This window comes from Eptesicus fuscus, chromosome 7 (genome assembly GCF_027574615.1).
Source record: "Eptesicus fuscus isolate TK198812 chromosome 7, DD_ASM_mEF_20220401, whole genome shotgun sequence".
Classification (NCBI taxonomy): Eukaryota; Metazoa; Chordata; class Mammalia; order Chiroptera; family Vespertilionidae; genus Eptesicus; species Eptesicus fuscus.
This window is the reverse complement of record NC_072479.1, coordinates 57,737,997-58,026,354: the sequence shown is the minus strand read 5'-3', so window position 1 is coordinate 58,026,354 and position 288,358 is coordinate 57,737,997. Positions and strand designations below refer to the sequence as shown.

The window sequence follows — 288,358 nt, the reverse complement described above, 5'->3', positions numbered from 1 at the left end:
AACGTTTCTTGAACACCCACGATGTGTAGACGTTGCATTTCAGGCACCGGAGTCCGGTCAGTGACACGAAGCTCTCTGCCCTCAGGGAGCGTGGGTTCCAGTGGGGACAGGGAGGCTCTAGCAGCACGCAGGGGAACTAAGGGGATAAAAGCTGTGGTAAAAGGGGTAAAGGGAAAGGGGACCCCGATGGGACCCAGGGTGCCAGGGTGGGGATGGAGCTCACTGAGAAGGTGCGATGTGGCTTGACAGAGACGAGGGCGCTACCCTGAGGGTCACTGCTTCAAACGCTCTCTGAGGACCTGCCCTGACCCTGAGCACTGGGCACTGTGTGTGTGTGTGTGTGTGTGTGTGTGTGTGTGTGTGTGTGAAATCCTCACCCAAGGATATGTTTATTGATTTTATTATTATTATTTTTAAAATATATTTTATTGATTTTTACAGAGAGGAAGAGAGAGGGATAGAGAGTTAGAAACATCGATGAGAGAGAATCATCGACCAGCTGCCTCCTGCACACCCCCTACTGGGGATGTGCCCGCAACCAAGGTACATGCCCTTGACCGGAATCGAACCCGGGACCTTTCAGTCCACAGGCCGACGCTCTATCCATTGAGCCAAGCCGGTTTCGGCTGTTTATTGATTTTTAGAGAGAGAGGAAGGGGAAAGAGAAACATTGATATGAGAGAGAAATATTGATCGGCTGCCTCCAGCATGTGCCCCAACCAGGAATTGAACCCGCAATCTTTTGGCGTACAGGGCGACACTGCACCCAACTCAGCCACCGGCCATGCTGGGCAGAGTTCTTATTCTGTAATGAGTACCGTAATCGCTTAGGGAGCTTCTGAAACACACACACACACACACACAACACACACACACACACACACACACAGATGTCCAGACCTCTTTGTGTGCGTGGAGGGAGGAGGGGGGTTAATATTTTACCAGTAAACACGCACTTCCAGTTAAGCTGGACACCGGTGGCCTGTGAGCTACAGTAGGGACATCCCCGCTAGGCAGCCGGGCAGGTGGGGAAGACACAGCCCTTGCCCTGAAAGAACGCACTCTTCAGTGACATGCGGGGCATCTGGATGAAATGTGACGCCTTTGGGAGCATTTCTCTGCCATTAGTACACCCCCGGGCTTTCCGAATTGACAATTGTGGGGGGAGGAGAACTCTGAAGGGACACAGGTTGAGACACTGGGAGGAGTTGGGGGACAGAAATGAATACCTGGGTGCCGAGAGCCTGGGAACTGTCCTACGGGAAGGCGAGTGCGCGCCGGTCCTTCACGGGTCTCCCCAGACCTCCCCTCCCACCTCCGTGACGCTGCTCACCAACATCCCCTGACGGTTCACTGTCCACACTGGGCTGACACTGAGATTGCGCTCTACGTTCCTCCTCTTGTCTTCCTCCCCGTTCCGCAGTGAGACGTTGATTTGCGATCTCCTCTAACAAGACTGCCAGTATGTTTTCTTTCCTGCACCCATAAGTCTCAAGAACTTTTGTTTTCTATCTCGTTCCTACGTCTGCTGTCTCCCAGTGGCTAGCTCCAAGGTCGTCATCATCTCGGGAGGCTGAACGCTCAGCCCACCAGGAGGGGCTCCCTGGCAGCACGCATGGTTGCGGGGACCCCCATGGCAAGTGCGGAACTGATTCCCCTTTCTCCTCAGCCGTGAGGCCTGCAGCCTACAGTCTGCCGCCCGACCACACGGCGCCACGGCCTGGAGGGACAGAGGCTTTGGTCCCGTGGAGACTGATAGAAGAGAGAGGAGCAAACACTGTGGGTGCTGCTCCCTGACCCCTTGGGTCCCCGGTCACCAGCCGTGTCCATCCTGCAGCTTCTGTGTGTTCACTCCTCAAGGCTCCTGTCAGCAACTGTCTTCAAAGGCTAGGACATGGGCTGCCAGGCCCTGGCCAGGTAGCTCAATGGGCTAGATCATCGTCCTGATACGCCAAGGTTGTGGGTTCAATCCCCAGTCAGGGCACATACAAGAATCAACCAATGAGTGCATAAATAAGTGGAACAACAAATCGAAGTTTCTCTCTCTCCCTTCGTCTCTCTCTAAAATCCATAAAAAAAAAACCAACAAACAAAAACCATGGACCACCAGAGCCACTTCACCCAGATACACCAGGAACTGGAAGTGCCTGCAAGTTTACGTCCCTCTGGGCCGCCGGAGCCAGTGGCGGAGAGACTGGGGGGTGCAGAGCGTGAAAGTACGGTCCTGTCTGTCCCTTCGCCCAGGCGGACAGTCCCCGTTACACCCAGAGCTCCCGGCAGGATCAGGCCAAGGCAGGACCTGCCCCTGAAGTCCAGCACTGACTTCCTCCCTATTCTGCTTTCCCCACCCACTCAGCGGCACGGGGATACTTCCTTGTAAACCCCTTTGACTGAATCTGTGCCGTCTAACCTGACAGAGAGACAGGTGTAGCACTAAAGCAACAGCTCACCATTCTTTAGAGAGAAGGGACAAAAAGCGGGGGTGGGGAGAAAAGCTGACCTCTCCCCTCCCCCATCCCGGACTGCCCAAACCTGCCTGGCCGAGCCTCTCGAACAGGGCATTGCTGGTGCCCAAGGAGAGGTGGCACCAGGCATCAGACTGCCCTGAACCATGGCGAGTGCAAACTCAGTATCGATTCCAGGCAAAGACAAAGGAGTAAATCTGGAGCCCAGACTTGGAGCAAATAACTTCAAAATTCACACAGAGCGGACTCACCCTTCTTAGTAAGCCCAGAAAGCTGTCAGACAGTTCTGGCTGTGCTGAGACCAACATGAAACTTGGCGGGACGACGAACTTCCCATCCCATCTTTGCTCAGCCTGCCCTCTGCTGGAAGGACTCGTGAACAGTGTCAGGAGAGAGAAACCCAAGGCAGGAGGCTTCCGAAATCCCACGCAAATCCTACTCTTCCTTCAGGCTCCAATTTAAATGTCACCTCTTTCAGGAAGCCCCCTCCATGATTCTTGCCGTTAAAGGCAAGTTCTTTAACGTGAGCTCTCACAGCCCTTCCTGTACACCTCCCGAATGGTGCTGTCTGTCTTACCTCACGGTCATACAGTACACATGTTATCTCCCCAACTGGTTCGTGAGCTCCCAAAGGAAAAGCATTTTTTTTCTTGAACTTTACTCCGGAAGGATTTTGCACCTGCCCAGAAATGTCTCCTACAACCGAACCCTAAGTTTACATCATTAAAGAGAGACCTTTGAATTCCAATGCGTCTCCGGAAAGACCCAATGAAAATGTAACTGTGAAAAGATGTGGACATGCTGCCTAGACTGTGAGCCATTGGCCACTCGGGCGTTAGCAGATCAGCAGAGCCCAGAGCTCAGGGGTCCTGATGCCAAGGGGAATTAGGTGGCAAAAAGGAGAGAAATGGAAGAAGGGTAGAGGAAGGAGGAGGAGAGAGTTGAGCATGAGACACTTTTGAAGAAAGTTGACTGGATAAGGTTGGGAGAGGTAGGGGCATTGGAGGGAGGGAGGAGGGAACTAAGGACCCACTTACCTGGGGGTAGAGATTCCAAAAGGAAAGATGGGGACACTAATCAAAGGGGCGTTTCATCTTGTGTGGAACTGAGAAGAGAACTCTGGCTCCAAATACAGGAAGAAAGCAAAAGTAATAAATAATTAACTGCCAGCAGAACCTAACATTATGTCAGCTTCATTAATCACAACGTTTACCATTGATAGTCACTCTATTTGAGAAGAATTTGTGGGTTAGATTTCCCCACGTCATAAGAATTCCCGAGTAGAGATGGTGACTTCTGAGAAATCGTAGCCAATTGCAAATTAAATATTATTCAGAGCCAAATAATTTCTAAAACAAAATTATAAAAATCCTTTCAAATGTTCAGGGCAAAATTATAATTATTGTGGGTTGTGAGTGCACTTTAACAGGTTTGATATAATAAAGGTAGGCATCCCTGGGGCTTACAAAGTTCCTTAAATGGCCTTGGGTACCAAAGACCAGTTTCATCCGTCCCCTTAGGTACACTCTTGATGACATCACAGGCTTCACCTCCCACAGACCCGTAGATGAGCTGTTTCCTCCTCCGAAACACAACTTAAACTTACCTTCCTGTCCACCCCCTGGGCCAACAGCTCCATTAATTGGCTGATTAAATGCTTGCACTAGATAACTGAAAAGTTTTCCTGTTCCCCAGGGACCTGCCAGAGGGACCACTGTTATTTATTCCTTATGTACATTTTATGAGTCTCTTACCCATTTACAAACAAAAACCGAATACATATTCTCCTCTTTCCCCTTTTACATAGCCATTAATACACTGTGTACCTTGTCTTTGCTAGTTAACGATCCAATCCCCTTTTTAAAATCCTTAATTATGAGGAAGCTACTAGTACCCCTCCCCCAAAATGGTCAGGAGGGGAGAGAAACATACAGCCCTTAACGTTAAGCGCCCAGTCACTCACCGGTGACTGACACTATACTTTCCGTCCAGAAGACAAAACAGGCTGGGCGCTTAACGTGTTAAGGAGGTAGAAGCAGTTTGTATCCAGTCAGAAAACACTGAACTACAGAATGTCGTTAAAGAGAACTCTGAAGTTATTTTATGCAGAGACAGTTCAGACATCAGGAGAGAATGCCAAAGCCGGGGGTCTGACGTGAGCGAGCCCTGAAGAAGCCCGAGGGCCAAGGGTGACAAGCTTTATTGCAGGAGAAACGGTGATAGAGAAGGCCGATGCATTGTCCTTCTTCTCCCCCTCCTCTCCCTCCTCTTCCTTTCCTTCCTCTCAGATTCTTGATGGAAATAAAAAAGATTGCTGAGAAGTCTGGAGGAATAGCCACGTGGAAGCAGCGAGAAGCCGGTTGTTCAATAAAAGCTGAGCACACACTGGTGGGATAGGAGCTGAAGGGTCTGGTCACGGCAGGGCTGCAGAGAACTCGACATGAATGCAAGAGACCCCGGAAGCTGGGCTTGGGTCCATCATTAAGGGAGGAAAGCAAGAAAGTGCAAGTTTTAGTTGAGCCATGTTATCTCTCCTTGCGTCTGGAAACACACAGGATTTTAAAAACTGGCTGCTGTGGCCCAGGCAGGACACAGCGCAGCAAAAACAGATCAAGTCCATGTTTGATGGGGCTGACTTTCTAGTCAGGGAGAAAGACAGCACACAAATACAGAGCAAACACATGTGACCTAATATCAGGCTGTGCTCAGTGCCACAGAGCCATAGAAAGCAGGGAAAGGGACGGAGAATGACAGGGCTCTAGGGGACGTGGCTTCAGACCGGGAGCCCGGCAGTGCCTTTCTGGGGTGGGTGCTGTGGGGCAGAGACCTGACTGAGTGGAGGGAGTGGGCTACGGCAGTACCTGCACAGTCAGTGCTCCAGGTGGGAGAGACAGCGCTTGGGAATAGGCAGGGCTTAGTGGGGAGATAAGGTTGGGGAGGGGGTCACTAGGAGCAGAGTCCCAGGGAGAGGCTCATTAGTGGGGTGCGGACAGCATGTAAAAAAGGAAACAGAATAGGACAGAAAACATCAGAATGCACTGCATGTGGTACCGGATGTTGTTTCGGGAAATGTTTGTTTCAAAGACATATGTGTGCACAACATAAACGATATTTATTACTGGAGGCCCGGTGCACGAAATTCGGGCACAGGTAGGGTCCCTTGGCTTGGCCTGTGATCAGGGCCAATCGGGGCCTTCCAGCTGCTGGCTGGGGCCTTCCTTCGTTCCACACCACCCCCTGGTGGTCATCACGCATCATAGCGAGCAATCGAATTCCCAGTCTCCCGGTCGAACTCCCAAGGGGACACTTTGGATATTAGCCTTTTAGATAGATGATAGATAGATAGATAGATAGATAGATAGATAGATAGATAGTAGGTGTTCCAGTCAAAAGTTTGAAAGCCGTGATGTGGAGACACTTAATCTGGACCTGGATCACCTTTACACAAACACACACTTCCATATATCTAGTAATACCTATAATAATAAAAGTGTAATATGCAAATCGACCGAACGACCATGGTCATAGCATGGTCTACCGTCCAGATGACCATGCTATGACACGCACTGGCGCCAGGCCAGCCAAGGCGGGTGTGATGCGATTGGTCGGGGGGCCCTGCCATCGCTCCATGATTGCCCCACAGAGGGAGGCCCAGGCCAACGCCGGCAGAGCGATCAATCGGGGGGTTGGGGGGAGGCTCCACGATCGCCTCAAAGAGGGAGGCCCAGGCTACCAGGACAGCGGCGCTGCGGAGGGTGGGCCGGGCGTCCCTCTACATGACGATCAATCTGGGGGCCCCGCGATCGATGGCCCCACAGAGGGAGGCCCAGGCCACTGGCCAGTGATGCTTTGGCGGGTGTGCAGGGCCAGCCAGTGATCGCTCCACAGAGGGAGGCCCAGGCCAGCCAAGTGATCGCACCCCACGCCTGTCACCCACAGAGGGAGGTGACTGGGGGTGGGGGGGGACAGCATCACACAGATGGCAAGTAGTGGCAGTGGCAGGGGCGGGGCCAGCTGCCGGCAGTCAGGGGAAGGAAAGCCCCGATAGGCCCTAATCACCGGTCAGGCCTAGGGGACCCTACCTGAAGGGTCCTGGATTGCGAGAGGGTGCAGGCCGGGCTGAGGGACACCCCTCCTATGCACGAATTTCATGCACCAGGCCTCTAGTATATAATATACATATATACATGCCTAAATTCTTGTCCTTAAAAAGACTGGGTATGAGTGAGCTCCTGGATCCCTCTCCTCCTCTCTCTGGCTGACACATGGCCAGCCCCACTGTAGGAAGCGGTTATAGGGTTAAGCCTCGGACTGACCTGCTGGCAAAGTCACAAACAAGTCCCAAGCTTGGAGGGCACAGTCCATAATTAAGCCTGATCCTGTAACTGATCCCTAGATCTTTCCTGGGTAGCTAGTGGGCTGTGGGCTGTGGGCTGTGGGAGGGGCAGCAAGTGCTGCCAAAACAAGTGAAACTTACAAGAACATTGTCAATTGCCTTGTTTGTCCCTGATTATAAATAAAGCCTCAGCTTTGCAGTCTGGATCTGTTCTGTGGCCTCAGCAAGGCACAGAAAGATCCACCCAGGCTCCCAGCTTCATGAATCTATTTCTGCGTCTTGTTTTCTTTATTTCTATTATTTTCTCAATCCCTGGCCGCCTCCATTTAGAACCGGCTCATTCATCTCTCTTTCCGCGCGGGACATGGAAAAGGGAGATCCCCGCCATGTCTGGCCCCCGCCGCATCAGGCCCCCGCACCCCACGACATCTTTTCCTATTAGCTGCAGCAGCGGAGCCCAGATCTCGTCCCCGGGGGAAGGTTTTCCGGCAGCTAACCTGAGGAAGTCCCCCAACCTGTTCTCTACCCGTGGGCATCTTCATAGCACCACACAGGCAAGACTAACAGCCAACCAAGACCATGGAGAGGACCTCACAGACACAGTGCACAAGGAGTGGCCTACGAAAAGCAGGGCCAGGGCGAATGTGCTTGGGAGATGAGATGCCTTTGGGCCTCCACACCGCAGCCCACCCCACTCTCCAAGGGGGCTGACTGGCCCGGCCGGCGTGGCTCAGTGGTTGAGCATTGACCCATGAACCAGGAGGTCACTGTTCGATTCCACGGCTCGATCCTCAGGGTGGGGCATGTAGGAGGCAGCTGATCCATGATTCTCTCTCATCACTGATGTTTCTATCTCTCTCTCCCTCTCCCTGCCTCTCTGAAACCAATAAAAAGGTTTTTTATTTTTAGAGGTGGCTGGGCAGAGGTGGTAGATTCAGAGGCTTGGCTTGCCTGCGAAGCCAGAAGGTCAGCGGCCCAGCCCTCACTGTCAGTGGGTAATAACTTCCCTTGTTAGTTGCAAAATGAGGATATGGTTCCGACTTCCCTTTTCTTTCCTCTCTTCCCCCTCTTATCAACTTTGTTTTAATCATGATTAATGTAAATAAATAAAAAATGTTTGAGAAATAAAAAGAACCAAGTGATCTTCTGAATCCGCAGGTAAGGATCAAGGGAAAGGGAAACTGACATTTATTGAGTTCCTACTACATGCCAAACAGTGTGTCACACAGATTATATTATTCTTCATGGCAACACTGGAAAATCAGTATTTTCTCTCTGTGAAAAGGGAGCAAGTGGTCAGAAAGGTTAAGTAACTTTTCCAAGATTGCACAGCACGAAATCAGCAGAGCCGGGATTGCACTCAGGGCGGACTGTCTCCGGCTCTCTCTTGCCCCGCCCCTTCTGTGTCCCTGGGGTGCTCAGGGCCGCTCCGTGTTTGTTATTTGGCTACTTGGCCCTGTTCCTTCTGCAGAGGCTCTTTGTTGAACCCAGTGTAGCAGACTCACCATCTGGGAATGCTACTTTTTCCCACATCATGTGGTGGATTAAAAACAGCCGCACATTCTTTGCTGCTCTTCCTCCCAAGGGATGGAGCTTATTTTCTCCACCTCTTGAGTCTGGGCTGCCCTTTTGATTTGCTTTGGCCAGTAGAACCTGGCGGTGGGGATGTACGACTTCCAAGCAAGGCTCAGGAGACCTAGCAGCTCCCACTTTGGCCCTCTTGGGCTTCTGCCGGAGACCACCGGCTGAGACGTCCCGGACAGGAGCGCCTGGGGAGGCCGGGACCGTGGGCATTCCTGCCCTGGCCAGGGCCCCAGACACAAGTGGGGCCGCTCTGCACCACTCCACCTCGATTGCAGCGGCAGGAGTGAGGCCAGGAGAGACCCATGTAAGAACTGCCCTCAACCCACAGAATGGTAAGAAATGATAGACTGGTGATGTTTTCTGCTCCTAAGTTTTGGGTGGTTTATGAGTGGCAATAGGTAACGGATACATTTATAGGAGAAATCATTGTATTGAGTGCTTTTCCCCTACACTTACCCAGAGGGTTTTTCCCCTTGCAATAGTAAAATATTTATCTACGGACCTTCTCTCCCTAGGTGTCCCCAGCTTAGGTCCCCCTGCCATGCAGGAGAGACTCCAGGCATCTCCTGTGCCAAACAGCTACATCACTGCTAGGGATGTGTGCCAAGCATGGGAAGGAGGTGCCCAAGCCAGGAAACTAGGCCCCTGTTTAAATGACAGTTGTCATGGAAAAACAGAATGTCTGAAACTGACTTCAGAGAATAGTGTGTTCTTCAATGGCATCTCACCACCTGATATTGGGAGGGAGTTAGCAAGCCAGAGGGAGACACAATGGCAGATGGAAGAGGCCACGTGGTGGCCATTCTGCAGGCAAGAGAGGAAAAAATAACTTCCATTTCCAAGAAGTTGTTTATTTTTTCTTTTAAAAATTTTTTAATTGATTTCAGAGAAAAGAAGGGAGAGAGAGAAACATCGATACGAAACATTGCCTCCCATATGCACCTTGACCAGGGGATCGAACCCACAACTTGGGTATGTGCCCTGACTGGGAATCGAACCTGCCACCTTTTGGTGCACAGGATGACACACCAACCAACTGAGCCACACTAACCAGGTCTTTGAGTTCCCAGACAGCAAGACATTAGTAGAATCATAGAAGTCAATTCATTCCAACAAACAATTCTGAGCACCTGTTAAGTGCCACACCCTCTGCGTGGGAACGAAGCGATAACACCATTCCTGCCCTCCAGGAAGGCAGAGCAGAGCGGATCAAGTCCAGAAGCTTTAGTTATAAGTAGCACGAATGTAAAATTTCAGGGCATCTGCAGCAGCTGTGATATGCTATAACGATATCTGTGGTTTCCATTGGTAACCAAGTCACAGGTACCTCAAATTCTGCTGGAGTTCGTTGCCAACTTTCATCATTGAAGAGAATGCTAATTTTCAGTTAGTGATCAGAGAAAATAAAGATTTTTTTTTTCCCATTCAAGTTCACAGTTTCTCTAAATTCTACCAGCAGACACTAGGTTCAGATGTCCTGTGTCCGGTGCAATGTTTTGTTTTGTCTTTCACCTATCCACCACATGCTCCCCTTCCCATGGTCTACAGCATCTCATCTGTAAATATTTCAGCATGAATCGCCAAAAGACAAGGACTCCTAACTATGAGGACATAATCATAATGCCATCATCACACCTTAAAAATTAACAATCATTGCTTAATATCAAATATCCACTCAGTTCAGTTTTGCATGTTTATTTTTTACAGTTTGTTCAAATTAAGATCCACGTATTCAATTGAATGATAGGTCTCGAGTTCCTTTCAATCTGTAGCTTCTTCCCGTTCTCTCTCTTTTTTCCTTTCAACTTAGATGTGGAAGAAACCAGGTCATTTGTCCTGTAGAGTTTCCCACAGTTAAGATTTTGCTGGTTGCATGTCTGTGGTATTGTTTTAAATATTCCTCCATTCCTTATACTTCTTTTAAATTCAGATTTTATTTATATTCGCAGGGGTATTTTAGAAGATACAAAATGTATGGTTGTCTCTCCTTTTGGGATGTCAACAGTAATATTCAACCCATTATTAGTTCTTTCAGGGATACAAAATGGAGATATTTTACTTCTATCATTCCGTCTTGATTTATTAGCTGGAATATTTCTACAAAGAGAAAATTCTCATTCGCTATTTGGTTATCCTGCATATACCCATAGGAAAGCTATATATGCTTGAACCAGTTTTCAGCACAAGAATTGGCTCCTAGCATGGAAAATGCGAATTGAATCTGCTGTGGGTCCTGTCCTCAAGGAGCTTACCATCTGGTAGGGGCGTAAGGAATGCAGACAGAAGTGATGAGAGAAGCCAAGAGGTGAGAGGGCTCTGAGCATGCCCAGAGGACCAGGATTTCTCAGAGGCAGAGCTGGCTGGGATTCAGTCCTGGCTGCTGGTCATCAGGGGACCTTGTGGAAGAGCGGCATTTTAGCTGAGCTTGAAGGATGAGGTGGCGGGGTATGACAGCTGTTCCCCAACACCAGTTCTCTCTTCCTTCCAGGCCAGGACTCATGGTGTTCCAGAAATAAGGTAGCTTTTTCATTCCCCCTTGCACTTGGGTGTGGCCATGTGACCAGGTTCTCCCCTGTGGCTGTTGTGAGAAGCGAACTGTGCAGCGCCCAGGCTGTATCCTTAAGGAGGAGAGCGGGGTCTTCCCTCCTCCCTCCACCCTCCTGCTCACAAAGTGGAAGCTGTGGGGCACCGTCTTGGCCCATGAGCACCAGGCAGTGCCCTAACGATGGCACAGCAACAAGACAGAGGGAAGCTGCTCAGTTCCTCGATGTCCTCCTGTGGCCACCATACCAGCCCTGGCTGCTGTCTGGCTGCTGGGGGTGCCGCTGGGGTCCCCTCGGAGCATTTAGGATCTGAAGGTGCTGGGAGATGGTGGGGCAGGGAATCCTATTCAAAGGACGTAGGAAATCTTTAGATGGAAAAGGGTAAGGCAAGGTAAGTGTTTTCGCTAGTTTTACACATTGAGGAAGAAGAGGAGAGCACAATGGAAGTACTCCCAAGTCTCTAAGGGTGGTGACGTGGCATTTCTGAAAAGCACTGGCACTCCTGTCACTCCTGCCGCTGGCTCAAGCTGAATGTGTTTGTCACATTAGTGGTCAGAAGGCCCGCGGCAGCATTCATGTGCTATTACAAAGTGACGTGTTTTCTCAAATACGTTCTGTATAGTCTCCTAAATTTTCTTTAGCATTCTTTGACAAAGAGAAAATTCTCATTAGCTATTGGGTGTTGAGATTTAGATTTGAAATTCCCCTGGAACTGGGTTTTATGCACGGTATGAGGTAAAAGCAATTGTTTCTGAATTGTTTTAGAAACTATTCTTTTCCTGTGGCTCTACAGTGATAACTTCATCTTAAATCAAAGGCATTTGGCAGCTTCTACTAAAATTGAACATACGCATACCCTCTGATTGATTAAATTCACCCCTACGTATATACCTAACAGAAATACATTCATGTGTGCATGAAAAGACAGATTCAAGAATGTTTATAGCAGCATTATTCAAAATAGCCCTAAAATGAAAATAGCCCAAATGTTGACCAGCAGTAGAATAGGTAAAAGAATCATGATATATTTTGCAAAAATAAATAACACAGCCATGAAAACAAGTGAGCTAAACTACACACAATAAACTTTGATAAATATCACAACCATATTACTGAGTGGAAAAAACCCCACAAAAGTAAAATAATAATAAACCACAGTATATCATTTTACTTATATAAAGCTTTTAAATGGGCAAAACTAATTTATGGTGTTAGGAGGTTACCTCTGGGGAGGAGAGTGGACTTGGTAATGGGGGCCGTGGAGGGTTTCTGAGGTGCTATTAATGGCCTGTTTCTTCATCTGGTGGTATTCGCTTTGTGAACATTCTTTTATTTTATTTACTAGGGGCCCAGTGCACGAATTCATGCACCTTGAAAGGAACTGTGGGCCACGAGGCTGAGGTGGGCACAGGGGCGGGTCTCGGCCCATCCTCTGCACCCCCGCCCAGCCCCTCCCACCGCCGCACCCTGGTCTCCTTTGCTGCTGCTCCCACGCGCAGACGGCACCGGCCCCACTCACACCTGCTGACAGTGCAGAGCAATTGGGGCCGGCACCAGCAGCAGGTGCAAGTGGGGCAGGCGCCATCAGCGGGTGTGAGTGGCAGCTGCTGCCGCAATGGCCCCTCAGGAGCAGGGGGAGGTGGAGAAGCCCTCAGGGGCGATCAGGGCCAGCAGCTGCCGCTTGCACCCACTAATGGCACTGAGTGATTGGGATCGGTGCTGGGCACCGGCAGTGGGTGTGAGCAGCAGCTCCGGTGCCGGCTGTGGGTGCAAGTGGGGTCGGCGCCAGTAGTGGGTGGGAGAGGCAGCTGCCAGCCCCGATGGCCCCTCAGGAGCAGGGGGAGGTGGAGAAGCCCTGAGGGGCGATCAGGGCTAGCTGCCGCTGCTCACACCCACTGAGGGCGCTGAGCGATCAGAACTGGCGCCAGGTGCCGGCAGCAGGTACGAGCGGGGCTGGCATCAGCAGCAGGTGCGAGCGCCAGGCAGGAAAGCGGCACACAGGAGCAAAGAATTTTCAGTAACCACCAGAGCCTTGCCCCGATGACAGTGATCAGTGCCCTGCCTTGGTCTGGCGCCCTCACTCACCTGCATCCCCTGGTGGTCAGCGCATGTCATAGCAACCAGTTGTTCGGTTGTTCCGCCCTTTCGTCTATTTGTATACTAGCCTTTTATTATATAGGATTTGTTAGAATGTCTAACATATTTCATTATTTTATACATTTTTATTGCTCATAATCATATTCACATACATAATCTGCATATAACATTATAGGTGCGGGATGTACATTATATTCAAATACGTAATTCTTTAGATACCTGATAAAATTAAACATTGACTTTAACTTTAAAATATAATTAACATTATCAATATATCAAACAAAACAATGAATATTTTATCTCATTAATCTATCTTAATAAAATATGATAGTTTCTTTAAGAAAAAAACATGTGTGCCATAGATTCCAATTATTCTGAAGTGGCTCACCCAGGGTGATATTTGTTTGTTTTTAACCTTTATTGTTGAAAGTATGTCCTCCTTTTCCCCCCATTGACCTTTTCTAGCCTGCCCTCCCCTGGTCCCAGGCCTTCACCACCCTATTGTCTGTGTCCGCGGGTTATGCATATATGCATACAAGTTCTTTGGTTGATCTCTTCCCACCCACCCACCCTCCCCTGCCTTCCCTCTGAGGTTTGACAGTCTGTTCGTGCTCCTATGCCTCTGGGTTGCTGAAAGCCAAATGATGGTGATAAGTCTTTTAAATGTACATTTATAACGTTTGCACTTTTATGTGTATTATACATGAATCTGAACGTTAATTTAAAGAAGAAATTGGATCTTATGTTATATTCTAAAGGAAGTAGGACTGAAGAGAGGCAGGGTGGAGTCAGGTCATGGAGGCAGCCTTTTGGTTTCAAAGTAGCTGTTGCATTTCTCTAGGGAAGCACCAAAACATACAAGATATTTAAGATACATGCAAAGTAATGTATGATATCTGATATAAAATGGTGGGTAGAAGAGGAAAATAAAACTAGTAGTCAGATTTCAGTAAATCTCAAATAGCACTGACTGTAGAATGTACCGATATTTTAACAAACTATTTATAGAGAAAAATATGAAACCATTAATTATTGCTAATTAAATATGAAACCATGCCTTAACCATGGTCTTGGTGACACATGAATTGGTCATAGCGCTTCTTATTGCCTTTAGATTTCTTTGATTTATTCCAAGGAACTTGGCATTTTTCCTATCTTCAGTTGTCTTAATTGCTTGGCTTGTGATGTTATGATAGACATGCTTTTGCATATATTTCAGGAACAAAATGAAGTACAATTTCAGCTAATTGTGGGTCTCTTCCTTTCTTGGGTCCTGTAAAGCTCTTGGTCGGTCTTTATAAGAGAATTGAGCAGTTTGGCCATTCTGCCAAGTGATATGTTTGCTTTATTACTACCAATTTGCCCCGGCTGCTCTCTTTCTTTGCCTTCTTGTGACTACAATAACCTTTTGTCTCAATGAAAATCTTTTAAAAGGCATTTTAAACATCAATCAAACTCATCCACAGTGATGCCAATGGAAGAGCCATGGCCAAGTTCACACACGTGGAGGCAGTGACACAGCGGCTGCCCGGCCAACAGTGAATATACGAGGCTTCTCGATTTCCAGAGATGTTAAAATGTGAGAAAATGTGTGTCTTAGAACCGATGATTCAGTGTGTTGAAGGGAAAGGCAAAGTCAGAAATTACTATTTACAGAGTTAGAGGAAGTCTTACATACTTGCATAATTTGGGCTGAAAATAAGCAGGATGTATTTCAAGAACCTAGAAGAAAGTCAGGGAGTAGGTCAAAGGAAAAGAACATAGTTTGCCTAAAATAAATATACTATGCTTGATGGAGGCTGGTGTTCATGAACTTGATATGGAGAAGCACGGCTGGTCTCCCTCTCCGCTTTGGAGGCAAGGTGATATGATAACTTAGAGCAGTGGAGTGTTGATAAATGTTTAGCAACCAGCTTTCTGGAAAAGAAACTGTACATATCTATAAGTTTATTATAAACTTTACTGATATAAGTGATGTGTAAATTGTCAATTAGCTAATTGAGTCCCATAGATTGCTTTTGTAGGTTTTTCCTTAACTCTGTATCCATAGCCAACCTGTGATGCTAATGGCAAATGAGTACAGTTCTGGCATGAATGTTGGTTGATATTTTTGTTTACATGAGTGAGTAAGAGCAAAGTGAAACAGAAAAGCATACGTTGGAACTTCACTCATTTGTCAATGACCTGAGTTTTTTGCTGAATTGGATAACAGTCTTCTAAGACAGAAAAAAATCTTTCTTCAATGTTTCTGTGTTATGAAAAATATAATAGTTATAGACACAATACATTTAAGTTTAGTCTATATTATTAACATTTTCCCACCACCTTCATAAGTCTGAACAATAAAAATGATAAATCAAGTCGTGATATGCAGTGTATGCCAATTGCTGTGTTGTAAATACTCCCACCATGGCTAATTTTCACTTGTCAATGTGGAGGTGGAAAGAGATGTGTATAATAGCACACCACTAGGTAGTATTTTCACCCTGCAAATTAAATAGATGTAGATTACCTTAAGAGCATAGACACTAGTAAAAATTAATAATAATCAGGTTGTGATAAATTTTGAGTATTTATTACCTTTTTAAAAATATAATTTATTTAATTGTAAGTTTGCATCATTTAATAATGGCTGTGTTTAACAAATACTCACAAAAATTCCTAAACTATTCACTATCAGCTCTTACAAGCCTGTATGAGTCAGCTCCAGCACACCTCTGCTTTGGGGTCACACAACTTCAGGTTTATATCTAACATTACCAGTTCCTTATTCTTTAACCATGGAGAATACACCCAGCCTCTTCAAGCCCGGGTTATTTCTACACCAGAGCTACTAATACCTACATCACAGAGCGGAGTGAGGGGAACAAGGTCAGGTTTGTGGAGTGCCAACATCAACACAAAGTAGAAGCACAGTTTCATCTGGTCTTACTCTTGTTTCGTCCAACCTGAAAATTGCTTGTTAAAATCACCTTCCTGAAACAGAGATATTGCTCTGTCAGCCCTTGGACTTACATTGGTACTAAGCACAAACTTCAATTTGCTATCAAAGTCCACATCTCACCATTCTCATTTTTTCATTACTTTTCAAGATGTTGTCTGTGCCTCGACTACAAATCTGTTGACATCTCTTGCATCGTCCTTGTAGACCCCAATTCCACACCGTTGCTCCTGGCATTCCTTCCCAGGAGATCTCTGGACCATCTGTGCTGTCTTCTGCCTTCCCCGTGAAACACATCTCCATGAGGCTTCCCCTGTTAGCCCCTTTTCACAATAATATATAACCTGTATCGAGTGCTGGGGAAGTGCCAGGAACTGTGCAAAGTGCTTTATATGCATCATCCTATTTATTTGTCCGATTTAGAGATGAAGAAACAGAGACCAAGCAAGAATAAATAACTTGCCCAAGGTCATACAACTAGTGAGTGGTGAAGCTGGGATTGCAACTCGGGTCGTCTGACTCCAGAACTTGGTCTCTTAGACATCATGTCCCACCTAACTGCCCGAACAATTACCTTTTAAAATAAATTACCTCTGTTTGTTTTAACATTAATATATCACATTTTTGGCCACTTGCATATCTAGGTTTATATGCTTTATCATAGTACCGTATTCTTGAGGACAGAGGTATTCATTGATCAAACATTTATAAAGTGCTCTACCTATGTATCAGGCAGTATACTAGGCACTGGGGGACCAGTCCTAGGTTAAAGGAAAGACAAAACATCCGCAGAGCAGAATACTATGCAGCTATAACAAAGAACGAGGAGGCTCTCTGTGTAAGAACACGGGAAGATTTCCAAGATACACTGTTAAGTGAATAAAAAGCAAGGTGCAGAATACTTCATGCACTATGCCACCTTTTGTGTAAAGTATGAGGAGGGGTTAAAATTTTTTCTATGTTTACCCATTAAAAAAAAAAAAAGACCCAGTCCTTATCATTATAAATTTCACAGTACAAACAAAATACTATAATAATGCTACATAATTGATGTGCAATGGAAACTTAACCTTCAAAAAATATATATTCTGAAACCTTCATAAAGCCCTAAAATAAATACCACTGGGCCAGTGCAGACCAGCTGTTTAATAAAGTCTCATACTCCCCTTCCAGAATGTAGAGCTGTTGCTGAGAAGTGACTTCTAGCAAAGAACTACATTTCCCAACCTTCCTTGCATGTGGGACCCTATGATTAAATTCTAGCCAATGGAATGTGGGCAGAAGTGGTGTGAGCACGTCCAGGCCTAACCATAAAAACTTTCTGTGGGATCTGCAGGCTGGAGGCTGACATCCAGGAAGTTCCGGAATGACTGTGTGCAGCAAAGCTATCTACACTCTGCTGTACCCCTGAAACAACGGGGCTGCTGCCCCTTGGGCTGCAGATGAGACATGAAGTCCTATTGTGTGTACTTACAGTATTTATCTGTTATCGCAGTTGTATTACCTTCATTAATACACCACTCTACTATACAATTTTCCTCTCAAAATCTAACTAAAAAATTTAAATGACTCCTTCAGACTCTTACTAATTTATCTCACCTGATAAGCATACTTTTGTACACTGGCTGGAACATTTGCTGAAACAGTTTTACAAATTGATTTTTCTTATTTTTACATAATGCCTTTGGTAGGATCTTCCATATCACAAAGCTATGCCACAGACATATGTGACATCTCACTCTTTAGGTGATCCAATATTTCTCTTTTTTTTTTTTTTTTGCCAGAACTATATTTTCTTAGACTTTTTAACTTCTATCTCTAGTGTTAATAGCTGCCAACTTTCATGTTCTTTTTCTTCCTTTAATATTTTTATTTTACTATCAGATACATCATCCATACAGCAGAAGGCATAAAACAGAGAGTACAATTTTCAAGAAACACTAGAATACAAAGACATGTAAAATGCCAAGCCAAGCAACAAAACACTGCCAGCCCCAAGAACCCTCTAGGAGTCCCTCCCCAATTACAACTTCTTTTCCTTCCCCCACAGCGGAAGCTACTAGCCTGACCTTGGTGATAATCATTTCTTTACTTTTCTTTATCCTTTTTACCAACTATGCCCGATGCCCAAATTATGTAAAGCAGTTGATCTGTTGTTGAACTGTACATAAAGGGAGTAATCAGCTCTATGTACACGTGTGTTGCCTTTGTTTGTGAGAGCATCCATGTTGTTTCATGCAGCTCCAGTTAGTTCATTTTCATTGCTGTTCAGTAGTCCTTTCCATGAATATACTGCATTGCAGGTATTCATTCTGTTGTTGAAGGACATTGGACTGTTGGAAACATTGCTGTTATGAACATTCTTTTTCGCATGCCCTGGTAGAGATGAGCATGTGTTTCTCTAAGGTATATCCCCTGGGAGTGAACTGCTAGGGTATGGAAGAGGCCTGTCTTCAATTTGACTGGATAAAGCCATACTGTTTTTCAAAGTGGTTCTACTACTCCACATGCCCACCGGTGGTGTGTGAAAGTTCCCCTCATTCCTCATCTATGCCAACATTTGGTGTTGTCAGACTTTACATTTTTCGTCAATCTGATAGGCATTTCTTTGTGGTTTTAATTTGAATTTTTGATTATTAATAAGTTTATATGTTATATATTTATTGACCATTTAGATTCCCTTTCACTTGAAATGCCTAGTTTAAGTCTTTTGCCAAGTTTCTAATAGTGGTTTTACTCTTGATTACAGGCGTTCTTAATCCTAGATCGGTGTCAGTTATATTTGTTTCAAATATTTTCCCTGCCTTGTCTTTTCACTCCCCTTATGGAATCTTTTGGAAAATAGACACTCTTAATTTTATCAGGCCTGGATTTATCTTTTCCTTTATAGGTAATGTTATTTGTGTCTTGTTTAAGAAATCTTTCTTTCCCCTGAGGTGATAAAGTTGTTTTCCAGTATTACGTTCAAAGCCTTTATAGTTCTGGCTTTCACATTTAGATCTCTATTTCAGCTGAAAGCAGAGGTCTAACTTCATTATTTTCCACGTGGTTACCCAATTGTCCCAGCACCATTGATTGAAAACTCTGTCATTTTCCCAGTGATCTGCAATGCCACCTGTGGTCATTCATCAAGGGTTCATATACGTGGGGATTGTTTTGGGGATTTCCATTCTGTCCCATGGATCTATTTGTCTAACCTTGTACCAACATCATATTTATTTTTCCCATTTCAGTTTTCTTTTGTCATTCATTCAGCACATTGATTCTGAGTGCCTGATACTGTTCCAGGTACTGAGGATAAAGCAGTGACGAAAGCAGACAAAAATCCCTGCCCTCCCAGAGTTTATGTTCTAGTGGGAGAGTCAGACAATAAATAAAACCCATAGTATGGTAGGTGATGATACATGCTAGGTTGAAAAATAAAGCAGGGAAGGGGAGAGGAAGTGTTGGGGGCGGGGCTGAAATTTTAAATGGATGGCCAGAAGGGCGTCCCAAGGAGACCTCTGAGTTCATGTCTAAAGGGAATAAAGGGGTGCCCTGTGGCTATCTGGAGGCAGAGAGGTGCAGGCAGAAGGTTCAGCAAGAGCAGAAGCCCTGAGACGGGCCTTTCCCTGGTCCCTCTGAGTAACAGGTGAGGCCAGTATGTGTGTGTGATGTGAGTGAAGATAAAAAGAGAGGCCACGAGCCCTGGCAGTGTGGCTCAGTGGTTGAGCATCGTCCCAGGTTCGATATCCGGTCAGGGCACATGTCTGGGGTTGCAGGCTCAGTCCCCAGGAGGAGGCATGCAGGAGGCAACTAATGGATGTTTCTCTCTCCCTCTCCCTTTCTCTCTCTAAAATAAATAAAAACATATTTTAAAGAAGAGAGCCAAAACTGGTTTGGCTCAGTGGATAGAGCGTCGGTCTGCGGACTGAAGGGTCCCAGGTTCGATTCCGGTCAAGGGCATGTACATTGGTTGCGGGCACATCCCCGGTAGGGGGTGTGCAGGAGTCAGCTGGTCGATGTTTCTCTCTCATCGATGTTTCTAGCTCTCTATCCCTCTCCCTTCCTCTCTGTAAAAAATCAATAAAATATATTTTTAAAAAAAAAAGAAGAAGAAGAGAGAGAGATGCCATGAGAGAGTCAATAGTGGCCAATCATGGGGGCGGGGAGCTTATAATTCCCAGTACAGAATTTGTTTTTTACTGCTATTAGATGGCCTGAGTGGAGTAACTTGATCTAACTTCTATTTAAAAGGATCCTTCTGGCCCAGCTGGCGTGGCTCAGTGGTTGAGCATCGACCTATGAATCAAGAGTCACGGTTCAATTTCCGATCAGGGCACATGCCCAGGGTGTGGGTTGTGGGCTCTGTCCACAGTGTGGGGCGTGCATGAGGAGGCCGATCAGTGATTCTCTGTCATCACTGATGTTTCTATTTCTTGCTCTCCCTCTTCCTTCCTCTCTGAAATAAAATAAAATAAAAATAAAAATATATAATAAATAATATATATATATATATATTTTTTATAAAAAGACTCTTATGGATGTTGAACTGGGAAAAGATTGAAGAGGGACCAGGGTAGAAAGAGGAGATTAGCTAAGAGTCTGTTGAGACAAGTCAGGTGGAAGACAATGGTGACTTGGTAGCTGTAGTGAGAGGTTCGATTCTGGATTTGCTGATGGATAAGATGTGACATTTGAGAGAAGACAGTAGTCAAAGATGACTCCAGAATTTCTTCTTAGGGATATTTTCCACAGAGGAAGGAAGTTTTTATTATTTGATGAGCATTACTATACGTAGAATGCTGACAAACAGAGAAGAGGAACTCCCATGTGATGTAGGTGCCGGGCCAAACTCATCTGCCACCACCTCTACCAATGAAAGTCAAGGGGAAGTTCTTGGAGGTTGACATCAAGCTAGCTTTCTTTTCTTTTTTTTTTAAAGTTAGTAGTTATTTATTTTTTTTATTTTATTTTATTGATTTTTTCACAGAGAGGAAGAGAGAGGGATAGAGAGTTAGAAGCATCGATGATAGAGAAACATCGATCAGCTGCCTCTTGCACACCCCCTACTGGGGATGTGCCCGCAACCAAGGTACATGCCCTTGACCGGAATTGAACCTGGGACCTTTCAGTCCGCAGGCCGACGCTCTATCCACTGAGCCACACCGGTTTCGGCCAAGCTAGCTTTCTGGAAGGAGAAAATGAGAATGCCGGATGAACCCTGGGCCTTTCACATACAGGAATGGATGGGTAAAGGCCTGGGAGAGTGAATGAAACAGCATGGGCACACATTCCCAAACTTGCTCAGTCTACGGCACCCTTGATGTCTTGGTGACTTCTTCCCCGCCTCCCTAGGCCAAAAGTAATGCCTAACAGTTCCATTCCTGGCAAATTAGTTCTAAACAACTTAATAAATATTTATGTCCTAACAACTAAGTAGCTTCTTGAAAAAAAAATACGTATAAGTTGAAAGGAAATATTTTTATTTTACTATTAAGTAACCACAATGGCATACTAATAGGATGTATGCATCCCCTGGGCCCTGTACAGTTTCTCGGATGTTTGAATCAGATTGGGGATACCACCACCGTAATTTCCTATTCCACGTTGATTTTCACATGGTGTTTGCTTTTTGTTATAGTTGAACATTTCAACTTTACAAAGAGATAATGTCACTGAAAGGAATGTTAGTCATCTAATGTTGAATCTGTGAACTACTTCCAGTTAGTAGTTTGTGCAGTATCTGACAGATGTTCATTAACAGTGTAGCTCCCGCTAAACTTTAAAATATCTCCCAACGCCCCTGTGAGGTGAGTGTCCTGGGTTGCCCTGGTACACAGTTTGGAAGCTGCGGGCATTAGACATTTGGGAGAACTAAAAGCATTTCAGTGCTGCCGGAAGATAACATGTTTGTGCAGAGGAGAGACAGAGGAAATGAAGGTAAACCATTAGTCAGCAGGAAACTTGTGTAAAGTGTTGTCTGTCACATTAAATTTTGTCCAGGCCCAATGGAATGCCAGGAATGCATAGTCTTAGTCTCTGGAAATGCAAATTATAGCTGGAAAGATAGAATGAATATGTGAAATGCAATACATTGTGATTATTCCTCTAACAAAAATATATACCAAGTGATTGATTTTGATTTGGGAGGAAGTCAGAGAAAGCCTCATAAAGCATAGAACATGAGGTTGCTTCTTGAAAAAATGAAAAATAGTTGCGCAGGGGGAGAAAGACAGTCAAATGAACAGGCATGATAGTGCGTGGCTTCTTCATGAGCTGCACAGGACTCCTACGGCTGGGACAATGAATTAAAACGGCAGGAGATGAGAAGGAAAGGATAGGTTGGAGCCTACCTGTGAAGAGCTTTGAAGGAGATACTGTAGAGTTTCGACTTTATTCTGAGAAGTATAAGGAGCCATCAAAGACTTGAAAATTGAATCATGTGATGAGATAATTCTGGCAGCGTGAAGATGGGCTTAAACAGGAAGACTAGTCGGAAGATGGGTGTGTTCGTCAGCGCTTGCTGCGTTAATGCTTCTCAGTTGTGGATCCGTGGGTTGGCTGCAACGCAGCTAGGGTAGGTTGGATTCCAGGCTCCAGGCTACAGGTCCAGATTTGTTCCATGTGTCTCTACATTAGCCCTGGACCAGAGACTACTATGGGGTGTGCTCTTCTCATGGTAAATTTCATTGCAAGTAACTAAGCCAAATGGTGTACAGGCACATGAATAGCCTCTGCTTGGATTATTTCTGCGAATTTTCTTTTGAATTAAGCAGGTCACATAGCTTGATCCAACGTCACGTGGTTGGGGAAGAGAAGCAAGAATTAGCAATACTCCATTAACAATACTCCTGTCATTGTAGTAGGGGCAAGACATGATTAGGGCAATGACAATGGAAAGGTGGGTTTAGAGTCAAAGGCATAAGGGAGAAAGAGCTCCCATGACTTAGGATCCATTAGAAGTAAGGTGAGTGAAGGGACAGAGGTTTCTATCCTGAGCATATGGATAATAAATCAACACTTACAGAGTGCTTAGTAGGTGCTTGGCACCATTCTAAGCACTATGTACACTGACTAATATAACCTTGTCTTAACAACACTATGAGATAGAAGCTATCATTAACTCCATTTAACAGATAAGGATACCAAAAACACAGGAGTTACTTAACTTGCCCAAGATTATAAGACACGGTGATGCTTGGATTTGAACCCCTGACATTTTGCTCCACGGTCCGTTAGCTGACCACTACGAATACTGCCACTCAACTATGTCTATCAAAGAGAGCATTTGCTACACAGGATGCACAGCAGTGCCATCGATGGGGTTGCAGATGCTGAACCCGAGGCATGAGGTATGCTCTTGTAGATGCAGTTCGACCAAATTAATTGGTAAATTATTTGAAAAGCGACACTAAAAAGCAGGATAAGCCAAAAGTAAGATAAACCCAAAGCAGGACAGTCCGAAAGTCCACAGCTAACACCGGGGGCACATAGTGTATGGGGAGTTCACACTGGTTGCAGAGAAAAGGAAGGCTACAGTGAGTGGTATCTTCCACATCACCAATATTTCTGCAGGGCTCGCCCGTGTGGGCGGAGATTAGGAGTAATCTCAGAGATAAAATCTTCAGGCAGGAGTCTGCGGGCAGCACAGAAAGCTAAGGGATTAAATCCTGTTTCTATGGAAGGAAACAGTAAATTTAGAGGAAGCAGTAATGTCTGGAATGAGGGACAGAAGATTAAGTAAATTATTACTGGGTCCAAAGGTAGAAGAAATGAGGCATGGCACTGAAGGAAGGGAAGTGCTTCTGCTGGATTGCCATCAGGAAACCCTCGATGATCTCTAGAAGGAGCGGTAAGGATGGGGATGGAACCGAAGGACCTGTCAGAGGGGGGAGGGGCGGAGTCCCACTTCATGCTTTAAACAACTGTGTACACTGTGCATTCTTCACCTCGGGTTTAGTAATGAGTTCCAAACTGAATGTGAAGCTGTGTGTTAGGACATGTGCGTGCGTGTGCGTGGATCGGCACATTTATCTGGGGAGAAGAAAGATCCAGAGCTTTCATCAGATTTTCAAAGGGGCCCTTGATCCCCAAAATGCCCAGAACAACTGAGCTTACAGTTTCTCTTTGAACAAACACTGCTGGCTCCTTTACTCAGGGGCTGTTTTGTGCTGATTTGCTTTGTTAGACCCTCTTTCCTCATACTGAGCTTCTAGGAACTCCTACCCCCAAATCTTGGTTTTGCCCTTTGGAGCAACACCGGGTAAGTCTAATCCTTCTTTCATCTTTCTAAATGGAAACTCATTTCTCTGTGTATTAAATTTTCCCTGATATAAGCTTGGTTGTAAAAAGAAATCCTTGACATTTTTTATGCCTTCAAAGATTCTCATGGAATCAGCAAATATCCTCATATTTTGAAAAGTTTGTAAGTTTAGCTACCAGGAACTTAAATGTAGCAGATTCTTACTTAAAACTCATGTAAGGAATTTCCGGAATTTCCATGTTCCTTAAAATATTGTATACAGGAGTCTGTCCTCTCCTACTGTTTGGCAAATAAGGTCTAATGATAGCTCCAAAGAGTCTGATTTTCAGGAAAAGCAGCTTTAATAAGGAGGGCACAGGTCCTGAGTGTAACAACCACACAGCATTGGAAAATGCAAAATAAAAATTATTTAGAAAAGCAAGTCTATTTTTCAGAAGGAGTGTCTCTATGTCATGGAATTGGATTTTTAAAAAATCTGTGACCTCAGATTTTCTTTAAAACACGTTGGCTTTCTTATACATTATGCTACCTAAAGCTCATAAAAACTCTCAGGGAAATCGGAATAGAAGAGATCTTGCTCAACATGATAAAGGGTATCTGGGAAAAACCTACAGCTAACATCATACTTAATGACAAAAGATTGAATGTTTCCCCCCCTAGGATGAGGAACAAAGGTCTTTCTACTTCTATTCAACATTGAACTAGAGGTCCTTGCCAGTGTAATGAGGCAAGAAAAATAAATAAAAGGCATTCAGATTGGAAAGGGAGAAACAAAACTGTGTTTACTTGCAGGTCTCTGTAGAAAACCCGATGAGATCAGCAAAAAATCTACTAGAGCTAATAAGCGAATTTAGCAAAGTTGTAGCACATAAAATCAATATACAAACATTAATTATACTTGTATATACTACCAATAAATAACTAGAAGTTAATGTAAAAATACTATTCAATGGCATCAAAAATGTAAAATATTTAGGAACAAATCCCAGAAAGGTGAGAAAAACCTGTATCTTGAAAACTACAAAACATTGTTGAGAGAAATTGAAGAGAACTGAAATAAATAGAGTGATATACACTGTATTGTTGTTATGATGTCAGTTGTCTTCAAATTGATCTATAGATTCAATGCAATCTTGATAAAAATCCCCAGGGGGCTTTTTTTTTTTTTTTTTTTAAGAATTTGACAAGCTGATTCTAAAATTCATATGGAAATGTAAAGGACCTAAAATAGCAAAATCAATACTGAAAAAAGAAGAAGCACAAAGTCAGAGGGCTTACACTATCTGACTTCAAGATTTGTTATGAAAAAAAGCTAGAGTAATCAAGACAGTATTGTATTAATGTCAAGATGGACAAATAGATCAATGAAATAGAATATGGAGTCCAGAAATAGGCCCTTAACATACCTGATTAATTGATTTTTAACCAAGGTACAAGGGTAATCAGGTAGTGGAGGAATAACTAGATATCTATGTTTAAAATTTTTTTTAAAATATATTTTATTGATTTTTTACAGAGAGGAAGGGAGAGGGATAGAGAGTTAGAAACATTGATGAGAGGGAAACATCAATCAGCTGCCTCCTGCACACCTCCCACTGGAGATGTGCCCGCAACCAAGGTACATGCCCTTGACCGGAATCGAACCTGGGACCCTTCAGTCCGCAGGCTAACGCTCTATCCACTGAGCCAAACCGGTTTCGGCTAAAATTTTTTTATATGAGTCCAAGAGCATGATCTATAGAAGAAGAGATAATATGTACAAACTTCATAAAAATAACATATTTCTGCTTTTTGAAAGGCACTGTTAAGAGAATAAAAAGATATGCCCAGACTGGGAGACCATATTTACAAATAATGTACCTGATAAAAGACTGTATTCAGAATATATAAACATCTCTCAAAACTCAATAATAAAAAAACAAAACCCAACTTAAAAGATAGGCAAAAGATTTGAGCATTCACCCAAGAGGATTTACTAATGACAAATAAGTCCATAAAAACATGCTCAGTATCATTGGTCATTAAGGAAATTCCAGTGCAAACCACAGTAAGATAATACGACTCACTTGTTAGAATGGCTAAAATGAAAAAGAGTGATCATTCCTAATGTTGTCAAGGGTGTGGAGCAGCTGAAACTCTCATATACTGCTAGTATGAATGTAAAATGTCACCACCACTTTGGAAAGCAGTTGGCCCTTTCCTAGCATGTTACATATGCTAAATCTATACCTACAATAGGACTCAGCCATTCCATTCCTAGATATTTATACCCAAGAGGGATGAAAGCATATGTCCATACAAAGACTTGCACACAAATACTCATAACAGCTTTATTTGTAATAGGCAAAAACTGGAAGTAACCTAAATGTCATCAACAGGTGACTGGATACACAAATTGTTGTATATCCTCATAATGAATACTACTCAGCAGTAAAAAGGAATGGATTGATAGACAACTGAATAATTGACAACAGAATAATCTCAAAAAATAATGCTGAGTGGAAGAAACCATACAAGAAAAAGAGTACATAATGCATGAGTCCATTTGTTTAAAGTTCTGGAAAGTGCAAACTAATGTACAATAATAGGAAGATTCGTGGTTGTCTGGAGAAGGAGTGAGTGTGGGAGTGATGCATAGAGGGATTGCAAAGAGGCCTGGGAAAACGTTTGGAGGTGATGGCTAAGTATGTTCATTACCTTAATGGTGGTGATAGTTTCATGCATGTATACATGAGGCAAAATCGCTCACTCTAAACATGGATAGTTTATCCTATGTCAATTACACCCCAGTAAAGCTATTTTAAATGCCACACTACATGATAGGCACACTGTGTGGCCAATTGTGTTGTAAACGTGTGAAATGCGTTCTCTTCTTTAAGCCTCACAACAAACCTCCAGGTTGTTGCTATGACTGTTCCCTTTTACAGAGGAGAACACTGAAGCTTAGAAAGGTCGTTCATGTCCAAGTTTACCCAGTTAGTAAGTGGCAGCCTGACCATACTCTCCACTCTTAACTGTGAACTTACGGCAGAAACATGTAGAAGAGAGGCACAGTAAAATGCTTAGAGTGCTCACATTCATTATCTAGGTCCTGGTAGGAGAGTGTGGAGTAAGCAGTTCAAATGCTCATGCCTACTTTACAGATGGACAAACTGAGGGTGAAAAGATAAAAGTGATCTTTACACAGTTTTAGGCCTGGGGAGTGTCAGGGGAGCGATGTTTCCCAGCTCCTTATACCAACGCCCTGTCCATTGAATCACAAGTCTCCCACTGCTGACGACTTCTGCGTCTGCTTTTTCTTTGTTTTTTTTTATTTTTATTCATTTAGCCAAAGATCATGTAAACTGACTTCCCGGGTTTGTAGAGGTCAGAAACTCCCAACCGAGCATGGCAGTATTGCCAGGCATCTCCTTCTGCGTCTCGGCTCAGGACCAAGGGAAGGCTGGGCACTCCCAAGGGCCACGGAGCACCGTTCGGGTCCCAACGCCCGGGAGCGGGCAGTGGGCAGGCTCTGGCGGCCCCGTCCCGCCGCTCAGTTCGGGCGCCCCTCCCGCGCGCTCCGCGGGACGTCGGGGAGGCGGGCCCGGGGACGCTCGCGAGGCGCTCCCGCGAGGCGCCCCCTGCCGGCGCCCTGCTCCCTCGTCCTGGATCCGGTCCGGGCGGCGCGGGGACGCCGGCCGGGGAGCCCGCTTAGCGAGCGGGCGGGCGGCGCGGCGCGGCGCGGTGCGGCCGAGCGGGTGCGCCCTGCAGGGGTAGGTGGGTCGCGGACGCGCGGGCGGGGGGCGGCGCGCGGGCGGGGTCGCGCGGGGGCGGGGCGGGCGGGGGGCCTGGTGGCGCGGGGGCGCGCGGCGGGCGCGAGTCATCAATTATGCAAGGGCTCGGGCGGCGCGGGGCGGGCGCGGGGAGCGCTCCAAGATGGCGCCCACCGCAGTCCCGCCCGCCGCAGCCTCGGCGCCTCTGCAGTCCGGCCGCGCCTCCCGGGCCCCGCGCTAGGGCCGCCGCTGCCTCCCTCGCCGCCGCTGCCGTAAGTCGCCCCCGAGCCCCCGCCCCGGCCGCTCCGCGCCCGCCGAGCTCCCCCGCTCGCCCGGGACCCTGGAGCGGACTCGCCCGTCTCGGGTCTCGGGCTTTGCCGCAGAGCGCGCGGCGGGGCGGAGGGGCCGCGGGCTGGGCGCCTACCCTCCCGCTTTCGGACAGGTGCTTGCAAGTCTTGCGTTCGTCGCTGGTGTTTGCCGGGGGTTCCCGAGGACTCGAGGACCACCGGCCCCCACCCCCACCCCCACCCACCTGGCTCGCCTCGTCTTTGGACTGCACGGGAGGACGCTGCCCGCTCTCGGCGCCCCTTCCTCGTGCAGCCTCTCGAACCCCGTGGCCCTGGGCCCGGGCAGAGTCGGGCTCCTCGCCGGGTGGTACTGAGAAGGGCAGCGCTGTGGGGACCTCCCTCGGCCCCCTCCCCCATGTCTTACTGCATCCTTCTCCCCCATCCGGATCCGGATTGTCACCCGCGGCAGAAACCAGGGTGCCTGGGTTCCTAGGGCAGCCAGGACTCCTGTCCTTTCCTGGATGCGTCCGTCCCCGTGCTCTGGGGCTGTGTTGCCCGCCCCCCTGCCCCCCGGGGGCCTTCTCGGGAAGGCTAGGATTCCTGCATTGGGCAGTACACCACTTTCAGAATGTCCCCTTCCCCCCTCCACGCCACCCGGTGCAGAGCTTGCTCCCGTCCTCTCTGCCTTCCCTCCCCCACCTCGCCTCCGCCGGCCGCATCCTGGGCTGGTTAGCCTTGGGCTTGTGGGACTGCCCAGCTCCACGGGCTTGGACCCTTCCTCTCTAGTGCTCGTAGGGTAATTGGAGGACCCCAAAGCCTCTGCATTCCCCCCCCCCCGCCCGAGAGCTCTCCGCTCCGTCCCCTCCGTGCCAGCTGCAGCCACCGGTGGAGACTTGGCCGCTAACTTTCCAGGGGTTCGTCTGGGCTTTCAGACCCCTTCAGTGGCCCCAGCCTCGAGGTGGCGTGGAGTGGGAATCATTTTCCAGCCTGACAGATAAGGTTCTTCAGACCGTGCGTTCCTTCCAACTACTCCACCCTGTGCCCTCTTCCTCACTTACACTGCAGTTTTTAAAGCAGAAGGGAATACATTTTATATCCGGAGATTCCCAAGATTCCGCATCTGTGTTCATAATAAAAGGATGTTATCTGTTGGGGGGGGGGATGGGGGGATAGATAAAAGAAACTTTGCATTGCATGTGGCTAATTCAGGGGGAGGGAGACTAATTAGCGTGGAGCAAGTTCTACCTGCAGGGAAAACTGCTTTTAATGCACAGTGGGCACCAGGGAAGCAGGGATGGAAGCAGGAAGTGTGGGTGAGGGCTTGGAGGGCAAAGGGGGAGAGTGCTTTTTATAACAGTTTTCTCAAGTTTGAACCCGGGGAGCTTTTAGAGAGGTAGCAGTGTGTGAGGGCTGGGGGATGTTTTAGCTTTCCAAAGGAGACTTCGGGTGTGGTAGGTTTTCACCGTTCCCCAGTCTCTCCATACTTCTCTTTTCTCCACGTGCATTAGAAGATTTTCAGGGGTGGGTGAGCTTTTTCTTTTCTCAAAAAAAAAAAAAATTTTTTTTTTTTGATGTGTAATGCAAATGGCTGGATAACATTACCACCCAGTATCATCCTGGTAGGGATCTCGGGGGAATCACACTTAAAATGCTGGAAGCTTTGTAGCACGTTGCCTGTAACCTGGTTCTTGAAATACTGCAGCATTTTTCGTTGGAACTCATGACCCATAAGGCCTTCAATTCTCCCTGAAAGAGAATTTGATTGCTTGGAAGGGGGGTGGGGGGGTGGTAGTGATGATTTGGTATTCAGCAAGCATTCCCTGTCCTAGAAATTGAGGCTCTTCCTGGAGAGGGCTGCAAGCATGTTCTGTGTGTCCCTTGACTATGAGGTGGGCCTGTGCAAATGTGCCGTGGTTCTTAGTGGGCTGGCAGTGGGTATTGCAAAGCGATTCTTGGTAATTCAGGCCGGTTATTGGTTTCTCTGAGTTTGAAGAGCTGACTTAATATACCTTTGGTTTTCATTTGGGTCCGTGTCAACTTTTATCAAGACATTTGAAGGATTTTATTTTAAATTAATCGAGGGTCATGGAGTGGAATATAGCATACTTAAAAACAACCGTCCAGTTGCGTGTTGGCGCCTTTGCAGGAGCTTTAACAACTTGTTCTCCCCAGCCAGCTTCGGTTGCCTGCGGTTAGCCTCCTGCCAGGGCTTCTTGCTGTGGTGCTGAACGGACAGCTCCCGGCCGGCCCAGCCGGGGAAGGGAGCGCACACCGGCTGAACACGGTTTGGGTTCCCCTTCGCTCTTATTGTCAGCAGGCTTTTCTGTAGCTGTGTGTGCATGCGCAGTTGGGCTTATACTGGAGGTTGCAGGCCTGGTTATCATATTTTGTTACTCCCACATAATTCTTCATTTTGGCCGTCCCTCATGGAGACAGCGTTTTACAGGCTGCAACAGATCCATATGTAAGGGATACAGTGACGTTTTGCTGACTGCGTTGTTTCAGCACACTTCAGTAATCTCGAATAGCAAGAAACTGTCAATACCATGGGAGTGGGTCTCCACAGGGAGTAATCAGAAAGCACACCAAGTTCAGCTGGGTCAGAGGGGCATCTTCCCTGGTTGATTTAAACAGCGCGCTGAGGAAAAGGCTCAACGTAACGGAGGCCTCTATGCGGTCCATTGTATCACTGAGTGGACTTGTCAAAAAATTATTTTAAAATCCTAGAATAGGAAGGGAGCCATAAGATACAGCACGTATAACCTTCCACCCAGCACAGGAATCCCTTATGAGAGATCTCTGCTTTGAATACTTCTATTGGTAGGCAACTCATTAGCACAGAAAGTAGCTCATTCCATTTGGGTTTCTCTGTGATTGAAGTACTTGAACGCCATTGGAAAGGTAGCATACATAAAGTTAAATGGCATAAACTGGACTTGTGTCAGGGGACAGTGTCGTAACTTGTGTTTGTTACCAAGAAAAGATTGATAATCAGTGTTCTATGGAGCGTATACAAGAAACATGCACCTGTTTGAACAGAATACAGAGATAGAGACAATCCACCGAAGGCAAGAAAAAGATTACATGAATGAAGAAAATATCTTAAATGTCCTGATATTATGTAATACGTTGTTCTAGAGACATGTGCATGAATTAATGAATATTAAATTCTGACAGATTATATCTGAGAAAATAAACCCACGCTGTATAGAGAATGTTAAAAATACAGTTATGCAGAATGAGATCAGTTTCCTTAATTATAAAAAATAACACACTTATTGCAGAAAAATTTTAATATATGAAAAATGTCAGTCTTATCACCATAAGCAAGACAGTTTGTCTATGTTTTATGGTGTCACTTACAGTTGACATACAATATTATATTAGTTTCAGGTATACAACATAGTGATTAGACATTTATTAACTTACAAAATGATGACCCAACTTAGTCTAGTACCCACCTGACACAATATTACAATATTATTGACTATATTCCCCTCATTGTACTTTACATCCCTGTGACTATTTTATAATGATAAATTTGTACTTCTTAATGCCTTTTCACCCAACCTCCCAGCCCCTCTCCTATCTGGCAACCATCATTTTTTTTCTCTGTGTCTCTGAGTTTGTTTTTGTTTTTTTGTTTATTTTGAAAATAACAGTATTTTTTTAAACCAAGCCGTTTCAACTCTTACGTTCATAGTCCATTAATTATTTAGGGAATTAAACACTAGATTGTTGTATTTCAATTTATCTTTTTTTTCTGAATCATTTAAAAAATTTCCAGAAAATTATCTTTAATGTGAAATAATTCATTCTTAGACTTGGGCTCCTATAAAGTCTCTTGATTTAAATATAGCAAGTTCATTAAAGGAGTAAAGAAATCTTTCTTAATCAATGAATCAACAAATATTTCCCCTCTGCACCTACTGTGTGTGAAGCAATGTACTAGCTAGGCACTACCACTCTTTAAATGACAGTAACTAGTTTAGAATATGATACCATGCCCGACTGGCATGGCTCAATGGTTGAGCATTGACCTATGAACCAGGAGGTCATGGTTTGATTCTGGTCAGGGCACATGTCTGCGTTTCAGGCTAGATTTCCAGTGGGGGACATGCAGGAGGCAGCCGATCAATGATTCTCTCTCATCACTGATGTTTCTATTTCTCTCTCCCTCTCCCTTCCTTTCTGGAATCAATAAAAAATATATATTTAAAAAAATAAAATTATACCATGCTCAAAAACTATGGCTATTAAAATATTGAAAGTAGGAAACAGATCTTTTATTCTTTAGGTATATTAATGCTGAAATGTTGTGTGGCAGACTTATAGGTCTATCCCAGTGATTCAGCCTAAAAAAGAATAGTTTGTGCAGGAATAGGAACTAAATGCAGGAAAAGGAGAGATAAAGAGGAAGTCTTAAGGAAAATTTTTATCTGCCCCTCTGTGAAGTTATAAAAGACACAATGAGGACATGCAGTTAGATGGTATGCCAGGAATTAAGGTGAAATGAAGACCCAAGAAGTTGGCCATGGTTTTGCTATTAAGAAAATGCAAGAAGCAGTGTGGGCTTTGGAGTTAGGCAAAACCAAGTTCAAGTCTTGACTCTGCTACTTACTAGCTTTGTGACCTTGGGCAAGTTACTTAACCTATCTAAGCGTCAGTGTTCTCGTCTATAAAAGTAGGAATAATGATATCTACGTTACAGGGTGTTTGTGAGGATTAAATGAAATCTCTGTTTCCTTATGGTTTCTGACACATAGAGCTCCATATATATTTGCTCCTTTCCCTCTAAGGATTTAGCAGCTTAGTGTGTATTTATGTGTGTATTTGATATAGTATATATGTACTGTGTTAAATTTCCGTAGTCTGAAAGGCAGGCAGTTGCCTTAGCTTCCGTCTGGCCTGCAGGATAGAAGCACAGGTACCCTGACTTGGTTGGACATGGCTAGTCTAAATGGAGAAAGGCTTTACTCTCAGTTGTAGTGCTGGTCTTCACCGTCACAGTGCAATTGCAGTTACCAGAGCAACTCTTGCCTCGTTCATTCCCAGCCTATTCTAGAATAGGACTCTTTACCCAAAAGGAAAGCTTTGGCACTCACCAGTTGGCAGGCAACTAAGCTGTTTTTGGCTATAGCCTGGGATCTGGAGGTGGAATGGACACAACCGCCGAGACTCCCCTTTATTCTTCCTTGAGTTGGATACTTTAACTTGGTAAGTGATTATACAAGTTTGGAATTGCTTTGGTCTTCAGCACGATTCCAGGTCTTCCCATTACGTCGTCTTTGAACTGTTTCACTTGAATGGGCCTCATACTTTTAGGTGTCATGGTTGACCTTTGTTAGTTAGTGTGTTTATAAGTCATTCTATCAGTTGATTATTTGGATTAGGTGAGGCAAATATTATTCTACCCATTTTATAGCCGAGGAAACTGAGTGAGTATCCAGTGCTTCAAGTGAGTTGTCTAGGGCTATTGGACAATTGAGTGGTGGAGTGGAGACTGGTACCTAGGTTGGTTGACACATACTTAAAGATTCTTTTCCCATTAAATGGTGTTATATCCTCGTGTTCATATAACCAGTGTGAACAGTTGTGACTTTTTAAAGAAATTATCATTATCTTAGGTAGCTAAACACATTTTAGTGCGTGGGCATAGTGCAAGATTCTGGGATAGTCAGAAGAAAGGCAGAAGTGCCTTTAAAGGAGAGCATTTTGGAAATAGAAAGAATGAGGAAAAATGGGCAGAAGATGTATCAGCAGAGAGAACATGGATGAAAATAAGAGGCATTTTAGTAATATATTTGTTTTGTTTCTGTAACTATCCTAGCTACTTTTTAAAAGGTCGTCATGTCTTGGTGTCTATCTTTTTTCTTTCTCCTGCCCTTAAATATATACACTTGGCTGCTAATAAATGCTCTCACATTGCCAACGTAAGTTATGACCAGGATCACAGCGGCGTTTTGACCACTACCACCTGGACTTTGCTTCTGCAAGGCTGAAAGTGATGTAGGACTGAGAGGAGGACAGTGTGTACTGGGAACCAGTGCTAGGAGGGGTTTGTGCGTTGGAGCAGAAAAAGTTCTGGGAGAAGCTTGGGCTGGAAGAACAAAGGTGAAAGAGGATAATAGTTAAGATTTCTCGGAGGTATGTGGAAGTGTGTCATACTGAGGAGAGTGTAACAACAACAACAACAACAAAAGCCGGAAGCCTGAGGGTCTAAGAGGTGCTCGTGGAACTGAAGCCCTCTGGATCCTGGGAGTGCGCTGGGTTCGGGTGATGAAATGTCAGCCGGGGCATTTTGGAGCACTTTTACCTGCACTGTTGCTGCTAGGGCGAGGCGTCCTGTCTGTCTTCATCAGGATTGTACCAGAATCTGGAAATGGAAAGCGCTGAAATCCCTCAAAAGACATATTAATGGACTCCTTTCATACTCAGTTAATTAGTGCAGTTTTTATTCTGTAAAAGCTTTTGAGTTCCTGGGAGTAAGAACATTAGAGAAATACAGTGAGTGTTTATTTACCCAGGGATGGATTATCTAGGCTGTGAATTATCTAGGTCGTGAATTTTACATACCGTTTATTTTTCTCCCTTTTTCTACATTTGGGTATTTAGTTGATCATTAGCATTTCTACCAGGGTGAACTTGGGAAGAGAGAGAAAAAGTGAAAATTAAAATGTCACTTTAAATGTTGAGATAATGATTGATAAAGAGAACACCAATAATAGTCAGTGAAAAAGCAATTCATTTTCATCTATTCTTATTCTCTCCTTATTTTAATAGTATAGACAATTGAAGGCTGAGCCTTCAGAAGCTTAATGTTCACTAGAAACGAGTGTGCAATAACATTTTTCCTTCATTTTACTGAATGACAGCCCTGTAAATAAATAGGGCTTAATTTATTACATGGTTAGTTTCTTGTTTCAGAAGGGATTCTTCTTCAATTAAGGCTAATACAAGAGGCTTCCACTGCACATTCACTAGTCTCTTTTTGTCTTTATAAGAAGCTGAGTAAAATGCTTTCAAATGAAAACAAATTGATGCATTATTATTAAATTGCGGAGAAAAAGTGAGCAGGTTACAAATGAGACTAGTAGAGCTTTCTCAGAGGTCAGAATAACCAGAGATCTCATTTGTTGACGAATTCTCAGTTGGATTTCCTAAGATTTTGGTGAAGACTACAAAGAAGAAAATGTCTTGAAGAAGGAAGAAAATAAGGCATTTTAAAAGATTGGTATTGTGATAGAGAAGAAGGTATGGGGAGCGTGAAGGATCATTATAGCGGAGAGTGAGAGAAAGTGCATGACTGCAATGGATGGGGATTTGGGGAGCTATTCGGATTTTAAGAGAAGGACTCCTCTCCCCTCTGCAGATACCTTTGGGTACAGCTCTGTGTGCTACTGAACTAGAGTGGTCCCAATAGGGCACAGAACTTCAGGAAGGTGTTTTTGTTTTTTAAATTTATCTCTAAGTCTGCTAGAACTTTGCTGCAAATTGCTTTCTTTTTCTTTTTTTAAAAAATATATTTTATTGATTTTTTAGAGAGGAAGGGAGAAAGTTAGAAACTCGATCAGTTGCCTCCTGCACACTCCCTACTGGGGATGTGCCCGTAACCAAGGTACATGCCCTTGACCGGAATCGAACCTGGGACCCTTGAGTCCGCAGGCTGACGCTCTACCCACTGAGCCAACCCGGCCAAGGCTCTTTTTCTATTTCTGCATTGGAAAAGCTGGAGAATATTTTCTTGTTCTAGAGCAAAAAATTTAGTAACATTCGTAAAGGTTTTTTTAAACCTTTTTTTTTAGGATTTTAAGTTACCTCTACTAATATAAGCCTAGGTGGCTCTCGGTCGTCACAAGATGGCTGCCACAAAGATGGACACCACAAAGATGGCCACACACACAGCGGAGGTGGGGCCCTGGTGGTCGCTCTGTGTAGTGAGGCCTGAGGGTTCCGCGTGGCATGGAGGAGGTCGGTCCTGGCCTCTCTGCTGCCTCGTGCGGAGGAGGTGGGTCCCAGAGGAGGAGGCGGGTCGCGGCAGGGGAGGGCAGTTGGGGGCGATCAGGCCAGTAGGGGAGCAGTTAGGCGTCAATCAGGCTGGCAGGCAGAGGCGGTCAGGGGCAATTAGGCAGGCAGGCAGGCGAGCAGTTAGGAGCCAGTGGTCCTGGATTGTGAGAAGGATGTCCAACTGCCGGTTTAGGCCCAATCCAGATTGGAGAGGGTGTAGGCTGGGCTGAGGGACACCCCTCCCCCATGCACGAATTTTGTGCACCGGGCCACTAGTTTAATAGAAAAACATTTTCTCAAAAGGCACTGTTAAAGGCATCTCTTCCATTCTCTGTGGTAAAGTATATCTTTTATATTTATTTGTCTGAATAGTTAATAGAGTTCAAATATAGGAGAGTTCACAGTTAAGTCTTCTTATACTGTCTCCCAGTCACCCAGTGTGTATTCCATAACGGCAACTACTGTTCCCAGTTTCTCTTGTTACCAGTATCCTTTTGTTCATGTATCTGCAGGCACACACATTCTCTCCCCTGACCTCAGACACATTAATTCTGTTGTCTTTTGAGGAAGACTATTAAAATAGTTTGAGGATTTGAACTCTAATTCTAGATCATCTTAGATCAATTAATCCCCCATTTTTCTTTAGACATAGATAATCCCTCCGTTTTATTTTTCATAGTGAAATATATATCCTAATTTCTTAGCTTATTTAAAGTAAAAAGTTAGTTTGGGTCAAAGGAGTCCTTTGCTTTTTAGGATTTCCATTGGAAAATTATCTATGAAAATAAAAGTATAGAGGAAGACATGACCTTGAGAGCTATTAGTCTCACTACCTACATGGAATTACTGCTTTCAATGGGGAGCTATAAATCACCTATCCTGACCACACACAACCAACAGATATTTAGTGAGCAACAACTAAAGGTGAGACCTTGTGGCAAGTATTGAAAGATACAGAAAAGATATATTTTAGGAACTTATTTATTTGGTGAAATAAATTATAAACACAAAATGCTTAATAAGTAGATGTTTTCATAATGGTTCATGATAGCAATTGAGAAAGGTTTAATTGCCACATAAGTGGTATAGAAAATAAGCAAATTGATTGTTTTAGAAAGGAAAGAACTTCAAGCTGGTATGATTGATGGAAGAAGTGTGATTTGCGCTGGACTTTACAGAATGGTTGGGTAGAACAGTGTGAGCCAGAGTGAGAAGGTGAGAATGTACAGAGTGTTTTCAGGGAGCAGTGAACAAATCCGATGGGCTTCGGTGGAATCCCCCGGTGCAGAGAAGCCTGGAAAGATAGATAGGGTATCGTTTGCCAAATATTAAGGCTTTTGGGAAGTTGTACTTATCCTTAGAGACAATGGAGAACATAAAAGATTTCTGAGGGAGTACAGAATGCCACACCATCAAAGCTGCTCTAATGTTGTAGGAGGATTGGGCAGCAGTGTCGAATAGCACGGACTAGAATGAACATCCAGCTAATGGGCTCTTTGATTAGACCTAGCTGTGTGGTGACAAAGGCATGGAGTAGGATAATAATGGAAAATATGGGCAGGAAGGAAAATAACATAATTTTGTATATGTGTGTCACATGGATGTGTGTGTTTAAGTGACAGTTTTCTAATGTAAGAAATAGTTTATAGGGTGACTCAATAGGACTTGGTGATTGACTTTACAAGGTGAAAAGGGAAGGAGGAACAGTTAAAGATTATTTTGCTATTTTGAAATTTTAGAGACAGAGTATTCTGTTTAGAAAATCTGGGGAAGTCTGCTCTGTAATACGTGTTGGCAGTCTATCCAGAGCGTCTTGGTTAGCAAGCTGCCTTTACTTCTGACTTTTAACCCTTTCTCTGCAGAGGGGTCCCCCCCCCAGAGCTCCTAGTGTTATTTCTGTAAGGAAAACCTAAATCTCCCAACTTCTTTATTCTCTGTGCCCTCTCACTGATAAAGATTACTTAATCTCTGTGGGTCTCTATCCTTTTCTTATTTTGGAGTCTTTCATTCTACCCATTTACAGCCACTTAATTCATCTTTTTTTTTTTTCTTGGTATTTTCAACCAACCTTCAGTTTAGTGTATAGAGAAACAAAAATTATACTCCTTTTCATAGCCTGATGGATGACTGTTTTGTCTTTGCTGAAATGCCCTGGCTTTCTTTCTTTGATCATTTGCTTATATCCTCTGTGCTTCATGAGAGCAATAGTATTTGAAATTGCAGGGAGAATTAAGGAGAGCAACTGAGAGGATTCTAATATGTGAAAGCAGAAAGAAAGAGGTAAAGCCTTATCAGCCAGTGCTGTGGCTTTCTCTTAGGGCACTGAATCGGGCTTTGGACACACAATGTCAGACTTGACTTGCATAAACTTCCTTGGCCAAGCTGGAGTGCAAGACACGTGGGCTGTCTGTCATGCGCAACTTCAAAATATAGTGGGGATTTAGAGCAAAGGCTGAGCTCAGGGAACTGGGGTTCTGCCCCAACCTTTTGTAGTCAGTAAAGATCATTGAATAAGAAAAAATAAAGGGTGATTGGAACAGCCTATATAATAAAAGCCTAGTATGCAAATCGACCAAATGGTGGAATGACCGCTATGATGCACACTGACCACCAGGGAGCAGATGCTCAATGCAGGAGCTGCCCCCAGCCTGCAGGCCTCAGGCCAGGCAAGGAGGGTGCCAGCGGCGGCAGTGGGTGTAGCCGGCGAGCGGGCAGCACCAGGCCGGCCAAGGCGGGTGCCAGCAGGGGGTTCCCTCCCCCCCGCCCCCCATTGCCCTGCTGGTCGCCCCACAGATCAGCCCTGATCGCCGGCCAGGCCTAGGGACCCTACCGTGCACGAATTTCGTGACCGGGCCTCTAGTCAGAATATATACATACAAAATAACAGAATGAGAAAAGTAATGTAATGTAATGCAATAAAACATTTCCTTTAATTTGTTCATGTTTTTTCCCTTCTCACCACTAAAGTTATTGAGTTCATGCACGTCCCATTAGCATTTGCCACAGTCTGTGCTTAGACAGTTGGCAGAGTCGCCATGGTTTGTGTGGAACCAGTAGAGCAGGCAGAGTTCATGTACGGAATGTTAGTAAGTTTAGCCGTCTCTTTAGGGGCACAAAGCATCCTTACAGTAATCCCACTAGGAGGTTCTCTGTGCAATCACATTGTAAGTGTGTACCTGCTTCCTCGTTTGAGTGCTCACAGTAGCAGTGATTAAGAACAGTTAAACAACAGCCCCTTGGGAAGGCATTCTTCAGGTAGCCTTGGATGAGGGAAGTTCGTAAAGACCGCTTAACTGAATGATGGCCATTTGTTTTATTAATATAGATATTCTAGTGCAAGTACTAGTTATAGATTAAACACAATTTTTTTTGCTTTCCTTCTTTTATAATATTTCTTATTGCTTGTCTCCAGAAAAGGCAGAGTGACTATAAGACTCAAGAAAGGCACAGAGTGAGTGATTGAGTATAGAGGGGAAATAAAGTAGAATGATCATGTGAATATTTCACTTACCTCACAAGGCTTTTCTTTTTCTGGTTCATACTGGAAACCTCAGACATAAGTGCCAAAGGGGTAAGACTTCTTTTATGTTGGGATCTTAATGTAGACTCTTGGCATTAGAAATTGCTCAGAAGCTTTCTAGTTCAAAGAAAATAAGTCCATTCTGTGTGATGAGTGGCTGTCAGAGACTCGTTATTAGATTTGAGTGTTTTTCATTTTGTTTGTTAATCCTCACCTGAGGAAAATTTTTTCATTGATTTTTAGAGAGAGTGGAAGGGAGAGGGGGAGACACAGAGAGAGAAACATTGATGTGAGAGAGACACATCGATTGGTTGCCTCCCACATGCACCCCAACCAGGCCAGGGATAGAGCCTGCAACCGAGGTACATGCCGTTGACTGGAATCGAACCCATACCCTTCAGTCCGCAGACCAACGCTCTATCCACTGAGCCAGATCTGCTAGAGCTCGTGTTTAATTTTAATCAGATTATATCCAACCTGACCCTTGGGGGCTGATGTGCTTTGTTCCTAGCCACATGGTCCTTCCTGACCATTAGTAAGTCTTTGGTTCATATTGTCCCCAGTAGGTTTAGGAGGTGCCACATCTTCTGCTTCCCACTCCTCAGCAGGCCACCTTGCTGGTTTCCAGTGATGAGGCATAGCAGTCATGCAGGGCACTGCTTGGGCTCTGTTCTGGAACGCTGCCTTTGCCCAGGGGAGTGCTCAGAGAAAGGTGTTCTGTGTTTGTTTGTTTGTTTGTTGATTTGTTTTAAGAGCAGTGCATTTATTAGTGCAATCTGTTGCAAATTTTCAAGAAAAAAATATCTCCAGACAGTGTCACTTTTCTAGCCAGGAATCCAGAAACATCAGTTCCTCATAGGCACCGATTCTGTTTATAGATGTTGAGTTGTCAAGGCCTTTCTAGCTGTTTTTTTTTTTTTTTTTCTTCCACGGTTTAATCACAAAACCTGGTAAGAACTCTTATTTGTGACAACTGAATGCTGACTTTTGGGGGTATTATATAAAAATCCAGTATAGAGTTCAAAGTATGGGTGCTAGTCTGCATTTTGAGCAAGTTTCAGTGTTATTATGGCCAAAATTTAGGTATCAGAACCCCTGCAGTCTAGTTGTGACTTTAGGCCAATACACAGTGTCCCTGGGACAAACTGTGTTCTTTTTTCTATTTGGAAATATGTTTCTGTTAGGGAACTATGATCAAGTAGCATACTGTCCTTCAAAGACTAAGTTCAATACGACTGATATTTGAAAAGCTTTTAAAGTTCTAGTTCATATATAGCGACTGTATTTTTCTTTTTATTTTTAACAGCTTTAGTTATTTTTTTTCTTTTATTGTTACTATTTTTACAATTTACAAATAGTACAGTTGAAGAAACTTTGGTATACAGTTCCATGAATCTTAACACATGTATAGGTTCATGTAATCACCACCACAGTCAGGACAGAGAACAGTTCCTTCACCTCAAAAAGCTCCCCACTGCTGCCCCTTTGTAGTCAGATTCTTTTTGACTCCTAATCCCTGGCAACCCCCGATCAGTTCTCCATTCGTGTGTTCTTGCCTTTTCTAGAATGTCATATAAATGGAATTACACTACAGGATATACCGGTAACTCTTTGAGATTGGCTTCTTTCACTCAGCACAATACCGTGGAGATTTAATCCATGTTGTTACATCTATCAGTAGTCTGTTCTTTTTTATTGCTGAGTAGTATTTCATTGTTGGTTATGTCATAGTTTGTTTATCCATTCATCAAGGGGTTGTACCATTTTACATTCCCATCAGCAATATATGAGAGCTCCATATCCTCATTTGCACTTGGAATTGTCAATTTTTTTAAAGTTTATGTTATTGTGGTAAGAACCCTTAATGTGAGATTTACCTTCAGCAAAATTTTAGATGTGTAATACATTATTGTTGACTATAGGTACAAGGTTTATAATATCTCTAGAGTTTATTTATCTTACTTAACTGAAATTCTATGCCCATTGATTAGTAAACTCCCATTTTGCCCTCCCCCAACCCCTTGCAACTATCATTCCACTTGAATTCTGTGAATTTGAATATGTTAGGTAACTCATATAAGCAGAATCATGCACAATTTCTCAGATGTTAGCCATCTGACAGGTGTGAGGTAATATCTCATTGTAGTTTTGATTTGCATTTCCTTGATGGTGAACAATGTCACCAAAGTTCGTTCATGTTGTAGCTTGTGTCATATTTTCCTTTATTTATTTATTTAAAAATGTTTTTAAAATATTTTTATTGATTTTTAGAGAGAAAGGGAGAGGGAGAGAGGAAGATAGAAACATCAGTGATGAGAGAGAGTCATTAATTGGCTGCCTCCTGCACATCCACACTGGGGATCAAGCCTCCAACCGGACGGACATATGTCCTGACCGGGAATTGAACCATGACCTGCTGGTTCACAGGTCAGTGCTCAACCACTGAGCTAAGCCGGCCAGGCAAATTTTCCTTCTTTGAAAAGGCTGAATAGTATTCCAATGTGCCCCATTTTAAAATCAATTCATCTATTGATGGACATTTCCAATTTTGGCTATTGTGAATAGTGCTGTGATGAACACTGGGAGAGCTAATATCTCTTTGAGATCCTGATTTCAATTTCTTTGAGTATATACACAGAAGTGGGATTGCTAAATCATACGGTAGTTCTTTTTTTAATTTTTTGAGGAACCTCCATACTGTTTTTCCATTGCAGCTGTACCCTTTTGCATTCCCAGCAATAGTGTGCAAGGGTTCCAACATTTCTCCACATCCTTGCTAACACTTAATGTCTTTTTTTTTGTCATAGCCATCTGACAGGTGTGAGGTAATATCTCATTGTAGTTTTGATTTGCATTTCCTTGATGATGAGTGACATTGAACATTCAGATTTTTTATTCTAGCCACTTTAATAGGTATGTAGTGTTATCTTGTGATTTCAATTTGCATTTCCCTAATGGCTAATGATATTGAGCATCTTTTCACATACTTATTACCATGTATTTTATATATCTTTGGTGAAGTGTTTGCTCAAATATTTTGCCTGGTTTTTAAATTTATTTTAGGAGAGAGGAGAGGAGAAGAGAGGAGAGGAGAGGAGAGGAGAGGAGAGGAGAGGAGAGGAGAGGAGAGGGAGAGGGAAGGAGGGAGGGAGGGAGGGAGGGAGAGAGAGAGAGAGAGAGAGAGAGAGAGAGAGAGAGAGAGAGAGAGAGATGAGAGAAATACATCAGTTAGTTGCCTCCTGAACATGCCCCAACAGGGGGCCAAACCTGAAACCTAGGTATGTGCCCTAACTGGGAAGTGAACCTGAGACCTTCTGGTACATGGGACGATGCTCCAACCAACTGAACCACACCAGCCAGGGCCTTTTGCCTAGTTTTTAAATTGGATTATTTGTTTTCTTTCTGTGAGTTTTGAGAGTTTTTTTCTTTTAATATATCCTGGCTATGAGTCTTTTGTCAGATAAATAAGTTGTATATATTTTCTCCTAATGTGTAGTTTTTCTTTTTCATCTCTTAACAATGTCTTTTGTAGAGCTAAAGTTTTAAATTTTCATTAAGTCAAATTTGTGTATTTCTTTTATGGATCATGTTTTGGTATAACATGGTATTCTTTGTCCAAGGTTACCAAGATAGTCTTCTTTGTTTCTTTCTAAAGGTTTTTCATAGTTTCACATTTTACATTTACAACTATGATTCATTTTAGTTGATTTTTAGATGACTGATTAAATTTAGGTCTAGCTTCATTAAAATATTTTGTTGAGGAATTTGCATCTTTGTTCACGTGGATATTGGTTTGTAGTTTTGTGTGTTTTTTTGTGCTGTCTTTGTCTAGTTTTAGTATCAGGATAATGCTGGTTTTATAAAGCCATTTAGAAAATGTTCCATTTAATTTTTCTGGAAGAGATGTGTAAAATTCTCTCTTTAAGTTTGGTAGAATTCTCCAGTGAAGCCATCTGAGTCTAGGGTTTTCTTTGTGTGAAGGTTTTAAACTACAAATTCAATTTCTTTAATAGATATAGGTTACTCAGGTAGTCTATTTCTTGTTTGGTACTTTGCAGCTTTTAAGGAATTGGTCCATTTCATCTAAGTTGTCGAATTTATGTACATAGATTTGTTTGTATTAGTATCCTTTTTATCCTTTTAATGTCTGTGGATCTATAGTGATACTGCTTCTTTCATTCCTAATATTGATACTTTCTCTACAGTAGGCCCCCCCTTATCCGTGGGGGATACATTACAAGACCCCTAGTGGATACCTGAAACTGTGGATAATACCCAACCCTATGTATGTAAATTATGTTTTTTTCTTATATGAACATACCTATGATAAAATTTAATTTATAAATTAGGCACAGTAAGAGATTAATAATCTATACTAATAAAAGAGTAGTATGCTAATTAGACCGGGAGACCTTCCAGGAGACCTTCCGGACATCCTTCCAGACAAAGCCATGGTGGTGGGGCCAAGGCAGAGGCAGTTAGGGGTAATCAGGCTGGCCGGGGCCGTCAGTTGGGGGCAACCATGCTGGCACGGGGGTGGCAAGCAGGCCAACAGGGGGGGACAGTTGGGGGCTATCAGGCCGACAGGGGGCGCAGTTGGGGGTGATCAGGCTGGCAGGCAGAGTGGTTAGGGGTGACCAGGCAGGCAGGCAGGTGAGCGGTTAGAAGCCAGCAGTCCCAGATTGGGAGAGGGATGTCCGACTGCCAGTTTAGGCCGGATTTCTGTGGGATCGGGCCTAAACCGGCACTTGGACATCCCCCAAGGGGTCCCAGATTGGAGAGGGTGCAGGCCGGGCTGAGGGACACCTTCCCTCCCGTGCACGAATTTTGTGTACTGGGCCATTAGTAATTAATAATTAAATAGAACAATTAAAACTATATATATAAAAGCCTAAGTGACCATCGCAACTGAACGGACGACCGAACAGGCTGTGTGGGGCGACTAGGCTGGCAGGGGGTTAGTGAGCGACGACCAAACAACTGAACAAGCAGGCTGCGTGGGGTGACCAGGCTGGCAGGGGGGGCAGTTAGGGGCGATCAGGCAGCCAGGCAGGTGAGCATTTAGGAGCCAGTGGTCCCGGATTGTGAGAGGGATGTCCCGGTTTGGAGAGGGTGCAGGCTGGGCTGAGGGGACCCACTCTCCCCTGATGCACGAATTTCGTGCACCGGGCCTCTAGTACTGTAATAAAGTCATGTGAATGTGGTGTCTCTCAAAATACCTTATTGTATTGTACTTACCCTTCTTATGTGAGATGATAAAATGCCTTATTAAGTTGAGAACTGTAGTCTGCTCACTTAAAGGAAGCACTTTATAACTTGTCTTGGGCATATCTGAATTACCAATATCACTTCTCTTGCACTTTGAGGCAATTATTAAGTAAAAGAAGGGTTACTTGAACACAAAAGCTGTGATACCATGACAGTAGACCTTATGGGTGGGTAGCATAATTCATGTCCCAGATGGTTGTCCCAAGAGAGGTTTCATCAAGCTACTCAGAATGGCATGCAGTTTAAAACTTATGAATCTTTCTGGAATTTTCCATTTAATGTATTCAGACCGCAGTTGACTGTGGGTAGCTGACACTGCAGAGAGTGATACCGCAGGTAAGAGGGGACTACTGTATTCATTCATTTTGGAGGGTGGCTAGAGGCCTATCAGTTTTACTCCTCTTTTCAAAGAACCAGCTTTTTATTTTATTGGTGTTTCTCTTTTTAATTTAATTGGTTTCTGTTTTTTATTCTACTTGCTTTGAGTTAATTTACTCTCTCTTTTTTTTCTTTTTTTTGGTGGATGGTTGATTTAAAACCTTTCTTCTTTTCCAATATAAGCTTTTAACTCTGTAAATTTCCCTCTAAGCACTGCTCTGGGCTGCATTTCACAAATTGATATGTTGAATTTTTATTTCCCTGGAGACTTCTTCTTTGACCAATGAATTATTTAGAAGTGTGTTGTTTTGAGTATTTAGAGTATTGGAAGCTTTTCCAGAGTCTTTATTTTATTGATTTCTAGCTTAATTAAATTTTGGTCAGAGAGCATACTTTGTATTATTCCAATACTTTAAAATTTGTTAAGATTGTGTTTTGTGCCCCAAGATATGTCTAGCTGGGTGAATGTTCCATGTGCACTTGAAGACCGCTGTTATTAGGTGAAAGGTTTTATAAATTTGGTTGACAGCGTTGTTCAGTTCCTCTCTATTATTGATTTTTTCCTTAAAAAAAATTAAAATGTGATTTAATTATTTAATTGCAACATTATTTTTCATTTCTTTATTTTTCAGCTTTATTGAAGTCTATTTGACAAATAGGAGTTGTATATATGTAAATTATACAACTTTATGTTTTGACTAGAGGCCCGGTGCATGAAATTGGTGCATGGGAGGGGGTGTCCCTCAGCCCAGCCTGCAACCTCTCAAATCTGGGACCTCTTGAGGGATGTCTGACTGCCCGTTTAGGCCCGATCCTACCTGGATCAGCCTAAACGGGCAGTAAGACATCCCTCTCACAATCCAGGACTGCTGGCTCCCAACTGCTTGCCTGCCTGCCTTCCTGATTGCCCCTAACTGCTTCTGCCTGCCAACCTGATCATCCCAAATAACTCCCCTGCCAGCCTGATTGATGCCTAACTGCCCTCCCCTGCAGGCCTGCTCACCCCTAACTGCCCTCCTCTGCAGGTCTGGTTACCCCTAACTGCCCTCTCCTGCAGGCCTGGTCCCCCCCAACTGCTCTCCTCTGCAGGCCTGGGTCCCCCCCAACTACCCTTCCTTGCAGGCTCGGTCGCCCCCAACTTCCCTCCTCTGCCGGCCTGATCACCCCTAACTGCCCTCCCCTGCAGGCTTGATCGCCCCCAACTGCCCTCCCTTGCAGGCCTGGTCCCTCCCAACTGCCCTCCCCTGCTGGCCTGATCACCCACAACTGCCCTCCATTGCAGACCTGGTCCCTCCCAACTGCCCTCCCCTGCTGGCCACCTTGTGGCGGCCATCTTGTGTCCACATGGGGGCAGCCATCTTGTGTATTGGAGTGATGGTCAGTTTGCATATTACTCTTTTATTAGATAGGATAGAGGCCTGGTGCATGGGTGGGGGCCAGCTGGTTTGCCCTGAAGGGTGTCCTGGATCAGGGTGGGGGTACCCTTGGGGCATGGGGCAGACTGGGTGGTTTGCAGGCTGGCCACGCCCCCCGACAACCCAAGCGAGGCCCTGGTATCTGGGTTTTATTTATCTTCTATAATTGAAACTTTGTAGCCTTGAGCGGAGCCAAGCCTCCTGCTCGCTCTGCGGCCACAGCCATTTTTGTTGGGATTTATTTATCTTCTATAATTGAAACTTTGTAGTCTTAAGCGGAGGCCAAGTTAGGCCAGGGCAGGTGGAAAGCTTGGCTTCCTCCATTGCCGGGGAAACCCAAGCCTCCTGCTCTCTCCATGGCCGCAGCCATCTTGGTTGGGTTAATTTGCATACTCGCTCCTGATTGTCTGGTGAGTGCGGCTTGTGGGTGTAGCGGAGGTATGGTCAATTTGCATATTACTCTTTTATTAGATAGGATATCCTTGGTTATTTTCTGTGCACTTGTTTTATTGAGAGAAAGGAAGATTAAGTCTCCAACTATAATTGTAGATTTGTTCATTTCCTCCCTTTGTTCTATCAATTTTTGCTTCGTATATTTGAGGCTGTTATTGTTAGGTGCATATACATTTAGGATTGTTATGTCTTTTGGTGAATTGAGCCTTTTTATCATTATTTAATGTCCCTTTTTAACCCTGGTAATTTTCCTTGCTTTGACATATACTTTTATGTTAATACAGCCACTGCAATTTTCTATTGATTAATGTTTTCTTTTTTTTAAAAATATATTTTATTGATTTTTTTACAGAGAGGAAGGGAGAGGGATAGAAAGTTAGAAACATCGATGAGAGAGAAACATCCATCAGCTGCCTCCTGCACACCCCCTTCTGGGGATGTGCCTGCAACCAAGGTACATGCCCTTGACCGGAATTGAACCTGGGACCCTTCAGTCTGCAGGCCGACGCTCTATCCACTGAGCCAAACCAGTTTTGGCGATTAATGTTTTCATGGTATACATTTTCTCCTCTTTTTACTTAAAATATATTTTTTTAAATTTTGAAATAATTTCAGATTTATAAATGAGTTGCAAAAATAATACAGAGAGTTCCTATATGCCCTTCATCTAGTTTCCCCCAATGTTAACATCTTATGAAAGGCACATTTACCAAAAGTAAGAATTTAACATTGGTATAGTACTCTATTAAGTAAACTACAAATTTTATTTGGATTTCACCAGATTTTCTACTAATGTCCTTTTTCTGTTCTATAATTCAATCCAGGTGCCATATTACATTTAGCATGCTTTTATTTTTTAACCTACATATATCATTGTATTTAGTGGGTTTCTGGTAGAGACCATTTACATTTAATATAATTATTGGCATTTTGGATTTAGGTCTGCCATTTTATTATTTGTACTAGAGGCCCGTTGCACGAAGATTCGTGCAATAGATCTTCCTTCACCTGGCTGCCGGCACCAGTTTTCCTCCTGCACCGGGGACCCAGGCCTTGGTTCTGGCCACCCACCGATCGGGCCGGTGGGAGGCGTGGGGGGCAGGACTCACAAGTCCCGCCGCCCGCGCCTCCCGCCAGCCCGATCGGCCACCTCAAGTCCCGCCGGCCCGATTGGTCCCCCCTCAGCGGCGGCCTATCGGGCAGCGGGAGGCGCAGGCGGCGGAACTCGCGCAATGGGGGGTGGGCAGCGTGTGGGGGCCGCCATCTTTGCTGGGGTAATTTGCATAGCACCCTGATTGGCTGTGGGCATAGCAAAGGTATGGTCAATTAGCATATTACTCTTTTATTAGGTAGGATTGATTGTTCCCTCTGTGTGTTTTGTTGTTGTTTGTTTCCCTACCCTTCTTTTGGAGTATTTGAATATTTTTTTAGTATTCTATTTTAATTTATCTATTGAGATTTAACTATCTCCATTTGTATAGTTATTTCAACGTTGACTACAGATTATAATATTCATAATTAGTATTCAGTCTACTTAGAATTAATATGTATCACTTCAAGTAGAATGTAGAAGCTTTAGTACCATATAGATTGGTTTATCTTCTCCCTTTATGTTGTAATTGTTATATGTATTACATGTACTTTTATTGAAAACCCCACCACACATTGCTATATTTTTTGCTTTTAACCATCATTTGTATTTTAAAGGACTTTAGGTGAGTAAAATAAGCTATTACATTTACTTAGATATTTACCATATTTATTGCTCTTTCTTTTCTGAAATTGTATGTTTTCCTATAGTATCACTTCTCTTTCATCTGAAGAATTTTCTTTAGCAGTTCTCTTTATGTGATTAATTTTCTTAGTCTGAGATTTTATTTCACATCATTTTATGGATATTTTCACTGGATATAGAAATCTGGGTTGACAGAATTCTTGTTTTCCGGCACTTAAAAATCTTGTTCCACTGCCTTCTGTCCTTCATAATTTCTGATGAGACATCCACAGTTATTTGAATTATTGTTTTCTTATGTGTAATGCATCATTTTTCTCTGTTCGCAAGAGTTTTTATTTTAGTTTTCATTAGGCAAGAATTTCTTTGCGTTTATCCTTTTTGCTGTTCACTGAGTGTCTTGGATTTATAAGTTTATATCTTTTACCAAATTTAGGAAGTTTTCAGCTATTATTTCTTCAGCTATTTTTTTTTTTTTTTCTGAACCACTTCTTTCTCCTTTCTTTATAGGTATTTGATGATACAAGTGTTAGGCCTTTGGTGGTGTTCTTTTTATGTCTTTTGGGTTTTTTGTTCGTTTGTTTTTTCCACAATCTTTTTTCTCTCTCTGTTGTTCAGCTTGGAAAATTTTTGTTGACCCATCTTCAAGTTCATTGGCACTTCTGTCATCTCAATTATATATTGAGCCCATCCAATGAATTTTAAAATATATTTTCTAGTTTAAATTTTTCCCTTTTTAAAAAAGCATTCTATTTCTTTAAGACTTACTATTTTTCCACTCACTTCAAGAGTGTTTGCCTTTATTTCTTGAAGCATGAGTATAGTAGCTGCTTTAAAGTCTTTGATAACCCTAATATCTTGGGATAGGTGTATGTTGATTATCTTTTCCTTTGTGAGATGTTGAGATTTTCAGTTTCTTTGTATACAGTTTGGATTTTTACCTTGGACACTTTGAATATTATGTTATGAGACTTTGGGTCTTGTTTAAATCCTATAGATTATATTTCCTTTTGTTTCTTAAAGCAGGCAGTCAATTCAGCTAAATTCGGGCTGCAAGTACCTACCTGCCTTCTATGAACTGGGATTCGGTATCTGTTCAGTTTTCAAAAGTATTTGCTGTGCATACACGTTTAGTTTGGCCCATGTGTGGCCATCCTCAGCCCTGGGCAGTGGTATACCCCATAGATCAGTTGTCAAAATCTTTGGTATGCTGTAAAGTCAGACACTTGCATGTGCAGCTTAGAGATGAGCCCTGGAGTTCACATACAGCTTTATTGAGCTTCCTCTCCTTTCTGTTGTTCTCCCAGTGTTCCAAATCCAAAGGATTCTCCTTCCTGCTTCTCTTACTGAAAGGCTAAGACTAATTTCTTTGCTGTGCCTTGCACTCTCTGAGCCGACATTTCCCTTGGGAACCAAATGGCAAGAGGATAGGGAGAGAAAACAAAGCAATGGAGATTCCCTGTGTGCTCTTGGGGTCTCCGTTCCTCTGATCAGAGCAAAGGTTCTTCCATCTAGCGGCTGCTGTCATTCTCAGTGCTGCCTAATTGCCTTGGGGTAGGACAGGAGAGAACAGAAAGAAAACAAACAAAATCAAGGGATTGCCTCTACTCCCTTTGGCTTTTAGGGGCTCCTTTTCCTGTTTCTTGGACCAAAAACAGGGGTCTTCACATGGAGTTCTTTCTCTCCGCACGGGGTGCACAGTTCTGGGTTTGGGTTGCCTTTAAGTCCAGGCCAAAAGATACCGGACGAAGGAATAAGGGAAACGCTCTGCTGGTTTTACGATACATTGAGTTTTGGTTTTCAGTTGACTTCAGTGGGACCGATAGGGTGGAGTGGACTTACTCCATCTTAACTGGAACCAGAAACGTTGGTTATTTCATAAACACATGCTGAGAGAGGACCCTGGGTGGCAGGTTATCAGTCCTGAAAGATCAAGTGACTGGACTGTACTAACAGGTGGGCCTCAGGGTCCCTTTTGGAAGAGACACCCTAAGGAGGGACTCTAGCATTTTTGTACAGAATGTTCTTTTTCCTTTTAAATTTTTTTACGGCTTAAATGCTGTATCTTTTACTTCTTCATAAAGTTTTGTGACCTTTTCTGCTTAGCATATAAAGCATATTAAGTAAAGGTGGCCCTTGTCAACTATAAACTTATTGTGTCTTTTTGGGTCTAGAAATTTCCTTTTGAATGCCATTTTCTGAATTTGGATTTAGAGATAAGAATTTATGTTGTCAGTATACATTCTTCCAGAGGGCAGCCAATGAATTCTTAGTATTCTAAATCATTACCTTAAAAAATAGTACTACTTTTTATTTGGGAATGCAAAGTGCATTGCATTGATGACCGCTTTTAAATAGTGAGCTCTCAAAAAATCTAATAGTAGGGATGGGTATCAGGTGTTACTCATCCATTCTGATATCTTTTGCAGAACCTATGCAGGTGTTTGACAGACTAGGATATCGCTCTTGCCAGTTTTTAGGTACATGGTGATGCTTCTGGGGATAATTTAATATGGAAACAAAGAGACTGGGGTAGTTCAGATCTCTTTAGTTTTGTGTCAGAGACAATAGTGAATTCTAGACGGAAGGGGCAGAATCTCATCCACAGCCCTAGGCCTATCATAGGTAGACCAGGGACCAGACCATACAAGGTGAGAGTCCCAAGGGAGGCCAGAGTTCTACTGCATAGGCAAGATAACCAGGGACACCCAGTTAATCTTATCTGGAGGCACGGAAAGGAAGGAGTCCTCCAAGGAAGAATGTGTAGTTGTGTAATTTGGGGATTATTTCTACCTCTGGTGAAGCATCTGACCATGAATGTGCCATGGAAATGCATTCTTTTTGTCGAGAGAAGTATCCATACAATGGATTCACTTTACAAGGTAGGATGTCAAGTGCGCTGTATTTGCTCTCTGTAAAAAGATATGTCACACAGAAATCATGCAAATAAGGGTTTTTTAAAAATATATATGTATTTTTTATTGATTTCAGAGAGGAAGAAAGAGGGAGAGAAAGATAGAAACATCAGTGATGAGAGAGAATCATTGATTGGCTGCCTCCTGCACAACCCCTACCGGGGATCAAGCCTGCAACCTGGGCATGTGCCCTTGGCTGGAGTCGAACCTGGGACCCCTTCAGTCCGTAGGAGGACGCTCTATCCACTGAGCCAAACCAGCTAGGGCACATAAGGCTTTAATTAGGTAGTTTTTCTCACTAATTTGATCCTAAACCAGCATTAGATAGTTAAAAAATCAACTTTTTAGTTTGGAATAATTTTGTATTTACAGAAAGTTGCAAAGATTCAGTTTTCCCTAATATCAACATCTTACACTACCCTGGTATTTTTGTCAAAATTAAGAAAACAATATTGGCACATTACTATTAAATTCCAGGCTTTAGTTGGATTTTACCTTTTTTTACACTAATGTCTTTTTCTGTTCTAGGATCTAGTCCAGTGTACCACATTGCAACTGCATTTAGTCATCATGTCTCCTAGTATCCTCCGGTCTGTGACAGTTTCTCGAACTTCCCTTGTTTTTTATAACCTTGGCAGTTTTGAGGAGTACCAGTGAGGTGTTTTGTAGCCTGTCCCTCAGTTTGGGTTTGTTGAAGTCTTTCTCATGGTTAGACTAGGGTTATGGGTCTTTTGTTTGCTTGTTTTTTTGTAGGGGGGTTATGGGTTTTAAGAAAGAATGCCAGGTTAAGGTTGTATTTGCCAGGTTTCTCCACTCTCCCTACTTCATTCTTTGGAAAGGAATCACTGAGTCCAGCCCAAACTTGGGGGAGGAGGAGTGAGGATTAAACTCCACCTCTGGAAGAAGTATCTACGTATATTATTTGGAATTCTGTAAAGGAAGATTTAGTTTTTCTACCCATGCGTTTATTGTCATTAATTTTTTTCAGTATGAACTCATGTATTTATTTTATACTTTGGGTTATATAATACCATGCTATTCATTTCATTGCTCAGATTATTCCAGTTTTGGCTACTGTCTTCCTTTGACATGTCGTCATCCTTTTGCTACTTGAACACTTATTTTCTGGAACTAGAAGGTGTTCCCGGCTCATCTTGTATTTTCCCTGCCTTAGGTCTAGAATTAGCAGCTTTCCTAAAGCCCTGGCTCTTCTTTTTTTATTCTTTTAAGATTTCTTAATTGATTTTTAGACACACACACACACACACACACACACACACACACACACGGGGCCAGACATTGATCGGCTGCCTCCTGTAAGATTTCTTAATTGATTTTTAGAGAGGCACATGCACACACACACACACACACACACACACACACACGTGTGCATTGCTACTAGGCCCTCTCAATGGCTAGAGCTAGGAAATATACATATGTATACTAACCCATGTTTATATACACATTTATAATTCTATTAGAGGCCCGGTGCACTAAATTTGTGCACTGGGGGGGGGGAGGCGGGTCCCTCAGCCCGGCCTGTGCCCTCTCGCAGTCCAGGAGCCCTCAGGGGATGTCCAACATCCTTAGTGCTGCTGCTGCACTCACCAGCCCTGAGCCTGGCTTCTGGCTGAGCAGCGCTCCCCCAGTGGGAGCGCACTGACCACCGGGGGCAGCTCCTGCATTGAGCATCTGCCCCCTGGTAGTCAGTGCGCATCATAGCAACTGGTTGTTCTGCCATTTGGTCGATTTGCATATTAGCCTTTTATTATATAGGATATCTACCAACTGTACATATCTATATCTATAATATACAAGTCTGTATGTATATGTGTGCGTATGTATATACACACACACATATATATATATACACATATGTATACATATATATATTAAGCTAAGCATGGGTTCACACAGATGTTCTTAACTCTAATTCAGCACCACAGAGTTTATTCCAGCCTTCCCCCTTGCTATTTGCGGTTCCCTCTCTGACAGTGAGAAACCTGCCCCTCACCATTCACCATAGGAGATGGTGGATTGCTTATTTATTAAATCCTATATACGTGTAATGTAGGTTAAGAATTGTTAACTCAGACTTACGTGAGCAACAAATTTATTAACTAGAGTACAGTATTTATGTATAGTTCCTTCTGTCTTTAGCCTTATAATTTCTAGCTGAAATTATAATAGGAAATTGACAGACTGTGCAGCATTAGAGTTTAATCACCCATTTGGGGTTTTGTTTTGCTTTTTGAGGGAAGAGGGGATAATTAACATCTGATAAGATTCAGGCTTTTAAAAGTCAACTAATTATTTACTTATGTAAAATTCAGCTATCAAGTATGTATATATATATATATATATATATATATATGGCATTAAATTTGGTGAGTATACATATATATATATATACTCAAATTATATATATGGCATTAAATTTGGTGAGTAGGGAACATAAGAGATTTTGTTTAAGTCTTCCAAGGAGTTTGCCATCTAATAGGAAGGTAAGATTTTATAAGCGGTGGTATAAGTCAGCAATTAGGATTAGGCTGCTTTAGTTCTGGTTCTTTATGTCTGGTGGCAATGGTAATGGTAGTATGCAATTGATTTGTGCCTGGGGCCTTACTTGATAAAGGTGTCTGAGTGACAACATGGTGTAGTGAGAACTTTGTGAAAAAATAATAATAATAGTAAAGCAAATTAAATGTGTATTATTTTTTTGGTTAGAGAGAAATCTCTGTTTGTTCTTTTAAATATTAGTAATACTTTAATAAAATGTTACCTATGAGAGAAAAATATCCTTGTATTTAAATTTAATATAGGTAATTGAGTAAGTGATGCAGACTTATTTTGCAAGTATGGGAACATTTGAGACATTAAGAACTAGCTATATATTGATATTTATAATTAAACTTCCAAGGGTTAAGTGAGACAGTTGAAGTACTCTAAAAAGAATGAATCATTGAAAATTTGTGAATGCAATTTAAAACATTCAGAGAGTATAATTTGTAAAATCCCCCTTAGAAATAATTGTTAAAATGTGCTTATATAGAAGTAAATTTGTAAGTTGAACTTTAATTCTTAAGAGGAAAGGAGTGATTTGAATTTGTAAACTTGAATATATTGAACTAGAGGCCTGGTGCATGAAAATTTGTGCACTGGGGCGGGGGGGTGTCCCTCAACCCGGCCTGCCCCCTCTCACAGTCCGGGAGCCCTCAGGGGATGTCCTACTGACGGCTTAGGCCCGCTCCCCGCGGCCAATCAGGGCAAGGCACCGCCCCCATAACCCCCTTGCTGCTGCTGCCTCTGGCCTCCCTCTGTGGGAAGTGACCCGGCGATCAGGGGAAGGCGACACCCCCATCATGCCTCTGCTGCTGCCACTGCCAGCCATGCGGCTGCCTGAGCCTCGGCCCTCGCAGCCACCGTGGTTTGCCTGAACCTCAGCCCGGCCCTCATTACCTGAGCCTTGGGCCCTGGGCAGTGGCAGCCACCGTCTGTGGCTTGCCTGAGCCTCAGGCAGCTGCTGCGGCTTTGTCCAGAAGGATGCAGCATCAAGTCCCCGCCCACCTGCGTGTGCCTCGCTGAGCACACAGCCCCGCCCAACCGCGCACGCCTGCCGCGCACGCAGCCTCCTGCTGATCGGTCGTTAGGGTGTGATGATGTGACATCCATTAGCATATTAGCTCTTTATTATATAGGATTAATTTTTAGGATCAATAAAAATTCAAAAATTTTTAATTAAAAGAAGAATTTATTATTTATATTTTCCAAGAGAAAGATGCATGCCCTACTACACAGGGTCACAGGGGGAAGCACAGGTTTGGTTAGGAGGAAGAAGGAATGAGGGGAAAGTATGGCCCAGGGCCTTTATTGTGTTTTGCATGGGAAAGGCAAGGCAGGGCAAGGGAAATGGTTTAGGATACTTGGAATAATTGCAGTGGGCTTTGGGAGTTAGCAGCTGTTCCCAGTTGTCTGGAACTTGGCTCTGGGCTGACTTAGGGCAGGGAAGTATTGGCTTGGTTGTGAGAGTTAGATAAGGTGGTGTTTCAGAGTATTTACAATGCCTTATAAATAAAAAGCCTCAGAAAAAATTGAGGGAATGAATGAATATATCTTTTTTCTTTTGTTTCTGACATTCATTCCAAGAAGTGAGAAGTCAGGGAGTGTGATCTTATTTTCTGAACTTCTCTAGTATTATAATCTATTAAAGGCCCGGTGCATTAAAATTCATGCACTGGAGGGGGGGTCCCTCAGCCTGGCCTGCCCCCTCTCACAGTCCGGGAGCCCTCAGGGGCAGGAGGCGACCCGGTGATCAGGGGAAGGCGACGCCCCATCACACCTCTGCTGCTGCCACTGCTGGCAGCACAAGCCTCGGCCGGCCCTGGTTACCTGAGCCTTGGGCGGCCCTGGGCAGCTTGGCAGCTGCCATCCAAGGCTTGCCTGCGCCTTGGGCCGGCCCTGGGCAGCTGGGCAGCCAACATCTGAGGCTTGCCTGCGCCTCAGGCCGGCCCTGGGCGGCTGGGCAGCCAACATCTGAGGCTTGCCTGTGCCTCAGGCCGGCCCTGGGCGGCTGGGGGGCTGAGGGGACTGGGGGACTCTGGAGGCAGGCGCGTGGAGTGTCTGGACCCGCCTGGGAGCGGGCCCAGCCTTGCCATGTGCCTGCCGTCCTGGCGGAGCTGAGGGGACTGGGCGCCACCATCTTGTGGCTGTGGACGCTGCCATATTTGAGGGTGTGACAGTCAATTAGCATATTCCCTCCTTATTGGCTGTGGGTGCCTCCATCTTTGCGACAGCATGAGGGTCAATTAACATATTCCCTCTTTATTAGATAGGATAGCTGTAACTTAGTAATTACGTGCTTTCTTATATTTAGTGACTATTTTGAATGAGTTAGTCTTGGTACTTCAAGGTCAGTAACTAAAGTGTATACATATTTTCTGTCTATTATAGAAGCCAGATTGCAAAGTACATTATGGGTACTCAATAAATATTTGTTGATTGATTGCTACTTGTTGAAAGTTTAGCACATCTAAGTAAAACTGTGGGGGACTAATTCTAAAGCAGAACAAATGCAAGTGAGTGAGAAGTTGGTATACAGACTGAGAAAGATCAACTGGGAATGGAGTTAATAAAAAAGAAGGTTTGAGAGAGATCCTGATATAGAACTTAAAGGCCCTGTAGGTTTAATGTGGGAGACAAAAGAAGGACATGCCAGGTAGAGGATTAGAGGTATGAATGAGACTGGTGTTTCAGAAGGTGAATGACTGGTGAAACAGAAGTAAAGGTCAGGTTGGCGAGGGTTTTTTAAATATATTTTATTGATTTTTTACAGAGACGAAGGGAGAGGGATAGAGAGTTAGAAACATCGATGAGAGAGAAACATCGATCAGCTGCCTCCTGCACACTCTGTACTGGGGATGTGCCCGCAACCAAGGTATATGCCCTTGACCCGAATCGAACCTGGGACCCTTGAGTCCGCAGGCTGACGCTCTATCCACTGAGCCAAACTGGTTAGGGCAGAGGTTTTAAGAATAACTTTAAAATTGCAGTTATTCACTGTGGCTATCAGAGTCAAGCAAACAACCTTCAAACTCTGTTCAAAAGCAAGTCCTTGTCATTATATAGACTCTTCAAGGTTGAGACTTAATGCCTACAAAGCCCCTGGCTTTTGGAGAACTGCTGATGTCATTAATAACATATTCATGTAGAGTGTCAGGTTTTTTAACAATTTTGTCATCCAGCCAAGCAGATAGGCCAGACATTAGCAGCCTTTCATGGAGATGTGCCAAAGTTTGGGTTACTTTCCTTCTGGAGGATGAAGAGGATTCTTGCTGGGTAGGTATTCTCAGAAGCTGGGGTTGGGGATGGGGCAGTGTGTGACTGCATGCTGGCCCCCAGCTGTAGGTGGCTGGTTGAGATTGTGTAGAGTGGAAAGAAGAGTTGAATATTGGTGTTCACAGGCCTGTGTTTGTGTGGGCTCGCAATGGCACTTCTCCTTTAAAATGGTAAGAGTACTGCCCTGGCCTGTGTGGCTCAGTTGGTTGAGCATCGTCCCATGCACCAAGAGATCACCAGTTTGATTCCTGATCTGGGCACATGCCCAGGTTACAGGCTCGATCCCCAGTAGGGGGTGTGCAGGAGGTAGGACAATTCATGTTTCTCTTTCTCTCTCAAATCAATAAAAAACATTTTTTTTTAAGTTACCTTTCTTATCCAGGAATTGTAGCAGATTGGCAGGTACCCACCTCCTTCAGGTTCACCATCAACTTAGTTATGTATTAGTAAGTACTGATTATATGCTATTGAGTATTAGTACTAGTGTGGATGGTGTTTTTACGCAATCTGAGCAACACAATGTACACACATTACCTGCTCTTGAGAATTTTTTTTTTTTTTCGAGAGAGAGAGGGAGGAAAGGAGAAGGGGAGAGAGAGAAAGAGAGAGGTGAGAAACATACATCAGTTGGTCGCCTCCTATATGCACCCCTACTGGGGACTGAACCCACAGCCTGGGCATGTGCCCTGACCAGTAACCAAACCTGCCACCTTTCTGAGCACAGGATGATGCTCAACCATCTGAGCCATACCAGCCAGGACTCAGTACAGGACTCTTAAACTTAAAGAAACATAAAAGCGTGTATAGACAATACATAAGTATAAAAGCATGCATAGACAATTGTATAAATGTCCATCCACTATGTTTATAATATGAGATGTGGTAGCTATCTTCTGATTTTGAAGTACTGCCATGTGGAACAGGGATTTGACTACTGTTTGACCTCAAGAGTTAGCATTAAGACTGCTAGGTGAAAAACTGGTAGAGTTTGAGGAATATACTTATTTGTTAACAGATGAAATGGGCTGCCTCGGGTCACGGTTCTCTGTCTACCATACGTATTGTAGTGGAGGCTGTTGTCCCTTGGTACTTTTTAAAGGAATTGCAAGTGTCCTTTGTGTGGTTGGGCTATCAAAGAATCTCAGCCTTTGCACTATTGACATTTTGAACAGGATAATTCTTTGTTCTGGGGGGCTGTTCTGTGCACTGTATGATGTTTAGCAGCATCCCTGGCCAACCACTAGGTGCCAGTGGTCGACCCCACCCCCCCGTCCCCCTCCCCCCCCCCCCCAGTTGTGATGCTTAAAAATGTCTCCAAACACTGCCAAGTGTTCCCTGAGAGACAGAAGCGTCCCAGGATAGCACCGCTGGGCTAGGTGAAATTAAGGTGCCTCAGAAGTCTGGTACTTTAAACTTCTTTGTTTGTAAGTGAATTCTGCAGCATACATTTTTCAGCAAGTGAGAATGAGTTAGAGGACTTACATAATTGAGGTGATAGTATTCTGTTATCTTCCAACTCAGGGAGGATTTCTGGGATTGAAAGGTTTTCAGTATCTGTTGAGTAATATTGGTGAGCTTGAAATATACAGAATATTCCCTAAACAGGGCATATTCTTGGGAAAGGACGAAGATGAAAATGCGAAGATTAGATAAGATTTGAGTAAAGACAGCTGGAGTGATTAGTGTGAGGGTGAGAGTGAAGAGACTAGTATGTAAATTAGTCATAAAAGCCTGGTCAGCTGTGGTTAAGCAGAGCATCAAGGTTCTCTTGTTGCCCTGGCCGGTTTGGCTCGGAGGATAGAGCATCGGCCTGAGGACTGAAGGGTCCCAGGTTCGATTCCAGTCAAGGGCCATGCCTGGGTTGCGGACTCGATCCCCAGTAGCGGGTGTACAGGAGGCAGCCGATCAATGATTCTCCCATCATTGGTATTTCTATCTTTCTCTATCCCTTGCTCTCTGGGAAAAAAACAAAAAACCAAACCAAACAAACAAACAAAAACAACCAAACCCACCAATATGGTTTATTTATTTATTTTTTTAAGAAAGGTTCTCTTCTTGATCACTGTCTTTGTCCTTCTCTCTCAAAGTCTGTGCAGTTCTGTGATGGAGAAGGAAGAAGTGCCCAAGGAAATTACAAACTTTAATCTTGGCTTGAATCCTATAGCCTCCATTTATGACTTTTGACATGGCCAAGTTTCTTAATCTCACTGTACCTTATTGTTTTCTCTCATTTTAAACATTTGTGGTGAAATATAAATAACAAAATGTACTATTTAACCATTTTAAGTGTACAGTTCAGTGGCATTAAGTACATTCACATGGTTGTACAACTATAACCACCATCCATCTCCAGAACATTTTATCTTCCCAAACAGAAATTCTGTACACGTTAAACACTAACTCTCCATTCTCCCTCTCCCCCAGCCACTGGTAACCACCATTCTACTTTATGTTTTCAAGAATTTGACCACTCTGTGTGCCTCCTAGAAGATGAATCATACAGTATTTGTCCTTTTGTGACTGGCTTATTTCACTTAGCATAATGGTTTCAAGCTTCATCCATGTTGCAGCATGCTCAGAATTTCTTTTTTTAAGGCTGAACAATATTCCATTGTGTGTATATGCCATATTATGTTTACCCATTCATCTGTGGGGGGACACTTGGGGTGCTTTCACTTTTTGGCTATTGTGAATAATGCTGCGATGGTGTTTTTCATTTCAAATGGCAAAAAGGATAGGACAATGTGGCTGTCTTAGGGCTCCTTGTAGAGTGCTGGGCATTGGCACATAAGTGGCACTTTCTTTCCTCATCTTGTTTTATGCCAGCTTCTTCACCTTTGCTTCTTTTGTATCATCTCCCACCCAGGACTATAATCAAACCCAAGCATGGGCTAATGGATTCCCGCCCCCCGCCAATTAAAGTCCATTCCAGGACTGACATTTTGCAATCAACATTCTCTGAACTGTTTGTGTTCTTTTAAGACTAGTCATTCTCTTTGGAAATTTGAGTTGATTCTAAGGTTGCCTTAAGTGCTCAGGTTCGCTTTAATGGCTCTGAGAGTTCTTTACTAAATCTCATTGTCACACTTTTCTCTAAGATAATTTGTCCCCAACCCTTGCTAATGGCAGCTTGCTGCGCCTAGGGTCCCGAAGTCCCTTCATCAAGCGTTTTGATTCAGGTATCATTCAAAAGACTATTGATATCCTGAGGGCAAGTTTTGGATACACTTGGTGAATTTCTTTGCTTTGTTCCTTTGACTTCTGCCTTTAAACACCCAGGCTCCCTCCCGATGTGGGAAGGAATATTTTTGGCTGGCCCTTTTCTGTCTGTGCTGTGCCATCTGTCACAGGGGTCATTGCTCAGAGGCTAGCTTCTTCCCTGCTGGGAGCAGGTGGTCAGAACTAAGGGCTATTGACAGGGTCAGGTTGGGGCAGATTACTAATATCTCCCCTCCCCCCCCCCCCCCAGGCTGTGTGTCTAGCTGTATCCTTCAGAGGAAGAAAAGACCTTACCTTGGGGTCTTTGTTAAAGAGGAAGAGATGCAGCTGTGACCCTGTACTGGTAGTTAACTCCAGGTCACCAGCTGCCCTGTCTGTGCTCTTGCCTCTACCTCACCTGTTCTGGACTCTTAAGACTATTCCTGAAGCAACCCACTGTGTACAAGGAATGGGACATACATGCGAACTATGGGTGATATAATTAATTATTCAAGCTGATTCATGTCTAAGATGCTAGAGGTGACATCCTATTCCTTGTTCAAACAAAATAAAATACCCCTAACATCTTTCAATGGTCCTGAGTGTAAAGACCTTGGCTTTAAAGTCTTCTTTAAAGAGATTGTTCTCCAACCACTCAGGATTCTGGGCCTGACTCACAGGACAGCCAGCCCAGTGCTGAGTCACGTAGCCAACTTCATTCACTGATCATGTGCTTGTGCACAGCCTGTTTGCAAGGTGGGAGAGAATTACTGTTTTCAGATGTTCCTTCCTGAGGTAGCATGGTCCAGAAGAGAGCCGAGAGACAGGACGCTGGAATTCTATTCTTGGCCCAGCTGTGCACCTTCATTCAGGAAGATGTATTCCCCCTTCCCCACCACTCCATTGTGTTGCTATGGAAGAATCAGGGACATACGTAAAGCCAACAAGACAGATACGTTTTCAGAAAATGGTTTTCCCAGGGAGATTTTGGCCCCCAAACCCGTGACTCCCCGGCTGGACAGTTTAGTTATCATCACTTGCTCAGGTAATTTACCATAATAGGCTCTGCTGGTACAATAAAGAGGAACTTCTCCTAGTTTTTGTTCTCAAACCTATGACGCCTTTATCCCACAGAACTTACTTGGGTGCATTTAGCTGTTTCTAAAAGCACAAACAGTTTTTTCTGCTAAGTTGGGAGACTATTTCAGAACAATTTAAAGGCTAAGTTAGTGCTGGTGCGTGGTCTCAGGTTACTGAAATCAGCTTGACCCAGTGTAAATGGTGGCTTGTTTCTTCGGGGCTTCTCCAGTTCTCTCTACTCTTGTCCAACCTCACTCCTAAACACGATGATACCTTTCACCTCTGCTGATCCCTGGAGAAGTAAAATCTTTTCTACCCAGGCCTCACGTACTGTCCACTCTTTGGCATCCTGACCGTAATGTTGTGGCATCTTTATAAGCCCTCCGAATTCTTTAATATGAAATATTTTAAGTATACAGAATACTATAGTATTTGTTTTAGGTCTTTTTTTATTAACGTAAGAAATAATTGTGGGTTCATTTGAAGCCCAAAGGCACCTTGTCCAGCCCCTCCCCAACTCTTTAAACAAACCATTTTTTTTTTGTCCAAAGCACAATGTGGAGTGCTCAGCCTCCCTGAGGAGGTCCGCCTTCCATGACCTATATTCATTATCCTGTGTTTCCTCAGGAGTTTTCAAAGCTCCCCTCCCCTCCTCATCCCTCACTGAGATCTTGGGCAAACTACTTCTCTGAGCTTACATTCCTCATCTGTAAAATGAGAATAATAGCAACACCTGCCTTCGCCGGGTTATTTTGAAAATCAAATGTGGTAATGTATGTGGAAGTAGTTTGTAAAAGCTCTGTTCTGTGCGGCATCCTTCATCCAACAGAGAACCTATAGCATTGTTTTCCGAGGCTGTGGGAGGGGATGCGGAGGGAAGGGAGACTGCCAAAGGAAGTGGGGGATCGGAATCCCCAGGGGCTTTTTCAAACAGTGACATATCTACCCTACGCTTGTATGTGTACGCACACGTGAATAAACACACGTATACACATATAACAACTAGGAATACTTTGAAGGTAGAGGCCAATGGAAATCTTCTCTAGCTACATTCCCTTCTATCACTTCCAAGGTTCTCTGTTGTCTTCTGACCTATCTCCCACACGGTTTCTCACTGGAATGGCCGTTTTAAAAAGTCAGTTTATTAGTCTCTATGTGCTCAAAGTTCAGATGTTCAGTAAGAATCTTCATCAGCTGTTTGGCTAAGGAGGATTGCTATTCCAATGTGCATTGCGAAGTTCTTGCCACTGATTCTTTATTACCCCAGAACATGTCTTTCTCTTCTTTGTGCTCTGTCTCTCCTACTGAGTGTGGTCTGAAGAGGGTTCTCCTGCTGTGTGGGAGTTAAGGATGCCTCAGCATTTCCTTTCTAGCACATTAAGCTGAAGACGGGTATAATTATTGTTTAGTCATTTCTGTACCAGTGTGTAGGTTGTCTGTGTATCGGTCCTTGTTGCTGGTCATTGTCTCAGCCTTTCACATTTGCTTAATCACTTTATTGTTTATTTAGTGACTGAAGGCCCAGTGCACGAAATTCATACAAGGGGCTCAGCTGCTGCGGCGGCTGCCTCGGCCCCCTCTGCCACGGCTTCGTCTGGAAGGTCGTCCGGGAGGACGTCTGGTCTAATTAGCATATTATGCTTTTATTATTGTAGACTAGAGGCCTGGTGCACGAAAATTTGTGCCCGGGGGGGGGCGGTGGGTCCCCCTCAGCCCAGCCTGCACCCTCTCCAATCCGGGACCCCTCTGGGGATGTCCGACTGCCAGTTCAGGATCGGGCCTAAACTGGCAGTTGGACATCACTCTCACAATCCAGGACCGCTGGCTCCTAACTGCTCACCTGCCTGCCTGCCCAGTCGCCCCTAACTGGCCCCCTAGCCAGCCTGATCACCCCTTACCACCTCTGCCTGCCGACCTGGTTGCCCCCAACTGACCCCCACCCCCCCTGGCCTGGTCGCCCCTAACTGCTCCCCCCAGCATGGTCGCCCCTTACTGCCCGCCCTGCCGGCCTGGTTGTCCCACCCAGCCTGCTGCTCGTCCATTTGGTTGCCCCTCACTAACCCCCCTGCCAGCCTGATCGCCCCACACAGCCTGGTGTTCAGTCATTTGGCCATCCCTCACTAACCCCCCTGCCAGCCTGATCGCCCCACACAGCCTGGTGTTCAGTCATTTGGCCATCCCTCACTAACCCCCCTGCCGGCCTGGTCGCCCCACACAGCCTGGTGTTCAGTCATTTGGCCATCCCTCACTAACCCCCCTGCCAGCCTGATCGCCCCACACAGCCTGGTGTTCAGTCGTTTGGTCGTTCCTCACTAACCCCCCTGCCGGCCTGGTCACCCCATACAGCCTGCTGCTCAGTCATTTGGTTGTCCCTCACTGACCCCCCTGCCGGCCTTGTCGCCCCACTCAACCTGTTCAGTCATCGTTGAGTTGTTTCGGATGTGACGGCCCCTGGCTCTTTATATATATAGATGATACTCTGGCCCAAACTAGAGAAGGGATACTTGGGTGAAGATATTCCTGTATAATTCTATTGAAGAACTATTTGGTTTTATTATTTAAAATGTATAGAAATTGAAAATACTTATACTCTGAACATAGTAATTGAATTCCTGGGTATGAGTGTATGTATGTATATATATAAATCCAAGAGAAACTCACATGAGCACAGGGAGACCTGGACAAGAGTGTTTAGGGTAGCCTGGTTGATACAATAGCACACAGTGGTTGGGAACAAAGGTCATCAGCAGGAAAGCTGATAGATTGCGGCATAGTCAGACAGTGAACTACTGCCATGAAGCCATTAAAATGAATGAATTAGAGGAAAATGTGTTCAAAAGGAATAATCTGGGGCAGAAAAATGCAAGTTTCAGGATATGATCAATATTTTGCATTTATGCTAAGTTTTAGGACATGCAAAACAATCCTTTATATCATATGTGGACACACTATTTATGTAGTACTCATACAAAAACATGGGAGAGTTTGAGAAAGCCTGATTCAGAATAGTGGTTGCCTTTGAGAAAGGTAGAGAGGAATTATATGGAAAAGAATATACAGGGGCTTCAGTTGTATCTGTAAAGTTCTGTTAGTATCTGTATGTTTTGTTTTGTTTTTACCTGAAATATTTCATAAAATAAATCAACTGTAATTAAAAGGTTTCAAAATACATGTCTTAGTCTGAGTTGCTATCACAAAAATACCACAGAGTGGGTGGCTTATAAACAATAGACATTTATATCTTAGTTCTGGAGGCGTGGAAGTCTAAGATCAAGGTGCTGGCAGACTCATTGTCTGGTAAGGTCCCGCTTCCTCGTTCATAGATGGCCCCTTTGCCATGTTATGTGTTTTTTAAATTTATCTTTATTGTTGAAAGTATTACAGGGGCAGAAGGGGCAGGGAGCTCTATGGGGTCCTTTTTATAAGGAACTCTCTCTCATAATTCAATATATGGATTTAGGGGAGGACACATATGCTCCGTCTGTAGCAATGTATGTAGAATGCGATCTTCAGTTTTGTAAAATTTTAGGCCAATGAAATTTAACAGTAGTTCTCTGGATATTAGGCTCATAGATGGTTTTTATTTTTTATATTTTCCAAGTTTTCTGCCATGAAACATGTATTATTTTTATAACCAGGAAAAATGGCAATAAATGTTATTTTGTTAAAGATGTCACAGGACATCAAAATAAGAAAGTAAAATAATTCTGACAGCCACTGAGAGTTTTTTTCCTCTAATCTGGACCTTAAACAAAGGATGCTATTTAAGGTATTATGTAAAATCATGTTAAGACTGATAATGATTTTCAAAGACTGACAAGATGGTTTATATTTTAACCACGTCTAGTTAAGAGAAATTCTCATGAGGCTGGAGACAGGCTGGATCAAACTGAAGAGAAATAAACATAATTTTAATTTTTTGTTATTATTTTCTGTCTGGTCTCTAGGACTTCACACATTTCACATGTTTATAGAATAAACTTCATTTTTTTTCGTAAGCTTAAGTGTTACTTCTATAGGAAACTCTCCTCTACTCCACCCCCACATCGCTACATCCATCTGCCCCTCATTCTGGGCTATATGGATCCCTATTAGCTTACCTTTAATGCTATTGTGTCACTGCATTGTAGTTGACTGACAATCCATCTATCTCTACTGGAGTTTAAGCTCCACAAGGATGAGGTGCAGGAATTTTGTTCATTGTTGAATCAATCCCCAGGATGCAGCACAATGTCTGGTACATAGAAAGCACTGGTAGATAATTCTTGAATGAACGAATGAATGCAAAGGTCACTCCTAAAGGGGATCGTCTGGAAACAGCCATTTGATGGGAAACTTTAAACTAGGTTTTCTACTCATAGGTATAAGAGAGGTAATTAGGTAGAGTAATAAGAGTTCCAAAATTCTCTCTCAAACTTTTAAGTAGAGGAATGAAAAGCCAGAGTTTTAAATGCTTGTTAGAAATAATGAATCAAGAAGTAGGGAAATGAAGAGAGTAAACCCAGCATTAATATAAATAATGATTTTTAAAAGTTTAAATTGGTTCCTCCTTCATCTTATATGGTTTTATGTGTTTTAAAATCTTACTTTAATTGGTATGATTTCTTAATATTAGATAAGTTGCTTTATCAGTATTCTTTTTTTTCCCACTGTTGAAGTAGGTATTTTTATTTCTTGGCTTTGAAAACAAAATAGAATAACATGATATAATTTTATAAGTTTCTCTCTTATTATAACATGTTATGTGTTTTTTAAATTTATCTTTATTGTTGAAAGTATTACAGATGTCCCCCTTTTTTCCCAGTGACCCCTTCTAGCCCTCCCCAGGCCTTCACCACACTATTGTCTGTGTCCATAGGTTGTGCATATATGCATATAAGTTATTTGGTTAATCTCTTCCCACCCACCCACCCACCTCTGCCTTCCCTCTGAGATTTACCCGTCTGTTTCATGTTTCTATGTCTCTGGATCTATTTTATTCATCAGTTTATTTTGTCCTTTAGATTCCACATATGAGTGAGATCATAAGATGCCTATCTTTCTTTCTCTAACTGGCTTATATTACTTAGCATGATACCCTCCATGCTGTCTCAGAGGGTAGTAAGAGATTCTTCTTTTTCACTGCTACATAGTATTCCATGGTGTAAATGTACCACAGCTTTTTTATCCGTTCATCTATACTGATGGGCACTTGGGCTGTTTCCAGATCTTAGCTATTGTAAATTGTGCTGCTATGAACATGGGGGTGCACACCTTCTTTCTGATTGGTGCTTCGGGTTTCTTAGGATATATCTCTAGAAGTGGGATCAGATGGCAGTTCCACATGTAATTTTTTTAGGAAACTCCATACTGTCTTCCACAGTGGCTGCACTAATCTACTTTCCCACCAGCAGTGCACGAGGGTTCCCTTTTCTCCACATCCTCGCCAGCACTTGTCATTTGTTGATTTGTTGATGGTAGCCATTCTGACAGGTGTGAGGTGATAACTCATTGTCGTCTTAATTTGCATCTCTCTGATGATCAGTGACTTTGAGCATTTTTTCCATATGTCTCTTGGCCATCTGTAATTCCTCTCTGTAAAAGTGCCTATCCAGGTCCTTTGCCCATTTTTTAATTGGATTGTTTGTCTTCCTTTTGTTAAGTTGTATGAGTTCCTTATATATTTTGGATATTAACCCCTTATCAGATGTATCATTGGCAAATATGTTCTCCCACACAGTAGGTTCCCTTTTCATTTTGTTGACGGGTGTTGTTGTTTTTTTGCTGTGCAGTTTTTGAGGTAAAAGGCCTGTATTCAGAAAACTACAGGACATTGTGAAAAGAGATAGAAGAAGATGTAAACAAGTGGAAGAGTAGATCATGTTCATGGGTTGGTAGAATTAACACCATTAAAATGTCCGTACAACCCAAAGCAATCTATAGATTTAGTGCAATCCATATTAAAATATCAATGGCATATTTCACAGATCTAGAACAAATACTCCAAAAATTTATAGGGAACCAAAAAAAACAAACAAACAAACAAAAAAACACCCAAATAGCCATAGTGATTTTAAAAAAGAAGAACAAACACGTAAGAATTGGAGGCAAAGAAATGTGGACTTGGAGAAGTCTGGAGCCAGCTTGCTCCCTGCAGGCTCAAGATCAACCATCCCACATAGAAGCCTTGGATGTAATGCCTCTGGGCCTTCCCATAGGATTTCAGAGATTGCTGAGGGCAAAGGAAGGGGTGGTTTCTCAGGGAAGTTTGGTAGTAAGGCATGAAGGATATCTTAGTGGTACATAGAGTAGGACACCGTCAGATCTCCCATGTGAAGCATTCTTCACCGAAGAAGAAGGAGAAGGGAGAAGGGAGAAGGGAGAAGGGAGAAGGGAGAAAAGAAAGAAAAAGGAGAAGAAAAGAAAGAAAGAAGAACAAGAACAACAAAGTTGTTGGAGGGATCACAATACCAGATATCAAGTTATAGTACAAAGCCACTGTAATCAAAACAGCCTGGTACTGGCACAAGAACAGGCATATAGATCAATGGAACAGAACAGAGACCCCAGAAATGGACCCAAGCCATTATCCTCGATTAATATTTGACAAAGGAGGTAAGACCATACAATAGAGAAAAGACAGTCTCTTCAATAAATGGTGTTGGGAAAATTGGAAAAGTACATGAAATTAAATGAAACAAGACCACCAATTTACACCATACACAAGTATAAACTCAAAGTGGATAAAAGACTTAAATAAATGTAAGTCGTGAAACCATAAAAAACCTAGAAGAAAACATAGGCAGCAAAATCTCGTAGCAATATGTTTGCTGATACATCTCCTAGGGCAAGGCCCAAAAAAGGAGAAAATAAACAAATGGGACTACATCAAAATATCAGTATTCATTTTTAAAAAAACATCTTATTTAACTAGAACATGCATATAGAAAAATGCAGAAATCATTACTGTACACTTTGCTAAATTTTCAGTGAACACACCTATGTAGCCTACCACCCAATATCTCCTACTCACTCACTTCCTTTCCCCAAGGGAACTATCCCAAGTAGTCATCTTATCTAATAAAGAGGGAATATGCTAATTGACCATCACACCCTCACAAAGATGGCGGCGCCCACAGCCAATGAGGGAATATGCTAATTGACTGCCACGCACTCAAAGATGGCGGTGCCCAGTCCCCTCAGCCCTACTGGGGCGGCAGGCAGGCGGCACAGCCGGGCCCACCCCCAGGCAGGTCTGGCCGCTCCGTGCACCTGCCTCTGGAGTCCCCCAGTCCCCTCAACCCCCTAGCTGCCCAGGGCTGGCCCGAGGTGCAGGCAAGCCTCGGATGGCGGCTGCCCAGCCGCCCAGGGCCACCCGAGGCTCAGGTAACCAGGGCTGGTCAAGGCTTGCGCTGCCTTCAGTGGCAGCAGCAGAGGTGTGATGGGGGCATCGTCTTCCCCTGATCACCCGGTCGCCTCCCGCCCCTGAGGGGTCCCAGACTATGAGAGGGGGCAGGCCGGGCTGAGGGACGCCCCCCTCCAGTGCATGAATTTTCATGCACCGGGCCTCTAGTTGTTTAATAACATAGTTTTTATAGAATGTTTCAACCTATTGCATTCCTATATCAAGAAGAAGTCAATCTATTAGGCCTGACTGTTGAAATTATTACCATCTTCTATCTGGTGGTCTGAATGAAGGCATGACAACTGTAGCCCAAGGAGGATACTCCATTTTATTGACAACAAATGTCATATCCCCAAATCCTCACTAACTTTTATCACAAAGATCTTAGACTATGGGTATGTGGAAAGGTGATTAACAGAAATTTAGTTATATAGTTGATTTGAGCCCTGATTCTCTTGGATATTGAAGATCTCAAACAAGTATTTAGAGTCAATTTGCTTCCCAGTATGTTTTTGTTGTGTACTGAAGACCATATCAATCTTTCACTAAAGCCACAAACAATTATCTAATGGTCTACTGTATTCCTCTTTGTGAACACGGCAAGGCATTTGGAGGATGCAATAATTAATAAGCATGATTTACCCTTGAGGCTCTTTTAATGAGGGAGGGAAAAGGAAGCAGAAACATAAAACTGTAATTTAAAGTAGTGTTTTAGGAATAATATAAAATACTAAGGGGAGGTCCAGATTGTTTTTGACTAGGGGGAATATGAATAGCTATCCCAAGTAAGGAGTGATAAGATAGCATTCTAGGCAAAAGGAATGGCACAACCAAAGGTGTTGGAATGGAAAAATACAGTAGGAATGAGGAATGGTTCTATGGAGCATAAAATACAAGCAGAGGATGTCTATTAATAGGCTGAAAAGGGCCCTGCGTGCTCATTTAAGGATTTGAAATTTTAATCAAAAAGCAGTAGAGAGTTTTTGAGCAGAAGGGATCCATGGCCATCAAACCAGATTTCATACCAGTTTGCAGTTTCATCCGCCAGTGTGGAATTGCTGCACTGCCCCTGAAGTTGCCTGGGTTCTGCCAGCTTTGAGGATTAGTCAAATTCATTTGTCATCAGTGAGGTGGTTAACAAGCGTTAAGGTACCATAACAATCATAAACACTTTTCTGCTTTAATTTTTCATATAGGATCTTTTGTCGGCCTCATTTTCTCTGAATAGATGAGAGGGAGAATCTGAACATCTCAAGGAAAAGTGTGAGATTAAGTTTTGTTAGTACATTACAAGTGAGATTATAACTGTATTTCTCATCGTGCTACCACTGTGCTTGTCCCATTATAACGTTCTTTTCCCGAATGAGAACAACACACTACAGAGAAGCACACTGGATGAAGCGTCACATCCTGAGTTCAAGTCCTAGCTCTGGTACTTACTGTGTGTGACCCTGAGCAAGTCACTTAACCTCTGTGAGCCTGTCATGGGGGTGGCAGTGGGACTCCAGTTGGAAAGTGGATGTGTAAGTATTATTAACAGTATTGGGATGCATGTTGCTGTGCTTTCCATTTAGAGGTGATGTCTCATACAGGCATTGCTGGTGGTGTTTATGGATGCTTCTGGAAAGACTCTGTCTACATTATGTCCACACGTGCTTAGAGGCAGTGAGTTATCATAGAAAAGCACTAGGGCAGAAAGCAGAAACAATAAATCCCAGCCTACACTCTGCCACTTAACCTTTTGCACTCGGATGTCGAGTGTGACTCGACACGGTTAGCATCGGTAGCAGCTCGAGAAAAAAGCAAGCGAGTGCAAAGGGTTAATGGTGTAACTCAGATGTAACTACCTGCTTTTGTAAGCTACCCTGCTTTTGTCTTAAGGCACGGTAAAAACAAAACAGAACAGCAACAAAACACACTCAAATTCAATTCCAAAAGACTTAACGAGCAATGTAGACCTTTCCTGGAGGATTCTTGAAGATACTAGCAGGATGTATTGGACTTTAAACCACTAGACCTCCTAAAAAGTATTATTAGGCACCTGTCTCCTTTTTCTGTCTCCTTCATCTTCTGCCCTCAGACTTCCCAGTCTGATTGACAGCTGTCTCGGGCCACGCTCTCCAGCATCAGCCATAGTCTCAGAGTTTTCCTTCTTGGCCTCCTTGTTATCACCACCATAATCAATATTATTATTATTTAGAGAGTTTTCCCTTACACATTTTTCTGGTCAGCTTAAGGAACATAGTTAGTCTCAACAGGAAAGGAATTCTCCCTCCTTCGAAAATGGACAAGGACCATTTAATATTTTGTCCCTGTGTCACTGGCTGTTTGATGCCAAGTAAGTCAGTTAACCTCTTTAACCCCAAATACCTTTGCTGTGAGGTTGGATCGAGCAATATTTGCTCCTCTAACCTCACAAGCGAGGATGAGATGAGGTAAAGGATAAGAGAATGCTCTGTAAATGTTAAAGCGCTACACAAATATGCGGTGGCATTCATTTGTAGCCTTGGCAGCTGTTTGCAGAGTTTGTCACTCTGTCAGTTCACTCTCTTAAGATTCTTAGCAAGTCTGAAGTCTTGTTCAGGTAAGATCTACCCTGGTTTTGCCTTTATTATGTTGGAGTATGTTCCCTTTATATCCACTTTGTTGAGAGTTTTTAATCATAAACTAGAGGCCCGGTGCATGAATATTCATGCACTGGAGGGGGGGCTCCCTCAGCCGGGCCTACCCCGTCTCACAGTCTGTGAGCCCTCAGGTGCGGGAGGCAACCCGGCGATCAGGAGAAGGCAATGCCCGCATCACACCTCTGCTGCTGCCACTGCCGGCAGTGCAAGCCTCGGCCGGCCCTGGTTACCTGAGCCTCGGGTGGCCCTGGGTGGCTGAGCAGCCGCCATCTGAGGCTTGCCTGCCCCTCGGGCCGGCCCTAGGTGGCTGGGCAGCTGACATGGGTTTGAGGGGACTGGTGCCGCCATCTTGTGGCTATGGGTGCTGCCATCTTTGTGACGGCATGATGGTCAATTGCATATTCCCTCTTTGTTAGATTGAATGGGTGTTGAATTTTGTCAAATGCTTTTTGTCATCTATTGAGATGATCATACGATTTTTCTTCTTTTAATGTGAGATCTGCCTTGATTTTTATCATGGCTGAACACAATGTATTGTTTGCTGCTGTGACTTCCTAGTAATTCATAGCCAGGCACTGTGTGTTATTGCATTTACACTTTGAGAGCTCTGACAGATACCCTGTCATCTGGCCCTCGTAGTAACTCTTTGAGGAAGATGATTTTATTGTCTCCCTGGTTGAAGCTGTACCTCAGAGCTGTCTACATGTGTTTCTCCTGTTTGCAGTCCCCTGCTTATGTGGTCTCAGTACCACAGCAGCTACTTGGGTGACCCGTCTTCTCTTCCCCCATACCATCTCATAGACGTGTGAGCAGTGCTTCTGAGTTTGGTCAGTAGGTTATCTTCTAGTTGCCGTGTGGTGGGACTAAGCGTCTAGCCATTAGTGATTGACTCAGGAAGTGAAGAGCAAACCTTGTGGTGCCTGTATCCAGACCTCTCGTCCACGCCCGAGCTCTGTCACTCGATGCTGCTTGAATGCCCTATGATTTGACCCAGTTTGGGGGTCTTTTTTGACCAATGAAACAACCTGTGTGTTGCCAGAATAGCAAAACCCCATGCAAGCTGTTAATTCTCCTGTTGTCATTAAAAGTCTTCTGGGGGTGACCTGAGAGGAGTGAGTTGGACGTCAGGCTCACTCCCTGCTCCAGTCACAGCAGAGCTGCTTTCGTCTTTATTGGACATGAACATTTCATCTTTGGAGTAGGCAAATGCTTGACCTCAGTCATTGTCAGAAGCATCATGGTACAGGGGGAAGCATGGGAGCTTTGGCAGGAGGCTGCTTCCCATGTTAACCTTGGGAGTTTATATTTTTGCTTGGAGTCGGTTTCCTCACTTGTAAAATGAAGCTGTCAATACTGCCTAATTAGGTTGTTGTGGGGATTAAAGGTAATTTTTATAAAATGTCTGACAATCTGTCTATATAAAAGCCTAAGCGACCATTACGACGGAACGACCGGAACAACTGGTCTCTATACTGCGCACTGACCACCAGGGGGCAGATGCTCAACGCAGGAGCTTCCCCCAGCCAGCAGGCCCCGATCACCGATGGGTCCTGCCGGCCAACCTCCTGGTCCCTCCCCCCAGCTGGCAGGCCCCCAGGCTGGGACGGGGAACTGGGGGTGGTTGGCAGCAGACGCAGCCCCTTTCCCAGGGGGGCCTCAGGCTGGCTCCCTCCTCAGGGTCAGCGGCCAACCTCTCTGGTCCCTCCCCCCGGCCAGCAGGCCCCGATTGCTTGAGCCCGGCGTCTGGCGCCCATCAGTCAGCTGAGCGGTGCCACTGTGGGAGTGCGCTGACCACCAGGGGTCAGCTCCTGCATTGAGCTTCTGCCCCCTGGTGGTCAGTGCACGTCATAGCGACCAGTCGATCAGTCGACCAGTTACTTAGGCTTTTATATATATAGATAGTCCCAGATCCATTGTTGTAAGAGTTGTCCATCGAATCTGGAGTTGAAAGAGACGTAGTCATTATTTTGTGTAATAGTTTTAGCACTATCCTGACATATAGAGTATAGAGACCAGTTGTTCCGGTCTTCAGGGGTGACATGAGAGGAGTGAGGTAGACTTCAGGCAGAGATGCTTTCCCTCTATTATAGATTGACATTTCATCTAAGATTTCATTTGAACTTTCACTCATTGAAAACAAAAACATTTTAAATTTTTAGTCCAGCTTTCTACCATCCAGGGCAGGAATATACTTTACAACATGACTGACAAACAGTGACTGATGAGAATGTGTTCTGGTAACAGTTTTCTAAGTTCTAAGCCTTCATGTGTTTTAAAGCCTTGGTAAATTCTCTTAGAGAAGCAAACTTTGCTTAGGCTGTCAGAGTTCAGGGCAGTTCATTAATATTTATGGACTCATAGAGCTGGAAAGGATCTTAGAAGAGATGCAGAGAAGGGGAAAGAGTGCTGATAACAAGAAGTAGTATAGTGAAATGGTTCAGAACACAGATCCTGAAGCCAAACAGCTCGAATCCCACTCTGTGATCTAGGGCAAGTTGCTTAACCTCTCTGTGCTTCAGTTTTCTCATCAATAATATGGGATAATAACAATAACTACCTCACAGGGTTATTAGCAGGATCAAAATAATTATAGAAAAGCTCTTAGGACTGTGCCTAGTATGTTGTAAATGCTTCATTTAACTACTATTATTGGTAGTATTATGACCATCATTATTTATTGAGATCCACTTCTGTATCATCTCATTTAAGAATCAAATGAAGAAATGGAGATGCTGTAAGATAATTTGTCCAAAGTCAACACAGCTGGCTCCATAAATCATTTCACTCACCTCCCTCCTTTTATAAATAAGACCAAGACTTGGGTAGGTGAATTAATTTATTAAGGGCCATCCTGCTGGTCAGTGACAATATCAGTTTCTTAGGCTTGGCCTAGGATTGTTTCTCTTTAGGGGGTGTAGTAGAGATCTTGATCTGATGTCTTCATTTTAAAAAAAATCTCTATGGCAAAGATGATGTCAGCTGTCCAAAACCATTATTTTGGTTGGAAATTGTCAAGCTTTATAGAAGCATATGGGCTAGGGTCTTACTGATCATGGAGAGCAGAAACCTTATAATCCTCATTATAGTCAAATGCCATATTTTTGAAGATGACAAAGATAAGGTCAAATATTGTGACTTAACTTACGATTTCTGTATGCTATGGAAAAACGTATATGCAGACCAAAGCAATAAGACCCTGGGATGTTACCGATGTTGACGTGGTCCGTACCTTCATCCTCAGTTGTGAAATATGTTCTAAGCCCACCAAGCATTGCCACCATCTCTTTCTCTTGTAAGAGTGAAATCATTTTTATTTCTCAGTTCAACTTGGCAAGCATGCCTCTGGCTGTATGTATTCTATAATGTAATAGAGATTACATATAACTTGCCCGCATTTGTCTTTTGTATATATGATATATTGATACCCCTTAACTACCTTTACACTTGGATTTTTGTATCAATTGAAAAATGAACATTTATAGTGTTTAGTGTCACCAATTGCCCAATAAAATTTTATTTCTACAATGATGTCAGTTTTGTTTTGTAGGACTTATGCAGTGATTTGTAGGAATTGTTTTGGATTTTTATTTATTTTATGAAGATTGAGTGGAATGGAAAAAAATGAAACTGATGATACAAGTGGTGTTAAGAGCTAATATTTACTGTGCACGTTCTACATGTTAAGACACTTTATTAACCCCTGTACTTTCTTTGTTATTTAAATAGGTCTCATAGTCATTATATAGTAGAGTGGCAGAGCTTAAAACCAAAAACCATCGGATTTCTGGTCTGAAGCAGTGAACTTAAGCTGATTAACTACTATATCCAATTGTGAAGGAACATGTTATATCCAAATATAACATGTGTTGATTTCTTTTTTCTCAGTTACAATTAGGAATTAGTTTTTTTTACTATGTACAGCTACTTCCTCCACTCCAACCATATTCCTGCATATGGAGGGATTTTTGCTGTTTCCACTATGCCCAGTAAATGCTTACGGGAGAAAGTATAAAATGGGAACTTCTCATCCAGGCTCTAGGGAGGTACCTAGAAGCCAGTCTTAGATACTTGAGATAAAATATAGCTTCCTAAATATTTTAGTCCTCCTTCCTAGGTATGAGCACCTACTAATTGAAATGTCTTTTTTTTTTTTTTAGAAGTTAAACATTATGCCAACAGTTTAGTGCTCCAGAAAACATGGAAACAATTAGTAGAAAATAAGACAAAATGTACTTTCTCTTTAGACCATTGTATGGGGATGGGAGGAGAGGGGACCAAATAGGTGATAAAGAGAGTCTCAATGTTACTGTGAATATTACAATTCCTACAGGAAATTGAGGGTGAAATCTGATGTGCATGTTGGAATTGAAGCAAAGAGAAGTAGAAAACTACAGGTCACAAAAATGAAATCTTTTCTAATTATAAAGCAAGAAAAATTGTAGTGTAACTAGCACAGTCCCCTACACCAAAAGGTTCAATTCCTGGTCAGGGCACATGCCTAGGTTTTGGGTTCGATTCTCTGGTTGGGGCATGAACAAGAAGCAACCGATCGATGTTTCTCCTCCCCTCTCTCTCTACCCCTGTCTGTCCCTGCCTCCTTCTCTCACATCCCCTCTATCTAAAATCAGTAAACACATATCCTTTGGTGAATATTAAAAAAAAAAAAAAGGTGTTTTATTTTTAGTCAGGAGACTAGTGAAGAGAATGACAATAGATGTGGAGCAACAACCAGAGTCTACAAAGAGTTTAATGTGTGGTTATAAAGGGAAAAGGCTCCTATGCCTTGTGGAAGAAATAAAAGAAATGTGGAACGCCAGTTAAATTTTGGGGGGAAAATTGGTGGTGGGGGATAGGTGACAAAATAGAGGAAAGTCTTGGTGTGTAGTGAGTTTGCAGTGCCAGGACGGTGGAAGTGTGATGACATCTTGGTTGGGCTATATGTTGATAAATAGAAGAGCAGGCTTGATAGTTGTAGAGACAAGGTGGAATCCTATCTTCATTTGGGGCTGCTGAGACACTTTCCGATCTATTTAAAATCATAATAATCATTGTTTTGACTTCATTTAAAAGCATTTTTAGGTCAAAATATTCAAGAATTCAAAATGAAGGTACTTCACAAATATCTTCTGATAGAGTTCTTTATCATGGACTTTTTTTAAAAATGATGGTTAATCTTTCATTTATATCCATAGTAGGCATCTTTCAAAACATTCTATAAACAGACCCTTCAAAGCATTTCTGCAGGAAGACATAATGTAAATCAACCAAGACTATGTATCTCAAATGGATTAGGAAGAGATCAGGTATATAAAATCAGACACCAATAGCTCAGCTTTGGGAAAATTTGGTGGGTGTGAAGCTTAGGAAGAACAAACTTGCAAAGAGCCTCATGAAGTAGAAAGCCCATGAGAAGAATGACGTTCGCCAGGGTGAGGCTGAGCCATAGGAACTTGTAGGTGCGAGAGCCAGATTTTGATGTTATTAAGAGGGACCTAGGACTGCAATTTTTGTTTCAAATGAATAAAATTAAGGTTTGATAAAAATTGTTTTTATTTCAATTTCCAGAACTGTTGTATGATTTTCCAAAATGAAATCTGTAAGTGACAAAGGAGCAAGTTGGCAGCCTAGCGTGCAGTTGTCGCTGGAGGAAGGCGGGGCCCAGGGAGCGGGGACGGTGTAAACTTACCATCTGGCGGCACTTCTCTCTCCTCCTGCGGGAAGGGCCGCCCACCCTCCGCCCGTGCAGAACTGCTCCTCTGGCTAATTCCAAATGAGCTGTGGAGCAGCATGCAGAGAGCTGACTGGCAGTCCTCCGAGTCTAGCTGTAGTTCTGTATCAAGCTTCTTCTCTGCTTTCAGTTGTTAGATCTTTTCCTTGAACTTCAGAACCACATACCTACTGCCCGTTTAGTGTCTCTTTTTGGATATAACAGCAACTCAGACTCAGTATGTTCAAAAGTGAAGTCATCATCTTACCTGGGCTGTACATCATATTTTATTTCCCGTCTCAATGAATTTTACTGCCTCCTTTCATTTGCCCATAACAGAAATCTGGGCCTCTTTCTGGATTTTTGTTCTACTTTACCGCCCACTTCAGTTAGTTGACAAGACTGTTTGGTACATTATCCCTAATGCTGCTGCCTGGTTCAAACCATCCTTATCTCTCAACTAAATTACTTCTTCACTCTGATCTTGCTTCTCCCCTGCCCCATTTCCCCACCCCCCGCCCCCCCCATTCTCTACACTGTAGCCAGAATGATCTTTCTGAAATATAACTTGAAGTCTTCTTACTGCCTTCAGGATAAAAATAAAAACTCCTTCCCATGGTAACGACTTTACCTTCTTGATGTGGCACCTGCTTACCTGTTTGTTCATTGTCTCAAGTCCACTTACACTGAACTGTTCGATCTCCCTTGTCTGTGGTGCCTTGTGTATGCTACTTCTTCTTACTGACATCCATTTTTCTGCCATCCCCACTCCACAAATTCTCCTTCAGGCTTTAGCTAAGATGTCACTTTCTCTCGGAAGCCTTCCCTGACCTTTCCAAACTAGATTAGGTGTCTTGCTTGTGTATGTCTATAGAAGCCTGTTTGACTTCATTGGATTTGTCATACTGTGCCTCACCTGTTTCCTTGTCTACCACCCCCAGCAGACTTTAAAGGTCCTGAGGGCAGGTAGTTATAATTATCATCAGTACAGTTTCTGGCCTATAGGAAGGGCACAGTAAATGTTCTAGGTATTTTTTTTCCCTCTCTTTTTAAGAAAACTGTGGTAAAATATATATAATATAAAATTTATCATTTTAACCATTTAAAATGTACAATGCGGTAGTATTAAGTACATTCACATTGTGCAGCCATCACCACTACCAGAATATTTTCATCATACCAAACTGAAAACAACATACCACTAAACAATGCTGCCTTCCCCTAGCCTGCAGTAACCACTATTCTGCTTTTTGTCTCTAGGCATTTGGTACCTCATATAAATGGAATTATACAATATTTGAGTTTTTGTATCTAGTTTACTCACTTAGTGCAATGTCTTCAAGGTTCATCCATGTTGTAGCATGTGTCAGAATTTCCTTCCTTTTCAAGGCCGAATAATATTCTGTTGTATGTATGGAGCACACCTTGTTTATCCATTCATCTATCCACGGACATTTGGGTTGTTTCCACATTTTGGCTGTTGTGAATAATGCTGCCATGACTGTGGGTGTGTACAAATATCTGGTTGAGTCCCTGCTTTCAGTTCTTTTGGGTATATACCTAAAAGGAATTGCTTCATCTTATGGTAATTCTGTGTTTAATTTTTTGAGGAAATATCATACTGTTTTTCATAGCAGCACAAGGGTATCAGTTTCTTCACATTCTTGCAAAGACTTGTTATTTTCTGTTTTTGTTTGTTTGTGTGTGTGTTTTGCTTTATAATAGCCATCCGAATGAGTGTGAGGTGGTATCTCATTGTGGTTTTGATTTGCATTTCCCTATTGATAAGTCACCTGAGCATTTTTTCTTTTGGTTATTGGCCATTTGTATATCTTCTTTGGAGAAATGTCTAGTCAAGTTCTTTATTCATTGCTTAGGTTGTTTGTTGTTGTTTTTTGTTGGGTTGTAGGAATTCTTTATATATTCTGAGTACTAAACTCTTATGAGTTGCAAATATTCCTCCCATTCTGTGGGTTGCTTTTTCACTCTCTTGATAGTGTCCTTTTATGCACAAAGGTTTTTAATTTTTATGAAGTCCAAATTTTTCTTTAATTTTTCTTTCGTTGCTGCACTTTTGGTGCCAAGAAATCGTTGCCAAATCCAATGTCTTGAAGCTTTTCCCCTATGATTTTTCTAAGAGTTGTACAGTTTTAGCTTTTACATTTAGATATTTTATCCACTTTGAGTTAATTTTTGTATGGTATAAGGTAAGAGTCCAACTTCGTTCTGCATTTAGATAACCAGTTGTCCCAGCACCATTTATTGAAAAGACTGCCCTTGCCCCATTGAATGCTTTTGGCACCCTTGTTGAAAATCACTTGACCATACATGTGAGGGTTTGTTTCTAGGCTCCCTAATCTATTCTGTCTGTATATCTGTCTTTACGTCAGTTCCACACTGCTTTGGTTACTGTATTTGTAGTAACTTTTGATATCAGAAATTGAGTTCTTCAATTTTGTTCTTTTTTTAAAACCTTTTGCACTCGGATGTCGAGTGTGACTCGACACGGTTAGCATCGGTAGCAACTCGTATGTCGGGCCACACTCGACACGTAGTTTCACCACGGGGGGAAGGGGGATTTTTGTCTATTTTTCCAGTATCTTTTCTTGTTTTCATTAGCATGAAAGGACAAGTAAAATGTAAATGCTGTCTCAACTGATGCCAAAAAAGAAAAAATGAAAAACGGATAATGTATGTGAAATTTATTAGGAAACTAGTACATGATTTTGTTGGAGAATTCAGAGATGGTACACTAACTTCCAGGGGTAGATTATTATCCACTAACTTAGAGCAACGTTTAGATGGAAAGCTCCATATAATCACACCTCACCCTAACAAAAAACACAAAGATTGTGTTGTTTGTTCTAACAGAAAAATCAAAGGAGGAAGAAGAGAGACGATTTATATTTGCGAAACATGTGAATGTAAACCAGGTCTTTATGTGGGTGAATGTTTCAAAAAATATCACACCATGAAAAATTATAGAGATTAAAATTACTCTTTGAATGTATCAGTAATTTGAAATATAAAAAAATCCAAGTAAATAAGTTTGTATGAAAAGAAACTCCAGTTTTTTATTCTACTGCCGCACTTTGTAAAATCTGGGGTATTTAAAAAATTAAATCCTGAGTAGAATAAAGGAATCGAGAAAAAAGCAAGCAAGTGCAAAGGGTTAAGTCTGAGACAAGTTTTAATACTACTTGCTCCTGACATTTTTTTCTTGTGTGCCCTTGCCTAAAGTGTTTCCTTGAACAATTCCACCTAGATGTCTTTCTTCCTTCTTCCCTGTGATAAGCTCACTCAATGCCAGTTTTCCTTCTCTCTTCCAGTCTTTTACTCCTTAATTTAGATTCATCTTTATTTGTATGTGTCCAGGCTACAGCTAGCATTTTAAAGTCTTAGTCTTCCCGGATGACCAAAGGAAGAGAGCCTTGATCATCTGTGGTCCCCAACTTTGAGTCTCGTTCAGTCTCTTTTGGAACTCTCAGGGTTAAAAGTCACTTACATTGTTCTTTCGTCACCTTAGCACGGCAGGAAGAAGAAGATAGTAGTGGAATGATGCACAGGGTGAATTACCTAAGAGATGGTGGTGTAGTAAAAAGAGCATTTTACCGGTATTGGAGGCCAAGAACTGTGTACCCTAGCTCTGCATCTGTCACTAATTTGCAGTTAGACAACATAGCCTCTCTTATCTAACTTACTGATACGTTTATTACAGTAAGGATAGTTAGACTATATGGTCTAAGTTCTAAAAAGGTTATTTTTACTTTTTGCAAGACAATTTCCTCAGAAGGAAGAAGGAGTTTAAGCTGGTTTTAATGGATGAATAGAGTTTAGGTAAGAAGGAAGGAGAGACTTCAGGAGATTTAAAACATGGAAATGAAAGTATATTTAAGAATCAGTGAAAATAACAGTGACCAGACTTTTTATTAAGTGAGGCTGAGTCAGTTGGTTATCCACATAGCAAAAGAAATAACCTTGACCTCTATCTCACAGGATATACAAAAATCAATTTTAAATGATTTGAAATCTAAATAAGAAAAGTAAAACAATCAAGCTTCTAGAAGAAAACATAGGCTATTAGCTTCATGATCGGAGGATAGGCAAAGATTTCTAGAACAAACAAACAAAAGAATGTTTATCAGGTAGAATGGATAATTAAATTGTGCTATATTCATACACAGAATACTACACAGTAATAAAAAATGTATCATGCTACACATACAACAAAGATTAATTTCACAGAAATAATGTTGAAAGAAAGAAGACAGACCCTGAAGAGTATACTTACATTCCATTTATATGAAGTTCAAGAACAGGCCAAACTAATCTGTGGTGATGGATGTCAGATAACCATGGCTGGGAGAGTATGGGGTTGGTGGGTATTGACAAGAGAGCCATCTGGAGTGCTGGAAATAAATATATATCTTGATCTGAGTAATTGTTACACAGATATATATACTAGAGGCCCGGTGCATGAAAACTCATGCACTGGAGGGGGGGTCCCTCAGCCCGGCCTGCCCCCTCTCACAGTCCTGGAGCCCTCAGGGGTGGGAGGTGACCCGGCGATCAGGGGAAGGCGACACCCCCATCACACCTCTGCTGCTGCCACTGCCAGCAGTGCAAGACTCGGCCAGCCCTGGTTACCTGAGCCTCGGGTGGCTCTGGGCGGCTGGGCAGCCGCCATCCGAGGCTTGCCTGCACCTCGGGCTGGCCCTGGGCAGCTGGGGGGGCTGAGGGCGGGTCCGGCCGCACCATGCGCCTGCCACTCTCCCCTCCCCCGCGGCGGGGCTGAAAGGACTGGGGGACTCCAGCGGGGCTGAGGGGACTGGGCACCTCCATCTTGTGGCTATGGGCGCCGCGCCATATTTGTGATGGCGTGACGGTCAATTTGAATATTCCCTCTTTATTAGATAGTATATATATATATATATGTCTGTGTGTAGCATGATATATATATATATGTATACACACACACACACACACACACACACACACACAATAACCAGACTGTGCACTTAAGACCTGTTCACTTGTACTATGTTCTCAGAAAAACAAAATAGAGAACCAAAACAAAAACAGTTACCAGAGTAGATGTTCTTGCAGGGAAGCAGTAGAAGAAAATGCTTGAGAAGTGAGGTTGTAAAAGGCCTTGAATGGCAGTGAAATGGACTCAGTCCATAACTCTGGTAGTTCAGAGAGAGGGAAATGACATAATGGAAGCATATTTTTAGGGAAACAGGTCTTTGGAGATGTGCTGGGTGGACTGAAGATTGGTCCACAAGTGGGAGACTGTTGCATATGATCTGATTTAGGGTGATGCTATTTTTTTGTTTGTTTTTCACTAATGTCTTTTTTTTCAATTACAGTTTACATTCAATATTTTGTATTAGTTTCAGGCGTACAGCATAGTGGTCAGAGAGTCATATACTTTACAAAAGTGTTCCCCGATATTTCCAGTACCCACCCGGCACCATACATAGTTATTACAGTATTACTGACTATATTCCCTATGCTATACTTATATCCCCATGACTGTTTTGTAACTACCAATTTGTACTTCTTAAACCCTCACCTTTTCACCCAGTTCTCTAACCCACTCCCCTTTGGCAACCATCACTGTTCTCTGTTTATGAGTCTGCTTCAATTTTGTTTGTTTGTTTATTTTGTTCTTTGGATTCTACATATAAGTGAAATCATGTGGTATTTATCTTTCTCTGACTGACTGATTGGGTGATGCTATTTTAAATGGAAACTCAGAAGGAAGGATTAGTAAGGCTGGTGAGTGGTTGGGCAAGGACAGCAAAGACGACAGGGCAAACATGACTGAGGTTCCATGTTTTTCCAGGTGGCTGGAAAAACGTTGGCCCCAACAACAGAGTTAAGGAAGTCCGGAGGAGGAATCAGTTTGGGAAGTAAAAACGTGTAGTTTTTTTTGTGTGTGTGTGTGTTTTTAAGACTATATATTTTTATTGATTTCAGAGAGGAAGGGAGTGGGAGAGAGAGATAGAAACATCAATGATGAGAGAAAATCATTGATCGGCTACCTCGTAGAGGTCAAGCCCCCAACCAGGTCATGTGCCCTGATCGGGAATTGAATCGTGACCTCCTGGTTCATAGGTTGATGCTCAACCACTGACCAACACCGGTCAAGTCCAACAAAAACATGTGTAGTTTTTAATGCTTTAGTTTTGAAGTGGTGACAGCAGTTGTGGGGCTCAGAACAGTCAGGGCTCTTCGGATAGGAATCTGAAAATCACCCACGTACAGATTATTTTCAGTAGATGAGATCCCTGAGAGAAAGTGTATCAGAGAGATTGCAAAAGGCCGGCCCTTAGAAAAGAAAAAGGTTGTAGGGGAAGAGGAGACTGCAGATGTGGATAGAACCAGGCTCATTCAAGGCCATCGAAGAGAGAGTGGGGGGGGAGGGGTGTAGTGAAGATTAAAGGAGAAGATACAGAAGCAGGCGAGGAAAAGGAAAGATTGCAAATGTCATAGAGAGCAGGGGTAATTGAAGGAACATGGTCTTGGGCAGTGGTCGGCAAACTGCGGTTTGCGAGCCACATGCGACTCTTTGGCCCCTTGAGTGTGGCTCTTCCACAAAATACCACGGCCTGGGCGAGTCTATTTTGAAGAAGTGGCGTTAGAAGAAGTTTAAGTTTTAAAAATTTGGCTTTCAAAAGAAATTTCAATCGTTGTACTGTTGATATTTGGCTCTGTTGACTAATGAGTTTGCCGACCTCTGGACTCTTGGGGAAGTCAGGAGGAAATAGGATCTGGAAGCAAAGGCAGAGGACTTAGCCTTGGACAACTTTACCTGTGAAGAACCCAGGTGTGTACATCAGGTCACAAGAGTTTGTCAGCATCTTCAGTGACTTCCTTGCAGTATTATTTGTCCTCTAAGTAGGACCTGAGGGAGACTCAAAGTTGAAAGTGAGTGTGGCTATGGGAACCATGGAGTCCCAGGGATTTGGACTAATTTTTTGTTCCAGACACAATCCAATTCTCTGTGGAAGGATACAAAAGTTTAAAATACCACCCAGGACCTCTGGGAATTTATATGGTGCAATTCAACAATAATTAACCTTTTGCACTCGGATGTCGAGTGTGACGCGACACGGTTAGCATTAGAATAAAGGAATCGAGGAAAAAGCAAGCGAGTGCAAAGGGTTAAAAGCCAAAACAAATGTGAGTAGGATGTTTTAAGTCCTGACTATGTCATTTTCTAGCGTGTAATTTAATGATATCTACCTCATATATTGTTCTGGAGATTAAATGAACTAATACAACCAAGGTGCTTGGAACGATGCCTGAAACATAGTAAGTACATGTTAAATGTTAGGTAGGATCATGATAAAGCTTTAGGAGTTCACAAGGGGAAAAATTAGTCAAGGCTGGAGCTGGTGGGAAGGCTCTGTAGAGGAATGGGGATTTATGGGAGGTAATTCAGGAATAGGTAGGAGGAAATGGATGAAGAAGAAGGAATTCTAAATTGGGGGAAACATTGTAAATGAAGTCCTAGATTAGAAAAGCTATTGGTCTTTGCTTGTAACTTACTCGATGACTCAGATGATTCCTGTTGTGAAGCACTGGGAGTTAGAGTAGGATAGGAGGATGGAGAGCTGATATTTGTCATAATGAAAGGAGTGTGAGGTGAGGACTCGGAGCTCTTTGGTTGTGATTCTGATCCTGGCCCTGTGACTTTGGGCAGGTTGTCCAGCCTCGTGGGCCCCCAAGCTTCCTGATCTGTAAAAGGAAATGGACTGGATCTGTAACCCCCGTAGCTGTGAAATGTCATGCCTCATGTGTGAACACGACGTGTTTGACCGTACCGCCCGTGGAACAGAGCTCTTGTGCACAGCGTGCAGCTGACAGGTCTGCGTGGGGCCGACTCGTGGCTCTGGCCTCATTCGTCCTGTGCCGTAAGCCCACCAGCCTGCATGTGGACACTCCTTACTGCCTTTGCAACACTTAGCAATCGCCACCACTAGAGGAACCTGGATCTCTGCGGGTGTATTTATAAAAGGAGCCCTTGGGTATTTCTAACTATTCAGAGTTAACTCTATGACTGTCCCCTTGAGGAGCCTAGTTTTCGGATAGTGCCTTAAAGTGGACCCTGAGGGCTAAGTAGGAGGGAAAGAACGATCTCTAGCTTTAAAAAAAAAGCTCAGGTTGTCTTTGAGGAGCTCACCAAACTGAAGGAAGAGCAGCAGCAGATGAACTGCTAGTAACACCGTAAGCTTTCACGGTTAGACTCACCTGCCAGCGTCCTGTGGTGACGGTCACCAAACACTGTGTTCCTTTTGACATTAGGGAGCCCTTTGTCTCAAGGCATGGACTTAAACAAACCTGTCTGAACGTAAATGAAGATTGCTTTCAAACACCATGCTTAGGAACCATCGGCTCTGTCACGGCACTGCCTCGCTTTTTCTTTTCAGCAGGGAATTGTGGTTTGTTACTCTGTCCGCTCTCCCCGTCCTTCCCGGTTTGAACGCCTCTCGGGTTGCACGCGGGCTTTTCTGCTGTCACTCCCCCTGCGGGGCTGCAGTGCTGCCGCCCCAGAGGAAGTCCTCTGAAAGGCCTCTCCCATCTGCTCTTCCGTGCTGCTGCGTGGGAGGTTCGCAGAGCAGGGTCTGCCCTCTCCACGGAGGAACGTGTTTTGCGTTTGTCCCTGGCAGGAGCTTGGTCATCAAAGAAGGTACTTCTGAGCTTTCATACTACATGGATTTTACACAACTTGGTGAATTGAAAAACTATCTTAAAACAGAAGAGCCAACACCGATGAAAGCTATTTTACCTATATTTTGTGCCTCCAGAGTTTTGAAAGGTTTAGTGTTTTCAGAAGCTGAAAAGACTGACAATTTCCCCTTGGGTTGTCCTTGGAAGTTAGAGTATTTCTTTGGGAAGAGGCGTTCCGGGAAAGGCAGGTGACTTGTCCAAAGCTAACATGTACGCCTGGGTGATGTTAAATGTGCCTTATTAGTTTAGAAGAGAAGTTCCTTGAGGACGTGGAATTTATCTTTGCACAGTAGTTGTATGTGGTGCCTAACAATGAGTTGCATCTTACGTGAATAATAAGTACTAGCACTCAGGAAACTCCTATCTTCTGACCTTCTAGCTGATCATTCCCCTGAGGGGTGGTTACGAACATGACCTAGTCCATTCATGCCGCAGATTTTTTCCGAAGAGAAACGTAACCGTGTCGTGGAAGAAACCACGCGGTGCAAAGGTTGTGAATAAAGGCTGAGGGCGATGGTTTAGTCTGGCCTCCCTTTCGAGCAGTGATTGATTAATGCTGTCTGTGTTGCTTTTCCTTCCAGAGCTGACCTGTCCTGGACGCAGCATAACTAACGAAGCTGCTGCAGGATGAGAAGATGGCAGGGCGGCTGCTCGCACCACCAGGCCCTGATAGTTTCAAGCCTTTCACCCCTGAGTCGCTGGCAAACATCGAGAGGCGCATTGCCGAGAGCAAGCTTAAGAAACCACCCAAGGGAGACGGCAGTCACCGGGACGACGATGAGGACAGCAAGCCCAAGCCGAACAGTGACCTGGAAGCCGGGAAGAGCCTGCCTTTCATCTATGGGGACATCCCGCAAGGCCTGGTCGCTGTTCCCCTGGAGGACTTTGACCCATACTATTTGACGCAGAAAGTGAGTGGCAGGAGGAGGAGGGACTTCAGATTCCCCTTTCCGCACAGGCTTGGGGGAGACGGGAGAAAGAGCTGCCTCTTGGCCAAAGTTTGGATAAGTAGTTAACCTTTCCTTTCACTTCTGGCTCCTGGGGATTGCTTTTCAGTTTAATTGCTGCTAAGGGTCGTTTGTGGGCTGTGGCACTTCTGAACTCTCTTAATAAGACTTATGTTTTTGGCTCCTGCCCAGATTAGAAGAAGAGGACATAAATGGAATGGAAGTATTTAATAGAGTCCAAGAAAGATGACATAGTAAAAGATGGTATAGCCCTAAAGAATCTCACACTCACATTCAAAATTCTATCTTTAAATATAACGATGGCCCTGGCCGGTGTTGCTTCATGGTCAGAGCGTTGGTGTGCACTAAAGGGTCTCAGGTTTGATTCCTGGTCAAGGGCATGGACCTGGGTTGCAGGTTTGATCCATGACCGGGCGAATGCAGGAGGCAACTAATCAATGTGTTTCTTTCACATCGATGTGTCTGTCTGTCTGTCTGTCTGTCTGTCTCTCTCTCTCACTCTCTCTCTTTCTCTTTCTCTCTCTCTTTCTCTTTCTCTCTCTCTTCCCCTCCTCCCCTCCCTCCCTCCTACTCTCTCTAAAAATCAATGGAAAAAATATCCTCAAGTGAGGATTAGCAAAAAATAAATAAAATAAGGATGTTGCTGGTATTGTGACATTAACAGAGCCTGTTAATACAGTGGAGATGATGGATTTGTACTCTTCCCAGCTCTATTGTTTACATTGAAGCATCGCTACTGGGCACAGGAATAGAATAGAGGAAGCCAAACTGGGTCAGTGAGGAGATACTCCAGGTCTTCGGCCTTGTTACATAGTTGTCTGGGTTGAGCGAGCACTGATTCTTGCATTAGAGTCTATCCTGTTATTCCTGCTAGTAAGGAGCATAAGTGAAAGAAATACCAGTCATCATTTGGTCGAATTTCAAAACTCCCTAACAAATATTTGACCAAACCTTGGGTTTCTTTCTCATGATTAACTTACAAAACAAGGCAAATAGTAGAGAAGCAAAGCCCCCTGGATAATCCACCAGCCAAGTAATTCGCCATTGAACAGTGAGGACTAACATTGGATACCATTTTAGGGGATCCCTCTTTTAACAGATATCATTTAAGTAATTAAATCAATCATTTTTCCAGATTGAGGGGGGAGGCTTTGTGTAATTATATTTTTATAAATATAAAGCTTAACTAAACTGCCTTTATTAACAACACTGCCTTTAATTAAATTGCCTTTTAGTATTTCCATTTTAGAAGAAATTTCCATTTCTTTGGCTTAATTATGGGACAGAAAGTACGACGAGGCCAATAGATCTCTTGACTTAGTTATACTTATGGAAACAATTTTAATAATAAATGCTTTTTAAAAAAATATATTTTATTGATTTTTTACAGAGAGGAAGGGAGAGGGACAGAGAGCTAGAAACATCGATGAGAGAGAAACATCGACCAGCTGCCTCCTGCACACCCCCCACCAGGGATGTGCCCGCAACCAAGGCACATGCCCCCGACCGGAATCGAACCTGGGACCCTTCAGTCCACAGGCCGACGCTCTATCCACTGAGCCAAACCGGTTTCAAACAATTTTAGTTCAGGATGGCAAAAGCATTTAAGACACTCTACACAAAATGGTCCTTTCCCCGTGTACTTCTGTCACAGCTCAGAACAGCTACATAATAGGAAAAAGTGGAGTCAGTAGCTTATATCTTCCACTGGGAATTTGGAAAGTTTAAGGAACACAACATAATATAAAGAACAGTAGACGGGACGTAATAAATCCTGACTCTACCATAATTTACCATGCTTATTACTTATATATTTTTCTTTTTTTAGTATATGTATTTTTCAAGCTACAAAGTAATTTATGGGAAAAGAACGTAGTAAGCGAAGAAAAAGACTTCTCAAAATGAATTCATGCCCTTTAGCGAGTCACTGCACATCTGTAGACCTAAATTTTCTCATCTAGGAACTTAAGAGAAAGTTCCTTCTTATGAGAAGTTGGACATAATTTTTAAGGATTTTTTTCAGATATCAAGTTCTGGAGCTAAGCAGTTTTCATAAACTGGCATCGATTTCCCCATTTACTCTTCCCTTTTTTGAAGTCCAACTTTTTTACGGGGGCCTTTGCGAGTAGGGGTACGTGGGTGAGAGAAGAGGCAAACTCACTTTCTGGGTGAGTGAATAAGGGAATATAGAAACTTTAACTGTTTTTAGAAAAATATTTCAGTCATTGTAAAGTTTTTAAATATATTCCCTTCCTCTTTCCTACACTTGTATCCATGGCCTTATTAGAACTATAAATGAATGATAAATTGCAGGATTCAGGTTGTGCCTACTTAAATAGTTTGGCCAGTTGGTGTAACTTTTTCAGAAAGTACTCTTATAGCAATAAACAGACAGGTAGAGCCCTTTGGACCCTTGCCTTTCAGATGGCTAAAACCTCTTTTCTTTTATTTGAACTCTTTATTTTTCTAACTCATATACAAATTAAATTTTCTTTTTTAAACCTGAATTCATGTATGAAAAACATATAGAGCTATTTGCTGTCAGAGCCCAAGTGTTCCTTTTCATGCCTTCCCCATGATTCCTGCCCCACAGACAATATATAATGTATCAGACTTCAGTGGCCCTGGCCTGGGAGAGAGGAGCCAAAGAGGATGGGTTTCTGGCCCTGATCAGTATCATTCCTTAGGTACGCCAGGTATTGATAATGTTCCACTAGGGCAGTGGTCAGCAAACTGCGGCTCGCGAGCCACATGCGGCTCTTTGGCCCCTTGAGTGTGGCTCTTCCACAAAATACCACGTGCGGGCGCACACGTACAGTGTGATTGAAACTTTGTGGCCCATGCGCAGAAGTCGGTTTTCGGCTCTCAAAAGAAATTTCATTTGTTGTACTGTTGATATTTGGCTCTGTTGACTAATGAGTTTGCCGACCACTGCACTAGGGACTGGCTTTTCATGATAGACGGTCTGACTTTAGCCTTTGGTTTCACCATAGGGATAAATAGTTCATGGAAAGAATAGCTTTAATTGTTGTGTGGTTATTTTTGAAATCCTTTAAAAATAATTGTGAACTATACCACCATACTATACCACCATGCAGAAAAGTTCGTAAGTACCTAATTTAATGATTATTATAAAGCAAACAAAGTAACATCCATGACAAGAAAGAACATTAGTGGCACTTCAGAAGTTTTAATTATACTTTTAAGTAAGGGATTTTTCAGTTGATTAAAAATAAGTTTGCTAAAGTTTACTTGCAAATCTTCAGTGGCATTACTTCTTACTGACTAGGCCTTTCACTGGGTCAGATTAGCAAGGTCTCCCCTTCCAGGAAGCACACTGGGAATTAAACCAAAATAAAAAAATCTTGAGGGTAGAAATGACTTTAAGAGGACATTCCGTTCCATAGTTTTTCCAGAACTGCCTTAAATAATTCCTGCAGAATAGGATTTCTTTTCTTTGCTAAATGATGAAAGTGGATTTCTTTATTTTTTCAAATTAATTGATAATTTTTGTTACTCTTATAGAAACTTGTTTCTTATTTTCTTCCCTCTTTATTTTAAGGGTGAAAGAAAACTACTTCTCTGTTAGTAAAGTTCTGGTTTCATCCCATTGTGGATTTCACACTATCCAGGCACACAGAGCCTTAAAATTTGTATATCACATTTTCAAGATACTCTTGTACCAGCTGATGCTGGTTTGAGCTGTCATATGCTTCTTGGGGTCCTCAACAGTATTGTCTATGTTGCATTTCAACTGACTTCCCCTGCTGGTTCTTGAAAAAACCTGGATCACCCTCTCTTTGGATTGCCTCAGACCTCCCAATGCTACAACATTTTCTTTGAGTCTTGGTACCTTGTTCTAATGTCTCCTTTCTTTAGCTTTCTTGTTTTTCAACTGATTCCTGTAAATAATTGAATTTGAGGACCACTTAAAATTTTATTTATTTAATTTTTAAAATAGGTAATATATTTACATGGTTACAAATTCAGTAAAAAGATATCCTGACAAAAGGTAGTCAGTAAAAAAGTCTCCTTTTTACACCTCACTCTCTCTGCTCACTTCCTGTCTCCCTGAGCAGGTAACCACTGTTAGTAGTATCTTCCAGAGTTTCTTTATATATGTACAAGCAAAAACAAGTAGGTATTTCAAGGAACTAGGACTGTCCTGAATGCCTTTATTTTTTGTTTTCTCTCTGCTATTTTGTTACGCCTGCTGAAGTCTTAATTTTGTTTTGTTTTTTCCTTCTTTCATAATATGGAATCTTAACCCTTTGCACTCGCTTGCTTTTTTCTTCTACTCGGGATTTAATGCTAACCGTGTCGAGTCACACTCGACATCCGAGTGCAAAAGGTTAAGTTTTATCAGTGTAAATTCTCAATGCATTTCTCTTCTTCCCTCACTTTTATAGAGGATCAAATCAAGGACTTTTTCCTGTATTGCTTGAAGTGTGTCTCTGTGTTCACTACAAAAAATACTCTCCAATGCTTAATAATAACTTGTTGAATCTTAAATGGCCACATACAGTATATTTCTAATAACTGTCTTAAGGCAGCAAGAATGTCTGTGGATAAGTTGAAAGAAAGCCTTCAGAGTAGGCTCCTACCCCTTTTTCTATTTCTTAAAACTGGTCATTGATTTGTGTATTCTTTTTGTTTAATTTGGTATGTCCTCTTATAAAGAAAGTCCTGGGGGGTGGAGATACGGGAGGTGGAGGAGGGCAAAGTGGGGATAAATGGTGATGGAAAGAAACTTGACTTGGGGTGGTGAACACCTAATACCTTGTACAGATGCTGTGTTGTGGAATTGTGCACCTGGAACCTATATAATTTTGTTAACCCTAATAAATTCAACTTTAAAAAAAAGTCCCATAAACAAAAATCCAAATTATAGAATTGACTGAGCCTTTAAATAGGGCACATGAGTAGAATTACCTTCTACTTTTCATGTCTACCTTTTCCAGCAAATTGAAGGCTACCTAGAATCATAGGAAATTATATTACGGTAGCCTTAGAGCTCCTCTCATTTAGCCTCCTCACTTTACAAATGTAATGAGGTGGGAAGTACTTTGTTAGAAGTCAGCCCACCAGCCCTGGCCAGTGTTGCTCAGTTGGTTGAGCATCGTGGGATCAATTGTGGGGTCAATTCCCAGTCAGGGTGCATGCCTGGATTGCTGGCTTGATCCCCGACAGGGGGCGTGCAGGAGTTAGCTGATCGATATTTCACTCTCACATCAATGTTTTGTTTTTTCCTGTCTCCCTCCCTCCCTCCCTCCCTCTCTCTCTCCCACCCTCTTTCCCTCCCTCCCTTCTCTTTCTCTCTCTAAAAATAAATTAAAAATATTTAGGGGAAAAAATAAAAGCCAACACCACCATTAGTCATAGAGCCAGGACTAGAACCCATACCTCCTAACTCTTAGTTCATTACAACATATTTCTAGTTCCCTACGTTTCTAATTTTTCATTAATTGGTCCTCAGATTCAACTGGCTCTGTTCTGAAGCCAGACAGGCAAATATAGAGGCAAAAAACAAACACAGAAAACCCCTGCTTTTTCATTCACATCCCTGATAATCCCTTTTTTTTTTTCCAATTTTTTTATTAAGGTATTATATGTGTACATATCTTACCATTGCCACCCCCCACCCCACTCCCATATATGCCCTCACCCCCCAGAGTTTTGCATCCATTGGTTATGCTTATATGCATGCATACAAGTCCTTTGATTGATCTCTTATCTCCCCCACCTCTCCCTAACCTTCCCCCTGTAATTTGACAGTCTGTTTGATGCTTTACTGTCTCTGTATCTATCTTTTTGTTCAAGTTTATAATGTTCTTTATTATCCATAAATGAGTGAGATCATGTGGTATTTTTCTTTCATTGACTGGCTTATTTCACTTAACATAATGTTCTCCAATTCCATCCAGGTTGCTGCAAATGATGAGAATTCCTTCTTTTTTATGGCAGCATAGTATTCCATTGTGTAGATGTACCACAGTTTTCTGATCCAGTCATCTGCTGACGGGCACCTAGGCTGTTTCCAAATCTTAGCTATGGTGAATTGTGTTGCTATGAACATAGGGGTGCATATATCCTTTCTGATTGGTGTTTCTAGTTTCTTCGGATATATTCCTAGAAGTGGGATTACTGGGTCAAATGAGAGCTCCATTTTCAGTTTTTGAGGAAACTCCATACTGTTCTCCATAGTGGCTGCACCAGTCTGCATTCCCACCAGCAGTGCACGAGGGTTCCTTTTTCTCCGCATCCTCGCCAACACTTGTCGTTTGTTGATTTGTTGATGATAGCCAATCTGAAACACATCCCTGATAATCCCCGTGGTTTATGGACCCTTCTTAGGATGGGTTCTAAGAAGCGCAGTGCTTCTGAGGGAAAGGATGGCATTCGTTTATTATTAGATAAGAATATTGGCCTTCAATATTCTTATCTATAATATATGCAAGATGTAGTTGGACCTATCTATCCTATATAATAAAGAGGTAATATGCTAATTGACTGTCACTCCAACACACAAGATGGCCAGCAGGGGAGGGCAGTTGTGGGTGATCAGGCCAGCAGGGGAGGGAAGTTGGGAGGGACCAGACCTGAAAGGGAGGGCAGTTGGGGGCAATCAGACCTGCAGGGGAGGGCAGATGGGGGGGACCCAGCCCTGCAGGGGAGGGCAGTTGGGGGGGATCAGCTCTGCAGGGGAGGGCAGTTAGGGGTGACCAGGCCGGCAGGGGAGGGCCGTTAGGGGCAATCGGGCTGGCAGGGGAGCAGTTAGGCATAGATCAGGCTGGCAGGGGGATGTTTAGGAGGTGATTAGGCTGGCAGGCAGAAGCAGTTAGGGGCAATCAGGCAGGCAGGCAGGAAGGCGAGCTGTTGGGTGCCAGGAGTCCTGGATTGTGAGAGGGATGTCCGACTGCCTGTTTAGGCCTGATCCCACATGGGCAGTCAGACATCCCTCAGGGGGTTCCAGATTGGAGAGGGTGCAGGCTGGGCTAAGGGACAAATCGCCCCCCCCCCCCCGGCACAAATTTCATGCACCGGGCCTCTAGTATCTTTATAATTGCATTTCACATTTATGCCTATCACATATGTTTTAGGAGTAGCAAACTACTAAGTAGTTTCCTTAGTGTCCCCTGTTTTCTAGCTTCTATCTCCTCCTCTTGGAAAGTACTCTGTACTTTAACGTCACCTTTTTTTAAATTAAAAAACGTATTCTTACTGATTTTAAAAAGAGAAAGGGAGAGGGATAGAGAGATAGAAACATCGATGAGAGAAGCATTGATCGGCTGCCTCCTGCACACCCCCTACTGGGGATCAAGCCAGAAACCCTGACCGGAATTGAAGCGTGACCTCATGGTTCATGGGCTGACACTCTACCACGGAGCCACAAGGGCCAGGCTAACTTTACCTTTTAACACTACCCATCAGTCTAGGTCCAGACCGGAGGCCTCTTCTTCTTACAGCCTAACTTGATTCCCCTACACCGGAGCGGATTTCTCGTCCTCTGAATTTCTATAATACAGTAAGATCTTCAGCCCTGTCTTCGGTAGGGCTTCAGGTTTAACTCAGGCTAGGTGTGGCAGGGCACCGTGTTCCCAGCGATGCTTACATTTTTCTCCTTACATCACTAATGTTAGCGTCATCTGCTTCCCACATGAAGAACTCCAGTGATGGGGGAGAGGTAGAGACAGAGTGTGTGTCCCATGAGCTTCTGGCAGAAAATCCTTGCAGAATCTTTTTTTCACACTTTTAACAGGTGTGCAGAGCAGAGACCGGCTGTTGAAGGAGAGTTTCCATTCACTAGGTGTGATCTGAAGTGTCGCTAATGAGGTGTTGCATTGTCTCCTTTCACACGATAAACCTAGATGCTGCTTTCTGTTTTAAATAAAAACTACATATTTTAAAACTTTGCTTTATTTTATTAATTTTTTTGCAACAATATAAGAAAATAAAATTGTGTTTTCCTTATTTTATTCACCAAATCAAATTGAGGCAAATATTTGTGAGCTGATGGAAGGTAGGTCATTCTCAGGGTGATGGATTAGTGATGTTCATGTGTGGGGTTCTTTTCCACCCTCCAAGTAGCATTATCTAGAGGGAAAGGAATTTAATTAAACATTCCTAAGTCAGAGTCCTCTTTTATAGCCTTAGCAAATTAGACCCAAGAGTTGTGAAATCTCGTTTCTGATCCCATTAGATGTGGATCTAATCCTAGGTGATCTTGGGCTTGTCACTTAACTATTCAGAGTCTCAATTTCCCCAACCTAGAAAATAAAGATTATGGTAATAGCTAATATCTCTCTTATAGGGTGTTTTGAAGATCATTTCTTGACTACCCTATCTAAAATGATACAGCCTAGCCCTAGCTGGTGGATAGAGCATCAGCCTGCGGACTGAAGGGTCCCAGGTTCAATTCCAGTCAAGGGCACATGCCTGGGTTGCGGGCTCAATCCCCATTGGGGGCATGTAGGAGACAGCCAATCAATGATTATCTCTCATCATTGATGTTTCTATCTCTCTCTCCTTCTCCCTTCCTCTCTGAAATCAATCTATATATATAAAAGACTAAGTGACTGAACGACTGGTCGTTATGACGCACACTGACCAACGAAGGAGCTGCCCCCTGGTGGTCAGTGCGCTCCCACAGGGGGAGAGCTGCTCAGCTGAGACAGGTGCCAGATGCCAGGCTCCCGCCTCTCCCGCCTCTGCAGCAGTGCTATTGAGCGGAGCAGCATCAGCAGGTGAAGCAGGGCCGGGATGAGCGGGAGTGATGCAGCGCCTGGCTTGGGCTCGGGCTCCTCTTTGGCCATCTGCGCTTCACACACTACGACATTCCTCCAGGCATGTCGGACTGCCGGTTTCGGCTTGATCCCCACAGGCCAGGGATCGGGTCGAAACCGGCAGTCCGACATCCCCTAAGAGGTCCTGGATTGCAAGAGGGCACAGGCCAGGCTGAGGGAACCCACCGGTGCATGAATCTGTGCACTGGGCCTCTAGTAAAATATATATTTAAAAAAATAAAATGAAACAGCCTATTGCCCAAACACTGCTTCATTTTTCTCCATCGGTGTATAATTATTTAATTTATTAATTATTCATCCTCTTGTATTTTCTTCAGCTGGAGCAGTGTCTGCCCTATAGTAAGTGCTCAGTCATTATTTGTTGAATGAGTTAATCTTATGAAACAATGCATATGAAAACACTGTGCTTTTCTAAATGCTTTGAATAGAAAAGATAACATTACAATGAAAAATTTTTCCATCTAAAAAAATGAACTCTAGGAGGAAAACAAACAATTACCAATATATATTTTCCTTTCCCAAAGAATTAGTTTCCTTTAGGGTCTCAGGAAGTGGATCAGGAAATAGGTTTCCTGATGTTTTGGGGGTATTTTTCAGAGGGCTAGATAACTGTTGTTAAGTGTTATCAGTCTTAACATGCTTCTTGTAGAACCTTAGAACTCGAGACTTTATAAGAGGGCATTAGGTAACAACCTCTATCTAGTGCTTGAATTGATACCTGATTTATTGGTAACACGTGTGTATTAAACAAGTTGTCCTGTTGTGTCTACCTGTATTAAGTATTTTGTTTTTTTTCTTGGCTGTATGAGCTATAATAATGACTATAAAGGAAATGAGAGAAGCTGACATGGAATATATAGCAGCTTGGGTTGCCTCATAACAAAATATGACCCATTTATTTAACAAATACTTCTTGAGTACTTCCTATATGTGAGGCATTGGGTTGTTATGAGGGGGGAGGAGATTAATAAAGTCAATTCTTTACCATTAATTAGCTTATAACATGGTAGTGTATAATGTGATACCACTTTTGACTAAGGGACCCCAGAACAGGCCTTACTTTCTTCATAGTAAGAGTGGTATTTGGATTACACCTTGGATTTTAGGAAAGAGGGATAGACTGCAACACTCTGGCACAAAGAACAATATGAACAAAGGCTCAGAGACAAGGACATAGGACAATTAAGAAAAAGCTGAGTCGTATGATTTGACTGGAATGTGGGGAAATGAGTGAGGAGCAATGGGAGACAAAGCTGTGAAGGGAGAGCTGGAGCCAAATCACAGAGGACTTACAATGTTAGACTAAGAAGTTTGGTGATGACTTGATAAGCCGTTGGGATCTACTGAAGGATTTTGAATGGGAGTAAGGACATGTAAACAAAGCTGTGTTTTAGGGAGGTGGGCGTGGCAGGGGTATGTAGGATGGACCAGGTGGAAGGAGAACTGGGGCAGAGAGACCAAACGTGGAGTAACGAGGGTCTGAACTATAGTGATGGAAGTGGAAAGTAAGGGGAATGGATACAGACAAGTATTTTGTTATTGTGGGGGACGAAGGAGAGTTGAGCATTCAGTCATTCATTGGATAAATTGTTACTGAGCATTTTCTGTATGCCCAGCCTCTGTCCCATGCCCTTCAGAACAAAACAGACAAGTTCTATACCTTCTTGGAACTTAGTTTTTGTTGGGAGACAAGTGAAGAAGTAACATCGTTACGGATAATGGTAAGGGCGTTAGTGACGATAATATATATGGTCCAGGTACTTCAGTTTGTGGTGCTCTGACTTGGTACAGAGGTTAAACTTGGAGAATCCAGAATAATCAAAGGCTACATGATTACTCAGACATTAATGTATTAATTAGGCTTTAAGCTGGTACTAAATTATAAGCTTTAAAAGGGACCTATAATGCAGAGATTCTGAGTTGTTTAAAAGCCAGTATTGTCACTCTGTGGAGAGTTTGCCCATCTTGGATTTTTAGTTCAATACATTTCTGCATCAGTGTGAGCTATAGGGGTTCCTGCAGATAAACCTATAATTTTCTCCAGAAAAGAACTCCTGGCCTTCTTGTCTTTGTATAAGTACTAAGTTGTGATTCCAAAGTTCTGAGCCACAGTGTATGAGTCAACTGTTGCTTGAATTCTAGGATGTGTGTTATTAGCTAATCACCTCAGTCCTAACATTCCACTGATTGGTAATTTTAGGAATTAGTCTATTTTGGCTTCTCCAGGGTGTGAGTTATGAAACCTTACTGAAAACTGACCTGTTCAATGGGTTATTTAATAATAATCATTTAAATGTTGGAGGATGTTTAAAGATTACAATGATATTGATCATCTTCTGACAATACTTTTTAATTTAAATTTTATTTTTCCATTACAGTTGACATTCAGTATTATTTTGTATTAGTTTTCAGGTGTATAGCATAGTGGTTTGAACTTTATAAAGTGTTCCCTCCAATATTTCCAGTACCCACCTGGTACCATACATAGTTATTATGATATTATTGCCTGCATTCCTTATGCTGTGACTATTTTGTAACTAGCAATGTGTACTTCTTAATCCCCTCACCTTTTTCACCCAGTCCTGAAACCCTCCTCCCCTCTGGCAGCCATCGAGTCTTTTCTCTGTATCTATGAGTCTTTTTATTTTGTTTATTTGTTTTGTTCTTTAGATTCCAGGTATAAGTGAAATCATATGGTATTTGTCTTTATCTGACTGACTTATTTCACTTAGCGTAATATTCTGTAGGTCCATCCATGCTGCCACAAGTGGTAAGATTTCACTCTTTTTTATGGCCTACTGATATTCCATTGTATATACACTGAGTGGCCAGATTATTATGATCTCTGAACGCATAATAATCTGGCCACTCAGTGTATAGCCTATATAATAAAAGGCTAATATGCAAGTTGTCCCCTCGACCAGGAGTTTGACCAGCACGCAGGCCGGCCAACTGCCCATGTCCCCTCCGCCTGGCCAGGCTGGCCGGACCCCACCCATGCACAAATTCATGCACCGGGCCTCTAATATATATAACGCATAATAATCTGGCCACATCTACTCATCACTTGGGTTGCTTTTGTATCTTGGCTATTGTAAATAATGCTGCAATGAAGATAGGAGTACATATATTCTTTCAAATCAGTGTTTTGGGTTTCTCAGATATATACCCAGAAGGGGATTGCTGGGTTGTTAACCTCATTCCATTTTTAATTTTTTGAGGAACCTCCTACTGTTTTCCATAGTGGGTGCTCCAGTCTGCATTCCCACCAAAAATGCTTGAGGGTTCCCTTTTCTCCACATTCTTGCCAACACTTGTTGTTTATTGATTTACTAGTGATAGCCATTCTGACAGGTGTGAGGTGATACCTCATTGTGGTTTCAATGTGCATTTCTCTGGTGATTCGTGACATGGAGCATCTTTTCATATGGCTATTGGCCTTCTGTATGTCCTCTTTGGAGAAGTGTATGTTCAGGCCCTCTGCCCACTTTTTAATTGGATTGTTTATTTTTTTGTGTTGAGTTTTATGAGTTCTTTATAAATTTGGATATTATCCCTTATGAAATATATCATTGGTGACTATCTTCTTCCATTCAGTAGGTTGTCTTTTCATTTTGTTGGTTTCCTTTGCTATGTAAAAACTTTTTAGTTTGATGTAGTCCCATTTGTTTATTTTTTCTTTTGTTTCCCTTGTCTGAATAGATATCTTAGAAAAAAATATTGCTAAGATAAATGTTCTGATAATATTATAAACTAGTGGCCTGGTGCACAAAATTCATGCACGGGGGGGGGGTTCCCTCAGCCCAGCCTGCACCCTCTCCAATCGGGGTTCCCTTGGGGGATGTCCGACTGCCGGTTTAGGCCCGATGCCTGTGGACATCCCTCTCGCAATCTGGGACCGCTGGCTCCTAACCGCTCACCTGCCTGTCTGCCTGATTGCCCCTAACTGCCTCTGCCTGATTGCCCCTAACCCCTCTGCCTGCCTGCCTGATTGCCCCTAACCTCTCAGCCTGCCTACCTGATTGCCCCCATCTGCCCTCCCCTGCCGACCTGATCTCGCCCAGTCTCTGTCTCTCTCTGTATTTCTCAGCAGTCCTTCAGGCCTCCCTGCCTCCCTGTCTCCCTCTTCCTCTTTCTGGGCTGGGAGGGGGCGGGGCCAGTGGGGGCCGCTCCACCCTCTGCCCACCCTCCCTTCCATCCAGGCCTCTGCAGGCCCAGTCTGTTTTGTTTTCTCATTCTGAGAGAGGCTCCAAGAGTGAGCTAGGAGGGAGGGAAAGAAAGGGAGAAAAAGCTGTGAGCTGGTGGGCGCTGTGTGTGTCTGTGAGTGGGTGTGGTTGTGAGTGAGTGTGAGTGCTGGCCCCGCCTCCCCCGTCCCTGTCGTCTCCGCTGCCACAAGTCCCCACCCACCAGAGCCTTCTGCACGCGCAGCCTGGGCCTTAGGTCGAGCCTCCGGTCAGTCGTGGATGTGATGGACCCAGGGTTTTTATATATTAGGTTTAACCATATTTTAAAGTTCTTTTTTAGTCAAGGAGAGTAAGACTCTATTTCATTGTACAAAGGGATGCTTATCTCACTAATTGTTTCCAAATTCACGTTAGTTTTAAAATCCTTCACATGTAATCCTGTTTGACACATGTAACATTAGGATTGCCCCCTTATATGACAGTTTCTGATTCTAGCAGGATTTTTGATACAAGCTCAGAAGAGGCACTCCTCTTCCAGGCACTTTGTTGAAGGAACAAAGTATGGTCTATTGAATTAAATTTGAATAAAAGATTCCTTCAGTTTCAGAGAATGAGGTATCCCATCTGCTGTCAAGGTCAATCCCTGTGCCTTTGGCCTCAGTCTCTAGAACTTCACTCTCTCATTTGAAGTTGTCCCCTCTCTTTTCTGCACTTTCAATCTTTCCCTCTCATATTTGTTCCTCCCCCTCAGCTTGTAAACATACGCAAAACCTCTCCCATCCTAATGAACCCTCTCTTGACCTCAGATCCCTAACTAACCTAATCTCTTCTCATGCCATTGAAACTTTTAAAGAGCAGCCTTTACTCACCATCACCACCTGCACATCTCCCTCCCAGTCCTCCATCCTTGCAGCCCGGCTCTGCAACCTTACCTCTCGACTGACATTCCCACGATAAGATCCTCTAGGATTTCAAGTTGCCAAATCTCACAGACATTTTTTCAGTTCTTATCTCACTGAACCTCTGTATTTGAGAGCATTGGTTACTGTATGATTCTTGCAGCTCTTTGCTTCCTTGGCCTACTTCTCCTTATGTCTTGGACTAGTCCTTCTCTTTCTCGTTCATTTTCCCCACCTTTCCTTTAATTGTTAATATTCCCTGGAGTTCATTCCTTAGCCTATGTTCCTCTCATTTGGCACACCCTCCCTGGGTGATCTCATCCATCCTCTCAATACTCTTGAATCTGTATCTTTATCCTAGAACACCCCTTAAATATTCAACACATCCCAAGCATCTCTAACTGGATTTCCCGCAGGTAAATCACTGTGTTCAAAACTGAACTCGTTTCCTCTCCCCAAACCCACTTACCTTCTTTCATCTGCTATTTTAGTTGATACCACCCAAATTCTAGATATCATTATTGACATCCCAATTTTCTGCAGTCCTTGAGGATCACTAATATTAGGGATCTCTCAGTAGAACGTTGCACATTTTTACAAGAAAAAAATTACGGCTCAGAAATGTTCATTTACTTGTTCAAATTCCCTCAACTAGTGTGTGGTAGAGCCAGGTTTCATTTCCAGGGATGTGTGAATTTAACACTCATGAGCTTTCTACATACCATGTTGTTTTTATTAGAGTATATTGCAGAATTATTTTTTGTGTTCTATCATTTTTAGATAATTTTCATCAATTTGCACAGCCTCAGTATGAGTTAGCATGGTTTTTCTTTTCTTTTTCTTTTAGTTTATTTGTTTCATACCATACCTTTAGCGTGTTATCGAAGACATAGAAAAGACTAGAAGACTTTTTTAACTAAAATTAATGAGTTTTTATTATGGAAAGAGTTGAGTATTTTTACATTCATTTGATAATTTGGTAAAGGATAGAAAAGGTGATAACATAGTTTTAATTATATACATAGCAGCAAGTTGCATGTAGTTTTAAGTAAGTTGATTTTAGCTGTGTAATGTTCTCATGTCCGGAAATTCATCCATACATCCCACAAACATATCTGAACTGTCTACCTTGGGCCAGATGGGCATCATATTACATACTCTGCTTGCTAAGCTGAGAACGTCACAGTAGGTAGAAGATACACCATTGTCTTGACGGATCTCAGGGTTCAGTGAGAGATACTGATATGTAAACAAAAAATGACGATACTATATAAACCGCTCTAAAAGAAGTAAGTTCAAAATGTTGTGGGGACACATAGTAAGGAAGGATAATTCTGTTTGAGAGAGCTGATTGGGGCCATCTTCAGAGTGGAGGTGATATTTGAGCTGGACCTTAAAGTATTAAAGTCTGGTAAAAAAAAAAAAATCACTTGTTGGAGAAGAGAACAAAGAGCAGTTCAGGTGTAAACAACAGTACATGCGAAGGCAGAAAAGCATGAGAAGTTGAATCATTCCAATAGTGAATTCAGTTGTGACTGGAGCATGGGGTATAGTTTGGCTAAGACAGGAGATGAAGCTAGAGAGGCAGGTCGGTCCCACTTTGTGCGTACTAAGATTTTATTTTCTCCCACTTCGGAGTTCTCGGGTCTGAAATAACCTCTGGGGCCCGTTCTGAGCCAGTGCGGCTGTACAGGTCTATCCCAGTGACTCTGGAGTCTTGGTCTAGCCTATGCACAGGTGTTCTACTGGCGCATGTGGAGTGTGTGCATACTACCCAATGTGACTGTGAGCCCTTAGACTGTCCTGGAGGGCACCCCACGTTTGGAGCCAAGGGTCAGGAGGAGTGGAGGGGTGGCAGTGGTCTGTGATAACAGTGGCACCGTCATAATCGCAGCATTTATTGGATGCTTAGTCTGTGCTAGGCACTGTATTAAGGACTTTCCTGTGAATTTTCATTTACTCCTCATAACATCCTGTTAAAGTAGATACTTTCAGTCATTCTCCCTATTTTATCAATGAGATATCTGAACTGTAGCAACATAAGTTGCCTGAAATCGTAATAGCTAATAAGTCACAAAGCTGGCTCTTGAATCCAGGGCTTGTGGCCGCAAAGCCTCTAAACCACTCTGCTCTGCTGCTTTGACGGAGAGAGGAGAATGAGAATAGATTCTAGGATATGAATACAGTGGATAAACCTGTATTTTGCTCTACCCTAGAGCAGCTGCAGTCTGTGCACCCTGAGAGGGTAAACGGGAAGAAGTTCAAAGGCAGACACACACTGAAGGACAGGGAGGAGGAGTAGGAGGTTCAGAGGTGCCCTGCCTGGGGAGCAGCATCCTGCTGGCTCAGCGCTGAAGCAGGTGCACAGTGCTGCTGCTCTGCCAGGTACGGCTTCCTGGAGCAGGATGTGGGCAGGAAGGGTGTCAGCTGCTCCAAATGTGGGTTGGAGGGCACGGGGTTACAAGGTCACACCAAATCAGAAACTGTACGCAGAAGCACCTGGAAAACTAAAGCTGTAGACAGATGTGATATAGCATTATCTTCATCAAGCTTAAGTCGGAGGAAAAGACGGTAAAGAGCTGCGTGATCTCTGAGGCATATGTTAAAGGAAGTAAGTGAAAGAGGCTCCTGGATTGACCTGCAGATAGGATCACATGACCTGGTGTGGTGAACAGAGTTCAGGGCTCGACGCCAGGTCACCTGGACCCTGGTAACTCTCCTACTCCTGCTCCTACCAGCTCTGTGCCCTTAGCGTTGGGCAGAGCATTCTGTACTTGGTTTCCTATAAAGTGGGGGGTTAGATTTGATAAATACTTCTGAAGCTTTTTAAAACTGCAGTATGGTCTGATCATGAAAAGCATAGGCTCTGGAGTCACATTATCTTGGAGCAGTTCTAAGTTTCTCCACTTAAAAACTTTGTAGTCTTAGGCAAGTTACTTAACCTTCCTGCCTCAATATCATCATCTATAAAGTAGTGCTTACCTCTATGGAGTAGCTGTTGTGAGATAGTTGTTGCATAACGCATCTGAGTAGGGTATCTGCTGCAGTGTAAATGTTTAATACGTGTTAAATGTTATTATTTCTCCAAATAGACTGAAAGGATTAAAACACAAATCCTCAGTATAGTGGAATAGAGACTTGGAAGATGAGGACTCTACATTTTCATATAGTTCAAACAAAAGTACAAGTATAAAGGGGGGAGAGGGATTTGCCTGTGTCCACGTGTCCGGCTTCAGTTCAGTATTTCTAAGGCTAGCTGGGTGCCAGAACACAGGTGCTCTGGAAATTTAGGCCAGTTGTGCCTTTGTTGGAGCCATTCCTGGGACAATCGTTGTGATTTTTCTTGAGGGGCCCACCAAGCAGATTAGCATTAAGAAAGGTATCAGGGCTCTTTTCAACATGGTGCAGTCATTTTGACAGTCCAGGTCATTTATTTCTGAGCAGCTTCCCAGTGTGAAATAGAGTCTGTTTAGATTCAGGATTACATTATCCTTCACTAAAACAGGGAAAATTGGAAAGGACCTTTATTTGTCTCCTGCTGCATTGGCTGTATAGATAGGAACTCAGAAGTGAATACCAAGTATCTGTTATTAGTGGACACCTGGCTACTGCTGCTCTCCCCACTGTAGCTGTCCTTCAGATCAGCTGTATTGATGTCGTCATTGGGTAGAAGAGTTCTGCTCTGTGCCTGCACACTCAAACCAATGGGCGGCAAGGATGTTCCCCTCGCAAAAAGTTCCAGAATTAAGAATTTATAATTTAAGAATTTATCGTCAGGCAGGAAAGAGCTAACAACTATTGTTAAGTCAAACTGGCCAGTTGCCTGGTTCAGAAGAGGTACATAGGTCTAGGAGCATAAGGTATTTTTTTTTAGGTTTAGGCAGGCAAGAATTTAAGGCAAGAGAAGTCAGTTAAAAATTAGAGGGTTAGGCAGTTCTCGAGGTTAAACAGTTAAGATCTAGGTTGCAAACTCTGGGAGACGGTTGTAAGTTAGTGTCAGTCAGTGACAGTTATGGTAAGATAAATTCAAAAGATATTGGCTCCCAGCTGCCCTCTGGGAGACTAGCTAAATGTCTCAGCCTCTAGGTCTGCGTTATAGCCGGAAGGTCATTAGATACCTGTGGGTTATCTTTGCCTTCATTGAGACGATAACCTCTCCGGAGAGGGAGAGCTAGTTTGAGTGGAGAGCCGCAGCGAACCAGGGACTGGATATTAAACATTTCTCTAAGAGGCTTCCTGTTCTGTGATATATTCCACTCCTGCATTGAACACTCTTCTCTATAAGGTCTTTTCATATTTACGTACCCTTTATTGTTTTAATTTATACGTTTTGTATGGTTAAAAAAACGAGTCCCATCCTGGGTGGGTGTGGGGAGGTGCTCAGAAGTCGGCTGCGCTGCCGGACGGTGGTAACTTTGTGTGTCATTGTATCGCGTTTGCAGGACGCTGGGATTGGGTGTTAACGTGGATGTGCTTGTAACTGGCACAATGTGCTTGTAACGTGTACGACGTTCCTCCCCTCGTGTGGGCCCCAGAGAGAATACGCTGTAGCCGGAGTTACCAGCGGCAGTGTCCTCTGTCCTGTGCTCCGAGGCCCATATTGCTAATTAGAAATGAAAAGCCCGTGCTTTCAAAAGGCTCGTTTTATGCCAGCGTGACACATTTATTAATACTCTAGGCCATCACTCGTTAAGAGCCGTTCCACTGCTCTTAATGGGCCTGGTGCTCAAACACATTTCAGTGGCTGTTGTGATAAACTGCTATTTCCCCCTGGGCAGTAAACCACAATCCAATTTCAGTTTCCCTTTTTAACTCATTTACTGCACCAAGATCTCATTTAAGACAGATTGGGTAAAATATTGTTGGACTTTATGGGCACCGAGTGACTATAGCTTAAGAAGTGTTCTGTGAGAATCCAAAGCTTGCTGCCCTTCCCGGCTCCTCCGGGCCGGAAAGGACCTGGTGTGGAGCACAGAGCTGAAAGGGACGAACCTCCTTTCCTGGATTCTCACCAGCAGCTTAACGATGATTACTGAGATTTAATGAGCTCTGTATATGGCTTAAAAAGTCTTCCACGTTTTATTTTTAAAAGTCAGCCCCTCACCAATCATCCCTATTCATTCTCTCTGCCATGTTCACGGTTCTGCTGAGATAAAAATAGGGGAACTGGGGCAGGAAGACGCCGTGTAGGGCGCAGTTCTGCCGTGGGCCTGACCCATGCTGCCCCTGCCCACAGTACGTGTAGTTGTCAGGATAGTATTGAGCACTGTAGACCCTGGACTTGGCAGGGAGCAAAATAACCAATTCAGGAGCGTTCTCCCATGATGTAATGTGAAAGAATAAGTAATAACAGGCTTTCTCCTCAGAAGTACGGCTGGCTGCTTTGTTGCACTTAATCTGGGATGCTTCTGTGTATTTTCTAAACCATAGATGTCAGAGCTGGAAAAGACCTGGGCACACCCAACAGGCAGCCCTCTCTCTCCTTTTATCGATGAGGAAAATGAGATCCAGAGAGATGCAGTGGCTCACCCAGGCCGTACAGCTAGGTAGAGGCAGGTGAAGGAGAGTCCAAGTGTTTTAGGACATCGTGACCTGAGAGATGAGCTGGTGGTTCCCAACTCCTGGTGAGCACAGATTTCTCTGCAGCCAGTTTAATCAGAACCTCTGGAGTGGGACTTGTGAATCTGCATTTTTTAAAAATTGATTTTAGGAAGGGCGAGAGAGAGAAACATTGATGTGAGAGAGATACATCGATCAATTGCCTCCTATACCCACCTGGACCATGAATTGAACCCACAACCTAGGTATGTGCCCTGACCGGAAATCGAACCCATGACCTTCTGATGCATGGGATGACGTTCCAACCAACTGAGCCACCGTGGCTAGGGCGTGAATCTGCATTTTTTTTTTTTTCTAAAAAGGCTACTCAGATCATTCTTAATGCAGCTAGTCTGACCTAGGTCAGGAACTAGTGTTAGTGTATACCAAGGATCAGCCAACTCTGACCCATGGGCCAGATCAGCTCTGCCATTTGTTTTTGTATGGCTCATGAGCTAAGAAGGTTTTTGCATTTTTATTTTATTTTTTTATTTTATTTTTAAAATGTATTTTTATTGGTTTCAAAGAGGAAAGGAGAGGGAGAGAGAGATAGAAACATCAATGATGAGAGAGAATCATTGATTGGCTGCCTCCTGCATGCCCCACACTGGGGATCGAGCCTGCAACCTGGGCATGTGCCCTTGACCAGAATCAAACCTGGGACCCTTCAGTCTGCAGGCTGACGCTCTATCCACTGAGCCAAACCAGCTGCAGGGGAGGGGGTGTTGCATTTTTAAATGGCTGGGGAAAATTCAAAATTATAATATTTTCTGATGTGTGAAAAGTATATGAAATTAAAATTTTCCTGTCCGTTTCTTGTTTTACTGGAACTCAGCCATCTGATTTGTTTGCATGTTACCCGTGGTTACTTTTGCACTACAGTGGCAAGGTTGAGTTGTTGTAACAGACTATATGGCCTACAGAGCCTATAATATTTACATCTGGCCCTTTACAAAAGAAGTTTGCTGATCCCTGATTTATACTATTCTGTCTCTCATACAAGCACAGCAAGCACCAGCATTAAAAAGGGAGATTTCTAAGCTTTGAGTACTTGTGTTGGTCCAAACAGCATCTTGCTTTATACAAAAAAATTCAGTTATGAAAAATTACATATAAGTATATGCAAATCTAATTCTTTTAACAATGATATATGTTTTATTGTGATGCAACTTGCTACTTTACGTATAGAGGATTTACCTTTATTTCAGGAGGTGTAGTATGTACTAGATGTCTATTTGTCTGAATAGAAAGAGATCTGTTTTTATACTTGACGGAGATACTAGATGTAAATAATTGGAAAGGAATGATGACAAGCTATTTTTATTCTATGTGCAGTATTGACTACCTAAATTAATTATGAAGTTTCTACTCTCCACATAAAATGTCCTTAGTAAAGCCTTTATATTTACAAAACCATAGTTTTTTAATTCACTAAACATAACCTAGTTTCCCTCAGGATCATCGGTCCCCTTCTTACCAACGCATCACTGTACTGATTCAGAATCCTTGCTACCTCCTACTTGTTGTTTTTTTTCTTCAACCAAGGTCTAACAATTTTAATTTCCTAATGTCTTCCTTTTCTTTTTCTTCTCCTTCTCTTTCCTCACCTTAGACATACAAGCATTTGTTCATTAACCAATCCGCACTTACTGGGTACCTGCTCTATGCCAAGCACTGTGCAGGCCCTGATTCTGTGATAGGAAATACCCTCACTGGTACCTCTCGACCTCTCTTTCCATCACGGCCAAACTAAAAGGCAAGAGAAATAGAAAGGGCACAGTAGATTACCTTTTAAATCTTGTTGCCTGTCTCCTAAGGCCGGTCGGTGATTTTGCAAAGGTCTGATGGTTTTTTGGTCCTGGGACATGGGCCAGTGCTTTCATTGTTGCTTAGGCTTTTATGCATGGACCCCAGGGGCTCCAATTTCTCATTCACCAGAGACTCCATCCCCCACACCAGTTTTATTCTCGGCCGTATTGCCACTCAATTGCCTCTCAGTCTGGCACGGTAGAAGCTGTAAAGAGGCTCTAAACTTGGCATAATGTACTGCTTTTTGCTGCGTGACCTTTGATAGGTGGTGTCCCTCTCCTGAGCTTTTGTAAAAAGCATAGAGGATAATAATCCCTCCTGTACCCATACTTCACAGGAATATTATGAAGAGGTTATTTAAAAGGCTTGCCATTTTCATACAGGGAGTTGCTATAGAAACACAGAGGAGTACAAGTACTTCAGAGAGGGGATTTCGGGAAAGTCCTGGGCTCCTGGTTTCTTTGGGAAGACAAAGTATGGAAGAGGCAAGAGCAGTAGCCCTTGGTTTAACCTAACCCCAAGTCTGTTCTTTCCTCTTGCTTATAGGGTCACGCCTTCCCTGCAGCAGACCCCACCACAGCCAGTGCGGCAGGGATGGTACATTGAGCGTTTTCAGAACGTATAAGGCTCAGTACCAGCACTGCTTCTCTGTTAGGGAGAGGATGGCCGGACTCTGCAGATTAAGAAAGGAATAGAAGATGAGAGGAAAGGAGTTTTGTTTTGTTTTTAATCTGCCAGCAGGTGTTTATTGGGCACTCAGGGGTTGAGGGTTGTATTGGAACTGTGGGACGAAAGGTGAGATTGGTTCCTGCCCAGGAAGAGCTTAAAACCCAGTTTCAGGGGCAGAAGGAAGGTAAAGAAACAAAAGCTTGAAGAGTAATGAAAGTCACAAACTCCGAGTACAGTGAGTTCAGAAGAGGGAGAGCTCAGAATACTTGGAAATATTTAAAATATCGTTTAAAAAGTGGGAACTCAGCCCGGCCAGAGTGGCTCAATTGTTGAGCGTGTCCTGTGCACCGGAAGGTTGCAGGTTCAATTCCCCGGCAGGGCACGTACCTGGGTTGCGAGTTTGATTCCCAGTCAGGAAGCATGCGGAAGGCAACGGGTCAGCGTTTCTCTCTCACATTGATAAATCTCCCGCCACCTCCCTCTCTCTAAGCATGTCCTCGGGTGATGATGTAAAAAGAAAAAGTAGGACCTCCGTCCAGCCCTTGCCGAGTAGAAATGGAGCCTGCAGCCTTTTGTTGCATGGGATGATGCTCAACCAACTGAGCCACACCGGCCGGGCAAAATTTACCATTTTTAAGTGCACAATTCACTGGTATTAAATATATCACCATGTTGTACAGCTGTCACCACTGTTCATTCCCAGAACGTTTTCGTTATCCCAAACGGAAACTCTGTACCCATTAAACAGCAACTCTCTATTTCCCCTACCCCCTGGCCCCTGGCAAACTCTCTTCTACTTTCTGTCTCGATGCATTTGCCTATTCGACCTACCTCATATAAATGGAACCACATAGTGTTTGTCCTTTTGTGTCTGGTTTATTTCACTTAGCATACGTTATAACATGTATCAGAACCTCACTCCTTTTAAAGACTGAATCGTATTCCATTATATATACTGCGTTTGGTTTATCCATTTGTCAGTTGCCAGACATTTGGGTTATTTCCACTTTTGAAGTATTCTGAATAACGCTTTTATGAATATTTATGTATAAGTTTTAGCATGAACACCTGCTTTCAGTTCTCCTGAGTATACACCCAGGAGTAGGATTGCTGAGTCATACGTAGCTCTGTGTTTAACTTTTGAGGAAGGAACTGCCAAACTGTTTTTCCAAAGTGGCTGCACCAGTTTACATTCCTATCAGTAGTTTATCAGGAAGGGTTCTAAGTTCTTCAGTCCTTGACAGTACTTGTTAGTTTCCATTTTAAAAACAATTATAATCATCCTAGTGGGTGTGAAATAGTATTTCATTGTCATTTTATTTGCATTTTCCTAATGACTAATTATATTGACCATTTTTCCATATGTTTATTTGCTGTGTGTATTATCTGATTTGTAGAAATGTCTATTCAAATCCTCTGCCCCTTTTTAAATCAGATTATTTGTCTTTTTACTATTGCGTTATAAGAATTCTTTATTCTGGCTGATAGGCCATTATTAGATACATAATTTGCAAATATTTTCTCCCATTCTGTGGGGTGTCTTTTCACTTTCATTTGATTGTGTCATTTATTGCACAACTAGAGGCCCGGTGCACGAAATTCGTGCACAGAGGGGGGTTGTCCCTCAGCCCAGCCTGTACCCTCGCCAATATGGGACCCCTCAAGGGATATCCGACTGCCCGTTTACCGGGATCGAGCCTAAACGGGCAGTCGGACATCCCTCTCACAATCCAGGACTGCTAGCTCCCAACTGGTTGCCTGCCTGCCTTCCTGATTGCCCCTAACCACTTCTGCCTGCCAGCCTGATCATCCCCTAACCACTCTGCTGCCAGCCTGTTTGCCCCCAACTTCCCTCCTCTGCCGGCCTGGTCACCCCTAACTGCCCTCTCCTGCAGGGTTGATCATCTCCAACTGCCCTCCCTTGCAGGCTTGGTCCTTCTCAACTGCCCTCCCTTGCAGGCCGGGTGCCTCCCAACTGTCCTCTCCTGCTGGCCATCTTGTGGTGGCCATCCTGTGTCCACATGGGGGCAGGATCTTTGACCACATGGAGGCAGCTATATTGTGTGTTGCAGTAATGATCAATCTGCATAGTACTCTTTTACTAGATAGGATAGAGGCCTGGTACAGGGGTGGGGGCCAGCTGGTTTGCCCTGAAGGGCGTCCCGGATCAGGTGGGGGTTCCCTTGGGGTGTGGGGCGGCCTGAGCGAGGGGCCTGTGGTGGTTTGCAGGCCGGCCACGCCCCCTGGCAACCCAAGCGGAGGCCCTGGTATCTGGAATTTATTTTCCTTCTACAATTGAAACTTTGTAGCCTGGAGCGGAGCCAAGCCTGGGGCTCCCTCCGAGGCCGGCAGCCATTTCTGTTGGGGTTATAATTGAAACTTTGTTGCCTTAAGCGGGTGGGCCCGGCCAGGGTGTGCAGAAAGCTTTGCTTCCCCTGTTGCCGCCGGCAACCCTGGCCTGCTCTCTCAAGCTTCATTCTGCCGCCATTTGTTTGAATTGTTTACCTTCTATAATTGAAACTTTGTAGCTTGAGTGGAGGCTTAGGCCTGGCCAGGGCAGGCGGAAAGCTTGGCTTCCTCTGTTACCTAGGAAACCTTGCTCTCTGTGGCTGTAGCCATCTTGGTTTGGGTTAATTTGCATGCTCGCTCTGATTGGATGGTGGGTGTGGCTTGTGGGTGTGTTGGAGGTATGGTCAATTTGCATATTTTTCTGTTATTAGATAGGATAGTTTTGAAGTTTGATGAAGTCTAATTTATGTTTTTTCCTTTGGTTGCTTGTGCTTTTGGTGTCACATTTCTGCCACTTGTCTAATCACCTTCTGTTTTTCTTCTAGTAGTTTTATAGTTTTAGCTCTTACATTTATTTAGGTCATTGATCCATTTTAGTTAATTTTTGTATAGGGTATGAGGTAGAGGTCCAAATTAATTCTTTTGCATGTGGTTACCTAGTTGTCCATTTGTTGAAGAGACTATTCTTTCCCCTTTGAGTTGTCTTGGCATTCTTGTCAAAAGTTCAATTGACTGTAGATATAAGGGTTTACTTTTGGACTCTCAATTCTATTCTATTGATCTATATGGCTATCCTTATGTTTGTACTAGTCTTGAATACTATAGCTTTGTAATAAGCTTTGAAATAGGGCAGTGTGAGTCCTCAACTTTGTTCATACTTTCCAAGACTGTTTTGACTGTTCCAGTTCCCTTACATTTCTATATGAAATTTTATAATCAGCCTGTTAATTTCTGCCCAAAATGGCAGTTGAAATTTTGATAAAAAGTGCATGGAATTTGTAGATCATTTAGGGGAATATAGTCATCTTAATAGTAAGTCTTCTAATCCATGAGAAAAAGATGTCTTCCCTTTTACTTAGGTCTTAATTCCTTTTAATTATGTTTTTCTGGGTCAAATCATACTTCTTTTTGTTATATTTATTCCTGGGTATTTTGTTTATTTGGGTGCTATTATAAATGGAGTTTTCTTAATTTTTGGATTGTTTATTGCTGATATAAAAATACAACTGATTTTTGTATATTGATCTGGTATCTTAAAAGCTTGTTGAACTTTTTTTATGAGCTCTAATAGTTTTGTGTGTACATATTCCTTAGGGTTTTCTGTATACAAGATTGTCTCATCTGAACTAGAAATAGTTTTACTTGCTTAATTGCCTTATCTAGAACATCCATTTTATAATGTTGATTAGAAGTGGAGAAAGTGGATGTCCTTGTCTTATTCCTGATCTTAGGGAGAACGCTTTCAGGTTTTTACTATTAAGTATGATGCTGGCTGCGGATTTTTTTATAGATGCTCTTTATTAAGTTAAGGAAATTCCCTTCTATTTCTCTTTAGGTGAGTGTATTTATTATGAAAGAGTTGTATTTTGTCACATGGTTTTTCTGCATCTATTGAGACGATCATGTGGTTATTGTCCTTTATTTTATTAACATTATTATATCACGTTGATTGATTTTCATGTTATAACATCTTTATATTTCTGTGGTAAATTCCACATGGTCATGATATATAATCCTTATATATGCTGCTGGATTCAGTTTGCTGATATTTTGTTGAGGCTTTTAGCATCTATATTTGTAAGGGATATTAGTCTGTAGTTTTCATTTCTTGTCATTTCTGTCAGTTTTGTATCAAGGTAATACCCTCCTTACAGAACGAGTTGAGAAGGGTGCCCTTCTCTTCTACTTTTTGGGATAGTTTGTGAAGGATTGGTATTATTTTTCTTCTTTAAACATTTGATAGAATTTATCAGTGAAGCCATCTGGTTGGTCCTGGACTTTCCTTTGTGGGAGTTCGTTTTTTTAATGTAAGGTACAGAAGGGTATTTATAGTATAATCCTATTGGAAAGAGAGAGGGAAGTCTTTCCAAGGCTATATCTGGGTGCTTATATTTATAAAGAAAAGTCTTGAAAAGATATACAAGTAACACAGGTTATCGTTGAGTAACGAGATGGGAACTTTTAGTCTTCTGTTCTTTTTTAAAAAAAATGTGTGCATGTATTGCTTTACGTAAAAAACACTATCTAAAATGTCTAGCATTTGACCATTTGCTCTTTAACTCACACAGTGAAATGCTAGGGGTATGTATTGGCCTGTCTCCTTAAGTACCCATAGTACAGGAGGTTCCAGCATCTCTCTCTTCAGCTTCACAGTCTGTTCTCCCCTTCTCCATTTTATCTTCCGTCACACTGAGTTACCTGTCAGCTTTCTGAAAACAACCCACAGTTATATGCTGCTGTGCCTTTGTACATCCTATGCTATTCCTGATCCTTGTCATTCCTTCCCCCTATATCTGACCGATTAATATCTCTTCATCTCTCCTTATCCTTTTAAATATTATTTACCTTCCAATTGTTAGTTACCTTCCTTTGTGAACATGTCTCAGCTCACTCTTCACCCTGTCATTTCCCATCCAAGGGGGTAAAATCTTTTTCTTCTGCTGCTTGTCATACATTAGGCATATTTTTGTTATTGAACTTTGTATTTACCCTGCATCATAATTACTAGTTCACACGTACGTCTTTCCTAAAAGTACAATTTTATTCAATTTTGTATCCCTGGAGCCTAGCACAATGCTTGGCACAAAATAGATGCTCAAGAACATTTTAATTGAATTGAAATAATGATAAAAGAAAAGGCATTCTGGGTAGGATGAGCAATGTGAGCAAAGGCCAAAGTCATGAATTTGTAACGTGAACTAGTTTGGCAAGACAGGAAGATTCATACAGAGAAATATGGTTGAGTGGTTTTGGCAAGGCTGATAATGGAGGCTCTTAAAAGCCAGGTAGAGCAGACTTGGTAGGTAAATATTGGTGAATGAAGAACTTTTCTCACTTCCTGCAAAGCTTTTCTCCAGTCTCTCTTCTCAGTTGGCTTACCCTGACCACCTCCTTTAAAACCACCTCCACATTCATCCTTCTTATCCCAGCATTCTCTTTTTTCTATTGCATATCACATTCAATATAATTTACTTTTTTGTTATGTTTTTTATTTATTGTTTGTCTTCCCCTTTGGAATATAAGCTTCCCAGCCAAGGTAGCCCTGTTCACTGGTATTCCCCAAGCACCTAGAACATTGCGTGGCACAGAGTAGGCACTCAGTGAATCCTAAACTAATGAACTTCAGTATCTTGTTCAGAGCTGGCGTAGATAGCTTAGGTATATAGTTCAAATGTCTTGCTTCGGAGACATTTGTTCTGTAAAACTGCTAAAATAGTGCCATCTATTTGTAATATAATCTGGGGCAGGGCTTGGGGCGGGGGCGGGGGGCCTGGAGATTAGGGAAAGAGAGGTATTGCCTTAAGGTTTCTTGCCTCAGAAACCAAATTGGGAAGTAAAAATTATAAGTACATTTGAATTATTTCTTGCTTTAAAAATGTTGTTTTGTGTGGTGATTACTTCCAATGCTTTAATAATTTCTCTTTTTCTTTCTCCACAGACCTTTGTAGTATTAAACAGAGGGAAAACTCTCTTCAGATTTAGTGCCACGCCTGCCTTGTATATTTTAAGTCCTTTTAACCTGATAAGAAGAATAGCTATTAAAATTTTGATACATTCATATCCTTTTCTGCAAATGTGGAGTGAGGGTAGCAATTGCATGGTCTCTGGTACAAATTTGTGAATTGTGACAACTGAGTTATATGTTAAGTATTTTATCAATAGTGTCATTGACTGTCCCACCAATCAGAGGTTTAGAAGGGACCAAATTCTGAACGGTGAGCTTCAGCAAATTCTTTTCTTCTTAGGATGACACTGGAATGGTGTTGGTATCATTGTAGGCGTCCTCAAACTACGGCCCTCGGGCCACATGCGGGTGTTTTTGCCGTTTTGTTTTTTTACTTCAAAATAAGATATGTGCAGTGTGCATAGGAATTTGTTCATAGTTTTTTTTAAACTATAGTCCGGCCCTCCAACGGTCTGAGGGACAGTGAACTGGGCCCCTGTTTAAAAAGTTTGAGGACCCCTGATTTAGAGCATGGGGTGGGGAACTGCTAGCCGAGGGCTGTATAAGGCCCTCGAAATCATTTGGCCTGGCCCTGCCAAGGCATCAGGGGTGAGTTAATTAAATGTTTGACTAAATATAGCAGGCTAATTTTTAAGCTGATAATTTTGTACAGCCCGCGGATGTGCTATAAATATCCAAATGACCCTTGGCAGAAGAATGGTTCCCCACCCCTGATTTAGAAGGACAAATAGTAACCTTTTACCAAAGTCTTACTTTTTAAAGTGCTCAGACTTTAGTAATTTCATCCTGAAGCAGATTATTCAGGTTTTGAATGTATTCAAGTCCAATATTAGAATATTTTAAAAGCTACTTCTTGAATTACAAATAGTTGAATGAGTGCTTTAGAGGTGTGCCTTGACTATTTTTTAGTTTCTGCACAGTGAGCTTAGAAAGTATCCGAGATCGTTTCTCAGGTTAAATGGCCTCCCTGGTACAGAGGTTTAGATTTAGATGCAGGATTGATATGAATCTTCTCCGGTGTTTTTACTCCCCTAAAACAGAAATTGCCAATTTATTCGTGTGGCCTGACTTGCAACTTGGTAACTTGGTTTGCCAGGCTTTCACCACATTTCATTAACTCTCAGGAATTTGGCAACCTGGTTCTGAAATACACCCAGGAAACTGACTTTCAGTTTAAGATTTGCACCTGTGAAACGTCCAGTCTTCACCGAGGCACCCTAGTGATCAACGTGCAAACCTTGGTCAGCGCTATGAGGGGGAAGAAAACATGAGAGAGCGTCGTTAGGAAATCACTCCCCACTCTCTCTCCCAGCGGTAAAGCCCCTGCTCACCTTCTCCCATATAAACCTGCCGTCCTTGCCTGAACAAGAGGCCCTCACAGGCAAGAGTCACAGGCCTATAAGCAACATGTGGTTTATAAGCAACATAGTTCTGAAATCCGAAGGCTTACCAATAAATAAATAAATCACGATACTGGTACGTCTTCCCTTTTTATTATCAGGAGGCGGGGAGTGTTTTTTCTCTTCTAACCAGAACATGTTATTTATTATTCCCTGGGGGGGGAATCCAGTTGTTGTGAAGAAAATCCAGCTATGTTTTCTTTTTAAAACCTCACTGGTAGAATGAAGATGGTGAATGCCATTAGCAGGAGAGAGTGAATTAGCAACAAGTGAGATGCAGCTCCTGGGCTTGCTAAAGTGACAGTTTGTGTTTGAGAAACTCATCCTGACGTAAAGCCGTTTCATTTGTCTCAGTAGGCAAGAACAGAACGGGCCGAGGAAGGTTGTGAATGAAGCTGAAATGGCAGCTAAGTACTTGACTATCCATAAACATTCCTGGGCACTTCCAGAATGATCACATGGATTTGCCCCATTGCCTGGTTCTTAGGCATAGGATGGTGTGGATGCCCTTGAAATCCTTACCCAACACGTCACAACAGGTTTCCCAAATGGGACAGATTCGGCACACACTGGCTATTGCCTTGCCCCCCAAGAGTAGTCCAGCGCTTTGGAGGACTAGGGGGGGAAGTGAACCCTTAATTACATGTAGACTTTCAAATAATTAGTTATGCAAGATAACCAACAACAAATGAGTGCTGAGTAATACAGATTAAATTTAACTTATTTTCTCACCCAGTGACCTTGGAGTCTGGCAGACTGGTGGTTTTTGGTTCCTGTGCACAAAGGTATTTAGTGGCCTATTCCATACCTGAGGTAGAAGCGGTAAGAGAGGAAAACGTTTTCTCCAAAAGGAGCGGCGTAAGGACAGCCTTTTGGAAGCGCGTGGACGCTCTGTTGTGTTCCTTCATGATCCTCTGGTCAGGTGTTCACGCACCGTGGGGTTCTGTGGGGACCACAGTTTTCATTACCACCTCACCTTTTCCTCCGCTTCCGTGCTCTGCCTTCTTTCAGGTTACTGATTGAGGTCTCAGTGTGCAACGTGTTTGTTATTTTGAGAAAAAAAATAAAGTGGTCAGACTTTGTGTCTTCTCCAGTTTTGTGCATTCTCCCTTGACTCTTCTCCACAGTATTCAGCATGATCATCATGTGCACTATTTTGACCAACTGTGTATTCATGACTTTCAGTAACCCTCCCGACTGGTCGAAGAATGTGGAGTAAGTAGCTCGTTTGTTTATTTTCCTGGCTTGTTTCGTTCATTTTCAGTCACTGAATCTTGCTTTGCCATAGTTTATCCATCAAGGGGGGAAAACAGTTAATTGCCTGTTTTTTGTTTCACAGAGAGGGGTGATTTAGGAACTATCAGTAGTCAGCTCTAAAAAGAGAACGGCTCTGGAAGTTCCCGCCCTTCACCTCCATCTTTTTCTGGGCTAGCCGGACCATCTTCTACCCTCAGGTCCCGACAATACTACCTTCTTCTCCAATCTTACTTTCCCCCTCGTTTTGACTTGTTTAACGTTAAAAATAGCTCTGGAGCTGCCTCCCCTGATTCGAGGTGATCCCATACAGATGGCAGTACAGAGGTATATATCTGTGATACCTGTCAAGACCCGGGACGGTACAAGATTCCAAAGTCCTTGATTTGTGTGTTTCAGCAAGCGTCCCTTTCTCTTCCTCGCTTCTGTTTTGCTGCATTGGCTATGTCCTTTTTGTTTTGTCTCTGTAGGTTGAAGCCACACCGAGGCAAGTATATTTATTATCTTAAAAGATTTGTGTATCGTTTCTGTCTGTTCAGAAATTACCTCAAGCTATCCATCTCTTCGACAGGTACACGTTCACAGGGATTTATACATTTGAATCACTAGTTAAAATCATCGCAAGAGGTTTCTGCATAGATGGCTTTACCTTTTTACGGGATCCATGGAACTGGTTAGATTTCAGTGTCATCATGATGGCGTAAGTTCTCTGCTTACTTTTTTGGTGTTCTGGGTGCAGTTGTGGGTGGTTGTGCTCCTGGGTGTTTGTATGATAGTGTAAGTGTGAGTTTGTGGGCAGAGTTGTATGAGGAATTAATGGATAACTATGTAAGGCCGTATGGGTTTATGCTTATGATTCTTGCTTGTGAGGGCCTCTGTTCAGGCAATGGCAGCGGGTTTATATGGGAGAAGGTAAGCAGAGGCTTCCAGCTGGGAAAGAAAGTAGGAAGTGATTTCCTAATAATGCTCTCTCGGGTTTTCTTCCCCCTCATGATACTGACCGAGGATTACACATTTACCACTAGTGTGCCTTGGTGAAGACTTGAAATTTTTTATAGGTGCAAGTCTTAAACTGAAAATCAGTTTCCTGGGTATATTTTATCACATTTCATTTCACGAGGCTAGCCAGATGTTACAGACTTCAGAGCACATTTTAGAATCAAAACATGAGCCAAGATATATCCAAACTGGTTGCTTCCTAAAGAAATACTGACCAGAACTTCAAACTATTGCTAGAGGACAACGTAGCTCCACGTCGGTATGCTCGTGCTTTAGTAATTTCTGTTGTTGGAACAATGAAAATGTATGCCTGGGGAACTTAGCTGAAGATCGGGGAGTTACACAGACTTTACTTCCAGGTTGGGAAAGCACTGGATGGTTTGGTAGAGGGAATAGGGTGTCGTATAGATTGTATGTGAGTTCTGGTGTGTGCATGCAGATGTGTAAGAGATTGAGTGTATGTATGGGTCTGAGCATCAGATAGAAAGATGTATTTCCTCTGTAAAATGTGAGTGAACGATATGCATCGAATATTTGAAACTGGAACTTTGACTTTCTGTTATATTAAAGCAATTTCTAGCTTTCCAGCATTATGAAAATGAACACATTTGTGTTCATTTGAAATTTAAGTGTCCTTGCTTGGCACAGAACTGGTGATAAATGGGCATTTAGTATAATATTTGCTCTGATCTCATGATCTGGATTTTCCTGAGCCCTGCTTTTGTATGTCAGAGGCTGAAACTTCATCTGTAGGCATAACTGCAAAGATATGCAAGCAACTTTTGGATAAGTCATATATATAGACACTTAGGCATTTTTGCCATTGTCAGCTAAGGAGTTATTTTAATGTATATTTAGTTTTATGGGGCTCCTGCTACAGAAATCTGTCTCCTTTTCCTAAGAAATTGTTCACAGAACATGGGACATAAGACTTTGTTACCTCCTGGCCTCAAGTGATTGGCCCGAGAGTAATCATTCTGATTCAGACCCGCATATCACAATACCGATTAAGAGAGTAACGCTCCCGGAATCTCCTGGTTGTATCAATTCTTTCAAATATACTTTTAAATTCTCCTTGCTCAATTAAAAAAAAACACAAAAAAAGACATGTTCCTTAAATGTTTATATGTTGAAACTTTTCTTTTTCAAGGAAAAAAAAAATGAAATCGTAGCTTGTGTATAAGACCCTTTCTTCCCCCCCATTCTCAAACCCTCGCCCAGTGGCACCATTACAAGTTAACTTTGGTTTGATTCTGCAGGTATATAACAGAGTTTGTAAACCTAGGCAATGTTTCAGCTCTACGCACTTTCAGGGTACTGAGGGCTTTGAAAACTATTTCGGTAATCCCAGGTAAGATGGCCCGGGGTTGGTGTTAGGTGTTGGGTTAGGGCCCTGACGTGACGTATTGTACTTTTTGTTTTGTTGTGGTTTTGTTTTTTTTCCTTTGGTGTTTGTGTTTGTGTCTGTGTTTGTCATTTGTGTCTGTGTGTGACCTCCCTTACTACAGATATGTGACAGAGTTTGTGGACCTGGGCAATGTCTCAGCGCTGAGAACGTTCAGGGTTCTCCGAGCTTTGAAAACTATCTCTGTAATTCCAGGTGAGAAAATTTAAACACAGGCTGGCTTTGCCTCATCTTCTCCTTCCCCGCCACTCCTTTTGTCCACCACATTCTAAACCGGGGTCAGCACATTGGGTATGGCCTTGCATTCCGCATGTTTTTACCTGGAGACGTTCGCTGGAATGGCCCTTGGGGCACTCTCCGACAGCGCTTGCCAGGCATGCAGCCCCCATTCCATCCATGCTTCTGAAAAGGCACGTGCTTAAGAATCACTTGGATTTCACAATATTGAGAAAATTGTCATAGAGCTAAGCTGTCTCTTTGAATATAAACCATTTGCTTTCTGGCCTCATGGAATTACAGTAATGTTAACATTCACCATCATTCCATCGCTTATGATTTCTAGGCTTCCTATCGCATGATTTGCTGATGGGATGTTACTCAAAGAATTGCACTTTTATTGTTACTGTGTTAATGGGATCACTTAAACACACCAGAGAACTACCCAGTTAACTAGTCCAGTAGTATAGAAAAACTAGAGGCCCAGTGCATGAAGTCGTGCACGGGTGGGGTCCCTCAGCCTGGCCTGTGGGATCGGGCCGAAACTGGTGCTCCAACATCCCCTGAGGGGTCCCGGATTGTGAGAGGGTGCAGGCCAGGCTGAGGGACCCCACCTGTGCAGGATCGGGGCCGGGGAGGGACATGGGAGGTTGGCCAGCTAGAGAGGGACCGTGGGAGGGCTCCAAGGCGTGTCCAGCTCATCTCGCTCAGTCCGGATTGGCCGGGCCCCAGCAGCAAACTGACCTACTGGTCAGAGCATCTGCCCCCTGGTGGTCAGCGCACATCATAGTGAGTGGTTGCGTGGCCTTAGCATATCATTAGCATATTACGTTTTGATTGGTTGAACGGCTGACCGGTCGACCAGACACTTAGCATATCAGTCTTTTATTATATAGGATTTAAGAACCTTTGAGTTAGTGAACTGAACCTTAATAATTACTGTTAATCACCTTCTATGTCTGTTTCATTAATAAGAACCAGTAGACATATAGTCAGAGACCATTCTCAAACATAAATCCCAATGAAGCATATGCAGGTGCTGTTAAAAAAAAAATCAAAGGTAAGATAAAATTCATCTGAAGGTATGGGCTAACAAAAAGTACAGAAATTTGAGAAGAAAGGAAAGGAGTCAGTGAGTGGTTAAAAGGTTGCTGTTCTTTTTGGTCCTGGTTGACCTGACTCAGTAGTCCTTAACCTTGAAGGTGTTAGATCCTTTTGAGAATCGGATCAAAGGGCCCCAGGTTACGATGCCTTAATTTAGTTTAAATCCTTGCTACCTGATAATAGTGAACTATCTCTTTAAAGAGCAGTCTTGATGTCTAGTAGGAAAGATACTTTCATTAGTCTGTGAGCCTAGGACACACTGGCAGGAACATGGCACAAGTCAAGACTTTGTTGTTGCTGACGGGCTGTTTGCAGGCAAGAGACCAGACTACTTCCCGTTGCACTTTTGTAGAAACCGGGACATGGAGAACAGAGGCATCCGATTCCTGGCATCACGTGGTTCTTCTCCTTGTGGCTGGCTCAGAAACATTTCTCTTTCCCCCTTTTTAACGTTATCTGAATATGAGGTATCGGAGGGAAGCACAAAGGCTGAATCCTAGAGAGGACAGATGTAGAATGTAGCTTAACAAGAACTCCAAGGAAGGTAAACCCCGGTTCCTCCATTGATAAATTTGGGCCGTGAAGTGGGCCAGTAATTGAGCCCTGCTAAAAATGAATTCCTTTATTGTAGCTATGGGAACTTACTCCTTACCAATAGCGTTTGGGTAGCAGTTGGAGTATTTCCTTCTTGGCAAAAACAAAAACAAAACAGCAACCACAACAACAAACCCATCCCTGGCTTACCACGGTTTAGTTTCTAGCCTTTTAAATCCATTGGACGGAAAGCCCAGCTCACGTTCCAGGCAGCCTCACGGGTAGTGGCCTGATCCGTAGGCAGGCCTTGTCTTTTTTTTTTTTTTTTTTTTTAAAGCAACTGGAGCACCACGTCTTTACTTCTTCTGTTTTTCCTTTGGTCCCTTCCCTCCTCTGGCCTCTTTTTAAAGACGATCCCATGTTTCTGCTCACTTCCCCCAGCGTATTCCACAAGGCATCTGTCTCTTTATGTTCTTGTGATCTCAGAGCTTCTCTTCCAGGATTAAATTGGAAAGCTGTGTTCTGTTCACTAACTAGGGCAGCAGATGCTATCTCTGGTCTAGCGTTTAGCTTCTGTCTCTGTGCTATATGGTTAATTTCTGACCACAGCATTACTGCAAGATAGCTTTTGACCGATGTCACGTTATTCATCCTTAATACTCCAGTACTATATATATATATATACACAGTTTCTGGTGCATAGCAGTGCTCCATAAATGATTGCAGTAGTAGCAGTTATTATAAAGAAGAAAGGATCTGTATCAAAATTTAGACATCGGCTTCACAGTTTGAAATAGACCTCTGAATTCTTGTTTCTAGAAGCACCCCAAATGAGCTGGCTTTGGGAGGTTAACTGGTATGGAATGTAACTTCTAAAGGATAATGAAGCCAATAAGAGTTCACTGTCAGTGAATGATATAACTGGTACTTGAATTAGAGTGTGACTTCTAATCCTGAATTCTGTTTTTCACATTCCACATAGAGTTAGTAAGAGAAACCCAGAGTTAAGCGCTTATTTGGGGAAGGATGCCTCCCTCATGAGACACTTCTGCCATCCCGTGTAAAATTCTGGACTTGCCGGCTCCGCCTTCTCCCATGGAGGCTGTGGCCCTCTTCCTGCCTGCCTGTTGCCCAGGTGTCCTCCCAAGGCGGGAGCACCAGTGCATGAGTCAGCAGACCGGGGCCATCTCTTGACTGGAAATCTGAGTCATTTTAACTCCACTGTTGTAGAGCTGGGATATAGTTCTCTCCGAGTAAGAACCATTGTTTTTCATACCAAGTTTTGTCATGGATCACTTCAGTGGAACTATTGCTTTCTTTGCCTTTTCCTGTTCCCAGTTCGATTATAGGTTTTTGCCAAAGCTGTCACAAACAAGTGCGATCAACAGCAGAACTGGCACGGGGCCTGCAAGATCTCACAAAGCTCTCCAAGTCTCCGTTCCCTTCTTGAGAGTTTCCCCTTGCCCAGGGCACTCCCCCGGCTCACCTGGGCCGACGCTGTCCTTCCTCTGAGCATCTTTGGTAGATCTTCTGAATGCGTCAGGGCTGCTGGGACTCCCAGGAGATTGGGGAGTACAGTGCCTTAGTGAGCTCCAGCCTTTGGTATACGAGAAGCTTTGATTTGGAGCTGCCTTTTAGCTTAGGAAAGACCGAACCCACATCCTGACCCTTTTATATGCTAATTCGAGACCTGGATGTGTGTCATTCATGTTTCCGTTTTGCTTCAGAGGGCTTGATGTGGAGAACAATGCACACAAACTCTGTGCTAAAACTTACAGAAGGAGACCCTTTCTATTTTTTCTTTGGTCTGGAGTTTTCCAGATTCAACTTGATATTTAAGTATCCTGTGTAGAAAGTCATATGTCTTAAAACTTAGTTTTCAGTTTGTATTTATCGAGGACCTGCGTACAAAAATTCTTAGTGACTTTGTTAGAAGTTTCGTCTTCTGCACGCTTTGACTATGTGTGTAGGACTGGCAGGCCCAATGGTAGGGTGGAAATCTCAAAGCAGGCGTCTCGGTTTTTCTTAGAGAGTATCACTTAATGGTGCGAGTGAAACCAGGCAGGAGGGCCTCACGCACCACTTCCTTTTCATTTCCATCACTTGAATGGCTCCCCCAAAGCACTTCGACTTCTCTATTTGTCAGCATTGGTTTAATATTTTGTTCTCTTCAAAGTTGCGATTTCTTGATTATTTTTCTCTCGGGTTTTTTTATTTTTCTGCTTTCATTTCTGTGACTTTCTCTTTTAACTGTGGGGTCAGATAAGAAGAAGCAGGGAGAATGATGGGCCTTCTCCTTCCCACCCCAAATTTGCATTTAAGAAAGCATTTTCTTTAAATGTATACATTATGAATATGCCAATTCTTAGTGAAGGGAGATAGAAAGTGTTTTAAGACTCTGTTTAGGCTCATTGTTTCTCTTAAAATATTCTAGTTATTAATTCAGTTGTTTTTATATTTCTCCTTTATCCACATTGCATTCTCAAAAAAAGGTAACTAAAGTTTAACACAGTGGCCCGACCCGTGTGGCTCAGCAGTTGAGCGTCAACCTATGAACCAGGAGATCACGGTTCAATTCCCGGTCAGGGCACATGCCCGGGTTGCAGGTTCGGTCCCCAGGGTGGGGTGTGCAGGAGGCAGCATCTCATCATTGATGTTTCTATCTCTCTCTCCCTCTCATTCCTCTCTGAAATCAATTAAAAAAAAAAAAAGTTTAACACTGTGTCCTAACTGGAAAAACTTTGAAGACACATGGGATCCCACTTGACCTACCTTTGAGAGCTAGTTTAGTTTTTGTCAGACTTTGTGATTTGAATCTGGTCTCAAGTAAATAAATCTGTGGCCCCCAAACCTCTCCCAAATTACTCTTGACCTGAAGAACCTTCGAGAATCATCCTTGTGAGGATTTAATAAAGTTGACCCGAATGATTTACTCCTAGCCCTTGTCTGGGCCAAACCAGACCTTGGGAATTGGGGGAACTTTTCTTTCCCCGGGGGTGAGCGACTGCTTGTTGTTGCTATTGAGGCCGGTTCCAGTGTAAACTTTGTAGGATAATTAGCGCATGTTACTTCAGACCAGTTAGAGTTCTCAGCCTGAGCCACAAACTAGGAAATACAAGTGTACTTTATCTGTCATCTGGCATCACCATGGTGGAGGTTTTTGATCCCAATATGCATGGCTGGTTTCCCTGGACTTGTTCATTTGTTTAAGGGATTGTAGTGGCTTCACCTCCTTCTCAGAATTCATTAAACGTCTGACTACTTCTCAGGTGCTGACCCTTCTGTACATTGGGTCTAGTTGTCTTTCCTTGATCTGTAATAAATGTAGATGTAGTAACTGCTCTGCTCAGACATCCCAGTGCTAGTTAATGTTAGCCTTTTCCAAGAGTTCTTGCTGTCCAATTTGCCCCCACATGGCTTCTGTTGCACACTCTGTTGTGTAGGAGTCGTTTGAAGGAGCATGCTGCTCTGTTTTGGATAATCATTTTCAGTCAGTATCTTGCTTGTTCTGGTGTGTGAGCCAGTGGAAGAAGCAAGACAGCTTGTCTTCACAGACAGAAGTGCCAGGCTCCATTCCCGTACATACCAGGTGAGGGACCCAGCCAGCAGCGGCTTGCCTTTATTGACCTGTGTTGGTGGTATCAGGGAGCACTTTTGCTTGGCTGCACTTACTAGTAGTACATGGCAGCCACTGCTGTCAAGACTTGATTTTAAGAAATGCATTGATGGCGTCATTTCCATAAATTGGCATTGATGTCTGCAAACATGGCTGTTTGCAATTATCAACCCTAATGGAAGGAAAGAGAGTCTTGGCTGAGAGCATTGTGTAATATAGTGACATTTATATTTAATATTGCTATGCAATCGAGTGCCAACCTTGACCTGCAAGCATTAAGCTTACACCACCTTTCTTCTTCCTGTAGCTTCCTCTAATTTTCTCTTAGCAATCTGGGTGAGAATCTTGGATAATAAACTTTTTAGGTGGCCATAGTTAATGTTATTTAGTTAAGATTATTCTTGCTCAATTAAGATTTGTTTCTCTTAACCCCTCTGAAGTATAAATAGTTGAATACAATTTCCAATCTAAGCTTCTACTTCAAACTTCTTGCAAGCTGAAAGAACTCCCACCAAGAAGTTGATCTATGCCTTAAATTTTCAAGTAAAACACTTGCAGAATTTTTAAAAATACATTTTTATTGATTTCAGAGAGGAAGGGAAGAGAGAGAGAGAAACAATGATGAGAGAGAGAATCGGCTGCCTCTTGCAGGCCCCCCCGCCCCCCCACTGGAGATCAAGCCCACAACGCGGGCATGTGCCCTGACCAGGAATGGAACCGTGACCTCCTGGTTCATAGGTCAATGGTCAATCACTGAGCAACACTGGCCGAGCTGAAGAATTTTTTTACACTTTTCTGGACTTAGGTTTACATATTTCTTCAGCAGTGACATGTTTAGGGAGAAGAGCTGTTAAACCAGCTGTTTGTGAGTGTGTGGGCCCATTCCCAGGAAAGTGATGAGTTCTGTGTATGGGTGGTGTATTAGTTGAGCATCTCTGGTTGCAGGATACAGTAGTACTTCAGGAATCTAAGGGCTGGAATGTTTTGGGCTTTTGGAAGCCAGTGAAACAGAATGTAGAGCCAGAAAGCCCCAGATACCAGAAGTACTTTGTCTTCCTTCCTCTTGCTTCTCTCCATGTTTCTATTTCCCTTTTCTGTCTCTTAGCATACTAAATGCCTTTACTTTTCAGATGTATTCTGATTTAATGACAGAATATGTCTACCACTTAGCTCCCAAGTTTATATGAAAAGACTACTGGACTCTCTCTTGTCCTGTTTCAAATTTCTGGAGGAAACAATCTGGATTTAAATCAGATGTCTAGCCCTGGCTGGTTTGGCTCAGTGGATAGAGCATCGGCCTGCGGACTGAAGGGTCCCAGGTTCGATTCCAGTCAAGGGCACATGCCCGGGTTGCGGGCTTGATCCCCAATCCCCAATATAGGGGGTGCAGGAGGCAGCTGATCAATGATTCCCTCTCATCATTGATGTTTCTATCTCTCTTTCCCTCTCCCTTCCTCTCTGAAATCAATAAAAATAAAATAAAATGAGTCAGATGTCTATCCTGTCACCTGTAACCTACTAACAGAAGGTCACTTCCTACAAACAAGGTTGCTAGGAGCCCGCCATTATGAAAAGAGGTGGTGGTGGGGGAGGTAGTCTGAGCTCCTGGCCAGGAATGTCCTATTACATGGGCTTGGATGGAACCAGCCGAAGAGTTCCTAGCCTAGGAAAATCAGATTAGACTCATGCTAAAATTGTATGGTTATTTTTTCAAATGTATTTATATCACAAATGCATTGGTTTGATTTTTACATTATTATACACTTGTTACATGTACAAATGGCAGCTTACAGCTCATTTCTCAATTTATATTTTTTTAAATATTTCTTAATTGATTTCAGAGAGAGGAAGGGAGAGGAGGAGAGAGATAGAAACATCTATGATGAGACTCATCCATCGGCTGCCTCCTGTACGCCATCAAGCCTGCAGCTAAGGATCTAGCCTTTAATCGGGCATGTGCCCAGACCAGGGATCAAACTGGGGACCTCAACCACTGAGCCACACCAGCCAGGCTCTCAATTTATTTAAAGTAGAAATAGAAAAGGCCTTGCACAGTCATCTGGTGTTCAGATAGGTGATTGTCTGAACCATTCAGGAGAAATGGCTGTATAGATGCTCTATAAAGAAGCCCAAGAAAAGAAACTCTACAAACATTCTTCAGTGACCTGTTCAACTCTACTTTTTTTAAAATCAGTCTTTGACTCTGAAAACAGAACTATGTAATTTTAGGGGCCCAGAATTGAATTATTGACCCAGTATAGACCTGCCCCAATCCAGCCAAATAAAATGAAGGACTTTTCTATTCCTCAGAAACTTATGGAAATAAGTTCCATAACACTGGAACAATTTTTCCTTCTTTATGGCTGCCTTCTATTTTATACCACCAATACCATCTTCCTTAGCTCTGTTCTTGTGATACAATTTCCCAGGGCCTGCGGAATAGAAGATTGAAATTTCAACTACTTAATCTCAAACAAATACCTCTGACTTGTTTTAAAAGACTTTTAGAGCAGATTCCTCAGCTTCTCTTCCACGGCCCATGTATTCCTGTGTTTGTCCACATTCTGTGTATGAGGAAATGAGACTGAAAAGTGACTTAAACTTGTTCTGAAACACAGTGGGTCATAAGCAGTAGCTGAGCCAGGACCAGAATTCCTGCTTTCTGATTCCCTGTCTGCTGTTCTTTCTGCACAGCCCTGTGAAAAGGAATCTGATTCCCTGTCTGCTGTTCTTTCTGCACAAGCCCTGTTAGAAAGGCCTTGTGTCCTGGAGCCCAGGCAGTTTCTTTCTGACCTCTTTGGTGGCAACAGGGAAGCCCACTCCATAAGAAAGCACAGGGTTCTACACACTTTGCGTCTCTACGGTCTAACTCTTGCCCCCTCTCCCCGCTCCTTTAACTTCTCTTAGGTCCCTTTCAGGATATCGGTGTGAGAAAAAAAGTTCTCATTAATTTAATCTTTCAATAAAAATATACTAAGTGCCTGTTTGTGCCAGGCCCATTACTACTGTTGGACTCAGAAAATTCCATTTGACTGAACTTTGAAAATTCTAGGTAGTTGCTTGAAAAAGAAGAGTCATGTTCATATCACCCATTAATTAGATTATCATCATATGAGGTCAGCCATACAGTGTCATTATCACAATCATATCTCTTTGAGGAGGGCAGCATATGTATAATAGTGATGGCTAACGAGTGTTAAGTGCCAGGTACTATAATTGATATTTTGCATTCATTACCTTAATTTAAACCTCACAACAACCCAATGAGGTTGGTATTATAAATGCATTTTTATAGATGAGTAAACTGAGGTTCAGACAAAGATGGTTAACATTTGAGTCATTTACTGTGCACCAGGTGGTGTGTTAAGTGTTTATATGAATCATGCTTAATCCTCACAAGAGCCCTATGATATTCAACCAGAATTATCCCCATGTTAATGATGAAAAGTATGACATCCCAAGAGGTTAGGTATTTTGCTCAGGTCATAGAAGTAAATGCTATCACTTGGTTAAGGTTAGTAATTATCTACCCAGCCTCCCACTTCAAAGCCAGGATAGGGATTTCCCTTGTATTTCCATCCAATAGTCTTGCCTTCAGAAGTCGAACAGAGACGAGATTCCTCCTGAGGCCCATGTCAAGGCTCTGTGTCTGCCTCCTGCCCGTCTGGTGCATGGCACCCCGGAGTGCCAGTGCTTTGTTGGCCGGGTCCTATGGATCGTCAGATGTCTGGCCATGCCCAGGAGAGCAATGCAGACCCAGTTTTGACCCAAACCTCATGAACCCACAACATTACTTTTCTGTCTCCCATCACTGATCTCTTCCTGTGCAGTTAAGAAATCTGCCTGCAGGTTCAAATTTAAACCAGTAGCTTGCGTTTAAACCTCAGATTCAAGTAGATTACATATTTTTTATTTGGTTTTAAATGTAGGACAGTAAAAGGTCAGTTGTAGAAAACAGGGCATATATGTGATATAGAAAAGGTGTTTTTTTTTAATGGAAAGACAAACCATAAATGATTGATAATAATCAACCCTTTCAACACATTAGCATTTCCAGAGCTCTGGGGAAAATATTATTGCACCTTCTCACTTACTGGCTTTCACGCTTCCAGTAGTTCTCTTCCCAACCTGCAAGCCTCCTCAATTCCGGGTTTTTCCATTTGTTTATTCAGCTAATATTTACCGAGTACCTGCTGTGTTCTAGAAAGTATAGATACAGCTGTGAAAAAAACTGATGGACTTAGTTATAACCACGATAAAAGCTACAGAGGAGAGTACGAGGTGCTATTAAAATACTAATAAAAATGGGGGAGGGAGAAGAGTTGTGAAGTCAGGGAAGGTTTTCTGGGGGAATTGATATTTAAGCTGAGACCAGAAGGATGAACAGGTGTTGGGCAGGTCGGACAGGGGAACGGAAGGAAGCATTCCAGGCAAAGGGACGAGCAGATATGAAGGCCCTGACGCGCTGAAAGCTTGACTCATTTCGTTGCTGAGAAGCAGTCAAAGACAGGAAAGTGCTTCCAGGCAGAAAAGAGCCACATGTTGGAGAAGGAACTTTTTTTTCTTTCTTTCTTCTTTTTAAAAGTGAGTGGCTTAAAAAGTGATACCTCTGGAGGAAGTGGTGATATTGCTGGCCCATTGTTATTCTCATGATATAAAAGATGAAGTGGCCATGTTTCAAGGGTAGTGCTGCGGGGAGGAGTGGGCGCCCGTAGCTCAGAAGGGGGCTGGGGGAGGTGGGGAGGGCTGTGGGGTGACTCTGATTCGGGGGGTTCTGTCTCCTCAGGCCTGAAGACCATTGTGGGTGCCCTGATTCAGTCCGTGAAGAAGCTGTCGGACGTGATGATCCTGACCGTGTTCTGCCTGAGCGTTTTTGCCCTGATCGGGCTGCAGCTGTTCATGGGGAACCTGCGGAACAAGTGTGTCGTGTGGCCCATCAACTTCAACGAGAGCTATCTTGAGAACGGCACCAAAGGCTTCGACTGGGACGAGTATATCAACAATATAAGTAGGTGGCCCCCTCTCTGCAGGAGGAGGAAGGAAAATGTGTCCCTAGTTTACACAGCCAGAAGCCACCCCTGGGCTCTGAGAAAGGTAGCTGGGCCGGAAGGGATCGCCAGTGCTGCTGGAGGTAGCTTTGTGAAGCGTGTCCCGACCTGGAGGTGGGATTGTGTTCCGAAGCCCTCCCACCCGCTTCTCTCCCTTTAAAACCAAACGTGAACCTTGGTAGCTTTGTCACAGGCCCTCCTAAACTTGTGTTTTGAAAATCAGGCTCAGTAGCTTGATAGAAATTCTTTTTTTCCCCTAATTGGGTTGCCTGAGATATTTAAACATTTGGTCTAGAATATACCTCTTCAGCATTCTTAATCCTGCAAGACCTCAGTAGTTGATCTGGTCTAAGGAGTCAGGTAATTTCTAAGACATCATTTGACCCTATTACAGTTAAGGAATTTTAATAATTTCATTTCAGGAATCAAAGCACTTTAAGGAACATTTGGTGTAGTAATACTTCTATGAAACGATGGGGAAAAGTTAACAATATCACTATTTAGTCACTCTTGAGGAAATAAAGGCAATTACGTAGCCAAAAGAAAATGTTGCAAAGGGGATTTTAGGGACACATAAAATTAAAGGAAACATGCCTTCCATTTAATATAGGACATGGTAACTAGTGGTCAGTGAGGATTTCTAGTTTACCTGTGGTAAAGAGAAGCTATAAGGATAGATGATAAAGTTATATAAACATATTCCAGCTAAGAAAACCCTCTTAAACCCCTTTGAGTATTGGAACCTGGCATATAGATTTGAAGTAGGAGTGAAAGTCAGATGTCTGGGAAAAGAACATTGCATTAAGGGCTTTATGGTAGCACTTTTAATTTTTAAATACAAATAGGAAAATTATGGGAAAGAATTCTTATCAGGTTTCATGGCTGTAAGAAAATATTTATATGAGCTAAAAATCAATAACTCTTTCTGCTGGGACTAATTAGGGACAGTGTAACCTTATTCTCTCATTCACTTTAATCTGCCTTATTCATTTCCTGCCTCTTCAAACTCTTCTAGCAAATTTTTACACAGTTCCTGGAATGCTAGAACCTCTACTCTGTGGGAACAGTTCTGATGCTGGGTAAGTAGCTCACCTAATTTTACTCTCCTCCCTTAAAATAATGTTTCAGATAAAACAGGCAATATTTTCACTTTTCTTTGTGCTCATGTAGTAGGCCTTAATTGGATCTAACATTTTGGGGCTAACATATTTTCTTTAAAAATTGACCTGGCTACTTTGTTTCTTTCCTCTTTTTCTTTTTTCTTTTTCTTCTTTTTTTAAATTCCCATTTGTTGGCCTGGCTCTATAGGTGGTTATTTATTATCTCCAAGGTCACAGAGATGACTTGCAGGACTGTTGAAAAGCCCTGAACTTCCCTTTCTTTCCTCAGGCAATGCCCAGAGGGATACCAGTGTATGAAAGCAGGAAGGAATCCCAACTATGGTTACACAAGCTTTGACACTTTCAGCTGGGCCTTCTTGGCATTATTTCGCCTTATGACCCAGGACTATTGGGAAAACTTATATCAATTGGTAAGTAATACCTCTTTTTCAAGTGCTACCTCTGTTTGTTTGTTTTGGGGTTTTTTTGTGGGGGTTTTTTGGTGATAATGTTTGCATGAGGCTATGTGGGGTTGGGCACATTCTGTGTAAGAGACCTTTAGTGAAGACATTATACAATCACCTTAGGATGTTGTTTCTCAGTTCTATAAAATTAAGTGAATTCTTTCAGCTCCTGTCCTGTTTCTTTAATGCTCAGTCATGTATAGCTGTAGAGGCTCACAGCCTCTTGCCTGGCCTGAGAATCTGCTGTCTCTTCCTACTTCTTATTGTTTCACCAAACCATCTGCAGTATTGCTGCTTCTGGATTTTCCGGTTTATGGCATCTTTTTAAGAAATATTAATTAAACGTATTGTGCAAGGCACTGTGCTAGACATAAAAAGATGAGATTTCTATCCACAAGGACGTTGGAGTCTAAATATATCAATGTTTTGGGGATTTGTAACATATTTGGACTTGTTTAAGCAGGTTGTGACAGTTTAAAAAAAAAAAAAAGGTCAGTACCATTCTATTGGGCTGCGTTGGTGACTGGCAAGTCATTTAACTTTGCTGGTTCTGATGGAGAAGTTAGTCTAGGCCAGTGGTCGGCAAACTCATTAGTCAACAGAGCCAAATACCAACAGCACAACGATTGAAATTTCTTTTGAGAGCCAAATTTTTTAAACTTAAACTTCTTCTAACGTCACTTCTTCAAAATAGACTCGCCCAGGCCGTGGTATTTTGTGGAAGAGCCACAGTCAAGGGGCCAAAGAGCCTCATGTGGCTCGTGAGCCGCAGTTTGCCGACCACGGGCTAGGTAATTGCACAGGGTCTTCCAGCTTAGAAATTCTGTGCTAATCCATTGTTATCTATTTGACTTTGGTATTTGATGGCACCATTTAGTTTGGGAATGAGAACTATGTCCCCTCAGGCATGAAGGAACCTCTTTAAGGGGAACTTCTAATTGAGATCGCCTGAGGAATTCGTACTTTCTGTTGGACAACCTAAGTTCCCTTAGTTCGCATCTTTCTTATGCAGTATTTATGATTGATGTTAAATTTCATTTAAATATTTGTACTGAAAAGAAGAAAGATGAAAACTAAGTAATAATAGCTCACATATACGTAACATAAAACCCAGTCATTTTTTGATGTTTAATTGCTCACTGCTAGTGAATGGAATAGTCCTAGGATCCTTCTGCCTTTTTCTTTTCCCCCCATTATTCTTTATGTCTTATCCTCTTTTAAAAACCCATCCTATTACAAAAGGATAAGGAAGAATGTCACTCAAGATGGGAACTTCCTGTGACTTGGACCTGATCCCAGAGATGGGATTTGTCTGTTAATACTCTTCGAGGGCCAGTAGGTAAATGAGCTAAAGTCTTGTATTCTTTTCTTATGTTTGTTTTAGAACCAACTGACAAAGTCAAATACAATTCTTAGCCCAGAGCATTTTTTTTTTTTTCTATTAGAAAAAATGCTATGAAAGGAATATATTAGGAGTTTGGGAAAATGGAAGAGGGCTTTTTTGGCCACAGTGAATGGGAGGTACTACTGACATTTGCTGTGAGTTGAGGATACGGAGACCCTCAGCCCTTGGACATGCTTTGCAATATGAGGGAGTGCCACTCAATGAAGAACGGTCCCATTCAAAACGAAGGAGTGCCCCTCAGAGGAACCTCAGCCCACGGGTCGCTTTCAGCCTGGTTCAGTTCATGCAAGTGACTCTGAAAATGGTCTGTATCTTTGCAGACTTTACGAGCAGCTGGAAAAACGTACATGATCTTCTTCGTCTTGGTCATCTTTGTGGGTTCTTTCTATTTGGTGAACTTGATCTTGGCTGTGGTCGCCATGGCTTATGAAGAGCAGAATCAGGCAACACTGGAGGAGGCAGAGCAGAAAGAGGCTGAATTCAAAGCAATGTTGGAGCAACTGAAGAAGCAACAGGAAGAGGCACAGGTTAGTGATTAATTCTTTGCAGCAGTCCTGCCTGCCTGATCACCGGGACTGAGGCCCCCTCTGATTGCCACTCTGATGGATCTCTTCTAGGCACATTGTCAAATAGAAGTTATTGATCTGATTAAAATACAGTTAACAACTGCACATGGTTGTTGCAATTATTCCATTTGTCTTAATGGCCAAATTATTTGTTAATATGATCTTTTGTTGAATTTCTCAACTGTTCAGTGTCCAGCTGCCATGAGGCTGTGGAGGAAAAAATAAGTGGCCAGAGAAGTTTATATAGTGCTTCATGTAAACATGGCCTTTTTGTTGAGGAGAACATTAGGATCTCCTTCAGAGATTTTCTGTAGTCTTAAAAAAGTATTGATTGTAATTAAAAATAAGATATAGATAAAATTCTAAAGTAAAATTTGAAAAATTTATAATGCCACCACCTTAACACTTTATTTCTAATCCTTATCCAAATATACATGTATTTTTATATTGTCGGGCCCATATGTATAATGTAGTTTCTTAGCATTCATTTTCAGAGTTGCCCAGAAAAGATTGTTTGGCTCCAAGAAGGCAGCCAAATTCTTACCTGAGATACTCAAGAGAATAAATCCCTAGTTCTCACCACTGGGTTCTGCTCTGATTACTTAGTGCTGTGTGCCGCAGCACAGATTCAACTGGAAAATGGACAGAGCCAGGCCCTGGCCACAGTCTCCAAACTGGCTGGTTCTCCCTCCTCCTTTTCTCACTCTTTTCCCGTCCAAGGAAAAGGAAATGATCGGCACTAACTGCTTGGCTGTGGGGCTCCAGGTAAGTGCTCCTGATCTGATCTGTTGCTGTGGCTCCGTTGCTAGGCTGCTGCGATGGCCACTTCAGCAGGAACTGTCTCAGAAGATGCCATCGAGGAAGAAGGGGAAGAGGGGGAAGGCTCACCGAGGAGCTCCTCTGAACTCTCGAAGCTCAGTTCCAAGAGTGCTAAGGAAAGACGGAACAGGAGGAAGAAGAGGAAGCAAAAGGAACTCTCTGAAGGAGAGGAGAAAGGGGATCCTGAGAAGGTGTTTAAGTCTGAGTCAGAAGATGGTATGAGGAGGAAGGGCTTTCGGCTGCCAGACAACAGGATCGGGAGGAAGTTTTCCATCATGAACCAGGTAAACTCTGCGCTGGGTCAAACAGCCTAAGAAATTCTGGTTTTCCTAATCTCACTCGATTCTCTTATTCCTCTTCGGCTTTACATTTTCCAGACCCCTCCCTGCATCCGAGGGCCTGCCTTTCCACGCTCCAGGTTGTTCTCTTCTAGGAGGAAGTGTTACTGGCATATTAGGACCATCGCTGCTCTGAAGCAGCCTAGGACAACGTGATGGCCTTTGGCAGACATACTGCGGCGTCAAGTCTGTGTCTCATCAGCAAGCCCATGTGCTAAAACATCAGGAAGAACTGTTCCCCTCTTAGCATCTGAACATCAGAATCTAGCACAAACACCTCTGTTAAAGAATTGCATATAACTGTAGATTTTTAAAAAGTGATGAAACTCTTTAGATCACCTTATTTGAATGTGGCAAGTTCTAGTAATTATTCTAGATATATAGTGTCAAGCTGATAAATTAGCCCATAGTAGATTAAAAGCCTCCATTTTACCCAACTTTGGAAAATGGGGAAACTAAGAGAAAGAGATGGGGGAGCACTTATGGATAATTATTGAGCATTCTATTACTGTAAATATCACATAACATATATTTTTATTTCAAAGAACACCAGCCACTAAAATCCAATTTTTAGGCCATTTAATTCCCCATTTTAAAGAAACGCTGGAAAGTTGGTGAAGTGTAGAATAGATTACAGTTATTGGTCATGGCATTGTATCCAGTGTCTTCCTGTTTCCCAGGGATGATCCTTTGCTTTTTTTGTTTGTCAGTCCCCACCTGAGGATATTTTTCCATTGATTTTTAGAGAGAATGGAAGGGAGGGGAGAGAGTGAGAGAGAGAAACATCGATGTGAGAGTGACACATCGATTGGTTGCCTCCCAAATGTGCCCTGACCAGGCAGGGATCGAACCTGTAACTGAGATACGTGCCCTTGACCAGAATAGAATCCAGGACCCTTCAGTCCATGGGCCAACACTCTATCCACTGAGCCAAACCAGCTAGGGCAAGGGTATGCTTATTGATCATGGAGAGAGAGGAAGGGAAGAGGGGGACAGACAGAGACAGAGACAGAGATTGGTTGACTCCCATAGGCACCCTGACTAGGTATTGAACCCAAAACCCAGGTATGTGCCCTGACTGGGAATCGAACCCACAATCTTTATGGTGTACAGGACGACGCTCCAACTAACTGAGCCACCCAGCTGGGGCCACTGTGTGTCTTTTTTGCATCCCTCTCTTCCCAGTTCAGCCTTTGGCTAGTCCTATTCATTTTATCAGAACAGACTCTCACATGTCCATTCCCTTCATTCTATTCTTATTAATCTGATCTTAGTTCAGACTTGTATAATTTTGTTCTTCTACAGTTATCCACTGCAGTTTCATTCCCTCTGGTCCTCCCTCTCCTTTGTGTTTTATATACTGTCAGCAGATGGCTTCCTAAAACATAGCTCTCATTATTAATGGAGTGCCTGCCATGTATGTGTCAAGGATTATGCTGGGTCCTAGAGACTAAAAGATGATTCAAATACATCCCTGTCCTAGAAGCTTAGAGTAGTGGAGCAGCCAGACACATTAAAAAATTACTTACATAATAGCATTGATGGCAATATTTCATAATTGAGATATGCTGGGTTATTTTGGAGGACACAGATCTCTCCCAACCCAGAGGTTCAGCAAAGATTTTCTGGGGAAGGTAAATAAAGGATAAAGAGCAATTTACCAGGTAATGTATGTGTGTGTTGGTGAGGGAGCAGTTAGAAGAAAGGGCATTTGAAGAAACGTATGTTCCAGTTTGGATATACCAGGTGGAATTATTTGTTGGATAACCAAATAGAGTCTTTTAGGCACACATATAGTCAAATGATAGCTCACAGGAAGAGGTCCTAAGCTGAGGAGTGGTGATTGAAATAATGCAATTTGATGAAATTACTCAAAAATATTGTGTCGAGCGACAGAACAGTGGGCCAGAGACACAACCACTGGTGTCCATGGGCAGCAGAGATGAAGCTCATGAAGGAAAATAAATGAGCAGCCATTAGCGATGCTAAGAGAACCAAGAGTTCGGTGAAGCCAAGAGAACTCAAGGGTTAGAGAAGGTGGGGAAGTGATCAATGGATTGACATTTAACAGAGATGCTTTGTGCGATCAAAAGTGAAAGTGTTTGTTGAATTTGGCAATCTAAAGCACTGAGAACTTTAAAGACACGTTTCAGTACAGGGTAAGGATGGATGTTATGTTGAGTGGGAAGTGGAGACAATGAGCATAGACTTCTCACTCGAGTTTATTTAAAGAATATGGGTGAAAATAAGCACTCTTATAATATGGGAGGAGGGAAGCCCAGAAGAAGGGGAGATGGAGGTAGAAAATGAGGTAGAATAGAAAAGAAAATAGAACACAGTCTTGGAAGATGTAGTCTCTAATAGGAAACGGGCTCCTCGTTCCCCCAAACATGGGGAAAATAGGGAAGGCTGGGCATGGATAAGTTTATAGGTTAGGGAGTAGGAAGCTGAGGAAGATCATACCTGACAGTCTCTAGTTTTCAATAATGTAGAAGATTTAAAATCTTATTGAAGGGAATGAGAGGTTGAGTCGGGGTTTAAAGAAAATATTGACAGTTTAAAATAGTTAATAAGAATGGGAGAGAGAATTCCTGTAATCAGATTTACTCCACTTACTAATGAAGTCCCAACCCTTTAGCATGGAATGTATAGCCCTTCCCCTTCTCCTGGACACAAGCTGCCTTTTCAGTCTCTAGTCACCAAGCATCCTGTTCTTCAACCGAGTGAACCACGAGGTGCTTCTCGCATTTGTTTGTTTTCCACCCTCTGTTTTGCTCTAACTACACCCTAAGAGGCTCCGTTTTTCCATCTCTGAATGTCTGCATCATACTTCCTCTTCACATTCTTCTCTCAAGAAACATTTCCTGACCTCCCCCATTCCACACCCAATTGGAAATTATTTTACCTTTTCATTATTTTTTATACAAACCTCTTTATTCTCTGATACTATGTTTTCTTATGTTCATATCCTCTTCTGAAAGTCCGAAAGCCACCACTTGCTTCTTTGCACATGGCTGGCATTCAGATATGTGTTGGACAAATAAATGAAGGACTTTTATAAAACTGATATTTAACCCCATCTGGGACTTCTCTCTGGTCTGGAGCCAGCTGTCTCACCTTTGCCTCACCTTTCTCCTAGTTCAGCCTCTTTTGGGGAAAAGTGTGATTGCAGCTTTGTTGTAATCCAACTTTTTACTGGCAAACCATCACTGAGCTAGTTAGTGCTGTTAACGCTTTGCTACTGAATGGTCTCTGATTAATCCAGACACTTTAGCACAGAGTTGTACTGATTGCTCCATAGCTCAAAGCATAAATCTGGGCTTCTGAGAGGTCCTGCTTTGCATGAAAATGTTCACTTCCTCTGATTTCCCATCTGAGAAGAATTGTCGATTTCTACAGGCCATGGCTGACTGCCAAGACTTGCTTAGAAGCCCCACAAGGTAGTAATAGTCTTTGTACCAGGACTTTCCTGCAGTTTCTCTGATTTTATCTGGAAGAATGGCTGAAGAAACTGAGGGCTAGAGAGATGAACTAACTTGTCTAAGATTATATAGCTAGTAAATGTTAGTGTCAGCATTTGAACCAGGTCCCTCTGACTGCAGAGCAAAGCTTGTGTCTGTAAGCACTACAGTCTATAATCATCCCCTTCCTACTCACCTCCATGCATGCATGGTCATCTCTCCTCTTGGCTTGACAATGAATGTGGCTTCAGTTTCCCTCAGCACAGTTCAGGTGCATATCAGTGTCCTTCACTGCCAGGTCTTTGGCACCCTCTTGAGACATCTGCCCAACCCATCTCCTACCCATCTATAATAATAAAACTGTAATATGCTAATTAGACTGGATAGCCGAACGACCTTCTGGACGTCCTTCTGGATGAAGCCGCAGCAGCGGGGGCTGAGGCAGAGGTGGTTAGGGGCAATCAGGCAGGCAGATGAGCAGTTGGGGGTGATCAGGCAGGCAGAGTGGTTAGGGGCGATCAGGCAGGCAGGCAGAGGTGGTTAGGGGCAATCAGGCAGGCAGGCAGGCAGGCAGAGGTGGTTAGAGGCAATCAGGCAGGCAGGCGAGTGGTTAGGGGCAATCAGGCAGGCAGGCAGGCAGGCAGGCAAGCGAGCAGTTAGGAACCAGCAGTCCTGGATTGTGAGAGGAGTGTCTGACTTCCAGTTTAGGCCCAATCCTGTAGGGCAGTCGGACATCCTCTGAGGGGTCCCAGATTGCGAGAGGGTGCAGGCCAGGCTGAGGGACCCCCTACATGCACAAATTTCATGCACTGTGCCTCTAGTTTCCCTATAAAATTACTGCTGTGTTTTTAGGGCTTAGGACAGTTTATAAATATTAGGTTGAGTCCATTTTTGCAAAGTATTTTAATTACTGTATTGCATCAGTTCTCTCTTTCTGGTCTTAGGACCCCTTTGTATTTTTAAAAATTAGTGAGGACCTTAAAGAGCTTTTTAAAATCTGCTTTTATTATATTAGAAGAAATTATAATTAAAAATTTTTTAAGTATTTACTGATTTATTTTAAAATAATGATAAAACTGATTACATTTTAATACAAGTTGTACATATTTTTGTAAAAAGTAACTTTCTCAGAACAAAAAAATTCGTGGAACTTTGACACTGGAGGGGCCCAAGATGGCGGTGTAGGTAAATGCTGGTCCTCACTGAGAAGGGGTATTTAGAACTCAGGTACTTGACTGGATGGGACAACTTACCTTCAGACATACCTATTAAGATCTTGCTAAGCCTGGCTAGTGTGACTCAGTGGTTGAGTGTCGACTTATGAACCAGGAGGTCATGGTTTGATTCCTGGTCAGGGTACATGCCCAGGTTGCAGGCTCAGTCCCCAGGGGGAGCGTGTAGGAGGCAGCCAATCAATGATTCTCTCTCATCATTGATATTTTGATCTCTCCCTTCCTCTCTGAAATCAATAAAAAAAAATTTATTTATTTTTTTAAGGAGAGATAAAGCATGTGTTTAAAGAACTGTAGTAAAAAGTAGAGCATAAGTACTCTGAAATGGGCTCAGTACTGTGGGAAGATTAAGGAAGTTTGTAGAGGAGAACCAAGAGGATTTCCACAGCTGAACAGAGTGGAAATGGAGAAAATAAAGATCGAAGGGCAGTGTGCCTGAGTGGCAAGGTATATGAGGGGAAAGAGTGAAAGATAAATGGAGAAAATAAATTGGGTGTTAAAGGTGATCATGGGATTTAGCAAAGGAGCCCAGGAGTGTCTGTGTCCTGTCTTGACCTGGCCACATTTCTCTCTGGTGAGGCCCTCAAGGCAGATGTATATGCCCAAGGCACAGTTTATTAACATGTAAGCGTATGCTCTGAACCTCAGTGTTCTATGTTAAACTCAACTGAACAGGTAGGTAGAAGCTCAAGGATACTGCCTATCCCCTCTACAACCAATCTTGGGGTCTTACTGTCTTAATCATGTTTGTACTCTGTATTTTAGGTGCTCTGGGATACATATTAATAAATTTATTTTTAAAAATTATAGGAGCCTGCTGGCAGGGTAGGGACTGCCCCTCCCAGTGCTAGCTTAATTCCTAGAGGCTACTTGCCTGGAAGTGTGCCTTTCATATGCAAAGCCCTCATTTCCCAACCTTTTCCTTTTATCTAACTCTCACACATCAAGTCTGTATTTCCCCTGCTCTGAATCCCTCCAGGGCCAGCTACTGGGCAACTGGGACCACGCCTATAGCCCAGAGCCTGCCTGGAATTACTTAAACCAGTGGTCGGCCACTCTGTTGACTAATGAGTTTGCCGACCACTGACCTAGACTCTCGATTCCAATAATTACCGGCTGTTGTTATTCCTTGTGATTAAGCCCCTATCCCAGTGGCAAACTCATTAGTCAACAGAGCGGCAAACCGAGGCTCGAGAGCCGCAGTTTGCGGACCACTGCCCTAAGGTATAAAAATCTTTGAGGTGCCAAACAAAGGGACAATTGAAAATATTAGTATCTACAAAGTTTTCTTTAATCCAGGAAATGTAAATCCATCGTAAGGCTTTCTGAATTTATTTCAGACACACTTCTGCTAAGAGTGAAACAGAGTTATAGTCAAGGGTAATGGGATGTTTTAAGTTCAGGAGCCAAGTGGTTACCACTGGGATACATATTAATAAATTTATTTTTAAAAATTAGGTCATACTTTCTCCTATGAAAATAAGTCTGATTTGGCCAGTCGCTCTGGCAGTGAAAGCATTAATAAATTTAATGAGCCAAATCTATGGCTTTGAGGTTTTGATGAAAATATTTTTAAAGCATGTGATAAGGTAAAATCACTTTATTAAAAAAATTAATGTTGGCATTGATATATAGAAATTAACAATATTTGGGTTATTCTAATCTTTTCTGTTGGGTTAAATAAGATTCCTTTAAGCAAAGGAGTAACCCCTATAAGAGTAGCCCATATAATTATTAGCAATAATAAATAAAGCCTTTTTGGTATTCACAGAAATCAAATAATTCTAATAACTAGGTAGTAAATCCTTTGGCAAGTTGGGTATAACAAGTCTTTGCTTTTAAAAAAAAATTAAGAGGAACTAATTTAATTGCTACCAGTAAATCCTTAAAGTGAATTTTATATGTGAGGGCATATAATTTGACAAGAGTTCAAAGAAGTGAGTAACATTACTGTAACAAAATTCTTCTGTTCTAAGATACTGTTTATGTTAATAAGGTTTCTCAGCACTTAAATCGAGTATTAAAAAGGGGGGAAGGGAGTTGATATTGGGCCATGTTTCATTCTAATAATAAGTAATACTATCTACAAATATTTACACACCAAAAACACCAATTGAAAAAAATCTCACCCATCTCATTAAGAGATACATTTTTTGTAAAATTTTTAAAGCTTAGTAATTACTTACAAAGTATATATTTATGTATCTTGGTCAATTGTGTTAATAGACTAATAATTCAGGAGGGTTTTTAAATTTCTCAGAGACTCATGGTCACGGGAAAATTAAAAATTTTTTAAATATAGTTTGTAATTTTTTGCAGAAAAGTATTTAAAGGTGATCAGTTAAAAAAAACAAAGTATAAAATATACATTAGCATAAAATTCTCCAGGGAATGTAGAAAGGAAATACGAGTTGAAGGAGAAAGAAATGAGGGAAAATTTCTAAGTGGTAAAGAAGAGATTTATTTTAAAATATCAGTGCTGAGAACTACATAATTTACAGATATGGAAACTTTGGGTGAAAGAAACTTCATGCTGAGTTTAAAGTAACGTGGAAGGGAACATAAATAATTTCCAGTGGAACAAAAATGCTTGAAGCTCACGGTTGGCATAGCACTTGACCTCCAGGCATGCTCTCCTTCGAGGCCTGGCAGGTGGTACCCACTTCTGCATTCTTTGTGCCGAGTGTGGCCTGAGTCTCACTTGGGCCAATGAAAGGCGCACACCGCGTATGAGACAGACCTGTTCCCCGGCGCTCTGGCCGCAGGGAGCAGGAGGTGAAGCCTGGTTTCCGGGATTGAGGGGACAAGGAGTAGAATTTCTCAGTGGTTGACTGGTTTAGGCAGGTGTATCTGCAGGCCGTGGGGCCAGGAGACGGGTAATCCTGGGGACTGAGCCGCAGTAGGGATGTAACATCCCGGGTGCTTTCTGGAAGCACCTGCGCTCCGACCACTGGAATGCAAGGATGGGCCCGGCGGGGGAGGGGAGCAGCCTTTGCTCTGACCGGCCCTTCTCTCTCTCTCTGCCCCCACAGTCACTGCTCAGCATCCCGGGCTCCCCGTTCCTCTCCCGCCACAACAGCAAGAGCAGCATCTTCAGCTTCAGGGGCCCCGGGCGGTTCCGGGACCCGGGCTCGGAGAACGAGTTCGCGGACGACGAGCACAGCACCGTGGAGGAGAGCGAGGGCCGCCGCGACTCGCTCTTCATCCCGGTCCGCGCCCGCGAGCGCCGCAGCAGCTACAGCGGCTACAGCGGCTACAGCCAGGGCAGCCGCTCCTCGCGCATCTTCCCCAGCCTGCGGCGCAGCGTGAAGCGCAACAGCACCGTGGACTGCAACGGCGTGGTGTCCCTCATCGGCCCCGGCTCCCACATCGGCGGGCGTCTCCTGCCAGAGGTGAAAATAGATAAGGCAGCTACCGATGACAGTGTAAGGACGTACACGGACAGACCGAGGCTAGGCATGGCCGCCGCCCGCTCCTTCCTCGCCCTGCCCTGCTCATTCCTGGTCTCTCCCCACCCGCTGCCCCCCATTCTTGTGTCTCCCCCCTTCCCCCCTCCCCAGCCATTTCTCTCCTGGTTTGTTTCTATTTCTCTCTTCAGCCCTCCCTTCCCTCCCCCCTTTACTCTCCCTTTCCCTTTTACTTTATTATTTGCTCCATTTCCCCCATCTTTCCTTGTTTCTGATTATTCCTCCTCCTCCATTAACTCCTCCTTTTATTTTGCCTCCTTTTCTTTCTCTCCATCTTTGGAAGTCTCCATCTGCCTGTCTGTCCCCCCTCCCCGCCCCCCCACCTGCTGTGACTGAGTGCCTCTGGCCAGCGGACCCTGCCCAGGCGGAATGAGAAGCATCGTGCCACCGCCAATGACCAAGTCTGAGCAGGTTTAGAACTACCATCGCTTCTGCCGGCCACGTCCTCGCCCCTCCTAGGGAAACAGCTTGGACTTTAAAGCTCTTATCTTTCCATTTTAAAAAGCAGTGTAGTTTTGAGTAACGTTCTAAGGCTCTGCTGCCAGAATTGAGATGTGATTTTTTCCAAAGAGGAGTGTGCGTACGAGATGCTGAGGGTGGGAGATGTACACCAGGGAGAGAAAGGCGAGGAGAGGTTAAGGAGGACACCAGACCTGGACCTAGACATCAAAGGGATTGAAATGGGAATAAATCAGAGGAGGGGGAAATAGAAGGTTGGGGCAGGCACACGTGGTGTACGGGGGAGGAAGGAAAAGGGAAGCAAAAGATTAATTTTAAATGTAATCAAAAGTCAGGCTCTGGAGGAGTTGAATATAATAGCTTCACAAAATCTCTTGTCTAGGGGTTCGGATAATGGCTCTCCTCTTTGGGAAAACCGTCTCTTAACATTTCTTTAAATTCTAAGCTGTTTATACCTTTTTTCTAGTTTTAAATTCTTATAACCTCAGTGCTCCTAATCCTTCTTACCTCTAATTCCTTAACTTTCCTCAGTCCCTCCTTAGCTGTATAAGTGCCCTGAGATAGCATGTCAGTCTGTTTTGTTCTAACACTTCCGTTTCCTCTAACACAGCATGAAGATAGCCAATCCTTTAAGTAGCATGATGCATGTGGGGAGGAAAACTGGACAATCAAGGATGGAATTATTCAGGATGACCTGTTTTTAGCAGTTGTTGGCTGTATAGCGATTCAAAAGGCAATCAGGATGTATTTGAAATCGCCTTTTCTTTCCCTGCCTTTTTATTTAAAAGCAAAATACTTTCCCCCTTACATTTGTATAGCTCTTTACAAGCTGCAAATTACTTTTACATGTATAATTTAATTTGTTCTGAATAAAAACTCCATAAGGCTGACAAAAATGGAGATAGACTATTATTCCTGTGTTTTAGGTGGGGAAGCAGACTCAGGGAATTTGTGCTCCTTGAGGTCACACAGCTCATCACTGAGAGAGCCAGAATCTTAGACCTTTCAGAAACCCCAATCTGATGTTTCTCAGTTCATTTTAATGTCTTCCCTGCATAGTCACATCGCCATTGCTCTTCTGGAAAACTGTTTATGGAAAACCAGCAATAATTGCTCTAGCTGGCTTGGCTCAGTGCATAGAGTGTCAGCCTGCGGACTGAAGGGTCCCAGGTTCAATTCCAGTCTAGGGCACGTACCTTTGTTGCAGGCTCAATCTCTGGCCCTGTGTGGAAGGCAACCAATTGATGTGTCTCTCTCACATCGATGTTTCCCTCTCTCTACCTCTCCCCCTCCTTCCACTCTCTTTAAAAGTCAATGGAAAAATATCCTTGCGTGGGGATTAACAAACAAAAAAAAAAACAAAACAAAACAAAAAAACCCAGAAGAAAATCAGCAATAAAAGGGACAATAATAATAACAAACAGTGGTTACACAATCCCTTCCAAACCAGATAGTTGGTCAAAGTAACTGTTATAAATTATTATCTTTAAATTTAATTTGTGTTTGATTTTCACTGATTCTATGTCTAGAGGTCAATTTGGGGCTCCACAATTAGATAGATAATTATATTCTCTGGAAAAACAAGCAATGATATCAAAGAGAACGAGGGGGGTCAGCATGGACAGTAAAGTTGGGGCAATTCAGATGCTGAGAACCAAATTAAATATTAATATCCTGACAGTTCTTAAAAAATATTTAAGCTCAGAAATACATCTCGTTTTTTCTTTGTAGAGGAGGTATTAGAAAAGGTGCCGAAGAGGGAGCTTGGGCTCAGCTTACGGCAGATGAGCAGGTTTGGGGGTTTGTGTTTGGTTTGGTTTGGTTAGCAGCTTCTGTTGTACTGTGTGGGAGAAAAATTGGAGAGGCAGTTGAGCAGATGGCTGTGGAATGTAAGGCTTTCTGCACCTCCTTGCATTGTAACGACAGAGCTCTGCCTTTGGGTGATTAGAAGCCTACGCACTCAACACCCCGTGAGCACTTAGGAGATTCTTTGCAGTGGTCCCACAGTGATGATGGTGACAGACTTGAGGATTCCCAAGACAAAGCGGTCAGATCCCGAAGTGGCAGGAAGATGAGGGAAAGAGGAATCCATCATGCCCAAGGGCTTCATACTTAGGAAAAGCTATTTTGTTAGAAGCCATCAATAACTTCCTAGTTGTTAATGGTGTGACGAAATATCTAAGTTTCATTAATAGTCCAAAAGACAAAACAAAAACAGAATGCATATAGTTTGTGTGTTGTATCAGATCTATATGAAGACAAACTGCATATAGAAACAAAAATGACTGACTAAAATTAACAGTAGTTGCCTTTGGAAGGGGAAAGTACTACTTTTTGTCTTTCTTATACTTTTCTGTTCTTTCCGGTTTTCTACGGCGGGCATAGTATTCATAGCTACCATATACTGAGTTCTTTCTACACTCTGCTAAGCACTTCATATGCATGATCTCATTTAATTCTTATAACCACCTTATTCGGTAGGTGTTTTATCCTATTAACAGATGAGACTCGGAGATTGAGTGACTTTTGGAAGTGGAACTTGAACCAAGGTCTTCCTGATGCCAAAGAGAACTCTGACTGATTAAATATTAGCTCCTTTGGGGAAGTGGGAAAAACAGTCATTTATCTTAGGACACAATATATTAATAATGTTATATGCAGAACAGGCCAGATGAGCCATTAATACCTCTTTGGGCTAGGATGTAGCGATTCTTACTCTCAAAACATTTTGGATGTGTCTACAGCCATGGATTAGCTTGTCTTCACCTGAACCGTTAGAGTGCCTCCGGTTATAAACAAATGCTTTGTGGATCGGTCTAGTAGCCGCTGATGGTTTACAAGCATTCTCACACAATATTAATGTTTAGGCTATGCCACATCTGTGTTTTTTTCTTCAGAATCAGATTAAGAAATATATTCCTTATAAAAAAAGACATCCAGCCATCATATCATCCAAGTCTTGTCAAAAACTATGTCACATATTCATTAATTATTCTCTTGTGATTGAGTGGTGATTTTTTTTTTTTGATAGTTTAGGAATTTCTACTTTGGTTTTTGGTGAGACAGAGGATAAGGGGACTTTTCCCATGTCTTCATCTCTGAGCTGGAAAAGTAGGTGAGAATCATAGCTCTTCACTCATTAAGAAGGCAAATGCCACTGACAATCCAAAATCAAACGTGATTCAGAAATTCTGACACATTAGCTTGCAAGTGTACAAACATCTCATTTCATGCACACGGCCCCTGCCCTATGAGATAGATACCCCAGTTGTCTGCATTTCACTGAGGAGGAAACCACGGCTTAGAACGTACTTGGTTGCACAGTAAGCAGTAGAGTTAGGATTTGAATCTAACTGCAGAGTGTTAACCATTAACCGTTATACTATACTAACTCTAAAGCCCAAGTTCTTTATTTACTTGTGTGATCCTGAAAAATTAACCTCTCTAAGCCTATTTCCATACCTGTAATAAAAAGATAAAAGGGCCTTTGTTATAGGGCTATTGTGAAGATTAAATGTAATAGCATATAAAATGTGAAGCATATTATTGGATCCATTCTTGGTATTCAGGTTCTTCGTATCCAGTTTCTATTTCTCTCCCTATAATTTTTTGGACGTTTTAGGCCTAAAAAGTAGACGGTGGGGTTTCTGCTGAATTGCTTGCCTTGGAGAGGATGGGGTTCCTTCTGAGATTCTAAAGATCCTTTCTCTGAGAAGGAGAAGTAATTGTACAGTTATTTTAAAGCAAAACACTACAAAATTTTGAGAGAGACTTGAACGGAGATAAATGGCTAGATTCCAAGGTCACTTCTAAAATGCTCTAAATTTTAGCTCCAAGAAAGGTGACTGGACTGGATGTTAGATTCCCATGATGCATTTCCATCTGAAAGCAATTTAGAATCAATAGCAAGTTGAGCCTCCTTGGGCAGAGCTGTAGAAATTGGGCAGAATCTATTATCTGCAGAGGTTGCAGAATATCTCTTTGAGGACAGCTACAATTTAGGAGGTTGGAAGTCAGTGGCTAGATGTTCTAATAAAGTTTGCATTTGGGTTAAGAGAAATGGAGCAAATATATACTGGGCTTAAATTTCAAAGAACAACAGGAAGGTTCTCAATTTCTTCCTCTGTTGCTGATAGTTTTGTACCAAGGCTCCTTAGAAGCTGAATTTTCAAAAGGCAGAGGCTCCTGACTTTTTCTAAAAGTCATTCATCCTCCTCCTCCTCCTTCCCCAACAAAATGAAACAAAGTAAAGAAAACGTATGTATACACCTCCATTTACCAAACACAGAACCTGAAAGGAGAGGGAAGAGGATGGGAAAGTGCGTGTGATCTTTCCTCTGGTCCTTGGGTCTCATCCTAGGTGAGAGAATCAGGCAGCTGGACCAAAAGCAGAGGTAAACCTCACAGAATCCCGAGCAGATTCTGGGTGGAAGGTGGCTGTGAAGATGCTTTCTTTACGTAGGAGGGTGTCTGCTGCAGGTTTTCTTCCCTTCACTTGGCTGTAGTCTGACTCGAGAAACAATAGCCCATGTTGTTGGAGGGAATGTAAAATGGTGCAGCCACCTCAGAATATAGTTTGGCAGTTACTCAAAAAAATAAATAAATAAATTTAAACATAAAGTTACCATATGATCCAGCAATTCTACTCCTAGAGATATACCCAGGAAAATTGAAAACAGGAGTTTACACAAAAACTTATACATAAATATTTATAAAATTATTATTCTTAATAGCCAAAGAGTAGCAACAACCCAAGTGCCCACCAACTGATGGGTGGATAAACAAAATGTGATACATTGCTACAATGGGATATGACTGAGCCATAAAAAGGAAGGAAGGATTGGTATGTGCTACAGCACGGATGGGCCTTGAAGAGCATTATGCTAACTGAAAGAAGCCAGGCACAGAAGGCCACATGTCCTATGATCCCATTTATATGAAATGTTTAAAGAGGCAAATCCATAGAGACAGAAAGCAGATTATTGCTTGCAAGGGGCCGGGTAGAGGTGGGGATTGGGATTGTCTGCTAACAGGTACCACGTTTCTCCTTGGTGTGATGGAAATGTTCTGGAATCAGATTATAGTGATGGTTGTACAACATTGTAAAAGCCACTGAGTTGTACACTTTAAAGTGGTTCACATGTTGAATTTTATGTTATGTGCATTTTAACTCAAATTTTTTAAAACTGAAAAGAAAGGAACAATATCCAAGGACCTGGACTTTCAGTCCCAATTTTGAAAACCTCACCTAGGAAGGAGGGAGTTCCTGGAACTACCCGCCCATCTTGGTATTCTTTGTACCCTGATTTTAACAGATTAGACTTTCTTAGTAGTAAAATGTATTTTTCTCTGACTGCTCTCTTATCCACCCTCCCCACTTCCGCTTAGCACTTTTGTGTAATGTTCTTTGTAGGCAGCTTTAATTTATATCGTCGTAAGCAGTTAACAGTGGTGAATATGTTTGCACTCTCTCTCTCTCTCCACTAACCAGTCTGATTGATGAGTACTGAGCGATGGCATGTACAAACCGACAATGGCCCAATCACAGTATAAAAATAGAACTTTCACCCACAACCTGCCCAAGAAACCAACCCCCTATCTACAATAAACAGCCCCGGAAGCCAGCCTGCTTTCACTCAGACTTATAAGAAGCCAAAGTTCTATATCTAATGACAATCCAGGAAGCTAAACAATAACTTCTATAGCAATCAGCCCCAAATGGCCACGACTTGATTAATAACGGACAACTTCCCTAACATTTGTCCCTGTGCCAACGTAGGACCGACCAAAGGAAGCCAGATGTGCACCCCTAACAAAGCACATGGGGGCCCAGCTTCTAGGCATCCTGCCTCAGCTGCCCCAGGCCCACAGCCTTTCATCAGGGCATACCTGAAGCCTTCAGGCTCCCACTAGGACGCCTTCCGATTCCGTTGCCTGCTTTTGAGTGTGCGAAAACACACGTGTTGTTGGCGGTCTCCCTCACTGTGTCAGACAGCATAAAAAACCTGTGTCTTTCTTGTTTAGTTGTCCTTTGCTTATTTCCAAAATACAGATACATTTTATACATATTCACACACTCTGCATTCCATGTTCCTTTTCAAAGGAATTCTCTGTCATCAGTATTGCGTTAGTACAATGGGTAACCCTCGCCCAAGAGTTACCAGAGTTGTGGGTGAAACCAAGGTGCAGAATGAGCTCTCTGACCAGTTGAGGGTTATCCCCGAAGCCCTCTTTACCACAGAATTCTCCCAGAGAGCACCCTCATACTCCTTTCTAATCAAGCCCCTCCCCCTTCCAGACAACTGCTTCTGACTCATATCACCATTAGTTTTCTTTCATTCTTGTGGACTCATACAATATGAACTTTTTATTTGGCTTCTTTCACTCAAAACGATGTTTTAGAGATACATCCATGTTGTTTTGTGTATCAGTAGTTCATTCCTTGTTATTGATGAGTGGTATTTCATTGTATAAATATATCCCAATTTGTTTGTCCATTTACCTATTAATGGGCTTTCTTGTATTCCCAGTTTTCAGTAGCACGAATAAGCTTGCCAAGAGCATCCTTGTATAATTCTTTTTGTAGATAAGTGTTTTCATTTATATTGGATAGATTTCAACTCAGTGAAATTTTGGGGTCATATGGTGAATGTATGTTTAACTTCATGAGAAACTGCCAAACGACTCTCCAAAATAGTTACATCATTCTTTTATACTTCTATTAACAGTGTGTTAGAGTTCCAGTTGCTCCACATCCTAGCCAATATGTGGTTGTGTTAATCTTTGATTTTAGCATCTTCGTGAGTATAAAATCCGATCTTATTGTCCTTTCAATTTTCATTTCCATGATGATGAGCATTTTTTCATGTGCTTATTGGCTTCTTGTATCTTCTTTTGTTAATTGCTTATTCAAATATTTTGCCCATTTTAACTGAGCTGTTCTTTTTATTATTGATTTATTAGCTTTGTATATGCTATGGATATAAATCCTTTATCATTTATATAAATTTTTAATTTTGATGAAGTCCAACCAAAGTATCAGTTTTTTTCCCTTTTATGATAGTTTTTTTGCATCTGTCTGAGGAGTCTTTGCCAGTCCCTAAGATTGTGAAGATATTTTCCTTCTATAAGCTTTATAGTTCTGGGTTTTACATTCAGGTCTCTGATTCAGCTAAAATTAGTTTTTGTGTATGGAACTACATAGGAGTGGACCTGGGTGGATATCCAGTTTTCTAGTACCATTTGTTAAAAAGACTTCCCTATCTCCATTGAATTGATTTGACTCCTTGGTTGAAATCGATTGATGTAGTAGGTGAGGGCCTATTTCTGTATTCTATTTCTATTCCTTTGATCTACTTATTTATGCTTATACCAATACTACATTTTTCTTAATTATTGTAACTTTATTACTCTTGAAATGAGACAGTGTAAGCCCTCCAAATAAAAAATATTTTAAAATATTATTAAATAATCTTTTAAGAGATTATTTTGCTATTCTAGATAATATTTTAAAAGCTTTTCCTATTCTAGATCCTTTGTATGTCTTTATATATTTTAGAATCATTTTGTTGATCTCTTCCAAAAAGTGGAGAATTTTGATACTGTTTGCATTGAATCTAGAGGTCAATTTGGGAAGAATGAACATCTTAATTATATTGAGTATTCCAATCTAGGAGTATATTTCTTCACTTATTTAACTCTTCTCAAGTTTCAGCAATGTTGAATGGTTTGTTGTAGGGGATTTGTATATCTTTTCTAGATTCGTTTCTTGGTATTTATATTTTTTGTAATTTTTTAAAAATCATGAAATGATAATTCTTAGATAGCATTTTCATTAATTTTGTTTTTAAGATTATTGCGATTAAAGCCTGAAGACTTTATATCTTGTTATATCCAGCAAGACCAGAAAATATTAAGATATAGTTAGTATCAGAGCTACATTAAATGCAATTTCATCCTTCCTTGAAGTATCAGCTGGTCTATTAGATCATACCGTATCTTAGGGATCAGTATTAAGATTACATAACATGTACTACAAATTTGCAGAAGGTGCAATTCATAAAAGTCGAGATTCAGTAAATGCCAGAAATAAGAGTGTGCATTGAATGGGGTCTTTCTTTGTTCATTTTTAGATGATTGTCACTTTTAAAATGTAGTAGTTTATCTGATTTATTAGATGTCATGAATTTTAACCAAAAGTGGCTTCTCAAAGAAATATACCTCATATGACCTGAGGCAAGGGTTAACAAGTCATTCTTACATATTCAGATGTTTGTAAATAATGAGCCAGGAATTGCCAAGGAAATAGTGCTTTTTCCTTTCTATTTCTTCTGCAGTTCTACCAAACAAAACTGTAAGGTGAACCAGATGTCTGAATCAGTGAAAATTTGATGAAACATTGTGATGAGATAAATTATAATCTGCCAGAAATTTTCTTCTGTATGGTTCTTAAAATCTGAACATATAAGAACAGAAAGGCTTTCTGATGTACCTCTCCGGAGATCATTATTTTCTTTTTAAAACTGGTAGGATCATTCTGGTACGGATCAGACAGATACTTCTCTAGCTCATACAGTCATGTCTCTTCCCTGGCCTTCGGTGATGGTGCCTTTCTCTGCCCTCTGATCCTCACCGTGGAGGGGGCAGCCAACTTTAGGTTGATAACGTGTTAAAGTGGACAACATGGTTACTAGAAAGCTAGGTTTTAAGCCATCCCATCGAGCCTGGTCTGATGTAGAATATTCAGGTTGGCCCAAAGAACACAAGCAAGGAATATGAAGAAACCATCTACTGTAATCTAATTGACATCGTGAGGAGCCAGTGGGATAGTGACCACTATGGAGCATGCAAAAATATTTTGTATAACAATATAATGGTACTTTCTGCCCTTTTTCTTTGGTTGGGGATTTGCATGCAGGCTAACTCATAAACTAAAATTTTAAAAAGGCAAGATAAACACATATGATGCAATATATCTAATTAAACCAGCTAAACCTTACCATGCTTCTTTACAGTGGCTTGGAGGAGATTTGGGGCAGAACTTGCTAACATTCAGTTAGGCCCAGATTTGGCGTTTGGAAGCAACAGTTTGGTAGAGTGATGGTGCTGCTACACGTGGAGGAAACAATATTTGTAACTGTCCGTGTGATTAGGGACATGGCCCTTTAATGAAATTTCCAATGACTTACTCTACGATGTGGGCCAGTTCTAGTCAAATGCTGCGGATACGAGACTAGGACAGGAAAAGTCAGGGTCTGCTTCTGATGGCATTGCCCCAGGGGACCTGGTCTTTCTATTCTATGTTTGGAATTAAGCAGATGAGGTATTTGGGTCCCAGCCAGACTCGGGTTCATTGTAGATTTGTACAAACTTAAATGACTTGGTCTTGTCATCTATAGAAGTAAGGATGGTCTGTGGCCAACTTATAGCATTCTTCTTCTTGATGTCAATAGGATTGATTGTAGGATTAAGGTGAAAAACTTAAGGAAGAGCATATGTTTCTGCTCACAGTCTGGATTATTGATCTGGTAAGGCCCAGCCTGAATGCTTATAAGACTTTACTCACCCATTTGCTTTTTTTTTTTTTTTTTTTTTTTTTCAGGGTACAACTGAAGTGGAAATTAAGAAGAAAGGTCCTGGATCACTCTTAGTTTCCATGGAGCAGCTGGCCTCCTATGGGCGGAAGGACAGGATAAACAGTATACTGAGTGTTGTTACAAATACACTAGTAGAAGGTATGTGCCCTGTGATGTCAGTCCAAGCTGCTGAGATACAAATATGTAGTGTGCTTGATAAGTATAATGCCTGTCCCTTGGTCTGAGTTTTGCAAAAATTGCCTCTAAGCTTTAGGAATAGTGTGCTGGTCCTAGAAACCAGCATCCCAAATCTGCATGCAGAGAATCCAATAAGGACTTCAGAGCTGCTGCCAGCATTGTGCACAGACAGATACTAAGTATGAAGGCGTGACATAAGTGTGAGCTAGAAGATCTGAAGAAGTCTCTGTAATTGTCATCACGAGGAGCCAGTGGGGTGATGTAAGGCATAAAGGAATATAGACTGAAGAACTGTGAAGATAAAGGATGATGGAACCCCCTCACCCCAAAACATACCTTCTTCTTTTCCTTTTCAGCTACTTACAACGCTTGTGGTGTTCCCTTAAGGATGAATGTTCTGTGCATTTTGATTGCGCCTAATTCTGCCTCTCTTCAAGCACCCTCATGTAGCCATAAATACATTCGATGTGTGAACAGATACGCTGAAACCCCTCTTCTCCAGCACTGTGCCACCGAAAGAGCAGCCGCAGTTGAATTGCAGCATGCCTGCAGTGATGTTGCTGTCAGTGCGCGACCTCAGCATTAGGGGGCTCCTCCATGACACTGGGCATGCTCAGGAGCACCCGAGGAAGCTCCCGTTCCCACCGTCCCCAGCAAGTGCAGCTTTCTGTCCAACTGTGGTCTGCATCCCAGGCTCCTCTTGCTTTCTTTAGAGGCAGATTCAGTGGCGAAGTTTTCTCTCACAAGATTCTGATTGATTCTGTATGAATCTTCTTCATTTGATTCATGGTGATTTAATTGACTTGTCCCGTGATAGATCCAACTTTTTTTTTTTTTTCAATTACAGTTGACATACAATATTAGTTTCAGTTATACTACATGGTGATTAGACTTTACGTAACGTACAAAGTGATCACCTGATAAGTCTAGTACCCATCTGACACCATACTTAGTTATTTCAACTTACTGACTATACTCCCTATGCTGTCCTTACATCCCCCTGACTGTGTTTAGAACTGGCACTTTGTACTTCTCAATCCCTTCATCTTTTTTCACTCAGTGCCCCAACCCCAGTCCCATCCAGCAACCATCAGTTGGTTTTAGGTACCTATGAGTTTGTTTCTGTTTTGTTTATTCATTTATTTGGTTCTTTAGAGTCCACATATAAGTGGAAATATATGGTATTTGTCTTTGTCTGGTTTCTTTCACTTAGTATAACACGCTTAAGATCCATCCATTTTGTTGCAGATGGCAAGATTTCCTTCTTTATTATGGTTGAGTAATATTCCATTGTATGTATATGTACCACAACTTCTTTATCCATTCTGTTTCAGACTATTCTTGAGGCTTCAAATTGCCTTCCTTCAGAGTTCAAACACCAGACTAACCAAACAATAGCCAGAGTCCCTGATATCAGGGGACTCAAAATGATCCTGGTGTCCTTGAGACAAGTTATTTTTTGAGTCATGGAGTCATTTAAGACCAGCACCACTTTATGAGTGAGTGTGTGTGTGTGTGTGTGTGTGTGTGTTGGGCAGGGGTGTCTGCGGTGAAGGGAGAATTCCTAGAAAGGATCTTCCTTGAAGTGTTTACATCCGCACATATGGGCAAGGAGTTACACTTTTCCCTGCCTAATCTGGAGAACGTATCAGGTAAAAACAATACTGAATGAACTGCTTTCAGCCACTGAACAACTTCAGTTATTCCTGTTTTCTTTCCATCCCATCCGGGTCCTTGCCGACGGAACATATTTAAGCTCTTTGTAGTTTATACTTAAGGTTGCAGGTGATAACTCCAGATCATAACAATTTCAAGATAAGAAACACTAGTGTAAGAACCTTGGCTAATTTTATTCTTCACTTGAACACCAAAACAAGATTTATCTGAGTATCTATGGCAGCTGAGAAAGAAAACGAACAACCTCTAACAGGCGTATTTTATTGGCAAAGACATTCAGAGCAGGAGAACTATCGAAGCAACGCAGCAGTTTTTTATTGATTACCTCGGTGACCTAGCACAGGGCTTGGCAGAAGTAGATGCTCAGAAATGCTTGTTGAACGGAATCTTGCTGAGCTTGGAGTGGTGGGGAGTGTTGGTGTGGCAGGGTTTCTGCTGGAGACCCAGTACTTTTGTCCCTGTACTGAGTTAGATCTAAATCATTGGAGCTTCACTGCCTTTCTCTACTCCCTGATCTTCCTCTTCTCCCTCTCCTCTTCTTCATCTTTCTGTTCTGCTCTACTCATTCTCCGCCCACCAGCACACACATAAAATAATAATAATAATAATAATAATAACAATAATAATAATAATAAACAGCGACAACCCTGGCCAGTGTGCCAGTGGTAGAGTATCAGCCCACACACTGAAGGGTCACTGGTTTGTATCTGAGCTGCAGGTTCGTTCCCCCACCCTGCTCGGGTGCGGGAGACAACCAATGGTTGTGTCTCTCTCACATCGATGTTTCTCTCCCTCTCTCTTCCTCTCTCTCTCTCTCTCTCTCTTTCTTCCTCCTCCTTCTCCTCCCCCTCCCCCTCCTTTTCCTCCTCCTCCTCTCCCCCTCTTTTCCATTCACTCTTTTAAAAAACATACCAATAGAAAAAATATCCTTGGGTGAGAATTAAAGAAAAAAAATAGATGCAAGGGTAGCTCAGAGGAGATGACTGTAGTTGTGTTCCTGGGTAAGAGGCCATTTCAGTTCTAAGCCCTGAAGTTCACATCACTTTTACCTTCACTGCCTTTTCCTGCTCAAACATTCCTCCTATCCCCTCTCCTAGTATTTGACTCCCTTTGTTAAAACTGATGAGACAGCTGCTATAAGCAAAGAACGATGAGTGGCTGGAGCTGAGTAATGTGAAGAGGGAATTACGGACCTTAAGAAAGATCATTCCTGTTTGACTGCTGGTCCCTCTGGACTAATGGTTGCTAGATCGCTACAATGTGAAAAGCTAGCATTGAATGAATAATTGTTCCTGCTTTTCAGACCTTCAGTTAGGAAGCCCTGACATTTTAATCCAAGTATTTAAATTATTATTATTTAAAATAAAAGAAACAGGCGCCTACCTACCTAATGGTTTAAAACCACAGTGGAGCCCTAGGGGTTTGGCTCAGTGGATAGAGCATTGGCCTGCGGACCAAAGGGTCCCGGGTTCGATTCCAGTCAAGGGTACGTACCTAGTACCTCGGTTGCAGGCTCCTCCCTGGCCTGGGCTCTGGTCAGGGCATGTGCAGTAGGCAACCAATAGATGTGTTTCTCTCACATCAATATTTCTCTCTATCTTTCCCTCTCTGTCTGTGTCTCTGTCTCTGTCTCTCTCTCTCTCTCTCTCAAATCAATGGAAAAAAAAATATCCTCAGATGAGGATTAAAAAAATTGTTTTTAATAACTAAAACCACAGTGGAGAATTCCAGAATTCTGTAAATAATGAGAGAGTCCTGCCTGCTCTGCCTCACCCCTATCCTGCTGCCGACATGCTCACCAGGATCCAATAAACTCAGCAGAATTCATTCAGGGGAGCCATCAGCTTTGGGGATATTTCAAAGGCCTGGAGGTGGGGTGTAGGCAGAGAGTAGTGTAGTTTCACTTCTCAAAGCAGAAAAGCCCTGGGAGAAGGAAGGGGAGAGAGTAGGTGACGTAAGAATGAGGACGTAGTGATGGTACTTGGCATTATTTATTCTCGGGTTAAACAGTTTGAAACACTCCCCTATAGAGGTAGCTGGCTGTAGCTATTGCTGCCACAAATGACTTATTCATTCATATATATATATTATATATTATTATATTTTTATTTATTTCTTTTTTTTTTTTTTTATTTACTAGAAGCCCGGTGCATGTAATTCTTGCACGGATACGGTCCCTAGGCCTGGCCAGCAATCAGGGCCAATTGGGGCCTTCAGGCTGCCGGCTGCTGGCTGGGGCCTTCCTTCCCCGGCTACCAACCAGGGCCTTTCTTCATTCCGCGCTGCCCCCTGGTGGTCAGCACACATCACAGCGAGTGGTCGAACTCCTGAGGGGACACTTTGCATATTAGCCTTTTATATAGATAGATAGATAGATAGATAGATAGATAGATAGATAGACTTCAGAGAGGAAGGGAGAGGGAAGGAGAGATAGAAACATCAATGATGAGAGAGAATCATTGATCGGCTGCCTCCTGCACGCCCCCTACTGGGGATCGAGCCCGCAACCTGGGTATGTGCCCTTGACCGGAATTGAACCCGGGACCCTTCAGTCTGCAGGCTGACGCTCTCTCCACTGAGCCCAGCCAGCTAGGGCATTCTTACTCATTCTTTTATTCAACTGACAAACATCAGGTGTCAGCACAGTCACTTCTCTGGCATCTCTCTGCCTTTCCGGTGCAATGGTAAGCTCTGTGAGGATGGGGACTCGCGTTCATCAGCGTTTTCCCAGTGCCTCACGAACTATAGGTGCATAAACGTTGTTGAATTAAATTGAGAGAAGCCCCTGCCTTCAGAAACCTCATGGTCTGCCAATGCCACCATCTCGGTGGAATTATGAGGCCCTCTCTGGAAACAATTCCCAGTAGCCCTGAAGTTGAGACCTGCAGTACCCTCTCTGAAAACATTCGGAAGCAAAGTAAGGAAACCCCACAAACCTTTGGACATCTCATCCCCACGTTAACCCATCCCCCCAAATCAGTTACTTCCCCTATTCCAGGCACGTGAGGCCAGTAAGTTTGCAAAGTTGTGAGTTGCTTTATACACTTCCTATTCGTCCAGTGAACTTTTTTAGTTCCTAACACTCTACACTGTCTTACTTTTGGTGAAATGAAAAAAATCCTGAAGATCTACCCTTTGCTCAGTAAAGGTGGTTAAGAGATATCTCGTATCCCTCTAGGAATCTTCTTGGTGACCCACAGGGCAGAGAAACCCCTCTTTGCTGTCTGGTAAAGACTTGGAGCCTAGTCTATATACTGTATATAAAAGCCTAAGCAACCGTTATGACTGGAACAACCAGTTGACCAGTCGCTATGATGTGCACTGACCACCAGGGGGCATACGCTCAATGCAGGAGTTGTCCCCTGGTTGTCAGTGTGCTCCCACAGCCAACCTCCCCCAGTCCCTCCCCCCATCTGGCAGGCCCTGTCTAGCAGCTGGTAGTCCCCAGCGGCAGCCAGTAGGCCCCAGCTGGCCCGGCCCCAATAGGCCCTGATTGCTGGCCAGGCACAAATTTCATGCACCGGGCCTTTAGTTCATTATAAAACATTACAATTGTGTCAACTGTCAGAAATGTGAACAGTAGCTGCTTCAACCTCCACATGTGTGCTGTGCTGGTGAGCAGCAGACATTTGGAGATGGGTGGAGGTAAAAAAAGAAACGGAACCAGATTTCCAAATATGTACTACAAGAATTTATGGAAATAAGAGAACCTTTTCATTTTATTTTATTTTTTTAGGAGGGGGGAAGAAAACTAAATTTACCTTGGAAACGGAGGGAGTTCTGTGAGGAAGACGCCAAAGCAAATTTTCTTCACAGACTTCCTTTCCCACGCAGACTCCCACATGGCGCTTACTGTGGCCCTTACATCTGAAAAACCAAGGCAACCATTTTCTTAGCAACCAGGGAGCCAATCAGAAGCCCAACCGAAGCCCCCCATCTAAAATAAAGCCATCACCACGGCACCATCCAACTGGTTGGAACAGGGACAGTAGCCTGAGGGTTTCCATCTTGTTGGTGGTGAAACGTTGGGAAACTTTCCTTTATTCCACGAATGATTGGGTTTTGTCAGAAGAATTGGGCAGGGGTGGGGGGTGCCATTATAGCCAACCCTCTAGAACCAGTACCGTGCCTCTGAGGATCGTCATGCTGACAGGTTTGCGAAGTTGCATCTCCTAACATTCTCCTAGATCAAGATCCTCGGACTTCGGGAATCCTAGCTGTCCTGTTTCACACTCAGTTTGAGGAGAGCTTTGTTCTGGAGGGCCTCGTGCCCGGGGGTTGTGGCTGCCAGCTGAATGGCTCTCTGCCTTTCGGGTCTAAGCATCCTTTTTGATCTTGGCTTTGTAAACGACCTTAGAGATCATCTAGTCCAATGATTTTCAGACTGTGTTTATCAGAGTCCTAGGATTGGGGAAGTCCCTCAGGAAAGGAATAAGTCCATTGGGCTGGCTCCAAGCTCCTCTTCTTGTCTCAACTAGAGCAATTCCTGGTTTATGTATTTCACCTATTGGGGCTTACATAAAATCTTGTTTGGGAGAAAACAGGTTCTGTTTCAAAAAGAGACAGACAGAAAGAGGGGGATAAGACAACGAAGGAGAGGAAGAAAAGGGAAAGAAGAAAGAGACCAAGGGAAGGGGAGGGGAAGAAGATGAAGCAAGAAGGAAAGGATGAACGCGGGAAAGGGTGAGAGAGGACGAGGAAGGAAGAGCGAGGAGAGATGAGAACGGGGAAGGAAGGGAGAAAAGGGAAAAGGAATGTAACAACATTTCTAACTGGATTATGAATTGTGAACTCACTGACTTATGCTTCTTTGAAAACGTAAGAACACATGGTGGCTTGTTTGACGATGCTGATTCTGCTGTAAAGTTAATAACCATAGCGAATATTTCAGCAGCACTTAGTATATGCTAGGGCAGCTATGGCACGCTGGTGCACCGCAAGAATTTTTAAAACATGCATTCTCTAGCTGTTTAATCAGGGCACTGACCTCTTTTCCCTGAGATTGTCAAATTAAAAAATGACAACAGCCAGCACAATGATAACTGTCCAGTGTGATCAGTTACCTTTTTTTTTTTTATCAGATCAGAAAAATATATATCATTTGGTGTACCACAGAATTTTAGTAATTGGCTTATGTGTGCCATGGGATGAAAATCATTGCTCTAGGGTCTTCTGAGGCACTTTATTTTAGCTCACTTAATTCTCACAGGAAATTGGAGTCGCTCGCTCAAGTTCCCACAGTTAGTGTTGAAGCCTGTTGAGATTCCAGAGGCTCAGCTCCTGACGGCTCTGCTGTGCTCCCAGAGCAGACGGGCTGAGTTTTGTTTATAACTAGATCATCATCATTAACAGGGAAGTGACCTGGTACTGATCCTGCCTCCTCTCTGCCTTTGAGAAGGAAAGCGGAGGGACACAGGGAGAGTCTGCGCTGTGTCCTCCCGGATCAGCAGCGATGATGCCGGGGAGGATCCGCAGCTATCTCCTTTGTCCCCACACTGATCGAGGGGCCACCTTTGTTCTCTACTCCCTGCAGAGCTGGAAGAGTCCCAGAGGAAGTGCCCGCCGTGCTGGTATAAATTCGCCAATACTTTCCTCATCTGGGAGTGTCACCCCTACTGGATAAAACTGAAAGAGATTGTGAACTTGATCGTTATGGACCCCTTTGTGGACTTGGCCATCACCATCTGCATCGTCCTGAATACACTGTTCATGGCGATGGAGCACCATCCTATGACGCCACAATTCGAACACGTCTTGTCTGTGGGAAATCTGGTAAGATGGAGCGCCATCTCCCAAATTTGTGATCTGAGCATGTGTTGCCTGTAGGACGTGTTTTTCTGTTACTGAAAGCGGGGGTTTAGTTGAAGAGAAAGTAATAGTTCATTGGAAGACAAATGCTCCCACATAGGCCGTGGGTCCCAGCCGCTTCTGCTCACTATTGTGACCCCTGGGCTGCTTCCTCCTCCCGCAGAATTGAGAAGCCGTCCTTTCCTTTCGGAGCTGCCGGCACAAAGCCAGCTGTGGTGACAGAAGGGGAGGCTCGGCACAGGCATGGCACAGGCTTCAGTAGCCGTCCTTCTTCTCACACTGATTCCTGCATTGGTCCAGCCTTCCCCTCTCGCCCTCAGTGACAACACCACAGCATAGGGGGCGCTTTTAGTGCATTCAGTGTAACTGCAAATTGGCCTGCACTGTCATAGTCATACCCAGATGGGGACTGGCTAGGGGACATTTTTAACTCTGGGCTGGTTTCCTCTCCAGTCCAACTTCCGGGCTGTCATCCAGTTTTCATTAGTTGATCTGTGCCAAATTTATTTTAATGTTAGCTTAAGTCTTATATTTCATTTATGATATTAATTAGAAGATAATATACACTTTTAAAAAAAATAGATTACACAATGGATTCTGAGGTCAAGTAGTTGTGATTTGGGGATTATCTGTTTTACTTCTTTGGTACAAAAATTAGAGTTGATTGAATTTTTATAGATAGTAAAGAATTAGTTGGAAAGAATCCTCTAGGTCAGTGGTCGGCAAACTGCTGCTCGTGAGCCACATGCGGCTCTCAAGCCGCGGTTTGCCGCTCTGTTGACTAATGAGTTTGCTGACCACTGGATAGGGTCTTAATCACAAGGAACAACAATAACCTGTAATTATTGGAATCGAGAGTCTAGGTCAGTGGTCAGCAAACTCATTAGTCAACAGAGCAGCAAACCGAGGCTCTAGGTCATCTCTTTATTCTTTAGGAGTTGCAGAATAGGCATGTCTAATCTAGTTGTTACCATTTAATTTGAGCATAATCTCTGCCTGGTATTTGTTTTTTTCCCCTCCATTCCTGCCTTCCTCACCCTTCCTCTTCCTCTCCTCCAACTCCTCACCCTCCCTCTCCCTATCCTTCCCTCCCTTCACCTCTGTCTCACTCTTTGTCTCTTTCTCTGTCTGTCTCTGAAAACACATGTGGTGAAAGCGATCCTTTGAGCCCATTGAGTTCCCTGGTACACACCCAAGATGATTCTGTGGTCTTTCCAGTTTCCATGTCTAGGTTAGCTCAATCCTGATGTGAACTCATACGCAGCCTGATGAAATACCCATAGTTGTTTTTTGTTTGTTTGTTTGTTTGTTTTTAATCCTTACCTGAGGAGTGAGGATATTTTTTCCATTGAGTTTTACAGAGAGTGGAAGGGACCGAGGGAGTGGGGAGGGTATGTGGGAGTGGAGACGGAGAAGAGAAACATTGATGTGTTAGATGTTTCTAACATGGGTTGATTGCCTCCCACTCATGCCCAGACCAGGGCCGGGATTGAACCTGCAACTGAGGTACATGCCCTTGACGGGGAATTGACCTGAGGGCCAACGCTCTAACCACTGAGCAACTGGCCAGGGCTGAAATACCCGTAGGCTTGAACTAGCTGTCCAGGAAATGTGGTCACTGGCTCTGAAAGGTGCCTCGGGTGAGCTTGCTGTATAACTGGCTGGCCCAGGGGCTTGGCCATCAAGCAGAATGTTGAGTCAGTCAACAATATTATATAGATACAAGTTTTATTTTATTAGCCCTGAGTTAAATAATAAGAAATATGACTTGATGGATTTTGTTGGTTGTTGGTGCTGCTGCTGTTGTTTTCCTTATAGCATTTTTTTCCCTCAAAGTCTTTCCTTTTACTTGCTTTTTACAGAACAGGTTCTCAGTTTCCAAGGGAGTTTGAGAGACCTTTTCACCTATTACCAGCAGAATGGCCCTCAAACCAGCAAATAACATGATTTTTCCCTTTCTTAAAAACCTGAAGAGACTTAGGGCCACACCTAAATTACAGTTGTGAGCATTCAGAAGACTTGGCCCAGAACCATTGGTGAAGAAAGAGGAGATGAGAGAAGGTCGTAATGTTTAGGGACTCCATGAGGCACACTAACCAGAACCAGGTTCTACAATAAGCAAGCACTGGGTGGGGTGGGGTTTCAAGAGAGAAAGTAGGGTACAGTTAGCAATGGGGATGGAGAGTAGTGCATGGTCAGAATGCTTTGGACTGGCTGACGGGTTACATGTGAGGGTGACGGGAAAGAAATGAAGAATAATGCCTAGACTTAGGGGGTTAGTTACTGCAGGGAAAATGGCATGACTGAGGAAGGCACAGGTTTGGAGTTTTAAATTTGCATGTATTCAGAATGAGCTGTCTATTTATTCAGAGTGACAGTGCCAAATGAGGCAGTTGGATATGTGCTGGACCTCGGGAAAACTTGCATTATGAGTGTTTTCTGAATAATAACATAAGCTCAAAAATACACTTTTCTGCCAGTTAATACACGTGCCGAGTTTGGCAGAAAGAACACAGAATTAGAAGTCAGAAGGTTTGGGTTTTGATTCCTGTATGATACTGTTTAACCTTAAATCAGCCATTAATTTCTGTCCAGAAATGTTGTAGATCTATAAAATGAGGCTAATACCATGTCATCCATCAGTGGGTGGGAGGATACAATGAGAACTTAAACCAAAGTTTTTGGAATCATGGAAAGTCCCCTATAAATCTTAGGAACTGTATTAGTGTAACTCAGTAGGAGAACTTTCACAGGCTTGGAGATTTGGGCAGAGTCTTTGATAAAAACCCGAGAAAAAGAGGGCAAGAAAAGGTGACACTAGCCAGATGTGAGCACAACCTTGTCTTATTGTGGGAATGGGACAGTGGTTAGGTGTGTCTGTCTGTAGAGGTGCAGATGGGTGTTTCTGAGGGAAGATGAGAACAGGCTTCTGTAAATCTATAATCCCTGCCTCTTCTGCCCTCCCCACAAGAAAACTCTAATCATAGAAGGAACCTTACAGATAATTCAATCCAACCCCCGTGTTTTCTAGAGGAAGTGGAAGCCCAGGACAGCTATGTGACTTACACAGCTTTTGTATTGTTTTTCATGATTCTTTTCTTGCCTTTTTTGCAACCAATTGAACACAACAGTAGGTTTATAAGGTGGTTTTTTTTTTAAAACAATCATACTGGGAAGTTTCAAGTATAGTATACACTTTTTTTTTTATTGAGAGTAAGTTGCTGACACACCCGAATACTTTAGTGTGTGTGTTTTTATGGACAAGTGCATTCTCCCACAGAACCTTGATTTAACCATCCGAGTCAGGAAATTAACATGGACTCATTGCAGCCATTTAATTCTCAGGCCCCTTCAAGTTTTTCCAATGGGTCCCAGCAATATCCTTTATAACAAAGGATTCCATTTCAGAGTTACATGCTGCATTTAGTTGTCCTCTCTCATCTTCTTCAGCCTGGGAGAGTTCCTCAGTCTTCCTTTGACTTTCATGACCATGACAGTTCTGCAGACTACAGGCCAGATGTTTTGTAGAATTCGCTCAGTTTGGGTTTGTCTGATGCTTCCTCACGATTAGGCTCAAACTATGCATTTGGCAGGAATATCACACAAGTGAGGCTGTCTTCTCGTTGCATCTGCCAGGTGGCACACACTTCTCATTTGTGTCATTACTGGTGATGTTGGTGACTTGGTTGAGGAGGTGCCTGCCAGGCTTCTCCCCTGTAAAGTTACTCTTTACCATTTATAATTAATAAGTATTTGTGATGAAGGTACTTTAAAACTATCTGAATTTTCTGTTCTTCATTAAATTTTTGATTCACTCCTTTATTTATTTACTAGAGGCCCGGTGCATGAAATTTGTGCATTGGAGGGGTGTGTCCCTCAGCCCAGCCTGCACCCTCTCCAATCTAGGAGCCCTCAGGGGATGTCCGACTGCTGGTTTAGGCCCGATCCCTCTCACAGTCTGGGACTGCTGGCTCCCAACCACTCACCTGCCTGCCTACCTGATTGCCCCTAACCACTTCTGCCTACCAGCCTGATCACCCCCTAAACACTCCCCTGCTAGCCTGATTGACGCCTAACTGCTCCCCTACCGGCCCAATTGCCCCCAACTGCCCTCCCCTGCCAGCCCGGTCACCCCTAAGTGCCATCCCCTGCTGGCCTGGTCGCCCCTAACTGCCCTCCCCTGACAGCCTGGTTCCCCGCAACTGCCCTCCCTCCCCTGCAGGCCCGGTTGCCCACAACTGCCCTCCCCTGCTGGCCCGGTTACCCCCAACTGCCCTCCCCTGCAGGCCTGGTCACCCCCAACTGCCCTCCCCTGCCAACCTGATCACCCCTAACTACCCTCCCCTGCTGGCCTGGTTGCCCCCAACTGCCCTCCCCTGCTGGCCTGGTCACCCACGACTGCCCTCCCCTGCTGGCCTGATCGCCCACAACTACCCCCCCTGCCGGCCATCTTGTGGAGGCCATCTTGTGACCACATGGGGGTGGCCCTCTTGTGTGAGGGTGTGATGGTCAATTTGCATATTACCTCTTTATTATATAGGATATCAGTATGGACTCATGGTTTTCAGTGTTATCCAGTGGGTTATAACCTGTTACTGTCATTTACTTCGGTGTTTACACCATTCCAGATTGGGCCAGTGGGAGTCCTTTCAGGTTGGTTTCTGGGTCCTTTCATCCCATCCTCATTACTTACTTGTTTTCTGGTATCACAAGATTTCCCAAGCTAATTTTATCTTTTTTCTGCCTCAGGCCTGGAATCAGCCATTTCCCAAGGAGCCCTGGTTTAGTAGAAAATGATATTTAGAAGGGAGGATCTACTGGAGCAGTATGCAGGCCTAGGCCCTCTCAGTGCAGGGCTAGCTGTTGCTCTCAAGCTAACTGTATATACTGAACACCATGAGTTCATGCTGTCACTTCCAATTCTAACCCAGCACTGCAGGATTCATTCTGGTTTTCTCCTTTCTATGTTTGTAGCTCCTTATCTAACAAAAAGAAACCTGGTTGCCATTGTCTTTACTATGTTAACTTACATGATCAAAAGCCACTGTTACCTCTGACAGCTGGGCCCTGCCACTGTTCAGGCTCTGACTCCCTAGGCTGGGCTCTCCAGCTCCCACACCGGTGTCCTCCCTGTGGACCCCTCCTCATACTTCTCAGGCTCTGACACCCAGGCCAGGCCACTCCACACATTCTGGTTTCCCTTACCCCACTTAGACTTGAACGCCTCACACTGGGCTGCTCCCGTGCACAGGTGCCCTGCTTAGGCCCCAGCACCTGGCACCGGCCTCCCTCCACGTGGACGCCCACCCGAGGGATTTAGGACTGAACCATTTGAGGGGTTGGGAATATGGAAGGAAGGGCATGTAAGTTTAATTTCGGAGATTCTAAGCAAAAAAAGGAAAAAGTTATTGCCCTTCTTTACCAAATACACATCATTTCTTGACTACAGCTTAACCACAGCTTAGCTAGATTTTCACCCTTAAGGAATTCTTTTTATGTTTTAATTTTTCTTTCATCTGTGTCCTTGTAGCCTCTTATGCATACCTCTTTTTAAATACTTTTCAAAAGTCTGGGGTTTGCTCCAAATAAAAAGATATGCCAACTCTGAATTCAGAACATTCTATTAGAACAGCAGTTCTCAATCTTTTTTGGTCTTAGGACCCCTTTACACTCTTAAAAAGAGCTGAAAAGCTTTTGTTTATGATAGTTATATCTATTGGTATTTACCATTTTTGAAATTGAAGCCAATGAGAATCTTAACCTTTTGCACTCGGATGTTGAGTGTGACTTGACATGGTTAGCATCGGTAGCAGCTTGAGAAAAAAGCAAGTGAGTGCAAAGGGTTAAATATTTAAAATCACAACAATGTACCCATTATGTAATTACATAAATAACATATTTTATGGGATAAAGTTATATTTTCTAAGGAAAAAAAAAGGCATTGTTTGACATTTTTGCAAATACCTTTCATGTCTGGTTTAATAGGAGATAGTTAGATTCTCTTATCTACTTATGTATTCAGTCCTTGGTAATGTATTGTTTTGGCTGAAGCATAAGAAGAAAACCTGGCCTCACACAGTTGCAAAAGGGAGGACCTCGTACCCTCTGAAAAGGTCTTAGGGACCCCAGGGATCCTCAACTACACCTGGAGAACTGCTGCATTAGAACATAAATTCCTAGATGAATATTTGATGACATTCACGAGAGGGACATTTGTGTACAGTTGTTGATTCACTGCTTACTCGTATAATTCTTCTTTATCCGCTTCAAGAAGCGTATCTCAGAGCAAATAAGAATCTACTCTTCTGTTTAAAAAAAAAAAAAAAATGTCATTTCTTCATGCAGCCAATGGTTGCAAATTTGTTTTCACCCAAACCCCAAATGATGGCAGCACACTGTGTTGAAACCACAGGGTTGCTGGCCTCTGGCCTAGACATTCGTGCCAGGTGTCTGGGGGCCATTCACCCCACTGGAAGGCAGCCCCACAGAACTGTGCCATTGTTGATTTTCTCATAGGGACCACGTTCCCACACTATGGATGCTCCGTAGTCAGTCAGCCAGTGCTTATTACCGGGCACTTCCTGTGTGTTCACCAGGAACCAGTGGGACAGCAAATGCAGCTTCCACGTGGGGTGCATTAAGCAGACGGACATGTCTGTGTAGAGAAACCTTTGATGGGTTTACACCAAGGGTGAAATGTATGTCCGGAATTGACTAGCTGCCCTAACTTTCCCTGACCTCGCTTAGCAGGATGTTTTATCTGTAGATACTTAGCTTGCCTTATGAACTTTGATTTTGCCTAAGTGGATCTCTTCAGGTAATATTTTCTTTCCATTTTAGAATACTAGTACTGTAGCCATGACTGGTTTAGCTCAGTGGATAGAGCGTCGGCCTGCAGACTGAAGGGGTCCCAGGTTCGATTCCGGTCAAGGGCATGTACCTTGGTTGTGGGCACATTCCCAGTAGGGGTTGTGCAGGAGGTAGCTGATCGATGTTTTTCTCTCTCATTGATGTTTCTAACTCTCTATCCCTTTCCCTTCCTCTCTGTAAAAAATCAATAAAAATGTATTTTTTAAAAAAAGAATACTAGTACTGTATCTGCAATGTAGAAAAATGGGGAGCCACAAAAAAGTATATGGACCCCAAAAACTGGTAGCCCACTTAATCTATTTTGATATTTATCCTTCAAGTCATTCTGGGGTTTTTTAAATTTCTATACATCAATTCAGTATATTTCCACAATATCTGTAATCTAGGTACTTTTCACTGTTTTTATTTTTTTTTAAATATATTTTACTGATTTTTTACAGAGAGGAAGGGAGAGGGATAGAGAGTTAGAAACATCGATGAGAGAGAAACATCAACCAGCTGCCTCCTGCACACCCCCCACTGGGGATGTGCCCGCAACCAAGGTACATGCCCTTGACCGGAATCGAACCTGGAACCCTTCAGTCCGCAGGCCGACGCTCTATCCACTGAGCCAAACCGGTTTCGGCTACTTTTCACTATTTTTAATTCTCTCCTCAGACCTTTTCTTTAACATTTTTCTTAAACTCCTTCCTGTGTAAATTTGGTAACCAGGTGGTTATAAGTACTAATTTATTGTCAGTTTTAAATCTATTGCATTTAAAGTCTTCACCTCTAAAATCCATACTATTCGGTAAGAGTCTGACATCACGAGGTTAGCGTGGAGCGAGGGAACTGGTTTGTTCCTGGCATTTTACTTCCTACCGCCTGTCATGTGACTAAGCCCGTGGGACACAGAGGCATTAGGCAGCACAAGGTGCTCTGTCAGGCAGCGGAGTGGGAGACACGTAACAGCGATTTCACAACTTTGCCAAAATGTGTGCGCATCTGAAAAAAGCAGAAAGGGGATATATAAAACGGATAGTTGGATGCAAGGTGGTGAGACTATGGATGTTTTTCCTGTATTTTGTACACTTTTAGCAATGTTCTATTGCTTTACTGTTTAAAACAAGAAATCCTGTAGCATATGTTTACATTTGATAAGACATAATATCAAATCAGAAATAACGCTATATTTTCCCAATATAATTATAAAACAAGGAGTGATTTATTTATTTATTTATTTAGGCAAACGTCCCATGCATACGTACTCAAATGACTGCCGACTCTTTAGAAGCAGTCACCTGTGTGGTATTCTCATTGCTTAGAATCATTGTTCAGCTACGTTTAAATAATGTGATTTGGGTGGTTCTGGCAACAAAGATGGAAACATTAGGGCTGAGTACTTCATTCAAGAGGAAGATAAGGCCCTGGCCAGGTAGCTCAGTTGGTTAGAGGATTGTCCAGATACGCGAAGGTTATTGGGTTCAATCCCCCATCAGGGCACATACAAGAAGCAACCAATAAATAAGTGGAACAACAAAATCAATGTCTCTGTCTCTCTCTCTTCCTCTCTCTAAAAATCAGTGAATAAAAAATATTTAAAAGGAAGGAAGGAAGGAAGGAAGGAAGGAAGGAAGGAAGGAAGGAAGCCAGTGTTGTTCAGTGGTTGCACATTGATTGACCCATGAACCAAGAGGTGGTCAGTGGTTCAATTCCCTATCAGGGCACATGCCAGGGTTGTGGAATCAGTCCCCAGTAGGGGGGCTTGCAGGAGGCAGCTGATCAGTGTTTCTCTCTCATTGATGTTTCCATCTCTCTATCCCTCTCCCTTCCTCTCTCTGAAATCAGTAAAAATATATTAAAAAGTAAAAATAAAAGTAAGACTTTCCTGCATCATGTGGCACGGTCATGGGACATCCAGATACTGATTCCTCCAATGCAGAATCTAACCAAGGCTGGCTCGTAAGGCTTCTTGGATAGATTATATTCAAAGATGGTGATAAAGCCATTCTCCTGTTATTTCTTTTTCTTAACCCATGCGTTCCCCCCTCAGGTTTTCACTGGAATTTTCACAGCGGAAATGTTTCTGAAGCTCATAGCCATGGATCCCTACTATTATTTCCAAGAAGGTTGGAACATTTTTGACGGATTTATTGTCTCCCTCAGTTTAATGGAACTGAGTCTAGCAGATGTGGAGGGGCTTTCGGTGCTGCGATCTTTCCGATTGGTATTCCACATTTCTCCGATTTCTTTTTACGTTTCCTATCTTGCAAATACTAGGAAGAGTTTTGCATAAGTTAATTTGATTTTTTAAAATCCTTAGCTATATTCTACTCCCAGTTCCAGTTGGCTGTTTATTGGCTTAGCTAATAAAATCTTGAAAATGGTCCTGCTAAACACCTAATATAGAAGTTAGTTTTTAAAATCAATCAACAAACAGACATCAATTTTAGGAAGTTCCTCATAAGGTAATGATTAATGTAAAAAATGAAGGATGGCTCCAAGGACATTCTGAGATCCTATTTGGATTTGCTTGTGAACCTATTTCTTTATCCGAACAACTCTCTGAAATGGCAAAAAGTCCTCCTTTTTCAAAGATGGCTTTCCTCATTTCTTCTATTTTGGTGACTCCTTCCAGAAAATGAAAATAAAATAATCTTTAAAAAATAAATATTGAAATTAGCTGTTGAACTTTGGCTTTGTTTTCCATAGCATTAACTAAGACGGATTTTTTAAATTAATGTATTTAAAGAAGTTAACGTGTAATTACTAAAATGACTCTGAAAGAATAGCAACAATATCTTCAGAATAATTTCCCATTAGCATAAGCATAAGTGATGTGCTGAGTCCCTTGAGAAGCTTTGCGGATCCCGCTCAGACAAAGCATCAGAACTGGCTTAGGTTTCTCTCTCCCTATGGGAAGATACCTGTGCCCTTGCAGCTGAAAGAACTTAAGGTTTTTTTCATCAGGATAGTCAGCATATCTAAGTAAGAGAATTGGAATAGAGTAGAAATACTTGTAAAATAGAGATCTCATTCAGTTCAAGTCACAAATTTAACATCTGCCAAGTTTCTGGAACCTCTGCTTACTAGGCTTTGGTTAGGATCCAGCCCACAGTAGACTTTTTGAGAACAGTTCTCATTATCTACAAAATGAGAAGCAGGATTAAAACATAGAAGGCTTAGCACTAATATTCTTAATAAATTAGAAGCCAGTCAAGAGGAGAAAACATGAGTGACCCATGTATACACAGAGCAATATCTGGTAAATCTTGAACCCTCAGATAAGACTAAAGTTTTCAATAAAATAAAATAAAAATGTTTAAATCAATGCTGTTGCTTCTACTAGAATTCCCTTTACATTATCTTTTAGTTGTTAACTTATGACATCTGATGATAACCTCATTATTATCATTCCATTCATAGTCTTTATGCATTCTCAGCTGTTAGCCAAGACCTTGTAATCTGTTCACATGAACGAATATAGAATATAGAAATTTCATGATTGACATACAAAAGTTCCTTCCTCTGAATTGATATCAACACAGGGTGGGGCAAAGTAGGTTTGCAGTTGTGAGTACATGAAACACAGTGTATTCTTGTATTATTATTTATTAATTGTATTATTTTCCATACAAACAATTGTAAACCTACTTTTGCCCCACCCTGTACTAGGTATAGTCCCTTTTCAGAAGATGTTTCACATGTGGAACCGCCTCTTCTTGGAGGTTGTGCTTTCCTTCCAAATTATTCCAAACATGTCGCAAAGTTTCATATCATCCATTGATTATTTATTGGCAAGCAAAAAAGCAGCTATTTAGAAGTTTTAAATGCTTTTTTAAGGTGACAGATAATTTATTGTCACTGTCCTTACCGTACTAATCTTTTGGTTCACTACATATCACGTTTTCCTTGATATGTCCCTTGAGAAATTGAGGGAAAATTAATAGGAAGAAGATATGTTCATGTATGGCTTTTTTAAAAAGTAGGTTGGCTCAGTGACTAAAGCCAGTATTTGTGGTTCCTACTTCTAAATCTTTCACTTACTGTAAAATTAATCAGTTTTCCCTTATTTTGTTCCTCAGTTTCTCCCATTTTAGTCCAAGACTGTTAGAAAGTCCTGGGAATTTCCCAAGGGTGCTCAGTAAATTTAAGCTGATCTTATTAATGTTTTATGCTTTTATTTTAGCCATGTGGTAAGAAAATGGATGGAGTATCACTTGTTTTTTGTTTGTTTGTTTGTTTGTTTGTTCCCTTAGCTCCGAGTCTTCAAATTGGCCAAATCCTGGCCCACCCTGAACATGCTGATTAAGATTATTGGAAATTCAGTTGGTGCCCTGGGCAACCTGACGCTGGTGCTGGCCATTATTGTCTTCATCTTTGCTGTGGTGGGGATGCAGCTCTTCGGAAAGAGCTACAAAGAGTGTGTCTGCAAGATCAACCAGGACTGTGAACTCCCTCGGTGGCACATGCATGACTTTTTTCATTCCTTCCTCATTGTCTTTCGAGTGTTGTGCGGGGAGTGGATCGAGACCATGTGGGACTGCATGGAGGTGGCAGGCCAGGCCATGTGCCTCATTGTCTTCATGATGGTCATGGTTATTGGCAACTTGGTGGTTAGTACTAACTTGTACATCTTATCTTAGCCTAGAAGTCCAGTCTGCTTAGTCCTCCTAGTATCTTCCATGTCTGTGTTGGTTTTTATTCTTTCTTGGCCCAAGAACTCTAAGGTACAAATAAGGAAAGGAAGCTGCTATTTACAGAGGCCTACTGAGTCATAAGCCCCACAACCTGCCAACATTTTTCATAGTTATGGAAATAAACTCGGCAAAGTGACTTTTCTGAAACTCACATAGTTGATAAATGTCAGGGCTTGTATTAGATCCTAGACATCAAACTCTATACTCTTTCTACTACAAAAGTTTCTGTCTTCTAAGCCAGAATTTCTCAACTTTGACACTATTGACATTTTGGGTTAGATAATTCTTTGTTGTGGGACTGTCCTGTGTTATTGTAGAATATTTAGCAGCATCCCTGGCCTCTCTTCTTCACTGGCCAGTAGTGACCCCAACCCCAAGTTGTGACAACCAAAAATGTTTCCAGACATTGCCCCCTAGTTGGCAAAATTGCCCTACATTAAGAACCACTGACCTAACCCATCTTAGGGTTTTATTTAATTTGTAAAAACGACAGATTGCTTTCTTGCTCTACTTCGACCTGTCTGCCTGCTGTTTTCTTCCTCTGTGTATAGAGCACTCACCGACAGATTTTAACACCTTGTTCCTCAGAGTGTGATCTGAGGACCAGCAACAATGAGATCACTTGAGAGTGTGTGACAAATGCAGAACTTAGGCCCCACCCCAGAACTGCTGAATCAGAATCTGCATTTTTAACAAGATCCCCAGATAATTGACATGCATACTAAAGTGCATGGGAGCACCCATTTCTCAGATCAGGCCGAATCCCACTTGTAAGTGTAGAGGAAGGAGGATTGGAAGAAGGCACACTCAGAGGATCCCTTGTAAGCTCATCCATGTTAGTTCTCTTCCCTGTTCTGTGGTAGAGAAGCATTACAGTAGAGGGTTCCTACTCACCAGCCTCTGAAACAGCTATAGCCACCTCTTCTGTAATGTTTTTTGTTTTAATCTCTCCCTTTCTCCATACCCAACCACGGTTCCCTCAGTCCTAATCCCTCTAGTTTTTCCACTCCTTCAGTGAACACAGCTATTACCTACTAGTATGGAGTAGGATCAGCATTTACCAGCCCTGACTCACCCTACTTTCTCTAGTCTCCCATTCTCAGTTGTCTCAAGGACAGCTCTCCATGACTGTCTACAGATCCCTGAGCGCACGAGAAAGCCACCTGTTATTTCTTCTTCTGATGACACCTTCCCAGGTTCCCCTTTGCTCACTGCTTCTGCTCCTCTAGTCTCTAGGAATCTGTAACTATAAGTCTCTTCTGACTCTTTTCTCCCCATTCCCAGTAAATGTTGGATGTCTTTCATACATCTTCCTTCCTTTTCTGTATATACATCTTTCTTCATAGTCTAAGATCTGCCCCTCCCTTTCCATTTCTATAACCCACCCGGGATTTCTAGAAGACCACCAACATCATAACCACCCAAGTTTCACTCATTAAAAAGGTCAAGTCCCAGGCCCTACACCAGATCTACTGGATCAGAATCTCAGGTGAGGCCAAGGAACTATGTAGTTTTAACAAACATCCCACCACAGGAGATTCTTGTGCATTCTAAGATTTGACATCACTATAGCCTAATCCAGACCCTTATCAACTCATGCAAATATGTCTCCTAACTCCTAGTTCCTAAGGAGTGGCTTTCTAAAATCTATATAATCATCTGTGACTCCTTTGCTCAAGAACCAATAGTGGATCCGATTAAAATTCAAATCCCTCAATTTGGCCTTCAAAGCCCTCTCCAGTTCACCCCCCCCCCCAATATTACCAACATGCTCCTTTTTAATTCTACAGATGGCCCAGATAATCCAGATATGTATATTTCATGTATTGTTTCCATCCTCCCACTCTGTACATACTATTATCTCCACTTAAAATATATGCCTTACTCTTCAGAAGTGTGACAAATTAAGGGCCAAGTATAAATCAGGAAGTGAACACCTCTCCCACTTTTCAAAATAAGTTTTAATAAAAATAATGAACCTTAATGACCAATATAGTAAAACAGGAAATTAAAAGAGAAAGAAAGAAAGAAAGAAAGCTTGTATCCAGTGGCTTAACTCTTAGATATACAACAGAACCATCCCTGTCTTGTAAAACTATTTTATTTTGATAAATGTTAGGAAAACAAAATTAATTTTTAAAATGAGATGACATGAAATGTATTTTAGTTCTACCTTCTTGGTTTGTTGTATGAGAGTAGGGCTCTCCAAGCCTATTTTTTCTAACATGGGTCCTCCAAGGCATCTACTGCTCATGAGCATTTGGCATTTATGCACTCTTTGATATTCCCTGGTAATTCATATTTACCTTTTTGGTTTTATTTTGGGGGGATTTTCTTCCAAAATGGACACAGACTTTTTTTTTCTGTTAATAAAAAAGGTAACCAAGGTACACACACACACACACATACATATATATATACTAGTATATGTAAAACTATAAAAGAACCAAGAAAAGAGGTGCTAAACTCCTTATATTACAACCAAAAATCAAACACAGTGCTCACCTAGTCACATGAGCATTTAAAACACTATGTGGGCCAAGCAAAACTCAATATAAATTCTTGAGTGTGTTACATAAGTCTGTAGGCTGCCAGTTTCCTAGTTTAATGGATAACTTACCTAATACTATGCTGCATTCACTCTCCTTTTTCCTAATGCTACTGGTACAGGTGCTGAACCTGTTTCTGGCCTTGCTCCTGAGCTCCTTCAGTGCAGACAATCTGGCAGCCACGGATGATGATGGGGAAATGAACAACCTACAGATCTCAGTCATCCGTATCAAGAAGGGTGTGGCTTGGACCAAAGTGAAAGTGCATGCCTTCATGCAGGCCCACTTCAAGCAGCGTGAGGCCGATGAAGTGAAACCTCTGGACGAGTACGATAAGAAGGCCAACTGCATCGCCAACCACACTGGTGCAGACATCCACCGGAATGGTGACTTCCAGAAGAATGGCAATGGCACCACCAGTGGCATTGGCAGCAGCGTGGAGAAGTACATTATTGATGAGGACCACATGTCCTTCATCAACAACCCTAACTTAACTGTGCGGGTGCCCATTGCTGTAGGCGAGTCCGATTTTGAGAACGTCAACACAGAGGACGTTAGCAGCGAATCAGATCCTGAAGGCAGCAAAGATGTAAGGTCCCAGCCTAGAAACCAACCTTGATCCTGTGTGAGAACAAGCAGGGCTCTGTCAGCTCCAGATGTTTGGTTCAGCTATGGGCTTTGTAGCGAGAATCTGGAATAGCCAGCTCACCCCCCCCTCCCCCGGCCCATTGCCATTCTAGGCCTTCCCTAGGTGACCTAGATTCCGGAGGTGTTCCTGGATTTATCTCCATAGCTCCTGGATCGTCTAGGTCAGAGGCTGGAGTACACCCTCAAGTAGTTCCCTGCCATTAATCTGTTTGAGCGGAATCCCTGAGACCAGCCTATGGCCACATTTGTTTAGGGTGGGTTACTGTCATCTGTGAGTGCGTTCTAATATTATATCACATCCTGACAGAGGTTTTGAAGGCCCTGTGGTAATTGTTTGCCCATCATGAGTTGGATGATGATGACTTTAGAGTAAGAATTGAGGAGAAAAATTATAGCTAGTACATCATCCACACCAGAGGTATGGAGTAGTCAGTCAGTGGAGAGTGGACATGTTGCTGCAGAGTCTCTTGACCTTGATCTCCCTTTTCCTTGCATATCTAGAAACTGGATGATACTAGCTCCTCTGAAGGAAGTACCATTGATATCAAGCCAGAAGTAGAAGAGGTCCCAGTGGAACAGCCTGAGGAATACTTGGACCCAGAAGCTTGCTTCACAGAAGGTGGGGGACAAGGAGGGGATGGGGCACGGGCACTTGCTGCTTACATTGTCGCTAAGGATAGTGGTTGTATGAGAGGGTGGAACTCAGTGGCTCTCTTGAAGAACATTGTTCCCCACCTCATCATTTTGAGGGCAGTTGATACTGTTTTCCCTGCTCAAACTATTTTTTTTTAATAAATCTTTATTGTTCCGATTATTACAGATGTTCCTCTTTTTTCCCCCCATAGCTCCCCTCCACCCGATTCCCCCCCTGCTCCATGTCCTTACCCCTCCCCCACCCGCCTCTGTCCTCATCCATAGGTGTAAGATTTTTGTCCAATCTCTTCCCTCACCCCTCACACCCCTTTCCCCTGAGAATTATCAGTCCACTCCCTTTCTATGCCCCTGATTCTATCATATTCACCAGTTTATTCTGTTCATCAGATTTTTTATTCACTTGATTTTTAGATTCACTTGTTGATAGATATGTATTTCTTGTCACTTTGTTGTTCATAATTTTTATCTTTACCTTTTTCTTCTTCTTCCTCTTCTTAAAGAATACCCTTCAGCATTTCATATAATCCTGGTTTGGTGGTGATGAACTCCTTTAGCTTTTTCTTGTCTGTGAAGCTCTTTATCTGACCTTCAATTCTAAATGATAGCTTTGCTGGGTAGAGTAATCTTGGTTGTAGGTTCTTGCTGTTCATCACTTTGAATATTTCTTGCCACTCCCTTCTGGCCTGCATAGTTTCTGTTGAGAAATCAGCTGACATTCGTATGGGTACTCCCTTGTAGGTAACTAACTGTTTTTCTCTTGCTGCTTTCAAGATTCTCTCTTTGTCTTTTGCCCTTGGCATTTTAATTATGATGTGTCTTGTAGTGGTCCTCTTTGGATTCCTCTTGTTTGGAGTTCTCTGCGCTTCCTGGACTTGTAAGTCTATTTCTTTCACCAGGTAGGGAAAGTTTTCAGTCATTATTTCTTCAAATAGGTTTTCAGTATCTTGCTCTCTCTCTTCTTCTGGCACCCCCATAATTCAGATGTTGTTACTCTTGAAGTTGTCCCAGAGGCTCCTTACACAATCTTCATATATTTTATTCTTTTTGTTTTTCTGGTTGGGTGTTTTTTGCTTCCTCATATTTCAAATCTTTGGTTTGATTCTTGGGGTCCTCTAGTCTACTGTTGAATTTCTGTATATTATTCTTTATTTCAGACAGTGTATGCTTAATTTCTGACTGGTCCTTTTCCATTTTTTTGGCATTCTCATTAAGATCCTTGAAGGTCTCACTAAGTTTCTCAGAGGTTTCTAGAAGATTCTTGAGTAACCTTATAACTGTGGTTTTGAACTCTATATCCAGTAGTTTGCTTTCCTCCATTTATTTCATTCGTGACATGTTTCTTTGTCTCCGCATTTTGGCTGCTTCCCTGTGTTGATGGAGTGGCTTTGTGTGGTAGGTGACCTATAGGGCCCAGTGGCTCAGCCTCCCCAATCACCTGAGGTGGACACTCTTGGTGCACCCTTTTGTGGGCTGGGTGCACAGTCTTGTTGTAGTGAAGCCTTGATTGCTATTGGTACACTGGGAGGAATTGACCTCCAGGCCAATTGGTTGTGAGGACCAGCTGTGTCTATAATGGAAGAACTGCTGTGCTGGAGACACCCTTATGGGGCAGGACTTGTTTCAGTGGGGCTTTGGTGCTCACTGAGTCTGCCTCTTAAGTGTGTCACTTATGGATGTGAGGAGTTGAAATCTGGTATCGTCTCACACTGACCACTAGGTACACTGGCTCCTGGATCTCTAAGGAAGTGCAAGTCATCTACTGCCTGAGGCCACCCAGCAGGAGCTACAGGGAGATCTGCAGATTTCTCCTCTTTGTTTGGGGTTTGGAAGTTTTGGCGCTGTCTAACCCAGCTGCAGTTTGTTAGGTTAAGCTGCGAAAGGGCAGGCCATTCATATACAAAAGCCATTGCGCACAGTTTGGGTGGGTTTGTAAATTGGGTGGGGCGGGGTCTCAGGGAATCACCAGAGTGTAGCAAACAGCGATGGCTGCCAGTCAGCCGTCTCTGTGTCTCTGTGTCTGCGCGTCTCCGCGTCCCACGCCCCAGCGCAGTAAACAATGATTCCTGTGAGCACCTCTGCGAGAAAGCCACCCTCACTTTCTGACCTGATGCCAGACAGTCCAGTTTCTCCCCATAGGAGTCTGGGTCCCCAGAGTCTCACCGGAAACTGGAGTTCAGAGCAGTCGGAGCTTGTATCTCCTTTCCTATTGAAAAAAACAGCACACCCAGTTGCCAGCCCGATTCGTGCACCTCCGTACCTCTGCTTTTCCGCACCTCTGCACGTCCTACCCGGTCTCAATGCAGGTTTTTCTTTCCTTCTAGTTGTAGAACTTCTACTCAGCCAGCTTTCCCGTGGTTCTGGGTGATGGTCATTTTTGTCTTTTAGTTGTAGTTTTGGTGTGGTTGTGAGAGGCAGCACGTACAGGTGTATACCTTATGCTGCCATCTTGGTTTCTCTGAGCCCTGCTCAGACTATTCTCTAACATTTTTTTCTTTTTTGTTAATCGTCACCCAAAGATATTTTTCCCATTTTTCCACTGATTTTTAAAGAGAATAGAAGGGAGAGGGAGTGACACAGAGAAACATTGATGTGAGAGAGACACATTGATTGGTTGCCTCGTGCATGTGCCCCAACCAGGGCCAGGGATCAAGCCTGCAACTGAGTTGCATTCCCTTCACTGGAATTGAAGTCATGACCCAACGCTCTAACCACTGAGGAAAACTGGCCAGGCTTTTTCTTTTCTTTTTCTCTTTCTCTCTCTCTCTCTCTCTCTCTCTCTCTCTCTCTCTCTCTCTCTCTCTTTCTTTAAATAAGAAACATCAGTGATGAGAGAGAATCATTGATAGGCTGCCTCCTGCACACCCAACACGGGGGATCAAGCTTGCAACCTGGGCATATGCCCTGACTGAGAATTGAACCATGACCTCCTGGTTCATAGGTCAATGCTCAACCACTGTGCCATGCTGGCCAGGCAATCTTTTTTTTTTTTTTTTTTAATATGTTTTTATTGATTTTATAGAGGGAGGAAGAGAGGGGGAAATAGAAACAACGACAAGAGAGACATATTGATTGGCTGCCTCCTTCATGCCCCCTACTGGGGTGTGAGCCTACAACCTGGGCGTGTACCCTGACTTGGAATTGAAACGGCAACCTTTGCATGGGACAGTGCTCAAACAACTGAGCCACACTGGCCAGGGCTCTAACTTCTCTTTGTCCACTTTCTCTTGGCATCAATCCAAAGATTTCCATTAGAAAGGCCTTTTCTGTCATGGCTCTGTCTGCCTCTGAGTACCCTTTTCCCTCCCTCACTTTATGGGACATCTTCCCAACTCCAGGGGGCCCTGGCGGCCTTGCAGCAGGGCCTCGGCCCTGCGAGCCTCTGGATTTCTTCATCAGATGATCTGATTCGTCTGCTGTGCTCCCAGCTGTGTGGTGGGGCTGGGAGACAGAGGAGAGGGCAGGGCTGGGTGGGGCATGTTCACGGTCTGACCTGCCTCTCCCCCTGGTGCCAGGTTGTGTCCGGCGATTCAAGTGCTGCACTGTCAACATCGAAGAAGGCCTGGGCAAGTCTTGGTGGATCCTGCGGAAAACATGCTTCCTCATTGTAGAGCACAATTGGTTTGAGACCTTCATCATCTTCATGATTCTGCTCAGCAGTGGCGCCCTGGTGAGGTCCAGGGGAGAAGATGATGAGGGATTGGCTGGGGAAGGGTTTGTAGGAACTAGTGGGAAAGACTGCCTGGGGCCCAAGACCAGTATCTCCGAGAGCACTGATTGGCTGTGGGCCCGAGAATAACGGTCTGTTGAAGTGCTTTGGCTGGTGCTTTGAGCCTTTGGGATTAGAATCCACACTTATCCACACCCTGATCTTGAGACTCAGCATGATCACTCTCCACCCTAAGGCCGCCTTTTCATCAGGACGAGAATTCAAATTACCAAGTGTCCTCACCGCTTGGCTTGCCCCAACCTAAGCACCTTCCTAAAATGAACTTCCCTTTCTCATCTAATGCCCCACATCTCCTGCTCTTTACTTTTCAGTTGCCCAAGGGATGGAGGAGGAAGTGTTCCTCCGCCCCCTCACCCCTCACAGCTTACTGGCTTTGGAGAACCTGGGGCCTTAGCAGCTATTTAGAGTGTTAGATCTCGGGTACACGGGTTATTTCTAGTCCTGTGGTTGTACGTGGTCATTAATCAGTGAGGCTTATAGGGCACTGAACACACAGGCTCCTCCCCTGCCAGGACTCATTTTTTCTGGCGTTTGCTTTCACGCTGAGCTGGATTGTAGCTGAGGAGACCTGGACAGGGTCTGGGATGAGGGGCTGCTTCCCAGTTGAACAGATTTGAGGACAGCAGGGACCAGAGACTCTACACGCTTTCCTTCTGTTTATTAAGGGATTATTCCATCTTATTGAAGATTTTTGGAATGTTTTTAAAGAAGGTGGGCACACTTATGTCGGTGTGGAATCAAGGCTTAATCTGGAAGCAAAGACAATAACCAGGGAGAAACCCCAGATTCAGGGTTACAGGTCCCACCGAGGCCTTGAGAAGTTCTGCTGACGTGCGGTAGAATAAGAAGGGGTGACAGAGGCCGTCATCTGTGGTAAAGAAGAGCCCAAGGGTGCCCCGGACCAGGTGTCTGTAGCAAAGTGTCAGCACGAAACCTGGAGGCAAAAAATGGAGGCTTGTGTCCTTGGTCTGAGTGAAGGGGAGCCACCGCCCTGCCCACCCCTGAGTCCTCTCCTGCACCAGCAGGCACTCACTCAGCGCGTCCTGGGGCGCCGTGGGCACCGCGGGGACAGACGGCCTGGTCTCTGCCCTCCAGGAAAGGGGGGGTCAGACCAAGGCCATGGTGGGAGACAGGTGTTGTGTTATTGTTGCCGTCCTTCTTCAAACCTAGTAAACAGAAACCTAACCTAACAGGGAGCCTGCCCCATCCTCTGATCCTTCTCTTCCCCATCGCCACAGAAAAGGCAGCGGTGAGATAAATGTTCTGAACTTTGTTTACTACTCACCCGTGACAATGTTTATGTGTCATGATGGAATAAAACGGGATACGTGGCTCCGTCCCCGAGGCCCCGTGCAATAGTAGGCATGAGACTTAAGAACAGCAAAGTGAAGCCACAGCTAGATTGTCCCAGTAAAGACTAGAATGTGGTTGTGATGAAGCCTCAGAGGAAGGGGGTTAGAGCCTCCAGTGACACGAAGATCAGTTTTTGGCATCTCACCTGGGCTGGGCTGTAGAATGGATTTCTACAAATGGAGTTAAGGGGAAGCAACATGGGAGCTGTTGCTGTTTTCACTGAGGGGATTTATTTGTACCAAGATCCTGAGGACTGTGGACCCATGACCTCTGCCCCCACTGTCCAGTGAACCGGAACACCTGGTGTTCACCTGCCTCCTCTTTGGAAGATGAGCCTGCAGGCAGCCCCGTTGTGTCCTTCTGGAACTCTTCAGGGCCCACACCCCCATTTGCGTGACAGGGGACTTTCTCCCCACCTCCCAGGCTTTCTTTTTCACACTTGAGGAGATCTCTTCTCTTAGCACCACACTTGTACAGTCTCCCACTCTGCACATGGACGTGCTCAGACCTTTGTATCAGAGAATTACCTCATTCAGGAATTCCAGAGAAAGAAAGTAGTGCTAACGTTTTTTACCTGACTATCTCCCAGCTCTGTGGCCCTCTACCTGTATCTGTGACGTCAGGGGCTAAAAGGAGAAAGTATTTTGTCATATAAATACATAGTATTGGCAAGATTGTGAAAAAATTGGAACCCTTACACATTGCTGGTGGGAATATTAAAAAATGGTGCGGCCACTTTGGAATACAGTTGGGCAGTTCCTCAAAAAATTAAACATAGCGTTACCATATGATCTAGCCATCCCACTACTAGGTAGGTATATATATATATATCTCCCAGGGAAATGAAAGTATGTCCAGAGATAAAAACTTGCACACAGACGTCCAGGGCAGCAGCATTCACAGTAGCCAAAAAGTAGAAACGGCACAAATGTCCATCAGTTGGTGAAAGACGAACAAAATGTGGTGTAGCCATTCACTGGGATATTATTCACCAGTAAGAAGTGAAGTACTGATGTGTGCTGCAACATGGACAAACTCTGAAAACACTGGGCTCGGTGAGCGATTTTATTTATGTGAAGTGTCCAGAATGGGCAGGTCTGTAGAGGGAGGAAGTAGGTGAGTGGTTGCCGAGGACTAAGGAGAGAGAGAGAGAGGGTGACAACTAGAGGAAGTGAGCTTGCTTTCAGGGCAATGAAAATATTCTGAAATTGATGGCGGTGATAGATGTACAACTGTGAACATGCTAAAAGCTATTGTACCCTTTAAATAGCTGAATTGTATGGTACAGCTCAATAAAACTTTTTTTTTAAAATCATGTGTAGCCGGGGAGTAAAGTGGAAGAGACAGGAAGCTGAATAGGCCAGCCCCGGGTGGGCGGAGCTGCGGCCGGGGGCGGGGCTTGTCTACCCTGAGGCACCACAGGCAGCGGCTGCCTCTCTTTCAGGCCTTCGAGGACATCTACATAGAGCAGAGGAGGACCATCCGGACCGTGCTGGAGTACGCTGACAAAGTCTTCACCTATATCTTCATCCTGGAGATGCTGCTCAAGTGGACAGCCTATGGTTTCGTCAAGTTCTTCACCAACGCCTGGTGCTGGCTGGACTTCCTCATTGTGGCTGTACGTGTCCTGCTTTCTACTTCCCACCCTTCCTGGCGGGAAAACAAAAACAGGGATTTTTCTTCTTCTAATGGCTGGAGCGGCCTGGGGCCCCGGGTATAAGGCAAGATGTAGATAGATGTAGGTCTGGGTATGTTGCTTTCAGAGCCGTCAGATCTTCACTTTGGGAAGGGACCTCTGAATGCATTTGCTCCGGGGACTGACCAGCCAGCCAGCCCTTTACCCTGGTGGTTTGGCTTAGAAAATTCAGAGATCCGGAAAGGGAAGTGGAATCCTTGGTATCAAGGCCCCTGTTTTTTAGGCTGGGAACAGGAAGGCTCTTGTCCCAAACAGCAGGATGCCCTCTTGCTGCTGCCAGGAGAGGGGTGAGGGAATGAGGTGGGTGCTGCTGGGATGCAGGTAGAGGGGGATCTAGGTAGACTCTCCTGCTGACTGTTCCCGTGACGCTTCCGTCCAGCTCAGGTCTTCACACCAGACTGATCTGAGCCAGTCGGTTTCTCAGAGAGAGGGGAGCTCACACCCAAACAAAGCCCCTTCTCCCCCACAGTGCCATTTCCATGGTGACCATCAAACTTAAGAAAATCCTTTTTTCCTTCAGGTTCCAAGACCATCTCCAAGGCTTGGTGGCCATTACATCCCGAGTTATTTTTCAGGGTGGAGGCCGCTGCACCTGTAACTATTTCTCACCCCACCAGCCCTTGTTTCTTGTTGGCTTTTCTAACCGTGGTGATTGTCTCTTATTCTGTGTAATGACTAAAGCTTTTCCTCCCACCCACATCAGCATTTGAGAGAAAGGGCGAATGGGAATTGTAGGACCAGGGCCTATGGAGCATTCGGTTCCTGCTGAGGGCTGAGAAGTGCCAAGAAAGTAGAGCATTTGGGGGCTGAGTTGGTGCATTTAGATATAGGCTTGTTGACTGCATGGTGAGCTGTCTATAGAGTGCTGCCAGGACCCAGAATAGAGCAGCATGGGACCCTCTTCCTTGGATGACAGGAGCCCAGCACCCGGCAGCAGCAGTGATCTCTGCTCTATAAATGCATCCCTTTCCCAACAAGGTCTGCAGCTTCCACGGTTCATGACTCCTTCCAGGAGCTGTCCCTGTGCCTCAGTGAGGTGAGGAGGTCACCCTTTGCTCTTAAAGTGAAGCAAATGGGTGCTCCCCCAGAGGGTGCCAGCCTGCGACCCTCCTAACTAGAGGTTTCAGCACTCCCTTTAGCAACTGGTGATAGCACCTTGTGGTAGAAGGGCCTCTGCCCCCCACACGCTGAGACTTGAGCGCTCAGAATTAAGGAGTGGGCTTGGGATAGACCAAGAGAACTGGGCCTGCTCTCTTTCTCGAGCAGGGGACCACTGAGAGTCAGGTGGCACACCTATGGGAGTCCAGAAATCCCTTCCTCTTCTGGACCTTCCAAGAACTGACAGATACATCCACTGCCACACTCCCAATGGCCCTAGGGAAGCTGCGATTTGGAACAAATCTCTCCCACCATGACTTTTGCTGCCTCCACTGTCCACCCTAACCTGAACCACTATCTTCCTCCTCTCAGGGGTGAGCAACCCCAGAATTTGAGGATATCGATCAGGAATCTCACATCCCTCTGGTACCCAAATAAGCTGCTAAAAGCATTAACAGTTCTGCGCATCACTGTTTATTCAGCAAACATTTTTATCACTTTTTACACTCAGTGTCAGGGAAGTAAAAAGCATGAGACAGGTATGGAGCCAACTAACAGCAATCCATAAGTCCCTCCAGCTTTGGGGAGTTGTTGCATTCTTACATTGCCATGAGGCCTGGCAGTGGCTCCTGAGAACGCCTCTGCCAGTTATTAGTAAACAAATCCCATTCTCTGTGTAGAATCGTCCCAGGAGCCTAGGGGGTCACAAGGGTGGGCAGGCGTGCTCGAGCCCCTGGGGAGCTCACACTAGCTTGCAGGGCCGCTGTGGCCTGACTCAGGCTGGTGGTAATCAAGCATCTGGGAACAAGGCTCTCCCAGGACCCCCCTTGTGTTAACGTCTGTCAGGCAGAACGTCCATTCAGTCTTCACGCATCAAATGTTCATTGAGCTCCACAACGTGCAAAGCCTGCTGCCAGGGGTTGTGGGGAAAAATACAGAGAGTAGAAGACGGGGGCTCTTCTAAGGGCCTGGAAAGATGAGGCGCATACCAACAACCGTAGCAGAAGCAGAGTGTGCTAAGTAGGGACAGTCCTGGGATGGACCGTGGCTGCACTGGTTGCCATTTGTGAGTTGTGGATGGAGAATGAGGCTTAGACTGACAGCTGGAACTGTCAGAGCTTTCGCTGTCCTTTGAGTAAGGTATCTAGTGCCCTTGGCATGTTAGGTCATCCAGCAACGTAAAAACTTTAGGTCCTAATTCAGCATCATTTCTTAGAGACTCTCTTCCTCCCAGGGTTTCATTCATCAGTGACTGATGTCTGAATCTCTTATTCGTCAGCATGTTTGTTTCCTTAATGAATTTTCATTCTCCCCATTGCCCCTGTAAGCTCCTCTGAGTACTTTTTAGAATCAGGAGGTAATCCAGATAACGTATAAGGTTAATTGTCTGTGTTTATAAGCCATGCGAGTTCCCAAAGAGAGATTTTGTTTTGCTCAGGTCCTTGGCTGCACTGGAGATCTTGTCCTGTAAAAGAATTTCGTCATCTTTTCTGCAGGAAAAATTGCCCCGTCATATCCAGAGGTTAGCCAGCACACTGGTGCCGGGGATGGGAGCTTTTCAAAGTCCACTCCCTTCATTCTGAATTCAGACTGCTGAAATGGTCTGTGTTTGAAATGTTCACATCATTTTGAAAAAGTCACCCAGTGCCTTCCCCTTTTTTCCCATGCCTCCAGCCATCGATAATCTGAATTTTGACTTCTCAACTCCTTTTTCAGGTTTGGTTCTTTCCTCAAAGTATACTTTAAGCAATGTGCACACTATCTCCAATGAGAGTTTAATGGGGAGGCTCAGAGGATTATAAGAAAGTCCTCAACTACTAAGGAATAACCCCGCTAGGATCCTTATAATCTTCCTGGGGAGATCTTGGCCAGATTGATCAGTCAAGCACAGATTATCTCTCAACAACGTTTAGAGCCAACCTCTGGATTGGCGTCTGTACCTCCTCCTCACTTTAGGCCTCTTTGTTATCAGATAAATTATACTCACCACCACGCCCCCCAAAAAAGAGCTGGAGGTCTTCTCACTTTGTATGGGACCAATAGCCACTGAAAGCTTAGCCTTTAGCAGTCATTACCTGGCAGTTTCACAGGACAGAGCTGAGAAGGGGTATTTAGAATTCAGGCACTTGACTGAGATGGGGCAACTTACCTTCAGACATCTCTATTAAGGTCTTACTAAGCCCAGCCGGTGTGGCTCAGTGGTTGAGCATCATCAAACTGTGAACAAGGAGGTCACGGTTCGATTCCCCGACAGGGCACATGCCTGGGTTTTGGGCTCAATCCCCAGGAGGGGGCATGCAGGAGCAGCCAGTCAATGATTCTCATCATTGAGGTTTCTATCTCTCTCCCCCTGTTATTTGTGTTTAAGAGTTGACTGTAATTGGCAATGGTGGGCAAAATATACCTCCATGTCTTATCGATCATGGTAGATGAGAGGAAAATGATTGATTGTTGCTACTGTGTTCTAGATAAGGCTTTGAGGCCCTTTTCTTAGGCAGAAATTCAACCTTGAACTATGTACCCTTTAAAGAACATGAGTAGCCTAATAGGGCAGCACTGAATTCCAGATTTGTTTTGGACACTACCTAGGATTCCAGAGAAGATTCCTATATTGGTGGATTATGAGTGCGCGCATAGGTAAAGGTTTACAACCCTGTTTAAAATGGAAACTTTTAAGGCTCCCCGTCCCTGACCCTCACTCGGGTCATTGGCCTCCTTCTACCCCCTACCAGTACTGCCGCTCAGTTGTAAATATCTTCATTTAAAAAACAACAACAACAACACAGTTTGGTGTAGTTCAGAGATGCAGAATTAAATCCCTAAGATAGAGATGAAAAGCAACAAATGAAACTAAGCTAGGAGTTGTTGTTTTTCTCCTCTAAATTTGTTTTAAAATATCAATTCAGGCTAAGCAGACGTGTAACCAGAGGGAATTTAAGAATTGTTAATGGTGGGACATCTTAACCTATCCCAGAATAAGGGAAAGACTGCTCTAAGAAACCCAGAGCCCAACCATTCTAGGATTTGAGCAACTAAAGGTATTTCAGATCTCAGGTCAGGCGCAGCTGTAAGTGTAGGCACTTAGAACCCGGTGCTAAGGGACCATAATGGTAACTGCTCTGAGGACTCTGGAAGAGCAGGAAAGCATTCTACCATGACTCTAGGCCTAGAAGCCTGCAGACTGCTCCTGAGTATGCCAGTATGTTCAACTTGGGCTTATTCAGATACCTGTAATCCTCCACTGGGAGGCCTAAAATCTAACCGCCAGCCGGGGAGGTCATCTGACTGTGGAAGAAAGAGCTCTGGCCTGGGAATCAGAAGTGTGGGTCTTAATCCTCGCTTCAGGGCTGTGACGTGATCCCGGGCAAACTCTTGTGCATTAGGTATATGGGTCTCAATTTCCTCACCTGTAAAATAGAATATTAAAAATCCTTACAAGGATCTTGCCAGCTGTTATTTTAATGATGAGGAAGTAGAAGATTGGCCTGGAAGGGACAGGCCTGAGGCCAGGTTGCTTTGGACTGTTCTGGTGATTATACGGAAAAGTATGGATGCCGTTGTCCAGACCCACCCAAGTCTTCATGGACATGGAGGAGTCATGGGTATCGTTAAAGGATGGAAGGATTGTAACAGTTAAAAATGAGAAGTAGAAGCATTATACTTAAGTGAGTTCTCATAGACTCGAAATTTTGTCAAGAAGTGTCTTCATCTGGTTCTGTGCTCCGTGGGAACTGTAAAGTCAGCTGTGGTACTCATGAATGTTGCCTTTGTTCATGTAGTGACTCATCAAATTCTCCCACAAACGGTTTTTTGTCACCCAGGAGTAAGAGCGCTTGCCCTTGTTGGAAGTCCCTGGTGACTGAGCTGAGGAGGGGGCAGCCCGTGTGGAGTGTGTGTATTTATCTGTATTCTTTTCCATAGGTACCATTAAATTTGTCTGGCTTAATTTAATGGGAACTTCGGGGACCTGCAGAGACTGTACAGGGCGAGGGTAAGGTTTTCGTCATCTGTTCAGGCTCCTCTTCTTCCAATGGAACTTCCTCATTCCCTCCCGCTCCCTTCAACCTCTTCCCTTTCCCAACTTGTCTGTCTGTCTACCGCCCTCTCTCGATTTTCTCTTTCCTTTGTGTTTTTTCTTCTGCTTCTCAACCACCTTTCCTTCCAGGTCGTTTGAGTCCAAGTTGAAGTAGGCAGCTGGTGTTACCCACTTCCTCTACCTGGGGGGCCCACCCTGTATTGATCAGTGCTAGGGGCTTTGTTCTAACACTCTGGAACCTCTGTTTTCTTTTTCCTTTTGTTTTGTTTCCGTTTTTGTTTTTCTCTTCTGTTTCCGTGTAGGTCTCTTTAGTCAGCCTTGTAGCTAATGCCCTGGGCTACTCGGAACTAGGTGCCATAAAGTCCCTTAGGACCCTAAGAGCTTTGAGACCCTTAAGAGCCTTATCACGATTTGAAGGGATGAGGGTAAGATACTAAGAGCCGCTGATCCTTCTGCATGCCCATGGAAACTGTTTAAGCATGCTAGAACTGATCACATGGTGGAAAGATCATTCAAACCCCAACTCTGTGATGCAGCTGCTCTTTGATCCTCCACTCTCTCCCCCGCACCTGCCCCGTGCGAGGAGAGTTGCATTAAGCTGCCTCATCACATTAATAAAGGCCCCACCCCCAACAACATGCCATCGCAGAACATGTTAACATTGGCTATTCTCATTTGGCCTGGCTTACCTGTAGCACTTGGGGCAGCTTTCTGGGCTGTTGACTTAATAGGGAGAATCACCAGGTGCAAAGAAGGGGAATTGTAACCCAGAGACCCCCTGAAAAGCAGAGGCTGCAGGTAGGGAGAGCTTGTGTAGGGCCATCAGCCAGGTGGGGGCTGTGACCTTGGGGTCACTCAGAAAGCAGCTGAGGAGGGGCTTGAAGACATGATGGCAGGCCTGGAATGGGGATGGAGCAGAATTTGGCATGGCCCTGGGGAAAGAAATGCTTTTCTTTGTATTGTGATTCCTCTTATTGCACCTTGTTGTTCTCAGCCCAGTCCCATAAGGACTGGCAGCCTCTGTCTGATAGCAAAGCTTTTCTCCTCACCCCCTACCCCTCTGCCCACGCTCTATGGTCCCCTCTCCTAACACTGTCAAAGGAACAACCAGGTACGATGCTACATGATTATCAGCTAGTTCTCCTTCAATTTCTCGACACCTGTTAGTCCTGCTTTGGTGACACTCCACCCAAGTCCAAAAGGTGCAAGGTGCTGTCACCCTGCCAATTGAGAAGTAAGGCTCCCTCTCTCGGTGCCTTTTTGCTGTTTCTCTCGATTCAAAAAAGTGTGTGTGTATGTACACATGTGCACATACACACATGCACACTGAAAAGTCAATTTCCTAAAACCAAGCGGGCAACTGGCTTTTGGCGGTACTAGTTGTCCTGTGGTAATCAGAGAGGTCTGTTATACTTAACGAGACCAAGAAAACTCGTTTCCATTCAGATGTTGAATACATGCAGGAGAGCAAACCAGAGGATATGTTTTTAAATGTGCAAATACCAGAATGCAGGAATGAATACGAAACAGGTGCAGTCGTCCACATGAAGCCAGGCTAATTGGAGAAACTAGATGCTAGGACAGTGCTGCTTCATTCATTCCTCGTCTGTGACCCTGGCCACTAACCACTCGATGATGACACCCATGGCTGTATGGAAAGGTGACAGTGTCACTGGCACTTGGGAATTTTATTATCTCAGTTTATTCACACAAATGCTTTTTGCAACAGATGTGTGTTTCTTCTGTAGCACAGTCACAGTTTGGTTTACTAAACGCCAGCTCTCCGCAGCCCACCCAAAGCCATCCGCAGGAAGGTCAGTCCCACCGCAGCGTAAACCTATTTTAACTTAAAAAGCAAAACAAAACCTGGGATTCTTAGTCTCTCTCCCGTCGATGAGAGAGATTTCAGAATGTGTGATAAAGTCGTCGTTAGGCTCAGGCTTAATGTGGGGGGAGAGGCGGTTGCCGAGGACTTGGTATTTAGGTGGCCGTGGCGTCATTGAAACGGGGATTAAAATGCTCTTCCCTCCTCGCCCACGTTCCCACTTTTATCAGAAGGGGGTTAGTTAAATATTTTCAATAAATCATACTAATTGTTAAAGAGTTTGTTATTCATTTTGGTGACTAAGAAAACTGAGGATTTAAAAAAATAAATCCCTTAAAGACAATATTTGCAACATTGTACCCGAGCCCAGTAGCCTGTGATCCTCTACCATCCCCAACAGTGATCCTGGATCTCCTGACATGAGACGGGTTACCTGAAGAAAGCCTAAGGAAAAAATGCCCAACGGATACTTGGTACTAACTTTCCCCGTCGGGATGCTCCTTCTATCACTGGTGCCAGCTTGTTCGGGAGGAAATTACTTGAATAATCCGGACACCCGAGCCCTTTTGGTGGCCACACCTTTCCTTTTAGCCCCTCCCTTTCTCCCTTTTCCTGGACTCGCAGTTTCCACTGCCCCAAAACTTCCCCTTGTCAGCTTTCAAGGGCGTTTAAGAGGCCAGAGGTCCAGAATGGATGTTCAGAGCAGTAGAAAGTTTTATTGCAAAAGCATTGGAAAGAGGAACTTGTATATCAAGGTTTTCTCAAATATGGGCAGGAACAAGTGAACCCAAAGCTAGGATTTCTTTTCTTTTTTTTTCTTTCTTTTTTTTTTTTTTTTTAATTGTTTAAAGTATTACATACAGTAGTACATATATCTCCTTTATTTTCCCCCCGTTGACCTTCCCCCAGCCTCCCCAAAGCTGGGGTTTCAAACAGTGAAGAAACGCAGAGCTAAGGAAGCTCTGGTATAGGAGTGTCACCTCGCTTGGTTGACTCCAGCCAGCAGCACTGGCTGGGCAGGAGGAGAGGGCTCGGGTCCATTCCTATACTGTGGAAGAATCACGGCAAGGAAAAAATAGTGAATTTTCCTGAATTTATAGTTTTATGTGTTATTTTTCTATGGGTGCTTGTGTATGCCCACACTTGAGAGATTCCCCTTAGAAAATGTTAACCAAGAACTTTACAAGAACCAAATATTAAGAATGCAGATGGGCTCAACTGTCACTGTGCTGCTCCAAGGACAGGCTCAGAGCTTCACTTGAGAGGGAACAATTAGTCCTAGCCCGTCCTGGACACTGACCTCAGTCTCTTCCTCTCTTCTTCCTCAAACCAAAGATCAGAAAATTGAAACATTCATGCTATTGGAAAAGTAATACTTGATGTAGTTCTTTGCTTTTCTCTCCTCCATAGTAATCTTCATTTAAAATGTTGCTGTGCTATTAAATATTTGAGGGCATTTAAGAGTAATGCTATGAAACATGCATGCATTTTTGTTGATTGTCAGTACATAGTGGTCCATCAAAGCCATGTTCCCTCTGCCAGATATTAAAAGCTATTTGACATATTTTATAGTGTTTAATTGAGCAATATTACTCTAGGCATTATAGAGATGACAAAAATGCTGTAAAATTTAATATTCATTGGCATTTTCTCATCAATTATATGAAATTTGTATCAATTGCTAAGTATAAACTTTCACTGAAAACAGTAGCTTTTTATAGATTGTTAGAACCTAGCTTTGAGTAATATTTCTATACCTAGTTTTTTAAAAATAATGAATTTCTTGAGAATTATTAGAGAGCAGAAGAGAAGGTTCAATTTATTACGAGACTATCCATGGACACTTGAATTCGCATTTATAGCCCATCTATAGCGTGAGAGTTCAAAATAACAAAGCATGGCTTCTTACCCTTTGTTTGCTGAGAATATCAGCACAAGTATATATGGAGCACAATTAACAACTTCTATTTAACATATCACAGCTCATCAGCTACTGTTTATAGCCAGAAAGAATTATTAGTAAATTTCATCAGCTCTCTTTACTATTTGATTCATAAAACTAAGGTAAGAAGTTTATCTTTGGTTATGATTAATAAATGAGAATATGTTTACATCTTATAAGTACATTGGATTTCATAGGATTTTTATGTTACACATGTCTGAGAACAATGCTCAGTAAATACTTTTGTGTGTATTGATTCCTTTGATCATTCTTTGAGTATAAAATTGTGAAAAGATCACTTAGTCAATTAGCTAATTATTCTTTCCTGCTGTTAATATTACACCATATACACCAAAGACACCATATAGGACAGGTTAGACTGGGTTACGATAGAAGAGTTCCTAGAAGATGTTGATTCTGAATTGAGATTTTAAAAACATTATTTTTGGGTTTCAAATCTTTGGGAGCCTTCTTCCCTGTTGCATACTTGAGAGGATCCAATAGAAGGTTGTGATCTCTCACCTAAGCTCTGCTGCAGCGCTGTCACAGAGACCTGAGCTTTTGAATCTTTGCATAATCTACTCTTATTGTTTGAGAAATGATTATTCCTGTTGTGGATCACCTTCCTGGTGCCTATTCTTTAGCACATTTCGTTGCTTTCTGGTGCTCCCACCAAAGGGTGAGCAACTGTAGAATGAGGAGGTAAAATTCAAATCTGATCACCTGACAAATTTGGTAACAAGTAAATAAGTAGGAATATCAGTCTCCAAAATAGCACTGAGGATTTTTCAGATTCCAGATATTCTGGCTTTCCTAGCTCAATGAAATAAACAGTTGAAACACAGTGATTTTATACAAATGACAGAGCTGTTAGATCTTGAAGAGATTTCTTGGTCTAAGAATTAAGAAATAACTGCCTCTCCATCTAAAGGCCTTCCTATGTGATTTGGAGAAACACAAAACTAATATTTTAATCGAAGGAAGAGTGACTCCTTAGCAGAATAGCACTGCCTTTTTTATATAGGTCAGAACAGACAGCTCTTCTCAGCCATGTGTTCCAACGAGTGACGTGCAATCTAAGACCAAAACGGGATATAAGGAGAACCTGGACCCAAGTCAGGCTCACATCAGAGCCCAGAGCTGCCCCGGTGTTCCCTCTCGGCCCTCGTGCTCTTGGCCCTTTGGGTGCTGTGCTAGTCGGCAGCCTGAGCTGTCTCCTCTCTGCACCGAAAAGCTGCAAGGTCATGGTGATAGTTGTCACCTCCTTCTAACAAAATGTTGGAAGACTTATATCGATTGTCTTCACTTTAACTCCATTGATTCTCCTAGAATCCCAGAGAAAGGAAGGTGCATTCTTCCCACTGTAGAGTCCCCTTTCTGGGCCTTGGCAGTGCCACTCAGGACAACAGCAAGTAAGAGTCAGGGCAGAAGTGAACACCAGCCTTGCCTTTGCCTCACCGTCTGAAATGCTATTCTTATAAGCACTCGGAGCTCCTCAGGTGAAAACTGCTGCCACAGTGGAAGTGTTGTCTAGCTACTCTCACGTACAGTGTGAAGCAAAATCAAAGTTAAAACAACCCAGAAGCTTAGATGCCTGAGGGGATTTTTTTCCCCCCTTTCCTTCTTTTTCATTCCTCAGTCGACTGTAGTCAGTGATTTTTAACAATATGCCAATTTTGGGTTTTAAGGGCAGTGATCTAACCCAAAACTTTCCCCCAAAAAAAACTTGCCAATCCTATGTGAAGTGTCAAGTCAAGCTTTGGATTGAGCGGAGACATCAGCATTTGCCAAGCAAGGGGTGACTTAGATCCAGGAACCTACAAAATCAGGAAGAAGAGGCTGAGGAAGAAAAATGAATCGTGTATGAAAAACACATCTGTCCAGATTTTATTGTATACTGTTTGGTAGAGGGAATATAGCTTTTTTTTTTTTCTTTTTCTTGAGCCTGCAAAATATGCATGCTCAGCTGTTGCCTGAAGTAAGATAATTGGCCTTGCATAGTCATAAAAGAGACTTTATGTACCGTTGACTGATTCACTGCAAACCCTAAAGGGTGATTTTTAAGCAGTCGTACTTGTTTTGCAGAGGGGGAATGTCTGTGGATAGGCTACCTGTGAGCTTGAGATCTGTCAGATTTTCCCTGGGGGCATGTTTTATGAGAGGGAGGTGGGACTAAAATAATGTTGTATTTTAGGAGAGAAGACTAGGTCAACTTGGGCAGGGGACTTGTGTTAGATGAAATAAATATGTAATTTATTAGAATTCTTCTGAATATATTTCATAGATTTAGAAAATTTTGGTCCTACTTCTGGACCAAACTGGATCTCTCCAGTTACCCTAATTTCAAAAGGGACACCATGTTTCTGTAGTCAGAACAAGCCACACAATGCCATTCCCCTCCTGGAAATCAAAAAAAAGTGTGTTTGCCCGCCCTTCCTGCCCACACTCAGCAACCTCCCCCTTCCAACGCAGGTGGTGGTGAATGCCTTGGTGGGCGCCATCCCCTCCATCATGAATGTGCTGCTGGTGTGTCTCATCTTCTGGCTGATTTTCAGCATCATGGGAGTTAACCTCTTTGCGGGAAAGTACCACTACTGCTTTAACGAGACTTCCGAAGAGCGATTTGAAATTGAAATCGTCAACAATAAAACTGATTGTGAAAAGCTCATGGAGGGGAACAATACAGAAATCAGATGGAAGAACGTGAAGATCAACTTTGACAACGTTGGGGCAGGATACCTGGCGCTTCTTCAGGTGGTAAGTATGGTTATTTTTCCTGTCCTGTGAAATTCAGGTGGGTAGCAGAAATCTTATTTGGATCCCCCTCCACCCTGCTTCCAGAATCAAGATGATACTTTTTAAAATATATATATATTTTATTGATTTTTTTTTTTACAGAAGAGGAAGGGAGAGGGATAGAGAGCTAGAAATATCGATTCGCTGCCTCCTGCACAACCTCTACTGGGGATGTGCCCACAACCGAGGTACATGCCCTTGACTGGAATCGAACCTGGGACCCTTCAGTCCCCAGGCCGATGTTCTGTCCACTGAGCCATACCGGTCAGGGCAAGATGATTCTTAATAGGTCACACAGCACTGGGTCGTTTCTCAAACTAGTTCCAGGGAGACACTTTCCCCGCGTACTCTGACCTCTCCAAGACCTCACTCAAAGGAGCTCTCACTGCTCTGAAGCTCAGCAACAAATAGAGATTCCTGCAGGATAATAAAGTTGCAGAGCAATCACCTTCTCTCTCCAGTGCAAGTGTGTAGTTAAAGAAAAAGGAAAAAAGGAAGATGAGTGCATAAACAAACAAAAGTGAGGGCAGTTTGATGGAGTGGAACAGTTCTCCGTAACAGCTACACTAAAGTTCAAGGAAAGAACATGGCCGTGCTGTGTTGCTGCCACTCAGGTCAGCCCCCGAGGAAGGTCTCGGTGCATCACAGTGAGAAAGGATGTGTTGTAATCAGGTAGCATTCCGTCATGCCTAGCTTCCTCTTCCTCTCTTACCAGCTTTTGGGAATGTTTTATAAGATTGTGTGATGCAATGAAAATTCCTAGGCTTTGGAATCAGACTGATGTAGGTTTGAGCCACACTCATTTATTGGATATGTCAACTTGGACAAATTACCTAACCTCTCTGAGTCAGTTTCTTCCTCTATTAAATGTGGATAATAATACCATGTATGGTTGTCAGGAAGATTCATGATAATTTACTAAAATTTCTTACCACAATGCCTGGCACATAGCAGTGCTTAATTAATGGTATTTGTGATTATGGATTTTGTTACTATTACAACTGTCTACACCATACAGTTGTTGGGTGTCTTAAATGTGATTATGCAGGCGAAGCTCTCAGTGCAGTCTTACCTAGTAAGCACTTACTGCTAACTAGTAGTAGGAGGCAGAGTTAAGGGAATGAGCAGTAGTTCACTTCACTCCAAAGTACTTGCGTTGTTCTATCCCAGTTCAAGAAATTGGACCCGCAAATTGAATTTTAATTGGAGCAGCTCCAGGCGACCAATGCACATCCAGCAGCCAGTCCAACGTTGTACTCAGTGTCCCCACCACGCACTGCTAGAGCCATCAAACGAATAAAGGGCTGCCCACACTCCGAACAAACTTAGAATCTGGTTAAGTAAATAAAACATAAATAGAATGTGAGTAAAACATGGAGAATTGTAGTTGTTCACCCATATTGGTTCGCAAAATCAGGCTAGATATACTAGATTGAGAAACAGAATTGGGAAGGGGCTGCGTCGGGTGAAGCCAGCATTGCCACTACCGTAGGCTACACGTGTATGTATTGGTAAAGAAGTAGTTCTAACTTGGGTTTTTTGTTGTATTTTTTAATGCAGCTATGAATTTTCCAGAGCCAAATGCTTGTTTAACACCTTTAAAAAAATGATTCCTCCAAGTTCCAAGTACCCTCAATAGATTCATGCTATTCATGCATGAATATGAGTTTCCCCCAGCTTTAGGCAACCTTCTCAGGCCCACTTTTAAGACCTTTTGTGAAACTAATGATCAAGTTACCATGGTCAACCTACTGCCCTGCCAAACTTGGATGTTATGTTAAGGGACGTAGACAAAGCTCCCTTGGGACGTGTATTCATAAACAGAAAAGGTGTATGTCCACGTGAGGCCACACTCAGTCTCCCTGTCTTGTGTTCTCACTGAACCTAACTGGCCTCTTGGACCCCTGCTTAGGCTCCCCCACCCCCACCCCCTCACAGGCGCAGTCTAATGACTGACTCTGTTTGCCAGGCAACCTTCAAAGGCTGGATGGACATCATGTATGCAGCTGTAGATTCCCGGAAGGTAAGGATCTACCTGATGAAACCACCACCTTCCTAGATGGCTAGGACGGAGCAGCATGGTGGCTCTCATCAGGAAAGAGGGGGGGTTGGAACACTGATTGCTTGTTTTATTGATTATAGGACACTTTGCTCCTCTCAGTAAGTCATCACTGACTCCAGATGACCAGGCTGCCTGCCCAGGGGAGCTGTCCGCTCCTCAGTGCTGCTTTGAAATAAGTGTGGCTCCTAGCAGACAGCCTCTCACCTCATGATTTCCCTATTCTTCACCTAAGTCACGGCAGGAAGAATGTCTTCTGAGGGCAGGGCCTCCACCGTGAAGGAGACAGAGAATCTAGGGCTCCCCCGTCCCAGCTTGTTCAGCAGCTCAAGTGGCAGTTATGGCTGATGGCCTTGGCAGGTCAGAATGGCCCACCTGATCCCCAAGTGAGGAGCTGACTCTCTTCCTTTTTCTCCTGTCCTTTGACAGCCTGAGGAGCAGCCTAAGTATGAGGACAACATCTACATGTACATCTACTTTGTCATCTTCATCATCTTCGGCTCCTTCTTCACCCTGAACCTGTTCATTGGTGTCATCATTGATAACTTCAATCAACAAAAGAAAAAGATAGGTCTCCTCCCCTCATTGCCAGTGGTCAGAGGTCCACCCAGATGAGGGCGTAGCTCTCTATGTCTCTGACCCTATCTCTAGAGAGAGAGCACCTTTCTTCCTTTAAAATCTATACTGCCACGTCCCTGTGGCACTTGCCCCACTGTACAATAGCCCCAACCAACTCTTCCTGTTGAGGGCTGTATTTCACAGGGTGTGGCTTACCACAATTACTAGCAGTCTTATTCTTGAGACCTTTTACTGGTTTTGGTCACCTACCAGAGGGAAGTGGGGTAGGAGAGGGTCTAGTGACAGGAGTGAAAAGGGAAGCAAATGAATAGCTACAGTGAGAAGTAGAAATTGTCTAGACTTGTAGCTGTCCACGTTAGTCCCTGGGTACTACTACTAGCAAATTGGGGTTGAGAGAAATTCGCTTCCTTACTTGTCCCAGATGGTTAACAATTTTCCAAAGCAAATTGAAAAGATTACTTGTCACTCATTTTATAAATCAAGTCCATCCCAACAAACTCCAAGGAACTCCCCAAATTGTTTTCTTGCATCAGAATGTCTATATTTTTAATATTGTTAGAAATAAATGGGCCATTAGCCAGGACTTGAAAATCCTTTTATTTTAAAATGTCTTTTCCCTAGAATTTTGTCAAGAAAGCAGGCCCCCCCCAAAAAAAAAAAATTTAGGAACCCTGAGATGTGACTGTCTTCAAAGCCATTGCCCTCAAGGTTAACCCTTCCCTGAGAGTCTGTAACTGGATAGCTCGTTTCCTTCCTTCCTGGCAGAGCTCGGGAAACCCAAGCCGAAACAAAGGCAGGTGTCCCCTTGAATTACAGCAGTTGTCCCAGGTCTGCCTCACTCGGGGACAACCATTAGCTAAACTGGCCTCAGGAGAGGAAAGGGGATACGTGTCCCTCCGTTCTCAGTTTTGAACCTTGGGTTCCCAAGCCAGAACACCTGAGAACCGGTTGTAATTGCTCCTCCTCTTCTTCCCTCCTTTACTTTGGAGGTCAGGACATCTTCATGACGGAAGAACAGAAGAAGTACTACAATGCCATGAAAAAGCTGGGCTCGAAGAAACCACAGAAACCCATCCCCCGCCCCGTGGTGAGTGCACTGTACAGACCCTGGTAGGGTTACTCCAGAGGAAGGACAGGGCTAAGTGGTGGGCTGCCTGTGCCCTCGAATCGTCTCCCCCTCGCCCCCTCCAGGAGATCTGAGGGGGGCGGCACAAGAACGGGATGAAGGCGTGGGGTGGCTTTTACATGTGTGCTTGACCGTGCCTCTGGCCTTCCTTGGGCAGCAGCAGAAAATGGGCATGTTGACCACATCGGCTCTGGCCCTGCCAGAGAAATGTTTAAGAGGCAGCTGAAGATTCACAGAGGAAAGAGACCTGAAAGCTGATCTCTTTCCTACCCGTCTGAGATGGGTTTGGTCATCATTTCCTTAACCCTCTACCCCACAGGTCAGCCTTGTGCCTAGAAGCTGCCATAGTGCTGTGGGAGCACAGAGTGAAACGAGGAGAGTCTGATGTCCTGGTCCCCTCCTTGAAATGAGCCTTTTGTAAAGCAGATTTGGGGCCTGGGATTCTGCTCTACCCTCTGTTGGTGGTTGTCCTCTTGCTTCAGAGCAGAGGATCCTGCTGCCCTGTGGTCCCCAAAGACCAGGCTCAGTTCCTTCTTCTGTAACTTGCATTTAAAGTAACAACACACACACACACACACACACACACACACACACACACACACAGCAGAACTCTTAAAATAGAAGTTTTCCTGGCAACTTCTTTTGTAAAAATAATAGTAGAGCTACTTTGTTTTAATCAAGAGTGGGAGCTCCGGAGTGTTTTCCCTACTCACCGCCACACCTGGCCTACTCGCCTCACCAAATTCTGAGAGAAAGGAAATCCTAGGGCTTTGCAGAACTTTATTGTTTGAAAAACACCAAGTTAAAGTAATCACCAGCTCAAGGGCCCCGGTACTTTCAAAACACTCAGGGAGAGCTTAAGAAAATGAATGGTTTTTAGTTCCTTGATGTTAGTTTCCATTCTGGGATAGAAATGGGACCAAGGGAATGGAAGCGGGTTGACATTTCTAAAGTTGTGTTCAGTACTTTGTACGTGGGAACCTGAGTATATTTCCTTCCACACTAAAATATAAAAACTGCGTGTGGTAGGAAGCATTAAGAGTGACTAGCACTCATGCAGCAAATACAGCAGGTCCTTCAGGAGCATTCTTCTGCTCAACAGTGGATTTCATTATAACATTGGTGAGATGCATGGGAACTTAACTCTTGGTTATATCAATTAGCTTATGGTTATAGGTCACTTTGCTTAAAGTCACAGAGCCTGTTTACATTAAGTGGGGGACTTATTGCAGTTATGGGTCTCCTATTATGTACCAGGCACTAAACATAAACCGATGACCAAAATTTAGACACTGTTATGGAGCTGACAATATATAATGGGGATAGAGATAAATAAGCAAACAGCCATTATAAAATGTGCATTGTTGTGAGAAAAAATTAACTGGAGGGCCATGACAGAGAAGAATGGAGGCTTAGGATGGGGGAATCTGCTTCAAAAGAGTCGTCAGAGAAAGCCTCACTAAGGAGGGTCTACTTGAATGATGAAAAACAGCCAAAATATGGGAGAAAGAGATCCTGGAAAAGCAAATGAGGCCCTAAAAGCCGGAAACATTAGTGTGGCCAGGTGGTGATGAGCTGGAGGAAGGGGCATGAGATGATCAGGATCAGACTGTGAAAGGCATTTTTAAGCCAGGTTAACAATAGGAATTTTGTTGCAAGTACAATGAGAAACTATTAAAAGATTGTAAGTAGCCAAAACTGGTTTGGCTCAGTGGATAGAGCGTCGGCCTGCGGACTGAAAGGTCCCAGGTTTGATTCCAATCAAGGGCATGTACCTTGGTTGCGGGCACATCCCCAGTAGGGGGTGTGCAGGAGGCAGCTGATCGATGTTTCTCTCTCATCGATGTTTCTAGCTTTCTATCCCTCTCCCTTCCTCTCTGTAAAAAATCAATAAAATATATTTTTTTTAAAAAAAGATTGTAAGTAGAAGAATGATATGATTGCTGTGGCTGGTTTGGCTCAGTGGATAGAGCATCAGCCTGGGCACTGAAGGGTCCCGGGTTTGATTCCAGTCAAGGGCACATGCCTGGGTTGCAGCATGATTCCCAGTAGGGGCGTGCAGGAGGCAGCCGATCAATGATTCTCATCATTGATGTTTCAATCTCTCTCTCCCTCTCCCTTCTCTGAAATCAATAAAAATATATTTTTAAAAAAGAATGATATGATTAATTTATGTTTTTAAATCATCACACTTGATGCTGTGTGGAGATTATGTTGGATGCGGGTAAGAGGAAGCAGGAAGACCAATCAGGGACTCTTCTAGAAGTCCAGATGAAAGATGATGGTAGTGTAGGCTAGAATAGGGCCAACAGAAGTGGAATGAAGTGGATGAATTCAAGTTATATTTTTGGAGAAAGAATCAATAGGACCTGCAATGGATTAGACGGGGGGATGAGGGAGAGAAAAGACACAAGGATGACTCTCCAATTTCTGGCTTAGAGACTGGATGAATAGTTGAGAGGAACAAGTTTGGTGAGGGGCAGGGAAAGGACTTAGTTTCTGCTTTGGGCTTGTTGAGTTTGAGATACTTAAGTCATCAAGGAGAGAGATCAAGTAGCAACACAGGAATTCAGAGGGAAGATAAGGGCTGAGAAGACCTTGAGAAGCTAAGTACATAGGAATTGTGTAAGCAGTAGGAATATATGAGCTCTCCTGGGGGAAAGCATAGAGAAAGAAGAGATTAAATAAGGGCAGAAACGGTCGGCAAATGAGACTGAAAAGGAGCAGCTGGAGAGGTGGGGCGACATCTAGAAGTGTGCGGTGGCATCGATGCCAAAGGAAAGAGTGGCAACTTCGAAAACTCTTGGTGAAGTGATACTGACAGGATCGAGCTGGCTCGTATTGTAGGAAGAAAGCAGCGCACTCTGATCAGCAGGATGGCAGCCACAGCCTGCTTCGAAAGGCTTTCATGAATCCTGTCTCTTTCTTCCCCCTCTCCCTGCCCCAGAACAAAATCCAAGGTATCGTCTTTGATTTTGTCACTCAACAAGCCTTTGACATTGTTATCATGATGCTCATCTGCCTTAACATGGTGACGATGATGGTGGAGACAGATACGCAGAGCAAGCAGATGGAGAACATCCTCTACTGGATTAACCTGGTCTTCGTCATCTTCTTCACCTGTGAGTGTGTGCTCAAAATGTTCGCCCTGAGGCACTACTACTTCACCATTGGCTGGAACATCTTCGACTTCGTGGTCGTCATCCTCTCCATTGTGGGTGAGTGGGGCAGGCCGGGAGGGAGACGGGCATCTCACTGGCCTTGAGGACAAGATTCCTGGGAGAGCGACGCGTTGCACAGGTCCGGAATGCAGGCTGGCCACCCGCTTAGCTCAAGCCCAGGTGTCGCCTTATGACAGCCCAGGAAGCAGGCTATTTTATTACCTTCACTGCAAAGGCATGAAGGCCACTCGGCTCAGAGGTAGCAGAAGCAGAACTCAAGTTGGTGTTTTAGCAGCAACTCTGTGGCATTTTACTTCAACCTAAAGGTTGAAAGGGTGATGTTCTGGCAGACGGAAGAAATGCTGTCCTATGGGCTGCCCTCTCGGAACGATTCCTTGCCTTCCGAAAAGGCATCCTGAATGGTGAAACACTGCCTCGGTAGGTTTGGCTGACAGGCCAGCAGAGAGACGGTGCCCGAGACCCGTGGGAACCAGTTCCAGAGCTCTGGTGGCCAGGCTGGTTTAGCGAGGTGGCCCTCACCTGGGCCTGGGCCACTTTCTAGTTTCTGTCCTCAGGGGCAGCATGTCCAAATGGAACACTAATCCCACCATCCATCTCTTCCCCAATAAAAGAGTCCCATGATGAAATTACTTTGGGCAACACTGTACAGTGAATTTCCCTGGTGAGGTCACAGAGCACAGCAGTCTCTAGAAGGCTCTTGGAAGTCCTGCAGTAAAGGATTGTTTAATACACCATCCCACTTTTATTTGATCGCAGCATCTTTTTCAAGTTATAATCATGATATCTTACATTTTAATGGAATTAGTATGTGCTGATCACCATTCCGAGTGCTTTGCATGTTTTAATTTATGGCCCGTACAACAGCCCTATAAGTATCAGCAAGCACAGAGCAGTTACTGAGACATGGGACTAGTAAGTGAGCAAACGGGATTCAAGCCCAGCACCCGGCCTCAAATCCACACTCTTCTTTTTTTATATATATATATTTTTATTGATTTTTACAGAGAGGAAGGGAGAGGGAGAGAGAGCTAGAAACATTGATGAGAGAGAAACATCAATCAGCTGCCTCCTGCACACCCCCTACTGGGGATGTGCCCGCAACCAAGGTACATGCCCTTGACCGGAATCGAACCGGGGACCCTTCAGTCCACAGGCCGACGCTCTATCCACTGAGCCAAACCGGTGAGGGCTCAGATCCACACTCTTCACCTCCCACAAGCACATGTTGAACAATGCTGCCCTTCCCACCGTCTCAGACTTTTTCTGCCCACCCATCACTGAGTGGGATGGAAAGCCCGCCGACCAAACCATGCCTCTATTCTCAAAAATAGACTTTAATGATTGGAATTTTTATTAGATATCATTAATTTGTTCAGAAATGAAAGTACAGAAATTACCTTTTATTATCTGGAACCTCCTAAACGACCCCTTAACTGGTGTTCCTGCTGGCTGAGTTGCTGTTTGCCCCCTCTCTCTCCTATTCTCTGGGGACAAGTAGACATTCATCCCACAAAACATCACTCAGGCCTCTTCTCTCTGAAGCCTTACTTGTCCACCATACATGGAATGCACGTATTACAAACATCACCTGACTTCTTATGATCACTGGTTATGGCTTGATTGAGAAGTGGAAAGAAGAGAGCTGGTGTAGATTTGGGTCCTGGATGAGGTAGAAAGGTCAAACACCCCATGGAATTCTAGCTCCAGGCGAAACCCCAAGAGGTTTGAACTTACTGCACCCTGTCCTTTCCTGGAAGAATCTTACCTAGCTTAAAACCTTCAAGTAAGGGGATCCCACCGCCTTCTGCTGATGGTCACCCCAATTTTTATGAATCCTTACGGTTGAAAGACAAATTTTAATTTAAAGTAAATCCTTCATGTCAGTTGAAGCCCTTGTTTCATCGGGGCCTCAGCAGCAGAAGAGACCACGCCCTTGTCTTCCCTGCAGCTGCCATTTCCCAGCCTTCCATCTCCTCTTCCTTCTGTGGCCCCTTGTTGGGCTCCCATCATTGCTCTGTAGCTTTAAGGCCAGTGGGCTGGTAGAGGTGGGCCCCTGGCTGAATGTGAATAGAAGAAAGCCCTCTGGTTTGTACATTTTCACCACCTGCTTCTATTTCCGACTGAGGTCTCCACCTTCTTATCTGCTGGTACTGGTTTCAAAATTTAGAAGCGGAGTTACACGCCACTCATGAGAGGTCTCTGGTTTTCTAGACACGTTTGGTAGGGTCTGGACATGGGGCAGTGAGAAACCCAAATGTCTTTTCAGAGGCAGGAAGAAGAGACTTTGAAGATTGGCGGCATTGCCGGAATAACAGACATCACAGCCAAAGGGAGGGAAGTCATAGGGCGGAGCGAGGACTCTCATTATTGTTGGTGGATATGGAAATTTGATAGCATTTTGGAAAAGAATTGATCACACCTCAGGAAGCCATGCATGCACAAATTTGAAAATAACTGATTATCCTTGAGTGGGAAACCAGATAAATGAGGACCTAGTCATGGTTTTCAACCTAGTCATGATTTATCATGAATACAGTAGGTCCTCGGGTTATGGCGGAGATCCGTTCCCACGGCGCAGCGCGATGTAACGCGATTTTCGCTGTAAGTCGGAACCCACCTACATAAGCACCTACTCACTCACAGGGAGCACATGCACAGCAGTAATGAAGTGAAACAGTAAAAAAAATTTAAAAGGAAGATAACAATTCCTGACCTTGTGGTAAATACAGTAAATAATAAAAAACATAAAGCACATACATACATACATACATTGAAATGACGGAACTTTTTTTAATAAATAAATGGGAGGTGGCGACATAACCACAAATCGACGTACGTCAAGCCCGACGTAACCCGAGGACTGACTGCCTGTGATCTAAAATTATTTTAACACCAGATTTCACAAGGTTAAGTCTCAAAAGCAAGTTAGAGGTCTAAAACATTTGATCTAAAAAGATATATATTTTAATTCCTTAAGCATAGTAAAATGCTATTTATATATTACTTATGGATTCACACGTACCAAAATCATAAAGACACCGCATTATACATACCGTCTTCAGGACTGTGGTTGCTTCTGGGAATGAAGAGGAAGCAAATCTGATGAAATGCTAGCATCTCTTAAATCTGGGTGTTAGATACATGGGTGTCTATTTTATTGTTTTCTCTTTTTTTATTAATCTTTGAAATGTGATTTTCTTTTTTATCATGATAGTTCAGATTGAATAGTAAGGCACTCATTCTATAAAGGCTTAGGAACGTAAGGGTTTCATTATGCCATGTGACACAGTAAAAAGAAAGGATGTCTCCATTCCCAGTAACATATCTTCTTCTGTTCCTCTTCGCAGGAATGTTCCTGGCTGATATAATTGAGAAATACTTTGTTTCCCCAACCCTATTCCGAGTCATCCGATTGGCCCGTATTGGGCGCATCTTGCGTCTGATCAAAGGCGCCAAAGGGATTCGGACCCTGCTCTTTGCCTTAATGATGTCCTTGCCTGCTCTGTTCAACATCGGCCTTCTGCTCTTCCTGGTCATGTTCATCTTCTCCATCTTTGGGATGTCCAATTTTGCATATGTGAAGCACGAGGCTGGCATTGACGACATGTTCAACTTTGAGACATTTGGCAATAGCATGATCTGCCTGTTCCAGATCACAACCTCAGCTGGGTGGGATGGCCTGCTGCTGCCCATCCTGAACCGCCCCCCTGACTGCAGCCTGGACAAGGAACACCCTGGGAGTGGCTTTAAGGGAGACTGCGGGAACCCCTCAGTGGGCATCTTCTTCTTTGTAAGCTACATCATCATCTCCTTCCTAATTGTTGTGAACATGTACATTGCCATCATCTTGGAGAACTTCAGTGTAGCCACAGAGGAGAGCGCAGACCCTCTGAGTGAGGACGACTTTGAGACCTTCTACGAGATCTGGGAGAAGTTTGACCCGGATGCCACCCAGTTCATCGAGTACTGTAAGCTGGCGGACTTTGCAGACGCCCTGGAGCATCCTCTCCGAGTGCCCAAGCCCAACACCATCGAGCTCATCGCCATGGACCTGCCCATGGTCAGCGGGGATCGCATCCACTGCTTGGACATCCTTTTTGCCTTCACCAAGCGGGTCCTGGGAGACAGCGGGGAGTTGGACATCCTTCGACAGCAGATGGAGGAGCGGTTCGTGGCGTCCAATCCTTCCAAAGTGTCTTACGAGCCCATCACAACCACCCTGCGGCGCAAGCAGGAAGAGGTGTCGGCCGTGGTCCTGCAGCGCGCCTACCGGGGACATTTAGCAAGGCGGGGCTTCATTTGCAAAAAGACAGCTTCCAGTAAGCTGGAGAACGGAGGCACACACCCGGAGAAAAAGGAGAGCACCCCGTCTACCGCCTCCCTGCCCTCCTACGACAGTGTGACTAAACCCGAGAAGGAGAAACAGCAGCGGGCAGAGGAAGGGAGACGGGAAAGAGCCAAAAGGCAGAAAGAGGTCAGAGAATCCAAGTGCTAGAGGGAAGCAGAAGTTGAATATTGTACAGATTTAGAATTTGCAAGTGAAAGATTGTTTACACACTTCCTGAATCATTATCAGTGCAGAACAGCTATGGAGACACTTTACCCTGAAGATCTATACCAAACGTAGTCTGCTTACCATGTAACATGGTTGCATCTTGAGCAGTGACCTGCCCAGGGCAAAGGACCCTGCCCCCTGACTCACAGATTTTTCTAACGCTTGGGCAGGTGGTTACTGCATGTTCCACATCAGTCAATGCAACTTAGGACAAAACTACACAGGACACAAAAACAGAGGAGAGGCTGCCGGGACCAGCATATTTCCGTTGCAGCCACAAATGGATTTTATTTTTTTCATTTTGTTGATTCTCAGAAGCAGAAAGTACCACTTTAAAAGTTCGTTTGTTCATGCAAACTGTATTTGCATTCCTACATTAGTCAAGCTAAGCAGCAAAAGAAAACACACACACACACTCACACTCACAGTTAGCCCATGTCATTGTCAGTTTCTTTGACATAAACCGCATCTTCTCCACACGGGCCGCACGTGGTTTGGAGATGGGTGGGGGGAAACAACCAGGTTTCTTCAGGCTGAGGAGGACTTGCTCAGGCCGATCCCAAACATTGTGCTCGTTCAGTGCGTGGAAATGATTTGCATGATGGCATGCCGTGACCAGAAGTCGTGCATGAGAACCATACACCACAGGACGCTACTGATCCTGTCCCCTGCACTGGGCCAGCCTTCGGACAGGACCCAGCCCTGCACCGTTCACTGTATTTGGGGGAAAAAAATGGTAAGAGTCCCACACCCACCATAATTCTCTATGAATTCTTAGAAGCCTTTCATACACCTGATAGGGAAACATAACCAACCAATTGACCACTTCCAACAAAAACAGACCCAGTCCAACAAGCAGATGGATCCGTGTGTGTACATGTTTAACAGACATCTCTTACAGCCATTGTTGCACATTTTGAAAGATGAACTGTTTAATGCTGCTCTGTGTCCCGTACGTGGGGAAATTTTGATCTCAAATGGCTTGTATTAATAATGTCACTGTAATACCAAATCCTAGGGCTAAACACAAAAATCAAAAGTTCGTTTGGAGAACTGACGCTTATTTGGGATAGAGGTAAAAATGCTACTCAAAGTAGCATGTTATCTCGAGGGGGTGATTCGGGGAACGTACAGCACCTTTCGTTGGGGGTTAAGGGGTGCTCACTTCATTGGGTATCATGTCCTTCTGCATCGAGGCTTCCTCTGGGTGCGGGTTCGCATGGAGAGGGGTTCAGAGGTTCTGAACAGGCCTCCCTTCTACAGAGGGGCTGTCCCAAGCTCACACACTGCATGATTCCTCTCCCCTCCATCACATTTTCTACGGAGCAGGGCTTCCCTTACCCACAGAGGTGGGCGAGGGCAGCAGCCCTGGGGCTGCGGCTGTGGTTTCTTTCATGTATTGTTAGAATAACTCATCACTGGTGGGACCTGAGGTAGCGATGGAGCCTCCTCTGAACCAAGCCCGCTTGGTTTCTTTCTTGCACTGATTCTCACAAGAAAGCAGCTTAATATTTATTCTTAAGATGTTCCAGCTTCCCCCAGCGCATTCCTTTCCAGCCAGTTTTGCTATCTGCTTAGCAACCTGCTCATTGCCATCGGAGAGCGGCTTCTGGGGCGGGGGGCGGGGGGGGCGTCCTCTCTTCCATCCCGTCTCCTGTCTCCTGCGTTAGGGAAGACAGTTTTTATTCGGCCAGGTGTTTCTTGTCTGGTGACTAGATTTCAAAGCCAAGATGCTGCAGTTAAATGTGTCAGGAAGTCTATACAAAGAATGAGGAGAGACTTTAGCTTGCTAACCAAATCAAAATGAATTTTTCCTGAACCTTATAATAGAGGGCGGGAAGGACCCGTAATCAGACACACCAATCTGCCTTGCAGTGGAAGCACTTGGGACGTATTTCCACCTGACTGGTTTTGCGTAGAACAGACCACAGCCAGGCGGGAAGCAGAGCTTTCTGTCTCGTTGGGCCATCGGATGCGGGCCAGCTCTCGTAAGCCTGCTGCTGCGGCACCTCCGTAGAGCTTTTGTACTACGCCCAACGCGAGGTCGGAAAGGCATTTCGCTAGGTGACCCTGCTGACTGCTAGGACGAATGTATAGTGACGTGTACAGGTTACATCGTAAACAGCACAAAACAGAAGCTGACGTGTGTGGTTATTCTTTTTAAGAGAATTATAAATACTGTAATATATCATTTTATTTTATTGGCATGCCTTTTTGTAAATACAGACTATCAACGTATTAAATAGGAAATGGCTTCTGGCTTATGCCATTGTCATGTTTATTTTTATTTTTTATACTTTTCTTTCTTTCTTAGAACTTAGATGCTGTCAGCCAATGTACATCCCCAAACCAGACAGACAGACAAAAAATTTTTTATTGCTAATGGTCTTTTCCAAAACAACACAAATATATATTTTTGTTCCAATGTGCAATAAATTCTAACCACTTCTATGCAAGATTTGGCTAAACTTCATAGTTGTTTCTTAGGATTGAGATGGGCAAGAGAGCTATCAGATCCCACTCGCTACCCCAAGTGCTCATGCTAATGATACCATTAAGCCACTAGAACATATTCATGAGTTTTTCCTGATATCTGACCTCTTCCCTCCCCCGAGCCCCCGCCCCCGCCCAGCAGGCTCTCTCCTCAGTCAAACTCGGGCCTTGGTACCTGACACCCGTCAGCCAGCTTCACAGGAAGGAAGCCGCCACCACTCTATTCGAAGTTTCACTTTTTTTTTCCCCTCAAACTTTTCCCACCATCTTTTTCCTCCCCACGGTCCTTCCACCCACCCACCGCTCGCTCTCACTCACTCACCTGCCCTGCTCCACACTTCTTTGGCAGTAAATGGCACATCACCAGCAGTTTACACCCGCAGTTAGCAGGCATCGAACGGAGAGAATCAGTGGTGACGTTTCTGTACGACTTCACTGAGTGGGTAAGTGGCAACGCTTTGCCAAATATTAACGAAGCCAATCAAAAAGCAGCAGCAGCCACAGTATCACTGCACATATATATATATATATATAGATATATAAATATATATAAATATTTATTTTTTGTAGCCAGGTCCTTGGTGCAGTATTTATACTCCACAATCCACCTTTTAAAAAAAAGGACAAAAAGCAGAAAGACGTGTGATGCTGTTCATTTAAAATGCAGAGCCAAAGCCACTGGGCAGCAGCTGACACGGTTGCTGGTTTGTGTGAAAAGCACTTTCCCCCTCTTTCCTTCATCTCCTTGTTACTTAGGATGAGGAGACTCCACGGTTTAAAGCAGAGCAGAGGGCGAGGGCAGGAGCAAACTCCCAGCCCTCGCTGAGTGAGCCTCTTTGGCGCCAGGAGTTGACCTGGGAGAGCGCATAGGCACTCCCGGTCCCAGCCCCTGGAACGGCAGTGCCCTGAGAGCTTTTATTTTTCTGCCGCAACCCACGTGAACTTGCACAAGACCAATAGTGAAGATCAGTGTGTTAGTGAGTGCACGGGGGCCGACACTGCTCTAACGGAGACATGACAAAACGTACATCACTACTATACGCCAAAAAGGAACCATAATAAAAATGACCCGTTTTACTGTACAAGGGAAGCCCGTCTTGCCGTGTGTTTGTTGCTTGACTGGGAGGGGTCTGGGAATTGGAGACCTCAGCACATTTGGGGAAAGGAGAGGAATGGGAGAGAGATCAGGGTCGGTGGCCAAGTTCTGGCTGAGAGGTAGAGACTGGAGAGAAAAGCAAGGTCCTGACACCTCACCACCGCCACTACCCCTACCCCCACCCCCTCACCCACCCCGCATTCACCCATGGCATGTGTCACACCTTCCTAGGCTGGTGCTTAAAGGCCCATGAGACCCCTTCCTCACCAGTTCAGCTGGCAGAGCCCCCAGGGATGATATCAGCCAACCCCGTGGGCTGGCCTTACTTCTGCCTTTTTCACCAGTTTGTGAAAAATATCTAACCCAGTGCCCCCAAGCTCAGGCGTGCACGATGCCCAGCAGCCTCCGCTCGCTAGCTGTGCCGGGCCTTGCCCTCCATCACCCCACAGGTAAACCAGCACACCAGGGCTGGTCTCGTACACATTTGTGCAGGGATGGGGGGCGCCCCTCCGCGTCCCTCACCCTGCCCTGCTTTGGGGACATCCCTCTCTAGGCCATGTCTCCCGATCCAGAAACACTCTCAGGAGGATTCTGAAGTGCCCACTCGTGTCTGCTCCAGCAGCTCCACTCTGGAGAAAAAATGGCTGGTAGGTCAGTCCCCGTCCTCCCCGGTCCCCAGCCTCCAGGCCTGCTGTGGAGGTGAGGTTGCCATGGGTTACGACTTTGTGACTTGAGTCCTGGGCATCTTCGGTAACGATGCCTCTTTCTTTTCTCAGATGTTGCCCAAAGTTTTGCAAAAAGCTTCGTTCATTTTCAGGTACCCCCACCCCCTAAAACATTGGCTACAACTAGCCAGCCAGGGGGACATCAGGAGGGGAGAGGAAGTCCGGGTTGGGAGGGGCCCAAGGTTTGCACAGAGCCTGCATTGTGGCTCAGCTCTATGCTTTCTTGGATTCCCTTTTCAAGATTTCCTCCCTTAAAACGCTGCTGAGGCACCCCCTGCCCTTGTCCCCCACTACTGTTTGCTGTACATAGAGGCTAAGGGGGGTGGGGTGGGTGGGTGTGCACTTGTGGTGTGTGTGTGAAGAATGTATATAGGTAAAGGGGAGCGGGGTCCAGTGGTTCCAGAAAAGGGACAGAACTCCTGTGTTCCATTCCCAGCTCGACCGCTGGCTCGCTGTGTGGCCTTGGGCAAGTCACTTAACCTCTCTGTGCCTCAGTTTCCCCATCTGTAAAATGGGGATAATAATACTGACCTACCTCACAGGGGTGTTGTGAGGCTTTAACTAAATGTTGTGTAAAGTGTTTTGAGATACAGAGGCAAAGGCACTAGGGAAGGGCGAAGTATTCTTTGGACTTAAGGAAGATGCAATGGTACCATAAATGCTGCTATTCTGAGAGCCATTTTAAACTGCACTGCTCCAACCACTCCCGCTTCTCATCACCAGGACAGCAGGTCGAGAAAATATCTTTCCTTTCACTTGCTTCTGGGGTTTGTGATTATTCTGAACACTTACTTTTTCCCCTTGCTGTATCTCCTTCCCTCACCGCCTCAACTTGTCCCCTGTTCCGTTTATGCGGAAATGGCAGAAATGCTGGAGAAATGAGAATGTATAAGTGGATTGGAAGTTTATAGTCTGAAATTTCAATTTTACTTTGTACTGTACATCTTTTTACTTTAGAATTTGCAATAAAGGGTTACGTCAATCTTGTTTTCAACTCTCCTCTTGGACTGGCCTGTCATTCTGTCATTGCTCTCACACCAAAGCCCCTTAGCCCAGGGTGGATGGGAAGTCCCGCAGTCCCACCCAGCAGGACCCCACAGCCGCCCTTTTACCTTCCCCTGAGGACGCGGGGGCGCTGGAGGGGGAGACATAATCTGAGCAGAGTCCGTGTGAGGGCTCACCCAGGCTCAGGTGCTTGGTCTGGCAGTGCCCAGCCATCCAGGAGGGTGGGAAAGGTTTGGGGCTCTTGGTAGACCTTCAGAATGAGGAGAGAAGCTTGGAGGCAGCAGGCCCCGGGGCTGGGCACACCTCCAGCTGTGGCGCCCCCTACACACTGCAGCAGAGCCTCAGAGCGGACAGAAGCCAGCATTTTGTTCCGTCAGGTTACGCTTCCCACGCTCCCTTACGGCTCACAGATCATTTCCTCTGCAGCTCAGGCAGTTCTGGTTCAAAAGCCTTCCTGTGCCGCTCGCTAGATGAGGTTAGGAACTCCTAACCAGAGTTTTCTTATGTGTAATGGAGTTAATACCTTCTGCCTTGGGTTTTGAAAATTAGATCAAATAATGTAACTGCTCAGCATAGGGCCTGGCACATTGTTAGTGCTCGATAAATGGTAGCTCTTAGTGGAAGAATAGGTTCAAAATAAGGAACTGAAGCCGACAAGAATTGGGAGGGCCTGCCTCCTCCCCCCTCCTCCCTGAATAGGCCCATCATTTCCAACGAACTAACAAACCGATCGCTCCCTCCTTGGCGTGTTTTGTAACTTTTATAATACGTCACAGGGAGCACTACCCCAAAACTGTGCCCGCTTTACATCCGGGGGCACTGGGGTGAGGGAGGATCTGGCCCATCTGCAGCCCAGGCCCAGGCCCCCGGCGACACCAGCTGCTCTTCAGTCAAGAGCGGCGTGGCCTCCCACCAGCCGTGCGCCTCCCGTGGCCTGGGCCCGGCGGTGGCGGGAGGGCCGGGGCTGCCCGGCCGCACCCCATCGCCATCGCCATCGCCATCGCCGCCCGTGATCCACAGCGTGAGCAGGACGAGCAGCGCCCCAGCGCCCAGCGACCCCACGAAGCCAGCGCAGAAGCCGAGCGCCAGCGGCCCGGCCCAGCCTGCGGGGCTGCGCTCGTACGGTGCCGGAGGCAGGCGCTCCACGATCAGCTCCAGCTCGTCCCAGTTCGGCTCCGAGGCCGAGGCGCGGCGGGAGCGCGGGGCCGCGGCGGGGGCTGCCCCGGGGACCCGGAGCCGGGCCGGAGCCGGGGCGGGGGCTGCCGCGGGGACCCCGGCCAGCGCCGGGGGCGCGCCGGGCGGCAGGTAGCGCTGCCCGAACTGGCGCAGCTGCAGCGTCGCCTGCTGGTGGAGGTTCTTGCCCAGCTCCCGGGCCACGTCGGGGCGGCCGCAGCGCCGCAGGGCCCGGGCCACGCGGTCCCAGGGCAGGGTCGGGGCCTCGGCCGCCAGCCAAGCTGCCAGCCCCTCCCGGCAGCCGTCGGAAACTTCGGGGTCAGTCGCCTCCCGCCGCCGCCGGCCCGGCGACCCCGACGTGGGCCCCGACGGTTCGGCCCGGGCCAACCGATCCTCAGAAAGTCTGGCCAGCTCCTCCTCCACGTCCGGGTCTGGCGCCTTCAGAAGCGACTGGAAATGGCTGCACTCCTCCGGGGTCAGCAGCTCGGCCAGGCGGACGGCTGTGTGAGGCCCCATGGCGTCCAAGGCCCCCGCCAGAACCAGTACCGAGCCCCAGAGCGCCACGCCTAGGGCCCCGCTCGGAGCGGGAGCCGCCATCGCCGGGCGGTGACGCGGAAGCTCCGAATGCGCACGGGGAGGGGAGGGGCGCTAACCCCCACGGGTGGTGGGGAGGGGAGGCTTCCACATTCAGCAACTGGGGCGAGGGAGCCCAGCACCCCAGGACCTGGAAGGGGGCTTCCAATACACGTGACTGGTTGGAGGGTCATCTCCCAACACACAGAAATGAAGACGCAGGGTCTTACAACATCCAGGAGTTGGGAGTTTCCCAACACCCCTGGATGGGTGGGACTCAGTCCCCCTGAGACTGGGAGGGGCTGCCCCACTGATGCCTCAGCTTTAAAAAGTCCCTGGCATCTCTTCTAACCCATTTCCCGCCCCTCCTCATCCTTCCCCAGAAGCCCTGGACCCCTAGCTTTCCATTCTCTCTGATATCCAATCAATACCTAAATTCTCTTCTTTCCAGCTAAATACTAGACATCTCTAGACTGTCATTTCCCATCCCCCGACATGGGCATCCAAACCTTCCCCCAGTCTTGTCTGGGTGAGGTAAGCTCCTCCTCCAGTCCCCACCTCCCTCCACACACACACTAACCTGTTCGGTCCCCAGCCAATGGCTCTGGCTCTCCTTTGCATCTTGGCTTCACTCTGTTCTGCCTGGGTCACTCCTCAGCTGACAGGTCTCTTCTGGAAAGCCCTCCCTGACTCCATCCTATCTACTCCTACAGCTCTGCCCTTTTATTGTCTCCCCCGTTAGGCAGAAAGTCCGTCTACTGTCTCCATAGCAACCAGTGCATCCTTTAGTAAAAAAGATTTGTGCGAATTAACTTTCAAATCAGTTGTGTCCCACCCACCCACCTGCCCAAACACACACGCCATTCCTCGCGGAGCCTCGGCTCCCCACAGGGCCTGTGAGGTCCTCCCGGGGCAGTGGCTGTGTCCCAGTGACTCCTCCAGCCTCACCGCTCCCGCCCTCACTTTACGCTCTTATAGCAAATCACATGGAGGGTGCCGCTGCCGGCCTCCATTCTTTGTTGCTGTGCCCGCTCCTGTCCAGGAAGTTTTTCTGACACCCCACCACCACCCTTGTGAGTCAGGGTCTTTTCTGGGCATTCTTGTTTTGTTTGTTTTGTTCATACTCACCAGAGGATATTTTTTCCATTGATTTTTTTGAGAGAGTGGAAGGGAGGGGAGAGACAGAGAGAGAAACATCGATGTGACAAAGACACATTGATTGCTCCTTCCTAGTTGTATCAGTCTCCCAGTTTGTGCCGAGTTGTCAAAGATAGTTTGGGGATTGGTAACCGGTGGCGGATAAAGGATCTTGGGACCTTAAGACTAGAATTCAGCGATCTCCACACTCTGCCCACTTTCCTCCATGCACTCATTTATTCCTTCATTCACTCATTCATTCATCAAACATGTAAGCCTTTCTTTGCCCCCCATACCTCCGAGTCTGGCCCAATGCAGAGCCTCTGAGAGCTCAGAATTGCATGAGAGCCTTCCCTACCCAGGGGCTTTCCGGAGCCGGAGCGTATGGCCTTTCACCTGGTGGCCGCAGGGCCCAGAGCCTGGTGGGCACTGCTGGTGCCAGACTGAACAGCAGGGGTTCCGCAGTAACGTTTTGCTCGAGGACTAGTAACACCCACAGCACCACACCAAGGGCACTGCCGGGCCTGGATGCCCACGCATTCCCCAGAGGGCTCCCCACATCTCGCTACCCCCGCCAAGAAATCCTCTGGAAACCACATGTCATCGCTTTAATACTGTGTAATACTTTCTTTTAAAATACAGTCTCTTCTGAGGTAGACAGACCACAACTGCAGAGCATCTTCAGACAGGAGATAAATACGTCCATGTACAACACACAGCAAAATGAGGTAGAAATGGTTACAGCTGGAGGAGAGGACCCCGACCCCAATCTGGGTGGAGGAAGGGGAGGGCCAGCTTGCTGTGTCTGTCCTCCCCCAACCCCTGCCCCTGGATTCTTTGGTATGCCCCCCCCCAACATTGCCAGAGTTGGACCTGCCCTTCCCCCACCCAACCCAGTGCCCATGAGGTAGGTGCTAGTAGATTAGGGGATGTCTCCTTGTGCAAAGTTCCCCAAGGCCAGTAGAAGAGGCGGTGGGTCTCAATCAATGAGGCCCCCCAACCCCCAGAGCCGCCTGCCTCTTGAAGGGGAGGGATCCCCACCCCACTTCCCTGATGCCCTCCCCCCCCATATACATACACACACCTGAGAGAACCTCCTCACTCCTGGCTCCCTCTAAGGGCCTTTCACAGCCAAGACCCTGCAGCCCACCCACTGCTTCTGAGGCAACAGGCCTGCCCACAGCCAGCTGCAGGGAGAGGAGGGCCAGAAAGAGGCCCAGGGTGAGAGGAAAACACAGAGCAGCTCTCCTGGCGGCTCTGCGGGGCCAGTGCAGCCCTCCGCACCTTGGCACCCGGATGCTCCCCCTGCACACCCTTCCAGCTGGGAGTGGGGGTGGTACAGAGACTGTAGCAGCTGTAAGGGCAGGCAGGGATCAGGGAGGGAGGCTGGGGTGGGAGAGAAAAGATGTTAGGGGTGAGGGCCTGTTCCCCCCAACTTTGGACCAAAGGCCAGAGTTGTGAAATGGGCTCCCGAGGGGGAGGTGGCAAACGGCTGAAGCCCCATCAAGGGAAGTTGGTCGGGAGAGGAGGAACACGGTTCTCAGAAGGAAGCCCACGCCTGGGCTTCTGGTGGAAGGTGTGGGTATGACTGAGAATAAACCCCCACCGTTAGAATAAAACAGCCTGCCCCCTCACGCTGCCTGCCCTCAAGACCTAGGACCCCAGGAGAATGAGAAAGGATACTTCCCCACAGAACCTCTCCTGCGTCGGATGCTCACCCCTCATCAGAGCCTCCCAGCAGACAGGGAAGGGTGAGTCTGTAGTCAGTTTTGTGCCCAACCAGACTGGTGGCCAAACTGTCTTTCCCTCCAGAGGCGATCCCCGTGGCCTGAATACAGGAGACCTCCGCCTGGTCGATGGCCAGGAGAGCTGACCTCTCTGCGGACTGTCTGCCTCTGTCACCTTCCCCTTTGGGCCTCTCAGGGTCTGGGGCAGGAAGTGGGCGAGTTAACCCTTCATAGAAAATACTAAGCTGAGAGTGGGACCCAGCTGGAGGAGTAGCAGAAAGGGGGCAAGACTCACCTGCTCCCAAATCCCACAGCACGCTCCCCAACACCCCTGCCTACAACCTTGGGCTGGGGAGGAAGCCTACAAATACATTCTGCTTCCATCTGACCCAGGAAGAGCAGGGCTCGAAGGGTAGCTCTGGTCCTCCTCTCCCCTTCCCCACAAGTCTCACTTTCTACGTCTTCTGGGAGAGTTGGCTCTCCTGGGGGGTGGGGTGGGGGGTGGGATCACACAGGAGAGTAGCCCAAGTCGAACATTCTTTCTGAGGTCAGTTTCTTCCTGAGTTGTCAAAAGAAAAAGAAAAACAGCAAGTTCTACACATCTTACAAAAAAAAAAAAAAAAAGAGGCCTAAATATTAAACAAGCTACATTCCTGGGATTTCCCCCTCAAAAACAAACAACAACAACAAACCCTTCTTTGGGTGGTTTTTGCTTGACACCTCCCCCAGACCCAAGGTTTCAGCTGGGTAATGGGGTGGGAGGGAACTCCCCATCCCCTCCTCCTCAGCCGCTGGACCTCCAGATCTCCTGCAAAGGGACACCGCAGTCTTTGAATGAGAGGGACAGAAGGCAGGGAGAAGGACCAAGAGGCACAGAAGCTAGAGAGCAAGGGATGGAGACAGCGCAGAGGGTGGTAGATGGAGATAGGGGGGGGGGAGGAGCAAAAGAGAAACTGGGCAGGATGGGGGGTGGGGGGGTAGTGACAATAAGGCAGAAAGAGAAAACTAAGCGAAAGCAAAGAAAGAGGGGGGAGTGGGGGGAGGAGGAGGGAGGCATTCAGATAGCGAGGAGACAAAAGAATTGTGGTGAGAGCGCAAGAGTTCCTTAGGCCCCAGGCAGACATGCCCGTCTGAGGGGCTGAGATGGCGAGCTTCCCGTCCACAATAAATAGAAAAAAACCTGAGTACACAGCGCATATGGCATCTATCTGCCTAGCAGAAGCATTTTCCTTCCCACGGAAAAAAAAAAAAATCCACCAACGGCCCCGTTTCCTCCCTCCCCACATTCACCACTCGGCACCCTCCCAGCCAGGTGGGTTACAGACATCCCTCCCAGGACCGGGGAGGGGGGGATGGCGGCTCCCGCGCCTCCCCGTCGCGCCGTCAGTGTCCGAAGCCGTACATCTTGTCCCACTCCACATACGAGTCCAGGTCCTTGGGGGTGGCCCGGGGGCCCACCTTGGCCAGGGCCGCCTCCAAGTCCTTGTAGGAGAGGGGGCGCTGCAGCCCCGGGAGGCCCGCCCCGGCCGCCGCCTGCTGGCACAGCTGCCCCAGCTCGCCCCCGGAGAAGCCCTGGGTGCCCTGCACCAGGGCCGCCAGCTCCCGATCGCTCAGCACGCAGCCCTGCTGGGCCAGCGCCCGCTGCAGGATCTGTCCGCGGGCCGTACCATCGGGCAGCGCCACGTAAAAGCGGAGAACAAAACGCCGGCGGGTGGCCTCGTCCAGAGCAGCGGGCCGCGAGGTGGTGCCCACAACCAGCACGCCGTCGGCCCCCGCGCCGCAGCCGCCGTCCAGGCAAGCCAGGAGCGGCGCGAGCAGCGAGCCCGCGGCGGCGGCGCCGTCCTCCCGGGCCGGCAGCAGCGCGTCCAGCTCGCTGATGAGCAGCACCGCCGGCGGGCGGCAGCGCGCAGCCGCGAAGGCCGCCTGGAGGAGGCGCGCGCCCTCGGCGGCCCCGGGCGCGGCCAGCGAGGCTGCGCGCAGGCGCAGCAGCGAGGCTCCCAGCTGCGTGGCCAGGCAGCGCCCCAGCAGCGCCTTGCCCGCCCCCCGCGGCCCGAAGAGCAGCACGGTCCGCGGCGGGCGCGGGCTGCCGGGGTAGGCGGGCGGCCTCAGCAGGGGCCACACCAGCTCCTCCTCCAGCGCCGCCTTGAGCGGGCCCTGGCCCGCCACGTCTGCCCACTGCACCGGGGGCCCGCAGTCCAGCATCTTGCTCGTCACCAGCTCCAGGGCCCCCGGGTCCACAGCTTTGAGGGGCTCCTCCGACGGCAAGGCAAAGGCCCCCCGGGGAACCGGGGCCGGCGCGCGCTCCGGGAACTTTTCAAATGACTCGAGTTGCGGGCCGTAGCCCGGGGAGCCCAGGACCTTGAGCGGGACGCCGCCGGCGTACTTGCCCGACGCCTCCTCCACCGCCCCCGGCGGCTTCGCCCGGAACCCGTTGCCTCGACCGTCGCCGTTGTCCGCGGCGGGGTAGGCGGCGCCGTCGGCCGCCGGGGCCTTGGTGGGCTCGTAGACGTACTTGCGGTAGCGGCCCTCCGCGCCCTCGTCCGCGGCCTTGCGCTTCAGCGACACCCCGGCCTCCGCCCCCGGAGCGGCGGCCTGGAAGCCGTAGGAGGCGGGCGCGGGCCGGGCCGGGGCGGGCGCGGGCAGGGGCGTGGGCGCCGCCAGGCCCGAGGGCAGGTAGGGGGTGGGCGGCGGGGCCGGGGGCGGCGGCAGAGCCCCGTAACCCGGCTGCGCGGCGTAGCCCCCCGCGGGGTAGTTGTACAGAGGCCCCGAGGGGCCGTAGCCGGGCGGAGGCGGGGGCTGCAGCAGCGCGGCCGGGGGCGGCGGGGGCAGCGCGGTCCCCGTCTGCGCGCAGTAGCCCGGGGCCAGGTACCCCCCGCCGTAGCCGGCCGCGTACTCGGGCGCCGCCGACGGGCCCCCGCACGCATTGCCGGCGTAGAGGGGTTCAGGCAGGTTCCCGGCTAAAACCGGGGAGCCCCCGAGGCCCCCGGAGCCGCCCCCACTGCCCGACTTGGTTCCGGGCAGGCCTTCGTGGAGCGAGGCCAAGGGGTAGTGTGGCTCCGGCCCTGGCCAGGGCTCGGGGTCCCCCTTGGCGCCGTTGAGAAAGGCGGCGTCGCCGTAGGCGCCCAGGGTGGGGCGCTCGTAGGGCGAGTCCAGGACCCCCGAGTACTTCTCTGCGTAGCGCTTGAGGAGGTTGGAGGCCGTCAGGGCCGAGATGTCGTCGTGCGCCCAAGCATAGTGGCAGCGCTGGCGACCCCCAGGGGGCAGCTCCAACTTGTGGGCTGGCGACGGGGTGGTGGAGGAGACGTCCAGGTGCTGCTCTGGCCACTGGTTGAGAGGCTGGGCGTGTTCCGGTGTCCAGTGCATCTTCAACAGAGCTGCAGGGGAGAGGCGGCCGTGAGGTCCTTCACTGACCCCCTGCCCACCGCCCTCCCTGCCCACCGGACTCCCTACCCACCGGACTCCCTGCCCACCGACCTCCCTGCCCACCGGACTCCCTGCCCACCGACCTCCCTGCCCACCGGACTCCCTGCCCACCGGACTCCCTGCCCACCGCCCTCCCTGCCTACCGGACTCCCTGCCTACCGGACTCCCTGCCCACCGCCCTCCCTGCCCACCGGACTCCCTGCCCACCGGACTCCCTGCCCTCCGCCCTCCCTGCCCACCGGACTCCCTGCCCACCCGACTCCCTGCCCACCGCCCTCCCTGCCCACCGGACTCCCTGCCCACCGGACTCCCTGCCCACCGCCCTCCCTGCCCACCGCCCTCCCTGCCCACCGCCCTCCCTGCCCACCGCCCTCCCTGCCCACCGCCCTCCCTGCCCACCGGACTCCCTGCCCACCGGACTCCCTCCCCACCGGACTCCCTGCCCACCGGACTCCCTGCCCACCGGACTCCCTGCCCACCGCCCTCCCTGCCCACCGGACTCCCTACCCACCGGACTCCCTACCCACTGACCTCCCTACCGGACTCCCTACCCACTGACCTCCCTACCCACCGCCCTCCCTGCCCACCGCCCTCCCTGCCCACCGCCCTCCTTACCCACCGGACTCCCTACCCACTGACCTCCCTACCGGACTCCCTACCCACAGACCTCCCTACCCACCGCCCTCCCTGCCCACCGCCCTCCCTCCCCACCGGACTCCCTACCCACCGCCCTCCCTGCCCACCGGACTCCCAGCCCACCGGACTCCCTACCCACCGGACTCCCTACCCACTGACCTCCCTACCGGACTCCCTACCCACTGATCTCCCTACCCACCGCCCTCTGCCCTCCCTACCCACTGACTCCCTACCACCGGACTCCCTACCCACTGACTCCCTACCCACCGCCCTCCCTGCCCACCGCCCTCCCTACCCACTGATCTCCCTACCCACTGCCCTCCCTACCCTCTGCCCTCCCTACCCACTGGCTCCCTACCCACTGACCTCCCTACCCACTGACTCCCTACCACCGGACTCCCTACCCACCGACCTCCCTACCCCCTGAGACTGCAGCTCGGGACGGGCTGGTTCTCGGGCGCCCACCACCCTCCTGGGGAACCTTCTCCAGCACCAAGTACACAGTACAGCAAGCATGTCAAACTGGCCCTCGGGCCGCATGTGGCCCACAATGAATATGTTTGCGGCCCAGCCAATATAACGGTATGGAAGGAACATTTTAATAAAAATTTCGTAATCCTCCCCACACACCACGCGCGTCTATAGTCGCAAACCTCGCATATCAACTCTGGTCGCCCAATTTTAAAATCAGACTTGTTAGTGACATCTCTGGGTTTGTAAAGAAAATTATGGTAACTTAAACTCATAAATATTCCAGCGCATATGGAAGAAATTCCAACATCCCGTTTTGGACGCATGGCAGTTAACTGGTTAATTTTTATAATATCCTGTTATACGTAATTATTAATAACAAACTACAACGTTCGCTAATGACTGATTACTATAATCGTGTTGCATTCACTTCCCATTATGTGCCTTACCACAGGCGCACCATTTCTGTCCACTAATACCAGCAGCGAATATTTTAGCAGCCGATTGCCACATCGTTAGTCTTGTACTGACTTGTTTAGTGTGCACAACAGGAAATATTTCGCTTTCAGAGAACAGTGGGTTTATTTGCATTACGCTTATTAATTTGCAATTATTCAGTTTCTGGTAAGTTAATGTTCAAGAAAAAATATTAAATTTTATTAAAATGTTCTATTTTATGTTACCGATTACTCATTTATTTCAGCCCTTGTATTCAGCATGTGTCTATCGAAATCTATGAAAATTGAAGCTTTGTTTTTGTTTTTGATTTTTGCAGCCCACATAAACTTAAACCTTGTTTATTTGGCCCTGTTAGCCTTTGGGTTTGACTTGCTTGCAGGACAGGATCTACCCCTCTTGTCCCAGGTTAAAGTTATCTGAAAATACTTCCCTCAGAACAAGAGGGTTCTGGAAAGGACATGCTTGGCCCTAACTTCACCTTTTTTCATATTAAATTTATTGGAGTGACATTGGTCAACATGATATAGGTTTCAGGTGTAGGTTTCTATCTAGTACAGTGGTTGGCAAACTGCGGCTCGTGAGCCACATGCAGCTCTTTGGCCCCTTGAGTGTGGCTCTTCCACAAAATACTACGTACCCTAATTAAGTTAATAACAATGTACCTACCTATATAGTTTAAATTTTAAAAATTTGGCTCTCAAAAGAAATTTCAATCGTTGTACTGTTGATATTTGGCTCTGTTGACTAATGAGTTTGCCGACCACTGACCTAGATTGTTACAAGATCTGTATATTCCACCATGTGCCCACCACCCAAAGTCAAATCTCCTGTCACCATATATTGGGGCTGCCTTCTCCTCCCACCCCCTTCCCTCTGGCAACCAACTAACTTCATCTTATAGGCAATGATTACAATTTTATCCTGGCCACACCAGCCCTGACCTCTAGAGCACAGTGGTCCTGACTTCCAGACCTAATGTAGTGAAGGGTACAACATCCTAGCCCTGGGAATAGCCAAGCCCAAGTGGGACTCATTCAGTAACAGCTGCTTGTTGCATACCCATCATGTGCTAGGGAAGCACTAAAGAGACACTGAGCTTGTGTAATGAGGAGAGGCCTGCCCAGGGCCCCTGACCGAATGGCCCAACAGTGTGATAGTCATAAGTGCTCTGTTCACCTCCATCTTCCTAGAGACTCCAGGGCCCCCTTGGGGCCTGAAGTGAGGGATATAGATGTCTTTGGCAGTTCTGCACTGTCCCTGGGAAATCCCAGAGGCTGATCTAGAAGCATTCACTTCCTTTCCACTTGGTTTCTTTTAGTCTCTGCCTGATAAGGTCAGAGCACATGGGTTCCAGACCCAATTCTGCACATGATGGCTGTGTGCCCAGGGCAAGTGCTGCCATCTGTCTCATTCCCAAAATATGTTCATCACAATACAGAGAGGTCATTAAGAATAGATAAATCATATTCCAGGGGAGATGGGGGAAAGTTAGCTTGCAGCATTGCAGTTAAGTGCACATCTTAGCTTCTCAGTAACCAAATAACTCACTTTGCAAAGTAAAAAACACTGCCATACTCAAAAGAAGCAAAATGTTCCTAGCATAGAGATCACAGGACTTATTTTTCATGGTCCTCAGGAAGCAAACCTGTGAGCTGTAATAATGTCCTCTTAGCCATGCCACACAGAAATATTAATGGCTGTTTCTCCCACTGTCCCTCAGCACCAGTCAAGGCATGAGCCAACCCGTAGTCATGTGACTCAGGGCCTGGGGACGTGCACTCTCTGGGCACAGGGCTCCAATGAGTTAGCCTGATCAGAGGGTAAAGTCTCAAACACTGAATGGCATACTAGAGATAGTTTTGGTGATCAGTATTTCTCATACCTAAGCTTTTAATAAGGTAAGTTAACCTTACAGTTTCAATATTCTTTCTTCAACAAATACTAAATGTTATCCTGGGGGTAAAGGGGGCAGATTGCAAGGTGAATGATGGTTCAGCCAGATGTGGAGACAGACGACATCTTTTGTGAGGTGGGAAGATACAGGTGTGTCCCAAGAGCTCTGGGGCTCAAGGGAACATGCTACACCTGGTGGAGAAGGCCTCACCAATGAGGTGGTGTCTTTACTGGACTTTGAATGGTGAGGGGCCAAGTTGACCAGACAGGCTAGAGGGTTCCAACACCTTTAAAGGTACAGAGCACAGTGCATTCAGAAAGGCGGGACTGGGTTAACTCATATGCCCTATTCCCTTCCTCAAGACAATTTATTGCCACATTCTTGAAAAGTGTCATAATAAATCTACATATCTACTGTGTCTATGATGTGAATCAGGCACCTTAATAGGGGTTCAAACAAACAAACAAAAAGACCCCAAACAGCCACAGCAATCTTGTAAAAGAAGAACAAAGTTGGAGGGATCACAATACTGGATATCAAACTATACTACAAAGCTATTGTAATCAAAACAGCCTGTTACTGTCATAAGAACCGGCATATAGACCAATGGGACAGAACAGAGACCCCAGAAATTGACCCACACTATTGCTGTCAATATTTGACAAGGAAAGCAAAAACATACCATGGTGTAAAGACAGTCTTTTCAACAAATGGTTTTGGGAAAACTGGACACACACATGCAAAAAAGATGAAACTAGACCACCAACTTACACCAGACACAAGAATAAGTTCAAAATGTAAGTCATGAGACCATAAAAATCCTAGGAGAAAACGTAGGCAGTAAAAACTCAGACATCTCACGTAGCAGAATTTTCACTGATACCTCTCCAAGGGTAAGAGAAACAGGAAAAACTAAACATATGGGACTACATCAAACTAAAAAGCTTCTGCACAGCAAAAGAAACCACCATCAAAATGAAAAGAGAACCCACTGTATGGGAGAACATATTTGCCAGTGATACATCTGATAAAGGGTTAATATCCAAGTACATAAAGAATTCATACTAGTCAACAATAAAGTCCAATTTAAAAATGGGCAAAGGACCTGAATAGACAATTCTCCAAAGAGGACATACAGATGGCCAATAGATGGCCAATACAGTATGAAAAAATGCTCGAAGTCACTAATCATCAGAAATGCAAATTAAAACCACAATGAGATATCACCTCACACCTGTCAGAATGGTTACCATCCTATCCTATATAATAAAAGGCTAATATGCAAATAGACCAAATGGCGGAATAACCAGTCCCTATGATGTGCGCTGACCACCAGGGGGTGCGCGGAACATGGCGGGCGGCAGCAGCAGGCGGCAGAGCATGGAACATGGCGGGCGTCAGCTGCAGCAGGTGAGCGAGGGTGCCAGACCAAGGTGGGGCACCGGTTGGTTTCGTTGGAGCCAGCCTCTGGTGGTTACTGAGAATTCTTTGCTCTGGCACGCCATGGTCCCACCCAGCGCTCGCACCTGCTGCCACCCGCTGCCAGCGCCTGGCGCCGCCCCAATTGCTCAGCGCCGTCAGCGGGTGCGAGTGTCAGCTGCTGGCCCCGATTGCCCCTCAGGGCTTCTCCACCTCCCCCTGCTCCTGAGGGGTGACCAGGCAGCAGCCGCTGCTCGCACCTGCTGCTGGCACCCGCCCCAATTGATCCGTGCCGTCATCGGATGCGAGCAGTGGCGGTGGGAGCAGGGCTGCCAGCAGATGGGACCATGGCAGGCGAGGGTACAGAGGATGGGCCGAGACCTGCCCCTGTGTCCACCGCAGCCTCCCAGTCCACAGCTCCTTTCAAGGTGCACAAATTTGTGCACTGGGCCCCTACTCAATAAGTAAACAAGTGCCCAGGTTGTGGGCTCAATCCCCAATGGGGGGCGTGCGGGAGGCAGCTGATCAATGATTCTCTCTCATCATTGATGTTCCTGTCTCTCCCTCTCTCTTCCTCTCTGAAATCAATAAAAATATATATTTTTAAAAAAATTAAAAAGCTGTGGTACATTTACACAATGGAATACTATGCAGCTGTAAAAAAGAAGGATCGCTTACCCTTTGAGACACTATGGACCTGGAGAGTATTGTGCTAAGCAAAATAAGCCAGTCAGACAAAGACAAGTATCACATGACCTCACTCATATGTGGAATCTAATGAACAAAATAGATCCAGAGACACAGAAGCATGGAACAGACTGTAGAATCTCAGAGGGAAGGCCGGGGGGGGGGGGGGGGGGGGGGGGGGGGGGGGGGGGGGGGGGGGGGGGGGGGGGGGGGGGGGCGCGCGGCGGGCAGGAGCAGCTAAAGGGGGGAGGAGATTAACCAAAGAAATTGTATACATATATGCATAACCCATAGACACAGTCGATAGGGTGGTGAAGGCCTGGGGCAGGGGCTGAGGATGGGCTAGAAGGGGTCAGTGGGGGAAAAGGGGGGACATATGTAATACTTTCAACAATAAATACCTTTTTTAAATAGTGTGGTGAAGGTCTAAGTGGGGGGTAGGGGCTGAGCAGAGGTGGCTACTGGGGGTCATCTCTAATACAATTATACACACACACACACACACACACACACACACACAGAAATAGTGCTCATGTGCAGTGAGCAAACTACATAATCATACACTGCAAGCCTAGAAGGAGTACCAAGAAACGTCGGGTCACCGAAGGCTTGGAAGTGGGTGTATGTAGGGAGCGTGCTAGAGGAAGAGGCTGAAAATAAGCAAGTGGCTTCTCAGGTTCTCTTCAGTTGCCCGGACTTACAGCAGCTTGTTGACAGCACCACCTCCAAAGACTGTGACCTGACATCGATGGGAGAGAGCAGTCTTTGAATCGAAAACTATTTACTCTCATCGCCACTGCCCTAGGGAGGGCGTGAGCCGTGGATACTAAAGCTTAAAAAAGGAAAGATTTTAAGGTTGTTTCGCCTTCAGCGTTCATCCTGAACACCAATGACAAGAAAGCAGAGCTGAGTGGGAGGTCTGTGGGCAGATATGCCAGTCCTACTGAGGGTTTTCAAAAAACAGAGGCATTACCTGGTGTCAGCCGGGGTAATTTTCTGGGACATCAGAAATCACCAGGGGTCTGGTTGCAGGGTCTCATGAGGGAACATCAGAGTTATACAAATGCAAATCAGGTGGGGCAGAAGTGGGTTTACAGTTGTGAGTACTGGAAACACAGTTTATTATTGTACTAGAGGCCCAGTGCACGAAATTCGTGCACTCATGGGGGGGTGTCCCTCAGCACCAGCCTGCGCCCTCTCACCAGCCAGGAGCCCTCAGGGGATGTCCAACTGATGGCTTAAGCCCGCTCCCTGTGGGAAGCGGGCCTAAGCCATCAGTCAGACATCCTTAGCACTGCCACGGAGGCACGAGAGGCTCCCGCCACTGCCACTGCGCTTGCCAGCTGTGAGCTTGGCTTCTGGCTGAGTGGTGCTCCCACTGTAGGAGTTCACTGACCACCAGGGGGTCAGCTCCTGCGTTGAGCATCTGCCCCCTGGTGGTCAGTGCGTATCATAGTGACCGGTCATTCCGCTGTTTGGTCGATTTGCATATTAGCCTATCATTATATAGGATTATTTATTAATTATTGTATTTTCTATACAAACAACCGTAAACCTGCTTTTGCCCGCGCCCCCCCCTCATATTGTATTACCACATGGACCTTTAAACCTGTTTTGTGTTGTTGTTGTTTTATTCACTGTTATCTGTGCTTTGGCTCCTTCATATGGAGAAAAGGTATTTGATGACAGCACTTTCCCTGAACACATTAATCTGGGAATGATGGGGAAGGACATCCATAGACATGGGAAGGAAGGCTCTGTGTCTGGGCGGTTCCACGGGCATTTCCTCCACCCCTTCTGCTCCTCTTCACTCAAGTCCCCACCCTCAGGGCCAAGCACTCAGCCTTGGTCATCACCGAACCACTCCACCTAGCAGGGCTGGACTCCAGGAATCCACCTGTGGCTCTCCAAACCTGTCCCAGCATCACACCCCCTCTAGCTCATCTATTCCAGGACAAGCCCCTCTCAAGCCGCTCCTCGCCCTACCCAGAGGGGCCCTTGTCCCCGGCAGCTCATCCAGCCCCCTTGATCTCTACCCTCCACCCCTCCGGATGCTGGCCTTCCACTCTAGGTAACTCTCTTCCATTTTAACCAGGAGCACATTGCCCTCACTTCTGGCTTTCTGCTTGCACCTTTATCTACATCCACTTTGCAGGCAGGAAGCCTGAGGGTCCATCCACCCCAGCCCTTGATCCCATCTTGGTTCAGCCTGGGATCTTGCCTCATTAATTAAGGATTCCTTCCCCCTACTGTGTCCTGGCTCCCTCCCCACAGCAAGCATCATTGCTTCCTGTCTTCAAAAAGACCTCCTGGACCCTAAGTCCCCACTTGCTACCAGCCCCTCTTTCTTCCCCTTCTTTCAAGATCCTTTCAGATGGCTGTCTAACTGCAGTGATCTGGCCTCTGTTAGAGAGCCTTTAACGGTTTGGCTGGGGAGCAGAGGGCCCGTCAGCAACTTCTAAACTCAGTCACAAAGCACTTGATCTCAAGACTTCCTCTCACCTCTTCCAAGGGAAGAGCAAAGGTCTGGCCAGAATGCCCCAGCCCAAGGAAGGGGAGAAGACAGAAGTTGGAGGAGGTGAGACTGCCGTCCTGCACCCAGGCTGAGAATGCTGGCCCGCGTGGGCCTGGCACACTCCGGCATTCACGCCTACACCACCCATACTGTGCGGAGGTGTGCGCAGCTGCAGGCGCACGTGCATGTCTGTGCCTGTCACACACATACTCTGTCTCATCTCTCTGGGGCTTTAAATGCAAACTCAGCTGGGTGCTTTCTGATACAACCAGCCTCCCCCCTTGCCTTCCTCCCCTCCCCCCGACTCAGAGAGGTTAGGTAGAACATGCTGTTTCCCTGCCCCACACCCAGACCAGTTACAGTCCTCTTGCTCTTACACAGGGACTCTGGGCCTACCTGTGACCTAGCTCACAAGCCCCTCCCATTCAGCCTCCTACATGAGGGATCTCCCAGGAGATCCTGCCTCCTTCAAGGTTCACAGACTATACTCCAGTCCCCTACATCACCCAGGGACTTGGGGAATAGTGTGAGCTTTGAATCAGGGAGACCTGGGTTTGAATCCAGACTCACTTATTCTACGATCCTCGTCAGCTTGCCTGTCCTCACTGAAGCTCAATTTCTCCATCTGTTAAAGGGCATAACATATGCCTTGCAGAGCGGTCTTGAGGACTTAAAAAAATAATGTATGTAAAGTATGCAGTCCCGTATGGGGTACAAAGTAGTGTGATAAATGGTACAATTAAGAGCCGGAGCAGTGGCCCATCCTTACTGAGTGACTCTGAACAAGGCCCTTCCCCTTGGGGTTGAGGTAACTTGGAGAATGTTCTGTGAGGGAGTTCCATCCCAGCTGATATGATAGAACAGTCCTCATGCCATTTCCCAGCACCCCGCACCGGGGGCGAGCCAGGCCCTGTTCTATCTCGTGTAGCCCTCACAACAGGCCTATGGGGTCAATGCCATTGCCATCATTCCCATTTTACAGGTGGGGAGACTGAGAGATTAATCCAGCCCCAAGGTCACACAGCCATCACACAATAGAGCAGGATTCTGACGGCAACAGTCTGAGCTCCTGCTAGCCCAGGCCCTATCTCCTGGCTAGTCACAGATAGCCCAGGCCCTATCTCCTGGCTGCACTCCCTCCCTGGTCCAGCCCTCGGGTACTCACAGCCAGGGAAGAGCCAGAGGCCATGACCTGGCCTACATCTTCTCCTTGGCCCTGTGGAAACACGTGTCTGCATTTGCCGGGGAGGGTGGCTGTGCCTCACACGCTGTATAGTTACCCTTCGGACCTGCAGTTGGAAGCACCTGCTGGGGGGAGGAAGGGTCCCAGCTGCCTGTGCCCCCAGGCAGGAGCATTTGTGTCCTCTCCTGGCAAAACAGCCAGTGGAGCTGTCCCTTTCCCTGCAGACTTGCCATCCGACAGGTATTCACCCCCCTGGGCTGGGCAGGCAGCTCCTCATCTGGGTCTGGGACTTCCCTGGTGGTGGCTGGACCCCGGAGAAAAGGTAACTTCCTGAAACTGCACCCTTTGGGGAGCAAGGTCAGGCTCTGAAGCAGCTCTTTCTCGGCAGACCCTTGAAGGCCACGTGCCCTTCTGCACAGAAGAGGCCGATCCACTTGACTCCAGCGACGGAGTGCAGACCCTCAAACTCAGGCGAGCAGTACATAGTAACGGAAGGAATTACTAGATGAACAGTCAGTGCAAAACTCCTTACACCCTCACCCCTCATTTTTAGGAAGTCTTCCGGGATCCGTGAGAAGCGATTCCGCTTCACAAATGGCCAGAACACTCAGTGCGCTGACTTCAGCCCCAGGGGCCTCTGCAGTCCCCATGGCCGAGGGAGGGCGCTCAGTGCAATGGGCCTGACAGGCGATGGGAAGCTCCTATAGAAGCTCCTTTAACCTACGGATGGGGAACTTTCAGCCCCAGCCCACCCCCACCACCTCCTGGGGAAGGAGAGGTGCTGGAGACCCAGCTCCATCGCCAATGGCCAGGGATTTAGTCGATCATGCCTACGTAATGAAGCCTCCACAGAAATACGAGGGGTGGGGTTCAGAGAGGTTCCGGGTTGGTGAACATGTGGAGGTGCTGGGAGGTGGTGCTCTGGGGGAGGACGGACGCTCTGCAGTCCTTCCCACAAGCCCCGCCCTATGCGTCTCTTCCATCTGGCTGCACCTGCGTTGTAGTCTTTTATAACAAACTGGCAATCTAGTAAGTACACTGGTTTCTTGAGTGCTGTGAGCCACTCCAGCAAATGAATGGAACCCAAAGAGCGGGGCGTGGGAATCTCCAATTTACAGTCCATGGGTCAGAAGCACAGGTGACAATCCCAACTTGTGATTACCATCTGAACTGGGGCAGTCTTGTGGGACGGAGCCCGTAGCCCAGAGGTTCTCAGCCTTCCTAATGCCGCGACCCTTTAATACAGTTCCTCATGTTGTGGTGACCCCCAACCATAAATTATTTTCGTTGCTACTTCATAACTGTAATTTTGCTACTGTTAATGAATCATAAGGTAAATATCTGTGTTTCCCGATGGTCTTAGGCTCTACAGCAGGGGTTCTCAATCTGTGGGTTGCGACCCACAGGTTGAGAACCGCTAGCAGGGTCGCCTAAGACCATCGGGAAAACACAGATATTTACGTTACGATTCAATAACAGTAGCAAACTTACAGTTATGAAGTAGCAATGAGAATAATTTTATGGTTGGGGGTCACCACAACATGAGGAACTGTCTTGAAGGGTCGCGGCATTAGGAAGGTTGAGAACCACTGCTTAGCCTATGGGATCTGATGCTATCGCCAGGTAAATAGTGTCAGAATTTAGCTAAATTTGTAGGCCACCCAGCTGGTGTTGCAGAACTGGCTGTGTGGAAACCCACACATCTGGTGTCAGAAGTGAAGCAGTGTAGTGTGAGCATCAAGAGACTGTTTTTCTCTCACACTCCTCCTCCACCCTCACTCTGACACCCCAGGGCAGCAAACCCCCTAAGCTGTCACTGGCCCTGGGCAAGACGCCTAATCTCTATAAGCTTCACTTTCTTCAGTTGTCGAGTGAGACAGCTGGTGTAGAAGGTGGACTGCAGACTTTCTCTCGCTAGGAACCTTTTCAAGTAAACTTTATACTTGATGCAGCAGTAAGAGACCCCAACCCTGCCGTGCCAATACCCCCTCCAACTCTCTAAGGAGGCCCCTAACACCCCTTGCCTCCTCACCCCCCTTCCCCAGCTTACAGAAATGCTATGATTCAGAATTCCATTACCCACTGGGAGGGCGGGGATTGGACCGAGCAGGGCTGGGGGCGGGGCAGGGAAGGCGGGGCAGCTGCCTGGCGGCTCCAGGCCAGTGAGGAGAAGGGGCTGCTGCAGCCCCCTCTTGGGCACGCTCCCCAGGGCTCCATTATCTCAGCCAGGAACAAAGGGGCTGGAGTGGAGAATCCCATTGTTGGCCCTCATATGGAAATCTCATTAATCTATTCACCGCGGCTCCCTCAGGCCTTTTGTCCCAGGCTTTTTGTCCAGTGCTCACAACGGTTCCCCCGTCCGCTGGGCCCTGCCCTGCCAGAGGAGGGGGGGGGAGTGACAAAGGGACTCCTGAGGACCAGTCACCTGCCTCAGCCCTGGCACCCACCACACAGGAAGCTCTTCCCCCAGCTCAGGACAGAGCGCAGCCCCCAGCGCAGCTGGGCCTGCACAGCCCTGCCTGGGGGACCTTCTGGGCCTGGTACTGGCCAACAGGAACGTTTAGGGGATTAACCGAGGAGGCCAGAGAGGCAGCTGCAAACTCCCTGCAAGGGCTGCAGCCTGTTTCTGCAGGCACCCCGTCCCGTTCCTAGCCAGCACCCGAGTGCCGAGTGCCGGGTGTTAGAGATGCAAGATTGAGTGAAACTGCGAACCATCCTCACAGTCTCTGTTGTGTAACAGAGAAGATAAGGCGTAAGTGGTCAAGGAGAGAGGGAAGGAAGGAAGGGAGGGAGGGAGGGAGGGAGGGAGGGAGGGAGGGGAGGAGAAAGTGAGGGAGGGAAAGAAAAAGAAAAGAATAGTTCAGTAGTCCTCAGTGGATGCTAATTTTGGAGGGGGGACCAGGATAGCACCCAAGATGGGTGTCTTGGGATGGAAAGCACTGGGGTATATTCATGGACTTGAAGTGAAGAGCTGAGCGGGGCGTGCTGGCACATCCATGGCATCACTCCCTCATCGCCCACAACACCCACCTCCGTCGATACTATTTACAGGTGATAAAACTGAGTCCCAGAGAGGAGGTGTGGCTTGCCCAGGGTCCAGATGGGGGCCTCCTCCCTCTGAGCAGTGTTTTCCCCACGTCTACAGACTGTGGTAAGGCGAGGATACAGACAGCGGAGCAGACCCCTAAGTAGAGCACAAGAATCTGAACCCTTCCGTGTCCCTATACTCCCCGGATGGAGAAATGGTGAGCCTGGAGCTGCGGAGGGGGAGGGGAGGGGCCTAGGGAGGTGAGGAAGCACCTACTGGGGGGCGGAAGGGGTGCACGCTCTGAGCGCCAAGGAGTGGGAACGGTCAGCACAGGTGTTGGGCTCATTCTCTTCGTGTGTTGGGGCAGGAAGTCCCAGGCTTCTCTGATCCCCCCAATAATGAAATGCAGCCAGCGTTCTTCTCCATGCACAGGCCCTGAAGAAATCTAGAAAAAACCAGCCCTGCTCATTCGGGCCTCCGGGCCTGTGCTCACACGGTCCCTCCCCACTGGAAGGGCCCTCCCTCTCCCAACGAACTCCCGTCCTTCAAGGCCCCTGGCGAGCCCTGCTCCTTTATGCATCCTCCCAGCCCTACACGGTGCCTCGCTGACCTGGGGAAGCTGGAGAAAGTCCCTCCTGACAGCAAGAACAGGGGTGTTCTTCCTCTTTGCACTGATTCAATCCCCTTTCAACACTCAAGGGTGCTGTTCCCTCAATTCTCCCAGCTCCTGCATGATCCGTTTCCCCTATTCTTCATCTCGTCAACCCACAAACCTGTTGCTATTCTCCCACCTGAGGGCGGGGGGGAATGTTCAAAACAATCTCTTGATCCCCCTCCAACTACATCCTTTTGCTCTTTGCTTGCTTTTTAACAAAAAAAACAAAAAACAAAAAAAAAAAAACACAACAGTTTGAAAGACACCTACACTGCTATTCCTGATGCCCCCCCCCCTCCCCAAACAGCCTTTCACACTGGGCACTCCAGCCACCTGCGTGCCGTGTGGGGTGTGACCACGTTGTTAAATCTGACAGTCAGTTCTCAGTGGCCCCAGCTCAGCAGCATCAGCCTCAGCTGACAGCCCTCCTTTCTGAAATGTCCACACGGGGCTCCCTGCCCCTCTCCTCCTCAGCCTCTGCTGTGCCCTCCTTCACCCCCACCCCAGCCTCGCAGAGCCGGGGGTTCAGTCTGTGGGTCCTTCTCTCCACATTAATTGCTGAGAGACCCCATCCAGTCTTGTGGCCTTGACCATCGTCTATGCATTGAGGTTTCCTGAGCATGGTTTTCTGTCATGCACTCCCCACTGGTGCATCCAACCTGCTTACTGACACCTCCACTCCAACATTTAACTGGCATAACTGACATCTCCAAAAATCAAACTTCTGACTTCCTCACCACCGCCACCTCCCCCACTCCCAGCTTCCCATCTCAGGAAATGGCAGCTCCAGCCTTTCTAGCTGTTCAGGCCAGAAACCTTGGGTCGTCTCTAACTCTCCTCAGACCCACGAATCTGGCTTCAAAATCTATCCAAACTGCAACCACTTCTCACCACCTCCTGCGACCTCTCTCACCTGGATGACGGCGGTGGTCTCTGGTCTCACCTCCCATTTCTACCCTTGTCCCCCACTCTCCATTCCCAACTAAGCAGCCACCTGGAAAACATGTCTGATCCTGTTGTTCTTCCACCTAGAAATTTCCAATGGCTCCTTTCTCATCCAGAAGAAAAGCCAAAGTCCTCCCTGTGGCCTAGCGGGTCCGAAAGCTCTGCTCCCCTTAGCTCTGGGCCTCCGCCCGCTGTGCTGGCCTCCTCGGTAACCCCACACCCAGCCTGCTCCCGCCTTGGGGCCCTTGACCTTGCTGTGCTCGGTGCCTTCAACACTCCTTCCCCAGGTCTCCGTGTGGCTCACACACACCCTCACTTACTTCAGGTCTCTGCTCAACTGCCGCCTCACTGTCCCCTCAACCTGACGGTCTCTGTAGCACTCATCGTAAGCGGAGCTACCTGTTGCTCTATTTTCTGGTACCCACTAGAAAGTTCAATGACAGCAGGGCCTTTGTTTTGCTCACTGTCGTAGTTCAAGCACCTAGGACAGTGCCTGGCACACAGTAAGTCCTTAATAGACCTGTGTAACGGAAGGATGGCTAGATGGCTAATGGGCAAAGAGGCTTGAAATTGCCTCTGTGACCAAATTTTTTTAAAAAAGTTAGGGTGACTATATTTGAGCCTAATGAGATGGTGAGGGTGGCAAAAGGCAAAGCCAGGTTATCTCTGGTGGATCGGGAAAGGGTACCTGCAGCTGAAGGGCACCCAGCCCAGCCACCAGCCACCCCAGCTAGCCTTTTCTTTCTTTCTTTCTTTCTTTCTTTCTTTCTTTCTTTCTTTCTTTCTTTCTTTCTTTCTTTCTTTTTTAATGTCCCTCCTCTCTTCCCCCAGCCAGGCCTCTGGGAGAGGACAAAGGGGGCAATGGAATTCCCATCAAAGGCCCCCGGACACATGGTAAAGAGATCAGGGCCCTTGGGATCCTGCTTCCTCGAGGTAGAGAGGCCTCCCGCCAGTCTGGCTCCTCTCTGGGGTGGGGGTGTGCGGGGGTGTGCTCTGGGCCTGGACTCTTCATATGTCAAATGCCAAACAGCAGGAGGTCAGCCTGACTGAGGCTGGCCAAGTGGCCCCCATCTGGGCGGTGTGCGCACACACGCTGGGGGGAGGGGAGAGTGCAGAAATCCCTGCCTGTGTCCGCGGTCAGGGCCACAGACAGGCTGTGACCATCTGTTGTCCTCTGGAGAGGCCAGGCCGGTCCAGGGGCCTAGCACCCTTGAGGATAAACCTTCCCTCTCCCCCAGCCTACTAGTGTTTGCAAAGAACTTTCATGGCTACCATTCAGTTTCACTCCCACAACTTCCCTGCCAGATACTCATTTTCTCCCCATTTTACAGAAGAGGAAATGGAGGCTCAAAGAAGGGGGGTGATTCTCCAAAGTTCCTGACACCTGGTAAGAGGGGGACGCTGGGACTCTTAGAACATTCTGCCAGCCTTGGTCAAGCTGCCTAGGCGCCAAGCACCTGGCCGTCCCAGAGCTCAGCTCTCAGGCACAGCTCCAGCCCAAGCGTGCCTTCAGCCCCCTCTTCCACGGAGCCTTCTAGGAGTGGCAACCCCGTGGAAGTTCCTAAGATGCTGCAAAGTCTATAGCTCCATACAGCCACTCCTTTCCCACCCTGGGCTGTAGGTCTGTCCCTGGGTGTTTGGCCCCTTGTGGCCTCGGACCACTTAAGAGTAGCTCAGCCACCCACAGGAGCAGATGATCCCCTAACTGCGTATGTCCACACTGGGGCTGGGTGGTCTGACAGACTGGGGAGGGAGCATCCATTCTGGGAAGAGCCCTGACCAAGGTCACACAGCCAGAAAGGGGTTTGCACCCAAGCGTTTGGTTCTATCTCTCAACACAGACTCTGACCCTATGCTGTCCAAACCGCAGCTGCTGGCCACAGGTGGCTACTTAAATTTAAATTCACTAAAATGTATTAGTTATTTTACAATTTAAATTATTATTAAATATCATTAAAGATAAATTACATTAGCATTCCAGTTCCTCAATAGCACTAACCACGCTCTGAGCGCCCAGCAGGCATGTGCGGTAGTGGCTGCTGGATTGGGCATCGCAGACTCACAACATTCCCCTCTCCCAGAAAGCCCTACTGGACAGAGCTCTATCCTGGCCAGCACTGGGTTTGCAGCAGGGTACTTCCCGATACAACGGGAACCTCTGCGCTTTCTCTTGTAGGAGGAGTCTCACTTCTTAGGATCTCTGCGTGGACCTCCCCAGGACTCAGCCTCCTTCCCTAGGATTCCTAGGCAGTTAAATGGGGAGCTTAGGCTCCAGCTTCCCCAGGAAGGAGGGAGGCAGGGCTCCCCACCAGCCCAGCCTGCCCTGCCTGCCGCCGGGAGGAGAGGGGCGGGCTAAAGAGGAGCAGAGGACGGTGGGACAGGGCTGTCTGTCATCTGGCCCTTTGGGCTGTGTTTCCTTCCCTCCCCCTCAGCCGCTCCACACCCATCCCCCTGGTTTACCATCCTCATCCTCATCAAGTCCCAAGGACAGATGGGGGCTGGCAGGGAGAAACATGACCACGGTGAAAGCTCTCTCAAGTGGCAACAGAGTCCGGGGGTCACAGCTGTGTCCCCCGAGGCCTGGCCGGTCCCTCATGTCCGGCCTTGTGTCAGCCAGGCTCGGGCTAAAAGCAAATCTCACTGAGGGGAGGAGGGGCCTTTTGGGATTGAGGAATGCGTAGGTGCTGGATTATTCGAGCAGACACAACCGCAGTTACAAGTGCAGCCACTCATGTGGCCACTCATCCATCCATCCATCCTTCCAACACACACTGAGTAAGTCCCCGCCATGTCAAGATATGATAAGAGGATGTAAAGATGGACAGGTAGGCTCCCTAACCAGCTTGACCAGGTAGGGACGAGGTTTGTTCTGGTGTTAATCCTTGTTCCAGGGTCTATGAAGATTCTTTGTCTCTGCCCAGTGGTCTGCGCAGGGAGCTGACCCCCTCCCCCAAACAGGCATACACACATTCTCTCTCTCCCTCTCTCTCTCTCTCTCTCTCTCTCTCTCTCTCTCTCTCACACACACACACACACACACACACACACACACACACACACACAGCTGCTGCTGCCTTGAACCACACGCCAATCACAGCACTGAAGGGTAAGCCCCACTGCCCCGTGGCCCCAGGGAGTGTATTTGCACATTTGAAGTGCTCAACCTGCAATGACAAAGCCTGGGGCCTGGGGGGAGACACAGCAGGAGGGCTGGGGCCTGTGGCGAGCCGGCCTCCCTTCCCGCCCAGGGGAGAGTTCAGGACTAGATTAAGCATTCTGGGGCACAGAGGAATTTGGGGCCTGGGCTCCAGCAGCGAATAAGCGATCCATAAAATCCCAATTTACACACTCGCTGATCAAACGGCCCCTCTGCCACCCCAGAGGTGGGGGTTCTTCCTGGGCTTCCCCTACTTTTGCAGAAGGTCCTGCGGACACGATCCCACCCCGAATCCCTAGGAGGGGCGTCCATCCCCAGGACTTAGGGAACTGCCTGTACCCCCTCTGATCTGGCTGCCTTTTGGGGGTGGCCCACCGGGCAGCCACTTTGTCTGTCCTCTGGGAATAACAGCTCTTTTTCTCTCCTGCGCTGCCCGGGGGCTGCCAGAGCTGACTTCAGCCTCCTCAACACCACTAATCACTTTCCCAGCTCTGAATCCTACTCCCACCCACCCCGTCTTTCCCAGGTTTCCCTCGCCCCTCCTGCTGCTGTGCTGCTGGGGGCTGCTCCGCGTCCCTTTCTGCGCCACCACCTCCCTCCTCCAGGCTGGACACCGGGAAGAGAGAACGCGCCCAGTTATGACCTTTTTCCCCAGAAGAAAACACTCTGTCTTCACCTGCCTCCTTTTTGTTCCCTTCGCTTATTTAGGCTGCAGGAATTTCAGCAACTGAAAACCATTCTGGTTAAAAAGCATCCTCTTCTGCCCTAGCGGGTTTGGCTCAGTGGATAGAACATCGGCCTGAGGACTGAAGGGTCCCTGGTTTGATTCCGATCAAAGACAAGGGCACATGCCCCGGTTGTGGGCTCAATCCCCAGTAGGGAGCATGCAGGAGACAGCTGATCAATGATTCCCATCATTGACGTTTCTCTCTCACCTTTCCTCTCTGAAATATATATATATATTTAAAGAGGCTTCCTCTTTTAAACCAACGGTACCTCTGAGAGGTTCCAGGCTACCGAAAATACAAGTTTTCATTGAGGCTACCGGGCACTCATCCCTCCATGAAGGGCCAGTAAGGCTGATTTGCTTCTCCCCAATGCCTGCCTGAGACCAGCTGCACGGAGCAAATACAAGTTTTCATTGAAGCCAAGTTACGGGGTCTTTGAGGCTGGGAACTGCCCACCCTGCACACCCTCTTCTCACTACTTGAGCTTAGGTCAGTGATGGCGAACCTATGACACGCGTGTCAGCACTGACACGCGTAGCCATTTCTGATGACACGCGGCTGCATGCCGAGGATGAAACATTTGCTGCTCCTGAGGATGAAACATTGGCGACTAGAGTCTTGGAGTTAGTTTTTCCTCAAAGTGACTGAGCATAACCCGAGTTATGCTCAGTTTTTTGGCGAAGTTTGACACACCAAGCTCAAAAGGTTGCCCATCACTGGCTTAAGTGGAGCAGGTTAAGGATAGATTCAACTCCTGGGCCCTGAGAGGGACAGAAAAGGAGGGAGGGGTCACCCTATGTCTGTGCATTCCAGAGGGCTTGGACGGCTGGGCTGTTATCCCCTGGGGGAGGCCACTGCACGCTGGGCTGGGCTTGTTCTCCATGTCACTCGGTCCCCACAACAGGCTGCTGAGCGGGCACTGTGTGCAGGCCCATTCTACAGCAGGGCACACTCCTTCCCTCCTCCCTCTCCCTCACCCTCACTGGCTGCTCCCAGGGACCCACAAATGCATTAGCGATTTGAGTTAGGCAGGTGTCTGAAGGCCAGCCTGAAAGATGGACCCGGTTGAGGGTCGACCTATGAACCAGGAAGTCACGGTTCGATTCCCAGTCAGGGTACATGCCCCGGTTGTGGGCTCCATCCCCAGTGTGAGGCATGCAGGAGGCAGCCATTCAATGATTGTCTCTCATCACTGATGTTTCTCTCTCTCTCTCCCTCTCTGAAATCATTTATATATATATATATATATATATATATATATATATATATATATATATATATATATATAGCTGACCCAGGGCTTGGGGCCCCTGAGCCATTAGCAAACCCAGGGCATCCATGTGCAGCTCACAGCCCCACCTCCCTCCTGTGGCTCAGATGGTGCAGGAGTGAGTCAGCCTCTGAAGTGTGGTTCGGGGTCTCAATCTCTGCTTCTTCCTGTGAGAAGCAGGAGGGCGTGGCAGCTCCCTCACAGGCTGGTGTGAGGGCACCAAAGGACGGGTCCTACTGTCAAGACTGGCTGGAGCGGGGCCAGGGGCTGGGGCAGGACACCAGGGCAGGCTCTGACTTGGCTCCTTAGAGGGCTGGCTAGGAGCTTCAGCCTTGGAAAAAGTGTGTGGGGGGGGGGCGTTGGGAGGGGACAGAGAAAGGAGGATGCTTTCTGATGCCAAAAACATCCAATGGGCTTGAGGGACCCAAGGAGAGAGGAGAACCAGTCGCCTGCTGAGCACAGATTAGAGAGCCCTGCCCTGAGGGAGTGAGGTCCCAGTCACACCCCTGATTGGCTGACTGTCAGGTGGGTCTGCAGAGGCCGTGGGGGGGCGAACTGAGCTCCATCACTGAATCCCAAACCGCCCTAGCCTGACACCTGGCCCCTCTGAATGTGTCCCGGGGCATCTCTCACCAGCCCCTCCTGTGACCACAGAGGGAGGAGCCCTGGGACCTTGACATGCCCACCCCACCCCCAAACTTCTGCCTCTTAGAAATCGCCAGGCAAGGTCACATGCCCTTCAGGTCCCTCTGGAGAGCCTGCCACACCAACTTCATGCTGAGCCACACTTTTCATGGCCCCTGGGAACTTCAGGGGGGAGATTTAGGGATCTAGGCGAGACTACAGGACTCCCTGGAGGCCCACGAAGACCTCAGACTCCCCAGGGAAAACATCTCTGCCTTCTCTCTCCAGTCTGTCCTTCACCCAGCTGGAAACCATGGAGGCCCTGTGTCTCCACTCTCACAGCCTCCACCCATCCAGCTGGTCACTGAGTCCCCTTGACACCCTCTCTGAAATGACCCACAGTTCTCACCTCCCCCACCACAGCTGGCCCAGCATCTGACCTCAGGTGTCTGCCCTCCTAGTCCTTCTCTGAATGGCTGCCAGGGTGGTCCTTCTATCTAAAACACACTCAACCCCCACTTACCCTGGAGTGGACACCAACCCCCTTAGCCTGGCACCAGCGGTGAGTCAGTTTCTCCTTCCTTCCGGCCTTGGATCCTGCCAATCTGGTCTCCTCTAGCCCCTCCAGCCACAATGGTCCATTTTTCTAGGCCATACATGTTCACACGTCCAGGCCTTTGCTCTGCCCGTCCCTCTGCCTAGAAGGCTGCCTTCCTGGTACTGCAGCTGGGGTGCTCCCAGACTGCTAGGCCACTTGGACTCTGACACTATTGCTGGCTCCCGCTTGGGTGCCTGAACTGGTCCCCTGCACATCTGTCCTGCCACTCAAAGGCCTTATTTAAGAGTTGATGTCACCTTTCCTGCTCCGACACCCCTGCCCCTGGGCCTTTGCACAGCAGTTCTCTAGCCCAGCAGCCCCTTCTTGCTCCCTTTCCACCATGTCCTTTACCCTCCCAAAGTCCGCTCCCTCAGAAAACTTGCCCTGATGCAATGGTGGTAAGAGCAGGGCCCTTGGAGTATTTTCTTACTATAGGAATTATTATAATAATTTTTGAAGATGATTTACTTGTTCATTGAGGCACTTTTTCATCAAGGCATTGAGGCAAATTTGCAGATGAACCCGGTGCTTTGCCCTGGCTGGAGCCAACCCCTCCCTGGGGCTTCCCACCACGTGTGGAGGCAGTGACCGCTATGCTCAAGGCTCCCAGGGCCTTGAGTGGATTCAAGCCGAGCAGGCCCCAGGTAGAGAAGGCACCACAGCTACCCGGGGCTGCATGGGGCCTCCCAGTGCCCGCCTCCGAGTCCCCGGGGACTCGGCCCTGCATGGGTGTGGGGGGCCTGAGCTCAGGGCTATTTACCAGTTTTCAGCCATATGCCCCCTTTTCAGTCTGGTAAATACACTGTCTGTTCTCAAAAACACTTTTTTTTCAATGCATAAGATAAAAATACAACTGAAAAAATATATAGCTATGTATGGTGAGAGATGGTAACTAGATTTCTTGTGGTGATCATTTTGCAAATATATAAATATTAAATCATTATGTTGTACACTTGAAGCCAATATGTCAATTATGCCTCAATTAAAAAAAATAATACACAGGACTACTTTGCCAATTATACCTCAGTAAAGCTGGGGGAAGAAATTTAAAAATACATGGGGCCACAGAGGGAATTAATAGCATTGAAACACAGTTCTATCCATGAACTCATCAGGGGTCATGGACCACATGTCTCAGCCCAAGAGACTAGAGTCCCATCCCCCCACCCACCAAGCCAGGTTTAGGATCCAAGGTTGAATTGAATCCATTTAGATGGCATGTGACCTCCAAAATACATAAGCTTTAAAGTCTAGGTGATCCTATGTTCCTGGGCCCCACTCTGCTCCCCTCCCGGTGCCTGGAGGTCTGTGAGACACCCCTGCAGGGCCGGGCTGAGCAGAGGGAAGGAAGCAGGCCCAGGCAGCCCACCCAGGCTTCCCCCGTGGTGCCACTGTCCCCTCCTCCACCCTCCCCAGCCCTGGGGTGCTGAGCTGAGTAACTCCAGCTATGCAGCCTGGCCGGTCTACCGGGGTGTGAGTGGGCAGGGTTGTCCTCAAGGGGGTGGCCCCCCACACCTGCGGGGCCACAGGAACAGAGAGAGACTGAGAACTTGGGGGGGAGGGTGCTAGGCAAAGTCTGAACACCCACAGCACCCCTTTCCTTCTGCTGCTGTACACATCCCCACACACACGCCAAGCACTGCGCTAAGTGCTCGGCACACGTTAGTTCACTTAATCCTCACAATAGCCCTGGCAGCAGGTGCAACTATTACTCCCATGTTACAAACTAGGAAACAGATCAGGGTGTCAGGGCAGCCAGCTGCACCCACACCAGGGCTAGGGGAATGGGTGGTGTTTCCTGGGAAGGAGGGACTCCTGACGATCGAACACCTGAAGGACTGTCGGGTGGCAGACTGTGCAGCTCACTGCAGCCCACTGTTCCTCCCCCTCCTCGAGTGAGGTGAACCCTTCTTGAAAGAGGTTTGACCCTAGCCAGTTTGGCTCAGTGGATAGAGCTTCGGCCTGTGGACTAAAAGGTCCCTGGTTTGATTCCAGTCAAGGGCACATGCCCAGGTTGTGGTTGCGGGCTCAATCCCCAATAGGGGGTGTGCAGGAGGCAGCCAATCAATGATTCTCTCTCATCATTGATGTTTCCATCTCTCTCTCTCTCTTTCTCTACCTTCCTCTCTGAAATCAAAATACATTTTTTAAAAAGATGTTTGGCTTAACGTTAGCTGTCTGACAACATGTGGGTGGTCGCTGGGCATGAGTGTCCGGTCAGAACAGGCATTCGGCAGAAGCAGCTAGCTCTCCTGGGAGGGGCTGTCTGGGGAGGGCTCTTCCCCTCCTCTCTGCCGTGTTTCCGGGACATCCCCACTTGCATGTCTAACAGGCACTGTAAACCCAAGCCCCACACTGAACTGACCACCTCCCAGTCCTCCAGCTGCCCTCCCCAGCCCAAAGAGGCAGGCAGCTCGACCCTAAAACTTCAGCCTGAAGAAGACTACAAGGTGAAAGATGGCGACATAGGCATGGCCTCCCACACAGGACTCCGTCTGTCTAGAAAAGGATCCCCTTTTTAGAGAAGTGAGGGTCTGGCCGCTAATGAATGCTGGCTCTCTGAGGAGCTGAGTGAAGGGGTGATTTCCCCTGGGGGCCGGAGTTCCCAGGGAAACCAGAGGCAGACTGGGGAGGGGCGGGGCAGGACCACATGAAGGGGACAGGGTGCTCTTTTTTCAGGAGAACCTGAATCTCACCAGTTTTTCTTTCCCCACTGGCTTGGAAAAAAGAACAAACATCCCGGACTCGTGAGGATCCAAGGGCCAAATAGGCCAGACAGCAGCAACTAGACTCTCCCAGTTCCCCACTGATTCACTGAATTAGGGTCTCTGTCGCCTATGAACAGCCTACCCCCTGGGAAACTCAGCCTCTGAAACTCCACTGGGGATGCCACGCCCTGCTGCTAAGTACTGGTCTCTTCCCTGAGTCTCTCCTCTCCAAGTCATCCTGTGCCCATTCCACAGCTCTAAGCAGGCCACCCCCAGCTCACACACCTTCAGTGGCTCCCGTCTACACAGGGAGCACACCGAGAGTGGCCCCGAAAGCACAGCCTGTCCCTCTGCCTCTTCTCGGTCCCAGCTGCCTTGTAAGCTCCTTGAAGGTGGGACCACATCCCAAAAGAACGGTGGTTGGATGAACGGTTGCCTGGATAAAATACCCGGGGCCTGGCACAGGGCCCTGCTGAGTGTGCAGGGCGTGTGGTCATGAGCTACACTAGGTGTCTGTGACAAAGCCATCAATGCCAGGGCTAGGGATGGGCTCTGATCCCCCCTGGCCACAGGAGAAACGGAGGGTTGTCACAGGAGACCTGAGGTGTGAAGGCCCCGCTCAGGGCCCGGTACACAGGTGCCCAGGAATCCCCAACCCAAGCTGGGAGCTCTTCGGAGCCTGGCTGTGGTACACCCAGCACCCTGCACAGTGCTGGACACCGCAGGTGCTCAATATAGGTTTGTCAGAGCAAAATGCAGCCTCTTTGTCACATCTTCTTATCAATCCCAGCTCCAGACTCCTGACTCATTTGATCCTCACAATAATGCTTATGAGGTATGCGCAGTTCTTGGTCCCATTTCACAGATGACATACAGAATATTTAATAAGTGCTGCATAAGTGTTAGCTATGATTTATCAAGATGTTTATGAAATGCTTGGAGAAGCTAGATTTCCCTGCCACTCATCCTGGTTCCTGGGGACCAATGGATCCTAAGACAAAGTAAGCCCTGGACATGGTCTGTCCAAGTGCCACACTCAGAGATGAGATGACGAACCCACATCCTGGCCTGGGCAGTGGGAACCTTTCCCATTCAAAGCCTGGCCTGTCACCTTGATCTACTACCCCTGGTCCCTTAGCTCATCCTGTTCACCTGCCAGTAATAAGGCCATGGAACAGTGCTGCCTGTGAAGAAAGGAGTGCCGGGCTGCAGGCTAACTCTGCCCTCAGCACTTCCGAAGGAGGTGGACTAGGTGTAGGGTCCCATGGGCTCCGGGGGTGGGGGGTGGTGGTGGTGGAGGTGGGGGTCCAAGAACCTCTAAAGCAGAATGCAAAGTCTGGTGTCAACTGATGCAAGTGCACTTTTCTGGGGGCAACTTTTGCTGGTTCCTTGAGGGGGTCTGTAAATACAAAAAGTTATGGACCCCCAGACTGGGTAATCTTGAAGGCCTCTTCTATGCCTAGTATTCTTGGGCTACATGCATTTCGACATAAACTACTCCCCAACCTTCAGGGCTCACTCAGCTACTGCCCCAGGAAACTCTCAAATGTCTGGCTTCTCTGACTGCAGCACAAGTCTTGGAGGGTCCTCCTGTCTTGATCTTCCTCACTAGCCTGCCAGCTCCCAACAGACAGCAGGGCCAGCCCAGGGCGGAAGACACCAGTATACCCCATGGCCGGCCTAGTGGGCTCGCCTCTGTCAACTGGAAGGCAGGGGCTGGTGCAGACCACAGGTGCACCTGGACCTTGGGTCCACCTCCCCCTGCTGCAGCCCCGAATCCTCACTGAGCTGTGCTCCTGTGGGGAACCTGGTTCTCGTTAAACTGGGTAAAGGAGTCATTAACTGCCGGCCAAGTCAAGAAGAAGCAAAGTTCTGCTAGAAGGCACAGGGCGGGTGAGGGAGACCAGCCTGTCTCCTGGCCTCCCTGGCTGACCAGGGGTGGGGGAGGGGGAGGCAGGGAGACTGGGCTCCTAAGGGTCCAGCAACTGCAGCAGTAGGAGCTGGCGTGGAGAGTGGGGGCAGTCTTGGCCCAGATAATAAGCAATTGTTAATGTGATCCATATGGATCCTGACTGGCCTCTCTGTTTAACAGGATGATAATGGCAGGGAAAGAATGCTGGTCTGTGGGGAAGGAAGGGGCAAAGTCCTCCCCGACTTGGGGGGAGGGGGAGAGTCAGCAATGAGGGGAAGAGAAGACCCACCCAGGGGTCTCCACCCACCCAGGAGCACAGAACCACTTGCCTGAAAATGTCCAGATTCTATGCTTTGCAGGTTGTCCTTATGAAAGCCCTTTAAATTCAGCCAACAAATATTTATGGGGTGCCCATAAGGTGCTGAGCCGCCGTGCCGGGCCCATGGGGGCAGGGTGCAAGGACGTCTGTGCTCCACTTCTATCCTCCAGGAGGCAAGGCCACAGGCTGAAGGGAGGCACAGGTGCAGGGCCAGGAGAACATGGAGGGAGGAGCAAGAGCTGGGGGCTCTGGGGAAGCTACAGGGGGCAAGTGTGGCACCCGAGTTGGGCCTTGAAGAATGAGGAGGTGGTGGAAAGACAGGGACAATGGGGAAGGCATTTGGCTGAGGGAACAGCAAGAGCAAAGGCAGAGAGGCGTGAAATTGCGTGGAGAGCCTGAGACCTCAGCAATAAAGCTGCAGCCCAGGTGGGGGAGGGGAGGGGATTCTGCTCCATAAAACGCGGTGGCCAGGGCTAGGAGCAAAGCAAATAAGGGCTCGGCTCGGGGAACCACACACGGGGCGCGGGTACCTCTCCCCGTCCCTGAACTGGCCTGGTCCGTTCCCAGGACCCTTGGCCCAGCCCACCCTTATACCACGGCCAGAAAATCCCATGGGGCCTCAGAGGCCGTCCCGTGTCTCCCAGCCCCGCTTCTTCTCCTCGGAAGATGGGGTCCTCCTGAGGAATGGGGGTCTTGTGGGCCTCTCCGGGAGCAGCCCCCCTGCCTCACGGAGCTAACTTCCCTTTGGCCCGAGTGGGCTTCCCCAGAAGACATTACAGCGAGGGCGCAGGGGTCACTGCTGGCGAGGGTGGCTGCTGCGGACACCAACGGAATCAAGTGGAAATAAATGCAACGGTGTTAAATATGAGAAACGGGGATTTACGAGGCCTGTCACCCGATCCGGCACCGCGGGGCCAGCAAGCCCCGCCCCCTTCTCGCCCACCCGTGGACGCCCGGCCCCGCCCCCGGCCCCGCAGCTCGGGGTACCCGTGTGGCTGCTGGGGTTCCGCAGAGCCGTCCGTCCTCTGGGGCTCAGGCACAGGGAGGATGGCGTTTGGGGAACCCCGGCCCCGCCGTGTCCAGACGGAGGCACGGGGGTTTCGGGTTGGGTTCGGGAGGTCCGAGGGCTCCCTGGACATGGTCAGAGTCCCTCTGACCCCAGCACCGCCCGGCCCACTCTAAAGGGTCCACGAGGAAGGCTCCGGGCCCGAGCACTGAGAAGTTCTGCCGCCGCAGACGCCCCGGATGGAATTGGGCCCGGGGCCCGGGGCCTCGCTGCAGGGCCGGGGTCCGGAGAGCGCTCCGCCGCCGCCGCCGTGCGGACTGCAGCACAAACATGCTCCCGTCCTCCATTCTCCTCCAAATTAGGTATCCATGGCGACCAGGCCGGGCCGCCTGACAGCCCCACGGCCTAATCCTGATTTAGTGACCGTCCCTTTAACAGCCCACCCACCCGCCCACCACCCACCCCTGCGCTCCAGGCTGCCGCGGGCCCGGCTCCGGCCGCTCCCGCTCCCCGGCGCGCACCCCTGCCCAGGCCGCCCGCCCAGGAAGGGCGCCGGGAGGGAGGGGGGGCCGGGCAAGGGGGCCCACACTTGCCGAGCACCTACTGTGTGCCCGGCCCTCCGCGCAGGGCCCTTCAGAGAGCGGGCTCCTAGCCAGGGAACCCGTGCGGGCCGAGTGCGCTGGTGCGGAGGGAAGTTTCGGGGCTCCGTCTAGAGCTGGGAGCTGGGTGGGTCTCCCTGGCAGACCGCGGCCCACGGGTGCAGGGAGAGCAGCTTCCTGCAGCACCCTGACCCTGAGGGGGTCTGTGCGCTCCCGGGCCAGGGGAGGAGAAAGGAAGGGCCGGGCAAGAGGGGCGCGGGGCCCCCAGTGGCCTCCGTCTCCTGTCACTGCCCCGTCACGGTGCTGGGAACCTCCGGGCCAGGAACCCAGCCCCCACCCCCCCCCCCACCCCCACCCTCCCTCTCTCTCTCTCTCTCTCTCTCTCTCTCTCTCACACACACACACACACACACACACACACACACACACACACACACGGGCCGCTGGACAAAGACCTGACGGAGTGGGAGGGGCCTGCGGGCCGGCCCTCGGGCTCCGGACACAGGATCCTTCTGGGACCCGAACCCGCAAATCCCGGCTCCCCACCCCCAATCCCGCAAGCTCCCCCCAGAGACGGCAGCTCGCTATTGCCGCCGCCTCCGCACCCGGGGGGCGGCGAAGAGGGTGCCCGTCGGCGGCGCGCGATCCGCTCCTCCGCCGGCGCCCTCCCCCGGGAAGCGACCCCCGGCTCCCACGCACCCGCCTGGGTCTCCCGCGGGTCTTGCCCTTCGACCCCCGCCTCGTCGAACCCCGCGACCTGCAGCCCCCGCCCTCTCCGACCCTCGCCCCGCCGCGCGCCCGCGGACAAAGCTCCGGACGCCCGGCCCGAGCGGTCACCACCCCTGACCCCGCCGGCCGCGCGCTCCCGCGCCTGCCCGGCCCGGCCCGCGGCCCGTACCTCGGCATCCCGGCCGGTCCTAGGTGAGTGTGCGCGGCCTCGGGGGGCGTCCGGCCCCAGGACCGGGGCGCGGGCCGGGGGCGACAGGCCGGGGCTGGAGGGCAGCGGCGCTCACCATCCTGGAGCCGCTACTGCTGCGGCCGCCGCGGCCGGGAGCGGGACTGGGCAGTGGGGGTGGCCGGACAAGGGGCCGCCCCGGCTCCCCCCGCAGGCAGGACCCCCACCCCACCCCCGCCTCCCCTCGCCCGCCCCCAGCCTCTGCCGCCCTCCCCTTCTCCCGCTCCTCCCTCCCCTGGTGCCCCTCCCTTCCCCCAGCTCCCGCCCCTCTCGGGCCCTCTCCACCCCGCTCCGGCCCGCCCCGCCCCCACGCCCCGGGCTCGGCGGCTCCTCCCCGCCTCCCGGCCGGGCCCGCCCTCCCCTCCCCTCCCCTCCGCGGGCTCTGAAATAAATTAGCCGCTCCGGGGGAAGGAGCGAATGACCCTTCTGTGCCAAGTGTCCTTGGGCCCGCTCAGCCCGCCCCCTCGGCCTGGCCGTCGGGGCGGGAAGTTGGGGTGCGGGTGGAGCCGGGCCGGCCGGGCCGGTCGGGTCCGCCGAGGGGGAGGCCGGGATTGGGCAGCAGCCCGCGAGCGAGTCCGCTGGGTGTGAGCGGCTTCCTGGGTCGAAGGGCAAAGGGGAAGGCAGCCGGCCCGCCCTCCCTGTCCGCCGGCTCCCCAGACCCCCTCTGCCCTCCGCCGGCGCCCCTTGGCCGGCCGGAGCCTTGTGGACTCACGTTTCCATCCCGCTCCCAGGTGAACCGAGCACCCACTGGGACCAGACGTGGCCGCGCCAGCCCGGGAGGCAGAGGCTGGGCACTCACAGCCGGGCAAGCCTGCCCCTCTGCACAGCGCCACGCAGAGCGCGTGGGTGCGGGGCTGAGTGCGAGCCCTGGACGTGGGCAGCCGAGGGTGCGGTGTGAGTTACACACGTGCCTCCCCAAGAAGGGTTTCCCCATGAAGGCCACATCCCCACTAGGCCAGGCAGGCTGAATGGAGGGTGGACTCTCACAGTGTCCAAAGGCGTTCATGAAACATCTCTGTGCCGGCCTTGGGCTGGGTGCTGGGGACATCGGACAGGGTCCCAAGGCACCGCCCAGTCCAAGGACAGACAGAATTCTATCAGACACACAGGCACGAGGCCTCGGCTGCAGAAGTGATCCAGCCGGGAAAGGACACCTGCAGGGTGAGGGGCCATAGCAGAGCCCATTTTGCCCCAGGAGGTGATAGACGGGGCTGGGCTTAGGTTGGAGGGTCCAGATAGAGTTCCTGGAGGAGCTGTTGAGCACCCGGAGGGTCCCAAGGCAGTGTTTGAGGGTCCTCTCTTCTGAGGGTTTGTTTTTTCCCCCTTTGCGTGCAGTTCAGTCTAAGTACCAGCAGGACAAGGTTGCCCCTGTGGCCCTCACCACCAGCCTGCAGGGTACTGCTCTGTCCTGTGTGTTGTGAAGAATTCTAAACATTTCTAGTGACGGTTCCTCTTGGAGTTCTGGGTTCTGACCTCTCAGGGGAACCCCTCCCCCCCACCCCACCCCCCATAGGTGCCACTCGAGGGGGGGGGGGGAGAGAAGGGGGAGGCCCTCAATAGCTCCCATGTTTTTCCCAGAACAACCTTGGAAACAAGACCAGCACCCAATTAGGTTTTAAAACTCACCAAGATCAGGATCTCCACCTCCAGAATCCTCTCTTCCTCTCCACTCCACGCCCCTGGGACCACACCCCGGCACAGGGAAGGTGTATGTCAAGGCTCTCAATGTGAGGGCAGCCCCTGGCTTCAGAATGAGAAAGGTAGGAGGAAGTGGGCTATAGCCACAGCCCTAGAAGAGCTGAACTCCTTGCTGCAGAGACAATCGCACAGATAACAGAGGGAGAAGGACCTTGTTTAGTATTTCTTACTGATGGAGCATCCGAGGGCCAGAGAGGAGTAGCATGCTTCGGGTCACACAGCAAAGCTGGATCTAGAATCCACTGTGCTCTCTCCACCCCGCCTGCCAGGCTCCCCAAGGGTCAGAGGCAAGAGAGACCAAGGTCCACATGAGCTGAGTGACCTCAACCACCAAGACCAGCACCAGGTCAAACCCGGCTTGGCCAGGGCATTGTGGCTGGGTGTCCCTGGGGCCAGAGCCGGGGTGGATGACGGGCGTTAGGATGGAGGAAAGAATTGAGAGGATGCTCCCCTATAGCAGGGGTCCAGTTCTGCATCCCCCTTCCAGTCCTGGTAGGAAGGACAAGGTTAGACCCCAGGAAGGCCTTCCCCGTGAGAGAGGAGGATGGGCCAGCGTGCTGAGGAGGCCTTGGCTGGACTCCAAGGTTGGGGATCTTGGAGGTGCGGAATTGTTTCTGATGGGTAAACTGGCATGAGGCACATTCGCAGGTGGGGGTGCGGCTGGTCTCTTCACCCTTCAGCTCCCCAATCCTGCACCAGTACTCAGGCAATGAAGTGTGACCCCCCTCTGCGAGCTCATTCAAGTCCTGTTAATACATCATCCAGCCTCCTGGGCTGACAATGAATCCTGGCAAATGGCCCTTCATCGCGTCTCCTCTCTCCCTCTGCCTTCATGTGTGGGGCCTGGGGGGGTCTGTTCTCTGAGGACGCCCTGCTGACCCTCTGGCTGTCCCCAGCCAATGGATCTGTGCCTGGAGAGCCCCCTGCTGAGAACACGATGGTCAGGGCGTCTGGTGTTCACCCCCGCAGCAGGTCAAGTGCCCAGCGGTGAATTGGATAATAGTGGTATTGGTGGCAGTAATGTGTGGCTTCGGCGGAGGGCCCTTCATTCTTTCCTAGCCCTTTTGCTTGTGTCGCATCCTACCCTCCACCTCGCTCCTAGTGCTGGGCTTGGGTAGGGGCCCGTGAATATGTGCAGGGGTGCACGGGGTGTGCGGGTGCATGATCTTCCTGATCCAGGGACTTGCAACAGGGCCTTTCTGAAAACTTCAAGAAAAATAACCCAGCTGGCCCAGAGAGAATCAGCATTCAGTGGTCTGAACACGAGAGAGGAGAGTTAGAGGGAAGATGTGTGAAGCCAGAGAAAGAGCGGGGAGGAGCAGATAGGGTGAGGAGGAAGGAAAGACAAGGGCCCTGGGGAAGGATGGGGTGGGGGGAGGAAGGGAGAAAGAAATGGAGGAGGGGAAGAGGAAAGGGCGGGGAGACCTCTCTTTGTGGGCCTCAGCATGAGCCGCTCAGGAGTCATTGAGAAGCAGGAAAGGAAGGAAATGTGTCCTGGCTTAGGGATGGGGTACATGCCCAGTGGGCACCACACCCTGTTGGCTGCTACTGTTCCCCACTGTCACTGGCTCAGCCTGCTCCCCCACAAATGGAAGCCCTAGCCCTCCTCTTCCGGCTGCTTGGCCTTCCAGTGCCCAGGGCCTCCCCAGCCCTGTCCAGCCGCTCACACCCTTACCGTTTGTGCTTATTCCAGCTTTGTCTCCTCAGTGAGCTAGGCCTGTGTCTGGGTCCCACCCCCACCCCACAGCCAGCCTAGGGGCTCTTCGTGGAGTTAGAAAAAGTGTCCTTTCCTCTGGTCAGACACAGCTCTGTGCCAGACCACGCAAGGCTAGTGGGGAGGAGCTGGGACTCGCCATCAGTCCCGTCCTCTCCCCTAGGAGCCCAACACTTGGGGACCCTGGGACCCACTTCCCAAAATCTTCACCCTGCACCTGGCTCTGCCATTTGGCCTGTGAGCAGAAGCACCCCCACCCTGCCACACAGCCTTTAGGCCAGGAGGCCACACGGAACTGTCATCTCACCCTGTGCCTTTATCACAGTCCCACCGAACCTCTCACCAAGCACCCACACCATTTTAATACATCAGGGTCTCTCCCTGGAGTATCACTCTCCCCTCTTCTGCCTGGGGAGCCATCCCTCAACCCCAGCAGAACTGGTAGTTCCTACCCCAGAGCTCTCTTACTCCCCTTTTTCTAGGTCCCAGGTGTTGAGCCCAATACCCTGCCTCCTGGAGGAATCCTTCCCTTCCTGTACCTCATCCAAAGGGGAAGACTCCACCCAAGCCTGCCTGGCTCACGCTCCTACACGCCAGCTCCTCTGGAACCCACTCGGCTTCTCCCTTCCCTAGAGCTTACAGACCCCGGGCAGAACAGGGAGCTGGAGATCCAAGTGGTCCAGAGGTCTCCCCACCCCCACTCTGCCCTCGCTGGGGCTCGCCTGACAGGAGACTCCCAGCACATCTGGTTGTACTTAAATCACCCAGTGGCCAGCTGCCCAGGCATGTTCCCCGCTTTCCTCCCCTCGGCCCTGGCTTCCTCCCCTTCCTAAACTAGTCTTCCAGGCCTCTCCTCCGGGATGACTTCCCTGATTGGCCAGCCTCAGTGTCCACAGCCCACCCTTGAACCTGATCCTCTCTGGGTCTGGGGTTTGGGAGGGCCTGTGCTCAGCATGGCTCAGTGTGCGGAACCCCATCCTTTCCAAGCTTTGGTCCTGGACAGAAATCCCCCCCCAGGCAGGAAGGGGAGCCGGCCAAGGGCTTCTCCTCTGTGCCCTTGGCCCCAGGGTGGCTGCCTCCGGTTCCTGGCGTGGGTGGTGAAAACGGGGAGTGTTCCTGCCTTTTTAAAGCTTTGGTTCAGATCCCAGGACAACTCTTGCTGTCAGCCTTTTCCAAAGGCTTTGCTAATATTGAAGAACAAAAGGGAAACAAATACAGAGAACACGGTAAGTATGAAAAGACCCTCCACAAAGACAAGGCTTGTGGATCTAATGTGACCTGCCTCACCAGGGCTCCAGGTTTGAATTGTCATTCATTCGTTCGTTCGTTCGTTCATTCATTCATTCATTCATTCAATAGTATGTACTAGCACCTAAGTGTACTAAGTTCTAGGAGTAGAGACTTACATCAGAGTAAGGTCTTTGAATAAGACCTCAGTGCTTCCTAGAGAAACTCATGGTCAGTGGAGGAGAGCGACGGGTGGACAAAGAAATGTAAGATGCTGTAATGGACATGAGTGGGGAGGCACTGGAGTGCAGTGGCTGGAGATCAGAGACCCTCAGGTACTTTTGTTACACAAGGAAAACACCTTTTTACAAAAATTAGAAAATATAGGTAAGCACAAAACAAAACAATCCAACACCCTGATCCCATCACCCAGAGATAACCACTGTTAAGACTGGAACAGGCCAGACATTTTCCAGATACTAATATATAAAAAGAGAGATCTCCACACTATTTTGTGATCTGTAGACAAATATTTTGAATATATTTTTTCTGTCTATAAATACATTTATACCACATAATTTTTTTATTGATTTTAGAGAGCGAGGAAGGGAAAGAGAGAGAAACATCAATTTATTGTTCCACTTACTTATGCATTCATTGGTTGCTTCTAGTATGTGCCCTGATAGGGGAATCAAACCTGCAACCTTGGTGTATCCGGGACAATGCTCTAACCAACTGAGCTACCTGGCCAGGCATATACCAGGTAATTTTCCGACAGCTTAATATTTGACAGCTTAATCCTATGGACATGCAAGAATTAGTTTGTTTCCTTTGTTGTTGAATTTATTTTCCAAAAATAGAAGCTTAATGAACAGACTTGTAACGTCCACCTTGTTGCATGTGTCTTATTAGGATAAATTCCTAGTAATGAGAATACATACTTTTAGCATTGTGAAACCACTAGCCCAGGGTTCTAGGCGCTGCTCTCACATCTCCTCCAGGCAGCCCTCCCAGACTGGCCTTCCAAGGCCCACTGCATCAGCCAAGGCCCATCCCTTTGCCAGTAGCTTCATCACTTAGTGACCTGGCCTGGAAACCCTGAAAAATGCTCAGAAGGCCTGGCTGGTGACGGCCAGGAGGGGCCCTGAGTGGAGAGCACAAAGCCAGCTTGTCTGGGGCTTGGAAAGAGGCCCCGCCCCCTGGGGCTGCTGGCAGAGCATTCCTCCCAGGACAATGGCTGCCTCGGAATCCCGAGAATGAAGGAGGCTGGGTGGCTTCCCCAGCTCCCTTCTACCCTCACCGAGTTGTACCCGTTCCGAAATGGAAAGAAGGGGCACTTGCATTGGGGGCGGGGTGGGGAGGGGCAGTGCACCCAAGTCTACAGCCCCCTCCTTTTAGCAACGCTAATCCACAACAGCAGGAGCTCTGCCCAGGCTCCCTTTCTTTGTGGGTCTTGGGCGAGTCCTTCTCTCTCTTTAGGCCCCTGTCTCCTCAACTGTAAAGTCAGGGGCTTGGATCCGTGGTTGCTAAATTCCCCACGGATCTAACATGCCCCAGTGTAGTGGCTAACACACACACACACACACACACACACACACACACACACACACGCTTTGGAGCCAGATTGCCTGAGTTCAAGTCCTGATCTGCCCTCTTTCCTGTGAATTTAACACGGGACCTGAGCTTCCCCATCTGTAAAGTGGGTTGATGATAGATGCTCTTTCTCTCCCTCAGGGAGCATCCTGAGGAAGGTTGAAAAGATGCTCATGGGACACCTGTCTGACTCAGCAAAGTCTATGAAATGAATGATATTCAGCAACACTCCTGTGTCAGGTCACATGTCTTCATTTTGGTTTGGGAAATGCAGGCGTTTCCAATATAGCCAGCGATGGGTGACATAGGATTCCAGGCTCCTAATAACCCATTGGAGGATTAGGACTAGCCCACTTACACAGTGAACGGTGTGGGTTTCCTATCCATGTTTTTTAGCTGTTTGCCACAAACCTACTCCCATCTCCTTCATATGCTTGTTCTCGCCTTCTCCTCACTCACCTCCTCCTCGACCCTCCTTCTGTGCTCCCCGAGATTAAAACCCTCTGCTGTAAGTACCAGAAAACTCTCCCCGCAATGGCTTGTCCAATAAGGAAAAACACGATCATATTTTATCCAACTGATTTGCCACTGATGTTAAGAAGCACTGTTACTTCCTGTACCACTGGGAAGAAAAAAGCACTGCCAATTAAACTGACACAAGGACTTCTTATCACTTAGAACTTTTATTTGTTAAAAAAGCTCTTTTAGACCTATATGGGGATATATTTTAACATATATCATTACTCTTGTGTATGTGTAATAAGGAAAACCCAGGCGAAATAAATGGGTTAGGGCTTTCTTTCAACTTTATTGAATTCAGAGTCTGATTCTTGGAATCACTGTTCAACTCCGAGCTGTCAATGTCTGTGTTTTTCCGCATAGACACGCCATCTGGGCCATCATGGGTATTGGTGCTACAGCATTTCTTAAAAGACTGTTCAACTGAATTAATTATCTATTACTGTGGAAAAAAAATATCCCAAATTTTAGAAGCTTAAAGCAACAAACACTTATTACCTTATAGTTTCTATGGGTCATGGACCAGGAGGTGGTTTAGCTGGGTGGTTCTGGCTCAAAGTCTCTTATGAGCTGGCACTCAAACTGTAAGGGGGAGGGTTTGGTGGGGGCAGTCATGGAGGGCTCACTCACACACTGTTGGCAGAGTCAGCTTCTGGCTGGCTATTGGCTGGTACCTCAGTTCTTCACCCCCTGGGCCTCTCCACAGGTGGTCTGACTGTCTTCCTGACAGGGCAGCTGGCCTTCCCCACAGCAAATGACCCAAGAGAGAGCACAAGCTGGCATTCCAGACAGAGGCCACAGTCTTTTTAAAATCTAATATTGAAAGTGACATATCATGATTTCTGCTCTACCCCACTGGTCACAAAAACACCAACCCAGAACAAAGTGGGGAGGGGCTACATAAAGGCGTGACTAGCAGGAGTGAGGACCCTGGCGGGCTATTTTGCAGACTGCCTACCACATCCTTCTAAGCCACTGACATCCATTCCGGAAGTGCTGGCGCTGGTAGATGACCAGGCGTCGGTCAGGACTCCAAGAATTCTTACATGGTGTGAGGACTGGAACATCACAGGGTTGTAGTTGTCCTGCCACGACCGCAGGAAGGTCACTCCGTTTGCACATGTGCAGGACGGACAGCTAAGCACAACTGCTGGGTGACTGACAGCAGACTACGATGCTGCTGATGATAAGATGAAGGGTGATTTCAGAAATGTCCAAATGTGACCAGCTGTGCACTTTAGAGAATGAGAAATGGTAGCCTCAGAGTTGATTAACTCAAAGACTCGACACCTTCTTCAGGTCCCTCCCGTCTTTGAATCTCACCCCCTCAGCACATCTGCTGTGCCCCTGGGTGGTTTCCTCAAGTCACAAAGTGGCCGATGCCGTTCAATCACCCCACGTGGTCCCGACTGTTACTCTCAGGGGCCTCCTTCTGAAAGCGAGGAAATCTTTCCCAGAGACATCCAAAAGGTTTCCCCGCTTGTCTCACTGACCAGGCATTGTTACTGCCTGTGTTCGTCAGGATGAGGTTCAATTGAATGTGTTAGCAAAACTCAGAATGATTTAAACAAGACTGAAATGTATTCTTCCTCAGAGGGAAGAAGTGTGAAGATAAGGCAGTTTCGGTGTCATCAGGGAGCCAGGTGCCGCCCGTCTCATGTGATTTCATTCTCAAATTCACCTCATGTTCCAAAGTGGCTGCCAGGGTTCCAACCATAAGGTCCACATTGTAGACGAGAAGGAACAAAAGCAGCAGGGCGAAGCATTCGTCTTCAGAAGAGTCAGCTGGATAGTCCATGGAACATCCCTATTTACTAGCACATCTTCTTGGTCAGGACTTTGTCACATGGACACACCTACCTGCAAAAAAAACCAAAACACTAGAAACATTTTTAAAATATATTTTATTGATTTTTTACAGAAAGGAAGGGAGAGGGATAGAGAGCCAGAAACATCAATCAGCTGCCTCCTGCACACTCCCTACTCAGGGACCAGGAGGTGGGCCTACTAGGTATGTGCCTGCAACCAAGGTACATGCCCTTGACTGGAATCGAACCTGGGACCCTTGAGTACACAGGCTGACCCTCTAACCTCTGAGCCAAACCGGTTAGGGCTAGAAACATTTTTTTAGCAGGGCACTGTGTCCCCTTAAATAAATTTTGACTCTTCATTATAAAGGAAGAATGAATGTCAGGTGGCCACAATCAGTGTCTTCCACTGCCCTCCAGCCTACGCCAATCCCTGGTCAGGGGCCAGGATTACCAGGATCGACGCAGATGCATCAGGACTTACTCCTGAGTTGGACACAGTTATTTTCCTTGATAGGTAGCTCCCTGAACAAAATTCTATTAACAGGGAAGAAGCAGCCACTCTAGGTTATTTACCAGTAACCACTGCCCTCCTGTCTTGCTAAAAGACCCTTGATTTTGCTCAGGAACCAGGCTGCCATGTTCTTCAGGGGAGTGAACCCGTCCCCAGCCCCAGGGCTGAATCTCAATTAGTCTGAGACAACTGTGGGAATCCCATGCCCTCTGCCAGTGTGTCATTGAACAACGGGCATGTAAAACATGATTCTGGCCTATGAAACATGAGAGGATGTTCTTTGGGAAACTTCTGGAAAGATTTCTCAGAGGCCAAAGGAGAAACAACTTTTCTTGGCCTTTGAACGGAGCTGTCTGCATGTGATGTCTGGAACCGCAGCAGCCATCTGTGACTCTAAGAGAAGCCAGGGCACAAGGACTTGATAGGATGGAAGGGAAAAGAGAAAGAAGTATGGGGGAATATTCATAGTACAGAATTCTACTCAGCAATAAAAATGAACTGATACACATACACACACAAAGAATGAATCTCAAAAACATTGTTTGAAGCAAAAGAGCCAGACACAAGAGTATATACAATTTGATCCCATTCATAGGAAGGTCTAGAACATGCACGACTAAGCTATGGAGATAGAAGTCAGATCAGTGGTTACCTGTGGCAGGGGGTGTGGGAGGGATTGACCACATATGGACATGAGAGACAGCTTTCTGGAGTAACATCAGTGAGTTATATCTTTTTTTAAAGTATATATTTTTATTGATTTCAGAGAGGAAGGAAGAGGGAGAGAGAGATAGAAACATCCATGATGAGAGAGAATCATGGATCGACTGCCTCCTGCAAGTCCCCCACTGGGGATCAAGCCCACAACCCTGGGCATGTGCCCTTGACCGGAATCGAACCTGGAACCTTTCAGTTCGCAGGCTGATGCTCTATCCACTGAGCCAAACCAGCTAGGGCTAGTGAGCTATATCTTGATTGGAATGGTTACCAGGTATACATTAGTCAAAACTTGTCAAACTACACTTTTAAAATCTACGTTCTACTGCATGTAAATTATATTTCAATAAAGTTGATAAAAGGAGGCAAGAAGAAAGAAAGAAAGAAAAAGAAAGAAAGAAAGAAAGAAAGAAAGAAAGAAAGAAAGAAAGAAAGAGAAAGGGAGAGAGAGAGAGCGAGCAAGCCGGGTTTTTTTTTTTTATAACATTGTCACTGAATTAACCAACAGCCTCACCTTGGGGCTTCTTGTTTTGCGACACAGTAAGTAAATGAGCATCCTTACTGTTTTGGCCATTTCTAAGTTGTGTCTTCTGTCACTTGAAGCCCAATCCCTCTTGTAAAAATGGGGGAGAGACACCCAGAGGTCAAGATACAGACCCAGCCTGGAAAGTATGGGCTTCGAGGAACAGCTGGAAAGGGCAAGAGACGGAAATTCTGCTTGATCTGGTGGGGTCTGCTCCCCACCCACCATCAAACTGAGCCCAGGACAGCTGGGGCCTTCTTTTCCCCTCTCACCTCCCCTGACTTCCCCAGCCCCTCCTGCTCTCAGGACTTATTCTCAGGCTTCGGTGACAATTAAGAGAAAATGCAGGACCTCAGCACAGTGCCTGGCACACAGTAAGAGTTCGGTAAGGCTCCTGCGTTACCTCACCTGGCCCTGGTGAGGATGAGCTGTGCCTGAATCGTAAAGAGCTACCAGTAGGAGGAGAGGAGGGAAGAGAATTCAGAAACCTGCAGATGGTTGATGGTACCCAAGGACAGTGTGGATGGGATTGCTTCTTAGGCTTTTGGCAAAGATTACAGGCAGCATCTGTTTCTATCCCCAGGTAGATGCTGGTAGAGGGAAATGAGAAACATGGAAGGAGGAGCTGATTTGGGGGATTAAAAAAAAGAGGACCAGTTGAGTTGGAGGTGTCTGTGAGCAGTGTAAAGGGGCCAACAAGAACAGGGGCTCTGCCATCAGCCCCCTGTGCAATCTTGGGCAAGTTGCCACCTTTCTCGGAGCCTCAGTGTCCTCACCTCTAAAACAGGATTTCTAAGAATACTTACCCGTTAGTTTCCGTAAAGACTGGATGAAGCAATATATCCACAGTGTTTAGCATAGTGCCTGGCACATAGGAAGTGCCCATTAGATAGTAACAATTTTGACCATCCTGCCTCATCTGCCTAGGCAGGAAGCCTCAGGCTGGGCAGCGGCTGCCATAGTCCTAACTGTAGCCCACACGTAAGAGAGTCTGGAGCTCACACTCGCTTCTCCTGCCTCAAGCAGGATGTTCCCCAGCAGAGAAGTTCCTCTTCTTTTCTTTTTCTTTGACCTGGTTCCTCCCTTCCTTAGAGTGTCTACTCTTTCCTCCTCTTCTTCCAGGAAGCCTTCCCTGGCTAATGCCTCCTCCTTCCCTACCAACCCCTCCCCAAGCCTCCCTGTAGAGGCTGGCCTCCTCGCCCATAGCTCCAGCTACTCCCTCCCATTGCCCATCCCTCAACAAGGACCCCTGCAGCTCAGATAAGACCTGGACCCAAGGGGATGTTTGCCCAGGAGAGGGGAAGGATGCCTGATCTACACCACATCCCCAGATGACCTCAGAAAGAGGCGGTGGCTGGGGAGGAGGAGGCCACCTGCCAGAATGGCAGCAGACAGGCCAGCTAAATCCTTGACCTATGATTGAAGGGGTCGGGCACAGTTCAATAGAGCACTCCAGGCTGCGGCCCAGCTCTTTCACACAGGTCAGGGGGACTGAGGGGCCGGGCGGGGAGGAGACCATCTTCCCCAAGAGCCCCTAGGAGTCATTCCCAGTCCTCTGAGGCATAATCCAGCTCCCCGGAACCCACAAGCCCCATCAGCATCGGGGCAGAAGCCCCTCTGAGAGGTGAAGGGGGAAGTGGGAGGGGAGGTGGGCCAGGGAGGTGGGAGAGCCTTGAAACGCATGGAATCGCAGTTCCGGGCAGACACTAAGGGTTCCATAAGGCTCCCGTCTGTATTGACCACAGGGCCTTTGTTAGGTCCTCAGGCTCAGCAGTCCCAGGTTGGCCCTAGTCCCTGTTCCCCTCCTTCTCCTTTGGAATTTCCTCCCAACTGTGCCCAGCTAGGATTTGGGGAGAGGCCCTTTAAACGGCAGGAGTGTCGGATGGGGAATCCCAAGTGCCACACGTGGAGCGATTTTCCTAGACGTAAACGCCAGCCAGGCCTCCCGAGGAGAGCCAAACCTGGGTCCGGCTCTCGGCTCTCAGTCAGAGGCCCGCCTCCACCTACCCCGGCCTCCCCACCGCCCCGAGCCCAGATCTGCCCACGGGCAGTGCTATGCAAATGAGATGCAAAGCAAACCGAGGAGGCTGTTGGGATTGGCTAACGCTGATGACTTTGCCCACCCAATCCGGGGCGTCCGCCGCCTGGGCTCCCCCTCCTCACCCAGCCTGGTCCCCGCCCATAAATCAGCCCGGTCAGCGTTAATGGCTCCTGACTAATTGCTTGGACTCGGGGCTACGGGCTCGGGTCGCCCGCATTAAAATTCAATCAGGCCCAGCGCTGAGCTATTAAATATTCATTGGGAGAGCTTCCCGAAACCAGGCTGGGGGATGGGAATAGACTGGGTTGGAGGAACAACCCCAATCCCCAGAATCCCCAGCTTCAGGCGAGGCTTTCTCACCCTCCCCCACTCCACCCCCCACCCCCGTCTCGCATCTCCAACTACTGCTGCCTGGTTTCCATTCTGCTTGGCCTGATTTCTCTCTGGAAGTCCCTAAGCCCTCTCTAGAGACTTGTGGGAGATTGGGCTACCCGGAAGAAAAAGTGGGTGTTAAAACATGCCCCAGTCCTCTGTCCTGTATCCCCTCCATGCCTGGCCACCTCACTCCACCCACCCCTTCCCTAGTGACCACTGTGGGCCCTACCAATGCTGGGACCTCAGGTCCCACCCGGAGTGGAACAGCTCCAGGGCACACAGGGCTTCGCCTCGGGAGAGGCCCCTAACTCCCGGGCCTGCTGCCTTGCCAGGGGCTTTCTTGGCACTACACGGACCGTCTTCAGCATGGCTTGGGAGGGCTTCAGGCTGGGCAGCATGGGGTTTATGTTAGAATAGAGGAGGGGGGACTCTCTGCAACCCTCCTCTCCACTCCCCTTCCCCCAGGAATGCAGCCTGTCCATGCTCCTGGGCCTCCGGCCTGATGCTGTGCAGGCTGCCTGGAAGTTCTCAAGGAGGGTACCCAGGGGGAGGGGGCTGGACCTGAGGGCCTAGAGGGGGCCTTTGGGAGTGTCCAGTTCTTAAACAGGAAATGCACCCCCCCACACACACACACACACACTGGTATATACACCAAAGTTGGAGGGTTATGAAGAGGGTTTAGTGGGTGTAATGACAGGCAGAACTCAAAGTCTGGAGTGAACCTCTCAAATAAGAACTGGAAGTTTTTCTAGGCCCTCCATGTTGTATGGAGACATCTTTTGACACAGCTGCCGTCCCTGGGCTAGGAGGGGTCTGAGTTAGGGGGAAGAGAAAGCACCAGGCATTTGCTAGGAGAGACCTGTTCCCTTGCCCAGTTTCTATAGCGAATCCTTAGGAGCAAACCACCTGCTCACTGGGCTCTTCCCCTGCCCTTTGGACTGCTCCCTGCTCTGGAGCCTGGGATCCTGCAGGAAACGAACCCTGTGAGGCATGGGGAAGGCTAAGACTCCAGAGCCACAGAGTCCCCTACAGATGCTGCAGGGGAGGGATGGAGGCCGAGAACACCAGGTTCTACAAGGTCAGAGCAGCTCCGGGCTCGGGGGTGAGGGGTGGGGATGGGGGGGGGGGCGGGGGGAGTGAAGTTCAAGGGAACGGTTTTGGGGAACACTGGAAAGGACTTCTTAATCTGCTATTCTGAGAGCATCAACCTTTGATGCTCTCAGAATAGTAGATCGCCTAGAATTCTTGCCTGAGAACCCTTACTCCTCCAGGGCTTAGCTGCTCTCCTAGCAGGAAGTGGGGCCCCCAAGAGAGGCACCCCCTCTCCAGGACTCAGGCCCCAGAGCTGGGTGCAGGGCAGAGTGTGTCTGGCAGCGATTAGCAGGGGAGCTGGGGCTGGGAGGCCTCAGGCTTCAGTGGGTCAGGAGTGACCCGAGCCAAGTGTCCGATTCCAAAGCCAACCATCACAGGCACTCCAGGATTCCAGCTCACCCCACGTGTGGTTCCCATTAGGGCTGGCTGGGGTCTTCCTGAAGGCCAGGCGGATTCCTGAGCCCCTCCCCCCAGAGCCCCTCCCTCTTGGGGCTGTTCAGAAGGTCTTACCCAATTTCTAGGGGTGGCCTGCCAGAGTGCAATCTTAGGGATTTACAGGGGCAGCCCACTCCACAGGGCCTCCCCACCCACTCAATGATGTGTTTGCAATCCCTTAAAGGGGACAAAGGGATAGGGGACAAACTTTTCACCCCGGGAAGGTTAATCCCTGGAGACCTCTACACTTGTGCCTGGGAGCCTTTCCTCCTCTCTGGGCAGCTGCGTGGTTCAGGCCTCAGCCCTCTGGCCTGGATGCTGGCAGCTGTCCCCATTGACCAGGCCATCCCTCCCTACTGTCCCTGAGGGGGCGGCCTAAAACCCGGGCCTGTTTTTCAGATCATTTCTCTCCTCACAAAATGTTCAATAGCTTTTTAGCAACTGGGCAGCAGGTTGTGTTCCCAGATACGTTTGTGTTATGTGTGCTTTGGACACGTAAAGAATCTACATTTCTAACTTTTCTTTGAAAATATCTGACAGCACGAAGCTCGCATTCCTGCGCGGCAGTAACTGGTCAGGGCTGAGCGATCCCTCGGCCTTCAGAAGGGGTCTGTGGGCTTACACGTGCACCACAGCCCTACCAAGCCCTATTCGCTCCCAGATGTGAGGCCCAGGCGAGTGAACGGCCTTTTTATCACTGGTCCGGCACTGACCCTTTTATCTTACTTCCAGTCAACTTCGCTCCTTCCAGCCATGTCTGTTCCTGTCTGTCCCTCCCTGTCTGTCCCTACTTCAACTTGCCACAACAAACCCAAGTCTAAATTCCTGGGCCTGCCTTATGTGTCACCTCAGCCTCCCTCCGCACATGTGTCTTCTTGTCCCAGACAAGCCCTCCCCCCTCCAACACTCTTGCTCCAGGCACACGGAACACGTCTCAGCCTCCCCGACACATTTCTTTCCTCACTCCCAAGTCTTTGCACTTGCCGTTCCTTCTGCCTGGGACACCACATCTCCTCCTCTGCCCCTGGTAAACTTGTATTTCTCCTTCAAGACCTAGCCCAGAAACCACTGACCCTGACTCCTCAGGCTGTCCAAGGGTCCCTACGATCCCAGGTGCTCTCCCACTGCACCCCCTCCCGGCAGTGAGAGGCCCTCGGGCTGGCAGCAGGCCTGCTTGGCCTCCCAGGGTTCATCTGTGTTGAGGAATTAGGCCATCAGGTTGGTGATGGGGTGGGTTAGGGCCGTGGTCGGCAAACCGCGGCTCGCAAGCCACATGCGGCTCTTTGGCCCCTTGAGTGTGGCTCTTCCACAAAATACCACGGCCTGGGCGAGTCTATTTTGAAGAAGTGGCGTTAGAAGAAGTTCAAGTTTAAAAAATTTGGCTCTCAAAAGAAATTTCAATCGTGGTACTGTTGATCTTTGGCTCTGTTGACTAATGAGTTTGCCGACCACTGGGTTAGGGGACTGTAACTCTGCCCCTGGGAGCTGGCCTCTGTGGCAAATGCAAGTGGGGGAGAGGGGGAGCAGGCATTCTGTGCCACATGGTGAGGTCCTGGGTCCTAGGCAGGAAGGACCCCTGTGTCACTAGAGGACCTTGACCTGAGGAGGTGGGCCAGGGCTTGGTGTATCTGGGAACCTAATCTCAGGATCACCTGTGCTTCAGTACCAGGGGCCATTGATGAGACCTCTGGGAGTGTGTGTGTGTGTGTGTGTGTGTGTGTAGATGTGTAAGTGTTGGGGGGGTGGGGGGGCTGCCTGCCCGGGACAGTGGGGTACTCTCTTCTGCCCAGTGAACAGCCCAAGGACCTCACTGCTGTCATCCTCGCCTCCTGAAGCGGCTGCTGCAGCGAGCCCAGGAGACAGCCTTGAAACCAGCGAGGCTGCCCCCAGGACCTGCCCACCGCCTCTTTCCCCCAGGGGGGGGCCCTGCTTCCTCGGGGTTCCCAGCGGCCACAGCACCGTCCACAAGCCCAGCCAGCCCGTCCTGTCTCCCCGAGGCTGGAGGTGGGCCTGAAGCGCTGGCCTCCCCGGTGAGCACCTCGCCCTCGCGGCTGCCAAGAGGTAGCTCCTGGGGTATCAGACTTTGCAGACCGGGAAACAGCTCCGAGCCGGGAAGGGGCGCGCTCCCGGCCCCGGGAGCAGGAGCTGGGGCGGGAGGAGGGGGCGAGGGGATCCCAGCCAGCTGGGTCTGAACGCCAAGTTCTGCCTGCAGCCACCGCGCCTCCTCCCTCGGGTTCCAGGCTCGACCTTCGGTTCCTCCCTCCCCACCCCCCAGCCACGTCCGTCCCGTTCGGAGATCGATGAGTCAATGTCCCGAAGCGAGCGCCGGGCCGCGCGTGCGAGCCGGGGAGGGACAGCCCAGGCTCTCTGGGAAGTCCGGGCTCCGCGGGGCGCAGGACCCGCACCTGGGATTCGGTCGGGGAACAGTGTGCCTCCAAAGGGCGTCGGGTGGGGCCTCCCCGGGGCTCCCCGCGGCGGGCGGGCGGACCTCCCCGCTGGCGCCCCCAGGTTCAGAGGTGCGGGAGGTGCGCGGAAGCGGGGAGTCAGCGCGCGCCCAGCCCCGCCCCCGGGCCGGGCGGGGGAGGAGGCGGGAGCAGATGGCAGCAATTACGGCGGGACCGCCCCCGCCCGTAGCCCGAGGCCGGAAGACCGGCTCCGAGCGCTCTCCCGGGCGGGGGGAGGAGCGCCGGGGGTGGGCGGGGGCCTTCCTTCCCCCGGGAGCCGGGCGCAGAGATTCCCTTAGGAAAGGCCAGGCCCCGCTCCCCCATCCCGCTCCCGCCTCCGCTCCCCGCGTTCTCGGAGGCCCGCGCCCCTACAAGCCCCGCGCCCGTGGGTCTGCAGGCGCCGCGGTTGCAGGCGGGGCCGGTGGTCCGGGCCGGGACCGGGGAGCTGGACGGTCGCACAGGTTGTTACATAAACGGGGCCAGGCGGAGGGGATGAATGGCGTCTGCAATCCCAGCCCTGGGCCTCGGCAGGTGCTGACTCGCTCTGCTCTGAAGGAAGGCGAAGCTGCTTTTCTCACAAAGGGCCCCAGGAGCAAGCCCGGGCTGCCCTGGTTGAGCTGCTGACGATAGAGAGGGCCCACAAATGGCTGGAGGGCGCCTCCGTGGGTGAGGGGCAGGGCCCGAGAGGCCCAGGACCGAGACACCTGGACCCATCGGGCTCCCCTGGCCCTTTCTTTCTTCCTGAATTTCTCTCCCATCCTCCCCCATGTTGTCCAATTCATTAGCAAAATGTGTCCCTTCTGTCTCTAAGGTTAGCCCCTCCCCCACCCCAGCCAGTGTCCAAGCCCCCATCCCTGTCTTGCACAACTGCAGAGGCTCCTGTCTGCTCTCCTGGCTCCCCAAGGGGTCAATCCACACATCTGCCAGGGTGACCTTCAAAAACACAAATACGAAAAAAACCCCACAACTCAGGGCATGTCACTCTGCTTAACAGCCTCCTATGGCTTCGCCTGGAAGAAAGCCCCAGCGTCTTACCCAGGCCCCTGCCTCTCCCACCTCTCCTCCATCATTCTCCCCTCTGCCCAGCTGCTGCTCACACTGGCTGCCTTCCTGTCTCTGGAACTTGACAAGCCTTTCCCCACCCCTGGCCTTGGCCTTGCTGCTCCCTTTGCCTGGAACACTCTGCCCAGATCCTTCACGGGGTGTCAACTCCCTTTTAACCCTGACCACACTACTAAAGCAGCCCCACACCCCTCTGCCGGATCTCCCGTGTCCCTTAACCTTATCTGTTTCTTCCACAGGACGGACCACTTTCTGTAATTATCTTCCTTATTCACTTGGTTTGTGGTCCGTCTCACTTCCCAGAATGCCAGCTGGTTCATGAGTGTGGGGGCCGGGTCTGTCTTGTTCTCTGCTAGCACAATGCCTGGCACAAACCTAGCAGGTGCTCAACATACTTTGTACATTTAAGGAATGCAAGAGGCCTGGGGAACCCCCCAGACACTGGTCCCCCTAAGGGGCTACTCCCTGGGAGGGGCTGGCCGCTAACCCCTATATTAACCTGTATTCACCCACATGTTTTATAGCCATGGGCAGGCCTGTGGTTTTCAGTGGCAATCAGCTCAGCAGCCAGTGCTTACTGAGTATCTACTACTGGAGGCCCAGTGCACAAAATTTGTGCGGCAGGGGGCAGGGGGAGGGTCCCCTCAGCCCAGCCTGCACCCTCTCCAATCTGGGACCCCTTGGGGGATGTCCAACTGCCGGTTTAGGCCTGATCCTGTTGGGGGCCTAAACCAGCAGTCGGACATCCCTCTCACAATCCTGAACCACTGGCTCCTAACTGCTCACCTGCCTGCCTGCCTGATCGCCCCTAACTGCCCCCCCCTGCTGACCTGGTGACCCCAACTGGGCCCCCTGCCGGCCTAGTCACCCCCAACTGTCCCCCGCCCCCGCCAGCCTGGTTGCCCCTAACTGCCCCCCACTGGTCTGATTGCCCCTTACATCCCCCCATGCTGGCCTGGTTGCCCCCAACTGCCCGCCCTGCGGGCCTGGTTGCCCCACACAGCCTGCTGCTCAGTCGTTTAGTTGCATCTCACTAACTCCCCTGCCGGCCTGGTCGTCCCATGCAGCCTGTTCAGTCATCTGTTTGGTTGCAATGGTCGCTTAGGCTTTTATATATATAGATGTGCCAAGGATTATTCTGAGTGCGTTACGTGGCTTAAGTAATGTTTTTGCTTTTGGTTTTTTAATTCTCACCCCAGGTTACGTTTTCACTGATTTTTAGAGAGACACAGAGAGAGAGAAATTGATCAGTTGCCTCCTATATGCACCCTGAATAGAGATCGAACCCGAAACCTAGGTATATGCCCTGACCGGGAATCGAACCCGCTACCTTCTGGTGTACGGGACGATGCTCCAACCAACTGGGTCACCCGGCCAGGGCTGCTTAACTCATTTTAACTTGCACCATGAAATAAATACTAATATCCTTAGTTTACAAGCAGAGACTCACCAGGACACACGCAAGAATGCGTGACCATTCAGCAAACACACTGGTGCACCATAAGGATTGAATTCATTTGTTATTATCACACAACAGATAGATAGGTGAAGTGAGTGCCCACAGGTGAGTCTGGGGCATTTAGTAACTATGCAGGAAGGTGGAACCGAACAATAGGGCAGGATTGAGGAGTGTGTGTGTGTGTGTGTGTGTGTGTGTGTGTGTGTGTCGGGGGGGGGGCATGGGGCTAGTTTGGGCAGGGGTAAGTACTAGTAGAAGAGGAAGTTTAGGCCACTCTGGGTCCTCGGGCACTCAGGGTGCAGATGTGGCCACTGCTTACCTCCTTGGAGCCACATTAGCCAAATGCTGGGGGAGGCTTACATAACAGGAACCCCTGGAGCCATTGCCAGGACTGAATGAACACATGCTCATGAAAGTGCTTGCTGGTGAAAGGGACCAGGAAGGGTGCGGTTGCCACCTTGGAAAGATGGGGTTAGAGCTATGCTCTGGGCCCTCCTGAGTTACAGCCCTTGCTCTGTGCCCCTCGGGTGGGGGTGGGGGATGGGGGAGAGCCGGGTGTACCACCTGTTGCCTCTTCTGTGCTTGGCCTGCACAGAGTTAGTACTCAATGCGTGTTTGGTGAGAGACTGCATGTGTTTGCAGAGTGAATGTCTGAGTGAGGGAGTGACCAGGGGACGAGTAAGAGAGGGAGAATAAGTACATGCGTGAAAGATGGAGTGAGTGAAGCAGGAGCTAGAGACACCCGCTGCTCTGTGCCTCAGTTTCTTCATCTGTCAAGGGCAGTGGTGAGACTTGGCGCACCTTTCTCCCTGGGCTCCCGTGTGGATCAGATGAGGTGGGCAGTCCATGGAGGCCAACCCCGTGCTCCATGCCGGCCTCACGTGGCTGGTGCTCCCCTCCCCCACATCCCTGTCCCCTGGAATTTATAGATTCCTCATTGTCCTGCACAAAGGCCTTCTAGGGAAGGAGGCGGGGTGGGTGAGGAGACGGGAATTAAAAAGTCAGAGGCTGAGTAACAGCCGGCCACACCCGAGGCCCCATAAATCTGCCGGGGCTCCTGTGAGGTGGACTTCGTTAGCCTTCACGCCTGGAGGGCCCGCGGGGCTCCTGCCACCGGATGAGCTCCTCCTCCTCGCAGCTCCGAGCCTCACCAAGGTGGAGCGGTGTGTGTGGACATGAAGACGAGTCCCTGAGAGTGAGTGAGGGGTGAATCCTGTGGTTTTCTCCCTTGCTGTCGCAACGTCCTTCCTCCCATGTCAGCTCTAGTCTGCTGCTGTGGGTTCTGGGCAGAAAAACACGCTTCCTGTCGGTATTCTGAGTCCCTTGGTGAGGAGGGCCTAGAGGTCCAGACTCCGGGAACACGGCCTCCTCCCCCTCCCAGCCTTTGGGGAGAGAGTGGGGGCCGAGAGTAGAATTGGCAGATGGCGCCGTGTTAACAGATGACATGGAAAACAAAATCACTCAGCTGCTCTCTCCCTCGGTCTTCCCCACGGAAGGGGATGGCCTTCAAACTGGAAAGATAATGTCAACTGGGAGGGTGGGGAAGTAGGGGAGAGAAGCTACAGGACACCGGGCCGCACACCAGCACCCACAGACCTGCCTTGGAGTCCCCTCTCTGCCACCCACCCGCTGGACACTCTCAGGTGGGCTCGTTACCTCTCAGAGTCTGTTTCCTCATCTGTAAACTGGGCCGATGAGAAAGCCGGCCTTACCTTCTCACTGGCTTTTATGAAGATAACACGGATTTCTGTGTTTGTAAAATGAGCTTTACAACTTGTGAAGGTGTAAACATGTAAGAGGTTCCTTATAAGCAGTAAGTGCCAGACCTTCGTTGTTTGTAAAATAACCTTTAAAACCTTTTTTTCTTATAACAAAATGGAATAGAGGAGAAAACATCACAGGGCATCACACAGTTTTGTAAAACTTTGCTTTCTGTATATGTATATGTATGTTATATGTATGCTCATGTGCCCTGGGTAGATGTATTTCGTATGAGTGGTGGACGAGAAAGTTGCAAACGTTTTTTTACGTAGGGGGAATGTTTCCAGAAGGGAATGGTGGGGGGATGGAAACTAACAACAGGAAACGCTCCAGGTGAAAGGTAATGGGCTGGGGGCCTGGCTCCGAGCAGCTCAGTGGCACTGAGGCTGGTGGAGAGGGGTTCCTAGGACCCACCTAACTGCCCTCTCAGTGGGCGACAAGGCTCTCTTTGCTTTGTAGGATGCCTTGGGCCTGAATCCTGAGTTAAATGCCGGAATTAAACGGGGCCGTGTCCATAGCTCCCTGAGCATGGCCCTGAACTGAGCCAGAGAAAACAGGCTGGTCAGTGGGAACCTTGACCTCCTGTGCCTGGACCCCTCCCCCAACAAATCAAGTAAGAGTGCACACCAAAGGCTCTGCAACAGGTATGATGTACTGGTGGTCAGGACCCCTTGTCTGAACTTCACCCATGACCCTCATCTCCACCCCTTCCCGAGGGGCCATAGTCCAGTGAGGGTAAGCTGGCCGGAGGGGCCCTAAATCAATCTCAGACTTCCCTGGCTGGCATTGAGTTACGAGCTGTGGGTTTTGTGATGTAGATCATGGTTAGGGAGGAGGGGGCATGACCTATGGCAGGTCACACAGGACCCCCAGAAGGGGCCAGAGCCGGGGTCAGAGGTCACCTCCTCCATTCTTCATTTCCCCCTCTGGGTCCCATTCCATGTCTAGTCTTAAGCCGAGTTGAGCCAATTCCCCACTGACTGCTGGCCCCAGCTGCACCTGCCATCAGGCCTATAAGGTGGGAGTAGGAGGCTGAGCAGGAAAAAATATCCTGGAAGAAAGGGAGAGGGTGAGATGATAGTACCTTTTGTTTCCTAAAGGAGACAGGTCTGTGCTCCAAACCAGACTCAAGAGTTTGCTGAGTTCTTTCTCTGTGGGTTTGCCATTGCACTCTCCCTGAACCTCCCCCTTGTCTGCTGGTTGAATTCCACAAGTCAAGTGGGAACCTTGACCTCCTATGCCTGGACTCCTGCCGACCCCAGCCTAAAGGAGTATTCGATGGCCGGAGGAAAGATGTGACAGAGAGCAAGAGAGAGAACCGAGCTGGTGCTCCAGACAAAGTATGCTGTCATTGTCAGAGGGATAGAAAGGTGGAAGGATCCTGACGGTGAGATGAGAAAGATCAAATGTTGAAAAGATAGAGAAAAGGCAAAGCGAGACAGAAAGAAGATGGACAGACAGAAGGCAGTGAAGAGAGCAACGTTGAAAAGAAATTGGAGTGGCAAGAAGAGCGTTCTGGTGAACTCCTGTCAGCCCCCAGCAGCTAAGAGGTCAAAGGAGCATGGGCTGTACAATTCCTTTGCTGTCAATCCTTCAGGCACCACACTAAGACTCCAGAAGGCGCTGGCTGAAGTGTCCCGTGTCCCGCAGGATGTTATCCATTATTTTACACATTAACCAGCAACCCCCCTCCCCCACTACCACAGCCATCTCTACCAGCAGAGACGTACACAGGGAGGGTCAAGGCCCAGCCTGGGGAACTGGACAGGGGATAGGAAGGGACCAGCAGAGAGTCCTCCTGAGGACAGAGGCCTGCACAGGGTACCTCGGAACAGCTGTCTCTACTGGTGGAAGGTAAAATAAACCTCACAAACCTAGGTAGCTAGTCAGGTGGGCTCCAGCTGCTCTATAGAAATAACTCCTCTACACTTCATGCTTTGGGCCAAAAATGCGACCCCCACCACCCTGCTCCTGTGCATCTGTCCTGCCAAGACCCCACCTCTTCATCTGGCCCCTGACCTTCTGCTACAGCATCAGCTGTCAGGTGGGGGTGCTCTCCCAATTCCTGTCCCAGGCTGCCACCTGCTGGCTGAGCATGGCCTTGCAGAAATAGGACCCTGGCAGAGGCTGGGGATGGTCTGTTTTAGGCCTGGGGGAAGGGAATTTGAAAAGCAAAATGTGAAATCCCCTTTTACTAGCTAGATGTCTTTGGGGCTCTCAGCATAGGTTGAAGTCTTACCTTTCTCTATAGTCATTCCTGAATGGTGCTGGGGGCTCTCAGGCCACAGGAGAAACTGTCTGGAAGCTCATGGTTCCTGAGTGGCTGAAACCGTGCTAGATGCAAGAGACAGAGATGACCAAGGTGAGGGAAACAGCCAAGAACGAGATTAATGGTAACTAGTGTACAAAAGACAAACATGTGCCCGACACAAGGCAGGTTTCAATGAATAGTTATTGCATGCATGCATGCATGGATGAATGAATGAATGAATGAAGTACAGAAATAGCACCGAGGAGTGATGAACTGAATATAGGAGAGGTTGGGGAGGAAAAGAAGGAAACAGTCAGGGAAATTTCTCTGATTCTTTTCTTTTTTCTTCTTCTTTTGCTATCAAGTTGAATTATCTTGGTGGAAGATGCAAACATTATACAAGTTTAAAAAGCAAAATGTGAAGGTCTCCTTTCACCTCCCTCCTGTTCACCTTCCTTACGTTTTAATGAGCTACAGGGGGGAACCACAGGGGGACATTTGAAAACTCCCACTGCCCAAGCCATGCCCTAGGGCCTAGGCTAATTACCTCAAATCTCTGGAGAGGGTTTCAGGCATCACTGTTTTTTAAAAGTCCCTGAGTGATTACGCTGTGCTGCCAACATTGAGAACCGTTCCAGCCCTTTCTATGTACTTATATACATGTAAGCAGCCAAGCACACCCGTGTCCCCCCCTACACACTAATTGAGCTCCTTTGCTCCTCAATTAACATGTCTCAGATATTTTCAGAGCAGTCCATAGGAATCTATTTTTTAGATTCCAGATGATAATAGGCATGCTCATATTTTTCAATCCCTTCTCTATTGAACATTTGATTTCTTTCTAAACTTTTTCTTAGTATTGCAAACAATGCTGCAAAGTATATACAGTATATCTTTACTCACATATGCAAGTACTATTTTGGGAAAGATTTCTAAAAACAGAATTTCTGGGTCAATGTGTATATACATTTGTTATTTTGATAGAAACTGCCAAAATGCTTTCCAAAAATACTTCACTAATTTATATTCCCCCAACATTGCAAGCACTTAATATTATTAATGTTTAATTTTTGCTAAACTGATAGGCCAAAAGTAATATTTCATTTTTTTAAAATTTATTGATTTGAGAGAGAGAGAAACATCGATTTGTTGTTCCACCCATTCATGCATTCGTTGATTCTTGTATGTGCTTGATTGAACCTTAAACCTTGGTGTATCAAGATGATGCTCTAACCAACTGAGCTACTTGGCTAGGGGTTCATTATTGTTTGAAAAAAATTTTTTTAAATTGATGTCAGAGAGAGGAAGGGAGAGGGAGAGAGAGATAGAAACTTCAATGATGAGAAAGAACCATAGATCAGCCGCCTTCTGCATGTCCCATACCAGGGATCAAGCCTACAACCTGGGCATGCGCCCTGACCTAGAATAGAACTGTGACCTTCTGATTCATGGGTCGACCCTCAACCTCTGAGCCACACCAGCAGGGCCATTGTTGTTTTACTTTGCCTTTTCCTGCTTACCTGTGAGATTATGCATCTTTTCACATATTTATTGGCCATTTGTATTTCCTCTGTGAATTAATTGCCATGTCTTTTGTCCATTTTCTCATTGAAATTTTAATTTAATTAGGATTAGAGAAAATTCTATTTCTGATAATGTGACTGGTGGGACTCTGGATGGATCTTTCTGAGTGCTAGTTAAAATACAAATGCAGATTATTTTTAAAAGCATTGAAGAGATGGCTAGATAGCAAGACTTTATTAGGTTATAATCTAAGGCAGGAGTGGGGAAACTTTTTTCTTCAAGGGCCATTTGGATAGTTATAACATCATTCGTGGGCCATACAAAATTATCAGCTTAAAAATTAGCCTGCTACATTTTGTCAAACATTTAATTAACTCCCCCGTAATGCCTTGACAGGGCCAGACCAAGTGATTTTGAGGGCCAGACATTCCCCACCCCTGATGAGGGAAGGCAGGGACTCAGGGAAGCAGAACAAAGCATCTACTGTGTCTGAGGACATTTGTTGAACTAGACAAACTTGAGCTTCAATTTCTGCAGTCTTTATCTTTGACAGAACCAAGGTGAGGAATTTAATAGATTTCTTTAAAAAGCTATGACGCCAACGGGCATGCCCTTAATGTATTGTTGAATCTGAAATAAATCTGCCCCACTGTCACCTCCAGAAGACTTTAAGGAAAGCTGCCTCTGGGCTAAGCAGATGAAAAAGCTCTATCTCTGAGCTGTAACCACTAGTTGATCCTTGAGCTGATCTGCAGCCCAAATTTATATTAACTTGGGTAATCCAAAACTCTCCAAGTCAGGAATTTAGGTTAAAGTGGTTGGTTCAGGTTTGGTAGTACCTCTAAGTGCCTGGCAGAAGCAAAGTCATGTTCTCTGTAAAAAAAAAAAAAAAAAAAAAATCAGAGAAAACAAATAGGTCACAGTAAAACAAACAAACAAAAACACCCCAAACCCCATTAAATACAAAAGGAAAAAAGACTATCAGCAAGACTCAGCCCATCCATATAATCTAAGATAATCTCCTTAACTTCATTTTATCTGTAAAGTCTTTTTGCCATGTAATGTAACTTATTGACAGGTTCTGGTGATTAGGATATGGACATCTCTAGGGCAACTATTATTCAGCCTATTACAACAAAGTCAGTTCATTTCACAACGTTTGAAATCATAGAACTTTAAGATAATTAAATGGACAGATTGAACAGCAGATTAGATACAACCAAAGAGAGAATTAGGAAAGTGGATGACAGATTTAAAGAAAGCCACTCTTCATACAGATGGCCGAGAGACATTTGAAAAAATGCTCAAAGCCACTGATCATCAGAGAGATGCAAATTATAATGACAATGAGGTATCACCTCACACCTGTCAGAATGGCTACCATCAACAAATCAACAAATGACAAGGGCTGGCAAGGTTGTGGAGAAAAGGGAACCCTAGTACACTGCTGGTGGGAATGCAGACTGGTGCAGCCATTATGGAAAACAGTATAGAGTTTCCTCAAAAAATTAAATATGGAACTGCCATTTGACCCTGTGATCCCACTTCTAGAATATATCCTAAGAAACCCGAAGCACCAATCAGAAAGAATGTTCATAGCAGCACAATTTACAATAGCTAAGATCTGGGAACAGCCCCAGTGCCAATGAGTAGGTGAGCAGATAAAAAAGCTGTGGTACATCTACATCATGGAATACTATGCAGCAGTAGAAAAGAAGAATCTCTCACCCTTTGAGACAGCATGGAGGGACCTGGAGAGTATCATGCTAAGTGAAGTAAGTCAGTCAGAGAAAGACAAGCAACACATGATCTCACTCATATGTGGAATCTACTAGTAATTAAAAAAATAAACTGATGAACGCAATGAATCCAGAGACATGGAAACATGGAACAGAGTGAGGAATCTTGGAGGAAGGCGGGGGAGGGTGGGTGGGTGGGAGGTAATCAACCAAAGACCTTGTATGCATGCATGCATAACCCACGGACACAGACAATGGTGTGTTGAAGGCCTGGAGTGGGGGCGGGCTGGGCTGAAGGGGGGCTAATGGGGGGTGGGGAAGGGGACATATGTAATACTTTCAACAATAAAGATTTATTTTTTTAAAAGAAATTCAGTCTTGTTGCCATAACAAAAATACCACATACGGCCCGGTGGCGCGGCCCAGCGCAAGATGCGTGCCTTCTTCCGCTCGTGCCTCGACATGCACGAGATAGAGAGGCTCGGCCGGAGGCCCATGCTTGAGGTCATCGAGGACTGCGGAGGCTGGGACCTGGGTGGCGCCGCTGAGCGCCCGGGGTCCTCGGGACACTGGGACCTAAACCGGCTGCTGTACAAGGCGCAGGGCGTGTACAGCGCCGCCGCGCTGTTTTCACTCACCGTTAACCTGGACGACAGGAACTCCTCAAACTATGTCATCCGCATTGACCAGGATGGGCTCACTCTACCAGAGAGGACCCTGTGCTTAGCGCAGGATGAGGGCAGTGAGAAGATCCTGGCAGCTGACCGAGTGTTCATGGAGCGCCTGCTCAGCCTACTGGGTGCTGATGCTGTGGAGCAGAAGGCCCAGGAGATCCTGCGACTGGAGCAGCGGCTGGCCAACATCACAGTGTCAGAGTACGATGACCTCCATCGAGAGGTCAGCTCCATGTGCAACAAGGTGACACTGGGACTGCTGCAGAAGATCACTCCCCATCTGCAGTGGAAGTGGCTGCTGGACCAGATCTTCCAGGAGGACTTCTTAGAGGTCGAGGAGGTGGTGCTGCTGGCCACGGACTACATGCAGCAGGTGTCCCAGCTCATCCGCTCCACACCCCGAAGGATCCTGCACAACTACCTGGTGTGGCGCATGGTGGGGGTCCTGAGTGAGCATCTGTCACCACCATTTCGAGAGGCTCTGCATGAGTTGGCACGTGAGATGGAGGGGAGTGACAAGCCCCAGGAGCTGGCCCGTGTCTGCCTGGGCCAGGCCAACCGCCACTTTGGCATGGCTCTTGGCATCCTCTTTGTACATGAACACGTCTCAGCTGCCAGCAAAGCCAAGGTGCAGCAGCTGGTGGAAGACATCAAGTACATCTTGGGCCAGCGCCTGGAGGAGCTGGACTGGAGGGATGCTGAGACCAAGGTGGCTGCTCGGGCCAAGCTCCGGTACATGAGGGTGATGGTCGGCTACCTAGACTTCCTGCTCAAACCCGAGGCCGTGGACAAGGAGTATGAGTTTGAAGTCCACGAGAAGACCTACTTCAAGAACATCTTAAACAGCATCCGCTTTAGCATCCAGCTCTCAGTCGAGAAGATCCGGCAGGAGGTGGACGAGTCCACGTGGCTGCTTCCTCCACAAGCACTCAGTGCCTACTATCTACCCAACAAGAACCAGATTGTGTTCCCTGCTGGTATCCTGCAACCCACCCTGTCTGACCCCGATTTTCCAGTCTCTGAACTCCGGGGGCATTGGCACCATCATCGGGCACGAGCTGACCCATGGCTACGACGACTGGGTGGGGGGACAATATGACCGCGTGGGCAACCTGCTGCACTGGCGGACAGAGGCCTCCTACCGCCACTTCCTGCGCAAGGCCGAGTGCATCGTCCACCTCTACGACAACTTCACTGTCTACAACCAGCGGGTGAATGGAAAGCACACACGTGGGGACAACATCGCAGATATGGGGGGCCTCAAGCTGGCCTACTATGCTTATCAGAAGTGGGTGCTGGAGCATGGCCCAGAGCACCCACTGCACCGGCTCAAGTACACACACAACCAGCTCTTCTTCATTGTCTTTGCCCAGAATTGGTGCATCAAACGGCGGTCACCGTCCATCTACCTGCAGGTGCTGACCGACAAGCATGCACCTGAGCACTACAGGGTGCTGGGCAGTCTGTCCCAGTTTGAGGAGTTTGGCCGGGCCTTCCATTGCCCCAAAGATTCGCCCATGAACCCTGCTCACAAGTGCTCTGTGTGGTGAGCCGGCCGCTTCCCACCTACCCGCACGTCCCACTGTCCTGCACGAATTGCCTCCTGCTGGCCACTGGACCTGGCACTGGCCCCAATCTGGGTGCCACCTGCCTTCCCAGCCCCTCCAGGACCTCAGCCCCTGCTGTCCATCACTTCAGGGAGGACTCAGAGCAGGGATGAGGTTGGGCTCTAGGAAGGCAGGGGGAGAGAAGCAGGGGTCCCCAGACTTGACTCTAGTCAGCCAGAGCCCGTGGCCAGGCCGGACTTTCCAGGCCCCACCTCTGCTGTGTTCTTGCTGCTATGTCTGGTCAATAAAGTTGCTGTACTGTCAAAAAATAAAAAAAATACCACATACGGGGTGACTTAAACAACAGAAATTTATTTTATCACAATTCTTCAGGCTAGAAGTCCAAGGTCAGGGTGCCAGAGGGTTGGTTTCTGATGAGGACTCTTCTTGGCTTGTATATGGCTGTCTTCTCACTATGCCATGACATGGTCTTCCCACTATGTTCACATGGGGGGCGGGGAGAGAATGAGTGCACCTTCTGGTGTTTCTTCCTTTTCTTAAAATGACAGCAGTCCTATTGTATTAGGGCCCCACCATATGACCTCACTAAATTTTAAGTATCTTCATAAAGGCCCTATCTCCAAATACAGTCACATTGGGGGGTTAGGGTTTCAATGTATGAATTTTGTGGGACACAATTCAGCCCATAACAGATCCCTTGCTCACACCATGTATGAAAGTAAATTCTAGATGGATTAAAGACTAAAGAGTAAAATACAACTGTAAAATTAATAAAAGAAATGAGATCTTTGTGACCTTAGAGTGGGAAATTCTTTTTAAACAAGACCCAAAAGCATAAAGTATAAGGAGGAATTTTGATGAATTTAACCACATCAAAATTCAGGATTTCTTCCAATGAAGTTCATCCCAGGTAAAGCTAACAGAACGGTTTATAGCACTGTTGCCATTTAAACCTCATAATGGGATTATTACCTAGAATATTAAAAGGAATTCCTGAAAAATAAAAGTTTAAAAACAGGAAAGTTCAATAGAACATTAAACATAGGCTATGAACAGGCAATTCATAGAAGGGGAAAAAAGAATGGCCATCAGGTATGCGGAGAATGCCCATCTTGTTGATAACCAGAAAAATCCAGTGTACAATAGCAATACCACTTTATAGTTCTGTGCCACCAGATTGACAAAAACTAGAAGGCCTAATCATTACAAGTGTTGACTGGGATGTAGGGGGACTTCTCTGCACTCACTGCCGGTGTGTACATACCAGCAGTGAGTGCCTCCTGGAGAGCCACATGGCAGTCCCTGGTCAGCAACAGGTCTGGGCCCAAGGACCCAGCAATCTCAGAGATGCTCTCTTGCAGGCCCGCAACTAGATATGCACAAGGATGTTCACTGCAGCATTACTTGTAGAGGCAGCAAGTTGGAGGCAACCTAGGTGTCCATCACGGAAAGGTAGATAAGTAAAATGTGGTGGGTGCACATATGGAATTCAATGCAGAAGGAAGAAGCGGGGGGTGGGGGGGGGGGGCGGGGAGAAAGAGGAAAAAAGGTAGGCCCCACATCTTTTATTAGGACAGCAAGGTGTTTCCAGGAGCTTCGCCCATCTGCTTGCATTTCATTGGCCAAAACTGTGTTACATGGTCACATGTAACTAAAAGGTGACTAAAGAGAAGGGAGGTTATAAATAGGGATTGCGTACTTAATCAGCGATGACTAACACATAACCTAGGACAGTGGTCGGCAAACTCAGGAGTCAACAGAGCCAAATATCAACAGGACAACGATTGAAATTTCTTTTGAGAGCCAAATTTTTTAAACCTAAACTTCTTCTAACGCCACGTCTTCAAAATGGACTCGCCCAGGCCGTGGTATTTTGTGGAAGAGCCACACTCAAGGGGCCAAAGAGCCGCATGTGGCTCGCGAGCCGCAGTTTGCCAACCATGGACCTAGTAGATTTCTCCCAAACGCTGCATAGAATTCACCGCATCTTACCGGGATTGGCAGAGGTACGGCAGCCCTTTTGTGACGGTGAGAGGAAAAGTGAAGAGATTCCCAGACAAGGCCCTGACATCAAGTTACATCCACACCAAGAGCCTCTCACCCACGAATTTTTATCTTGTGCGAAGAATGAACCTTTTTATTTGTTTACGTCACTTGTGTCAGGTAGGGCTCCGTTGCAGACGTCAGAAAGAAACCTGGCTCGTTTAAACAGAAAAGGATGGAGAAGCAGGCTCTGGGTCCAGGAGCCACGTCCAGCTCTGAGAGGCACATGACCTGTGCGTGCGATCAGGAAAACAGCACTCACCACTCACTACAGGAAGCTGACGAATCAGGAAGCGGCTCACCAGAGCGCCGGAGCATCTGTGGTGACGTGTGACAGCAAAACGGATGTCCCAAGCTATTTAGCGCTGTTCTAAATTTATGCCTTGCACGAGAGCAGAACCTAAATCACGGATTCCTCGCTCAAGGGAATCTGGGAAGTGGTTTAGCTTTCCAGCTCAGCAGCTCAGAAGAAACGCCGAAAGGAGTTTTGGACTCGTGTGGAGCAGCCAGTCGAGGGCAGCAACCACCCCATGAGGTCAGCTTTGGATTACTTACGGCCAAAGGCACTCCTGCCTGGAACATTGCACAGGGAGCAACAGGGTCCGCCTTGAAAGCACAGCGTTGGGTAAAGGCCGATGCCACATGATCCTAAGGCGTTAGTTAAAACACGCACAATCAGCACTACATTTCTCAATGAATTGTAGTTTCAAGGATTTATGTGCCAATTGGTAAAGAGAAGTAGGAGGGGAATGAGCTATGGAAATCAGGAATAAAAGAAATAAACTACATAAGGCTGGGAGTGGTATAAACAGAGGAATAGGATTGGCTCAAGTGTCTACACATGAGGTCCAAAACCAATCCATTACCTTTAATATCAATATTACCTTGAAGAATAATTTATTATTAAATGAAGGCAATAATTATAAATAACTTAATTTGAATAATTAAATTAACGTATCTTAATATGAATACAACTTAAATATTCCATACTTAATTTACCACACCAAAACTATTCCATGAAAATTAATATGTCATAATGTCTGTGGCCCTAATTAGGCAATTCTTTACGTTTTAATTTCCCCAGAACTTAAACAAATAGGTCCAGGTGACTCCAGGAGCCCTCCCCGCCCTCCCCAGCGTCAGCCCCCTTTAGAGAGATGTCCACCCTCACACCCACGACCCCGTCAATCACACTCTGCCGCAGGGACAGGGACTTGGGGCGTTCGGAGACCTCACGACCCTTCCATCTTCCCAGGATGTGTTTCCTGCAGCTGGTCTCCCCGGAAGGTGGGAGGTGAGCGCCTTTGGAGGGCAGGAGGGTCTTCCTCTCAGAGCCGCCCCACTCGGGGCAGGACCTGGGGGCGGGTCTTGGTCGGCTGCGGAGGAGAGCACCCGCCCCTCGCGGCCCCCATCCTTACTTACCCGGCTTGATCCAGCTTAAGTCTAGCCATCTGGCACCTGCGTTGCTTCCTGGAGAGAGAGAGTCCACTCCGCCGCTCCCGAGACTGGTGAGTGTGCTCCCAGGAGTCTGGGGGATGCTGTGGGCCCCAGCAGTGACTGCCTCCTAGGGAGCCCCCAACCCTAGGTGAGGTCCCAGGGGAAGAGAAGACCTGCCCTCTTGAATCTCCCTGGGATCCTCACTTACCGTGAACCACTCCTGCCCTTTTGGGGATACTCCACGTGTCCTCCCTGCCTCCACCTGTCCCCCCTGCTTCCTCGTGTCCTCCCTGCCTCCACCTATCCTCCCTGCCTCCACGTGTCCTCCCTGCCTCCTCGTGTCCTCCCTGCCTCCACCTGTCCTCCCTGCCTTCACTTGTCCTCCCTGCCTCCACCTGTCCTCCCTGCCACCACGTGTCCTCCCTGCCTCCTCGTGTCCTCCCTGTCCTCCCTGCCTCCTCGTGTCCTCCCTGCCTCCTCGTGTCCTCCCTGCCTCCTCGTGTCCTCCCTGCCTCCTCGTGTCCTCCCTGTCCTCCCTGCCTCCTCGTGTCCTCCCTGCCTCCTCGTGTCCTCCCTGCCTCCACCTGTCCTCCCTGCCTCCACCTGTCCTTCCTGCCTCCACCTGTCCTCCCTGCCTCCCTCTGCCTCCACCTGTCCTCCCTGTCTCCACCTGTCCTCCCTGCCCCCACCTGTTCTCCCTGCCTCCACGTGTCCTCCCTGCCTCCACCTGTCCTCCCTGCCTCCACCTGTCCTCCCTGCCTTCACCTGTCCTCCCTGTCTCCACCTGTCCTCCCTGCCTCCTCGTGTCCTCCCTGCCTCCACCTATCCTCCCTGCCTCCACGTGTCCTCCCTGCCTCCTCGTGTCCTCCCTGCCTCCACCTGTCCTCCCTGCCTTCACTTGTCCTCCCTGCCTCCACCTGTCCTCCCTGCCACCTCGTGTCCTCCCTGCCTCCACCTGTCCTCCCTGCCACCACGTGTCCTCCCTGCCTCCACCTGTCCTCCCTGCCACCACGTGTCCTCCCTGCCTCCACCTGTCCTTCCTGCCTCCACCTGTCCTCCCTGCCTCCCTCTGCCTCCACCTGTCCTCCCTGCCTCCACCTGTCCTCCCTGCCCCCACCTGTCCTCCCTGCCTCCACCTGTCCTCCCTGCCTCCACCTGTCCTCCCTGCCTCCACCTGTCCTCCCTGCCTTCACCTGTCCTCCCTGCCTCCACCTGTCCTCCCTGCCTCCACCTGTCCTCCCTGCCCCCACCTGTCCTCCCTGCCACCACGTGTCCTCCCTGCCTCCACCTGTCCTCCCTGCCTCCACCTGTCCTCCCTGCCTTCACCTGTCCTCCCTGCCCCCACCTGTCCTCCCTGCCTCCACCTGTCCTCCCTGCCCCCACCTGTCCTCCCTGCCTCCACCTGTCCTCCCTGCCTCCACCTGTCCTCCCTGCCTCCACCTGTCCTCCCTGCCTCCACCTGTCCTCCCTGCCTCCACCTGTCCTTCCTGCCTCCACCTGTCCTCCCTCAAAGGTTGGATGGGACGGGATACCCAGTGGGAAAAGGCCCTCCCCTGGCAAGTGTTGGGAGATTTGCAGCTGGCGAGCCCCCTCCCTGCTCCCCTCCATTCTGTGTTACAGATGGCAGCTGTGCGGAGGGGGGACTCCCTTCTGCCCCAGGCTGGAGGAGGAAGAGCTGCCACTGTGGAGGGGGCACTGGACATGTCTGAGGCACCGTCCTGCCCGGACAATGAGACCCCTGCCCCAGACTGCAGGCTGGGGGCCCTGTACTGGGCCTGTGTGCGTAACGACTCCGCCCAGCTGCAAGCTGTGCTGCACGACGGGGTCTCCCCAGAGGAGGCCGCCCAGGTGGACGGCAATGGGAGGGTGAGCCACCCCCGTGCTTCCCAGGGCAGCTCTGGGTCCGGCCACACCACCCTCCTCCTGAGCCTGCCCGGGGCCTCAGGAAGAAGGGCGCGGGCCGGAGCGGCCTCTCCGGCGGGGTGCCTCTGGGACAGTGAGGGTCAGCGGGCACAGGGAACCGGGAGCTCCGGGGAGCACAGGCTGAGCGGCCCCTCCCCCAGACAGGCCTCATGGTTGCATGCTGCCGCGGCTTCGGGAGCGTGGTGGCCCTGCTCAGCCGCTGCCCGTTCCTGGACGTTCCTGGACGTGAACCGACAGGACAAAGAAGGCGACACCGCCCTCATGCTGGCTGCCCAAGCAGGTGGGAGCCTGCTGACCCACCCCCGCCAGGCCCCCTCCAACCGGGCCACGGCGCCACACCCCGCAGGGCCTTCTCCCACCCCAGACGCTGCAGTGTTGGGGGGGGGGGCGGGGGTTGGGGCGTCTCCACCCCTTTCCTGGGGCCCCAGATCTGCCCTCGGTGCTCTGCAGGCCACGCGCCTCTGGTGAGTCTCCTGCTCAACTACTACGCGGGCCTGGACTTGGAGCGCCGCGACCAGCGGGGGCTGACGGCGCTGATGAAGGCCGCCGATGATGGGACCGCGCCGAGTGCGTGGCTGCCCTCCTCCTGGCAGGTGCGCAGGCCTGCGGGGACCGGGGTGCATGGCCTCCAGCCCCTCCCCAGTCACCCAGCAGACACCCAGTCAGCTGTCATAGCTGCCGAGAGGAGAGAGGTGGAGACGGAGGATCCATCTAGGCTGGCTTCCTGGGTGAGGGGAGGGGCTGGGCTTCTCACAATCCAGTCCAGCTATAGATAGCTCTGTGACATTGTGAATGGAAGACCCGGGAAAGAAAAGGAGAGGACGGTTAGACCGACCGGAGAACTAAAACACAGCAGGCCGGTACCCGGAGGCAGGCCCTCACCTCCTCCTCCCGGCTCTGCCTCTAGCTGAGCGGCTTCCCGCTCTGGGCCTCCCCAGTAAAAGGAAGGTGCAGGCCGTCTCCGCCATGGAGCTCTGAGCAGCTAGGGCAGTGGTTCTCAACCTTTCTAATGTCCCGACCCACAGGTTGAGAACCGCTAGCAGGGTCGCCTAAGACCATCGGAAAACACAGATATTTACATTACGATTCATTAACAGTAGCAAAATTACAGTCATGAAGTAGCAATGAAAGTAATTTTATGGTTGGGGGTCACCACAACATGAGGAACTGTATTAAAGGGTCGCGGCATTAGAAAGGTTGAGAACCACTGAGCTAGGGTTCCAGGGTCACAGTGACGTACGGAGACGTGTGGCTGCGTGGAGTTCTGGAGTGAAGGCCACACTGTTTGTGGAGCTGTAGGCTCTCGTTATCCCCTCAGGGGAGCTGTCCTCTGACGGTAACTCCGGGGACCCCAGCCTGCAGCTTTCCCCTTCCCCATCCGTCAGATTGGGTTTGGGGTGTGAAGGGAGGGAGTTCTGCACCCCTACCTTTGACTCAGAGTATTTGCTGCTCCCCCAGGATTAAAGGGGTTTGGTGATGAAAAGAAGGACCAGCAGGACCCACCCCCCTCCCCCCCCCCCCCCCCGCCACCTGCACACCACCCCTCTGGTCAGTCCCTTGGTTCCCGAGTCCCTATTCCGTTCTGGGTTTGGAGACCCCCCAACATGCCCCCCTGAAGTCTTTCCCCTTCTCTGTACGTCAGTTTTCTTCACCATCTCAAACAGAGGCTGGGGTCTGGGACTGGTCCCGTCTCTGGGCTGTGGCCACTCCCAGATTCCAGCTGTAACAAGACGAGTGGGAATTTAACCCAAATCAGTCCTGCTGCTGAAGCATGTGCCCTCCTGCAAATCACTCACCCCGCCCCAGCCCCCATCACCCCGTGCCCCCTCCCAGGTGCTGACCTGACAGCAGTGGATCCTGTGCGGGGCAAGACGGCCCTGGAGTGGGCGGTGCTGACCGACAGCTTCGACACCGCGCAAAGGATCCGGCAGCTGCGGCGGCGGCCCCGAGCGGAGCAGCTCAGCCGGCATTACCAGCCGGAGTGGCCGGCCCTGCCCCGGCTCCAGGGTGCCCCATCTCTCCTAGAGAGATTACAGGCCACCTTGAGCCTCCCCTTTGCCCAGTCTCCTCAGGACGGGGGTGTCCTGGACCACCTTGTGACCGTCACGACCAGCCTAGCCAGTCCCTTCCTCACCACTGCCTGCCACACTCTGTGCCCTGACCGCCCACCTGCACTTGGGACCCGAAGCAAGTCTGTGCCAGAGCTGCTAGGCACGGCTCCTCCCCCGCCCCCACGCCCCCAGCCTCCACAGGTAGTCCCTGGCCCCCGGGTCCTCATCCCTTACCAGAGTCCTCAAGGTGTGTTGAGTATGTGCCCTCAGTGGCTACAGCCCAGGGACAGTTCCAGCCCCAAGCCCCAAGTCCCCAAGATCCTCCTCTCCAAGGCGCCCTCACCCCCCAGCCAGTGTGAGCCAGAGCCCAGGCCTGCAGGGCATCGCAGGCTGGCCCTTCCTGTCTGGCGATACCAGGAGCTCAGGATGCAGAGGAGGATGCAGGAGAAGGAGGCCGGGGGTGCACAGAGCCAGGGGAAGGCGGGCTAGGCCGGAGTGGGAGCAGGGAATCAGCCCCTCCCACAGGCTCCCCTGCCCTCTAGAGCCCCTTCTGCCTGTCATCCGATGTACGAGGTTATTCACGCGACACTGCAGCAATAAGAGTGGGAACAGCCTATGTGTCTACAGGGGACTGGCTAAATGATTTGGGTGTCATTACTGTATCCCCATATGATGTGTTCTATGCAGTGATAAAACAGGAGCAAGGCGCCTCTTAATGCTCTGATATGAAACTATCTTCCAGAATCTGGAATCCAGATGTTGGAGTGAGAAATAGCCAAGAGGTAGAACAGTGCATATGGCATGCTACTATTTGTCAAGTCTGCACAGAGCTAAACTTGACTAGTACAAACAGAAAGTGAGTACCAAGATTTATTTAACTAGTTAATGAGTGAACCAGCAGGATGGATCAAAGGAAGAAATGAAAACCATTATTGACAGTCAGTGGGGAAAAATAATGCTGGAATAAGATCGCAAAGTTGATACAAAAAGTTAATTCCCACCTTGCAATAAAATTATAACTGTTTTTTTTTCCCCCTCAACCAGATGAAAATGATTTGCTATTTTTCAATCTTCTACAGGTTAACCCTCTTCACTTTCCAGAGCCTCGGCCCCCATCAATAGGAACTTATATGTCAAACCAAGTGACTTCCCCTAGATGACCCATAGGTGGGGTTATTAGCCAATGGTCTAAAATAGCTCTGAAGGGGCACTGGGTAATTCTGTGTGTGCCTTATTGACGAGTTTTGAAATTTTTCTCTTTTTTCTTTCTTTTTTTTTGGTTGTTAATTCTCACCCGAGGATATTTTTTCCAGTGTATCAACTTTGCAATCTTATTCCAGCATTCTTTTATTCCACTGACTGTCAATCATGGTTTTCATTTCTGCCTTTGACCCATCCTGCTGGTTCACTCGTTAGCTAGTTAAATAAATCTTGGTACTCACTTTATGTTTTTAGGAAGGGAGGGAGGAGGGAGAGAGGGAGAAAAAGAGAAACATCGCGGTGAGAGACACATCGTTTGGTTGCCTCCCACACGAACCCTGACCAGGGTACATGCAAACCAGCTACATGCCCTTGACCCGGAATCAAACCCGAGACCCTTTGGTGCATGAGCCAACGCTCTCATCATTGAGAAACACCAGCCAGGGCTGAATTTGTTTTGTTTTGTTTTGTTTTGTTAATCTTTGCCCCAGAATATTTTTTTCCATTGATGTTTAGGGAGAGTGGAAGAAAAAGGGAAAGACAGAGAGAAACATTGATGTGAGAGAAACACATCAATTGGTTGCCTCTTGCATGAGCCCTGACCAGGGTCCGAGCTGGGGAGGAGCCTGCAACCAAGGTACGTGCCCTTGACCGGAATCGAACCCAGAACCCTTTGGTCCACAGGCCGACACTCTTGCCACTGAGCCAAACTGGCTAGGGCTCTTAACATATTTGTTGCATAAATATATTTGCATGTATATTTGTAATAATAAAGCAACCAATATAAGGTGCTTACTATGTACATTTAACACTCCCAATAATCCTTTGAGGCGTTTATCTTGGAGGACATGGAGGACAGAGAGGGTAAGGAATTACCGGGATTACCGAGGGTCACACAGCTGGAAAACGGCAGACAGAGGTCAAGGGTGAGAGCCAGTTAGGAGGCTGTCTCCTAACACGAACCCCGAGGTCTCACTGGACCCTCCCTGGAAAGAACCATGGGGTCTCCTTGGGAAAACGATGAACAGCTGATCAGGGTGGAAGGGAGACTTTTCATTGACTATCTTTTTTAACCTTTTGATTCTTTAAAAAAAACCACAACAACTTCATTTTTTTAGAGCAGTTTTAATTTATAGAAATGTTGTGAAGAGAGCTCCATATTCCCCACATCCAGTTTCCTCTATTATTAGTACAGTACATTTGTTACAATTGAGCCAATATTAATACATTATTATTAATAAAATCCATACTGTACTTATATTTCCTTAGTGTTTACTTAGTGTCCTTTTTCTGTCCGGAATTTCATCCAGGATACCACTGTATGTTTAGTTGCCATGTCTCTGTAGGTTCCTGGAGACTGTGAGCAGTTCCCAGACTTTCCTTGTTTCTGATGACCTTGATACTGGTCAGAAATTTTGTAGAATGACCCTCAACTAGGATTTGTGTGATGTTTTCCTCATGATTAGAGTGGGGTTATGGATTTTGGGGAGAAAGATCACAAGGGTGATGGGCCATTCTCATCACGTCATATCAAGGGTACATACTATGAGCGTGACTTATCATGGTGGAGTTGACCTTGATCACGTGGCTGGGTAATGTTTGTCATGTTTCTCCACAGTAAAGTTACTCTTTCTTCCCTGCTTTCTTTCTTTTTTTAAAAAAATTTATTGTTGACACTATTGCAGATGCCCCCCAACTCCCCTCCCCTTTGCCCAGCCACTTCCACTCAGCCCTTCCCTCCCCCCCTTGGCCCTCACCGTACTACTGGTATTGTCTGTGTCCGTGGGTTATGCATACATGTTCTTTAGCTAATCCCTTCACTTTCTTTTATCCAGTCCCCCCATCCCTCCTCTCTAACATTTATCAGTCTGTTCCATGTATCCATGCCTCTGGTTCTATTTTGCTCATCAGCTTATTTTGTTCATTAGATTCCACATATTAGTGAGATCATATGGTATTTGTCTTTCTCTGACTGGCTTAGTTCGCTTAGCATAATAATCTCCAGGTCCATCCATGCCGTCGCAAAGGGTAAGAGTTCCTTCTTTTTTTTTTTATTTTTTTTAAATACATTTTTATTGATTTCAGAGAGGAAGGAAGCGGGAGAGAGAGAGAGAAACATCGATGATGAGAGAGAATCATGGATCAGCTGCTTCCTGCAAGTCCCCCCTGGGGATCGAGCCCACAACCCTGGGCATGTGCTCTTGACGGGAATTGAACCTGGGACCTTTCAGTTCCCAGGCCAATGCTCTATCTACTGAGCCAAACTGATTAGGGCAAGTTCCTTCTTTTTTAAAAAAAATATATTTTTATTGATTTCAGAGAGGAAGGAAGAGGGAAAAAGAGGTAGAAACATCAATGATGAGAGACAATCATTGATTGGTTGCCTCCTGCGCGCCCCACACTGGGGACCAAGCCCACAACCCGGCCATGTGCCCTGACTGGGAATCAACCACTCAGCCATGCTGGCCAGGCAAGAGTTCCTTCTTTTTTACAACCACGTATTCCATTGTGTAGATGGACCACAGCTTTTTTATCCACTCATCTACTGATGGGCACTTGGGCTGTTTCCACATCTTGGCTACTATAAATAGTGCTGCTATGAACATAGGGGTGCATATATTCTTTCTGATTGGAGGAAATTCCATATTGTTTTCCACAGTGGTTGTATCAGCTTATATTCCTCCCAATAGTGTATAGGGTTCCTTTTTCTCCACATCCTCACCAGCACTTGTTGTTTGTTGATTTATTGATAGTAGCCATTCTGACAGGTGTGAGGTGATACCTCACTGTAGTTGAAATTGCATTTCTCTGATGATTAGTGACCTAGAGCCTTTTTTCATGTCTATTAGCCATCTGTATGTCTTCTTTGGAAAAGTGCCTATTCAGGTCCTTTGCCCATTTTTTAATTGGACTGTTT

The 288,358-nt window shown here is 46.5% G+C and overlaps 5 protein-coding genes and 1 non-coding gene across 6 annotated transcripts; 4 read left to right on the top strand and 2 right to left on the bottom strand.

Moving 5' to 3' along the window:
* The first annotated feature begins 68,079 nt into the window (after positions 1-68,079).
* LOC114231318 (small nucleolar RNA SNORA38) lies at positions 68,080-68,212 on the top strand. The gene has a single exon (XR_003617271.1). It is a non-coding gene; the product is annotated as a small nucleolar RNA SNORA38 (small nucleolar RNA).
* Positions 68,213-87,140: 18,928 nt separating this feature from the next.
* SCN8A (sodium voltage-gated channel alpha subunit 8) lies at positions 87,141-208,561 on the top strand. Its single transcript, XM_054719070.1, has 25 exons — positions 87,141-87,416; positions 115,384-115,502; positions 117,936-118,025; positions 118,636-118,764; positions 120,572-120,663; positions 130,725-130,946; positions 132,002-132,065; positions 132,376-132,517; positions 134,276-134,482; positions 135,331-135,624; positions 143,404-143,763; positions 153,899-154,031; positions 161,281-161,519; positions 170,458-170,631; positions 172,664-173,020; positions 175,775-176,242; positions 176,803-176,920; positions 180,468-180,622; positions 183,480-183,653; positions 195,105-195,389; positions 197,398-197,451; positions 197,917-198,054; positions 199,049-199,153; positions 202,140-202,410; positions 205,722-208,561. Exons 1-25 carry the CDS (start codon positions 87,141-87,143, stop codon positions 206,867-206,869), a joined length of 5,814 nt encoding a protein of 1,937 aa, XP_054575045.1. The 3' UTR covers positions 206,870-208,561.
* A 4,428-nt stretch (positions 208,562-212,989) lies between these two features.
* TMDD1 (transmembrane and death domain 1) lies at positions 212,990-214,026 on the bottom strand. Its single transcript, XM_054718456.1, has one exon. The coding sequence runs from the start codon at positions 214,016-214,018 to the stop codon at positions 213,053-213,055; it is 966 nt and encodes a 321-aa protein (XP_054574431.1). The 5' UTR covers positions 214,019-214,026; the 3' UTR covers positions 212,990-213,052.
* Positions 214,027-218,193: 4,167 nt separating this feature from the next.
* On the bottom strand, positions 218,194-248,023 carry FIGNL2 (fidgetin like 2). The gene is made up of 2 exons (XM_054718455.1): positions 247,993-248,023; positions 218,194-220,232 (listed from the first exon to the last, which is right to left on the bottom strand). The coding sequence occupies exon 2, from the start codon at positions 220,219-220,221 to the stop codon at positions 218,242-218,244; it is 1,980 nt and encodes a 659-aa protein (XP_054574430.1). The 5' UTR covers positions 220,222-220,232; positions 247,993-248,023; the 3' UTR covers positions 218,194-218,241.
* A 26,933-nt stretch (positions 248,024-274,956) lies between these two features.
* Positions 274,957-276,769, top strand: LOC103285538 (endothelin-converting enzyme-like 1; the record flags this gene model as incomplete). The annotated part of the gene is given in 2 exon segments (XM_054718607.1): positions 274,957-276,233; positions 276,235-276,769. Coding segments are annotated over 2 exon segments (1,812 nt in total), but the record flags the coding sequence as incomplete, so codon positions are not given.
* A 5,199-nt stretch (positions 276,770-281,968) lies between these two features.
* ANKRD33 (ankyrin repeat domain 33) lies at positions 281,969-284,730 on the top strand. Its single transcript, XM_054718606.1, is given in 5 exon segments — positions 281,969-282,133; positions 282,331-282,405; positions 282,407-282,470; positions 282,641-282,757; positions 284,024-284,730. Coding segments are annotated over 5 exon segments (1,128 nt in total).
* Positions 284,731-288,358: the final 3,628 nt, after the last annotated feature.

Excerpts from the sequence above, each read along its gene's own strand:
- SCN8A (XM_054719070.1), top strand. The coding sequence starts at position 87,141 with ATGGCAGGGCGGCTGCTCGCACCACCAGGCCCTGATAGTTTCAAGCCT. Across the intron at positions 135,625-143,403 it reads AGTTTTCCATCATGAACCAG|TCACTGCTCAGCATCCCGGG; the intron begins GTAAACTCTGCG and ends CTGCCCCCACAG. Across the intron at positions 202,411-205,721 it reads CGTCATCCTCTCCATTGTGG|GAATGTTCCTGGCTGATATA; the intron begins GTGAGTGGGGCA and ends TCCTCTTCGCAG.
- TMDD1 (XM_054718456.1), bottom strand. The coding sequence starts at position 214,018 with ATGGCGGCTCCCGCTCCGAGCGGGGCCCTAGGCGTGGCGCTCTGGGGC.
- FIGNL2 (XM_054718455.1), bottom strand. The coding sequence starts at position 220,221 with ATGCACTGGACACCGGAACACGCCCAGCCTCTCAACCAGTGGCCAGAG.